The sequence below is a fragment of the Trichosurus vulpecula genome, chromosome 8 (assembly GCF_011100635.1).
Source record: "Trichosurus vulpecula isolate mTriVul1 chromosome 8, mTriVul1.pri, whole genome shotgun sequence".
Classification (NCBI taxonomy): Eukaryota; Metazoa; Chordata; class Mammalia; order Diprotodontia; family Phalangeridae; genus Trichosurus; species Trichosurus vulpecula.
In genome coordinates, this window is record NC_050580.1 from 213,127,680 (window position 1) to 213,416,037 (window position 288,358).

Genomic DNA, 288,358 nt, shown 5'->3' on the forward strand with positions numbered 1-288,358 from the left:
TGCAGTTGGTGGTTGTGTTTATTTTAGGTTATGTCAGCTTATTCTAGTAATAGGTGGTAACCTGTTTTATTTGAACAATTTGAAAAAAAAATAATTTCAGAGCCATGACAAAAATGCATGGTATGAATCTGGTACTATTCAAACATCCACAATTCAAAGCTGTGATTCTCATAAATGTATCAAAAAGTATTTGTAAAGAGCCTCCTAGATGCTAGCCATTAGCTAGGTGCTAGAGATACATCTACAAATAGAAATAGTCCTTGCCCTCAAGGAATGTATACAGGGTGTCAAAAAAAAAAGACAGTTGTAAGAAAAAGTATACTACAAGGAGATTATAACATGTTTGCAGATAAAAAGTGAATACAGTAATTTCTGTGGGATACTAACCACTTTTGCCAATGGAGATCATAAGGCAGAAAGTAGTGAGAAGGGGGAAAAGTATGGCAAGCAAACTGACCTCATTGAAGTAAAGATAACCTGAGAAATAAGGTGGGGGGGGGGACAAGAAAAAATGAGACAGGTGTGAAAAAAGACTAGTTGCCGGAAGACATGGATCCTGTTGTGGTTATGCCATTCATCATTTTATCTGACATATTGCCGCCAGTGGCTGTGGCACTGAATGGCCAGAGATGGCCGAATGCCGTGGAGAGTGAAAAGAGTACATGGGCCAGGCAGAAGAGTAAAGCACAGCTCCATTTATTAAGCTGAAGAAAAGGGCTTATATACCTTTTTAGGCAAGCAGATCAACAAGTTCACATGTGAGACATTTGTTACACTGCGTGACTTCCTTGTGCTTTGTTCCCTTTTTGCCATAACAATATTGTGTTAATCAGCTCATAGGTGGTATTTAGCACATGTGTGCCATGGGGGTTTTAGAGACAGCATGTGTATGCCCATGGGGCTTGGAGAGCCTACATCCTGGGCAGCATGTGTGTGCCGAGGGAGCTTTGGAGAGAGCACGTGTGTGCAAAAGGGGTGGTTTGGAGAGCCCATGTGCTAAGTTATCAGCCCAAGGGCAAGAACAGGCTTCAGGGAAAACCTGGCCTGTATCTTATCCCAAAATGGACTTTCTCAGACAACATATCTCTCACCTCTTGGCAAAGAGGTGATAGATAAAATTAGAGGTGCAGAATCGCACATGCAATTTCAGACAGGCCCAATATATTTATTTGTTTTGCTTGACTACATATAGTGGTTACAAGAGGGAGATTCTATTTGGTTGGGAGAATGGCACAGTGAATTAGTAGGTAGTGATAGAAATACAAAAAATACACCATTTAAACATTGAAAATACCCTGAAGAAAAGTACAGTGAGGGATAAAACCAAATAGAGTCATTTTGTTACTACCTTGCTAAATTCAAAATTAAAGAAACCAGGTGTCACCGAAGTTCATGGTTTGTTACACAATCCTCTTTTTCTTTTTTTTTTTGTAAATTGAAATATTTATGTTTGTTGATAACTTAGTTCATAATAAAAAGGAAAACTTAAAAAATAATAATCTTTTGTGACCTTTGGCAAGTTAACTACCCAGGACCTCAGTTACCTCATCTCTTAAATCATGGGTTTGAGATAAGATGGTAGTGAGTTGACTCCTCAAACTACATATGCAGCCCTAATCTCTTGAGCTCCAGTCCCAAATCACCAATTCCTGCTAGTCATCTCCAAACGGATGTCCCATACACATCTCAAATTCAAGATCTTTGAGGGCAGGGACTAGTTCCCGTTTGTTTTTGGAATCCCAAGCACTGCTAATGCTCAATAAACGCTTGTTGATTGATTCTCCCTGAAACTACCCCCTCAAGAAAGAATCATTCTTCCCTCCATACTTCTCTGATTCTGTTGAGGGCAATAACTCTCCTTCTAATTATCTGGGTTTGCCACCTTGCAGTCATTCTCAACCCTCTCTTTCAGTCCTTATATCCGATCAGTTACCAAGTAAACTAGTGTTACTTTAGGTTTATATAGATAATCTGGGAAGGAGAGGGGAATGAGTTTTCTTGTCATATTACTTCCAACACTTAGCATTTAGAAATGCTTTTAAATGAGTTAGTGTTGTGGTTAATCAGCATACCTACTAGGAAAGGAACAAGAGACCTTGGGTAAAGGTATACACAAATTTATTAAAGAATGTTGTATATAGCCACCTAAGGCCCCTGGGTGGCTAGCGATGAGAATGCCACATCTTTCTGAAGGGGAGACTTAGCTAACTATCTCAAGCACCATCTAATGTCATGCCTTAGGGATGCAGCAATGAAGAGCATTCTCTAATTTTCCCTTTTATGCACAATGGTCCTCAAATATGAGGTGTGTTTAAAATGTTTCCCCAGGGATTCTAGGACACTGACTGGTGGAACACCAAGATATTATCTATTGACTTTGCTCCCTGACCTACTTCTTGGGATCTTTGGGCATTATTATTATTGTAGGAGTAATGAAGGAAGAGAACAAATGGGGTAGAGTCTGACTCATCCCATGGTTGACTTTGAATTGGTTCTATTCTGATAGAGATAAGGCCTTGTCTTCATGACCTTCTGAATTCCAAGAAGCATCTCTAATCTGTCCGTATCTACAGACAGGGACAACACTCAGGGGCTCATTCCTTTTCATAGATGGTTTATAGTGGGTTTCACGAAGACACCATTAAGTTTATTCATGGCCTGTATTTTTGATTTAATTCAAATCTCCTGAGCCAGTAACCAGACTTTTAAGCATACTACAGATGCATTTAACAGGACAGTGTTTTCTTAGGACTTTCAGTACATTATGGTGTCTCATATCTATGAGGTGGACCAGCAGCAGTACCAAGAGCTAGAACAGGACTTACTACATCAAATCTTGTTTTGATTTCCATAAAAAATGAGTCACACAGCCATCACCCTACTTCAGGCCCTCGTCCCTTCTCTTTTTCCATCTTTTGTGAAGGCAAAATTTGTGGCATGCCACAATAAATTCCAAATTAGTACACGACCAAATATGAAAGGTTACATCATGTCACAGAAGTAACAACATTTATAATTATGGATAAAGGGAGAATTCTTGACCAAATAAAGGACAGAGATGATCATAAAAAATAAAAAGGACAATTCTGATTACATAAAATCGAAAAGCTTTTGCACAAATAAAATCAATAAAATTAGAAGGGAAGGTCTGATATCTAAGATACGTAGGGAATTGAAACAAATTACAGAACAATAACCATTCCCCAATAGGTCAGTGGTCAAAGGATATGAACAGATAGCTGTCAAAAGAGTTGCTCCCAAATACTAATAATGCAAATATCCTTCAGATGGGCAGAGATGACAAATGAGGGCAAAGTGTTAGTAGTTGTGACGATGTGTGGGCAGACAAGCACTGTTGATGGAGCTGTGAATTGGCACAACCACTGTGGAAAACAATGTGGAACTATAATCTCAATATCACTAAACTATATATAACCTCTGATCCAGCAATACTGCTATTAGGCATATATCCCAAAGAGGCCAAAGACAAAGGATCCATTATGTACACAAATATTTATAGTGTCACTTTTTGTTATAGAAAAAGACTGGTAAATGAGATGACCAAAAGAGACAGTGTAGAGAGAATAGTGAATAGGCGACAGAACTCTGGGGGTCATATAGTTAGTGGGACAGTAAGATGTAGTCAGTGTTTTGTTTTTTGGGGTTTTTTTTTTTTGAGGATTGGGGAAATATGAGAATGTTTATAAGCAACAAGGAAAGAACTTGTAGATAGGGTCAGATTAGAGATGGTGGGGATAATATGGCGGACATCTATGAAAGAAGATGGGAGGGAGTGGGATCAAGGTAACGTATAGAGGGGGTGGTCTTGGAATAAGGGCCACTTTCTTCAGAGACTGGAGCAAGGGAAGAAATAGTGGAAGTCAGAGGAATATAAGATGAGAATAAGAGAAAAAGGAGCTTATGGATAATAACTTGATTTTTTTTCTTTAAATAAAGCAGGGGAGGAGTTTCTTCGTTAAAATAGTGAATGGAAAGGGTTCTATGGGAAGGTCGAGGAGACAAGAAAGGTAAGTAATATCTACCAGGTTATAAACTTAGATAAGATGAACCCCAGAGGAGGAGAAGTTGGCAAATAACAGCAAAAGAGGGAGATCCTGCAAATTGTAATAGGAAGCAAGGAGTATCCTGATTTCATGCATTCATTCACCATGACCATTGACTGGGAGATACGGAAGATAGTAGGAGAAAAGTTACTGCCAGTACTAGAAAGGGTGAAGATGCATACAAGGTCATCTGTAGGGAGCCAGGTCTCAGTGAGTACCAGAAAATGGAAGGATTGCTAGAGGAAGAGGTTTAAAGATGGGAGTGTCTGTTAATTATGAAGCAGGCATTTAAGAGGGCAGAGTGGAAGGTTCAGCCCATCTGTAGTGGCACAGTAGTAGGATCAGATTGAGGTGGATGAAAATGAAGAAGTAGGTAGGTGGTTTTAGGGACAGAGATTTGTGTCTTCCTTGGCACGAGGTTCAGTATCACTGGAATTCAGAAAGTAAAAGGCGGTGGGATTTTGTCAACCATTGAGGAAACCATGAGTCCAGGCAGAGTATAATTGGATCAGGAGAGGTCTGATGAGGAAGACAAGTTATTTAACAGTGGTGGGGAACCTTTGGCTTCCAGGCCACATGTGGTCCTCTAGGCCCTTTGACTGAATCCAAACTTCACAGAACATCCCCTTAATAAAAGGATTTGTTCTGTAAAACTTAGATTCAGCCAAAAGTCCTTACCCAAGGACCTAGAAGGCCACATGTGGCCTTGAAGCCAAAGGTTCCCCACCCCTGGATTAAAAGATTTAAAGTTATTCATTCCTTGAGGTTCTGACTTCAAGGTAGGTTTGTGTTGATATGTCTTGATAGGGTGTATGGCAAAGAACTTGGGAGCCTGGTCAGTAGGCCTGTCCAGGCCTGGCAGTATTTGGGTTTGAGGGACTTCCAGAAGCCCATTTAGAAGGCAAGAAATGATTTGTCCCAAATCTACTTCAGGGGGAGGAGGGAGCAGGGTCTGGTAGGAGAGAGGGGAAGTCCTCTGGAAGCAGGATAAGTATCCCAGACCTCCTCTGGGGAGTCATATGTGATTGATACATATTAATTACTCTATATTTTGAATATAGTTCCATTTTATGATTTTCTTCTTTAAGTTTATTTGCTTTTGTTCTATCATGCATAAACATTGATATATTTGCTAGCCATGCACACTTCTGTTTATTTGTGTATATGCTAAAGTTTATATCTTGTTATTCTGTAGGACTCCTAATGGTAATATTGCTTTACTGTTATGCATATTTGGCTGGTCTTCAGTGGGTGATCTAGAGCATAGATGCTTAAACATTTGTGTATGTGGTGGTGGTGGTGTGTGTGTGTGTGCATGTGTGTGTGCTTAGAGGTGTGTTATATGTATTGTATATGCATTCTGGAGCAAGGAATGGGGATAGTGTTTTGGGACAGAGGTGTCAAATATGGCACAGCCCACAACACTCCCCCAGTGTGGCTAGAACCAGATAAAAATGTAACTGGGAAATATTTAAGAAAATTAATAAAAATACAATAACACTCCGTTTTAAAATTGTCAATATGAGGTCCTCAGGGATACTTACACACATACCATTTCTATTTGAATTTGACACCAGTGAGGGGAGCAGAGTGAAGAGTTTGCTCAGCCAGTTAACCTGTGTTTATGCTGATTTAAATGGTGGCGGGGTCTTTAATAAAACGGTTGGCAATAGCACTATGTCCTCTCCTCCTCAGGGCACTCTCGAGAACCAGGGAGGTTGGGAAACAATGGTCCAGGACAGAGGTCTCAGGTAGGGAGACGTGACTCTACAACTTTCGCAGGTACGAAGAGGAGTTTGTGGTGCGTATGCTCATATTATGGCGTCAAATCAACAATCATTTATTAAACACCTACTATACCAGGCTGGGGATACAACGAAAGGCAAATCTCTGGGGATACAAAGAAAGGCAAATGCGTAAACAAGATATATAAAGAATAAATTGGAGATAATCTCAGGGGGAAGGCACTAAGATTAGGGGGGATCCAGAAAGTCTTCTTGCAGAAGGTGAGATTGTAGCTAAGACTTAAAAGCCTGGGGAGCCAGGAGGCTGAGACGAGGAGGGAAAGAATTGTAGTGGTGGGCGACAGGAAAATGCCTGGAGGTGGGAGATGGAGGGTAGGTGCCAGTCATGGATCCTAGTTTTGGAGAGAGTAAGGTGTAAATGAATAGGGGCCAGGTTATAAAAGCCAATCTGGGGACCAGATGTTGGATCCCGGAGGGTAATAGAGAGGCCTGAAGGTGATTGAATGGGCGTGCCCATTGTGTGCGGGTATGGGGGGTGAGGGCGCGCCCTCAGGGCGGGGGTCTTGGTGTGTGTGTGAGGGGGTTGGGGGCTGGCTCGCAGCGACCACTCTGCAGGCGGGCGGGCGGTCGGGGGTTCCGAGGCTAACGCTTCGCCTGGGGCCCCGCGCTCCGGGCGCTAGCCCGTGTCCTGGATGCCCTGCGTCCGGACCCTCCTCTGTCTCCTGGGCGCCCTGGGCGCCTGTGGCGCGGTCGCCTTCCTTGGCTACTGCTTTTACTTCGACAGGAAGCGGAGGGGCGATCCCGAGTTCAAGCGTCGTTTGCGGGACAGTGAGTGCGTCCCTCCCGCTGGGGCTGGGATGGGGACAGGTGGCTTGGCTTGGAGGGTGGTCCTGGCTCAGGGCCCTGGAGACCCTGTTTTTTGTTTTGTTTTGCTTTTTTTGATTTCCAGGTTTCCCCTCCCAGGTCAAGGCCAGGTCTCCACTTTGTTCAATGTCCGTGTCCCCCCCAAAAAGGGAAAGGAAGCGGAGAGGGGGGCAGAGAGAGGGAAGCTACCTTGGTCGTGGCGGTCCAGCCAAGGGGGTGCTGTCCCGGCATCCTCGCGGAGTGCCAGTCAGGCCCCAGAGGAACACAATCCTTGCGCAGATGCCACCCTGAGTTCCCGCAGGAGCCCTAAGGCGAGGGGCTGCTGCTGCGCAAGCCGACGCGCTGATAAGTTCCCTTATTGAATTCGCAGAAAGAAGAGCAGAGCTGCAAAAGGCTAAGGAACGGGGTGCGCAGGTGAAGTGTTTTAAATACACCGCTGTAACTTTATAGTGAGGACTATTCCACTTAAAATAAACATGCTGGTCTGGGCCATTGCTTGTCACGCTGTTATTTTTAGAGTGAGTTCACTTTTGCTACTGACGAAATTGGAGTAAGGGAGAAATTAATAGAGTAAGCGCCGGAAAAAACGGGTGTTTCTTTTAATTTGACCGACCGACTACGCTGCTCATATGCCACCCCACCAGCTACTGCAGGAGTTCTTAACCTTTTTTTGTGTGTGTCCTAGATGCCTGGGGCAGACTGGGGAAGCCATGGACCACCCCGCCTTCTCAGAATAATGTTTTTAAATGCATAAAATGCACGGGTTTTCAAAGGAAGCCAGTTATATTGAAAGTTATCAAAATGTTGGGGAAAAATGCCACAGACTCCAGGTTACGAACCCCTAATCCTCAGTTTAGGAGGGGGATGCCACAGGAAAAATGAAAACAAAACAAAACACAGGATCATCTCATGGAATGTGCTAATGTGAGTGGAACTAACAGTGTTGAAAGAATTCAAAAGAGAAAAAGCTTAGGTTGGTTCAGATTAGAGGAGAAGCTGGTACTTCAGCTAGATCCCGCAGAATTTTGCTAAGTACAGGCAAAGGGAAGGAGCGTTTCAGGTGTAGGGTGTGGCACCGGCAGAGATGCAGGGCTGGGAAAGGGTAAGGCATATTCTGGGAATGATAAGTATAACAGTTTGGCTAGAGAGAGCCGGATTAGATCAGAGAGCAGGTGTGCTATATATAAAGTTAGAACACAGAGGTAGAGGCCAGATTGTGGACGTCCTTACTTGTAGGGTCGTAGAGTTTGAATGAGATTTGGAAGGCTCCAGGGAACTGCTAAGAGAAATGGGAAAGTCAGGAGAAGTTAATAGTTTGTAGTAAAGATGGCTTTGGTTTTAGACATTAAGTATGAAGCCAAGACCTATAAACACCTAATAGATGTTAAAATGTAGAATCATAGATTTAAAGGGTCATCATTTTACAGATGAAGAAAATGAGGCCCATAGAGATAAAGTGACTTGCCCAAGGTGACATAGGTTATAAGTATAGAGGCAGGAGATGAAACCAGCTTCTATGACTCCAGATTTAGCATTTTTCCTCATTGTACATCACTGACATATATATGGCACTTACTAGTCTGTGAAATCCTTTACATACACAATCTCACTGGAGTACAGAAAGAAAAGAGAAGAGGGCCAACGACATATCCCTGGTCAAGACACATATCCTAGAGGCAAGAAAGGTAGACAAGAAGAGGTCAGAGGGGTAGGAGCAAAACTAGGACAGTGCATTGTGGTGTCACGGAATCCAAAGGATGAGAATATTCAGATAGAAAAAGGCATGAGAGGCATGCAATGCTAGAGAAGTCAGAATGGCTGATGCCTGAGGAAAGGTCACTGAATTTGGTAATGAGAGTAAGTGATCAGTAGAGCAGATTAAGGGGGACAGACTGTCATGAGGAAGCTAATTGCAAGTTCCTCTCCTTCAGTACAAGCAACACACATTAGAATACATAGAAGGTGTTTTAGGGCTGATCTCATAAAGTAGGTGGAGTAGGGTATGGGGTAATTATTCTGGCCATCATACTTTTTACTCTTTGAGTCAAGGCAATCCAGACTAAATACAAGGAAGGGGGATAGTGCTGGAATTACTACCAGGAGGGAAAAAAAAAAGGAAGTGATAGGAGAAGAATAAAACATTTCAACTACTTCAAAATTGGTTTTAAGGCCAGCCATAGTAAGGGATGACTTTGCGTGGCATAGTTAGGCATGTCCTTGAGTAAAATTGAGATGTAAGGTAACCCTCCCTTCCCCTATCACTCACCTTTCCTCTCATCTGGCGGACAAGGCATTTTGCCCAAACCACAGGTACCTATCCATTGTCCCATTCTTTGAGTTGGCTGTTACGATCATAGAGCTCCAAGGGACCTTTGAGATTATATTGGTCCTCTCATTTTACAGTGGAGGAAAATGAGGCCCATGCAAAAATTACACACAGGTTGGTAGGAGAGTAGGATTCTAACTTAGCTGTACTGATTTCAAGTCTAGTGCTCTTTTCACTACAAAAGTCTTCACCTCTTAGCTACATTTTAAATTAGTTTCCTGCGGAAAACTTCAACAACCAGAGGATCATAGGATCATAGCTCTGGAGCTGGAAGGACTTCACAGGCCATCTAGTCCATCCCATTCAGAAATGAAGCCATAATACTGGAATGGCAGGTAATTAGGTTGATATGTTTTGGACAATGGATTTCTTACTCTACCTACTTTTTCATCAGACTAAACCTAGGCATGGCAACCTGATTTGTAGATTGAGGCCCATACATGCCGCTTCGATGTCTTACTGCTATAGCCAAGTTTATCACTCTCCTAAGAGGCACAGCCAGTAGCTAGGAGCATCTCTAACCTGTCAATCGCCATTTCAGACTGGTATACTTATCTGAAGTTAGAGCTATCACCATCCATGCCCTCTCTCCTCCATATGTGCCCCAAGGGAATAAAGAAAGAAAGAATGTTTGTTACCTACCTTTTCATTGTTTCAGTGCTATTCATTTTAATGCAATCTCACCTGTAGTCAAACCTAGTAAGTTGGGCAAAAGATAGTGAAACAAAAACTATCCTGTTTTTACTTTAATGAATCATTTTTATCAGTTGCAACTGAGTATTTGTTTGAAGATGGTGGTTTTAACATTAGCATAAAACTACATTGTGACCTTTCAGGTTTAGAAATTGATATAAATTGTTTTTTTAAAAGAAATTAGATATTTTTATCAGTCATGACATAGATTTGACTTACTACCTTAAAATAGCTTGTTACATATTTTGTAAAACTTTTAGGCTCGAGAGTCTTTGAAGAATGAAAAGTTGCAAGAGTTCTTTCTCCAAGAGGTGCAAATGGGAGAACTTTGGTTATCCAGAGGTAAGATTCTAATCATTCTTTTGTAAGCAACTACTTTTGAAAGTAGGTAGGTATTCAATATTTTTTAATCAGTTGAAGGAATAAATACTATTAACACTTTATGGCTAGATGAATTTATTACATAATTTCAGTCTTGTGACTTTACTAAAATTAAACTAATATCATTCTGTTCAACCAAATTCTGTTAACAGCGAGCGCCAAAAGTTTATATGGCTAATTTGGAGGTTGGTAGGAGACAAAGCTAATTATAGTAATATCTCATTTAACTAGACTGTTAATGAACGAAGGTTGCCACAAGGCTCTAAAGAGAAAAATTATGCAAAACGTTTTGGAAATCCTAAAATATATAAATATGATCATTTGTTGTTTTAAAAAAAGCATTTAGAACACAGATACAGTTATCGTATTGTGTGCTATGTGATTTCCTCAAAGGTTGTCTTTAGACAAAGAGGACCCAGACTTCTTTTCAAAATTTTTTTTTCTCCTCTTCTTCCTTGTGTTTACATTGGACCAGTTGACACTTCTTACTGTTGTCAGGATGTCTTATTTCTAAGTTTCCTCGTTGTCTTCCACTTTGCTGCTTCTAATCTGTTCCGTTCTAGGAACCATAACCACCTGTTAGAATGACACCTACAGTAAGATTTAAAAGGATTTGAGTTAGGGCCTGAAGGTGCCCTCCTACAAGTAAAGCATCCAAGCCTGGTTGCAGGGCCTTCCCGACGTATATTTTGGCTGCTCGGGGGACTCTGTTTCTATCTTGTTTTTCAGATTTTTTCTAGACAAACGAAGAGTCCATATAAGTGATTTCTAGATGAAAATGAGGCACTATTTACCATATACTATCAAGTACAGATATACCTGATTTTAAAAAATGCATTGGAGATTTCTCTGTAATCCTGTGGAAGGGTCTGTCATCTCTACATCTCTTTTCTTCTGAAGATTTCAGTCTTCAACTTGCACCTAAGAATGAACATGACTGACAATTCACTGAATCAAAGGCTGAAGTTCAAGAACCTGGGAAACTAATTACATATGTATCTATAATTTTGACTTTGATTAAACAATTAAAAATATAAAGATTTGGGACTCTTAAGATAGTACAAGCACCTAAAAATGATTTCAAGTTAATATTTATGCTGAGATATTTTAGTTACTTATTCTGTTTGTTGTTATTTTCAGTCTTGTTCAACTCTTTGTGACCCCATTTGGGGTTTTCTTGACAAGGATACCACCAGAGTGGTTGCCCTTTCCTTCTCCAGCTCATCTTACAGATGAGGCAACTGAGGCAAACGGGATTAAATGACTGGCTCCTCAGGGTCACATTGCTAGTGTCTACAGTCACATTTGAAGTCAGGAAGATGAGTCTTGCTGACTCCAGGCCCAGCACTCTTATCAACTGTGCCACCTAGCTGCCCTATTGTTCTGGTAGGAACATAGATTTAGAGCTGAAAGGGACTGAAGCCCAACTAGTCCCACCTCCCTCATTTTACAGGTGAAGAAACTGTAGTCCAGCGAGATTACATTAATTGCCTCATTCACTAAGCTCATAAGCAGGAGAGGTGGGATCTGAACTCATATCCTCTGTCCCTAAATCTAGCAGTCTTTCGATTTTACCAAGGTAATGGATTTTACTTTAAAAATTGAGTAACTGAATATCTGTTGGAAGGAGAAAAGGTTGACCATGAACTGACATAGTTTGGTATACAGGATATATAAGTAATTTAAAAAAAATCTTTCAAGTAATGATTTTCTCATCTCTTCCAAAATACGTTGGTTTGGGAATCCTAATTATGGTGGTGGTGGTGGGGATGCTTAATTGAGAATCAAAGGAAAAATACATGAAAATTACAGTCTTGTGGTAATTGGGGAAAATGTGGCAGACTTGGAATCAAACAAAGCCCCAGGTCTGAATCTTATCAGTAATCACTAATAGCTGTGTGATCATGGGCAATCCCTTAAGTTCTCAGAGTGTAAGCAAGGAAACTAACAATGCCTGTAATGCCCAAACCTCAGTATCATTCTGAGATAAAAGTAAGCTTTCACAGTTTCATATCTTACTTCTTTTTGCTTTATAGTTTAATAACTGTTAACATTTAAAATAATACTGGTCAAACTAAGAGGTGGTTGGGTCACAGACTGTAGAAAACATCTTTATAATTTTGGGGGTGGTTATCCCAAATATAACTCCATATTTCTTGATTTTTAAAGTTTTAAAAACATCAGGCTGACAGATCCTTTCCCAGGGCCCTTCTGACAATAAAAAGGTCATTTAGCAAAGTCATTTGTAAACTGTGAAGTGGCACTTAAATGGGGCCTGTCATAATTCACTTAAGATGTAGATGAGGATTGGAAGTAGCTGAAATGGACCTAACTTTTTTTTGTTAAATATTTAAGGCTACTAAGTGCTACTTTGATATTTCTTCCAGTTTTGTGGAACTTTTGTAATATCCTTGCTCTTTACTCGCTTTAAAATTAATTTCCTTTCTCTGTCACCTAAAATTAAATATCTGCAGAAGAAATTCAAAAAGGCAAGTAAAACAAAATCCCTAAGATTATGAAAAATGTCTAGGTGGTAGTCGTTTTAATTCTAACTGACTGAATGGGACCACGACCACCAGTTTGACCCACTGAAACGAACTGAAAGAAAATAAATGGATTGACTCAATTCTCTCTGTTAATTGAATTGACCAAATTGAACGGCAGCTTTTGCTTTTAGTGGCACTGTTTATCTTTCATTTCCTTTTGAAACACCACATTCAAATATTTCGGCATAATCAATCATACAATGTTATTCGGGTCCTGATTTTTAAGAGACTCATTACAATTTCACCTAAAAAAAAGACCTAAAAAGCATTTTAATGGAACTACCCAAAATTTATCAGTTCAGAAATCGTAAACCAAGGCAGACCCTAAAAATCTGAACTTACAGAATTAGGAAGAAAAAAAGTTCTAGTCAATTTTGTTGTTCCAAAGTAAGCTAGTTGACTTAAAAAAAAAAAATCAAAAATCTAGGAACACATTATTCTTGCATACAAGTCCAAGAAACTGTCTTATATTTTGAGACTTTACATATTGTTTGTATGGAGTAGGGGGTCAGTAAAACCCTATATGCTGATTAACCATGCCTTATGCTGTATGCTGAGAAGGTAGTGTGTGAAAATGGTTGAGCCAGGAATTTAGATAACCTGGGTCTGTTACTAGCTTCCTCGGACAAGTTAATTTACCTTCTGTGCCTTTAAGTCACCTCCTAGCTCTTTAGTTCTATGATTACATTATTTGAATGCTTCTTTTTACATTCTTGTTATGCTTTGTTACAAATGATAATCACTCGGTCAATCAATGAACAACATTTATTAACTGCCATAGTTCATCAGGCACTGTGCTAGGTGCCGAGAGTACAAAGACAGAAATCCCTGCCCCGGAGGGGCTCACATCCAGTAAGGGGAGGTGACATACACATAAAAGTACACACAAAATAAATGCAAGGCGATATTTTTGGAGGTGTAGCTGGGGCGAACAGGACCTTAAGTTCTCACATAAGTGGTGGTGGCCGAGCTGTGTTTCGAAGAAAGCTAGGATTCTTAGAGGTAGAGCTGGGGAAGAGATGTACACAGAGAGCAGGCTATGCAAAGTTACAGAAACAGGAGACAAGATTATCACTGTAACACCAAGGCCAGTGTGGGTGGACTGAAGAGTGTGTGAAGGGGCGACGTGTAAGGCTGGAAGGGTAGATTGAAGCCAAGTAGGAAAGGACTTTAAAATGCCAAACAGATGAGGCACTGGGGAACTGGAATTCACCGCGTAAGAGAGTAACATGGTTAGACGTGTGATTCAGGAATATCTCTTTTGTGGCCGTGTGGAAGATGAATTGGAGAAGGGAGATCTGAGGTGGGGAAATCAACTAGGAGGCTGCAGCAACAGTCCAGGTAAGAGGTGACATGGCTCTGAACTTGACTGCGGGCCGTGTGAGTAGAAAGACTGGCATGCACGTGGCAGATGTGGAGGCGGAGCTGACAAGTGTTGGCAACTAACTGGATGCTCAGGATAAGGGAGAGTGAAAGGGGCAAGGGTGGCTGTGAGGTAGTGAACCTGAATGAACTGGAAGGATGGTAACAATGCCTTCCACAGAAATAGGCAAGTTTGGAAATGTAGATGGGGGGTGGCGGTGATGAATTATATTTTGGACATTGGTTATGTGCAACTCAGGAGACAACACGACTGGATATATAGATTTGGGAGTCATCTGCATATGATCATCACACCCATGGGAGCTGATGAGGTCACCAAAAACGGCCAGGACAGCTGGGAGGGCAGCCTATGGACGGTGATCCAATAAATGAGACCAAGCAGACAGGACAAACCCAGAGGAGGTAGTCAACACTGTCAGAGGCTGCTGAGAGGTCAAGGATGAGGACTGAGAAAAGCTTATCAGATTTTGCAATTAAGAAATCATTGACAACTTTGGACAGAGCAGTTATCAGCTACAGCGTAGTTCTTTGATAATAGGGAATCTTTTATTCTTTTATCTCCAGTGTGCAGCACAGTGCCTGTCGCATAGCAGGTATTTAATAAATGCTCGATAATTGAACTGAATTTAGGGATGGCAGAAGTCAGATTGCAAGGGATTGAAAATTCAACGAGAGAGGAAATAATGCATCAAGTATAGATGTTTTTTCCCCCAGGACTTGGGTTATGAAGAGGGGGGATAGTTTGAAGGGGACTATAGGGTTAAATGAGGTTTTGTTTTTTTTTTAAGGATGGGAGAGTCCTATTTGTAGGCAGCAGGAAAGGAGCCAGTGGATAGGGAAAGATTAAATCAATCAAATATTAAGTGCTTATGTGCTAGGTACTGGGCATACAAAGATGAAAACAAAATTCTGTGCTCAATGAATTTATATTCAGGGGAAACATGTACACACGCAAAATACAGATAATATTGGAGTGGGGAGCACTGGCAGGGGTGTGTATGTGTGTATGTTTATACCAGAAGAGGCCTCATGTAGAAAAGAGTGCTTTAGTTTTGAATGAAGGGATTCTAAAAGGGAGGGGTAAAGAAGGAATGCATTCTAGGCAGTGCAAAGTCATAGACATGACTTTGGGTTATGAAGAGGGGGGATAGTCTGAAGGGGACTATTGGGTTAAATGAGAGGAGTAGCAACAAGAAGGCTAGTCAGGCTGACTACAGAGTGCAGGAATGATAGTAATGCATAAGTTTAGAAAGGTAAGCTAGGGCCAGGTTGTAAAGATCTTTAAATGCCAAGCAAAAGAGCTTTAAAGCAATAATAGGGAACCAGTGCAGTTTACTGATTAGAGGACTGACAAGCCAGACCTCTGCGTTAGGAAAATCACTTTAGTAGCTATGTGGAAGATAGAATGAAGAAAGACTTGAGACAGAAAGACCCCTTTTGAAGTCTTTTATAGCAGGCCACTCAAGAGACAATGGGAGCTTGAACTAGGTGGATGCTATGTGCCTACAGGAAGAAGGGGGTCGTATCTAAGAGTTATTGCGGAGGTAGAAATGACAAAATTTAATGAGGCAAGGGAGAAGAAAAGGGAGAGAGGGGAAGGGAAGGCATTAAGGGTACAAGAGATGTTGGCTTTTCTGGGGACTATCTTTTCATCAGAGACTGGAGTAAAAGAACAGAGAATGAAGGATGCTGAGAGGTTTTGAGATGCAGAGTAAGGTAGAAGAGGGAACTAAAGACTGATAGCCTCTATTTTTTCAGGAGGTAGAGTAAGAGTCTTGAGAAGAGATGAAAAACTTTGTCTATCCTGCATTCCATAGTGGGTGCTGCAATCAGTTAAGGATTGAAGGATAGCCATGCTACACTGAAGGCCCAACTGAAATCAAACATTTCCAGGGGACCAGTCAGCACAGTGTGTGACTTCATCTATTCATTAGTGTCTGAGTAGGAGCAGAGGGTCAGTACTGGGGAGAGAGGAAAATGAATTTCAGCAGGAGCAGGGGTGAAGACCTCAGAGGACACCAAAAGCCCTACTGAGGGCACAAAATAGGTTTAGGAGTGAGGGAATAGAGAGAGGTTCAGCCAGAGGAGGTTATAGTTACATGGTGGACTACTATGATGAGATCAAAAGTGTGACTAAGGCAGACTGAAAGAGTAGGTATGTGATGCATGTTGAGGAGACCGAAGACCTGGGAGGACAGGATGTTTTAGGGATCATCAGCATGGATGTTAATCTCATTCTTTAATGATCCATTTTTCAGTTCTAGCTATATTTAACTACAAATGACCATCTTAAAAATCCTGTGCTAAGAAGGGGCATTGTGGTATAGAGTCAGGGCACCTTGGTTAAAACACTGGCTCTGATACATATGGTTATTACCTGTGAGCAAAATACTAACACGGTACTTGCAACTAACTGTGCAAGTGGGTTTCCTCATCTGCACAATGAAAGGACTGGACTGTATAAGGCATTAGCAGAAAATCCATGATATTAGTATGAGTTCTATGGACTGAGACATACATCACTTAGAGATAAAAATCAAAATAGTTTTTTTCCTTCAATGTTTTGAACTTAATCAACAAATTAACATAGGATGCTAGTTTGATGGTATTTGAAGTATTTGATAATGGAATCCATTACTTGTTTCTTATAACCAGTAGGCCAGATGTGTTTCATCTAAGACCTATCAAGTGTATGTACACTGCTAAAAGAAGTCCTACATTATCCCATATATGTATATTCCAAAAGTCTTAAAACTGGCAGAATTGTAAAATAGATTACCAAATCCCTCTATTTTTCTTAAATAAACTCAAATACAACACTAGAGAGCTAACAATTTTCAAAGGCCAAGGCTGTTAAATACTCCCAAACAACTGTGCCCATTCCAGCCCAAGTTACATCAGCCTTCCTTTTCCACTTTGAGATTCTAAGTCCAAGTAGGCTTTGCTGTGCAAATTCTCATCTAACACTTTTCCTATCTGATACTATGTGTGATGGGAGTCTTAGGTCTAATTCTACTTCATTTGAAAGTGAAGGTTCCCATCTTTAACGACAGATTTTGTCAAGTTGTACTCTAATTAAAGTGTTTAGAGTGCTGGCATTTTTCAGTAAAAGGATTTGATATTCTTAAAAAAAAAAAAAAAACAAAACCAACCAAGTTTGAAACTTTCATTCAAAACCACTATGCCTTCCTTTGTTTCAGGTGAACACAAAATGGGAGTTGAACATCTCAGCAATGCCATTTTAGTATGTGGGCAGCCACAGAAACTTCTGCAGGTTTTCAAACAAACACTGCCCCCTATGGTATTTGATATGCTGATGCGCAAACTACCCTTGGTGTGCCAGGTATGTGTAGATTTCATTCTTTTGGTGAAATCAAGGTGGGAAATAGAAATTTTATATTTATGTTCATGTGTATATTCATTCCAACAGCTCTGAAGTGCATCTTTTCTAAAATTACTCTAACATCCTAGAGTAATTAATAAATTTTGTTGAGATATAGTATGAGCTTGTCAAACTTTTAAGATATCCTTTGTCAAATTTTAGATTTTTTTTTTTGCACTTCAGGATTTTTATTAACAGCTGTGTCTGCCAAGGCTGGATAATGAGGTGACATGGTTCAGCTTTTAAAAAAAGTATGTGTAAATTTATCACAGAGATTTCCCTTTTCTCCCTAAGTTACATCATATTTTTTTCTTTCATCAATGACAGAAACACAAATCACTATTGTTAAGTTTAGACCTAAAAGTCTTTAAAGTCTAACTACAACTTCATATTTGTATCAAATGGAACTTATCTCAATAAGGTCATCATTAGCTACTCTTTTCTTTGCCACCAGATTAAAAATGTTTACAAACATCTGTCCTCTTTTATATCTGTGAGTCCACTATGACTTTTCATAGATGCTTGTTTCATTTTTGCATTTATTTAGCCAATAGACCATTTTAGCTTCAGTTTACTTCATTTCCTTTGGACATATCTGGCGAGAAAATCTGGATAACCCAAAATTTAAGTGGCAATAAATGAATTGTATATTGATGGTCTGACCTAATCAGGCAGGTTTCATTCTTATATTTTGTGTAAAGACCATGGGCTCCACTCTAGAGCATGGCTGTCAGCTGACACACTTCTTAGTGCTCGTCACAGATGGCATTTTTCCTAGAGGCACAGGAAAAAGTCCAATGCCTACCCTGACCAAGGAAGGCAGGATGGGGGGGGGTGGGGTGAGAGGTAGAGGAGAATGAAGGAGAGGAAAGGAAAAACTATGCATTGAAATAATCAGAAAATAACTCTTGTGTATTTACCAGCAATTTGAGACAGAAATGAATGAACAGGAATGCCTTGAGGATGATCCTGAGTGAAAATATTTCAGCTATGTATCCAGATAAGACTCCAGTCTGGATACTGTGGTAATCTTTAGTATAAACAGCTGCTTCTTGATAAAAATATGAACTTAAATGTTGCCACTTACTTTACTTTTGGTAATAAAAATAATTTTTATGTTATACATGACTGAACACATACTTTGCTTTAAAATTAACAGTCACAACTGAAGAAACAATGGTTTATTTTGCTAATCAAGTGGCCAAGCTGTTGAATTTTAAGGCCCCAACAAAGGTTGCATCTTAATATTTTCATTGCACAATAAGACAAGATCTTGTACTTTGCTTATTCCTGGTAAGAAGAACATTAGTTTCTCCAATGGTTTCCTCTTGCCAAATGCTCACAATCACTGACATGGTGAAAATATCCACAACAGTTTAAGGTCAAAAGAACTCCCACTTCCAATGCAACAACTGCTGGCACTGCTTTACGGAAAGGTCCATCCACAAACACTTGTCTATCGTGGTTGGCCAAGGAGTCCTGCTTTGGCAGCCAGAGCTTCATTCTGTTGAATATGATACTCTTGAAATCTCAAGGATATTCTTTGTGTCATTTTTAAATATTTTTGTAGGCAGTGTTCGGAGCAGGTAGACTAGAAAAAAGGGATGAAGGCATTAAGAGATGACAGTAAATTTTAAAATTTGATGTATTCCAAAAACACAGTTGGTTGTATTAAGATTTCTGCCTTTACATTGTACTGGAAGCAAACTACATTAAATCAGCAAATGGATAGCAAATGGGGTGCAAGTTCTTTTGTGTTACTTTTACTGGTAGATGCATTTCCCTAATTCCTTATTCAGATTTTTAAGAAAGATAGGAACAGCAGTAAAAATAGATGTTCCTTTTTGTGGGGGAAAAAAACGGATTCTAACAACTCAAATATAATTAATTTACAGCTATGATAGGGAGAATCATCATAGTGGATGATTACTAACCCCCCTAACTCCCTAAATGATGACACTTAACTTTCCTGAAAAATTTAGAAGAAAATATGAATGCTAAGGAACAATTTATAATGGAAAGAGGCTTATAACACTCTGTGCCTACGTGAAATTTTAAACTGGAAAAAAAAGAGAAAAAAAATGTGATAGGGTCTGTTTCCAAAACCAAGATGAGTACTATGGATCACTCGGAGGGGCTACGTCAAGTTTCTTTGGTGTAGTTATCTTTGCTGAAAGGGGATGAGTCTTTGCTGGGGACCACTAAGATGGACCCTAAAAACTGACAGGACAAACATCTTTTCTGACAAGTTTGTCTCAGTAATATGGGAATGCCTTGTTAAATTGGCAGCAGTATCAAATTAAATGCGAAGACTATCCAAAATTCTCAGAGCAAAGGCATACAAAAAGGCCATGATTCAAAACTCAGTCCTACAAGTTACAGAAATATCATCAAAAGAATACACTAAAGAGCTTTTCTACTTGCTTCTTTATAGCAAACTGGGGCAAATGTTAGTGGAAAAAGTTACATACCTCTTCTGGTTTGACCTCTCTTGTTGTGAAGTCTTTAACACAATCCAGAAAACAGGTTTCTGTGAGTTTATTGTAAGTTCCAAGAAATTCTTTAAACTGTGAACAAATTCAAAGTCAATTAAATTAATTTTTTTTTCTGCTGCCCTAATTTTGAGATTAACCAGGCAATAGAAGTTATTTTTCAACCAAACATACCTAGAAACTAGAGTGAATGGTGTGCATATGTATAGTAATTAGGCCCAGAATCACATAAAATGGAAAATAAGGTTCTTTTAAAAATTCCATCAATTCTGCAAAATGCACAAATAAAAACAAAAGCGAAAAATGAGAATTTTCTATTCAAATAGCCATACTTTTCCACTAAATCAACAGAAATAGGGTTATAGTTTTAATTTTAACCTGTAAATTACTGTTCCAGTTTTGATAGGTTTTGGTTCTACTTTTTCCTGATTGTTTGCTAAAAGGGGAAGGAAAAAAAAGTATTTTCCTCACATTCTTGTTACTTGATCATCCTCCTTTAGAAATGAAATTTGGAACAACTGGTTGAGGAAATTTTTGGCCAAGTTTGCATCTTGTGGAGCAGTTTTAAGTTTTCAAAACCAGTTTTCTATAAGTGAATCTCACCTGTTTAATCTGATCAGTTTCTGATATTTGTGCAGCCATATTCTTTTGATATGTGGATCAGTCACCTGTGTTAAAAATACAAAGAATTAAACTAAAAATGAATGAATGATTTATGAAATGGAACTGAAACAGCTATAAATGAAAAATAATGGTTCATATGTTTGAAAAAAATCTTATTGTATGTATGTTCTCGTGTTTTTTTGGTTAGATATAAGATATTAAAGCTAGCAGTTGTGCTGCATAACTTTCCTAATTTACCAGCTGAAGTAGTTCATTCCAGTCACTTTCCTGTGTTAATTTATGGAATCACTCCCTCATAACAAAATATTAAATGTATTATTTATGGAAGTTTGAGATCTTTGATAACTTTTAAAGTTATCTCTGGAGTTAACAGAATCAATGTGACTACCCCATTGGTAGCCACTGGAACTAGATAGGTTTGTGTCTTGAAAGTACTTAAACCCTAAGAAAGGTCAAAGGTATCATTAAAAGAAAAACAAAAAAAACTATTACAATTCAATATTCACAGTTCTGCTTAGAACTCTCAACTTAAAAATCCAAGGGTTTCCTAGAAAGCTTATTTTCCCATAAAAGATAACCACAGAAACTAATTTATGCATGCAATTTCTATTCTGAGAAAACCATATTCAATTAAACACTATAATTTGTAACCATACAAAAGGAGAAAACAGCAGAGTTAAAATACCTCTTCAGATGATTTGGATTTCCTCTTAACCACAAAGTTATGCCTGGTCTGAGTTGATTACATTTCACAGGATCATAAAGCCAGAAAGAACTGAAAGGGATCTCCAGAGGTCATCTAGTTCAAATACTTCATTTTACAAATGAGGAAACTGAGGCCCAGGGAAGTAGAGTGGCCATAACTGGCACACAGTTAAGTATCAGAGGCAGGATTTGAACCCAGCTCCTCTGACTGAAGAACCAGTGCCGTTTCTGCTATACTGCATAGCCTCCTACAAATCATTATACTGTATTTATGAATAGTGGGGGTTCTGGAAACCTTCAGGAAGTTTAGACACTTCATGTGAAAATCCAATTAAACAATAATTCCACAATGTTAGCTTTTTACAGGCAGCTCTGTGGCTCAGTGGATAAAGCGGTGGGTACTTGACAATAAGTGCTGAATGAACTGTGTCCAAACCCTACACAAAAAAGAATGGCCAGCACAACATCAGTGGTCACAGAGCCAATGCTGGAAGATCAGCTCTTCACCGACCTTCTCTTGTTTGGCCAATGATTGCAGGCTCTCATCACCTCACAGTTGTCCTTCCTCATTGCATCTGATGCATTTCCACACTATACTGTGTGGTGTGTTCAACCCTCTTTTGTCCATTTCAGACAAGAATTAGGTTCATCTGATGCCTGCTCACCCCCAACCTCTTTCCTCCATGTCTTTGTACTTTTTCTTACACACCCCAGTTACGAGAAATATTAAGTTCTATGTATGCCCTTCCTTTTTTTTTTTAATCCTCCTTTCTCTCATGCCTCTTCAAACCCTCAAAACAGAACCAATCCAACTGGAGCATCTATTTCTCTTGTTTAACATTCTTAATACCCTTTGAAGCCATTAAGCTGCTGAAGGGTTGGTCACTTCTTTTCTCTTTATTAGAATGTTAGCACTTCATCATCTTAGAATGTTAGCACTGCATACTGCTCCCTCCATTGCTCAAATAAATTTACCTTTCTTGGTATGTCTGGGTTCTTGTGTTTATACTTCAGAGTTCCTACTCAATCTTTGGTCTTCTCATCATGGCTATGTCATTTCTGGTACTTTTCCTTTTTCGAGTTTCTTTTGGGTGTTGAGTGGATTATTTTTATCTTTAATTTGCCCACTGGTGCTAATAATTTAGAGCAATTTTCATTTATATTTATCCTTAATTTAATTTTACTAAATATAGTCTAATGTTTCAGCCTGTCAAGGTCTTTTTTGATCCTGATGTTATCCAGTAATGTAGTCAGCTTTCCCTCTCAGATTTATGTAATTTTTGCCTTTATCTAAGTAATTGATAATAATGTTACATAGCATGAGACCCATGGGGTACTCCAGAGATCTTATTTCAACTTGCTATTGCTCTTTGGTTTATTTATTTTTTTTAATTTTTAATTTTTAATGGTATTTCATTTTTTCTGATTATGTGTAAAGACAATTTTTAACATTCATTTAATAAGATTTTGAGTTTCAAATTTTTTTTTCTTCTCCCTCCCCAAGACAATGAGCAATTTGATACAGGTTATGCATGTGCAATCACGTAAAACATATTTCCGTATTAATGGCTACTCTTTGAGTCTGGTCAGCCAGCCAACTTAAATGCACAACATCCATTTGTATTTAGCATCTATCATTTCCCAGTCCAGAAGGAACAGCATGATATACTTTGAAGTGCTTTGCTAAAATGTAGTAACATTCCCATTATCCATGTTATTAACCCTTTTGAAAAAGGAATTATGCTTAGTCTGGCATGATCTCTTCTTGATTAATTTATGTTATTTGTCAAGATCATTGATTTCTTTTCTTTTTATAGTTTATTTTTCAAAGCTATCTTTTCCTTTCTATCTAAATCCCTGTCATATGAAAAAGAAAGGAAAAAACACTCTTTGTTACAGACATGAATAATTCAAGCAAAATCAATTCTTGCATTGGCCATATTAAAAAAGCAAATGTCTTAATCTGTACTCTGAGTTCATTACCTCTCTATCGGGGGTGGTAAGCATATGTCATCATGAAATCACCTGCAATCATGGTTGGTCATTATGTTGATGAGCGTTTCTAAGCCTTTCAAAGTTGTCTTTATAGTATGGTTATTATATAAATCATTCTTCTGGTTCTACTCATTTCACTCTATTAGCTCATACAATTCTTCTAGGTTTCTTTGAAACCATTCCTTTCAGAATTTCTTATAACACCATAGTATTCCATCACATTCATACACCATAACTTCTTCAGCCATTCCCCAATTGATGGTCCTGTTTTCAATTTCCAATTCTTTGCCACTGCAAAAGAGGCTGCTATAAATATTTTTTAAAATTATATCTTACATTTATTCCTCCTGAATAAATGGGTACATCTGCTGAACAGAGTCCAGGGGGGTACCTCTATATATTTTTTGTACAACCTCATAGTTTTGCTTAGAATAAATTGCTCAATCTACCCTTCCCTTACTACTTTTTCCTCCTATTTCCTATTAAGTGAAATGTATTTTCATACCCAAATGCGTGGGTTTGTATATTCTTCTCTCCTTTGACCAGTTTAGATGACAGTGAGGTTCAAGAGTTACCTGTTCTCTCACCCCTTGTTTGTTTAGACTTCTACTTATGCACCCTGATTATGTGAGATAATTTTCTGCATCCTTCCCTCTCCTCACCCCTGTATATTCTTCTTCTCCTCTCTTTCTATTCTTCTTTTAAGATCACCAAACATAACAGAACTAATTTTAGACCCTCTGACTGAGTAGACTCCCTTAATGATCCATGATGATGACAGGGTTCAGAGGGCACCACAGGTATCATCTCTGTAATAGAATGGAAACAATTAGTTTCTTGTTTAGTTCCTTGTGATTGTTTCTCTGATTCCTGTATTTGAAGGTCAAAGTTTCTAGGCAGCTCTGGTCTTTTCATCAAGAATGCTCAAAAATCTTCTACCTCCCCCCCGGCCCCCACTTAATTTCCCTATATTCTATGTCCTTTGCATTCTGGAATAAGGTATTTCACACTCTCCATTCCTTTACTGTGGTGGCCAGTAATTACACCTGTCAGTTCTTTCTGTACTAGAAGGTATAGTTCATATAAGTCAGGTGACCTGGATTCACTGGCAACGAGATTCTTATATGGAGTATGAAACTTGCAACAGAAGCAGCTGGAACTAAAGTCAGGAAAGACATGAGTTCAAACACAGCACCAAAACCCTGGGTGACCTTGGGCAAGTCACTTAACCTCTGCCTCAAATTTGCTCACCTGCAAAATGAGGATAATAGCAGCTCCTACCTCCCAGGGTTACTTTGAGGATCAAATAATACTTGTAAAGCACTTTGTGAACCTCAAAACACACACACACACACACACACACACACACGCACAGCTATTATTACTATTGTTAGCTATTTTTTTTCTGTCCTTTGCAGTGCAAAGGCCATTCTCCTTGGTAGAGAAAACAGAGGTAAAATAAGAACTGCTCTCCCCTAGTCTCTATGATCAATTATTGTCTTGTCCTCCCCTGGCCTATCTTTTAATTGCCCCCTCCTCCATATGGCTTACCCCTCCCCCCCACCCCACCTTTTAGTTCTTAGATTTTCCCCCTTTTGTTCTTCTCTCATACAAATAACAAAAATCTGTCCCCCAACCCCCAAGGGAAAAGAAAAAGAAAAAAGAGGACAGTGAGATACACTCCAACCACTAGGATGATTTTAATACTGCAGATAGTTACTGCTCAAGGTTTCTGTTCTTTGCACCCTTCATCAGCCTGAGCACTTCAGACACTCTCCTTACAGAACTCACGACAGGGCGTACGTGTTATCCTTTGTCACTGGCTCTTGATTCCATGTTCTGTAGGATCTTTTAAAAGTCTAGGTTCATCAGAAGTTTTCTGCCCATCCACGTCACTCTCTCTAGAGAATTTTTACTGCTCCTCTTCATCAGAAGTGTTTCCCTTTGTGGTATCGGAACTTTATTCTTCCAAGTTTAACCTCTCTTGTGGAATCCCGTCTATCCTTCACCTGAATCCTACAACACGTGCTCTCCCCAAATTTAGGATGCATGTAAGACTATGCCTGGCTCTTCTCATCTAACTCTAAGAAGATGATTTAAACTCTACCAACCAATTTTTTCTCTTTTTTGAGAATCAGATCCCAAAGAAAATTTCCCTTTGTTTGTTCCTCCACCTTTTGAGGCAAATCAAAGCTGCTTTATTTTTGTCTGAGAGAGATGATCCCAGCAGATGTCAAGATAGCTGAAGTCCCCCATCGCTACTCTATTATGTTTCTGTAACAAGCTTGGAATCTATTAAATCCTCATCCATTTTCTCTTCCTGTCCAGGTGGCCTATAGTATATGTTGATGATAAAAATCATGTTTTTTCCTCCACCGATCTTCACCCAGATGTTCTCTGCCATGGTCTACCACTGTATCACCTCAATTTTCTCCTATATCTGCACATATGCTACCATTTCACTCTCCCCAACCCCCACTACTTCCTTTTTGTATCCTGTTTCTTTTGAACAAGATATATCTTTCTAGAGCCATATAGTCAGCTCAGTCATGGGTTTGATTCCACCAAGTTTTAGTGATAGCTACCAGGACAATTTTGTTTCCTCGAATTAGGACTGCTAATTCATCCTGCTTTTGTATATTTTGGACATTTCTGCATAGTCATTTGAGGTTTCACTACTGACTTTTTTAATTGGATTTTTGTCCTCAGGTTGTTACGGCCTGGGAAGAAGATCTCTTTTTTAGAAGTAAACAAGCAGCTGCCTCTGCATCTCTGGGCAGGAAACCACCAACCACCACTACTCATTATTACTTTTCCTGACTTGTACTGGGTGATACCCGACGCTATAGCACATTCTTTTTTCCTTTGCTGCAGTTACTCTCTATGGTATTCGGCTTGGTCTGTACATCAGCTAATTTTGTCTATCCTATTTATTCCCTTTTGTTTGGTGACACGGGGGAAAGACTACTGGGCTTGGAGTCAGGAAGAAGACCCTAGTTCAGATTTGGCCTTCAATTCTAACTGTGTGACCTGGGCCAGTCATATAACCTTTGGCTGCTTCAGTTTACTCAACTGTAAAATGGGGATCCTCGCATGGCTGTTTTGAGGATTGGATGAAATAATATCTGTAATAATATCTTAGCACAGTGCCTGGGCGTATAGTAAACACTTAACAAATGCTTGTTTTAAGCTATGGCCCAGAAATCTAAATCCAATTCTCAGACACTGTCTTTTAAGTTCACTTTCCAATTAGTTTTTTTTTCTGTATTCATTTCCTTCAGGAGGCAGCAGGGATGAAACTGACACCTATGCTATGGTCTTAAGTTTTTGGCTGTCATTTGCTTTGAGAAGTTTTCACAGACGTTTTCTGATACATGATAAATGTCTTCCATACACGTCCTGAGAATATAATAGAACATTTTTATTGTTGTTATCAGTTAGACACTTGCTACTACTACTCTAGTCTTGTTCCCCTCACCTGTACTATAGCTTAACCCAAAATAAGACAATGCCTGGGGATCTCCCTTATCATTCTTTAAAGGACAAGAAGTTACTTCCTTCTCAGAGCATCTAGCTTTCTTCTATTCAGGAAGAGTTTAGTTTTTTTTAAATTTATTTTTAGTTTTCAACATTCACTTTTATAAGATTTTGAGTTCTAAATTTTCTCCCCAACTCTCCCCTCCCCCCACCACAAGACGGCAAGCAATCTGATACAAGCTCTACATATACATTCATATTAAATATATTTTCACATTAGTGATGTTGTAAAGAAGAATTAGAATCAATGGGAGAAACCACAGGAAAGAAGAAACAAAAACCACAAAAAGAGAGAGAGAGAGAGAGAGCACGCGCGTAAATAGTATGCTTAGACTAATTTTTTTTTTTCTGGATGTGAATAGCATTTTACATTATGATTCATTTGGAGTCGTCTTAGATCCTTGCATCGCTAAGTCTATCAAAATTAGTCATATCACAACATTGCTGTTACTGTGTAAAATGTTCTGGTTCTGCTCATTTGTTGCAACAACTGGGCTAGCAGCTGTTGTGGGGGTGAAAGACCAACACAAGCCCAACAACAAGAACGCTGCCAGCACAGGTTCTTTTGATCTGCTTTACTAAGGAAAGTAACGTTAAGGGGTTAACAATCTTATTTCAATCCAACATCCAGATATCATTCACTTAGTTCAGGAGAAAAAGCCAGCACCCTGAACTTCAGAGCAAATACAAACAAGTTACAAACATACACAATATAAACAGACCAGATCACAATTCATAGTTACCAAGAAACCATCAACATCTGGGTTGCTGAGCAGGGAAGCTCTTAGAGCAGCTACCCAGAGTCCCACAGCAACATGCTTCCAGGAGTGAGAGCCTCAAGCAAACAACTCTATTCTCTCTTTATATAATTTTTAGATGTCATCAAACCTAATCTGAGCAACCAGAACTGAGGCGCCTACTATTGCTCTGGTCTTAGCAACTCCCCTTAGGACCCTGAGGGCTTCACGCCCACATAGGTTTAGCACCTAGCAAACAGGGCCTGGGGTGCAACTTTGCACCTAGTAAGGCTCAAAGACATGTAATAAATTTAGCATTCTAAACCATTTAAAAAGTCCCAACTTAATATTATATCACTTTACTCAGCATCAGTTCATATTAGTCTTTACAGATTTTTCTGAAGTCCATCTGCTTACCATTTCTTATGGAACAATAGTACTCCCTTACATTCATATTACCATAACTTTGTTCAGCGATTCTCCAATTGATGGGCATCTCTTTAATTTCCAACTCTTGGCTACCACAAAACGAGCTGCTATCAACATTTTTGTACATGTGGGTCCTTTTCCTGTTTCTATGATCTCTTTGGGATACAGCCCTAGAAGTGGTATTGCTAGGTCATGGGCTATGCACATTTTTATAGCCCTTTGTGCATAATTCCAAATTGTTCTCCAGAATGGTTGGATAAGTTCATAAATCCACCAATAATGTATCAGTGTTCCAATTTTCCCACATCTTCTCCAATATTTATCATTTTCCTGTTTTGTCATGTCAGCCAATCTGATAGGTGTTATGTGGTACCCCAGAGTTGTTTTGATTTGCATTTCTCTAATCAGAGCAATTTAGAGCAAAATTAGAGCAATTTTTTCATGATTATAGATAGCTTCAATTTCTTCATCTGAAAAATGCCTGTTAATATTCTTTGACCATTTATCAATCAGGGAATGACCAAGTTTAGATTTTTTAAACTACCAAGTATATAATAGTCCTTTTTCTTTCTTTCCTCTTCTCTGTGACATCTTCTGCTCCAAATGCATTACACAGGTCAAATTCCTCCTCTACCACTACAGAGCCTTTTCTTAAAATATTCAAACCCTCCCACCCCCTGAATTGAAGCTCCACTTCTGGTTTTTCTTTTAAGAATACTTCTTTTGCCCTGGTTGCCTGGTGTGTGTAAAGGTATACTTCACACCCCTTCAACTCCTCTTCTAAGAGACCAGCCTATATTTTAAATGTTTCCTCCCAAGTAGGGAATTATATATTATTCTGCCAAACTGACTTTTCAGTAGTTGATTTATTGCACATGGTATTCTCTTTTGGTTCTTATACAGATTTAAATGTATTCCAGAAAATCTCTGGCCTAAATGTAGAATATTAATTCTCTTAATTTTTATAGAGATTCTCTCATACCTGTGGTTGAATTGTTAACATCAGATTATGTGATGAATCGTAGAGGGCAGTTGCAGCTAAACCCTGAAGAGGGAACTGTTTGGAGGGGAAGGAGAGAAGGAGTAGAGGAATGGAACCTGTGTTCCCCTTTTTCTTCTCACCTTGACTAAGGGATGACCTTGTGACCATCTGAGGGTTGGCGATATTCCCTTGCAGGAGAGAATCTTTCTCTTGCCCACTTTGGGGAGGCTGGAAAGGAGTTGGGGACACATCTAAGCAGGACTTCAGGTGGTACAGTAGATAGAGTGCTGCATCTGGAGTCAGGAAGACTCATCTTCCTGAGTTCAAATTTGGCCTCAGACCCTAACTAGCTGTGTGACCCTGGGCAGGTTCCTCATCTGTCAAATAAGCTGGAGAAGGACATAGCAAACCACTCCAATGTCTATGCCAAGAAAACCCCAAATGTGGTCACATAGAATTAGATGTGACTGAAAAACAACAAGCAGGACTTCAGGGGCTAGTCAGATGACTTAAAGACCTAAGACTCTGGGAGGTAGGGCCATCAATCTGACAGAAATAATGGAAGGAAGAGGCACAAGGAGATATAGTATCTATTGGAGATCAGGCTATGTTCTAAACGTAAGAGGTATATAATCTGGACTACAGACATACCAAACAGCAGCATTAGAAGCAACTGTCAAAAGGATTGAGCAAGCACAGGCTCAAAACTTGGGACAAATTCATTGTGCGCAGAGATACTTGTTATCAGAGGTATGAATGAATGAATTGGGAACTAAAAGGGCAATGCCAGAGAACAACTTGACATAAAGGGATGATGTTCACAGGTGTTGCTAAGTTGGATAATATGACTTGGGACAAGGACATTGAGTACGCTCCTCTCATTCAAAGGTTGAGGCAATACAGAAGCTCCAAGACTAGCTAGCCAAGGAACTATAAAGTGAGAACAGTCAATCTTGAAGATGGTGAATTTGGGGAGCCAAGGAGGTGGAGTAAATACAGGGACATGCCTGAGCTCTCCCCCAAATCCCTCCAAAAAATGAATCTAAACAAATTCTAGAGCCACAGAACTCACGAAATGACAGAGTGAAACAAGTCTCTAGCCCAAGACAGCCTGGAAGGTCGATGGAAAGAGTCTATTGCACCTGGCTGGGAGCTGAGAGCAGCAGATCAGGCAGAACAGGCCTCAGGGCACCAGATCACTGGCAGTTGTGGCAGTTTCCAGACTTCTAAACCCACAAACGACAAAGGATCATCATAAAAGATCAGTGGGAAAACCCTAACCTGGGTGAGAGAAAAGTGTGGTCTGGACCCAACCTCAGGGTGGCAGAGGTGGCTTGACAGGGGCAGGAGCAGCTTCTGGAGCTCCAGGCCCACAGACAGTGGCGGGAATCAAGTGTCTGATCAGAGCAGGAATGCAGGAATCTCTTTGCTGGCACTGAGGCAGGATTCTCTTGCTTTGCCCTGCTTGGATCTGGGTGGCAGTCCTGGGGTGAGGAGGAGTGCTGGTGTGGCACAGCTTGTGGCGGCTGTGGAGAAGGAGTCCTCCTAGAAGGTCCAAGGCAGATAAGAGTGCTTGAGGTCACTCACAGACCAGAGCGCAGGCCAATAGAGGAGTTAACACCTCTCTGTGGATCATATCACCTTAGAAGAAGTGAAAATTTACAGGTGCCCACAAGTAGCTCAGAAAACAGCTGAATAAAACCCCTGAAGCTTGGAACAGTGCACTCTCCATTCTAGAAGCAGAGTCATACTTTTGACAAATAGCTCAAAAGTCAAGTAATTGGCTGGGAAAATGAGCAGACAGCTATATCATTAAGGCAAGAGTCACGACCTTGAACAAGCCTGAATGGTTTGGAATTGTGAAGTATAAAAAACTCTCTATGTAGAAGGCAGAGGAAGTATAACATTTATACTCCATTTATAACATTTTATAACATAACAGTATAACATTTAGATTCCAGAAGATCAAACCCAAGAACCAATACCCCCAATTTGATATAGTAGCAGTTACATATATTCCAAAACCAGTAAGCCCACCTCAATGCAGTAACAAGGAAATTATAACACAGTATTACAGCAAGGAACCAAGTCATCCTGTAACCTTCCCCCCGCTAGGGCCTTCCTTTAAACAATCACTCATGTATCCTAACTCTCTTCAGTGCCCTCTTGATGTCTCCTGCCTCAGTGTCTTCCTCTCAGTTCTGTTCGGCTTCAATTCTCTTCAATTCTGCGCTCTCCTTTTATATAGTTCTAGCCAGAATCTGATTGGCTACAACTCAGGTCTCTGATTGGCTGAATTCATGATTGACTAGAATTCAGCGAACGTACCATTGGCTCTGGTTTTAGCAATTCCTTTCAGGGTCCTGAGGGCTTCACGCCCAAATCGGCTTAGCACCTAGTAAGCAGGCCTAGTTACAAACAAAAACATAATCAAGCTTTCCCAACCTAGGCTCACCTGAGGCCTACTGAATGGGTGGGGAAGATCTTCCATCACATTAATACTACAACAGTGTAAAAAAACCTCAGACTATAATCTTACTTTGGTGACAAGATCAAAACATACAACCAGAAGAAGTCAACAAAGTCAAAGAGCCTACATCAAAAGCCTCCAAGAAAAATATGAATTGGTTGCAGGCCATGGAAGAGCTCGAAAAGGAGTTTGAAAATCAAGTAAGAGAAGTAGAGGAAAAACTGAGAAAAGAAATGAGTGTGATGCAATAATGAAAAATGAGTCAACAGCTTGCTAAAGGAGACCCCCCAAAATACTGAAGGAAATAACACCCTAAAAAAATAGACTAACCCAAATGGCAAAAGAGGATCAAAAAGCCAATGAGGAGAAGAATGCCTTAAGAAGCAGGATTGGCCAAATGGAAAAGGAGGTTCAAAAGCTCACTGAAGAAAATAATTCCTTAAAAATTAGAATGGAGCAAATGGGAGCTAATGACTTTATGAGAAATCAAGAAATTATTAAACAGAACCAAAAGAATGAAAAAGTAGAAGACAATGTGAAATATCTCATTGGAAAAACCACTGACCTGGAAAAGAGATCCAGGAGAGATAATTTAAAAATTACTGGACCATCTGAAAGCTATGACCAAAATAAGAGCCTAGACATCATTTTTCAAGAATTTATCAAGGAAAACTGCCCTGATATTCTAGAACCAGAAGATAAAACAGAAGTTTAAAGAATCCACTAATCACCTCTTGAAAAAGATCCCAAAAGGAAAACTCCAAGGAATATTGTAGCCAAATTCCAGAGTTCCCCGGTCAAGGAGAAAATATTGCAACCAGCCAGAAAGAAACAATTCGAATATTGTGGAAACACAATCAGGATAACATGAGACCTAGCAGCTTCTACATTAAAGGATGAGAGGGCTTGGAATATGATATTCTGGAGGTCAAAGGAGCTAGGGTTAAAACCAAGAATCACCTACCCAGCAAAACTGAGTGTCAGCAATGAGAGGGGAAAATTGATATTCAGTGAAATAGAGGATATTCAATGAAATAGAGGACCTTCAAGCATTCTTGATGAAAAGACCAGAGCTGAACAGAAAATCTGACTTTCAAATACAAGAATCAAGAGAAGCATGAAAAGGTAAACAGGAAAGGAAAATCATAAGGGACTTTAAAAGTTGAACTGTTTACATTCCTACATGGAAAGATATTTGTAAGGTCATGAGACCTTTCTCAGTATTAGGGTAGTTGAAGGGAACATACATATATAGACAAAAGGGCACAGGGTGAGTTGAATATGAAGGGACGATATCTAAAAAATAAAATTAAGGAGTGAGAAAGGAATATATTGGGAGGAGGAGAAAAGGAGAGATAGAATGGGGTAAATTATCTCACATAAAAGAGGCAAGAAAAAACTGTTATAATGGAAGAAAAGAGGGAGGATGTGAAAGGGAATGAGTGAACCTTATTCTCATCAGATTTGGCTTAAGGAAGGAATAACACACACACTCAACTGAGTATCTTACCCTATAGGAAAGTGGGGGGAAAGGGATGAGGGGGGATGATAGAGGGGAGGGCAGACTGGAGGAAGGGGTAGCCAGAAACAAACACTTTTGTAAAGGGACAAGGTCAAAGGAGAAAATAGAATATAGGGGCACAGGATAGGAGGAGGGAAATATAGTTAGTCTTTCACAACATGATTATTATGGAAGTGTTTTATATAATGACACATGTATAACCTATATTGAATTGTTTGCCTTCCCAATGAGGGTGGGTTGAGAGGGAAGAAAGGAGAGAATGTGGAACTCAAATTTTAAAAACAAATGTTAAAAACTGTTTTTACATCCAACTGGAAAATAAGATATACAGGCAATGGGATATAGAAATCTATCTTGCCCTACAAGAATGTAAGGGGGAAGGAAATAAAGGGTGGGGTGGGGTGATAGGAGGAAGGGCAGACTGGGGAAAGGGGTAATCAGAATGCATGCCATCTTGAGGTGGGGGGGAGGGGAGAGATGGGGAGAAAATTTGTAACTCAAAATCTTGTGGAAATGAATGCTGAAAACTAAAAATAAATAATCTAATAAAAAAAGATGGTGAATTTGGCTTAAGGCAGCATTTTGTTTAAAACTGCAAAATAACCTCTAAACCACTCTTTTTTATCCTTTCTCCCTTCATTTTCAGCTATCACTCCATGGCTATCTTTGTCCATTTTCGTCTCTCATTTTCTTCATGTACTTTCTAGGTTTTTCTGCATGTTGATGTTTTAAATTCCTTTGAAAATAATACAAACAAATAAGAAAGGCATAATGTCAACAACTGTAGGAAATTAGTCTCATATTCACTAGTAATCAAAGGCAGGCCAGATACCAGGTCAATCTGTCAGGATCACGTAATTCTGATTTGCCAAAATTCTGAACCTGGACATTCAGAACCAATTGAGACTACTTGACTCACAAGGCTTGGAATAACACTGCCAGCTCTTCTTTATGGTAATATTGGAATCTGCCAAGCTTTAAAAAAAATCTGCTCTGCTGCTAATTCTAAGGGCCTCTTGACCTTACCACATGGCCTGCTTGTGATCCCAGCACTGTCATCTGACTTAACATAAGGACATATGGATCTTGCTATCTGTCCTTGGCTGCACTTTCAGTACTTCTGAGTCTTTCTGCACTGCAGCTGCACTTTCTTTTGTATGCCGTTTCCCCAAATTAGAGCGTGAGCTTCAACAAGAACTGTCTTTTTCTATTTATACCACTTAATCCTGCCCTTGATTTCTAATAAGTGCTTAATACATGCTCATTGTTCATAAGAAACACAACAGACTTCTGAAGGTTGGAGGATTTGGACAAAGAAAGGAAGAAAAATTCAAAGAAGAAAGCCATCTCATTGGACAACTACTTTTTAACAAAAAGAAAATGAGTCCAAATTACCTAGGAAGGAGAAGTTAGTACAACAAATTCTGCGTGACTGCAAAAATGACATGGAAACAACTCCATGAATTGCTAAGTAAAACAAAACAAAATTTGGAATTACATGAAATATGAAAAAGACACTAGAGTTTTAAGAAAGAATTAAAGAAAAATCAGAGACTTAACAATTTAGAATAAAAAGAGCATACTCTATCCTAGTAGATTCTTTGAAGAAAATAGCACAATTGGAACACAAAAGTGCAAAGGAGGAGCAAAAATAAGAGAAACCCCAATTTTAAGTTGTCAAGAAACACTATTGTCAATCTTTAGAATTACAATATCAAAAACAAATTTTGCACAGGAAACAACTAAACTAAGACAATACCAAAGGACTCATGATAAAAAATGTTATCCACCTCCAGAGAAAGAATTGATGGGAGTCTGAGTGCAGATTGAAGCATACTATTTTTCACTTTCTTTTCTGTTTTGAGTTTTCTTCCACAAAATGACTAATATGGTTTATATGTTTTACATGATTGCACATTGTATAAACTATATTAGATTGCTTACCATCTCAAAGAAGCAAGGAGGGGAGAGACGAGAGGAAGAAAATTTGGAACTCAAAATTTAAAAAAAGAATGTTAAAAATACTTTTACATGCAATTGGGGAAAATATTATTAAAATATAAAGTAATTGCAGACAAAAAAACTAGGAAGAAAAAAAATCTTGATAACAAAAGGGCTAGTGAACTTACATAAAACTAAAAGCTTTAAAAAGGACCAACATAACCAATAAACCATTAGCTAGCCCAGGCCAGCACAACCAAAGGATTTCAGGTGGGCCCTTGAAAAATGTAGAGGGAAACATCCTCTTCAGGCCGCCCAAAGTAGGATGCAACTGAAGGTTATCTGGGCCTGAACTAACAGATTAAAAAAAGTGAGAGGAAAAAAAAAATCACATGACACCCTCCCCCCCCTCCAAGGTGAATTCACAAAAGGAAGCAACAAAGTTTATTAGAAACTACTATAATCATATGCTTTTAAAATTGAGAACGACATTCTTATTAGCCTATTTTCCTATTTTCTGTGCCTTTTGCCCATACCATCACATGAAACTGGATAAACAGTGTATCAGATTAGTCCATCATATCTATCCTGGACAGACACCACAGCTGGATAATGAGTCAATGATGACCAGTGATGGATTATGGGAAAGAGGTGGTTAGACTGCATTTGGAAAACTGACAAGTGTTTCCCACAGTTGTAACAGAAACTCATCTTTTAAATACTATTATTCTCCTAGTACAAAGTTTCTCATAAGTCTTAGTGCAGTTTTAAGTTGTGTCCTAGTCAAATTGAAAAAGACTCAAATTGAATCAAAAGATTCAAATCTCAAATCCAACCCACCAGCCATGGACAACTTACTTAACCTTTTTGAGCCTCAAGCAATGATCTAAGGCTTATTACAATAACAAAATCATAGAAATGTAATGATGAAATATTCTAGTGTAGAGGTGTCAAAATTTGTGGCCAGGGCACTAAACAATGTAATTGGGAAATGTCTAATAAAATAAATAAAAATCCAATACAACATAATGTTAAATTCTGATTTTCAAAGTAAATTGGCAGTCGCTGGGGATTCTTTCTATTTTAGTTTGATACAACTGTTCTGGTTATTCCCTATGGCTTTGATTCATTAAACAACACAATCTATCAAGAATCAAAATCATAAAGTGGTCCAAAGTAGGCATCACCAAATGTCTAAAAGATCACACAAGAAATGCATGATTGAAAAAGGAGGTGGGCTGATTACATAATGATAACAATGGATAAAAAGATGTATACTAAGCATGCTGCATAAGTTCTCATGGTATGCTAAAAAGACTTGGAGGTACATCCTTTTTGGAAGACATATGGGAAGATAAGGACATGACTGAAACAGGATTAGAGGCCACGGATAGATTATAACCGTGGAAGGCGAATCCATATCAAGGATATTACAGACCCATTTGAGCAATTTCACTAAACTAAAATGAGTGAAAACAGGAAATTCCAAAAACTGAAGCCCACAATTTCTGGATACTTAATAACAAAGCTATGCGACACTGATACAGTTTTAGAGTTTACCAAATATTTTCTGTACAGGAGCTCGTTTGTACCTCACAACAACCTAGTATAGGTTAGTATTAGCTTCATTTTCATTCATACGCACAAAGAAACAGAGGCACAGAAGAAAAGTTACCTGCCTGAAGTCATCCAACTTTTTGAGTGGCATAATCAGGATTGGAATCTTCCATGACTGATGCCATTATATACATTCCACTCAAACACCACCGGTGGACGATTCAAATAACACAAACATTGGTTTGTACCTATACCAAGTTACCTGGAAGTCTAAACAATTGGTGACACAAATTATATGCAAGTTGAAAAAATGTATATTCCTCTTGTCTTTCTACACATTAGTGGAAGAGACCCAGGAACAATCAAGTCCAGGTAGAAACATCTTCATGACTGCTTAAAACACTCCATGTAGGTCATGATCATCTCTTACCACTGACAAAGAAACAAAGCTTTCTTCAAGCACTCCAATAACATGAACTTAAAATGAGGTGAGATAGTTTCCTAAATTGAGTTGTCTCTAGGGGATTTAACAATACAAGATGAGTCAGTTCTATGTTGCTAACAGAGGCTTACACCTGGAATACATTTGGCTTCCTGTTCTAAAACCAGCTCATACAGCTCCAAGAACTGGAAGGACTACTTTTCTGGAAATAATCACTGAATGAAATCACTTTTTTGTGGAAATTTTTTTTTGTAAGCTGAAATAAGGTCACTAAAACAAGCATCAAGGAACTTTTAACAAAAGGGCACCAGGTGAAAGTACAAAGGTTTAACTACTAGATTTTCATTCTTTAGAATTGTTGAACTAATACAGTATGTCCACTGTAGTACAGTGGGTCAACGGGCAAACCAAGCTTTTCAAGTTTGTGACTGCACCCCAAACCAAGAGCAGATCTGGTTTCCTTCCTATTTTTTTCTTTTAATGTGAAAGAAACTTATCTGATCACCAAGTAACTTAAGTTCCAAAATCTGCTTATATTTTCATTTTCTTGTATTTCCGAAGGATTAGGTTAGAATTTATTATTTTTTCTCATAGTAATCAGATAGTTGTTATGAAAGCTATAGTCAATATAGTTTGACAATTTTAATGCATTTCAGAGGTTTGTAATACTGCATTTTCCTCCTGCCATCTGACAGGAAATACAATGAAAGCCCAACAATCCGAATTGTAAGAAAATTGACAGTCATGTAGTGCCCCCATGTGGTTTTGAAATAAAACACAGCTATGAATTTTCTCCCAAACATTAATATGTATTAAATTAAGCCCGCAAATGTGTTCAAGATATCTTTTGCTCCTAAATATCTTTTGCTAGTTTGTCAAAATACTTTTCTATGATGCTTTTATTGCCATGTCACATCTAATGGCAAGCAACCACAATTATGGCATGCACACCACTGTTTCTCATAGTTAACTATTCCTTTTATTCAACTAATATTTAATGTACTTGAAACCTGGAAGATCTAGGTTCAAGCCCCACTTCTGACATATCCTGTGTGACCTCAGGCAAAGTCACTTAACCTTTTAGTGCTTCTGGCAACTAAAGGTACCAAATTGTATGGACAGAGGGAATTTTCCTATGCCAATGAAATCATAACTGTCACTCTCCCTTATCTCTACATGGTAGGAGAAGGAATAGCTTAGTCCTACCCTCAAGGAAAAATGATTTTAGCTTTAACCTTTGAAAGCTGATAGTACAGGCTCCAGTGTTTTGAAAGTTGTTTTTAAGGTTAACATATGCATCTGTGGGGCAATGGAAAGCACTGGGCAAATGGGAAAGTAAATGAGCATGAGCCTCCTCTCTGGTCCCACCTCTCCAACACCAAGTGTGCAATTTTGAGGAAGTCAAGTCATCTCTCTGGCCCTGTTTCTTCATCTATAACATGAGGGAGTGGGATTTCTGAGGCTCTTTCCTACTCTGCAAAAAACCTACATATACTTTCTACTATTCCAAAGTACAACAACGGTAAATAGATAACAAGTAATGATTACTAATGATATGAATAACTGTTGATTAAAAATTTCAATATTAACAGACTCAAGTAGGTGTGTGGGCTGTAAAAAAAATCATTTAACATTTAGAACAGAACACACTTTCAGTTTCAAGAGAAAATTGGTTATTTTTCAAATTAGTAGTATTAAGTGCCAAAATGCCAAATGACCCCATGGGGTTTTATTTTAAACAACTTGTAAAGTCACTGGGGGCTGTCTACCTTCTCTAGGACAAAATGCAAATTTCTCTGTTTGGCCATTTAAAGCCCTTCACAATATGGTCCCATACTATCTTTCCAAGCTTATTACGTACACATCACTAACCCTATAGTCCAGCCGAAATGGCCGCCTTGCAGTTCTCCACACATATCCCACTTCTATCTTCCTATCTCTATGCTTTCTTGTCTCCCCATGGCTGGAATGCAGTCCCTTCTCACTTGGACCTCAGAATCTTTTAGCTTTCTACAAAGCTCACTTTAATTTCCCCCTTCTATTTGAGGCCTTTCCTGATACCCCAGGCTGTTAGTGTCTCAACCCACCACTTTTGGCTCTATTTATATGAACACATGCTGTGTTCTAATAGAATGGCAAGCTCCCTGAGGGCAGGGACTCATTTTTTGTCTTTGTAATGCCAGCACCTAGCTCAGGCTTTGGCACATAGTAGGTGTTTTAACAGATGTTTATTGACTGAATGATAGTGAGGAGAACTGGGTTCCAATCACGGCCAGTTATTTGTTACGTGTTCAAGAGCAAGTAATTAATGACAATGTACTTCAGTGTTTTCATTTGTAAGATGACAGTAATACTTGAATCACAGATCAATCCCTTAGCACAGTGCCTGGCCCATAACAGGCATTTAATATATGCTTATTGAGCTCACATCAGGCCGATGTTTGTGACTTCATCAATACGGGTATTCTTCCCACCTATGCAGATAAAGCAATATGTGGTGAGAGGCTGCTGGAGTTAGTAGAGTCATAGTGTGAATCCCACCTCTAGTACTTAACTGTCTGAACAGGGCACTTAACACCCCTGAGGTTGAGCTTTCTTGGCGAGAAGTGTCAATAACAACACCTCCAGTACTTCACTTCCAGAGTTGTTGTGAGGATGAAATAAGGACAAATTGTGCAAAATTCTGATTGGTATAAGTGTTAGTTATTATGAGGATGAGCTATTATTATTCACCATATGTCCCAAAGGGATCTCATTTTCTTCAACCCCAAACTCACTTCTGTTCCATTCACCCAGATACAATACCTAGGAATCATTCCACCCTTACACCTTTCCAGTCTTCTTATACTTTCGGCCCCAACAAGTATTCTTTGATCCCGTGATCCTTTGACGATCCTTGAACAAGACACTCCACCTCCCAACTCCTCTAATTTTGATTGGCTGTCCCCCATGCCTAGAATGCTCTCTTTTTTTTTTTTAACCGACACCTTCTGGCTTCTCCCCCAAGTTCCCGAGTTCTACAGGAAATCTTTCCTAAACCCCCATAATTCTAATGCCTTCAACGATCATTTCCCATTTAACCTGTAGACAGCTGATTTGCCCAGTTGTTTTCACATCATCTTCCCCTTTAGACTGGGAGCTCATTGAAAGCAGAGTCTTTTGTCTCTCCTTTATATATCTCAACATCTCCAGAGTCTTTCACCTTTGGTCAATTTACCAAACGCTGCAGGCTTATCATTTCTCACCAGCAGCGCTGCAACAGCCTCCTAAATGGCCTTGCAGTCTCTGTTTAAGTTCTTTTCCAATCATCCTCCACAGAGCCGCCAAAGATATTCCTAACATGCAGGTCAGTCACTTCCTAGCTCAAGAAACTTCCGTGGTTCTTTACTGTTTCTAGGATAAAAGACATAGCACCGTATTTGGCATTTAAAGCGCCTTGCAACCTGACTGCCAACATGCTCTGTTCTACCAACTGGCCCCTTTGCCATTCCCCATACGGGACATTGAGTTTCATGCCTCAGTGCCTTCGACAGCTTAGGCTATTTCCTATCTCTGCTTTCCCTCCTCACCTCTATCTCTTGGAATTTCAGCCTTTAGTGCTACCTCCTTTTCCCGACGCCCCCAGTGGTTATGTGCTACGGCCTTCTCATTATTTTGCATATATTTTGTGTTTCCTGATGAGATGCACTTAGCAGGCATAAAATAAAAACTTGTAGCCGGAACTTATTTGCAATTCATCGGGAAGCCGCGTGCAATGCCAAATTTGCAATTAGAAGCCCTAGGTGCAATCTTGCCTCTGGCCCCTACTAAACTGGGTGACCTTGGTCAAGTCACATAACCTCTCTGGTTTTCAGGTATCCCCCCCCACCCCACAGGCGGGCTGTGGGGCCTGGAAGTCCCAGTCCAAGACCCTACCAAAAAACAAAGCCCAAGGGGGCGGGGCGGTGGGGAGAGGGCGTCCAAGCCTAAGAGAGAAAGATACTCATTTGACCCCAAGGTCATGGAAGAAAGGTTTGGACAAGAGCCGAAGAGAGACAGCGCAGCCTGCTGGAGATTCGGGATGAGTCCCAGGGGACACCTGCTGCCGCATAACCCGGCCGGACAAGGGCTGCCCCTCCCCCGCAAGCTCCGCTCCTTTGCCCAGACCCACGTGCGCCCCGGGAAGCCCGCCAGGGCTCCCCGGCTCCAGGCGACCTCTTCCCGGGACGGACCGAGGAAGAAGAGGGAAGCCCAAGGGGTAGGAATAAAACCGCACCTGCCAAATCACGCGCTCTCTCTCACCGCCCCCTTGCTGGGTCGCCGAGCTCGGGATCCGGGTGCGGAGTCTCAGTCACCGCGGCACGCGGACAGCTCCAAGATTTCGTCAGGCCGGCGCCGCGGTACAGAAGACCAGAACACGTGGGTCGGCGTCTGTCAAATAGTCCCGTTTGCTTGCAGTCGCCGATTCGTAACATTCCAGCTGGGGCTTCTCGCAGGGAAATCCCGGCTCCTTCTCCGGCTCTTGAATTTCTTTGGGTTTTTTTTTTTTTTTTTTTTGCCTTTTGCTCTAGTGCGGGGCTGGGGATTAATGAACCCATGGCTAACCTACGCGCGAATCTGCCGATACTTGCCAAAAGATACATTTACAGTATTGCAACGGTCTTGGGAGTTACAGTTAATTGTAATCACGGGTAGCGTTTCCTGGTACTTTTCGAGCGCTCAACTTTATGGTCGCCATCTCCTTTTCATTTGCTGTGTAACCTTTACGAAGGGATATGATTTAAAAAGAATTTTTTTTGGCCGGGACGGGGGGGAAGTTAAAATCAAACGAAATTTGTGCCTCTGTTTTTTACGCAGCCGTCAGAACTCTCATGGCTGGCCTTTGTTTCCAGCCGGCGAGAGATAAGCGAACACTCCCGGAGGCCCCTGCCTTTTGGTTGGACAGCGATGGAGGGAGTTGGGAGAGCGCATGCGTGTTGTGTTCCAAGGACTTAAGCTTAAAGGGAAGCTGGCGGGCAACCGAAGTTGTTGCTAGGGTAATTGGTGGGGCCGTCGGGGGTTTGGGAAGCAGAGCAACCTTCAGTGTGTGGGAAAGGCGTCCTGCACTTCGGGGGAGGAAGCGAGGTCGTCCCTGTCTGCAGATTGGTTAAGTTTGCTTTTACCCACAGGTGCATCTGTAGTACGCAACTCCTTCCTGCACTCTTCCCCCCACGCCCCTACCTCTGGGGACCAACCTCGGTGTCATACGGGAGTCATTTTGGCATCCGCTTCATGTTTTTGGTCCCCTACCATTCCCTCCCCATTTAACTGGCCCTGCGTTATTATTTTTGTTTGTTAGTTTGATGTATATGTAAAGGATTTGTACTAATCCGCTCTCCTTGTTTTGAGACCCACGGAATATCCTGGTAGAGACCTGGGGTCAGGAAGGACCCGAGTTCAAATGCAGCTTCAGACGCTTACTAGACCTTTGATCTGTCCTTTAACTGTCGCCTGCCTCAGTTTCCTCATCTGTAAAGCGGAGATAATAATAGCACCTACTTCCCTGTGTTGCTGTAAGGATCAAATGAGATATCTCTAAAGTGCTTTGGAAAAGAGCGATATGAATGCCATATAAATATAAGTGGTACCGGCTTCACTGAGTTGTTGGGAGGGTCAAATGAGATATTTCTGAAGTGCTTTGACAGAGAGCTTTTGTTGTTAGTCAGGTCCGACTCTTAATGACCCCATTTGGGGTTTTCTTGACAAAGATAACTGGAATGATTTGCCATTTCCTTCTACAGCTCGTTTTACAGATGAGGAAACTGAGGCAAACAGGGTTAAGTTGACTTGCCTACAGGTCACACAGTGTCTGAGGTCAGATTGTAAGAGGTGAATCTTGCTGAGTCTAGGCGGGGCATTCTATCAAAGTGAGCCACCTAGCTGCCCTGAAAAAGAGCTATATAATACTGTTATTGCCCCGGTTTATTTCCAGTTCATTCCAGGTAGTATACCTTTTGCTCTAGGCAACGTAGTAATTCACATTGCATTATTTTGACAGTTCACCCATTTGAAATAATTTTTATTATCTTGAAATTTAAACTTATTTGTGTCCTTTCCCTCTCCTCTCCCCAGTAATCTTCAGACTTGAAGTAGCAAAAACTTTGTTTCGAAAATTTAATGGAAACAGAAGATAGTTTTCTCACTAAGAATGGGGCTCACCTTATTAGCAGCAATCTCCTTCACTCCAAGACATTTCACCCTGAAGAGCAAAAGAGTGTTAAAATACCGGTGAAGATGTTACGTGAAGTGGTTGCCCCCAATCCTGTTGATGATTTGATGTTGCATAAAAATGAATCAGCATACATTCCTCCTGCTTTGTCAGCAAATAAACCAGGTCCTGCTGACTTGAATGGAATATCCAGTGGTATGTGCTTACGTGGGTTTTCTTTACTTTTCATGATTAATGATCATTTTGATTACTTTGTTTAGTATTTGTATTTAAAAAGTTAAAGTCACTTTCCATAGAAAATTTAAAAAACTCCAATGAGTATAAATTTTTTAAATTCTTTTTCCTTTTTTTGGGAGAAGGGGTGACAACTGAAATATAAAGATTTATCTTTTTGCTGTTTACACTTATAGTTTTTGGGACAAACCATTGCTTTGCACAGGTTAGATACTCAGTAAAGATCTATGTGTCTACCTTTTTTAAAAGTGTAAGCTGCAATATTTGTTTTATTCTTAATAGAAACACTGTTAAGAACAATGGAAAGACACTGAGTTCCTTTGTAATGCTATTGCCTATGTACAGTACTAAATTGTGCATTTTACACAATTCCCATTATGTATTTTTTGAATGTGCAAAGATTTTATTATTGATAGATTGAAATATACCCTGTAGATTCGTGAGTTTCAGCTCTAGAGCTACATGAGTTCTCAGAGGCTGTTTAGGTCAGCCCTTTCATTTTACAGATGAGAAAATTGAGGCCCAGGGAGGCTAAGGGATTTGTGCAGTGTCACAGAGGTGCTAAGTGAGCTCAGGACTTCTGACTACTGAGGACTACTGTGCCATAGTTGTGCCATACAGAATCTTTAATGTGGCTAAGTCTATCATGTGAGGACTAGCCTTACTAAGTTTGGAAAGTCTCATTACAAGAAGTTTAACAACACAGAAACATCTTATGATTAGTATTGTTTTGAGGAAGTACCCATACTAATGAAGTATAATTATTTTCAATGGCATTATACTGCATCATAAAATTTTTAAATTTTCTGTCACTTTAGCTTAGTGTAAATCAGTGGTGTCAAATTCAAAAAGAAATGGCAGCCTCTAATCCATACATAGTAGGCAGCTAGGTGACTCAGTGGATAGTGGATCCAGTGGCCTGGATTCAGGAAGACTTGGGTTTAAATCCAGCTTCAGACACTCACTAGCTGTGTAACCCTGGGTGAGTGACTTAACCCCTGGAGAATGAGATGGCAAAAAGCAGTATCTTTGCCACAAAACCCCATACGGGGTCATGAAGAGTCAGACATGACTGAACAACAATTCATACATAAAGATCCCTTTGGACTGCATGTTGACTTAGTTTAAAAATGTAATGTTATCTATATTTTATTGTACTTTTATTAATTTTGTTAAATATTCTCAATTACATTTCAGTCTAGTTTAGCTGCACTTGGGAGTGATTCAGACTGCATGTTTGACACCTCTGATGTAGACCACATGCACTTTCCTCAAACTTTTATTTTATATGCACATTTGGCCTTCAAAAAGACAGTTTTTATTGCTATTGACTAATCATATACGCAACTAAGTACGAAAAAGACATGCAATTCAGGTTATAAGGCACTAAAATTGACCATTGTATTTTATTAGGTACATCATACATAGCATCTGATAGAAATCATAAACACCTGCCTAAGCCAAAAAATGTTACTGATCCAATGTTATCAGAAGAGGTAAGCAAACTAATTATCATCTTAAGTATAACATTTCAGTACTCTAAAGGAATGTTTTTGGATATACTGACTTTTGTTTCTGTTCAAGTTTAGCCTATGGAGATTTTTTTTCCTGATAAAACTTTACTTAATGGTACACTCAGAATCTTCATTAAAATGAAATAGTTCTGCATGAAATAGAGATTATCCATTAGTAATTATTAATATTAGTAATAATTACCATTTCATGAATAATTAAAGAGAGGCACTATTCAATGGTCAGGTTACTGTTTCTAATGCAACAGTATTTGTTTATCCAATCTCAAGGGCCATCCAAACTCAGCAGAGTCCTGTTTGCTGCAAATCCTTTTATTTTTCTCTGTTCAGTCTCAATTCTACTCCTACAGTGGCTGTTCCAAATCTTCTCTTCTCTAACCACCTTCCCCCTTGTTCCTGGCAGAAGACTTTACCTTCTTTGTTCACTGAGTAAGTTGAGGCCATCTGTCTTGAGTTCCTTTTCCCTTTTTCCACACTTGAGATTGCCTCAGAATCATCTCCCATCTTTTTGGTCTTGGAGGATGAGTTGGCCCTTTTTGCTGTCCTTGGTTAGTCCATTTACTTCCAGTCCTCTAGCAGCCCCTTTGATTACCTACCTCTCCCCGGGTCCTTCTTATTCACTGGGTCTTTTCCTCAGTAGCTTCAAACATATCCAGATATCTTCCCTCTTTAAAATATCTTCACTTAATCCTACTTTCTAACCTAATTATCAACTTACATCGCTCTTCTCCGTTACAGCCAAATTCCTATACTCGTAGAAAAAAACAGTTGAAAGCCTTTTACAATCTAAGTCCAACCTATCTTTCCAGGCTGCTCATACATTACTCCATACTCCAGTGAAACTGACTTGAGTTGGTGTTTGCTGTATACAACATTTCCTCTCATTTCCATTCTTTGCATAGGCTGCTTCCCTATCCTCCCTGCACCCTCCAAATGCCTGAAACATACACTCTCATCACCTTTTCTTCTTGGATGCCTGACTTATTTCAGGTCTCAGCTCAAGTATCATTTCCTTCAAGAGGCCTTTTTTAGTTTCTCCCAGTTATTTGTGGACTTCTACCCATTACACTTTTGTATTAACAAGGCAATAAACACAACATTGTCGATAATTGTGAATATTCCTATGTAGTTCTGTATCGCAAAATATGAGAGACTCTCCATATAGAAGGTAGAAGAAATAAAACTTTTATTCAGATAGCAGAGGACCAAATCCCGTAACCAATAAGTCCAATCCATCCAAGCAGCCACCAGCTCCCCAAACCAGTAAGCCCACTTTATCATAACAGCAAGGAACTTAAAATACAGTATCACAGCATGGAGCTCGCCATCCCAGTAGCCTTGTGCCACACTGCTGGGGCCTTCCCACAAACACACACACAGCTGTGCCTGCTCTCTCCCTCAGTTCTAACTGTTCTCTGAGCATTTCCTGTGACACACTTTCCTTTTCCTCTCAGCAAGCTCCTCCCACCACGTGCGACTTAGGCTTCCTGTGATATAAGCAGGTGACATGGCCTATTAATGGGTGGGAAAGATCTTCAGATCTAAATTGTCATTACAACTCCCCAGTTATTTTGAATGTATCCCCTGTTTACTAAACTTTGAACCTATTTTATGCCTTGGTGGAGTATAAGCTTCTTAGGGGCAAAGACTTTCTCACATTTGTATTCCTGTGGCTTAACCTGGCAAAATGCAGGGCATAGTAGATACCTAACACTTATGAGATATTTTATAATTTGTAAATGTCTTTACAACACTCCTGTAAAGAAATACAAGAATTAATCCCCTTTTACTTTGACACTTCATTACATGATTAGTTGAACTCCTTTTCTTGTTATCTCTCTGATTTTGTACTTAGCAAATGGCAGAGATGGGACTAAAACCCATATAAAGAAATTACAGAATTTGAAGACAGTTCAGGAATTACGTGATCCAATTCATTTTTGAAGTAAGAAATCCAATCTACATCTTCCTTCCCAACCTTTGCTTAAAGATCTCCAATGAGGAGTAACCCACTACCTCCCAATATAGCCTATTCTAATTGAGGATAGCTGATTATTAAGAAAATTTTTCTTACATCCAGCCTAAATTTATCATCTCAACTTTAACTCACTGCTTCTAGTTCTGCTGTCTGGGACAAAGCAGAACATTCCACTTCCACATGATTGGCCTTTAGGTACTTGAGGACAGCTTTCCTGACTCCCTTCTGCTCCCTTTTGCCCCTCAAGTCTTTTCTCACTTGAAAAAAGTTTTTCCTTTTTATTATAAATTTAATAAACATCATGTATGAATATTTTAATATTTAGCAATACAAAGAAAAGGATTATCTATGAAATTATGAACCTGTTACTTTGATTTTTTAAAAGAAAAATACATCTTTCATTTAACATGATAATAACAGAACTGCTTTGTTTGTGTCCGATTCTGAAATTCCTTTTGCTCTCTTCTGTATTTCATTGATGCTCTTTTTTTCTTCCTCCTTTCCTTCCTTCCATCCCTCCCTTCTTTCTTCCTTTCTTCCAAAAGGAATACATTTTATTTTTTTATGTACAATTTTGATATGTTTACATATTGTTCTTCTGACAGTTAAGCATAGATGCCTCTTCCCTGCCTGCCACATCAATAGATGCTTTCTTTTTGAATGTTGTACCTTGAAAAATACTGTTGAATATATAATAAATGGTTACACACATGGTTATACACATGGACACTTGATTCTCCCTTCCTCCCTTCCTTTCTCTCTACATCCTTTTGTTCCTTCCTTCCTCTTCCTTTCCTTCCCTCCCTCCCTCTCTATCCTCTTCTCTCCCTTCCTTTTTTCCTTCCTAGGAGGAGAGGTTGCTGACTAATTGGTGTTAATGGTCAGGAAGTAGTAGTGGTTAGCAAGCAACATACCTTCCCTGCCCCTAGGACTAGTGCAGGCCTGCACAACATACAGCCCATGGGTGGTACGCTGTGCAGGCCTGTGTTTACATTCTCTACATTTTTCAAGGGCCACCCGAAATCTTTTGATGTGCTGCAAGCATTGTATGGGCCATAGGTTTTGCACACCTGGTTGTGTATTGGGGTATGTGAATGAGAAAAGGTAAAGTGTCACTGAGGGTAGACTAATATATGTATGAGAGTGTGAGAGAGAAAAAAGTTAAGGATGAAGGGTAGTTTTGTTCATTATGCAACAGGAATTTCAGGGAGCACAGTAGAAAGGTTGGAAGGAGTTGGAATAGGCCATGAGTGGGGTAGGGTTGGTGAGAATAGGGATAAGAGGATGGGAGGAGGGGTCAGGGATAGTTCTCTCCCTATGCCAATGTTAATCAGTCACTGGCTACAGAGGAGAAAAATGACATTCTCTTGGCAACCTGTTTTCCTTTGAAGTTCATGGTTTCAAAATTTTCTACTTTATTCGCACTATGATGGATATTGGGTGCTGGCTCCCATATTATTCTCTCCTCTCTCCCTTTCCCCGCCCCCATACTCTTCAGTCTCTCAATATCTCTTTCCTTGCTGCTTACAACATGCTTATATCTCCATATCCTTAAAAACAAGGAAAAGCAAAAATAAAATTAACCTTTCATTTGACTCTCCTATCTTTTCAAATTAGCATCCTATACCTTCCTTTTACAACCAGACTCTTAGAAAAAGAAGCTTATTCTTATTTTATCTTCTTCCTTTTACTTATTAATCTCCTGCATTTTGGCTTCTTCTTTCATCATTGATCTGAAACAACTGTCTTTGACCTTATCAGTGAGCTCTGCTTTTTTTTTTAATAAATTTTTTATTTTTCATTCTGGACTTGACAGACAACAGCAAATATAAAAATGTCATATACAGTGAAGAACTGAAAAAGAGGATTTTGCATGAAAACATGAATCTCTATTATCTGCATCTCTTTAAAAAAAGTATATTAACATTTATTATGTTAGTGCTGAAGTTGTCTTGCTATGTTTGTGTTTCCCCGTGAACTTCTGTGTACTTTTTAAAAAAAAGCTTCACTAATTCTGTTTTTTCTCCTTTCTCAAAGAGTTCTGCACCTAGTTCACTGTCATCTTCTTCTTCCCAACTCTTGCCTTTAAAGGACTGTCCCTGAGTATGGCTGAAATAAAGTGAGAGAGTAGGTTGAATTTAAGAAGCCTAAGGAATTGGGAGCTTAGGATTTTGAGTAATCAATATACGTGTTGAAGTGGCCATATTATGAATGTTTTTAAATGTTAAACGGAGCATTTTTTATTTGATCTTGTTGGCAAAGGGGAATTACTTGAGTTTATTGTATAGGAGGGTAGCATGGTCTGACCTATACTTTAGTAAAATCACTTTAGAAGCTTAGTGGAGAGGATGGACCAGAGTGGAGAGGTTTGAGGCAGGGAGAAGGCTATGGCAGTAGTCCTTCCAGAAGGCTATTGTAGTAGTCTAGGCCCAAAATAATGAAGGCTTGCACCAGAGTGGTGGCAGTCTTAGAGGAGAGAAGGGAGTGTGTGTGTGTGTATGTATTTATATGAGATGTTAAGAAGGCAGAAATTACAGAACTTGACACCAGATTTAGTATGGGGGGGAGAAAGTGAAGAGATAGTGACACCTAGATAACTAAGTTGTAAGCCTGGGTGACAGAGAATTGTGCTGCCTTCAATAGTCATAAGAAAGTTAGGAAGAAGGGAAAGTGTTTTTTGGGGGAAATGAGTTCAGCTTTAGACATGTTGAATTTAAGATGTCTATGGGATGCCTGGTTTATAATGTCTTAATTGGGCAGTTTGAGATGTGAGACTGAAGGTGGGGAGAAAGGTTAGGGTTGAATAAATAGCTCTGAGAATCACCTGCAGAGAGATGATAATTAAACTCTGGGAGCTAATGAGATCACCAAGTGATAGGACAGGGAGAACAGAAGAGGACCTTGGGCAGAATCTTGGGGAATACCCACTATTAGTATGTGCCCCCTGGATGAAGATCCAGCAGAGGAGACTAAGGAGTGGTCATATAGAAGGGAGAGATCAGTGTCATGAAACTTAGAGAAAAGAGAGTGTTGAGAAGAGGGTGATTGACATTATAAAAGACTACAGAGAGGTCAAGGAGCATGAGGATTGAGAAAATGTCATTAGTTTGGCAGTTAAGAGATCGTTGGTGACTTTTCATGACAGTACTCTCTCCTGATTCTTCTCCTACCTCTCTGACAGTTTTTTTTTTCTCCTTTGCTGATTTATCATCCATGTCATGTTGCTTAATTATGGCTCTGTCCTGGGCCCTCTTCTTCCTAAATATACTCACATCTTACCAGCTACCATGTGTTTAATCAATATCTTTATGCAGATAACTTGTAGTGCATATTGATAAATGATTGTTAATTGATGCAGACTAGCGTGAATGATCATCAGCTCTTGCTTTTCCCTGTCCCCTCCCCTCCCTTTCATATCCAAACAGTTGCCAATACTTCATAGCATCTCCTGAGTTCCTATCATCCTGTCCACTCTTCTACCTTATTATAGGCCTTTATTTTCCCTTTCAGTTAGATCTGAAAAAACATTTGTTATACATGATATATTGGAAAGGAAGGAAGGAGAAAGCATTTATTGAGCTCCTATATGGCAGGTACTGTCCTAAGTACTTTACAAATATTATCTCATTTGCTTCTGTCAAAGGTAGGTGGTTATTATCCTCATTTTACAGTTGAAGAAGATGAAGTAGATTGATTGAAGGTAAGTGACTTGCCCAGGATCACACAGTTAGTGCCTATCTGAGGCCAGATTTGATTGGGTGGTCTTGACTCCAGGCCCAGTGCTCTGTCTGTTGTGTCACTAGTGGCCTCTTAAGACTTTGGACTGGGAAGCAGACTGTGTTTAAATTGTGGCTCTGGTGCTTCCCAGGTGTGTGACTCTGGTAAGTCATTTACCATCTTTGCACCTCAGTTTCTTCATCTGCAAAATGAGGATTCTTACACTATCTACATCACAGAGTTGGTATATGGAAAGTGCTTTATAGGCCTTAATAAAGATTTGTTGTTATTAAGAATATAGAAACAAAGAGACATCCCTGTGCAAAGTAGTAGGCGACTGATTCATACACAAAGAACTTTAATACAAATGAGAAAATTATTGAATGAGCTTAAGAGGTCGGAATGGTCTTGACAGCATGATGAGTGGGAAGATCCTCAGCTTATTGTTAGCAGTGAGCAGGTGGGAACAATTTACTTGCATAATTTCCTCTTCCCTTTCCCCCTCCCCATCTGACATAGGAGAAAATAGTGAACATAGTACTTAGCAAAGTAACATCATAAAAATTATCTTGTTTAATGGTTTCCATTTTTCTTTTCTACCTTTAAGGATAATCCTAATGATATTGCAGTACAAGGGGTTCCTTTGGATAAAACAGATGAAAGTAATAGAGCAAAAGGTAAATGGGTAAATCCCTTTCCTGGGCATATTTAAAGATGTGCTTAAAAACATTTTTCAGTTTTCTGTGTTCTTGTTCAAATTAAACCATAAACAGCAGTAAGAAAATTTCTTTGTTGTATTTTATTTATAGGATTTGTTATTGGAAAACAGTCTTATAGATCGTGGCTGGCCATATGGCTTTGGACACAGCTACTAAATAGGACTTAATCACAGATTGATTATAAATGTGTTTTCATGGTAAAATTGATTGAGTGTTTGGCTATCACTGAACTCTTTAAAAGGATTGTTTTCATTTCACTTTTTATTTCATTTGTTTAATTGACTTTTAAAATTGGGATCATCTATGAGAGGCAGCACGGTACAGTAGAATAAGCCCTGAATTTGTAGTCAGAGACAAATCTGGACTGTACTACTTAATTACCTGTGTGACATCGGGCAAGGCACAGAACCTCTCTTGGCTACAATTTCCCCAATTCTAAAATCAAGGGAGTTGGATCTCTGAGGTCTATTTAAGCTTTAAATGATCTTATGACATCAAAAATAAGTTAATACATTCATTTAGAATTTAATGACCTGCTCGAGAATTTATAGTAAAAGAAAATCTGACCGTTAATGCTAGGAATATGAATTAAAGTTCTAGTTTTGTCTGGTTTCCTTGTTGGGTTTAAAAAAAAGTAAGACTTCATGTTTTCTAATTTGGAATCTACTTTTAGGACTCTGCCAATAAGCAAAGTAGTTCTAATAAGTGAGGAATAGGATTTTATTTTTTTCGTGAAGCCAAGAGAGTACAAATTGGAGAGGAGACTATTAATAGAACCATATATTAATGGACTAGCTTTCTTAAATTGCCCCTTCTAGAATCCTGGGGTGTTGTTTTTTTTACTTGTCAGCCATTATTTGTAAACACTTCATATTGAAATTGGACTTCCAACCTACTTGTTGAAATCTGGGCTCATATGAATATTTTTTTTTTCTGGCAACTGGGGCTAAGTGACTTGCCTAGGGTCACACAGATAGTTTGAAGCTGGATTTGACTTAGGTCCTCCTGACTCCAGGGACAGTAGTCTATCCACTACCCCACCTAGCTGCCCATAGCTCGTATAAATCCAAATAGGGAAGCCCTCTTAAGTTTATCCATTGATGGAAGAGTCAACAGACTCTTTCCTTCTCTTTTTTTCTCAAGAGGAGTTTAGGGAGCTGGCCACTCCCCTAGACAATTTTTTGGGAATGAAGAAAAAGTTCCTATTATAAAGTTCTAAAGTTCCAAAGAGCTTACTATATCAATGTGTTATATGTCTTTTGTCAGCATACGTAGAATTATCAGATTCTCTGAAACCAGGCAGTTGTTGTCGTTCAAGCAAAAAAAAAAATGCCTGTGACTGTTCAGCTTCTTTGATGAACTTTGCTGGATTGGTTCCAGGATATGCAGTGGATGTCATTTTCCCCCGTATACTTATAATTGTGAGATGGAATATCTTTTGTAATTAGATGGCCTCAAAGCCCAAAAGACTTGGGTTCTAGTCTCGCTTTGTTACTGGCTTTGTAACTCTGGGCAAGTCACTTGACTTCTGTCTGCCCCAGACAACTCCAGAAAACTAAATTTCAGATTATCCTCACCAGAGGTAACAGGTGTGGATAAAAAAAATGGTTATGGTTATTAGGTGTTTTATTGATGCGACTTGATTGCTGTGTATGAAGAATCCATATTACAGAATTCCTTCAGTAAATATTGAAATATTATTTAGGAAGAGAAGTTTATGCCTTGAGCAGATGATTTGAAATCTTTAATGTTTCTGAAATATATATTTTTTGCTTTGCAGTAAATGATATCTTTATTTCTCAGTATACTACTGGGCAGAAAGATGTTCTAAGAGCTGTTTTAAAGCAAAAGTAAGTTTGACTTGAGAAACTAAATTTGCACTGTCTTTTGTTTTTCCTGCTTCTTTCCCAAAGTAATAGTTTTTCAATTATGCTTTAGACATTGACAGAAATTGCCCTTTTTACTTCATTTAATTTGCCTTCAAAAGAAAATACCTAGGTTTAGAGAATCCTCTCTGCCCATTGACTGGCTTTTTCAGGCTCAGTGTGGACAAAAAAGAGAGAGAAACCAGATATCCTTTTTAAAAAAGGTATTGGCCATTTTATTTCAAAAATTATGTTGTTGCATTTTGTTTTTTACATTATGTTCTTTTCTGAAAATACCCTTCCCCCTTTCCACTAGTAAGCTTTCCCTTGTACCAAACATTAAAAAAAAATTTCAGTAACACCATTTGACACTTTACTGACAGCATACATGACATTTCCCACCCATAGTTCCTCTCTTTTTGAGTGAAACAAGGAGAGGTATATTTTTAAGCTTGTTCAGTATATAATTATACAGTGTTCAGTTTCATTTTATTCTTATCTAAATTGTCTCTTCCAGTAATGTGCTGACAGTATATTTAATCAATCTCATAGAGCATCTGCTGTGTGCCTAGCATTGTGTGATACAAAAAAGGTATAAAATATGGTCCATTGCTTTAAGGAGCTTCAGATCTCTTTGGGGAGAAAGATCTATACATGTCAGACAGTGAGTGAATGAGACAGTATTAAATATAAAAGGATTTTGCATTCATGTAATACCTACCAAATTGTGACCTAAAGACAATTTGATAGGGTCATATTGTAACAGGCAGTGTGGTACAATGGATGGCGAGACCTAGGCTCAAATTCTGCCTCCTATACTTAGCTCTGTGGCCATGGGCAAGTTACTTAATCTCTCTTGTATGCAGTCAACTCTCTAAGACTGTATTATATAGATGGCGGCATTCTGTGTCTGATGGGGAGCTAACTCAGGAATTTGCATACTGACAAAACCACTTTTTTTTTTAAACCACAGGTTCTTGACATACTAATGTATAGTTAGTGCTACTTAGAGGTAATAAGCGAAAAAGGAACTAAAGTGTTGGGGTGGTGGTGAGAGTTCTTAGGGATCATTGCCATCTGTCATATAATGGTTGAGTGATGTCACGTGCTCCCCTTAGAGAGAACGTGTTGGTTACTTGGTGGTTAAATGGAAAGATGTTAGAGTACCAAAATAATTCTCTTAACCAGGAAGCTACCAATAAGCTGAAAGCCTGGAATTTCAGCCTGGTTGAATGAACTTCAGTTAGAGCTAGGCCACTTTCAAGTTTTTTGGGGAAAAGATAGTATTTTCCTTTATGATCATATGGGAGCAAGGTACACTGAAGGGCTGGGGTGGGGGGAGGGGCAGAGAAGAGGTAGGCTGAATTGTATTAGAGGAAATTAGCTAAGAAGGATCATAGAATTTAGAGGTAGAAAGGACTATCACATTCATCTAGGTCAATTGCCTCATTTTAAAGATGAAGAAATTTAAGACCAGGGAGTTTAAGGAGTTTTCCCAGTTTCAGGAGCCATCTAGTCTATACTGGGTATAATTGTCTTAGATGCCCTTTTAGTTACCTGGACCTTATTATTGTTGTTTCTGTAAATATTCTTTTTCCTTGAGCTTTACTACTTTGAAGCCTGAGCATGTTTTTCCTAAGATAGTCAAGGACAAAAAAAGTAAAAAAGGGATTGGGTACTAGTCAGTCAATAAACATTTTTTAAGCACTTACTATATAAGGAACTGTGGTAAATTCTGAGGATACAGAGAAAGGAAAAAAACATGATCCCTGCCCTCAAGTCACTACCTAACATTCTAATGAAGGAGACAACATGCAAATAATGATGTACGTAAAAGATATATATATATATATATATGCATATTATATGTGTATATATATATATATACACACACACATACATACGTGTGTGTGTGTGTGTGTGTGTGTGTGTATTTTAAATTGGATGTAATCTCAGAGTGGAGGCAATGTGTGGGAAATCAACAAAGGCTTCCTGTGGAAGGTGAGAGTTTTACTGAGTCTCAAAGGAGGCATGGGAATCCAGGTGTGAGAGTTAGCTTGTGCTGCAGGGGCACAGAGATAGAGGATGGGAGTGCGGTGTTTGAAGAACAGCAAGGAGACCACTGTGCCTACATTTTAAAGTACTTAGAGGTGAGTAAGGTGTGAGAAGCTAGGAAAGGTAGCAAGGAGCCAGATTGTGATGGGCTTTGAATGCCATGTACAGGATTTTATATTTGATTCTGGAGGGTAATAGGCAATCACAGCAGTTAGTGAATAATGGGGGTGGTGTGTTTGTACCTGTACTTTAGGAAGAACATTTTGATAGCTGAGTGAAGGATGGATCAGAGGAAGGAGAGACTTGAGACTAGAAGGCTGTTGCAGTAGTCCTGGTGTGAGGTGATGAGGGCCTACACTAGAGTGGTGGTTGTACGAGTGAAGAGAAGGGGATGTATATGAGAGTTTCTGTGAAAACTTGACATCAGATTGAATATGGAAGGTGAGAGTGAGGAGTTGAGGCTGATATTGGGGCTGTAAACCTTAGGGACTGGGAAAATGGTGGTCCCCTTGATGGTAATAGGAAAATTGGAAAGATGGGAAGATGTAGGGGACAAGGTGAGTACTGTTTTGAATATATTGGGTTTGAGATACCAATAGGACAAACATTTTGAGATACATAAAAGGTACTTGGTGATGTCTAGAGCAGGGCTGTCCAACCTTAGGTTTTTATTGAAACAATAGACAATATATTTTGATTTGCCATTTTAGTGAGAGCTCTGCGGTAGCTCAGTTTCCTTTGCTAAAGCATTTGTGTAAATTTCTATGCTTGTAGGTGGGCCACATGAATCGTACTGCAGGCCGCATTTTGAACAGATCTGGTCTAGAGCTGAGGAAAGAGATTTGGGCTGCATATGGAAATATGGGAGTCATTTTCATAGAGATGATAATTGAACCAGTGGGATCTGATGAGATCACCAAATGAAGTATTATGGACTACAAAAAGAAGAGGGCTCAGAATAGACATTTGTGGGGACAATTTGTTGGTAGGGTCTGGATGAAGATCCATTAAAGGAGAATCATTTGGAGTAGTTAGGAGGAACATGTGAATGAGCAGTGTCATAAAAACCTTAGAGAAGAGAGTATTCAGGAGGAGAGGGGAATCATTAGTCATGTTGCAGAGGTCAGGAACAATGAAGATTGAGAAAAGCTCCTCAGATTTGGCAATTAAAAGATCAGTGGTAAATTTGGAGAGAGCAGTTTCTGTTGAGGGATGAAATTGAAAGCCAGATTGCTGTAGTTTTTGAAGCAAGTCAGAGAGGAAATGTAGTGGCCTATTGTAACCTTTTCAAGGAATTTAACCAAGAAAAGGAGGAGGGTTATAGGATGGGAGCTAAACAGATATGGTTGCATCAGTTGAGGATTGTTTTAAAGGATGGAGGTAACATGGGCATATTTGTAGGTAGTAGGGAATGAGCCAGTAGGTAGAGATTGACGATTAGAGAGAGAAGAGGGACAATGGAAGAGGCAGTCTGCTAGAGAAGATAATTGTGAGGAGAAGGGCCTCCTTTGAGGTGAGAAAGGGATGAAGGAAGAGATAATAAGGGAGGATGTTTGACTGAGGTGAAGTGAGGAGGAAGGGAGAAAAGAGAGCTCTAGTGAAACTGCCTCAGGTGTGAGGATGAGCAGAAGTGCTCAGCTGGCAGCATGGAGGTCAGGAATGCCATGAAAATCTTGAGGAGAGATAAGAATGTTTGAAACAACCACTATGATGAATGGGATAACATATTGTTTGAGGATGTCTTCCTAGAGTGATGGCCTAGGTGATATTATGTAAGCATAAATTTGTGATGGACCCAGTCAGCGCAGTTTTGTGATTTTCTCCAACTCTGCTCAGCAGAAAGTTGATGTGTGTGAAGGAAGTACATGGTGGAAATAATCCAAGGTTAGGGTTTGGCAAGGCATGATAGATGATAGGATAGGGGTGAGGAGTTGGAGTGTGGAGGCTAGTGTAGAGTTGAATTGATTCACCAAAGGATTGAGGTAGGTAGAGGAGGAGGTTCTAGCCAGTGCAGGGGTGGTGCAACTGGAGATCATGTTGAGACAAAGAACAGGATTAGGGGTATAAGGAAAATTGGAATGGTAAAGGATTATGATGAGATAAGGTCAGAACTGGGGTACCCAGATAGGGTGGCACTAGGTCCTTTTGGAGAATCAGAGCTTTTGAGCAATGGTTTGAGCTCTAGTTAGTTCAGCTGTATTAAGTCAGATTGCCTAGGGGTCAGGGTTTCCCACCCTCCTCTGAGAAAGCTGTAACATCTTAGAGCAGATTACTTAGAAACCTTCATGGAAAGGAGAAAACTTGGGTTAAATATGGATGTCTCTGTGGAGAGGGATGAAGGAGGCGTGGCAAATGCCAAGAAAAACATCAAGAGACGCCTGAGCATGGTAAGAAATACCTGCTGTGTTTAGGAGCTTTTGGGGAGAGGGGTTAAATTTTATCAACAGGTAGCTTTTGAACATGAAAGTTGTTTTATTTGGTAAGTCTTTGTTAAGTCTTTATTTGATAAATCTTCCCCCTTAAGGGGGAAAAAAATCTCAATTATTTAGCACTCAAATGCCACTTAACTAGTTATGTGAATCTGTAGTTGTTTATATGTATTCCTTTATAACTTTAAATCTCTTATGTATGAAAGTCCTGTCTCCTCAGATGGTAAGTTCCTTGAGGACAAAAAAGAATGCTTTCTCTTTCTTTCGTATCTTTTTACAGTGTCTAGAAATTGTGTCCTACACACAGTGGGTTCTTATTTTAATAAGAAATTGTTGATTGAATAACTTTGGAAATGATGCCCAAAGGGGTAAACAGGCAGATTAATTAAAAAAATTAAATATGTTTATTGAAAGATTCTTGATTTTTCTCATTTAACTTTTTGGGGGTTGTTTTATTTATAGAGTCCAACACTCGCCTACTTTTAAAGAAGTGAAAGTACAGCTTTTAGAAGATGCATCTACAGTAAAAGACCCTATTCCTGTGGAGGTGAAATCGTCACCCAGTGGAATTGATTCTGCTTCAACTGTCGCTGCAGCAACGGCTGCTGCCATCGCAACAGCAGCTCCACTGATAAAAGTAGGCTTCTCCAGCAATCCCCTCCCACAGATTTATAATTACTATAAATTTAAAGCGTATTTCTAAAAGCTTATACAACAGGTGGCTGTGTCATACTTCTGATCTAGAGAGGGCCTTGAAGATTTCTTGTTACTCTGGAGAAAAGAGGTGCCTGTTTGCTATTTCTTGCTTTCCGGTGGTGGTATGGATTACTACCTACCTCATCATGGTGAGGGTGAAATCAAATGCAGTCATTCTTCATTTGCCATTTGCTTTTTGCTTCTTAGCTAACTTTAAATATTTTTATTTATTCTCTGATTTTTAAAAACTTAGTTTTATTCTGAACTTAAACACCACGAAAATGAACACTTACATATATGCAGCAGAACTCAAAAAAGTATTATGAAACTATGAGTTTTCATTTCATATTATTCACTTTTTTAAAAAGTGTGTAATAAATTCTACTAGTTAATTTCAAAACTGTCCTGCCTTTTATGTGCTTCCTTCTGAAATTCCATCTTTTCTCTGAATTTTAAAAATGTTTCATGAACTTTTTCTTCTTTATTTTTACATTCATATTGCTAATGTGCCCTCTCCTTTCTTTTTCCTTGCCGCCAATTAGAAACAAAGAAAGGAAGAAAAAACCCTTTTAACACATAAGCATAGTTAAAAAAAAAACAACAAAAAAGCAAATCTACATAGTGCCTCAAGTCCAAAAATGTATGTCTCTGTGCCTTGAATTCAACACTTTTCTGTCAAGAGGTAGATAAGATTTAAGATTTAGGTCTTTTGGAGACATGGTTGCCCATTGTGTTTGTCCAAAGTTTTTCAAAGTTGTTTGTTCTTACATTGTTATTCAGGTATAAATTATTCTCTTATTTCTGTTAACTTACTCTGCATCCATTCATACAACTTAAGAGTTTTTGAAATCATCTTTCACAATTTTTTATTGCACAGTAATATTTCATTATATCAGTATACCACCATTCCTCAATTGATAGGCATCCTCTTAGATTTTAGTTCTTTGTTTTTCTTTTTTTTCCCCCTTTAGGATCAGGAAGTTTGTTTTGTTTATGACTGTTTTCTTTCTGGTATTATGCTTCCTCTTCCTTGTTGTATGGTCTTAAATTAGTAGAATTTTTATTAGTTTGACCTTTTCGAAGTATTCTTTAAGTCAGTCAGTCAGTCAACAAGCATTTAAGCTCAAATACAAAGAGAAAATGGAAATAATCTATGCCTTCGAGAAGCTTATGTTCTATCAAGGAAGACAACACATCTTCACTTTTTCTCTGCAGTTAGAAAGATCAGGAAACGTGTCTTAGATACCATCTTTGTCTGTGCTGGTGTTTATGTCTTTGGTTTCTTGATATCTTATTTTTCTAACTATCATTTCTAGTACTATGTAATGGCAGAAAAGTGGGAAGAATGCACTTGCTTTACTCCTTTACTTACTGAGAAACCTAGTGTTTTTTTGTTGCAAATTGGTTTTAGATATATACTTTCGATCATCAAAGAAGGGCCCTCCTGTGCTATTCTTTTTAGGGGTTGCAACAAAAATAAGTGCTTACTTTGTTGAAAGTGTTTTCTATGTAATTTTGACAAAATGATGTGGTTTTTGTTTATATGATTAACCAGTTGTTTTCCTGATTCTTATATCCCTGTTATAAATCCAGATTGGTCATAATGAACAGGTATTCTCTTTGCTAAAATTTTATTTAACATTTTTGTCATATTCATTTATGAAATTGATTGATGTTTTCTTTCTCTACTTCCTTTCTTCACTTCCTGGAATCATGCTCAGCTTAAGTGCTAACTCCAGCATGAAGCCATTCTTGATCCTTGTAGGTATTAATGCTTCTCCTACCTTTCTTTGTAGAAGTTTATATTCTTTTAAAAAATTTTTTTTTCAGGGGGGAAGACAGGGCAGTTGGGGTTAAGTGACTTGCCCAAGGTCACACAGCTAGTAAGTGTGTCAAGTGTCTGAGGCCACATTTGAATTCAGGTCCTCCTGACTCCCGCCCTGGTGCTCTACTCACTGCGCCACCTAACTGCCCCTGTACATGTTTATGTCAACTTGATCTATATACATATTATTTCCCCCAGCTGAGTGAGGGTAAAGACAACTTTTTTGTGTATTTGTATTCTTAGTGCCTAGTGCAGTGCTTAGCACATAGTAAGGGAAATTTTTCCCTTAAGTTCCACTCGAATTGAAAATAAGCCATAATTGTTATTTGGTCATTTTTTTCAACCATAAATGTTTAACTCTTTTTCTCTCTTTATAACACCTTTCTTCCTTCACAACATCTCTTACATACATCCCCTTCTTTCTGCTCACACAGTCATTAACCTGATTTGGGCCTTCGTTGCCTTAAACCTGCACTAGTGTGATTGTTGCTGTCCTTGCCCGAAGTCTCTCTTCATTCCAGTCTGTCCTAATCTCACTTTCCAAAATGATCTTCCTAAATGACAGGTCTTACTGTATGAGCTTCATCTTTCCTCCAGCCTCAATTTGGAATCTGATCTTCTCTTTGCCTTTGTAGTCCAGGCCTTTTCTGCCTGTAGTTTTTTTACCCTTTATTCCCCTCAACATCCTCTGTGATCTGGTGACATTGGCCCACTTGCTATTCCTCACACATGACACTTTATCTCCACCTCTGTGCCATAGCTGTGGCCATCATCTCCCAAATCTAGAATGCTCTGTGCCTTCATCTCCACCTCTTAGTCTTCCTAGCTTCCTTCTTGGCTCAAGTACCATCTTTTGCCTTTTCTGATCCTTAATAGCCCCCTTCCCCGCAACCCCCCCAAATCCTAGAAAAGCCTTCCTTCAGGGTAACCTCCATTTACACTGTGTATATCTTGTTGGTACATATTTGTTTGAATGTTGTCTGTGTTCTTGTCTTTCTTTGTTTGTATTCCCTGTGCTTATCACTGTGCCTAGCACATAGGAAGTAGCTGATAAATGATTGTTGACTGACTATAGGATTTCGTACTTGAGCTAAATTTTAAAGCAACCTAGGGATCCTAAGAGATAGAAGTTAGGAACAAAGGAGAAGGGAATAAATTCAGCATTCATTCAGCATCTGCTATGTGCCAGGCACTGCGCTTTGTGAATATTATCTCATTTAATCTTCGCACCAACCTTCTGTGGCAGGTACTGTTATCCCCATTTTACAGTTAAGGAAACTGAGACAGGCAGTAGTTAAGTGACTTGTCCAGGGTTACATAGCCAGTAAATGTCTGAAGTTTGATTTGAACTCGGGGCTTCCTAACTCTATCCGCTGTGACACTAGCAGTTCATACCAGGAATACATTCATTTGAAATATTTGTAAAGCACTTGGCATAGTGCCTGGCATACAGTAAGAGCTTAATAAAGGCTTGTTTCCTTTTTAGAGATTGGAGGATAGCCAGTGCAAAACACTGAGATGGGAGATGGAACCTCGTGTGTGAAGAGAAGGGAGTAATGTGTAAGAAAAATGGAAAGGTAGGGAGGGGCCAAGTGATGGCAAGCTTTCAATACCAAACAGTGCTTTCTTTTGATATTAGAGAGAGTAGGGATCCTCAGGAGTTTTGTGGATATCACTTTGGCAGTTCTGCAGAGCATGGATGAATTGGAATGGCCAGACTTGAGGTGGCGGACCAAATAGGAGCCTAGTGATGGTTTGGGTGAGTGATGATGATGAGGACCAGAACCCTAGTGGTACGGTTAGGAAGAAGAGGATGAGCCTTTGTAGTGGCTGTCATACCCTCCCTTCTTATCTCCATCTTCTCTTCCTTGAAGTTAACAACTCAGCTGCCATGTTCTGTAAGAGGACTTTCTGCATTTTCTCCCTCCCTCCCAAGCTACCTTGTAGTTTACACCTTTCTATATGTTTGTATTCATCAGCTATATACTTTATACTGTATGTAATTTATATATACTTGTCTCTAACTTTAGAGTGTAAGCCCATTTTGAGTAGTGTAGAGCAGTGCATGCCACATAGTGGCTGCTTAATAAATACTTATTGGTTGATAATACCTACTCTGTTCTGGCTACAACTCTTGCCCTCCTAAGAATTTCAGTTCTATGCAGGGAGAGATGTGATTCAATATATGCAAAATATATGTAAAACATATGCAATATCTGTACTTGATGTGTTGTTGAGAAATGGTGAGCTGGTAATATTAATACAAGAAAATCTCATATTGCTATATTTTTCTTGTTTTAGGTACAGAGTGATTTGGAAGCAAAAGTTAATTCTGTATCGGAATTACTCAGTAAACTCCAGGAGGCAGATAAACAGTTGCAGCGTGTTGCAGAGCAGCAGAAAAGCATTAAAATTCAACCTGAGAGATCTTGTTGCCAAGACCATGAGAAGCAGCTTGATGTGTTTATAGGGCAACACCTTAGGCATCTGGAAAAAATACAACAACAACAATTAGATATTCAGGTATCTTCATTCAAACTAGGTCATATTGCTGTATTTCTTATTACCTTATTATCTTAAACTGATAAATAGCCATTATTAAAATCTTTAATGAAGCATTATATACAACCAGTTTAAATTCCTGGTTAATATCTATTAATTTACAAACAATTAATATCTAAACAATCTGAGATAATCTCTTTTGAATTTTCATTGATTTCTTGTTAGACCTTGACATGTTTTTTTTTCAAGTAGTTGCAGGTTGTTTTGCCTTTCTTATAAGGGTTATGATGATATTAAGTATTTTTTAAATGAGTACCTAACAAGATTAAATTAATTCCAGAAGTATTTGTTAAGTACTTACTAAGTATAGCCGTTCTGCTGTGTGCTGAGGATATAGACAAAAACAAAGCAGTCCCTGGTCTTAAGGAGGTTACTTTTTTGAGGGGGAGAAGGGAATGCTGGTGGAGGAAGGGGGATGCAAAATGGACACAGGTAAGTATAGTAAAAAGCAAATTGAGAAGAGAGAAAACACTAATACCTGGCAGCACCAGGGAAGGCCTCACAAAAGAGGTGGCACCTAAGCTGAGCTTTTCTGGAAGACAAGGATTTTGAGAAATGAAGATGAGTATAGCGTGCATCCCAGGCTTGCACTTTGCTCTGGGCCAATGTTGGGGTGGGAAATGGAGTGTCAAGTTCCAGAAAATCTACTAATGAATTTGACTGGAATGTAGAGTACATGAAGGGAAATAGTATAAAATAATTCAGGTGGGAGCCAGATTGTGTAGGGTGGCAAATGCCAACCTGGAGAATTTGTATTTCATACATTTAAATGGTCAGAGCTATGTGTCCGGAAGACTATTTTGGCATCTCTGTGGAAGGCGAATGAAAAGGCCAGAAGCTGCAAGCAGGGAGACCAGTGAAACTATTATTATAATCTAGGTGTGAGGTAGTGAATGCCTGAACCAGGTACTCACATGTTCATGAGAGTGGAAAAAAGGAAGGGATGTGAGATGATGTGATAGTAGAGTCGACAGAAGTTTACAAATAACAGGAGATAGTATTGCAGAAGGAAGAGTCAGAGACGAGTCTGAGATAACAAGTGATGATGCCAGCAACAGAAATAGGGAAGTTGTTTAGGGGAAAAGAAGTTCTGTTTTTAAACTTGTTGCATTTGAGATAGTTGTGGAATATTCAGGAGGCAAATGATGATTTGTGCCTGAAGATTCAAGAGAAACACTAGGCGAGGATTTAGGTAACATCTGAGTCAATACAAATGATACTTAACCTCCTGGAAACTGATGGGATCTCTAAGGGAGAGGTTATAAACCCAGAAGAGGTTAAAACCTTGGGTAATAACCATACCAAGGAGGCAGAGGTAGATCATGAGGAAGAAAAGAACAAATGAATATTGAGAAGAATGAGTTAGAAATCAGCCAGTCAGCAAGCATTTATTAAGTGCCTGTTATGTGCCAGGTATTGCATTGGGTGCTACAAATACAAAGAATGAAACAATTCTTACTCTCAAGGAACTTACTTACAAATACATAGATAAGTGTATAGAGTAAACATAATATGAATAAATAGAAATAAATACATGGTAGGAAGAGAACCAGGGGAGAAAAGTGGGTGTCCTGGCAAGCAGGGGAGACTCAGAATTGGCATACTGGTTTAGTAGCAGGAATCTCAGCTTACTTTTCCATCATTTCCCTGTGTTTGGTGATACCTGAACACTAAACCCTTCAGATTGGTAGTGAGGAACCCATGTGCTATCTTTGCTTCCCTAATTTTTACATGAAGCTTTTTCCAATGCCTTCAACTCCTAGTGCCTTCCCTCTCCAAACTACCTTGTTTTTATTTTGTATATATTAATGTGTGTACATATTATCTCCTTAAGGGCAGGGACTTCACTTTTGTCTTCCTGTATCCATTGCTTAGCAGAGTATTTGGCACAGAAGACAGGTAATAAGTTCATTTGTTGATTAATTGATTGTATGTTTGTCTATATGCTACTCTAGATCCTAGATATAGAGAATACCAAATACAGGGAATCTTTTGGTTATAATTCTGGCCTAGCCTACATTTGCCTTTCTGACCTTCAGAATCTGAGCTAACTCTCCCATTTCTAACAAGGCTATGCCCAGCAGCTGGCACTATTAAATGACAGTGTTTAGAAATTTTTTTCTAACTTTAAAATCGTATCATAGTACTAACAGGGTCCTTATTAAAGTTATGGTATATAGTAGTTTTCTGTATACTCTTAAGGCATACAGATTGTTCTGGGTCAGATTGGTATCAGTTTTGCTGTGGTGGTACAGGTTAAGATCAGAATGAAATGGAACACTTAAACCATCTCACATCCAACAAGAAAATATTGACAATATCATGGAAAGGATATCCAGCAGGGATTTGGTATTAGTTTAGTTGGGCAAAGCATCCATACCTCCACTTTTGTCATGGTGGCATGTGTCATGCCTGAGAAATGAACTAACTCCTGTGCTGCACATTTGTGTTTGGGTAGTCAGGTAGCTATGTCAGTGGCTTGGACCAAGTAAATTTGAGGAAAAAAAACCTCAGCCTGTGTGGATTAAATGTTGCTTCAGAAGATCCCACCTCTTGGTAGCAAAGATCCTTCTAGGGGACTTTTCATCACTACACCACTATAGATAACTCAAACTTTGGTGTTAACAGAGGATTAGCTTGGGCAGTGCTAGAAGAGCAGCTTAGTACAGGTAAAAGCAAAGCAAAGCAAAGACAAAGACAGCCAGAGAAGATAATAAGCAACGGAGGAGTCTCCTAAAGTGGTGCCATATTGTAGATGAGGACACTTGGGGCAGTTACCAGTCCTCATTCTAGGTCAGGGTCAGCCATAGCAGGTCTCCAATTTATGGTCCGATGCTAATAGATTGAAATGTAATTGGGAAGTGTTTGACATCAGACTATTAAATATTTTTTGCTTAACTGTTTTTTGAGGAATGTACTTTCTAGATGGTTTTGTCTGATTGTAACTTGGAAAGTGTCTGTAGTCTTAAAACAGACCTCCCCCAGACTCCAGCCCTGCCAAAATGCATTTTTAAAAAGTCATAAAACAATTTTGTCTTCTAGAACCATTTAATTACCTCTGCATTCAACACTGGCAGATTCCAGCCTGTCAATGGGCCACCTTCCAATCCAGTAGAAAAATCATTTGTAAAATCAGAACTTCAGCGTCCTGTTAGCAGTAACCATTCTTCACATCGCAGACACACAGAGCTTCCTAGTCAAGGTAAATAGTGTTAAATTCAGTGAGTCATGTCTGATATCGATTCAGTTCTCAACCTTGATGAATCTCATTTTTATTAAATTAGTGTTCTTGCTTTTTTTTCTTGCTTTCTTGTCCTATTTTTCTATACAAACAAGTAGCAGGTGACTACAGTATTGGGTTAATTAGCCTACGTTAATTTTTCGATGTTTCACAAAATTAGTTTTCTTACCTTTTGTGTGCATTAACAAATATTTATTGTCAGGCCCTATGTTATATTTTGGAGATAGAGGTACAAAGAATGAAGCAATTTTACTCTAAGTGTGTAAGTCCCAGTTTGTGCGATTAAAACTGATACTTCAGTGAATCTTATAAGCTGATTATAGGTATTGCTACTATTAATGCCCATCACAAATTATATGTACCTTCTCACCCTTTGCGATATGTGTGCATGCCCTCACAGAAATCTTCCACGCGATCTGTGCAGTGAGCTAGACACTTTACTCTAGGTCTTTTTACCTTTTGTAGGTACTTTTACCTTTTGCAACAATCTGTCCATCCTTGTCAATAACATTACTTATGGCTCCATAAATTTCCTCTTTGATGCCTCATCGTGAAAGGTGAGCCTGGATTTTCAAAGTCTGTACCAGTGGAGCTTAAACTCAGAAAGTCTCTACCCAGGGGTGCTGGAGTCAGTCATAACAGAAATTGGCAAGTGCTACAAATCAGGGCTTGGTATATATTTTTTTGTTGATTGTCTAGACTTAAGAAATTGTCAGTAATATAGATTAAATTTAAAAATGTATGTATATACTTTCTCTTTTCTCTCTGCCCCACCCCCATGATGCTCCCCGCAAAGTCCAGGCTATTAAGTATTTGCCAGCACTCCCCTGTACTGCTCTATAAAAACTGTTTGAGCTCAGCAGTAGGAGAAAGCTCAGGGAATGAAGTTACCACCAGACTGGAGGCCTGGTGAGTCTAGGGTCAGAATTAGATCAGAAATGAATCCCTGCCAACAGGAAGCCTTTTGACTTAGAAAACCACAAATTAACATTGTGTTTCACTGTATTTTTATTTGTTTTGTTAAAACATTTCCTAGTTACATTTTAATCTGTCTCAGACCATGGGGGAATTTGACCCTTGTGCTGTACGGTCACAACAACAACAATAACAGACGTTTAGATAGCGCTTTAAGCCTTGCAGAGTGCTTTGTAGACATCCATTGTTTGACTTGAGCCTCACAAAACCCCTGGCCTTATGCTACCAGAAGGACTTCAGAAATCTGTCTCTGTGATAGACTCAGTTTGCTGTTTAAAGAGCAGTCCAGAGAAAGCTCTTCACCAGTAGTTTGGCTGATGAAGTCTTTGGCTATAACAGCCCATATAACAGAAAAAAATTTAAAATGGCCCTCATTCCTGTGTGTCTTCCTTCTGCTCCTGCAGTGATATTGGTAGAATAGCAGAAATTGATGCCAGGAACCTCAGTTTTTAGACTATTTATAATCATTAACTTAACTTTGGGTACTTTAAAGATTTGATCTTTGGCCAGTCCCCCACAGTGACCTGACAAACTACTGTAACTACCTTGATATTGGCATTTTTAGGCTAAATGAAACTAGAAGGTAAAAGGAATGAGTTTAAGCAATAAAATATGCCAAAGGTTTGCCGATTGCTTACTCGGTAGCTTTATGCCTATATATCGTCACATATGACAGTTGGACCTTCCTTTTGGACTCTCAGCATGACAATCCCTAATATGCTAAATGAAGATATGATGAAGGCACTAATGCAAAAGAAGATAGAAAACTAGAATAACTGGGCCAGAATAGGTTTACATAGAAGAAATCCAGGTTAGAGGGGAAGGAGGAGAACAATGATACAACAATATTGTGAAGACAGTTTTGAAAGACTTAAGAACTCTATCAATATAAAGTAATCGACCGTGATTCAAGAGTTCTGAAGCTACCCATCTCCTCGCAGAGAGGTGCTGGACTTAGGGTGCAGATGAGATATGTGTTTTCTGGACATAGCCAACATAGGATTGTATTTGGCTGAAGTTACGTGTATTTGTTATGAGGGTTTTGTTTCTTTTTCATTGAGGCAGAGGGAAGTAGGGGAAAGAAAATAGATTTTTGTTAATTGAAAAAAATTATAAGAATAAAGCAAAAACTCAGTTCGCAGGACATTTAAACAGGAGAAGATGCCAAAGGATTTAGAAAAATCACAAAAAGGCAATTGAGAATACAGGAGTAACTACTGATGTGGTATGTGCCTCCTTTCGTTTCTCTTTAAAATCTTTGAGAGTTATCTACATACATTTCAGGGGTATTCTTGATGAAAATAGAAAAGGAGAACAAGAAGGATTTTGTGAACAGAATTACATAGTCTCAGAATTGGAAAGTACCTCAAAAGCCATCTAGTCCTTTCAAACTTAAAAAGGAATCCCCTCTAGAATGTACTTAATCAGTGGCTATCCAGCTTTGGCTTGAGGAGCTCTAGGGAAGGGGAAAACACTTTTTCTTGAGGCTTCCTCAAAGTCTGTTCCACTTTGGATAATTCTAATGCTTGGGAAATTTTGTCGTATACAAATCCTGAATTTGTTTTTGCCTTTTTCATCTTCCTTTTATTATTCCTAGTTAGAGCCTCTAGGACCAAGTGGAACAAGTCTAGCTTGTTTCCAAGTTACTGTCTTTCAGATACATAAAGACCACTATCAAGTCCCCCTGAGTTTTCTCTTCTATGGCCTAAACATCCCTGGTTCCTTCAGGCACTTCTTGTATGGCATGATCTAAAGAATCTTCATTATCCCAATTGCCTTCCACTGTATACTTTCCAGCTTATCAGTGTTCAGGAAGTCCTGAGTTCTAATCCTGTGTCAGACACTTAAAACATATGTTAACCTGGACAAATCACTTAGCCCTCAGTTTCCTTATCTGTAAAATGAAGATAATAGAACCTATTTCATTGGGTTGTTATGAAGATCAAATATCTGCAAAGTGGTTTGTGAACCTTAAAGTACTATATAATTGCTAGCTATTATTATCATCAATATCACTATTATTAATACTACCAATAACCCAGTCTTTATACAGATGAAGAAACAAATGCCTGGAGGCTTTAAGTGACTTGCTCAGAGTCAAAACAAGTGATAAGCAATAGTGTTGGAATTTGAATCTTGTTCTTCTGACTCCAAATGCAGTGTTCTTTTCACTGTTTCATGCTGCCTCATTGATCCTTCCAGCTTTGCTTTTTGTTTTAATAGTTGCATACTTAAATTTTGAATACATTGTAAAAATATTTAAACAAAGACAACTTAAAAATGCAAATGTATTTTACTGCTAAGATCACTTTTCCTTCTGCATTTAAGCATATTTAAGGCAAGTTGAAGATTTGGGATTTGACAATCAAAAATCTCCACTTGAGACCCCAGCACCCCGAAGATTTGCTCCTGTACCTGTTTCTAAAGATGATAAAATCTCCAAGAGTACAAAGCCTGGGGAAGAAAAGGAAAATTTGCAGATATTATCTTGCAAAGGTAATAGACTTGTAACAATTTGCCTTTGTTTTTCTTTTATTTCTTTGTCATTGAAAGTTAGTTGTAAACACTGGTTGCATCTCAGCTATCTGCTAAAAAATCCCCTATAATTGTTCCTACTTGTATTTCTGCATTCATCTTTATAAATTTCTGTTCTGTTAGTAGCCTTTTCTGATTACTATTGATTTAATATCGATGGGAGGCATTTTGCTCCATGGCTCCAATTTTGAAATTGCTTCCTTGATCACATGAACATATTTGTCTTTCAACACATATTGCAACACCATACTGCAATAGGATTAGCATTTTCCTGATGCAACTTCCTTGACTTCCCTGATGAAGTTTCCTGCTCCTTTCGATCTTATTGGTCCCAGCTTCCCTGATGGAGCCTTCTGGTCTGGGAGCATAAAAAGTCCCAGTCTCATGTAGTTGCTGCCTTCTCAGACTTGTTGAGTGCCTGAGTTGCCGTACTCTGATAACACATTGATTGACCAGTCTTGTTTCTAGAGTGGGGCTAAGGCCAGAGAAGCTGAATGATCTTGTAACTTTGATGTGTCCGTGCTGTGTTGAAGCAGAATGAACATCCTTTGTTCAGTGACTCATGAGTGCCTTTCCCAACCCCTCTTGATTCTAGTGCCTTCCCTTTGTTAATTATATCTCATTTATCCCGATTGTAGCTTGTTTATAGATATTTGTTTGTATATATATATATTTGTTTGTTGTCTCCCCCATTAGATTGTGAGCTCCTTAAGGGCAGAGACTATCTTTTGCCTCTTTGTATCCCTAGTTCTTAGCACAGTGCCTGACATGTAGTAGGTGCTTAATAAATGTTTATTGATTGCCTTATTTAATTCCAACTAAGAGGTTCTAAGAGGAACTAAGACTACTTGAATATACAGAGATCTAAAAGATTCTATTTGAGTTGTATGGATAGGCGTTAAGGCATACTTACTAGCTGTGTGACCTTGGGCAAATCTGGGTTTTTTTTTTTAATTAAGCTATTAGCATGCAGTAAAATAGTTAGTTACTGTGTTAATACTGTGTGTTATAGACTTGGGATTAGACCTTTATATAAAAGTGGCTGGCTGTATAGATAGATGTAGACCCAAATAGGCCTTTGCCATAAAGAACTTTATAAATATGCTTTTATGGTAAAACTTATTGTATGTGTGGGTGTAAATGAACACTTAGAAATTATTGTCATAATTTGTTGATTTATTTGACGTTTGAATTGCTATCATCCATGATAGGTATTAAGGCAGTTAGACCCAAATGTGGTGGAGAAATTCGTGGGGTCACTTATTAAAACCAGGCTTGGGTAGGGGGAGTTTTTTATTGGGACCAGAAGTTGGGAGAGAAGCTGTGAGCGTTAACTGCTTGACACAGGGTTAAATAGGTCGGAAGAATGGAAAATTAAAAGAAAAAAAGGGAAAAAAAAACTGCCTATGTGTTTTATGGGCATTAGTACCGTTTAGCGTAAATGGAGTTCCATATTGGAGTCCTATCATTATAACTATAACAAAACCATATAAGGATTACAGTTATAGGCATCATCTAAGAAATATGTTAGTCTGGTAATTCCTTAGAATTTGAAATATTTCCCTATGATTGCATTTGTAGAATTGATGTTATTCTTTACAACTCTAAACATCTGCAGTGAAAAGGAATATTTCACAAAACTTTGAGATTGTCTCTAATAAAAACATTAGAATTCAACATAATTCATTATATGTGCTCTGATAGTACAAAGTATGTTGAGACTGTCATCTGCCTTACTGTGGATGTTATTCTTCTATTAATTTGACAAAAATATTTTTGAGAATCCAAGTCGTATTGTAGTCCACAAACACCCTTTAGGTTTTGTCACATGATGTTGTCTAGCCATTTCCCCTCATTTTGTACTTTTGCTGTTAATTTTTTTTTTAACCTGAGAGTAGGATTTTACATTCATCTTTACTATACTTCATTAAATTGGAAACATTTCTTGCGCGGTATGATTTTAAAACATTGTTGAATTTTGTGGTTAATAAGCATGAATAATGATGTTTTTCTTAATCTGTTTTGCTGATTACTAGTTTAGGTAGATATAGATGGAGCATGTTTTTCCAAGCTAGTGGAAATATATGTGATTAATACACACTGAAAAATAATTCTATAATTTAAAAGTATTACATTGTTGGAAGGACTTTTAATTTATTTATAGTTTGGGTACATCTAGAACTTATAATTTATGTTATAAAAAGATACTCCTAAATATTAAGATAATTATGGTTTTAGGAAGAGGAATATCAGATGAGATCATTTAACTAACAAATGTAATGAAGAGAGAGTTAAATCTGCCTTGGACTAGGTATTTTATAATACCCAAATCTTGCTGGATTTTGAAAGCAAATCATTTTAATTTAATATAGTCCTTGTTTTATAATATTTTTCCCTTAGATAGAATTCTGTACACAAGTATATTCTGTAAAAATGTTAATTTTCTTGCTATTTTTGTTTAGTGTTACTATAAAATAAATTTAGTTGATTTTGTATTTTAATTATATTTTTAGTTATGTAAACTTAGGCCAGATTTTAGATCTTAATAATTTCTAAAAAATTAATAATAGTATTTGAAACTATTTTTGCTTCTCAGGAAGTGGAAGATTATTGGAACAGATCTTAAATAGTCAGGATATACATGTAAAAGAGAGTGAATCTTCAGAAGGAATTTCACTAGCCACATCAAGAATGAAACAGGATCCTCTGAAAGACAGGTAAAAAAAAGAGGGAATGAAGTAAAAGATTTATTATCTGTTTATCAAAAAGGGAAAAAATAGAAAGTTGAGACATAAACATCTTTCTAAATTTTGAGAAATTAGATTTCTATAGCTTATTATGTTAGGTTTTAGATCATTATGTTTAGATCAATAAATTGAGAGCTGGAGGTGATTGCTGTTCTAACCTCTTCATTTTGTACATGAGGAAACTGAGTCCTTGTGTGGTCAAGGGACTTAACCTAAGATCATAGGCTACTAACTACTAGCAGAGCATGGGATATTAGAACTCCTATCTGCCCCTGAATCCCAGCCCAGGGCTTTTCTATAAGTCCTACTTATTTGTTGTCTTATCTGTTGAATTTGTTTTAACAAACATTTATTATGCACCTACAATGGATCAAACACTGTACCAGATTCTGGGGATACAGAGTTAGAAATGAAAACAGGCTCTATTCTCAGGTTACATTCTTCTGGGGTAAATAATATGTATGCAGATAGGTGTAACAATGATGTTACTTGTAGCTGCTGTGGGAGTGTAAGACCAATAACACCAGCACACAGGAGGGCTCCTAGCACAGGTTCTTTGATCCCTTTTCCAAAGGAAAGCAACTTAAAAGGGGTCAACAATCTTACTTACTGGGGAGAAACTTTGAGGGAGGCAGAAAAATTGTAAGATGTTTCAGAGAAAAAGGAGGAGAACTGAGAAAAGGACATTTATTATTTATTACTGGTCTTTGTGATTAACTTTAGTTGAGTGATAAGATTTGACTAGTAAATAGGAGATGAGTGAGTGGAGTCAACAAACTTATCTAGGAGATTGACTGTTAAATGATGACACCTTAAGGGAAATTTCAAGGTCAAATGAAAGTTTTTTTTCTAATGGATGAGTGATCTTTGGAAATTTTTGTATACCAAAGAGAAGGAACCAACGGATAAAGAAGTTGAAGATCACAGAAAGGAGATAGGGTGATTGAAAGAGCAAAAACCTGGAAGAGGCAGGATGGGAAGGATTCTAGAGCACAAGTAAAAGGATTGACCTGGGCAAGGATAAGGGCCAACTTTTCCTGTCCTCATATAATAAATTTATCTGTAACTCGTATGGTTTATGTCCTCAAAAAAAAAAAGTAGATTATCCTAGGCTAGGGTTTTCCAACCTTAATTTGGATGCAGAACAGTGTCCAAAGGTATGGAATGTCCTGGCAATAAAGGAAGCTTTGTAAATTTTAAGCAAAATAGAAGAAACAAATAGTTTTCCTGTTGGGAAACTCTCTGAATATAGGAAAATTTTTTTTGATACTGTGAAAATGTCTCCAGTATTGAAATTTTCTCCCAGGAGTTATGTTTGCATTTTGTAGAACAGCAGGGTTCTAGGGAATGCAGTTTTTTTTTAAAGCTTCGTATATTTTCCTGCTGTCATAAGAAATTATAATTATAAATGGCTTTGTATTTTATGTTTATAAAGTTTATAAATGTTTATAAATGTTTAGAAAGTATCATAAAAATATAGTAAAAATAAAAAGAAATAGTTTTTGCAGTTTATTGCTGGGTTCATACTTGAAGTCTTTTTAGCTTATTACTTTGGCAGAGCTTTCTCCCTAATGCTGTCACCTTAAAAAACCTACTACACACTATAGCTTAGGACTTCAGTGTGGACTTTGTCAAATATGGGGTATATTTTTTCAGCAGTGGAAAAAAAGGAAAATCTTTAACATATAAGGGAAAATATATGATTGAAAATTAGATTTTAAAAAGTGAAATGGTAGCATTAGTCATTTTATTAAAATACTTTCTTTTTTGCTCTTTGAGTTTTCTTTCATCTTTGGTCAGGCACATTTATTCTATACATTTCAGATAGTTGGTAGAAAGTTTTTACTTCTTTAACAAATGAATTATTTCTAAGCATAATCTTTATGCTATTGTGAATTAACTTCCTCATGCTAAAATCTGAAATCCATATTAGAGCTTGAAGTTCTCAGTATTTTCTTTGAAGCCCAAGTCTTTTTCACTAATTAAAAAATTAAATTATGTTGATAATATTCATATTTATTTTTAAGACACACCAATATACATCTGTTTTAAAATTCTTGCCAGTCATTTTCATGTGAAAAAACACATTTTCATATGCTTGAATCTGAAAGGTCTCTTGCTCTTATCACATTAAAGCCTTTGAGATGTTTGTGTTATGTTTTTGTTTCAAGATAGCAGGTGCCTTATAGGTAGAACATATTTTAGTTGGATTCATTTTAGTGGACCAATAAACATTGTTGATTTGCATTTACTAATAAAGAAAATACTTTTCAAGGTAATTTTAAAATAGACATTTTAAAATTTAAAAATACTTTCTAATGTATGATTATTGTGTATTTTAGATTTTTTGGTTATTAGTATAACTGAATCTTTGTTGCATTAGAATATGCATCTTATTTCATATTCTCATGTAGATATGTTGAAACTTACTACTTATTTAATTTCTTCAAAGAACTAAAATGTCAGCATTTTATCTTGTCTGTGCCTTTTATGAGAAAAAATTGAGTGGGAGCTTTAGGATCACAACAGAAGGGAGAAAACAGTTAATGGCCTAGAATTCTGATGCTTTACACTGAAGCGAGTAAAGGACTAGATGTTACAGTATATCCTTGACTCTAGTGACACTAAGTGCATTTAAATTATTTGAGATATGCATACATAATTAAGATGAGTGTATTTCTGTATGTATTTATACTGCACGAAAGAATCAATGTCAACACCAAATGGAAAAACCATGATGTTCTCTTTTAAAATGATTTATAATTTATTACTAGATTGCATATTTATGTTTACTAATCTAGTATATTTTGTTAATAACATATCAAGGGGTAATGATGTAGTATGCACATCATTATATACATGCGGTCTATATTTCATACATTTTTGTTACGGTGGAAGGGATTGTATTTTAGAAGGCATTTTTTTTCCTTCCAGTGGTGTTGCTGCTCTGAAGCCTAAATCGTTTCCTTCTCATGAAGAGTTTCGAATAGCTGAAAAGACTGTGCGGCACATTGATGATGTCTTTTGTGGTCTTGGCCGAAGGAAGAAAGAGGTGAATCACATATTTCTTTTTTTTTAAACTTATTTATTTATTTTTAGATTTCAGTATTCACTTTCATAAGACTTTGGGTTCCAAATTTTCTCCCCATCTCTCCCCTCTCCCACCCCAAGATGACATGTAATTTGATATAGGCTCTTCATATATATTCACATTAAATCTATTTTCACATTAGTCATGTTATAAAGAGGAATTAGAACCAATGGGAGAAACCAGGAGAAAGAAGAAACAAAAAAAAAGAGAGAGAGAGGGAGCAAATAATGTTCTTCAGTCTGCATTCGGACTCCGCAGTTCTTTTTCTGGATGCAGACAGCATTTTCCATCATGAGTCTTTTGTAGTTGTCTTAGATCCTTGCACTGAGAGGAGCTGAGTCTATCAAAGTTAGTCATTGTAGAATGTGGCTGTTACGGTGTACAGTATTCTCTTGGTTCTGCTCACTTCACTCAGCATCAATTCATATAAGTTTTTCCAGGTTTTCTCGAAGTCTGCCTGCTCATCATTTCTTATAGCGCAACAGTATTCCGTTATATTCATATACCCCAGCTTGTTCAGCCCCTCCCCGACTGAGTGAATCACATATTTCATGTATAAACACAAATTTGTTAATAAAAATCATTGTTGGTAAAGGTAAATGATAAGAAAGTTTACCGGATGAACTATGAGTCATGGTACTGGAAAATTTTATTGACTTTTTCTTAGTTCCCGTCCTTTTTGTCCTCTGCCTAATTTCATCCTCTCAACTACCCTTTCTTCTTGAATACTGTTCTTGCTAGCTTTTCTTAGAAATTGAACTTCTCTCTCTTGGTTCTCCCCTTAACTGTTTGATTATTCCTTTTCAGTGCCCTTTGCTGGGTCCTCATCCAGGTCCCAATTTCACTAACTGTGGATATTCTTGAAGGCTCTCTCGTGGGTCTTTTTCTCTTTGTACTCTCTGCTTTCTGATTTGGTGATATTGTCAGATCCCCCAAATTCAATGACATGTATGCAAATGTTTCCTGTGTCTGAATATTCAGCCTTCTCTCCTGAGCTCCAGGTCCTCATTACCAAATGACTTTTGTACATCTTGAACTGGGTTTCTTGTAGGTATCTCAAACTTCAAATGCCCAAAACAGAATTCATTATCTTTTCCTCCACACCCAGTCTTTTCCTCTTTCAAGTTTCTGTATTACTGTTGAAGGCACCATCATCTTCACAGTAAGCCAGGCATGCAACTTCAGTGCCATCTTTAATTCTTCACTTTTTCTCACTTGACATATAATATGTTGCCAAATCTTGTTTCTATCTTCACAACTTCTCTCTACTCATATAGCCACAACCCTAGTTCAGGACCCCATTTCTTCTTGCCTTAACTATTGTGTTAGCTTTTTTCCTCATCTCTCTGCCTTAAGACCTTCCCAAGTCTTATATGTCCTCCATTCAGCAGCCACAGTGATTTTCTTAAAGTACAGATCTGACTATCTCTCCCCACCTATTCAGTAAACTTGGATAGCTCCCTGTCACTTCTGTGAGCAAATATCAAGTCTTCTGTCTGGCATTTAAAAGCTCTTCATAACCTGGACCCAGGGAGTGTGTAGAAGCTAGCTTATACCAGCACAAGGGAGTGAATTGTTAAATTTTCAGTGTGGCATTTACAACTTAGAAATTCTCAAATGCTGCAAATCAGGACTTGATTTATGGTGCTATTGTTTGCTTTGACTTAAGAAAGAGTTGGAGAAAATGTTAATAATGTAGATTAAACTTAAAGGTGTGTTGTGTGCACTTTTATTTTCTCAGACAGCTGGTTGTTAAATATTTTCTAGCACATCCTTCCTGGTCCCCTCCTATCTTTCTTGTTTTCTTACTCCTTTCCTTGAACTTTTACTTTGTAGATACACTGGCCAACTTGTTCCCTGCGCATGATGTACCATTTTCCATCTGGCTGCCCCCTATGTGTAGAGAACTCTTCCTTTTACTTCTTAGTTTATTTTTTTTTTTGAAATATACTGTAAACTTAACAAGCACTAAAATTATTTTTATCAGCTTTTTTTTTCTTTTACAACAAAGAGCTGGAAATTAAGAGGATTCCCATGGAGGGATGACTAAATAAATTACTGTATATTAGTGTAATGGAATATTATTGTGCTGTTAGATATGATGAAGTGTTCCAAAGAAACCTCAGAAGATTTGTATGAACTGATACAGAATAAAATGAGCTGAACCAGGAGCATGATTTATACAATAATATTATAAAGAAAGACTAGTTTGAAAGACTTGAAAACTCTGATCAATGCAATGACTAAGTAAAATTGCAGAGTACCAGTGACTAAATATGCTATCTACATATTGACAGAGATGTTATTGATTCAAGATGCAAAATAAGACCTACTTTTTAATATAGCCAATGTGGGAATTTGTTTTGCTTTATTATGCTTATGTATTACATTGTCTTCCCCACACCCCTCCACCCCCAGTTTGGCATTGTGGATAGGTAGAGCGAGGAGAGATAGTGATAGAGTAGCCAAAGAGAAAGAGAGAAGGGAAGAAAGAGAAAAAAAAAGAATCATTGAGATATCTTTTAAAAATGCAGAGAACAGAGTAGAAGGAAGGCCAGAAAGAAGCACACGTGGGACAGCTTTGAAAGCTATGGGTTGAAGTAGTTTTTTAACTTAAGAAAGAAAAGCAAACTGTACCTGATATACATTCACAGTTACATGCGTAACCTTCATTTTCTGTTCTATTGTGTAGGTGCAAATGCCTATTTTATGTGATGTTTAAATTCACAATTTAAGAAATAGAAAAAAAAAAGAAAAATGATCTATCTGTTCGTGCATTGAGGGCATACTTGATGAGAATATAATAGTAAAATAGATAAACAGGTTAGTTTTTAAGCATATCACTTCTTCATATTCACATGCTTTAATGAAAGGTTAGAGAATTCTAAATCTTTTTTGTGTTCATTACAAAAAGTTTTTTTTGGTAGAGCAAAATGAAGCCACAAAGGCACTTTTTCATCAGTATCCGTATTTGTTCAGATCACGAGATTCCTTAATACCTTAAGATATTAAAAGAGAACTTTCTGTTCAGCAGTCATATGATTTTCATTCACAAGTAAGAAACAAAACAGAAAGGTATGCTTAACTATTGCGAAGCTCTGTGGATTTTGCCCAGAGTCCAAATAGAAGGATTCCTTCTATTTATTTATATGATTCTCTAATGCTTTCTATGTATGGATGACAAATTGTACTGCTTGCATTAAGCTTTGTAATCCTGTCGGACTTTTCAATAAGATGCATAACCACCACTCATTATTTGGCCTAATAATCCACACAAGAGAAAACAAAATAAAAATATCCATTGACTGTAATATGATGAACAATTAGGTGGATTGCCAGTTGAATCATTCTGTCAGTATACATCTTGGACAGGTGCTATATGGGTACACCATGAAATAGGCTCAGCTAAACCTAGATTGGAAGAAGAAAATAGTTTGGACCAGGGTGGGGACCCTACGGACTTTTGACCGAGTGCAAGTTTTACAGAACAAATCCTTTTATTAAGGGGATTTGTTCTGTGAAGTTTGGAGTCAGTCAAAGGGCTGCACTTGAAGACCTAGAGGGCCACATGTGACCTCGAGGCTGCAGATACCCCACCCCTAGTTAGGAAATTTGACAGGTGTTTTCAGTGGCACAAAGAGCCATCTTTTAAACATAAGTGTTCTTTCAGTGATGTTGTACTATGGTAAATCATAAAATATTATAATCTCCAAAGAAACAGTATTGCCTTTAGCTAATTGAGTAGCTTTTATTTGGAGGGTATATGACAGGACGTAAACAAGAAGATGTGAGTGATTTGACCTCTGTGCCAGTGGAAGGAAAAACACATTGTGAAAAGCGAAATAGGAGGCCTAATATAATTATAAAATCTGAAATGTCATTAAAAGGTATCTTAGAGGTCATTAGCCTACCTCTACCTGAAGCATGAAACCTTTCCATAACATCCTTGACATGTAGATATCCAGCTGGCTTCCTGTTTGATTAGCTCCAGTGAAAAATAACTCAATATCTCTTTTATTACTACAAGTATTTACTTACCATAATACAAGTTGGAACTATGTCCTAACAGTCACTGAATTGTTCATACTATTTGACCCAATGATACAACTACTAGGCCTATACTCTAACGATATCAAAGAAAGAGGATAATGTGTAAAAGTACAAGTAAATACTTGTAGTAATACTTCTGTATTGCTGGAACCAGATTTTTATGAATTGTAATCATAAATGTTTTTATTGTTGCTTGTGAATTGAGATGCAGCATGGTTCATTAGAAAGAGTGGTAGCTTTGAGGATAAGGGTTTAAAAACTATCTTTATGTTTTATTTTTTTTGTGACTTTGCCTAAGTCACTGAACCTCTCTGGGCCTCAGATTCTTTGTCTGCAGAGTGAAAGAAGCTAGATGACCTCCAAGATTCCTTCTAGCTCCAAATGTATAGTCCTGAGTACCTATGCCATAATTCTGTTCTATATTGGACACTAACATGGGAATCATTATTGTAGTAGTTATAATTCTCACCTTAACTTTAGATTAGGTGACTTAGATTATTTTTATTTAAAAAAAATTAGATTTATAATGACACCAAACAATTTGGCTGGTGTTACATTAAAATAAAAAAAAATATCTCTTATAACATCTTATAACATCTCTTATAAGAAAGATTAAAAAAGACAAGGAAAAAACCAACCAACATACTTGGGTCTGGTGGAATATGCAAGAACCTGCGTCCATAGTTTCCTATTTATACAGCAGAGCAAGAGAGTTGTATTTTCTCAACTTTTTTCTGGAGTCATCGTTGGTCATAATTCCATACTGAGTCATTTTGTTATTCTTTCCAAGGCATTGTACATATTCTTTTCCTTGTTTAGCTTACTTCACTTTTTCAAAAAAGTAACTTTTATTTTACTTTTTTCAATGAACAGGTATTTATTTTCTTTCATTCTTCCTCTCCATTGGAAAAAGAAAACAAAAACAAAAACTTTGTAACAGGGAAACCAGATCTCTACATTGGCCATAGCCAACAACATAGGCCTCATTTTGCATCTTGAGTCTATCACCTTTCTGTCTGGAAGTAGGGTAGCATTCTTTATTTTTAGTTCCTTGGAATCATGGATAATCATAGAATTGATCAGAGGTCTTTTAAGACTTTCAAAATTGTTTGTCTTTACAATACTGTTATTATATGAATTGTTCTTTTGATTCTGCTCACTTTTTTCTGCCTCAGTTTGATTAGATTGTAAGCTCCTTGAAGGCAGGGACTGTGTTTTGCCCCTTTTTTTATTCCAAGTGCTTAGCACAGTGCCTTGCACACAGTAGGTGCTTAATAAATGTTTATTGATTGAGTCATGCTTGTCATCTCAGGTTTTTCTCAGTCCATCTCTTCATTTCTTATGGTACAAGAATATTCCATGACATTAATGTATCATAATTTGTTCAGCCATTCTTCAGTGGATGGGTACCCCCTTAGTTTCTAGACCACTACAAAAAGAACAGTTATAAATATTTTTATACATATAGGCATTTTTTTCTCTTTCATTTCTTTGAAAAAGAGGTGTATTGGTTGTGTCACTGGGTCAAAAAGTATGAACAATTTAGTGATTTTTGGGATATAATTCCAAATTACTTTCCAGGATAGCTGAATTTTGCATCAGTTCTTATGCCCCATGCTTTTCTTAGTTCTTTTTTTTTTGGCCTAGAGCTTTATGGTTACAAAACATTACAAACATTATCTCTTATTATCCTAAAAGCAGTAAATATGAATACAAATGAGGTAGTATGAATATTTCCAAGTCTTTTATATAGTTTCTAGATAATTAAAATTGAGGAATAAATACGCAGAGGGTAACAGAGAGGCTGCTGGTGGGTGTGAACAGGTGGCAGCACATTATAAACAAGGAATTATAAACAGTTTGAGCTAGTGATGTGACAAGCATAAGTGATAACTGATGGACTGCCTACTTGCTCCATTGGTGTCTTTGTAATATTAAAACCCCCATCACGTTTAACAAACCTTTTGTATTGAACTTTAGGGAGAATAGAAACTAGAGTTGCATTGGACAATTAGATATGGATGGGTTGTGATCTGCAGCGAGAAACATTCCCCCTGGTGAGCTCATAGATCTGTATGACTCTGAATTCTTCTTTGTAATCTTTCTTACGGCATTGTACTATTTCAATAACTTGTTTAGCCATTCTCCAGTAAGTTGATCACCTAATTTGTTTCCAGTTGTTCATTAATCTGTCTATTGATTCTGGAAATTATGCCTGAAAGAGTTACTACACTCTGCATATTCTTTGACTAGTTGTTACCAGTTCTAAGTCTGTACTCTAAAGAGATCCAAGGAAGAGGAAAATGACGCATATGTACAAAAATATTTATAGCAGTACTCTCTGCTGTCAAAGAGCTATAAACTGAAGGAATGTTCATTCATTGGGGAATGGCTGGATGAATTATGGCATATCAATGTAATGGAGTATTGTTGTGTGGTAAGAAATGACAGAAAGGATGGTTTCAGAAATACTAGGGAATACTTGTGTGAATTGATACATTATGCAGTGAGCAGAACCAAGAAAGAAATATAAACAATAACAACATTCTAAAAACAAACAACTTTGAAAGATCTTTTAGGAACTCTGAACAATCAGGATTCCAGAGGCCTGAGGGGGAAGAATGCTACTTATCTTTTGACAGTATGATGGACTTAAGATGCAGAAGGAGATGTATGTTTTTAGTCATGGCCAGTATTAGAAGTTGTTTTGATTGACTATGCATATGTATTAAAGGATTTTTTTCCCTGTTAATGTGAGGAAAGGGAGTTGCTTTTTTTGCCAATAAGGGGGAAGGAGAGAAAGTTAAGAGCTTGTTAATCGAAAAAAAAAAAGGTACATAAAATACACAAGGTTTTTTATATATTCAATCAACAAGCATTTATTCAGGTATTCATTTTTTATTGTAGCCAGAAGAGTCTCTGAGCACCTTTAGAACTGATGATCTTCCACAGAGTCCAGTCCATCCTAAGTCAACCAAAACAGCAAGATCTATTTTAAAAGATGCTGAAAAAATTTTAAGAGGAGTGCAGAATAATAAAAAAGTTCTTGAAGAAAACCTTGAAGCTATTATTCATGCAAAAGATGGAGCTGCCATGTATTCCTTTATTAATGCCCTGGCTACTAACAGGTACTAGAATTGTTGGTACCTTATTACTCTGTACCTCTTATGTTCTCAACGAATCTATCAGTTCTTTAGTCTTTGTCATATTTTCAAGCAGTTGGGTTGTCCCACCTTTGTTATTCCTTGATGGTCAGAGGAGGTTTGCTAGTCCCTATTAAGTTGTGAAGCTTATAAAAAAATGGAATTAGTACTTTGCAAATGGATATACTATTTTATTAGTTTTACTGTTGAAGCCAGAATGTGGTTTTGTTTTTCCATTAATAAACTACTTTATCTTTGTTACATGCTTGCTTATATTACTATGTTTTTTAGTTATTTTTTTCTTCATACATTTTGAGAAGGAAAATTAATAGTATTAGTTTTCTTCTATAGATGAGAAGACTGGACAGCAAGCAGATAAACAGTGATAGAAAGAAATAGTATTTGATTCTGGTTCTGTTCTATCATAAAGACTAACCTAATGGAAATTGTCTTTTTTTTTCCTTTAGAGACATGTTGGAGAAATTTCGTATAAAAAAGACAGTGGATGAATGGATTAAAATAATCACCCAAGAAATTCAGGTATGATTAGGAAAAGCTATAAGGAATGAATGAGGTTTTTTTTTAAAGGATGGTGTTGATCTCAACTTGAAGCTGGTAAATACATTTATTTTGTAATTGTTTCTGTTATGTACCTAATATCATCACGTTATCTCTATGATTGCTTTATTCCTAGTAGTAGCAAGCCTACTTTGCAATTGTAGTTGTCCTTTTATTTGGAAATTTTTATAATGGCTTTATAATGGTTTTATAATGGAAAAGGAATTGAATAGCTAAGATAATACAAGTATTCAAAAACACCTTTAAAAACTGGTTCTTTTTATCCTTGTTTTGGAAAAATGTATTTATGATACAGTTTTGAAGCATTTAAAACTGAGACAGTGTTGTATTACTAGTGTCAGAACTCCCAACTATGCCGGGAACTCAAAATATGATAAATTAGATAATCTTTTTGAGTCTTTGTTTCCCGTTGTGATTAAATTAAAATAATCTCTAAACTTCCTTTTAGTTCTAAAATTCTGTGAATTCTTAAAAGTATCTGTATGTTTATAATGAAACTTAGTCTAACAACGTTTTAGATGTGGTCTAGAACATCTCCCAGTGACCCAGTGGCAGTTGACACTTCTCAGCATCTATTCTAAATCTTTTCTTCTCTCCCCTTTTTACATTCTGCCTATTCCCTCACTGCTTAAGATTATAGCTGCCTATTCACTGGAAGGTTTGAGTTCATTCATCGGGAATGCCTTCATGTGTCCTCTACATTCTTAAAAACTTCTCAGGATTGGCATCTATTCGCTTTTCCTTCTTTTTGCTAAGTCCTTTATCTCTGCTTTTGATCTTCTCCTATATCTTCCAGGGTCTTGTCCCAGATCCTGGTCCTTAATAAATGGTTATTAATTGATTGTATTTCTCTCTTATTTATCTTCAGTATCTCCCCCTCTGCTCCCTTCTTCCTTTTCACTTATACTAAGTTTTCCTTACTACTAAAAATACTTTCCTTTGGCCTTTTGATCCCATTTCTTTCCTCCTTTTCATAGCCAAATTTCTGGAAAAAGTTGTCTATACTCAGTACTTTTAATTTTTCACCACTCTCTTTCTTCTTTAATCCTTTTAAATCTGATTTATATCCCCAGGACAATACTGAAACTGCTCCCAAACGTCACCATTGACCTTGTAGTTGAAATTCTACAGCCTTTTCCAGTCTTTATCCTCCTTGGTTTCTTTGCAACATGCAGGATTGTTGAGCACACTTTTCTTTTAGATAATCTATCTTTTCTTGGCTTGAGAGAGATCATAATAGTTGTGTTAGCTTAAATCCTTGACTGCTCCTTCTTGATCACTTTGGCTTGACCTTTTCTCTGAGCTTGTCTTTGTATCTTCAACTAACTGTAGGACATCATCAGCTGAAGTCTACCAGTCCTTCAAATTCATGTGTCCAAAACTAAGCGTATTTCCTGCCTCTTTCCCCCTCACCCCCAATATCTGTTCTTTCTGATTTCACTGTTTCTAGTAGTGGTACTACAGTTGACCTAGTCTCATGTTTGAAATCAGGATGTTATCTTTGATGCTTTCCTCTATCTTACTCTTGTTATACAAATGGATACCAACCATATCCTGTTGATTCTTCCTTCCCAGAATCTCATAAATCCATCTGCTCTCTATTCCCACTGCCACCATCTCAATATATAGCACATTTTCATCTACCTTTTCTATCACTATTACCTCTTAACAGATTTTCCTCCCCTTTGTCCCCATTCCAATCAGTCCTTCATATTTCTATCAAACTAATCTTCCTCATCAAAATCAGATATATGCCTGTCTGGTCATGCCACTTTTCTTTGAATATCTTCACTGACTTCTACCAAGGTCAAACTTCTTTGCCAGGCATTCAAGGCCTTCAGTAGTCTGGCCCAATTGAGTATGCCAGTACCTTGGTCATTGGCACATCTCACCCTGTTGCCAATTCATTGAAATCCTTCCTTCCTCCCTTGACCTGTTAAATTCCTACATATATCCTGAAACTCCCCTCGAAATTTTAGTGCCTCCTTTGCGAAGCCTTGTCTATCTCTTTTATTTCTTGGACCTCTTAGATAACTTGATTTTACAGCTCTTTATTGTACTTATTTTTTATTGATAAATTTCATTTTGATACATTAATCATATTTCAGTAAGCACCACACCATTAGTATCTCCCATTAAAAAAAGTTGAGCAAAATATCTAGTAACAAGATTTTGATCTGCAATGCATGTAACTTCTTATATTTCTAGTTTGCAATTTCTATTTTTTCCTGAGGAAATGGAATTTTATTTTATTAAAAATTTTTTTTTAAGATTTTTTATTTTTAGTTTACAACACTCAGTTCCACATGTTTTTTAGTTCCAAATTTTCTTCCCCTCTCTCTCCTCCCCCCTCCCCCCAAGACAGCAAGAAATCTGATATATGTTCTACATATACCTTCACATTAAACTTACTTACACAATAGTGAAGTTGTAAAGAAGAATTATGACCAGTGGAATGAGTCATGAGAAAGAAGAAACAAAACCAAAAAAAGGAGAGAAAAAAAAAAAGAGAGAGCAAATAGTTTGCCTCAGTCTGCATTCATACTCCATAGTTCTTTCTCTGGATGTAGATAGCTCTCTCCATCATGAGTCCTTTGGAGTTGTCTTTGACTTTGCATTGTTGAGAAGAGCCAAGTCTATCAAAGTTAGTCATCACAGAATCAATGTCTGTGGTTGTATATAATGTTCTCCTGGTTCTGCTCTGCTCACTCAGCATTATATAGTGTAGGTTTTTCCAGGTTACTATGAAGTCCGTATCTTCCTCATTTCTTATAGCACAATAGTATTCCATTACGTTCATATACCACAACTTGTTTAGCCATTCACCAGTTGATGGGTACTCCCTTTATTTCCAATTCTTTGCTACCACAAAAAGAGCTGCTATAAATATTTTTATACATACAGGTTCCTTTCCCACTTGTGTTGATCTCTTTGGGATACAGCCCTAGAAGTGGTATTGCTGGGTCAAAGAGTATGCACATTTTTATAGCCCTTTGAACATAGTTCCAAATTGCTCTCCAGAATGGCTGAATACGTTCACAACACCATCATCAGTGTAATAGTGTTCCAATTTTCCTACATCCTCTCCAGAATTTATCATTTTCCTGTTTTGTCATTTTAGCCAATCTGACAGGAGAGATGTGGTACCTAAGAGTTTTGATTTGCATTTCCCTAATCAATAGTGATTTAGAGCATTTTTTCATATGCCTATAGATCTCTTTAATTTCTTTCTCTGAAAACTGCCTGTTCATATCCTTTGACCATTTCTCAATTGGGGAATGACTTGTATTCCTATAAATTTGGCTCAGTTCCCTGTATATTTTAGAGATGAGGCCTTTATCATAGATACTGGTTGTAAAGATTTTCTCCCAGTTTTCTGCTTCCCTCCTAATATTTATTGCATTGGCTTTGTTTATACAAAAACTTTTCAATTTAGCATAATCAAAATTATCCACTTTGTATTTTGTAATGCTCTCTATCTCTTGTTGGGTCTAGTTTGCAATTTCTTAACAGAAAAGAAGGGAATCTTAATATTAGCCAGTTGGAATCAACATTGACTTTAATATTTGCTATGACTTATATTGTCTTTTAGAGCTGTCCTAATTTACATTGTCTTAGTCACTGTGTATCTTGTCCTATTTTTGTTCTTGATCAATTCATGCAACTCTTCTCATGTTTTGTGAGGAACTTTCCTGGTGTTATTTTATATTACTGCTATCTGTGTCTCATCCTCATATTAGACTGTAGGCTTCATGAGAACAGAAACCAGGTCTTACCTAAACTCGTATCACCAGTGCCCTGAAAAAGTAGATAACTTAGTAAGTATGACGTATAAAGTAAACTAAAATTTACAAGTAATTGACTAGTTGCTTTATCATATGATTATTTAGTATTGTAAACAAAGATACTGCAATTTGTTAAATTATATAATTATCTAATATAGGCAGAAATTTTATTATTTTAAAGCAAAATTTTAGATTTTGCCATTTTAAAATTGGCTTTTTTTTTTATTTTCAGGATGAATTGGCAAGAAAAGATTATGAACATAAGAAATTTGATAAGAATCGAAGGTCAAATATCATCAAAAAAGCCTTAAATAATCAACATCAAAAAACGAGCAAAGAAATTAAAACAAGTGCTCAAGATAAAACTGTAAATAGATTTATGTTTCCAGGAAAACATCTTCGTAAGCAATTAGAGGAGAGTTATAAAAGTACATATCTAAAGAACATTTGTGCTTCAAATTTAGAAAAAGACAGAAAAGAGGTAAGACTATAGTAGTTTCTATGACCAATCATATTTGATTTCTACTACTTTTACTAATATTGTTTAATAATGAATAGTTGTTTTTTAGAACATAACACTTTCCTCTGAGATTTCATAGTCTTAAGTCAGCAGCATCTATCCTTTTTAACATATAGTAATAAAATGGTGACATTAATAATTTTTAAATATATTCCTTATTTTTTGTGCTTTTACTAATTTAGCTAAGCATAATAAATCCAGAGACAGTAGGAACTTTTTATTTTGTCTCCCCCTTGTTCTTGAGTCCTGTATACACACTTAAGATTTGAAAGAATATTAATTACATAGGAAGATCTTTCATTTGAAAAAAAAAGACTGGTTTTACCTCAAAGTCTTTGCTTCTCTTGAAGTAATGACTGAAAGGTAGAGAAATTGTATACATTGGATAAGACAGTAGAAGGTAAAATTTTGGAATTTGAGAAAGTCCATCAAGGTTTATGTATAAATTTATGTAAATTCTTTTAAAAAATGATCTATAATAGTAGGATTCTTAATGTATAAGTGTTCATACTGTTCCTTGTTGTGAACAATGATAATATAAATAACATATGCCAAAAGATTTGAATGTTGATTAACTTGTATGTTGATTAAGTTGTAGTCATTAATTTTAATTTATTGCTTTTTTGCTTGAACTTGATTTTTTTGTTTGAATGTAGATGTGTCTTTTATATATTTGCCTATAAATGATGAAAACAATTACAGACAAAGTTGTGTAGTGATCAGATAAACTTATTGTCAGAGGCATGCTTTTTGTACTAAATTTTTTGCTAATTGTCTTATGGAAGATAACAGTTTTAAAATCTGTTCAATGAGGTTATGTGTGTGCTATGTGTAAGCCACTGGGCTGTGTGCTAAAAATGCTAAGGTCAGAAATGAAACGGCCCTTGACTTCCAGGAGCTTGTTTTGCTGGGGGGTTAGGAAGATACAGGGTCTGCCCAATAAGTATAATGCTTGGAAAAAATTCAGGAGAGGAAATGGAAAGATGCAGACAAAATCCTTTAGGAAAATTATTTAAAGTGTGATGGATTTTAATTTGGGAAGATTGGTGAAGAGCGAATACATGGCACCTGAGCTGAACCTTGAAGGAATAAGTGGATTCAGAAATGCAGAAACGAGGCAGTGAGAGTACTTTGGGGCAATGAGGGACAATCTCAACAAATGTGTAGAGTGAGGTGGTGGCAATATGAGATTCACAGAAGAGCTAGGAGTTTTGGTTGGAATAAGAACTGCATAAAGGAGAATAATATAAAGTAAGGCTAGAAAGTAGGTTGGACTAGACTGGTGGTCCTAAATGCTAGGTCCTAAGGACTTCATATTTTATCCTGTAGGAAGGAGGAAGGAAGGAAATAAACATTTATTAAATCCCTTCTGTGTGCCAGGCATTGCTCTAAGTGCCGATGGTGTCAGTGCCAGAGGAGAGAAGGGGGCTTATATGAGAGATGTTGTAAAGGTGAAAGCAACAGGCCTTGGCAACAGAGTAGGTGAGAGACAGTGAGAAGTAGAAGATGATACCTAGATTGCAAGCCTGAGAGACTGGGAGGGTTGTGTTACCCTTATCAGTAATAGGAAAGTTAGGAGAGGCAGAGGGTCTAAAGAGGGAAGGTTAATGAGTTCCATTTTGGACATGATGAGTTTAAGTTGTCTACCGGACATCCTGTTGGAGATGTCTGAAAGGCAGTTGGAGGTGTGAGATTGGAAATCAACAGAGAGTTTGGAGTAGGATAGGTAGATTTGAGAATCATCAGCATAGAGATGGTAATTAAATCCATGGGAGCTGATGAGATCATAATGGCCCGCATTTTTATTGCCAAAAGTCTTCTAGTATTTCAAAGCTGCAAGTCACGGGACACAGCATTCTCTGAAGAACTAAAAATGAGAATCATATTGGCAGTTCCTGTGATGGGCATGAGCATGCTGCATTTTATAACGAATAAGGAACTTTGAAGAAGAATAGTAAATAAAGGATGTCATCTGGGCAATAGAAGATTAAAAAGGAAAATTGGGCTGGTTATGTGGTGAGAATTAGGTGTTCTACAAGGTGGACGGCGTGAATGTTTTATTGCTGTCTTGAAATATCAACAGAAAGTGTGGCAAACGTGAGAGAATGGACATGATATAGGTTGGCAACATTGGGTTGCAAGTTCCATCACTGGAAGGAAGATTCTGACTGATGAGATCATAAATTCATTTCAGTATTTGAATAATATTTTATATAAAATATACTTTGCCTGAAAAAGTAAAAATGCGATTTTAGATATTCATTTCTGAGCAAGTAACTTTGGTTTTGAATGCAGGGACATCTAAAGACAACCACAGTGGCACAAGGTAGTGATTACTTGTTACAGATTTATGGGAAACCAGTTTATCAAGGTCATCGCAGCACTCTTAAAAAAGGTCCATATCTTAGATTTAATTCACCATCTGCCAAATCCAGACCCCAGAGACCTAAAGTAATAGAACAAGTTAAAGGTAAGGAAATTTTTAAGAAACAAATACTGGTTTTAATTTATATAGTTTTATGTGGAACACTGCTCTGAAGTGAGAGAATATAGTTTTAAATCCTGCCTCTGACTCTTTCTGATGTTGGACAGGTTGCTTAATGTCTTTAGACCTCTGTTTCATCATCTGTAAAATGCAGGTGTTGGACAGGATGGCATCTGAGGTCCCTTTCAGTGGCAGAGCTGTGATCCTTTGTTGAGTGGGTCCCTTTGTGACTTTTTTTGTTATCATTTGTAAACATTCTTTGATTTTCAGGATGACTGAATGGTCTGTAGCTGTCCTGGTTCTATTAAGGATGCCTAATAAGATGGTGGGAGCAATTGTGGAGAAAGAAGTCAAAGCCTAGAGGCTTCATGGAATTATTATCAAAACTGTACTAATAAAGTGGTATCTGAGCCATTAGTTACAACCTAAGAAAGGGGCATAGTAGTTATAGCAATTCATTGTACAGACCAAGTACTAAACATTATAAGGAAAGTTATTCAGGATGAAATAGAAAATAGTATCCTACTTTCATACAAAATGAGGGTCTATCATAGGCTTCAATGAAATATGGAAATATATTTCTGTCTCATCATATTTATGGATAAAATTTACTGACTTTTTCAGTGACTGTTGCTGCCAATTAAAAATGATATAAGGTACCTTTCCTCCTTTATGTATAATAATGGATCATGACAGTTTTCTAAATTAGAAAAGTTACCTTGTATACTTTATATATAAATACTTTGATTAGTATTCTGCAAAGTAGTTATAAATGGAAAAATTCTTTAATATTATGGTTCATGTTTCATTATGAGACATCTTAAAATATCTTTAACTAATAATTTTAGTTATTTTACTTATATTTTAACATAGAGATGAAAGGAAATACAACAATTATTTCTTTTTCCTCCTCCCCCATATTTTTCCTCACACTCCCTGATAAAAGAAGTGAACCTTTCCCCTGAGGTAGTGCCATAGTAAGGGAGATATTAATTTTCAGGAACTTATGTTATACCCTCATGACAACAATAGAGGCAGTTTGGTATATTTTACTTGTATAAAGATTTCTTTAAAAATATCTGTGGTTGGATAGTTGCAGGATCAACAAATTTACCTGTATATAATTGCAACAAACTAGACTTACAGTTCAGAACAGTGTCATAGATAAAAGGCAGATCAAAGGAGATGAGAACTGTATCCAGTTTTATATTTAAGCTTTTGAGTTTTCTGAAGAATTGTAAGCAATTATTTTAAAAATAATTTTCCTAATTATATACCAAGTAGTTTACTGACATCAAGACCCCTACATTCAGAAATATTCATAACAAAATTATTTGTGATAAAAATTTCAAAATAAAATATTCCTAATGATTAGGTAGTGAGCAAACAAAATAATGGTAGATAGATATAGTGGAATGTGACTGTACCATTAGGAACAACAAACATGGGGAATTCTGAGAAGCCTGGTATGAAGTGTGGTAGGACAGAGATGACAGCTATGCAAATAATATCAACATGGAATGACTGCAAGTACTAGTCACATACAAAATTTAACATTAGTACCATATTGTCTCAGTTAAAAGTCGTATTTCTCCTTTTAATTAACAATTGACAACCTCTGTTTTTTGGATATATACTTTGCAGGAGTGTTTGGACTTGTGTTTGGGGATATGTTATAGCAAGACATCAATAAATCAAAAAAACCTTAAAAACCGTATCTTTGATGAGCCTTTAATTTTCTTTCTAGATATTATCATCAGTGTTACAAAGAATAGGGATGTATAGGTTTTTATTTTTAGCAGTCCTTTATCAGTTTATATTGTGGTTCAGTGGTCTGTTTATATATTGATCACTTTCTATTGTTTTGAGAAAAGGGAAACTATTTTAAATTAATGGCATAGTATATTTCAGTTGTCATAGCATTATATGATGTTTTCCATTGATGTTTGTTGCAGGTACTAAGGTAAGATCAACAAGAACACAAACTGAGTTGGGGATGACCAGATCAGTGGGGACAGATCCAAGAAAGCCACGCTCCTTTTCTTTGCCTTCTCACCAGGAACAACAATATTTGTTCAGCCCAAGCCGAGAAGTGCCTTCTGTTCCAGGCACGCTTGAAGGTCATCTTATTCCCATGGCAATTCTTTTAGGTAAGAACAAAAAAGAATAACAGGATATATTTTATTTTTTCCAGTTAAATGTAAAAACAATTTTAAACATTTGTTTTTTTAAAAAATTTGAGTTCCAGATTCCCTCCCTCCTTCACTTCTCCACATCCTGAGACAGTAAGCAGTTTAATATAGGTTATACATGTGCGGTCATACAAAACACATTTCTATATTTGTCATGTGAAAGAGAACACAGACCAAAAAGAAAAAACATGAAAAAAAAAGGCAGTGAAAAATTGTATGCTTCAATCTACATTTCAAATGCCATTATTTCCTTCTTTGGAGGTGGATAGCATTTTTTATCATGAGTCTTTTGGAATTATTTTGGATCATGGTATAGCTAAGTCATTCACAGTTGATCATTTTTCAGTGTTGCTTTACTGTATACAGTGTTCTGCTGGTTCTGCTCACTTCACTCTGCATCAGTTCATGTAAATCTGTCCAGGTTGTTCTGCAGTCATCCTACTCATCATTTCTTATAGCACAATAGTATTCCATCACAACCATGTTCTACAACTTATTCAGTTATTCCCCAGTTGAAAGGCACCGCCTCAATTTCCAGTTCTTCGTCACCACAAAAAGAGTTGCTATAAATATTTTGTACAAATAGATCCTTTTCCTTTTCCTTTTCTTTTTTTAAATCTCTGGGATACAGACCTAGTAGTGTTATTGCTGGGTCAAAGGGTATGGACAGAAAATTGTTCTGCAGAATGGTTAGATTTGTTCACAATTTTACCAACATTGCATTAGTGGCCCAATTTTCCCACATCTCTTCCAACATTTGTCATTTTCCTTTTCTGTAATATTAGCCAGTTTGATAGGTGTGAGGTGGTACATCAGAATTCTTTAGTTTGCATTTCTCTAATCACTAGTGAGTTAGAGCATTTTTTCATATGACTATAGATAGCTTTGATTTCTTCATCTGAAAACTGCCTGTTTGTATCCCTTTTGTGTTTTATCAATTGGGGAATAACTTGTATTCTTATAAATTTGACTCAGTCCTCTATATATTTTAGATCTTTCTTGCTCTGACCTAAGTTGTCTTGGGCTACAAAGTTGTTTTGCCCCATCCTTTTGTTGGTTCTGCTACTCCAGAATTAATTTTGAAGTGTTACTTTAACGTTGTTTGCAGGGAAATTTGGGAGCACTCAGGCAAGTCACTGCCTTTACTCTGCCATCTTGGCTCTGTCCCTCAGGACATATTTTAAATTAAAGAATAGAAACTTAAACAATCAACAGCAGCAGCAGTGCATATAAATAGATTTTCTTCCTCCAGTAGGTGTCAGCACAGTTGATTTTTATAGGACAATTAATATTGTTGATGTTTAGAAAAATAAAGAACACCTTTATTTATTCTGACTTTTTTTCTGGCCAGTTTTTTAGTGAATGCAGTTCTTACATTTTAGACACTGTGATGTGAATCATGGCATATCCAAATCTGTTGTAACAGATTTTGTTATAATGGGTTCTATTCTATTGGCCTTTGATTAGAACGTTTCAAGTGGGCAAAAGTAGCATTTCCAAAACTAGACTACTAGACTACTAGATATCCTAATATAATATGCACTTTTCTGCTTATAGTTCTTGCTCATTCTTTTCTTTCCTCTGTGATATTGTATTTCACTGCATAGTTGTTGCACCCTATTTTTTTAGTCCAAAAATTGGTTTAGAACCTTTCATCGCATAATCATTGTATGGTACAATTCCATTCATCATGTTGCTTACAAGGTGAACAGAGCAGCAACATATTCACCGGTGGCATATGGATACACATTTATCTCTTGTGCATTGCGAACCTCAAGCCTAAAATTCTCAGTGCATGTGCATTGTCAATATTCAATTTTAATGTATATTTATGAGTATTCTGTACATCCTAATCGTGCAATAAAGACAGTTTAGTAATAAATGATTTTTAAGTAATACTGGCACAGTTTTTTTTTTAAAAAGAGCTTCATATGATGGTTGTACCTCACTTTTTTTGCAAAAAAATTTGGCATAAAATCTGTGATGATTATGTGATGGAATATGGTACCTTCTCCTCTAATGTCCATTTGTAGATTCTGCCTATTTCTTAAGGTTTAGCTTATATGTTACCTCTTCCATGAGGCTTTATCTAATCAACCTAGCCTGAACATGATTTTTTCTGAATTTATCTACTGCTTTTTTGTACCTCTTTTTTCCAGGTTGCATTTTCAACCTATATTTTTACCTTTTGTTTCTATATCACCTATATTTCCCAAGTGTATTCTTTCCTCTTTGTACCTCTGTTACTACATTTGCCATTTATTGTCTTTTTTGTGATTATTTGTCTGTTAATCTTATTTTCCCTACTAGGTTGTGTAATGGGAAAAGAATTCTTTACCTATACCTAAAATCTGCCTTACTGGCTTTTGCATTTATGTTATTGCTTTATATTCTTTATGCTGATGATAGATTGGTCAGTGCCATTATTAGCTTTTGGATCTATTGATCTAGCTGTCTGATAGGGGCTCAAATTATACTTTGTGTGGTCTCAAAGTCTCCATTTTATTGCAAAATGGAAATGGCAAAGGTGGCAGTGTTCTTGATCCAGACTAGGTTTGAACAATCACATCATAATCCTTGATTCAAGGAACATTTCCAGGTTCCTGGATTGCAGATGGCTTCTCAGAACCTTAGTCATATATGCCACCAAAAGTAGATTCTGAGAGGCTCATGTCATCAAATTTTATCACAGAACCATTCTAGTTCCTCACTGAATTTTACTAGCTATCTAGTCCAACCCATTTCTTACCAAAGAACCACCACCACCTCGTCCCCTGCCTCCCACAACATCCATAGCAAATGGTTCTACAGCCTGTCTGCTTGAAAACCTCCAATGAAGGGAAAAGATTAGAATTAATTTAGAATATATTAGATTAATTAGATTAGATTACTTCTTGAAGTAACCTGTTCCATTTTTGGGTAGCTTTAACGTTAAGAAGGTTTTCCTTTGTATATGTAAATAAAATACTTCAAGAATATGATTTATTGAACCAATGGTTATATGGATGTATTTTTTGTTGTATAATGTACCACAAAGAAAGGATATAATAAGGTAATTGGAGTTTGGAAAACAGAAGTGGTGTTTTCAAATATAAAATTCACAGGAAAGTGACAACTCTTCAGGTTGTTCAGAAAAGAATATGCCATTTAACGAAAACAATTATTTTGTTTCTGATATTTTTGTCTGGGGGTTAATTTCAATGCTTCTATCCAGAGAATCTGAAAATAACAGTTGTATGGTACTTCACTCACTATTTCTTAGTGAGAGTTCTTGCAACATCAGTGACAGCAACATTCTACGAATGCTTTGTTGCTACTTGTCTTTGTTGGTGAATCATTTGAATATAGTTGGGTTTATTATTCTCCGCTCTTCTTTCCATCATGGTTTTTATGATTGAAAGTAATAGAAGGATGGACCATTTATCCAGGTATTTTATTATGTTAACTTCAGCTAGTAGCTCTGAAGATTCAGTTGGCTACAGAAATGTGGGCTGAAAATACCAGCTCTTCCCAGGGGATACTTCCTCTTGCATCTCTAAGGCACATTTCTCTTTCTTATTATCCTCATGTTGCTCTTCTTTTCCTCTGAACTCCCCTCCCATGCTCAAGCACCAGTTTGGCCTAGACTCTGTTATTGTTTTCCCTTCATTACAGTGTCTCCCCTATAGTCCTGCACATATGCATTTCAGGCTTCTCTTGGGAGGAGGTCCTTAACTATTTTCCTTGGAACAGGTTTTCAGCACTTGCATATTGGTGACTTAGTTCATTCTTTGCTAATCTTTGCTTGCTGTCATCTCTCTAATCTTTAATCTCTTCAATTTACTGTCTCATCTAACTCAACTGTCCTTTTAAGCTACTGTCCAGTATTTATCTTTTCTTTCACTACAAACCTCCTAGAAAGTACTTGGACCTTCACTTATTCAGCTTCCAGTCACTTCTCAGCTCTTTGCATATGGCTTTCATCCCTCAACTGAAAACACTCTCTCCAAAGTTATGAGTGATCTGCTCATTGCCAAATCTCAGCCTATTCTCAGTCATCTTTTTTGAGCACTCTCTAGTGTTTTAACCCTCTCTTCTCTGGGAGCCATGACCCTGTTTGGTCTTGGTTCACCTTCTTTCTGCCTAACTGCTCCTTTTCAGTTTGCTTTGCCAAGTTGTCATTTATATTATACCCCCAACAGTGGGTATGCCCCAAGGCTCTGTCCTGGGTTCCTTTCTCTTCTCTTCTTACTCAGTTATTTCATTAGCTCCAGTGGATTCGTTTATCAACCCTAGACAGATGCTTGCCCAATCAGCCATTCCAGCTACATTTTCTTTCCACTTTCAAATCACTACCTGCCTCTTAAATATGTCAAACTGCATCTTCCATACAGGCTACATTCCTAACATAAAACTTACCTTTTTCCAAAACACACTTTTCTTTGTCCTTTCCCTATTTTCTTTCCTCTAGGGCAGCATCCTTCTAGTCATGCAGATTTATAGCCTTGGAATCTGAATAGTTACTTGATTTTGTTGATTCTGCTTCCAGAATCAACATTTCTCCTGTCTCATACTCTCAACTTACAGTAGCCAGGCCCTTTTTACTTCTCTCCTGGAGCACTGCCATAGCCTTGTAATGTGGTCTTCTTGCCTCCAAGCCCTCCCCAACTCATCTAGATGCGCAAATCCTAACTCTGTCCTTCTAAAGCACAGGTCTGACCAAATTATTCCTCTGCTTAGTAAACGCAAGTAGCTCCCTGTTGTCTTTAGGATTAAATATAACTTGCTTTATTTGGCATTGAAAATCCTTCATAATCTGATTCAAACCTATTATTCCAGACTTATAAAAATTATCCTTTTCCTAGGCTATGGTTCTCCAAACTAGTCTATTTGCTGTTCCTTATACTTGACCTTATGTCACCTATCTCTGTGTTCTAGAAGGACATGTAGCCCTTTCCTGGCTGGAATGCATTTTGTTCTTATCTCCACCAGCCTCTTTCAGTGTCTAGGGTTAAATTCACACTGGCTTCATGAGACCTTTCCTGATTCTCTGTAGTGCCAGAGCCTCCTTGCCTCAGCCTCACTCCTGAAATTACCTTCTGGTTACTTCATATTGTGTGGGATGAAAGACCCTCACCAATTAAATTTATAATAAGGAGCCATCTCAGGGTAGGAACAGAAATAAATTTTATTGAGTTCTCAAGAATAGGGCATCCTCTGCTAGAACAGACCTAGCAAGGGAGGCGCTTTACAAGGGGCAAAAGCACCAATAATTATATGTAACACAAGAGAATTCCCGCCTACCTCTGACCCTTCTCACCATTGGCTGGGAGGTGAGCTTACAATCTGAGCGTGAAAGCTAGACAAAGAACTGGGAAATTGAGGCACAGAAACTCCAATTCCCATTCCCTTTATTAATGATTACAACTGAGGTGACATCTATAAATCTAAAGAAGGAGAATAGGATAAGGGGAGGGGGAGACCCTTTCCATTTTCTTACAGTACTTTTACAGTAAAGGAAAGCAGGTCACAGTGACCCTATTCTTACTGAGCAAATCTTTAAACCAGAACCAGAAGAAAGAACAAAAAGTTTCAGGGTAAACTTTCCCAGAGGCTGAGCCATCAGACTCTTACGGCCTCAGAATTTTTTTTCACTTCCCTATTTCTTGATTTTTAAACATTTCTTTGTGTGTGTGTGTGTGTGTGTATGTGTGTGTATTTATACATATCTTCTCTGTGAAGTCTTCACATTTTATTTACTTCACACAATATGTATTTATTTTGTGTCAGTTTGTGAGTATGCATGTTTCTTCTTCTTCTTCTTCTTCTTTTTTTTTGCTTTTCTTTTCTTTTTTTTTGACAGGGCAGTTGGGGTTAAGTGACTTGCCCAAGGTCACACAGCTAGTACATGTGTCAAATGTCTGAGGCTGGATTTGAACTCAGGTCCTCCTGACTCAGGGCTGGTGCTGTACTCACTGTGCCACCAGCTGCCCCTGTGCATATTTCTTCTGCTTGAGAACAGGGACAGTTTCTTTCTTACTTTGTATCTTCAGCACCTGTCACAGTGCCTGGGCACATAGAAAACACTTAATAAATGCTTCTGAATTGACTTTGTTTCTGCTGATTTGGTATTCCTGTGATATATTTACATTAAAAAAATTAGTATCTTTAGTTTTATATCACCATTTTTGAATTTCCAGAAAACTACCAGTTGTAATAAAAGCTTTAAAACAATGAATGGGGGGATGTGGTGTTGCAGCAGTGCGGCTAGCAGCTGCTGTTGGGGTGAAAGACCAACACAAGCCCAACAACAAGAACGCTGCCAGCATGGGTTCTTTTGATCTGCTTTACTAAGGAGAGTAACATTAAGGGGTTAATAATCTTACTTTAATCCACCATGTACGTATAAACTCACTTCGTTCAGGAGGAAAAGCCAGCAACCTGAACTTCAGAGCGAATACAAACAAGTTACAAACATACACAATATAAACAGACCAGATCACAATTCATAGTTACCAAGAAATCATCAACATCTAGGTTCATGAGCCGGGGAGCTCTTAACAATGGCTGACCCAGAGTCACACGCCACTCCTCCAGTGGCTCAAAGCCCCAAGCACACAAGTCTGTTCTCTCTTTTTATACAGTCATCAAATGTCATCTGAGCAACCAGAACTTAAGGCACCTGCTATTGGCTCTGGGCTTAGCAACTCCTCTTAGGGCCCTGGGGGCTTCCTGCCTCTCTCAAACTAGTGAACTAGTTTGCTAACCAGCCTGGGACTTTGCACCTAGTAAGATTCAATCAAATACTTAATTACTTTAGCATTCTAAAACAGTAAAAAACGTCCCACCTGAATTACCAATACGTGTGGTTTGAGAAGCAGTTCTGAAAAAACTAATTGTCACATCAAATAACCAAATGTGATATGATATGTATTGTATGAGGGTGCATTTTCTCAACTCTTACCTTAGGTCATTATAATTACAGAATGTTCAGTTAACTTTTTTCTTTTGAATTATGTGGTATTTATTGTGTCTGTTGTTTCCTTTAATTCTCTATGAGTTTGTATCTCTCTTCACATACTTCTCTGAATTCTTAATGTTCACTGTTCCCTAAGGCATAGTAATATTCCATTACCTTAATGTACCAAAATTTGTATAGCCATTCTCTGAACAGTCATCTATTTTGTTTCCAATTTTTTGTTTCCTTTTGTGATCTTTGGAGACCCTTGATGTTTCATAAATCTTGTTGTATTTGTTCTCTCTCCTGTTTCCTTTATATTCTTGAGATAACATGATTATAATAATGCATTCATAAAATAAAACTAGCAAGTTTATTATAGATATTACAGATTATGAAGCATCTTTACTTGACGTCCTGGGTACCTAAACCAGCCTCTGTCTGTGCTTGTCCTGTCCCTAACCAATTTCCATAATATGGAAATTTACATTTCATTTCTTTTTAAACTTATTCAGGACAGACCCAAAGCAATAGTGATTCCATGCCACCTGCTGAAGTAATTATAGAAAAACCAAACATCGTGACAGTAAATACTTCTATTCCTTCATCTACTCAAACTAAACGAACTGGACCAAAGAAACCCAACACGGCACTTATAGAGATGACATCAGAAAAAAAAGATCCTCCTCAGCTTACTATACAGGTATAAAAGTGTTAAAATGAGAGAAACATTTTAACTAAATGTCATGATATTAGTATTTAATGGATTACTGTATTGTTGAGAGACATTGTTCTTTAATGATGAGAATTCCTTAGTAAAGTGAGATAAATGTGATAGCATTCACGTGTGAAAGTACTATTGGCCTACAGCAAAAAGGCATGTGCTTTGTGTTTTTCTGATAATTGTGATGGCTTTACCCCTGCCATTTCCATGAACATACACTTTGATCCCTCTTCTGCCCAATAGCTTGCGTTTGTGAGATGACAGAAATTGCACCCCAGCCTGAACAGTCATGAGAATAGAGTTTAGTTATTTGATCTGTATGGGATCAAAGGTGCAACTGTGGCTTTATTTACATTGTAAGTACCTGAGCCTGCCAGGTACATAATAATGTTGTCTTTGTATTGATAGTTTTTAAAGGATGTATGTTTCTTTTAAAAGATAAATTTTTTTTCATTGATTTAATTACTTAAATGCTTATTGAGCATTAATGAGGCACACAGCTTTGTGTAAGATATGGGGCTAGGTGGGGATGGTGGACCATAGAAGATATTTAAAACAGAGTTCTTCACAGGGTTCTGGTTCTAGCTCTTATGAAATCAAGAGCCAAACCAAGAGCCAAGTTTCAAGTATTTTTGCTTAGTTTGCCAGAATTAAACCTTTGTCATTATACCATCTGTAGAAAAAAATGGGCTCAAACTGTGAATATACCTGTTTTATTATCAGGCATTGCTAACACAGATACTTACATCTAAATTATGAATGGAAAATATCTTAACATATGATGCTGGTTGTTTATTTCAATTTTTATTTTAGGTATTACCCAATTTAGATATTGATAGCCTTTCAAATGAAAGCACAGATGAAAATCAGGCTTCCACCAGTTCCCTAGAAGCATCTCATCCCATACAGACATGGATACAGGTATCCTCTAAAATTTAAACCCATTCTGTAGCATGTATCCTGTAGGTATTAACTAATGCTAATCCATATTAAGCTTCTTTTCCTTAAGATAAGTTGAATAAATAAATAAATGTGAATTTAGATCTTGGGTAGTGGGGTGTGTGTGTGTGTGTGTGTGTGTGTGTGTGTGTGTGTGTGTGTTAGGGAGGGGCCACTAGGGAATTAAGTTTAGAGGCTGATGGGCTTTGAAAAAAAAATACAGTATTTGCATTTAGGTGTTTATAAGGACATGTTTTTCTTGATTTTGGCCGGTGGTCATTCCAAGATTATTTTTTGGGGCTGGTTTTACTTCATTCTGGTGGCTCCTGTGTAGTAAGATTAGTTCTTGCACGGGACAATGTAGAAGGAATTGAAACATTTTTATATATTTTATAGTAATTTTGGCCTTTGTGACAATGAGTTTAAGCAGTGATATGAAATTAAACTTATTCCAGGGATGTAGTTTTACATGGAACTAAGGATGAAATGGAAGAGATAGAAGACCAAAGGATTAGAAAAAGCCATTGGATCTATGAGCAGAAGTAATAGTTGTCATGTTAGTAGGAGGCTTTATGAAATAACATTGAATATCTTTTAGGATCCAGAATTTCCCCAGCCTGATGAAGATGACCCTAAGTTTCCAGGATCCAACTTTGATGAAGTAATTGATGTTATACAGGTAAAAATGGGAACTCCAAATGGTTCAGCATTGTTTCCTATTTATAATGCTGTAGGAATTTGTTAAGATAGCATTTCTCTTTTAATTCCAACTTAACTTTTAAAAAATGTTTCATGAATGTCTTTTGTTCCCACCTCATAGCCATTTCTGGGAAAACTTTTTCCTTCTCTGCCCTGCACTGGGTCTTTTCCCCTACTGTTCTCAAGATTAAATATTCCCTGGTCACTATATATATATATATATAAACTGCATCTGAAGATATGTACTGTAAGACATTCTTCCTGGTAGCCCTTAGTCTTTCTGCTGTGAATAAGGAGGCATATTTTATTGTCTCTTCTCATTGTTTTATCAACTATTCAGAGTAGGGTTTTCATTTATGTTGTTTAAATCACGTATTTATTAAATGCTTACTGTGTGCCAGGTACTGTGCTAGACCCTGGAGATAAAAAGAAAAAAAAATCCAACTGTCCTTGCCCTGAAGGACCACACATTCTTTAGAGGAAGGTAATCATGAATAAGTATATATAAATACAAAGTAAAAAAAATTTTTTTGGTAATAGTGCACTAGCATCTACTGTTGGTGATGGTGGTGGTGAAATCAGGAAAAAATTCATGTAGAAGATATTACTTGAATTAAGTTTTGAATGAGACAGTAGGGAATTCTGATGGGTATATATGAGAAAAATGTGTGTTCTAGTCATTGGGGACAGCCAGAACAAAGGTGTCAAGACATTGCACAGCAGGAGGGTTGTTCGGTTAGATCAGAGAGAGAGTGCAAGTAGGGGAGTGAGATAGAAGCATGAAAAAGCAGATTGAGGCCAGGTTGTTGAAAAGCTTTAAAAGCTAAACAGAAAAGCTTATACTTGATTTCAGAGGCAATAGGGAAGGCGTGGGAGTTCATGAACTTGAGGAAAATCTCCTTTTTCAGAGCTGTGTGAAGAATGGAGTAAAGAGAGGAGGGCCTTGAGGAAGAGAGCTCAATTAGGATGCTTTTGTAATATCCCAAGAGAGAGGTGATGAGGGGCTGAACTAGTGTGTTAGTGTCCATGTGAGGAGAGAAAAGAATAGATAGAAGAAATATGAAGGAAGAAGAAATGACCAGAAATGACAAGCTGTGTTGGGTGAGGAATGGTGTGAGTCAGGGACAATGCCAAGGTTGTGAACCTGTGTTGACTGGGAAGACGAAGAAATAGATTAGATGATGAAGCAGCAGAAGTAGAGAAGTTCAGAAAGAGAGGCGATTTTTTTGGAGGGTAGAGGAAAGTGAGTTTACTTTCGGACATATTGAATTCGAGATATCTACAGAACATCTAATTTGAAATATTAGGCAATTGGTGGAGTGATTAGGGTTCGAGAGAGGCTAGATAAATAGATTTTGGAGTTGTCTGCTAGAGATGATAATTCAGTAGGACTTTGGATGTCACAAAGTGAGAAGATATATAGAGAGAATAAAAAGACCAAGGACACAGTTTTGGAGTAGAGCCACCGTTAGGTGGCATGGCATGGATGAGGAATAAGCAGAGGAGACTGAGACAGAACAGTCAGATAGAGAAGAACTAAGAGGAGCTAGTGTTAAGGAGGAGAATGTGAGTCAACAAGTGTCTTGTAGAAAGGAAGATAATTGAGAAAACACCATCAGTTGTGATAGTTGAGACGTCATTGGCAACTTTGGAGAATCTAGTTCAGTTGAGGGATGAGGTCAGAAGCCATAATGCAAAGGATTGAAGAGTCAGTGAAAGGAGAGGCAATGGAAGGAATCAGTGTCAGCTTTTCCTAGGAATTCATCTTTGAAAGAGGAGAAAGATGAAGGACAATAACTTGAGGGTACTGTAGGATCTAGTGAGTTAGTGGTAGAGATAGTGAGTTTTGGGCTTTTTTTTCCTAGGATAAATGAACCTTAGATTTTTTTTGAGGCAATAGAGAAGGGATCAGTAGGTAGGGAGAGTTTAAAAAATAAAAAGAGAGGAAGCAGTTTGCTGGAGAAGATGGGAAAAGACAGGATCAAGGGAAGATGTGGCAGGTGAGAAGCGTCAGCTCTTAATGAGAGACAGGAGTAAAGGAAGAGAGAATGGAGGGTCATGAAGGTTTTTAAGATGTAGAGAAGGGGGAGTTCACTTTCTTCAGTAAATTATTGAGTGAGTTGTCCTTGTTTATGTTGTTCGTTCGGTTCTGCTCATTTGTCTATGAGTTCATACAAAGCTTCCCACATTTTTCAGAATTCCTCATTTGTTATTTCTTACTGGACAATATCATTCCCTTACATTTATAGACTACAATTTTTACAGCCAGTTCCCAGTTGACAGTCACTAACTTTAATCCTTATGGTCTCAGAGGCTGCTATGAATATTTTGGTATAAGATTGCTGGGTAGTGCTAATTTTTGGCCAGTTGTCTTTCATAATTCCATACTGGTATTAGGTTGGTTGGACCAATTCATAGCACCACCAACATTGTATTTCTATGGTTGTCATTCTGTATCACTCATTCGTATTTGCCATTTTTCTGTTACAAACCTCAGTTTTGTTTTAATTTGAATTTCTCTTACTCTAATTTATTTAGTGTGTATTTTTTATTGGTTTTTTTTTGGTTTTTTTTGGAGGGGGAAAGGCAGGGTAATTGGGATTAAGTGACTTGCCCAAGGTCACACAGCTAGTAAGTGTGTCAAGTGTCTGAGGTCGCATTTGAACTCAGGTCCTCCTGACTCCAGGACTGGTGCTCTACTTACTGCGCCACCTAGCTGCCCCTTGAGTGTATTTTCAAGTAATGCTTTATAATTTGCAAGTTTTTGGAAAACTTTTCATATCCATGTTCATATTTTTGTAACTGTTTATGTCTATATTTTAATGGCTCTTGCTTATATGTAGCTAGCATTAGTATTACATATTTATCTCAGGTGGCTGTACCAGATGTTCTCATCTTTCCTCAAGCCTCCAACAGTAGCCCCTCCCCTTGGTTCTCAGGCAAAGAGGTTGCCTCCTACTTTACTGAGAAAATTGAGGCCATTAGATATAAGTCCTCTTTTCTCTTTCCTCTTTTTAAAAGATGATGACATAATCACCCATTATCTCCTCCTTTAATCTTTGATAAGGGGTAGCTAGAAACCAGCAGTTGGGTTACTGTTATATACCACAGGTCCCTCAGTGTGTCCGTGGAGATACCCTAATTTGCCTTGGGATTTTAGGGGGAAGACCATTGGGGGAAGGAGCACATTTACTCAGGCGGAAGTGGTAGAAAACCTCCCTAGTTGCGTCTCATTTGTGACCGAATAGGGGAAGTATACCATGGGCATGAATTTTATGAAGTCTTGGAAATCAGTACTTACACTGACACTTATGATAGCTAATAGTAATAATGCTAGCACTAATTGTAATAATGGCTAACAAAGCACTTTACAAGCATTTCATTTTATGCTCACACCCACCGTTGGAGGGTGGTGCTATTATTATCCCTATTTTGAGGTAGGGCACTTGGTCTGGAATTAGGGAAACCTCAGTTCAGATCTGGTCTCAGACACTTACAAGCTTCGTGACCTTGGGTAAATCACTTAACCTCTGCCTCCTTCAGTTTTGTCAGCTGTAAAATGAGGATAATAATAACACCTGCTTCCCAGGGTTATCGTGAGGATCAAATGAGGTAATGTTTGTAAAGCACATAGCCCAGTCCCCTGGGACATAATAGCTATTTAACAAATTTTTGTTTCCTTCTTTCTTTCCATTTTACATTTGGGGAAACTGAGGCAGACAGCAAATAAGTGATTTGTTCAGTCACACAGAGAGTAATCGTCTGAGCTGGATTTGAATTTAATTGTTCACTTCAGGGCCAGTGCTTTTGGACCTTTTGTAACACCTAGCTGACTAACTCCTGTGCCAGTTATTGAGTCCTTAGAGTTGCCCACACTATCCTGTGTAGTTGTTATTAAACAATATCAGGTAGTTTGAATGGAGTGAAAGGTATTTCCTCCCTAGGAATGGAGATGAGGAGGTTACAGTACTTTGCTGCATACATCCCTCACAACAACCTCATGTAGTGGCTGGCAACTACCTCGCAACTAACAGCTGACTATCAGGAGCTGAATGAAGTTGTTCGGTCAAACGCTGTGACTTTTCTTGATCTTGGCCTCATGGTGGATCGGTCAGCATCGTCCCTGGGTGGGTGCTTAGCACAAGGCCTGATGCCTAGTAGGCGCTTAACAATTGTTTATTGATTGGTTGGTTGGTTGTTGAATTTGCCAGTGTTTTTTTTCTTTATTCCCATTGCTGAAACTAGTCACGAGCAGTTTGCTTTTACCTGGGAAGGAGTTTAGTGTATTTCCCTCATTTTACTTCAGGGTTATTTGAATATTTCTTCACATTGTCACAGGTTGGTGGGCAGGGACTTAAAAGAGGCCCCAGTTGTTGAGGGTTTATAAATCTTCCACTATATTAATGAGGTTACAGTGGCAGAGACCCTAGGGGAGGGATGGTGGCTCAGGTAACAGACCGAGGGAGGGAACAGATAGGAGGAGCAGAATCAACCCTTATATACAAAGCCCTCCAAGAAATAAAACCCCAGAAAGAGTCAGACTTGTAAGTCATTCGGTAATTAAGGACCTTCAAAGGACCTAGGTGGGGTGTATGGGTTCTCCAGAAGCTGAAAAATCCTTCCTATTGTAGACAAAATATCAGTAGTTCATTATGGGCTGCATCTGGAATCATCTGGGTTCTTCTTATCCATTGTATGCCCCCAAACTTAATTGAGCAGGCTGGACTCTGTGTTTGTGGAAATCTTCATCAGCCTCTTTTAATAATAAATTTGCTTCAGAAATTTCTGTTAAGAAATATCATAAGATTTTATGCCAGAATGATTAAATTTTTCAGTTTGCTTTTTTGAGAAATTTAACCCAAAGGATATTTAAAATTTTAAATCTAAGATAAAAATATTTGTTCAGGTATCTGCATATATATATATATATATATACATGCTGTAATTAAACTATGCTTTATGTACTTTATATTACATAATATGTATATAGTACCTATCTATAGATATGTATACACACACACACACACACACACACACACACACACACACATATATTTACATACTTACTTGACCTCCATGCCCCCCCTCCCCTTTCTTCTGTAGAGCCTGGGTCAATCAAAGTAGGAAATGGAAAGAACCTACATGAATAATAATGATTATCAAAGAAGTAACCTGTGAAATGTTTCTTGTTAATAATTCCTTACACTTATAGAGTACATTAAGGGTTAAAAAGTACTTTTCTCCTAACAAACCACTGAGGGTAGTATATGTTATCTCCATTTTATAGATGATGAGAGGTGAAATGATTTCCATATGATCTTAAAATTTGTTTGGTTGGAGCTGTGATTTGAACCCATTGTCTTGGTTCTAAGTCTTGTACTTTTTTTTTTTTGCGGGGGGGGGGGGGAGGCAGGGCAATTGGGGTTAAGTGACTTGCCCAAGGTCACACAGCTAGTAAATGTGTCAAGTGTCTGAGGCCGGATTTGAACTCAGGTACTCCTGACTCCAGGGCCGGTGCTCTACTCATTGTGCCACCTAGCTGCCCCCAGTCTTGCACTTTCTTCACTGCACCTTGGCACTTTCTCTGGTGCATTTAAGAAAAAAAAGTTAAAAAAAATTCATTCTAAGAAGTTAGGAAAAGTCATATTCCTAGAATTAAAAAGATATTTAATCGTCATCCAGTGTGTTTGGTTCTCTTGAATATATTATTACTAATACATTATTATCAATAATTATAATATGGAATTATATAATATATAATAAATTATATGACAATATATAATATAATTGTTGTCAATAGTATATCATTGAATATATTATAGTCTGGAAAATCTTGAAAATTAGGTTGAATATAATTATAATAAGAAGTATTCTTTTCCCTTAGGAAAAAAAGTTTGTCTTCCCAAGGTAGCTTTCCATTCTTGGTTCTAGTCTTAAACTTTTTATGCCATATTACTTGTCAGTTAACATTTACTAGGCACCTTCTATGTTCTAGACACTGTGTAATGCTAGGAATACACATGAAAAAGAAAGACAGTCCTTGCCCTCAACTAGGTTACTGTCGTTGGGGGAAGATAACATACAAAAGGAAATGGAAAAGTGGTGGAGTTGGGGATTGTTGGAGAAGTCCACAGGAGTGCAGGTGGGGAGATAATAGCCTGGGACCCTTCCTTCAGTGGAAGCTTTGAAGCTCATTGCTTTGCCCTCCATTCATGCTTGAGTACTGAGGCTAATTCAGTCTTGTGGGATGTTGCAGTTTCCCAGTGATGAGGTTTCTGGGGCATGATAGAGAATACATAATAGTAAAATAATATAGTCTAGTAGATAGTATTCAATAGTAGGTTGTTTGACAGAACTACATATTAGGTGCCCACTATTTTTTTCTGAATCATAATAACATTTTCTCATTGTATTCCTACTTGTATTTCTCTCTCAACTATGATTCCTAAGCTACACAGTTTAAATGCTATTATACCTTAACAGGGTGAGTTTAGTAAACTGAATAAGATATTTTAAATGTGGATAAGAAGTTGGTAAATATTCTGCTAACTAACAAAAATTTTTTAATCTGGCTGTTTGTCTTCTCTTATGTATGTATACGAGTGGAATTATTGCTTGATTAAATATTCTTTTATTTTTGACAGCTCTAAGTTGCTACTTGTCCTGATTGACTTGGTGACAGTTTAATTTTTAAGACTGATGTATAAAATAGGGGAAAGGGCCAGGGGCTGGGCCTATTACTTAATTGGTATAGGGAACCCCAGAATAGGAAACTCCCGCCACCAATGTAAGTTGGCACTTTCTCTTCAGCTTAGACTCTAGCAGTGTGAGGTCAAGTGACTTGCTCAGGGTTACAGTCAGTTTGGGTCAGAGGTGGGATTTGAATAGAGATTTCTTGGCTTCTAGGCCAGCTCTCTATCCACTTATGTTTCCTCTCAGTGTATAAAATATAAACAATGTAATATTTAAAAGATTTACTTTACCTAACACAATACCTCACAAATAAATATTGTATGAAAGAATGACTGTATTCTTTTTTTTTTTGTTACTTTTAGGATGAAGAAAAAAGTGATGACATCGCAGATTTCTCTGAACCAGTTTTGGAGTTTAACCAAAATGCTAAAGTTACTCCTCACAGTTATAATGGCCCTCCATTTCCACCAGTCGTATCTGCTGCTCAACCTACTGCTGACATTCTGGAGAAAGTGATTGAGAGAAAAGAGGCTCTAGAAAATAGCCTTATTAATTGGTAAGTTTACATTGATGTCGATATTAATAAAGTGATATTAAACATAACAGGAAAATGAGACTTCCTTTGCAACACTTAAATTTCTTCCTTTTACCTGTTAAAATTTTCTTTAACACTCTGCTGGTCACTGTTTGATGTAGGGGTGAAGGGCCTATTTGACTTCATTTTTTATTAAAAATGACAGGGAATATCTCCAAACTTATTAATTTGAATCTACTGTCATTACAATGGCAGAAGTGTGTCTTTTTTTTGGGGGGGGTATTGTAATAAAGCATTTAAAAAGTTATCCTCTGTTGTGTCAGGGTGACTTTTGAGTCCGTATTTTGAAGAGCATTGTAACGTGGTAGTGTAATGACTCACTGAACTTGAAATCTGGAGGGACTGGGGTTCAAATACGCCCCTTGAAGTGGACTTTGTGATCCTAGGCAAAGCAATCTGCCCTAGCCTCAGTTTCCTTAGCTGCAGAATCAGGTTGTTTAAAGGCTGAAATGATGGAATGTAAAGCACTTTGTAAACAAATCTTACAGTGCAATATGGGTGTTAACTGTTATTGTTTATAATTAATGACCTTGGAAAAAGAAAAAAATATTTCTCTTGGGTTCTTTAGATAACTGCATGCCTGAAGACAAGAGGACAGACCAAGGGATTGTTTAAGGTTCTTTCCAGCTCTCATTTTGTGATTCTGTGTGCTGTTCAGTAGAGTTCTTCATTCTTTCTTCTGAACTTAGGAATTCTGTTAAACTTCCCATCCCAGTTTCCAAAGCGACTTTAAGGAAGTTCTTCTATCACAATGATTCTTTTGGTGTTCTTTAGTTAAGGTTACTAAACTAGCATATCTTTTTCAGCCTTATCACTTTGTGGAACAGCTATCATTTTCAGATATCATATCTGTAGTTCATGAGTAAAGGAAGATTTGAAAATGTCAAAGCAATATGTCCATCATTTACATGAATTTCCATTTTTAAAAAGCCGTTCACTTTTGTTTTCCAGGGTAGAACAAGAAATAATGTCAAGAATTATCACTAGGGTGCTTCCGTTCCAGCAGCGGGCAGCACCTAATGTTAGTGTTTCAGAAAGTGAAGAAAGGGAAACTTCAGCCGCCGATGTTGGTGAGTGCCAGCCGCTTCATTTCTTTCTTTTCAGATGCCATTTGGACTGTGCTTGTGTTCAATTTACTGTGTAAAGATCCTTATAATAATGGTAAAAGAGGTCTTCAGAATTCTTAATTCTTTTTATTGATGTTTTTGTTTTTCATATTAATGCCAGTTTCTGATATACCCTTCACACCCTTGTGACAAAGAAAAACACTTAACACAAACCGACATACTGAACACATTTGTCAGGGTATATGTCATTTTGTATATGAAGAGAAGGGCAGTATATTTCATTTCAGTACTCTGAAATAAAGGTCATTATATTAATCTGAATTCTAATTTCTTTTAGTCATATTTTCCTTTACATTATTGTGGTCTTTATGTATCTTATTTATTTATTTTTTATTTTTTTCATTATGTATCTTTTTGTTCTCTGGACCCTACTTTTGACTGTATATCATTTCATTGTCTTTCCAAACTTCTCTGAATTCCTTATAGTCAGCATTTATTATGGTGTAGTAGTTCTTGCAATTTTTATCACAGTTTGTTCAAATTCTCCCCAATAAAAAGTCATTCAGTTTGATTCCATTCTTGCTACCACAAAAAGTGCTGCTGTGAACGTTTTGGTATAGAAAAGAAAAGGAAGGTTTTTTGATGGATGATCCTTGAACAGTGATTTAGGATCACAATATAGTTAGTATTTTCTACAGTTTCTTCACTTGCATTAAAAATCCCAACCATTTCTTCTGTGACTTGAGTAAATACCAAGGGAATTTGATTTATCCCTCCCTTACATACATGTGTCATCCTAGGGGATCTACAACACATCTTAGGGAACTCTGGATATTAGTGTCTAATTAGAGTTAATCTTCCAGTGAAGTGAAGTGTATCTTGGTATAGTTTATGAGTATCACTGTCTTTCCTTCTGCCCTGATCAGTGACTGAGAATAAGTTAATTTTTATATTGATGATTTAGTTTCTTTAAAATTACTGCCCTCCTTTTTTGGGTTCCCTTTATAAGATGCCTAGATCACACATTTCACCATAATTTCAAAATTATTTCATTATAAGAAAGAAGGTCACATGATGCCTCTAGATGAAATCTGTGTTTTATCCACATTTTCATTAGATAATAGATAATAGAATATAGATAGATGTATAGATAATAGAAAATAGAAGTGCAACATTTCTACCTATAGAGTAGTTCACATAATCTCTGAATCCAAGAATGGTGGCTAAAAGTTCGCATTTGTATTCATAAAGTAGCTTTCTCCTTTCTCTGAATTCCCCTATTGTTCCTGTTTGCCTTTTAGCTAAGAATTGTAGTTTATGTACATCTCCTTGCAAAATGACTACGGGAGTTCATTCAAATGCATTAGTTCTTAGTGACTATGATGCAAGTGTAGATGCAAATCTTTTTGTATCTCTGAAAGCTATCTATAGTAGTAGGAATGGGATCACATCCTTGCATTTCCCCCCAATTCCATTTCAGTTAGTAATGTGGTCTACCTTATCAGTTATCTTAATAAATTGTACTCAAAACATAAAGTATGTCTATATTTTCATATTTACCTCCTCTTGTTCCTATAAGCCTTTCTAATACTTTAGGAATTAAAATATTGATTCTGCCCAAGTTTTAACACATCTACTTTTCTCAAATGTTTTAATGTCCTGTTGAAGCAGCAGGTGGTACGGGATTTCGCCTCGTTGTTGATGCAGGTGTGCCTGTGAATTCTGACATGATTAGTCTTTTTGTGAATGAAGCTCTTGAAGAGATTATTGCCATCATGCTGGGTAACAGGGAAATGACAAAAGGCGTTCCTCCTCTTCCAGAGAATGTTCCTGCCAATGTAACATACTTACCAGTAAGAACAATTTCTGTTATATAGAGTATTAAGGCGGCAGAAGTTTAAATATTTTAACCCTCTGTTTTACAGTATTCAGATCAGATTTCTTGTTGCCAAGTGTAAATCAGGCTTGGATTGTTAAAAAAAAATTAAATTGACTTAAATTTTAAATTTAGGTTGAAAGTGATATCAGGAATAAGCAAAATTAAGAATTATGCTTTGATGCTATTGACATATTGAATGTGTTATCTAGTAGCTATGGAGTAGGTCAAATTCCTCATGAAATCTCTTTTTCAGTGTTAATGAGATAAAATTTAAGAGGCGGGCAGGAAGATGGTAAAGTATTCCTTAGACACTGGTTTTTCCTACAGCCTCTAATCCAGATCTCCAGAGACCACTAACTCTTTCCTTCTTTTCACCATCATCTCAACACTACCATTACTTTTGGAATAGGGTCATCAGCGACTCCCTCATTGTTCCACCAACAATCTCCATGACTTTTCATATCAAATCACCCTTTCCTAGCTGCCCATCTCCTATGTGTTTGGTTTCCCCATTAGAATTTAAGCTTCTTAAGGGCAAGAACAGGCTTGCTTTTCTGTTTGTATCCCTAGAGCTTAGTTCAGTTCTTGGGCACATAGTGAATACTTAATTATATTTCAACTCATCTAGAGTGAATTCTATACTTGTTCAGCAATAGAAGATCTTCGTCAACCTCGGATAAGTGTGATTCTGAACTATTTTTTTCAGAATGGTATAAAAATAGTGTTAGAGATATTTTTGAAAAGCTTTTATGCATTAATTTTACTCTATAAGCAGCAGATGCATTATGGACTTTTAAAAATCTTTCTGTGTTTTGGCACGTCAGATTGCCCAAAGTTTTATTAAGTCAACTGGCCATCTAGGGAAACAGTGTCTTTAGAAGAGAGCTCCTGTTCCTTATGAGACTGAAAAGCAAAAGGGAGAGAAAGCATTGCGTGAGTGAGAACAGTCAGTTCCAGACTTTTCTTGAATATCTAAATTCAAATATCTTATGGTTGTCATTACAAAGAAAGGGAGGGAAAGTGAATAAGCATTTTTATTGCACTTACTGTGTGTCAGGCACTGTGCTAAGTGTTTTTTACAAATATTATCTCATTTGATCCTCAAAGTAGGTGCTATTATTATCTCCATTGTACAGTTGAAGAAACTGAGGCAAACAGGTAAAGTGACCCGCTCAGGGTCATGCTAGCAAGTGCCTGAGGCTGGATTTGAACAGTGGTCTTCCTGACTCCAGTCCATTTCTATCCATTGCACCACCAGCTGCCTTAGGGGCATGCACATAAGGGGCATTTTAATTGGTTTGGCTTCAGTAGATGGATAGCATCTTCCTGGACACAGAAGAGAGTAACAACTTGATGTTATAGAGGAAAGGGAAGGAACCTGGATTATGTGCCTCTTCCTTTTATGCCTAGTGTTTTGAAATTGGAGTATGGAGCTAAGCTGGCTTCTATAGGTAAATAAGTGTGAATCTTTTGAAAGCTCTAGGACAATGCAATTTTTTAACTATTACAGGCTTTATTTTACATTAACATTACATTATTTTATTATAGTGTTATTGACATTACCATTACACAGGCACATTCAAAACAGTTAACGTTTTAGTTCTTAAATCCCGGGGGAACTTAGGCTTACGTTTATCTTATAGAAGTTCGAATCAACAACATAAGCTGGTCTAATCAGCGTTATGCAGATTGTTGCGCCCAGAAATGAGATCTTTGGAATTTTATTTTGTAATCATGATTTGCTTGCTCTTTTTTGTTTTAAACTAGTGATAGCCTTCTTAACATACCAATGCACGTCTCAGTTGGAGACTGAAGAGATCTGAAAACACTTAGGACTCATTTGACTGCATTCACTCATAAAAACCTTAGGCTTCTTTACTGAGTTTTGAAACTAAGAAAGAAGTATCATCTGGTCATTATACTTTGGACCTTCCATAAAGAACCATCCATTAAAGGCTATGTTTTATTTAATGTAGGCTGTATATAGAGAGTCATTACTCTTTTGGGGTTAAAGATCTTAGAATGTCTTTGAGATTTTTCTGTTTTCAAAAAAAAAATTCATTCTGTGACCAGTTTCATTGAAGAGCTTCTACAAACATAGGCTTGTGCTCTGATACCAGATGTACATACATGTTCAATGAATGAATGAATTGGATGTTCTTTATTTAGCGGGTGCAGTGAATGCTGCTGCTCTACAGTTCTAAATGATTTGCAATCTTTAGATAATTTGAACATAGTTGTCCTTTCTTGTACCTGATATCTTAGAGAATGAGGAGACAGTATTTTATTGATTCATCTGTATTTTCCTGTTTACCCATTTCAGATTGTTTATGGTTTTTTCTCTTTGTTTAGCACAAGTTTGTCTAGGTTTGGTATTTTCTGTCATTCTAACCTATGGATCTTGATACTTTGATCTTGATTTTTGTTATCAAATACATTAATTATCCCCTATAGTTTGCATTCAACTGTAGGTTTGGTTAGCGTGCTCCCTTTGTGCAAATGACTAATAAGAATGATGAACAAAAGAAAATCAAGGACAGAGCCTGCAACTCCTTCTCCTAGCATGACATCCATCATTAATTGATACTGTCTGGGTGTGGTCATTCAGCCAGTTATAAATTCACTTTACTATATTATCTCACTCTGAATTTATATTACTCCTTCTTGTTCATAAGGATATTGTGAGAGACTTTGTGCTCGAAATCTTTGTTATGTCTCAAACATTCTCATTCATCAGTCTGTTAATGCTGTCAGGAAAAGTAGTGAGATTAGTTAAGCATCGCTTGTTCTTAGTGAACCCATCTTGACTCCTAGTGATTACTTTTTTGAGTGCTTAGAGACCATGTGTTTAATCATTTGGAATTTTTCGAAGAGTACACATCAAGCTAATCTATAGTTTTCAAATTTTTCTACCTTTATTTTCTTTTAAAATTAGAACAACATATTCCCCACCTCCTGTCCTGAGGCTTCTCTCTTGTTTGCCATGATCCTTCAAAGATCTGTAGAGGAGGAAACTATTTCTGGATACAGAACTATTCCAGAAGGTCCAATGTTCAATCAAAGGCTCATTTCCAGACAACTGAGGTTTCCCAGTACCACAGGTGTGGAGACAGAAAAGTGTCTAGTTTGGCAAGGTTCCTTATGGTCATGATCTTTCCTATATTTTTTGTGTCTTAAGTTTTTTATAGCTTATGAACAAGTCTATTTTACTCTATTTAAAATAGTCTTACAGTTATTTGTAAGCTTCATTTATCTTTTTTTGTATTAAATTTATCTTAGACTCTTCACCATACTCCAGTGCCAACTCCACAGCCCACTCCACCTCAGTCTCCTCCTCCATCTCCTCTTAAGGGACCATTATTAATAAAAACTCCAGAGGCTTCACCTTGTGTTTCAGAACACGATGATATTTTTCCTGTAAAAGAACAATTTACTCAAACAGGTAAATACTGTATTCTTTCATCAGCTTCAGTAATATCATATTAATGAGAATTTTAATTTGGGTTTGTATTTATAGATTAATACATAATCATATTATTTCCTTACTGATTTTTAAAAATAAATATCAGATTGTTTCTCATAGTGAGAAATTGGTTGATGCTTTTTAAAAATTTTCCAATCTGAGTCAGTGAAATAATTTAGTTTTTTTTTTAGAATTACTGTTGTATTTACATTAATGGTTTCTTTTTTTAATAATTTTTTAAATGTAATACTTATTTCCAGTACTCACCATTATGTTTTATAACAAAATGTCAGGGAATTTTATAGAGCAAGATACTTTTACCCTTGTCAGTTGGACTATTTGGCTGATTTTTTTTCCCTTTTGGTTTCATATTTTTAGGAAATGATAATCTCCCTGCAAGTACTGTCATTACTACTCCTACAGCTACTCCTGCTGCTACACCCCCTTTAGCAGGTACACCAACTCTCACTGTCTCTGAAGATTCCTCTGAAAAACTGAAGAGACCAAGCCCCAAACTTCCCAAGCCATGGAGTGATGATAATTTGCCACTGGATGAAGAGAATCCTAATCCTGTTCAAGAGGAACCACTTCACCCAAGAGCCATGTAAGCAATAAAAAAAAATTTTTAACCTGTTTGTCTTTTAAAAAAAATTGTGGATTCTTTTAAAGTTTTTTTATATTTCTTCTTAGTAATCTATGTTTTTCCACAGAGTCCTTCCTTATAGTAAAAAAAAGTTAAGCAGAACAAACCAAAATGTTATCTGTATCTAATAGCATATGCAGCATCAGTAGTAAAACTGCTTCTCTTGAGAGGAGGGAAATTGCTTCATCATCTAGAATCAGTATCAGTTATTTCATTAATCTGAATTCTGATGCATTTTACTGTTTCCTTTTGTGTATATTATTATAATTAGTATGATGGAAAAATTACAATTGTGTAATAATAACAATAATGTAATTATTACATTTTGTGATTACTGCTTGTAGAGGCAGCTAGATGGCCCAGGGGAAGACTGAGTTCAGATTTGGTCTCAGACACTCATTAGTTGTGTGACCCTGGGCAAGTCACTTAACCTCTGTTTGTTTCAGTTGACACACACACACAAATATATCACACCTGCCTCCCAGGGCTGTAGTGAAAATGAAATTAAATACCATTTGTAAAGCACTTGGTACACCTTAAAGTGCTCTATGGTATCATTTTATTATCGGGGACCTTTTTGTGTAGTTTTCTCTTGGTTTTGCTGTTCTTGAATCTTTACCATAATTTATATAACATTAAGAAATTTCAGGAAGCAATGAAGCTTTTAATGAAGGTATTAAAACGTTAGATACTTTAGAAGAAAAAGTATCATAAGTGAAAAGTTTCCCTTTTTACTTTTTCATTATTATTCTCAGTGAATGGTGTGACATTTATGTATTGTAGCATTACTTTTTCAGTCAGTAAAGAATTAGTTTTGGACAAAATTCCTTTTGATCCCTTTGATTTTAAAGAATCAAGATAATTTTATAGAGAAAAGCCTTTAAAGAAAATCAAATAATAATGCTAGTCATAGATGTGTTTTTTAAAATAGATTTGTCCAGGCAGTTTTTGGACTAAGTATCTAAAATGTGTCTTTTTTTTCCCTCTTGTGTTTTTAGTGTAATGTCTGTGGCGCGGGATGAAGAACCTGAGAACTTGGTTTTACCCATTCCATCGACTGCTCCCAATCCAGTCATCTTTAAATCATTTCCTATTGAAGCACCAGCTCCTTCTCCAGTACACACACCAAGTTCTGACCAGATGACACAAGAAAGCAGTTCAAGCTACATCACCACCACTGAGACAGAGACCCTTGAGAGACCCATTTCAGAGGGAGAGATTTTGTTTAATTATGGACAGAAGATGGCTACAAGAGGTAAGTTAACTTTCTGCAAATGGTTTCACCGAACTGGCTAATATGCATATGCTTATTCTTCTTCGAGTTTACCTATTTGAAATATTTATTTTACTTGAGAGAAATAAGTGCTTTAATACAGATTCTTTTGATAAATATTGATGCTGATACACTATCATGGCTTTTGTTCCTTAATTAAAACCTTTTTGTTTTGCTCTAATGTTGAAATCTTTTAGATACATTGGGCTCATCAGCTGAACTGCACTGTCATCTAAGGAATTTTGTTTCATTTTCAACAAGTACCATATCAAAAACTGAGAATAATTTGCATGTGAATTGAAAATAATAGTGTAATTATATCTGAGTAGAGGTTATTGTCGTTCAGTTGTTTTTCAATTGTGTCTGACTCTTTGTGACCCCTTTTTGGAGTTTTCTTGGCAGAGGTACTGGAGGGGTTTGCCATTTCCTTCTCCAGCTCATTTGACACATGAGGAAACTGAGGCAAACAGGGTTAAGTGACTTGCCCAGGATCACACAGCTAGTCTGAGGCTGAATTTGAAGTCCAGGCCCAGTGCTCTATCTAATAGTGTCCTGTTGCAAATTTATATTTGTAATTTACTGTTGTATGTAAGGTGAAACTGTTTTCTAAATTTTAATTTCCAGATAGAACAGATGGAGGACTGTTGTTAACCAACTTCAATGATAGTTTATCCAGCACTCTGCATGACGCTCATGAAATGGTAAGAAAATGATCGTCTAGAACGTTAGATCTCATGATGAGGGACTTGTTGCTTAAATTTTTATCTTAGAGCAGATTTTTTTATTTATCTAAAAGCAGCATGTTAGACAAAGTGTAGCAAAATATTTATGAAGAAATTAAAAACTTTCATACATATTTCATTAATTCAGTCTTATGAAACTGCTTAAGAACCACACAATTTAAAATATATGACAATCATTACTAAAAGTAAAATCAGGAATGAAAATGCATTACTGTCCCCTTTGCCACCAGGCCTTTCCATTTGACTTAGAACTGAATCTCTGCTATCTGCTGCCTTCCCCTATTACAATGTGAGCTCTTTGAGAAGAGAATACTCTCTTACTTTTCTTTTGTATCCTTAGTACTTAGCACGGTACTTTACACACAGTAAGTGCTTAATACATGCTTTCCCATTCATTTGTTCAGGATATGTTTTATTGATTTGTTAGGGACTGCTTTATTGACATAAAGTTAGGGACTGTATCTTATCTAAACTGTATTTCCCCCCAGTACTTAGTATAATGCTTCACACAGAGTAGGTATTTAGTTATTGTTTGTCGATTACAGAGAGTGAATGAGTTAACTTTAGTAGCTAGGCTATAACTTTAGCAACTGGACAATGAAAAGGGTATATAATTTGAAAATTAAGTAGTCTCAAGGTGCATTAAGAAATGAAATTTTAAACAGTAGCTTCTTTAAATATTTTAAATATCATATATGTGATGAATGAAAAGCCCAAGAGATGGTGTTTCTGGGTAATAACTAATCAATATATTAATTAGACTATCAAATAATAAATTGATGGTCAGTGGTCTCTCTTGGTAACCAAAGACAAAACCATAGAGATCCCTGAATGCTTAAACACTTTTGGAAAAGGATGTGCCCCTGAGAGGTGAAAATCAACCCTGATTGGTGAACAGTTAATGAGGAGGTGGACACATTAATGAGGAGCTGGGCTAGAAGTCTTCAGCTCTTTCTGCTGAGAATGTGACTTTATTATGACACTCAGCTGTCTCCAGGAATCTGGACAAAGGAGTCTGTCTCTACTCAGACTCTTCTGGTTGGTTTTCTCCTTCATAAGCTTGGTCTCCTTGGACTCTAATAGAGGGGTAAAATGGCTTGGGCCCAATGATTTAGTGCTGGAATGCACCTAGATTAGATTAATGTTCTATAGACCAAAATAAGATCCGCTAGTTGGGTGGGGTTCATCCAAGGTCATGGAGCATGTACCCTGAGGATTAGGCCATTCTTACCTATCAGCCTTGTCCTTCAGATATTGGCTGAATGACCTACAAGGGCTGATCCCTGAATGAGGAAATCTAAAGGAAAAACCTTAATCCTAATTTAATAATTGGTTATTAATGTAATATAAAAAGAATCATTTCATATATTAAAACATGGTAACTATAATGAATAAAAATAAATGTTTAATATCTCTCTTATTTGTTTTAACCATGACAACATTCCTTCAAGATATAATTGATTAGCTGTTTTTTAATAACTGTAGCTATAGTTAGAAACATTACACGATGAATATTCTGGAGTGCGAAGGAAGAAAAATACATATAGGAAGCAAATGGCAAGGCAGTAGAGCTTATTAGTAGTTTTTAAAATTGCGGAACATCTTTTATTATAACCAACAATGAGAAATATTTGAAACAGTGAATTATTGAAATAAATGCTGTTAAAATATTTTTTTTCCACATGCTCTAATGTCAAATACTTAGCTTTTACAATTTTTACCTATGGATTTTATTGCACAGTAATATTATTTTTATTTTTTTTTCATTGTAAAGAGAATTCTAGACCACTTTTACTAATCTATGAAGCAAAAATCATATATTTATTTGCATATGGGATATTTGGGGTGTTTTCTAAGTCTTAGTGTGGTTTTACACTTTTAAAACCTAAGACTTTGGGGACACCCTACATTAACATTTGGATTATTACATTTAATTTTGTTGTGTCCCTATTCTCTATTATATGTGTGGTAAGGATCACCACACTGGACATAATTTGTAAAGTTTGTATATTTCATTCAAACCCTTGTAACTATGGATGTGACTGTAATTTCATTATTGTCTCCAATGTGAATAAAATCCAGCCAATTTATGATGCTATTAATTTGATTTGAAAGCAGATGGATTTTTTTTCAAATACTGGTGTCCTCTCTCCCAAGCTACTCTGAATGTAACTACTTTGTATTTATTCTCTTTATATTTATTCTGTACATATCTATATATGTCCCTGTTTTCTCCCTCTTTGGAATGTAAGCTTCTTGTGAATAGGAATTATTTCATTCTTTGTATCCCCAGTATTTTAGCAAAGTGCTTGGAATGTAGTAAGTGTTTAACAAATGCTTTTGGTTGATTAAACTAAAACTAAAGTTCAGCTAGAACTTTTTACTTTAATGTTTATTGTGAAAATTATTTTAAAAGTGAAGGTAAGTAGGAATAAATAAAAATGTCTTTAGGCTATGATAATCCCGTTTTTGTTTCTCTTTTCTTAGGAAGATGATTCTCCTAGTGAAGGACAGGTGATGATGAAGAGACCCCATAAAGGATATCAAGAAGATATACTTTTCTCACTTCTTGCTAAATTAAACCAAGAATCATTAGATTCACGGCAAGTAGTCTATCATTCAGAGGTAATTTTTAGTATTTATTTCACTCTTAGAAGTAAAAGTAGCAGTGGTCTAGTATTTAATTCTGAAATAAAGTAACATCTCAGTTTATCCAGAAAACAGTCTTTTAATAACCTCAAACTTTTAACTAAACTTGGAATCAAAATCCTAAAGATGGAAAGAGATTTACTCCAACACCCACATTTTAGAGATGAGGAAACTGAGACACATACAAAGTAAGTGATTTATTCAAGTTTAGTTAGTTGCTAGGTTAGGATTAGAATTTAGATCGTTTGATCCAGAGCTCTTCTTATTTACTTTGGCTTCTTTGGCAACAAAAAACCTTACCTAACATTCTAGGATTTCAGGATTTGGAAGGAACCTAAGAATCCATATAGCTTATTCTGTAACTGAGGAAGAATTCTGCCTTCAACATCCTTGACAAATGGTCATCTAGTATTGCCTTGGAGTCCTGCAGTGATAGACTACCAGTGGCCTCTGAGCCAACAAGAGGCTCTTTCTAGGACCAAATCAGATCTATGATCCTATTACCTCACCATATTTCACAAGACTTGCTCCATAACAGTGATGAATGCCTGGAAGGAGCATACATCTCCCTGTTTTGTGCCTTTGTTAATAATCAGAGCATTGTTGAATAGTTATTTCTATAGTTGCATTTATTTAAAAATTTAGTGATTTTTACATATCTGTAAAAATACTTCGTTGAACAAGGGAGATTTTCTGAATGTTTGCTGCTCTACCAAGTCACATGCTTTTTTTTGTAATCAGTAAATGGTAAACCCAGTGAGATCTTCTGTTTTTGCATATTTTAATTATATAAAGATAGGATCAGTTGTAGAGAATTGTTTGCAAAAACTTGTCTTATATTTTCATCAAGGATATCCTTAATACATACATAGCTCATTGTTATAAAGGTTTTTAAAAGACAGTAAAGTAGATATGTGGGTCGGTAGTTATGATCTCCTGTAGATTGCTTTTTGTTTTCCTGTTACTTACATAGTTTTTGTGTTTTCCCATTCTTTCGTTATTTTCCTGGAGATATCTTGTAAAATGGTCAACATTTTACCACCTTTAGCACATATTTCCTCATTGTGTTCTTGAGCTGGTCTGGCTATGCTTCCTAACTTTCTTGTCTTTGGTTTCAGTTCTACTTCTTTGCATTTCATGTCAGGAATTTTTGAATCCAAATGTGATGGGTTCTGTGCCACTGCTGCTGCTGAACATAGGTCATTATAGATATATTTGCAGATTTATGCGACTTTGTATCTAATTATTTTCTCCTTGCCAGAATCATCTATGCATATTTCTAGGATGATGTAACCCAGGTATGTTAGACTTTTTGTAGCCTCCATGCACTGCTTTGTCAGTGCAATAAAATTAGTGTTAAATAATTTTACATTGAACAAAAGGTGTAGGCCCATATGGCAGCAAAAAAAAAATGGCTTATTTACCAAATGTGTGGTAGATAGAGGAAATTATAAAAATGATAGGTGATAGCAAAAGCACAACCATACAGACTTTATATAAAGCATGACAATCTATGGTATATGACTAATGCAGTACTCCGAGTAAACGTAGAGTGCTAAGTGTCTGCATCCGTAAGGAGAAGAGAAAAACTTAAGGAGTCAAGTTTGCTTTTTAAAAACTTTATAAGCAGAACAAAGCAAGAAGTCAACAGGAACTAATAGTCAAGATTGTTGTTTTCTTTAAAATAAGAAAAAGAATGATAGACTGTAAGAAATTTCTTTCAAGAAAAAAAACAAAATTGATAAACATTTATCAGATCTAATCATAATAATAGAACGATCCCAAATTACCAAATTTGGAAATAAGAGAAGTTTAGAATAGCAGAAAAATCCACGAAAATTATCAGTGATTACTATGCTTATAGAAGTATTGAAATATGAAATACTAGGTTAACTTTAAATGGAACAGTATCAAAGAGAAGTAGACAGGTTGCACTTCACAGTGGTTCTAGTTCCAGGCAGTTTCACAGAGGAATTCTACCAGACTCTTAAAGAAAAAGTAACTCCTCTATTGGTCACTTACATTTTCTCTCTTTCTTTCATACATGTTTGTGTTTATGTATGTATATATTAAAAAAATAAAAGAATTAGATGCATATACATATGTATACGTGTGTGTGTGTGTGTAATTTTCTGTAATATACTGGTGTAGGTAGCTCCCACACTACTTTATCAATGCAAACCAGCAACTGCCATTTATAGTCTTAGAGAATTGCCTAGTGTACCAAGAAACTGTGACTTGCCTGGATTCACACAACCAGAATGTGTCAGAAGTGGGTCTTCTTGACTTTGAATCTAGCTCTTATCCACTCTTATCCCACTGCCTGTACTATGTAAATTATTTTAAATCATGGAGAAAGATGGTAAGCTACCTAAATCTATTTGAAAAAATAATCCAAATCATTCAAGCTAAAATATAAACAGTTATAGTTACTGAAACCTTCTATTCCTGTGTACTCACATTGATCTCTTTTTGATAGCTTTGTCTTTTAATTTGTATTAGAACATTGAACATTGAGGGAGAATAAAAATAGTGGAGAAAAGAACTCCCTCCTTATATATCAAACACAACGTAATTGATTGGTTTGCTAAACAAGAAGGAAAGGAACGTTGTTAACTGTTGTGTGGGTACAAAAGCCAAATTGATCAAGTTAAAGGCTGAGAAGCAGTTTAGGAGAAAGTAGAGCTCTTGTTATGAGGAGACAGAAGAAAACTTGAACAACTCCACCAACAGTGTTTTCCTAGGACTGCCTTAATACACGACCCTTCCAGCTTTGACTAGTCCTGTCTTTTATCTTTTTGACAGTTTGGTAAGTATGAGATAAAACTGCCAAGGTGTTTGGATTTGCATTTCTTTTGTTATTAATTAAGTGATGGAGAATTCTTTTGAATGTGTTTTAATTTGGAAGTTGGAAACTCTTTTGCTAAGTGTTTGATCATATCCTTTGGAGACTTAACCTGTTGGAGAATGCTTTTTTGTCTTATATGTTAGTGTTAGTTGTTTATACATCTTGGTATCTGACCTTTATCAGAGATATTTGATACAACCATTTTCCCCAGTCATCTGCTTCTCTTCTTATCCTAGATGCATTAATTTTGTTCATGTTTTTAATTTCAAATCAAAATTGTCTATTTAATCTTTTAAAAAAAATTAGCTGGAGAAGGAAATGGCAAACCACTCCATTATCTTTGCCAAGAAAACCTCAAAGTTGGGTCACAAAGAGTTGCACATGACTGAAAAGATCAAACAATAAGAACAATTGCTTCTATTCCTTGAATGGTTAAAAATTCATTCTTTAGTCATAGTTGTAAAAGGAACCTGATCTAGTTTTCTTCCAGTTATTTTATGTGTGATATTTAATATTAATTTTAAGTATCCATTTTGAATTTATTGTAGAATCTTGTGTAATATTATAGGGTCTTTGATTCAGAGCTACAAAGATTCTTATATCTGTTTCTTCATTTACAAAGAAGTTAGGTGACTTGGTCAGGGTCAAGTGTCTGGGGCAGGATTCAGACCTAGATCTTGATTCCATTTCCACATGTTGTCCTAAACCTAATTTCTGCTAGACTGCTTTCCAGTTTTCCCGGTAGCTTTTATCAAAGAGGGAGTTCTTTTCTAAATAATTTTATGTTTTTTGGCTTATAATATTGTGTTATTATTATAATGTTATTATATTATTATTATCTGGGTTATTGAGTTCAAGTATTTTTGTTGACTTCTTGGTTAGTCTGTTCCATTGGTGGCCATTTTTATTTTTTTAATGGTACCCCTCTTTTATTTCCTACCTTTTTTCATTATTTCTCTTGACATTCTAGATCTTTTGTTTCTCCTAATGAATTTTGTTATTGTATGTCTAGTGCCATAAAATATCCCTTTGGGAATTTTACTGAAATAGTATTAAATATTTAAATTAAATGTGTAAATTTCATTTTTATTATGTTGGCATGGTGTGACTTAATACTAAATATTCCTCCAGTTATTTAAGTTGTTTTTTTTCTTTAAAGGATCATTTTGTAATTTTACCTATATAGGTATCAAGTGGTAGTATTTTATAGCTGTTTTGAATGGTATTTCCTGTTTTATTATTGCCTTCTGGATTTTGTGTTAGTATATAAAAATGACATTTTTTAGTTGGTTAATTTTGCATTCTGCAGTTCCTGAAGGTAATTCAGTTTCTTTACTGATTCCCTAGGATTTTCTAACTAAACCGTAATATTATCAGCAAATATGGATAATTCTGTCTCCACTTGACTTACTTAAACAATGTGCATATTTCTAATATAGCATGGCACTTTTACAAAAGTAGACCATGTATCAGGATACCAGAGAAATTGCAAATAAATGTAAAAAAGCAGAAATTATACCAAAGTAACATATCATTTATAGATTATAGCAGATTTTAAAACAGTATTCAATTTTGAGAACACAAGCAAGAGATTCAGACCTAAATGGAAAATGATGGCTTATTAGTGAAACCCTATATAACAAGAGGTTAAAGAACAAATAAGTATGTGAAAGGCAATAATGGTGAGTTTACATACTTAAAATGTTTGGGATGCAGCTAAAGAGATCTTCAGAGGAAAAATTACAACCCTAAAAAGCTTACATTAATAAAATAGAAAAAGAGAATTAGTGAGCTTAATGTATGTTTTTAAAACCAACAAATAAAACCCAAAATAAGCAAAAAAGAAGAAATCTTGAAAATGAGGAAAAATCAGTAAATTAGCAACCCAAAAGATTATAGAATTGATAAAACTAAAAGCTGGTTCTTTGAAAAGACTAATAAATCTGATAAACCTTTAACCAACCTGATTAAAAAAAAAGACTGAAAAATCAAATTAGCAAAGAAAAAAATGAATAAAATCCAATTATAACAAACCCAGAAGAAATTAAGTTGTCAGACTATATTATATCCAGCCATGTGCCAACAAAACTGAGAACTCAAGTAGATTATCTTCAAAAGTATGAAATATCCAAATTAACAGGATATCAAATTGAGATCTTAAATAATCTGAACTCAGAAAGGAAACTGATCTAGTTGTAAAACAATTACCAAAGGTGGGAGTGCATTGAGGGTGAAATTTCTTGGTTCATTTGTATTTATAGCAGAATTCCACTACACCTTTTAATAGACAATTAATACCTATACTATATAACCTCAAAAAGAGTAGAACTTGCTTGAGTGATGGTGTTAAAGGGAGAATTCTTAAGAGACAGTGGAGAGCAAGGAGTATTTCAGCTTCTGCACTGTGACCAGAGAGAAGAAGACTGTATGAGTGGCAGTGCAACCAGTACTAGAAAGAGTAGCCGCGGCCACAGTGTCATCAGAAAGGGCCCAGGTCTCAGTAAATGCCAAAAGATGTAAGAAAGGAGAAAGGTCTGGATGGAAATGTGGCAGGTGGAAATAATGTGTCCTTTGAGGCCTGGGCAGGCTTATCTCACAGCAAACAGGACAGGTGGATGTCTAGTAGGAAAAAGAGGTCACAGTTCTAGGTAGGGCAATTGAAGAATTTCCTGCAATTGATGATGGTCTATATCTAATTTCTGCCAGATTGTTTTCTAGTTTTCCCAACAGTTTTTGTGGAATAGTGAATTCCTTCCCCAATAGTTAGGGTCTTTGGGTTTATCAAACATCAGGTTACTGAGCTTTTGTGTATTGCGTATCTGATCTGTTTCACTGATCAGCCACTGTATTTCTTATTCAGTACCAAATTGTTTTGATGATTATGGCTTTATAATTTAATTTCTGGTTATGGTAGGCCCTTTCCATTTTTTTCATTGATTCTCTCGGTGAATATATCTTTACCTTTTGTTCTCCCAGATGAATTTAATTATTTTTCTAGCTTTTTAAAATTAATTCTTTGGTAGTTTGACTGGTATGAAGCTGTATAAATAATTTAGGTAATACTGCCATTTTTATGATATTAGTTCTACCATCATTATTGACCAGACCTGTGATTTCATTGGTATAGGCAAGTTCGAGAGAAAAGCTTTCTTACTAGTGAATGATCATCGCCTTCTTTACGATTTATAATCTTACCTAGTTACTTGGGGACACAGAGCCTTGATTGTAAGGCTTACGTAGTCAGACTATGACAAATGGAAACATTTTAGCTGTATCTCCTGGACCTAAACCCACCTCCATTTATTAAACCATATTAGTAGGTAATGAGATAATTGTATAAACGTATGTTCGAAAATTTGGTGTTGGAAATTGACAAAACTGTGTTAACTTTTGGACTATTTAACATGTTTTATTTTATCCGAATCCCAAGGTTCTGGCCTTTTCCTTTTTCTAGATTCTTGCTTGGTTGATCATCTACTTCTATCCAACCAGTTGCCAAATCTTAACTTTTTTTCTCTACAACATATTTCATGTCTAGCACCTTCTCTCCACTCACTGAGCCATCTCCCTGGTTCACAGCTTTCTGACCTTTTGCCAGGACTGCTGTAGTTGCCTTATAATTGGACTTCCTGCCTATGTCTTTTCCCAACCTTCACATAGCTGCTAAAGTGATTTTCCTTTGTTACTCCCATGTTACTCTTCTATTCAATAAATTCCAATGGCTTCTTATTAGCTCTAGGATAAAATATAAATTTCTCTGTTTGGAATTTAGAGGTCTTCAAAACTTATTTTTTTAGTCTTTTAACACATTAATCCTTTTTGCATGTACTATACTCCATACTGACCTACTTTCTATTCCTTACACATCTCCTGCCTTTATAGTGGCAATGCCCCATACCTAGAATGCTTTTCCTCCTCACCTCTGCCTCTTAGAATCCCTACCTTTCTTAAAGGCTCAGTGTAAGTATCACCTCCTAAAGCAGGTATCTCCTCCAGTCCCCTCTAGGCATTATGTGTCCCAAATACATTCTAGTGCCTTCCTTTCTTGAGTCTCCCTCCCATCGTCCCTGGATGTATCTGGTACATATCGATTTATATACTTGTACTCTCCATTAGAATATAAGCTCCTTGAAGGCAGGCACTTTCTCCTCCTCACCTCAGCACTTTGCCCAATATCTTGCATTTATTAAGTGCTAAGTAAATGCTTGTTGAATGATCATTGATTGATCTTTATGCAGATGATTCCCTGGTCGGCTCTCTCCGATGCTTCGGTTCCACTTTGCCGACTGTCTGTTAAACATTTAGCACTGGATGTCCTATAGGAATTTCAAGTTCAACATGTTCATAATATACCTTATTATCTTTCACTCCAAACCCACCCATCTTCCTAATTCCATTATTTCTGTCAAAGGCATCACAATCCTTCCAGTAACTGAGGTTTGCAACCTTAGTGTCGTACTTGTCTCCTCACATCCTTATTCATTTCCCCATACCAGGTCAGTTGCAGACTCTTACAGATTCTACTTCTGCAACCACCCTCCTGTTTAGGCCATCATCAAGCTGGCCTGGACTCTTGCAGTAGCCTTCTAATTGGTGTCTTTACCTCATCTCTGCCCTCTTCAATCCACTTTCTGTACAGTTTCCAAAGTGATAAAGCAGAAGTCTGATCATATTACTGTCCTACTCAATGTACTCCAGGAGCCCTCTATTAACTTTTGTGATCAAATACAAACTCCTTTGCTTGATTTTTGAAGCCCTTCACAACTTGATTCTAACCTACTTTTTCAGCCTTATGCATTAGTCTCTTATGGAGCAGCCAAACTTCTTTTCTTCCTATTTTGCACATATGGCATTCTTTCTCCTGTCTCTGTTCCTTTGCACAGGCTGTCCCCCATTCCTGGAATGTACTCCTTCCTCAGCTCCACATCTTAGAATAACCTGTTTCCTTTAAAGTTTTGCTAGTGCCAGCTTCTGACTTTGAAATGACCTTGTATTTGTTTTGTATGTACTTATGCATCATGATGTCTTCCAGAGTCTAGTGTGCTTATTGAGAGCAGTTATAGTTTTATTTTTGTCTTTTTGCCCCCATCACTTAGCACAGAGTGGTTAGTAGGAGCTTAACAAATGCTTCTTTGTTTTTGTATTTGTATTTTATCTTTGTGTTTGTATTTGATTTGAAAAATTGATGAAGAGAAATAGTAGCTATTTAACTTGCAAAAAAATAAGATACAAAAACAAGCTAGTTGCAAAAGGTCTGCTTTTTACTAGGTAGATATATTCCAAATATGACTGTTTTCTAAATTAGTCTTTTTTAAAAATATGACAACTTGGTTTAATAATTACTAAAATTTAAAGGGTATAATTGAAAATTGCTGTTACTCTCTCCCAGAATCATAATGTGCCTAGTCATCTCAGTATACATTTTTTAAATTTAATTTTGATATGATGGTTTGCCTGATATATTTTTTCTCTTTCTTTAATAGGAATCTGAAAATAGTATAGAGGAACTTAGTGAAGGACAAAGACCTAGACTTCCAACAGCAAAGGAGAGTATCTTCATGGGACATTATGTGGACCGGCCTACTCTCATTTCTACAGAGTGTTTAGAACAGAAGAGTTATCATGGCCCATTATCGAAGCACTTTGACAAAACTACAGGTAGTCAAAACCAGGACAGAAAATGCTTTTTTTCATCCATGTATTTGGGATTGTAGGGGGATAATTCTACAGTGTTAGAGATTATATAGATACAATTATATTACAATCAAAAGAGGTTTAAAAGAAAAATATTCTCAAACTCCAACCAGAATAATTTTCTGCTGAAGGTGATTTGGTCAGTCAGTTCATAAATATTTATTAAGTACCTACTGTATATCAAATCCTATGCTACATTCTGAGGATATCAAATTAAAATGATGCAATCCTTGCCCTCAGGGAGCTTATAGTCTTTCTCCTTGGCGATAACATGCTTACAGATAGATATATGCAGAACACACACAAAACATATACACAGTATCCTTAGTTAAGCACTAGTAGCCATGTACAGAGACCAGGAAAGGTCTTATTCAAAAAGTGATACATGAATTTTTATCTTGAAGGAGAACTGATTTTGAGAGGTGGAGGTAAGGAGGATATATGTTTGAGTCATGGGGAGCAAATAGTACAAAGACACAGAAGTGGTAGGTGGAGTGTCATGTGGGAGGAATTACAAAACAGTACGGCTTGTAGAGTGGGGAAGACTGAACAGGTAGAATGGAACCAGATTCTGGAGAATGTTCAAAGCTAGACAAAGGAGTTTATGTTTATTACTAACAGAAATAGGAACCACTGGAGCAATATAAATTGGAGAGAGCCCTGGATTTTGAATCAGAGGACCTGGGTTCTCTTATTCCCATTACATGATCTTTCCAGCCATACATGTCCTGTATGATGCCTTTCTCATAGAGTCATTTATAGCACATGTAATCTGTGTACACTCACCATTCCCTTTCCGTTTTTCTTTGAATTGTTTGCCCTTTAATTTCTTCTGAGGTTGTCGCATCATGTAATTAGTGAGTATACACCATCACTGGGGGCATATTGTATTGAAGAACTGGACTTTTTTTGTAAATCATGTGCAGCTTGACATCTTGGAAAGAATTGTGTAGTTCTCCAAGTAAAATTCAGCCAGTGTATTTCTTTAAAAAAAAAAACATTTACAAAGGGATATTTATTACCAAGCTATAGCAAGAACAGAAGTACAACATTTTTTCTTCTTCTATATCTGAGGGGCACAATTGTGTCATCAGCTCATTCTTTGGGCAAAGTGGATAGAGACTTAAGTACATATTATTTGCTTCATGAAGTTTACTTCCAAAAGTGGCATGAATGAGCCTGTGTCTCTTACTGCTGGGCTAGGTGGCTCATGCTTTCAATCCTTACTTACCCTTTTGCTTTCAGAAAATTTCAGCCTGGGCTGTAGCTTCTGGTGGCTCCCTCTCTTAATCTTTCAAAGCTCACAAGGCCATAGCCATCTCCAGTTTCCTTCACTTTAAAGCAGGAAAGAATATACTTAACAGAGACAGAATTAGCAGCAAAGCCATTTGGTCTTTGTGTCACATTGGCTGTGAATGAAAGAGAACCTGAGGCCCCCACAAAAGACCTCCTTAATCCAGGCCAGAAGGGGCCAGTGCCAAGCCAGTACGCTCCCCTTTCCATTTTGGATCCTGCTTGCCCAATACTCACTGATATACCATGTCAATTGGATGGTTTTTGAGTCTAATGTTATTTGAGTCTAGTGTTTTTCATGCACTTTGTTTTTTAATATAAAATTAAAAATTTTTTTAAAAAATTTTGAACTTAATAAACACTACGTAAAATGTATGGACATTTCCATATACATAGTAGCATGGAAAAAAGGATTGTACATGTAACTGTGCAGCTCTGTTATATACAGCTTGCTTTTTTTTGTTTTTACTTCTAATTCTGTAATTCAACCAGTAGTTTTCAAATCTCTTACTTGAAAGGGACTTTTTCTGGTCTTATGTTCTCTTCTATGCATTTTTAAAAAAAAGTTGCCTCAGTGACCCTCTTATTTTTAAAAATGTTTTTGCTACCTTATCCTTATCTCTCTTTCCCTTTGCCTTACTCTCACCTTCCCTGATTAGAAAAAAGAAAACAAAACCCTTATAACACATTTATAGTTAAGCAAAACAAATTCACACATTAGCCACGTCTGAAAATTTGTATTTTATTCTTCATCTTGAGGCTGTCACCTCCCTGTCAAGAAGTAGATAGCACATTTCATCATCAGCCCTCTAGCATTGCAGTTGGTTATTGCAATGATCATAATTTTCATGTGTTTCAGAGTTGTTTATTTTTACATTATTGTTATTAGCATATGGTTCTGCTGATTTTGCTTACTTCATTCTGTCAGTTCATTCTAGTTTTCCCAGACTTCTCTGAAGTTTTTGTAATTTTTTTCAGCCCAGTCATATTCTATTACACTGTATCATATACCACAGTTTGTTTAGCCATTCCTCAATTGATGGATCTCCCCAACCTCCACAGTTTCTGGTTCTTTACCACTATGAAAAGAGCTGCTATAAATGTTATTGTATTATGTGAGTCACTCTCTTTTTTTTTTTCCTCTTTTTTTTGATCTTCTTGAGGGTATAGGCCTTGTAATGGTATCTCTGGTTCAAAGAGTATAGTGACTTCTGGGAATTCCAGGGATTCCAAATTGCTCTCCAGAATGGTTAAACCAGTTCACAGGTCAATCACTAATGCATTGGTGTGCTTGTTTTCCCACATCTCCTTCAACGTTTGTGTTTTCTTTTTTTGTCATCTTTGCCAATCCAGTGGTTATGATTTGCTTTATTTTGATTTGATTTACTTATGACCTTTCAGGAAGACATCTGTTAATTAAAATAAGGTATACATATATTTGCAACATATCTGTTTATTAAAATAAGGTATACATATATTTGCAACATATCTGTTTATTAAAATAAGGTATACATATATTTGCTAAGTGGAAAAGGAAATAATTCCTAGGCAAACTAAATAGTCATAGCCCTTAAAATACGAAGTGGAGAGGTATTAGAATGTGAGAGACTGCATATTATACTGGAAGAACGTTGTATTGAGAGTTGGATTATAAGCCATATCTGGTTTTTAGACATCACTTGGGCTCAGTTTTCTTATCTGAAAAAAAGTGGAATGATAACTGCTTTGCTTACCTCACAGGATTGTTGTGAAGCACATATCAAGAGCAAATGTGTCTAAAAGTGCTTTGTTACATCTGAAATACTACAAGTTTTATTATTTAACTCAGTTTATTTCTGCTGTCACTCCTCTTTACATATTGGTATTCAGCATCTGAATGAGGCTCAGTTTGGGTAAGAAAAAGAATCTCTCCATGATTGGGGGAAGGTTTGAAGACAGACCAAAAGAATAATAATTTTATCAAATCAACTTAATACATTGTCTGCCATGTGCTTTTGAAGATAACACTCAAGGCATATTATTCTGCTGACCTTAATGCAGTGATTAAAAACGAGAGCAAGAATTGGGGAGAGTTCTATGGATCTATTAATTCATGAGAATCCCCCTTTGTAATGATTCATACATGTCTTTGACCATATGTTATTCACAATCTGTATGTTAGTTTTCAAAATGTTTTCAAAAGTGAATATTCAAATCTAATGTGCAAAAGATTACATATGCTAATTTCTCAAATCTAGTCAATGATGATTTTTGTGATTTAGTAGTCCAGTCCCAGATTATTATTTCATTGTTATTATTTGCCATGTATTTATTAAAAACAATTTAATTCCTCAAATAATATTATAATTGTTGATATTTTACATGAATATATTAATGATTATTATTGAATATCCTTAGTATAAAAATGACCAAAAATATTGCTTCTTCTTATCTGTCATCTTAAGTTTACTAGCCTTGTAGTCAAATGGATTATTCTTTTTTGACAGTAATTTTTTTTTTATAATTTGCTTAAAATTTGTGTCCATGTATTTTTGATTCTAGGAGAAGTTAATGAAGATTCATGTGTCAGTCATGGCCCAATGAGTTTGGGGGAATTAGATTTGCAACAGATTTCTAACCTCCCTCTTCAGGCAACACAAATAAGTGAGATTAAGTTGGCAGTTGCACCTGAAGATCTTGCTCAGGTACCCAAAAAATAGCCTTTAGAATTAATTTGTTTAAAAAATTTAAAGTAAGAATTTGATCATAAGAAAGGTCATCTATAGTAATAACAGCTGATAATTCTATTTGTTGTAGTAAAAGTTTTTTTAGGGAACCAGATTGTTGTTTTGAGTGTTATCAGCCTTTTACATTTATTATTTTTGCATGATGAAAATACTTGTCTGTGCAGGATATTATTTTATGGATTCATTCAAAAAATATTGCATGTCCATTATGAGCACAAGATTGGACTACCTTCTGAGGGTCATACAAAAGGAAGGTTAGAGAAGAAGCTGTTCCTCTTGGTCTTATGTTGATTGCCACCTTTGTAGAATACTCACTTCGACAGAAATGTAGTAGCCACAATGTCTAAGCTGCCACAGGACAACTAAGTAAGGCTGAAGAAAAAACAGCTTAGTGATAAACAGTTATCCTTCTGTAGCTAGATTTCTTTTGTGTTTGGAGGTTATTTCCTTTTGCCTGCTAATCTGTTTTAAAATTAAGGCAGCGAATCCTCCATTGGAGAGGGAAGAATATAAGAGGGAAGAGCACTGACAGATTCCTCATATGGCTAGATGTCCATTTATTTAAGTAGGGGCCAGTGAAGGGCACATCTTCCTTCAGGAGCATCCCTACACTGAAGTCGGAGCAGACATGGCTCACTTTCTGAAGCCAGAGCAAGACACATCTTGATATTTGACTCCCATAAAACTCTCAGAACTGGAAAGAATCATCTAAAATAGCTTTGAAGTGCTTCAGTCATGCCACAAACCTGCCTACCTCTCCTCCATCTGGTGATTTTCTTGGAAGATCAGATCTCAGTATGAGTAATAGGAATTTCAACCTTAAGTTGGTCTTAGCATTCTGCATATTATCTGTTCAATAGAGAGGCACATGCCACTGCTGGAATTGGTATACCTGAGTATGTGTCCTAAACTGTCTTTGATCCTACAAAATTCCTTGGAAGGAATTATGGTTGCTGTCAGTTTCAGGTGCTAGGTAGGGAGATTCATAAAGAGAGGTAATTGATGAGAGGGTTGTGCTGGGAAATAGGTGTGGGTTGTGAAGATGGAGCTACTTAGGTTTAGGAGATAGTATGTAGGGGAAATGTATTACAGGAAATGAAAATGTAGAGGTACTTACGTAGGTTAAGTGATTAGGTATTCGTTGTATGTAAATGGTGGTTTTTGGCATATAATACCATACAATGCAATTTGACTTTTCATAGTTCCAGTAGAAAGATTTTTAATTCAGTATACCTAGTGAAATCTTTAAATAATCCTCAAACTCTCATTCTAGTCATTTATTACTTTGCCTCTATATTATATATATCACATGTAATGGATAGAATTCAGTTCCTTCTTTTTCCTTGCTCATTATCTGATGAGAGTGCTAATAAATAAATGGCTAAAAGTCTGCATAATTTTAGTCAAGGTAGCATTTTTTATAAATCAATGTAAAACAGCAATATTGTGGGTTTTTTTTTTTAATCTAGGACAAGCAGAAGCAACATCAGGAAGTTCAACCAATTGAGCGAAAGCCAGTGCAAACCCGCATAATACATGTAAAGAATAAATCAGAAACTTCATTTTCACATCTCCGAGGTAAGTCATATTCTTCATTCATTTCTGTAATAGTTCATTACCAATTCTGGTACAGAACAAATATATGATTAATTTTATGTGAACATGTTTTGCCATTTTAAGTTTAGATTTTATGACGTCTCAGTCTTGGTCAGTAAACTATTCATTCTTGGAAATAGCTTAAATAAAGAATATGGTGTAGTTGATAGTATGCTTATAAAATTAAATTACCAGTGCACATTATAGCTATGGAGTTTTTGTTCTTAATTCTGCAGCTGGTCATATAGGATATATCCTTTTTATCATTTTGACTAGGTCATGGCAGTCATCTCTAATAAGATGAAGTTTAATGAAGATAAAAGTAAGGTTTTATATTTGGGTTCAAGAATTCAGCGGTACAAGTATAGAATGAATGAAATGTGGAAGGACATTTCCTGTGAAAAGAATGATGTGATTTTAGTGGATGGCAAGCTCAATAAAAGTTAGCAGTATAGAATTTAGGAATCTATTTCTCTACATATGAGTAATGTGTAATATGTATTCATGTATACATATATGTATATATATATGTATATATATAAATAGCTTTTTGCTGTCATGCCTTTGTTTACATTCTCTTAAATCAGTATTAATTCCAGTGGGGGAGAGGAAAACAAAGGAAGACCTACTGCGGTTATGACTGATTTTCCTTTTCTTGTAGATAGCATAGTATAGTATAACTATGTCAAGAGTCAGGAATTGTAGAATTTAGGTCATTTTTCTGCTATTAATTAGTTGTTTGACCTTGAGCAAATCACTTAATATCTGTGCTTCAGTTTTCTTATCTGTAAAATGAAGATATTAATATTTATTCTATCTACCCAGTAGTGTTGTTGTTAGAAATAGATAATTAAATAGACATAAAACATTTCGCAAAACATATAATGCCCCGTGTGATGAGCAATTTTTTGTTGTTTTATTATAGCAACTTTCCTAAGTGTTAGTAACCAGGGACAAGCTAAATGTGAAGAGATATTCAATTTGGAAGTGTAAATACCCATTTATTATAAACATTTTCTGGAGGGCTATTTCAGCTTTACCATTAATTTTTCTACAATTAAAACTCCTCCAATCCTTGAATCAATTAAGTATTTATTGAGTTTTAAGTGCACATAGGATTTACTTTGTAGCATTCTAGCTACCTTAAAATTTGTAAGTGGCTTTGACTATTATTTAACAATGTAACACCTTTGTTGTGTTTATATCACCTTAATGCTTATCTTCTTTCTGTTTACATTCTCCATTGATAACTAAGAATGAATCATATTCATTCAACAAGCAGTTAAGCACCTACTATGTATCAGGCATTGACAAGGGTGGGGAAACTGTATCCTCAAGGCCACATGCTTCATTCTAGGTCCTCAAGTGCAGCACTTTGACTGAATCCAAATTTCACAGAACAAAGATCAAAGGGCTGCACTTGAGGACCTAGAAGGAAGCATGTGGCCTTGAGGCCGCAGGTTCCCTACCCTTGTAACAAGACTATACAGATACAAAGACAAAAGTGAAGGGCTCTTTGCTCAAGATTATGTTTTATTGGGAGAAACATATGCATGTTCAAATACAGAAAATTAATTACAAAAATGTATTTAAAGAGGATAACTAGTTGTTTCCTCGTGGCAGTGCATTAGTACCATATTTCACTGCATAATTGTCACACCCTGTTTTTTCAGTCTAAAAATTGATTTATAACCTTTTATCCTATAATTGTCGAATGGTATAATTCTTCATCACGCTGCTTAAAAGGTAAACCAAGCATCAGTGTATTCATCGGTGGCATATGGATACACATTTATCTCTCAGGCATTGTGAGCTGGGAGCCTAGAATTTTCAGTGCACCTGCATTGTCTGTGTGTAAACAAACCAGTTAAAGGCCACTTTCCGTTTCTACAACCAACGAATGGATGATGAGCAGTGATCACCAATTGACACCAGATGGAAATATTAAATGCGCTTCCTTGGAACTGATATACATGTGGGTAATTAAGAGTTGGGACCTTATACCACACAAGACAGTAGTCAAAAGCATCAAAAAGATGGGAATTTTGAATGCAGTAGATGAATCTGAAGATGACACACTGTGGCAGAATGATAACGAAGTAAACACATCTGATATGAGTGGCACTTAGGATGGGTCATCAGATAATGAAACTAGTGATAGTAGCTCAGAATCTTTGGACACAGAAGATTAAATTTTGTAAGTCCGTACTTCACTACTCTGTGATAAATCTTCTCAAGTGTAATATTTCAACTGTACTGCACAAATCAATAACAATTAATGTGTTAACTTTATTTTTCAGACCAGAAAAATGTTCACTGAACTGCCAAAGAAATGATGTGCATTGATTTGGACTATTCAATTTTAACTTATATTCATGAATATTCTGTGCATCCTAATCTTGTACCAAAGACAATTTAGTAATAAATTATTTTTAAGTAATATAGACATAATTTATAAAAGCTTCACATAATGGTCACACCCCACTTTTTGACAAAATTGGCTTAAAATCTGCAACAATTATGCAGTGAAATACAGTAGCTAGAAAAGGGATTCTTAACCCCAAAATAGTGTCATGGCACTTCCTTTAACAATATGGTGATGCCTATGTATGGGCCCTTTCTCAGAATAATGTTTTAAAATGCATAAAATTAAATATATACAATTGGAAAGGAAACCAGTTATATTGAAATTCATTTATCAGATTTAAATTTACAGATCCTAGGTTAAGAAACCCTGAACTAGGGAGATAAGGATAAATTTCTTTTAAGACAGTAGTTTCCAAACTTTTTTTTTATTTTAAATTTATTTATTTAACATATTTAGTTTTCAGCATTGATTTTTCACAAGAGTTTGAATTACAAATTTTCTCCCCATTTCTACCCTCCCCCCCATTCCAAGATGGCGTATATTCTGGTTGCCCTGTTCCCCAGTCAGCCCTCCCTTCTGCCATCCCACTCACCTCCTGTCCCCTTTTCCCTTCTTTTCTTGTAGGGCAAGATAAATTTCTACTCCCCATTGCCTGTGTATCTTATTTTCTAGTTGCATGCAAAAACTTATTTTTGTTGTTTTTGAACATCTGTTTTTAAAACTTTGAGTTCCAAATTCTCTCCCCTCTTCCCTTCCCACCCACCCTCCCTAAGAAGTCAAGCAATTCAACATAGGCCACATGCGTATCATTATGTATAATCCTTCCACAATACTCATGTTGTGAAAGACTAACTATATTTTGCTCCTTCCCAACCCATCCCGCTTTATTGAATTTTCTCCCTTGACCCTGTCCCCTTTCCAAAGTGTTTGTTTTTGATTACCTCCACCCCCATCTGCCCTCCCCTCCATCATCCCCACCTTTTTTTAATCTTCTTCCCTCTTCTTTCCTGTGGGGTAAGATACCCAATTGAGTATGTATGGTGTTCCCTCCTCAGGCCAAATTTGATGAGAGCAAGATTCACTCATTCCCCCCTCACCTGGCCTCTCCCCTCCTCCCACAGAACTGCTTTCTCTTGCCACCTTTATGCGAGATAATCCACCCCATTCTATCTCTCCCTATCTCCCTCTCTCAATATATTCCTCTCTCTTATCCCTTAATTTGATTTTATTTCTTTTAGATATCTTCCCTTCATCTTCAACTCACCCTGTGTCTGCTCTCTCTCTCTCTCTATCTCTATCTATCTATCTATATATACACATACATATATACATACATACACATTCACTTATATATATACACACACACACACACACACACACACACACACATATATGCATATTCCCTTCAGCTACCCTAATACTGAGGTCTCATGAATCATACACATCGTCTTTCCATGTAGGAATGTAAACAAAACAGTTCAACTTTAGTAAGTCCCTTGCAATTTCTTTTTCTTGTTCTTTTTCTTGATTACCTTTTCATACTTCTTTATTCTTGTGTTTGAAAGTCAGATTTTCTATTCAGCTCTGGTCTTTTCACAGAGAAAGCTTGAAAGTCCTCTATTTTATTGAATATCCATATTTTGCCTTGGAGCATGATACTCGGTTTTGCTGGGTAGGTGATTCTAGGTTTTAATCCTAGCTCCATTGACCTCCGGAATATCGTATTCCAAGCCCTTCGATCTCTTAATGTAGAAGCTGCCAGATCTTGGGTTATTCTGATTGGGTTTCCACAATACTCAAATTGTTTCTTTCTGGCTGCTTGCAGTATTTTCTCCTTGATCTGGGAGCTCTGGAATTTGGCGACAATATTCCTAGGAGATTTCTTTTTGGAATCTATTTGAGGGGGCGATCCCTGGATTCTTTCTATTTCTGTTTTGCCCTGTGGTTCTAGAATATCAGGGCAGTTCTCCTTGATAATTTCTTGGAAGATGATATCTTGGCTCTTTTTTTGATCATGGCTTTCAGGTAGTACAATCATTTTTAAATTATCTCTCCTGGATCTATTTTCCAGGTCAGTAGTTTTTCCAATGAGATATTTCACATTGTCTTCCATTTTTTCATTCCTTTGGTTCTGTTTTATAATATCTTGATTTCTCATAAAGTCACTAGCTTCCAGTTGCTCCAATCTAATTTTTAAGGTAGTATTTTCTTCAGTGGTCCATTGGACCTCCTTTTCCATTTGGCTAATTCTGCCTTTCAGGGCATTCTTCTCCTCATTAGCTTTTTGGAGCTCTTTTGCCATTTGAGTTAGTCTGTTTTTTAAGGTGTTGTTTTCTTCAGTGTATTTTTCAGTATTTTTTTGGGTCTCCTTTTGCAAGTCATTGACTTGTTTTCATGGTTTTCTCACATCCTTCTCATTTCTCTTCCCAATTTTTCCTCTACTTCTCTAACTTGCTTTTTCAAATCCTTTTTGAGCTTTTCCTTGGCCTGGGACCAGTTCATGTTTTTCTTGGAGGCTCTTGCACTTTGTTGACTTCTTCTGTCTGTATGTTTTGGTCTTCTTTGTCACCAAAGAAAGAATCCAAAGTCTGAGACTGAATCTGGGTGCATTTTTGCTGCCTGGCCATATTCCCAACCAACTAACTTGACCCTTGAGTTTTTCAGTGGGGTATGACTGTTTGTAGACTAAAGAGTTCTATGTTCCACATTTGGGGGGGGATGTGCCAGCTCTGCCACAGGAGCACTCCTCCTTCCTCAAGAACCCCCAACCCGGACTGGGCTTAGATCTTCAGCAGGCTGTGCACTCCTGCTGTGATCCGCCACTTAATTCCTCCCACCAGGTGGGCCCGAGGCCGGAAGCAACTGCAGCTGTAGCTGCCCCACCTCCACTGCCCCGGGGGCGGTGGCAGAACTTCGAACTCCTTCCACTCCTGCAGCTTTTCCCACTAACCTTCTCCTCAGTCTTTGGTGTTTGTGGGTTGAGAAGTCTGGTAACTGCCGCAGCTTACTGATTCAGGGCGCAAAGGCACTGCTCCACCGGCTCCTAGTCTGGTTGGTCCGCGCCGCTCACGCTGGGCTCTGCTCCGCTCTGCTGTCCGTGTGGGATAGACCTCACCCAGAGACCATCCAGGCTGTCCTGGGCTGGAGCCCTGCTTCCCTCTGCTGTTTTGTGGGTTCTGCAGTTCTAGAATTGGTTCAGAGCCATTTTTTATAGGTTTTTGGAGGGACTCGGTGAGGAGCTCACGCTAGTCCTTGCTTTCCAGCCACCATCTTGGCCCTGTCCCCCAGTTTCCAGACTTTTTTATAGGAGCACAACTCTTCATATAAAAATGTTATTGTGCTTCCTCCTAACTTTTTTAGAAAACAATCTATGGAAATAATTCTTTTTAGCTCATATTTCATTCAAATAAAATGAAGAATTTAGTGGGTCTTTTGAAATGATAAGTCATAAATATACAATAAAGATAATGTAACACAGACATTTATAAAATAATAATTGCATTATTAATATTATTGATGAACTTTTTAATGTGAAGTTTCTAAAAGTATACTAAAAGCGTATTACTACTTATCTTTTTTCAACTCTATTCAAGATCAATAGGAAACTATTTCACACAAATAAGATGTTGCAAGTGGCAGTAAAATTTGTTTGATAAATGAGAATTCTTCATTTAATCATGGTCAAAATATAAGATAGTTCTATCAGATAAGGCTTTAAGTATTTTTGATTCTAACTTTCTTTGGACAAACTCTTGCCCTACCCACATGTTCAGCATGTACACTTTAATAGGTTGGACCCTATTGGTGGCTAATGCAGTCATAGAAATCAAACAAAAAACTTTTACCAATAACGGTGCTTGTGGCTCTTATTTTTTGGTTTGGACTTTTTATTTTGTATTTCTTTATTTCCACTACTTAAACTGGCTCTAGTGAGCCACAATTATATAGTGGGTGGAGAACTGGCATTGGACCCAAGAAGACTTGGGTTCATGTCTGGCTTGTGACACACACTCTCAAGCCGTGTGACTCTGAGAAAGTCATTTAAATTTTCAGTGCAATAGGTAACCTAAGACTCTTAAGTCGAATTGTAGAGATGATGCCTCAGTAGAAGAAATTCTTCCCTGGGAGCTCTCTATTACCAGTGAAATCACAGGCTCAGAGCCTCAACCTATCCCTATCTTAAACTGTTCTGCTTGTGTTTGTACTAGTTTCAGCCATTCCTATGGTCTTTTTCTTCCACCTGGTTACATATTTACCTATCATAAACAGATTTTATTTTACTTAAAAAAACCTGAGGCAATAAAAGTTTAGAAGTCTTAAATTTAATTGTTGAACGTTACAGTGATTATGTGTAGCTGTTCAAGTTTTCAGTTTTTTAAAAGTTGAAGTTGGGGAGGGTAGAGAACCAGTTTACCAAAATGAATGATGTTAAGAACTAAAACGAATATTATCATATTTTTAACTTCCACCCAAAAGTTGTTGAAATTTATACATTTCATACACAGAAATGTAGCAAGCAGCATGACAAAACATGTTACCTATGTCATGAACCTACATCAAGTGAAGGTCATGGTTGCAAATTATGCCTTTGCTGAAATTCATCATGTGTTGGACTCAAATTTGGCCTCATACCATATTACACAGAGTGTTCCTAAAGTCTGGACACATAGGCAAAAACGCATATTTTCAAGAAATGAAATGAATGAAATTTTCAACAACATTTTATTTAATTGGAATATTAACAGATAACATTTTTAATATGATTTCCATCATTTGTGATGCAAAGGTTGATGCTCTTTGCAAGATTCATGTGAACTAGATGCAATAACTCCACATTGCTGTCAATTTTAGCACATTCACTTGTTATGCGTTCAGTCAGGTGTGCTGCATCTGTGATTTTCATTGAGTACACCTTCTCCTTTACCCCAGAAAAAGAAGTCAAGGGGGCTAAGGTTCGCTAATATTCCAATTAAATAAATAAAATATTGTTGAAAATTTTTTCCCATGTGTCCAGACTTTAGGGACACCCTGTATATCCATTGGACTACTTTTACTGTCATTTGTAGTAAAATCACTGTTAGACTTGACTTTGTTAACTTTTATTTGAAATTTACTGTCACAAAAAAATGGATGTATTTATATAGAAGTTGTACTAAAATACCAATAATTTTGGCCACTGCTTTGCATCTCCACTCTTCCTCCCCTCCTGTAGGGTCTTGAACCTCCCTTGAGGAGGAGGTGCATTCTAAGCATGCAGGTCAGCCTACATGATAAGTGGAATGCCATATACAGGGTATATAGCAAGTAAGTGTGTTTGGTTGGAATAGAGAGTATATGAAATTGTCATTTTCTTCATTTAGCACTTCAGTCTGCTGACAGTCTTTTGGTATATAAGTATGAAGAGATTCAGTGACTTGTCCTAGATCATACAACTGGTAATAATAGCATAGCTATCATTTATATAATATGTTAAGGTTTACAAACATTTTACATACATTCTCGTTTAAGTTTCATCCTGATGCTGCAAGAAAAGTTCTACAGATATTATTAATCTCCCAGTTTTTTAGCAGAAGAAACTGAGACTTAAGAGAATGTAAATGTCTTGCCCCAGGGTCACACAGCTAACCAGCTCTGAGCATTGGAGTTGGGATTCAATTCAAGTTTTTGTCTGATTTCAGGTCTAGCACTTTTCACTGTTTCAGAAGACCTATAGGAAAACATCCACTATTCTGTATTTCAGCTTTTTATTAAACTATAACAAAATCCTAAGTTTTGGAACCGTGAAAAAGGAATTATAGAAGTAATACATAAAAAAACTTAATCAGCAATCAAGTTAACAGAGAAGTGAAACAATGATCATCAGCTCTATCCTTCCTTGATAAAAGATTTTTATATGTGTGTATGTGTATAAAACAATATTCATTTAATCAGTTTTTTAAAAATATGAACTTCTTAAAATTGTTAATTCATTCAAATACTTTGAATATTATACCTAAAGTATTTTTGTGACACAAAATACCTTTTTTTCAACTAAAGCTCTTTAAGAATTTGAAATACTTTCTTTTTTCACATTTCTGACCACAAGATGGCACTAGTCAATTTAAATTTGAGATATATATATATATATATATACATATATATATATATATATCAGAGTTTTTTTTAACATTGAATTGATATTTGATAATTCAGTAAACATAAAAATATGAGTATTTGTTCTTTTAGCTTATAGGAGATCTTGTCTGTTTCAAAGGATTTATTTCTGGAAGGAAGCTTGAACATTATTTAGTTCAATCCCCTCATTTTACATGTGACAAAATAGGGTCCCAGGGAAGTTAAGTGACTGGACCAAGATTAGAGAATCTTAGAAGGACCTTAATACCCCATCTAGTCCAACCCTTTCATTTTACGATGAGAAAATTGAGACCCAGCTTAGTTATGTGATATGCCCAAGTTCACTGGTAAATGTTAAGTCATAATACGAGTATAATGAATTACAAAATATTAAAAAAAACCTTAATTTTATGTAGTCTAGTTATACTTTCAATATGACATTTAATTTAAATAACTTTAAATTTTTATATCTGCTGCAGTGAATTAACATTTGCCTTCTACTCAAGACTCTTTTCCATTAAATATGATTCTCTAGTGACAATATTTTTTCAGATTAACTAAAAAACTTTGCGTAAGAAGTGATCTTATTTGCATTGTTGTATAAGTGGGACTAATAATTTACATGCTACATGTAGAGTCAGGTTGTGGTATTATGCATGCATTCTAAATATTACAGGTTTTAAAGGAGTTAATTGAATTATAGCAGTTAGTGAAACATCTGATTTTAGAGTAGGTCATATACCTCCTGTAGTGTTTTTATGGCCTTGAGATTTAGGAAGGAAAGTACATGGCATTTTTTTTCATATTCAATATGATAAAGTATTAATAGGGATAGATACAATAGGACCCTAGGAATGAAATATAGGACACTGGGCAAGCTCACCTGGATAATAAATTACAAAACCATTGTTTTAATCCAGGTCTTTTGAATCCAAATCTAGTGCTCTTTCCATTTAGAAGGGATTTAGAAGAGTATTTTTCTTTATTTCATGAATTGCATAGGTAGAGAACAAGCAGATTTTCACAAGTGATATTCTACATTGGACCACATTTTCACTATTTCAGATTGATAAAAAAGATGTAGAGAGTACAAGATCTCATTCTGCTTATTGTTTGCTGATTATGAAGAGGCATTTGATTTGGTAGAGCAGAACATTGCCTTAAAGGCCCTTTCATCAAAGAATCTCCCATCCACATATCACCATCATTCAGGGTTCCTTGAAAGATGGAACACAACTAATCCTACTTGATGATTCTCCATTGATAAACCTCTGAGTCATAAAAGAGGAACATGTTCTTGCCAAAAGATGTTTGTTCCTGTGATGGAGGAGATTCAGTAGAGAGTCCAAGTGAAAGAGGGATATCTTATGGGTACTGAGATCCTCCACAGTGAGCTTCTTTGCAGATATATTTGCTAGTTTCATCTAGCCATGGCAAAAGAGTTTGGCCTGATCATACACATAGAAGATCAAGTGTCTATTGACCAGATTTGATGGATGGTCTGTAGACCTTGTCCATGAGTATGTAAATCGGGGATAGACCAGACAAGTTAATTAGTGGAGCTAGCATTGAATAGGAGATCCTTTAACTGTCCTACACTTTCCATGAGAACAAAGGCTCTGTTTCCCTCCTTTTCCTTTCCCTTTTCTCCCTTTTGTCTCATTTCTCCCCTTTGTATCTTTTCTTTTTCTCCTTTTCCCCTTCCCCAATATACTTGTGGTTTGGTCGTTTCATTTGTATCTGATTCTTTGTGACCCTGTTTGGGATTTTCTTGCCAAAGGTATTGGAGTAGTTTGCTGTTTCCTTCTTCAGCTTATTTTGTGAGGAAACTGAGGCAAACAGGATTAAGTGATGTGCCATGGGTCATATAGTTCACAAACATCTGAGGTTGGATTTGAACTCAGGAACTCAGGAAAATGAATCTTCCTGACTTCCAGGACTATTTACTGTGCCACCTAGCTTCCCACAACATGTACTTGTAGTCATCATATATAGAGTTCTATTTCTGTTATTTTTTCTCTGTGTCATCTCATCTAGCCCTTTTTTTTTTGTACCTTCAGTTTTTAGCACAGTTCCTGGCACATAATAAGCAATTAATAAATGCCTGCTGATTGATTTCCGTATATAATTGTGTGACTCATATTTACTGTTACTACCAAAATATATCAATGGCCATTTCCTAGAGCCCCACCAACCTTAAACTTTATATTTAGAAAATGTTATTTGTCATTGTATTGTATGTCATGGTAGCTTAAGGTTGTGTTGATTTGCATATTTGTGATTATTAAGGAATTTTCTACGCTATTACTGACATTTTATGTTTTCTTTATAAATTGTCTTTTTATGTTTTGGACCATTACTCCATTGGGGAGTAAGTATCATTAGGCTTATAGTTTTGCATCAATTCTTCAGAGGTCTTGAATGTCAGACCTTCATCTGATGTTTTTATTACAAATTTCCCTTAGTTTTTCTTCTCTCTTTTTTTTTCCCTTTTATATTTTTTTTATTTAAATTTATTTATTTAACATATTTGGTTTTCAGCATTGATTTTCACAACAGTTTGAATTACAAATTTTCTCCCCATTTCCACCCTCCCCCCCCACTCCAAGATGGCATATATTCTGGTTGCCCTGTTCCCCAGTCAGCCCTCCCCTCTATCACCCCCCTCCCCTCTCATCCCCTTATCCCTTCCTTTCTTGTAGGGCAAGATAAATTTCTACACCCCATTGCCTGTGTATCTTATTTTTTAGTTGCATGCAAAAATTTTTTTTTTTGTTTTTGAACATCTGTTTTTAAAACTTTGAGTTCCAAATTCTCTCCCCTCTTCCCTTCCCACCCACCCTCCCCAAGAAGTCGAGCAATTAAACCTAGGCCACACATGTATTATTATGTATAACCCTTCCACAATACTCATGCTGTGAAAGGCTAACCACATTTTGCTCCCTCCCAATCCATCCCGCTTTATTGAATTTTCTCCCTTGACCCTGTCCCCCTTCCAAAGTGTTTGTTTTGATTACCTCCACCCCCATCTGCCCTCCCCTCCATCATCCCCCCCTTTTATTTTTTTTTTTTATCTTCCTCTCTCTTCTTTCCCGTGGGGTAAGACACCCAACTGAGTATGTATGGTATTCCCTCCTCAGGCCAAATCCGATGAGAGCAAGGTTCACTCATTCCCCCCTCACCTGGCCTCTCCCCTCCTCCCACAGAACTGCTTCCTCTTGCCACCTTTATGCGAGATAATCCACCCCATTCTATCTTTCCCTATCTCCCTCTCTCAGTATGTTGCTCTCTCATCCCTTAATTTCATTTTATTTCTTTTAGATATCTTCCCTTCATCTTCAACTCACCCTGTGTCTGCTCTCTCTTTTACATATATATATGTATATATACATATACATATAAAAACACACATATATACATACATACACATACATATACACATAGATATATACATACATACACTTTCACTTATATATATACATAAATATGTATATATGCATATTCCCTTCAACTACCCTAATACTGAGGTCTCATGAATCATACACATCATCTTTCCATGTAGGAATGTAAACAAAACAGTTCAACTTTAGTAAGTCCCTTGCAATTTCTGTTTCTTGAGTACCTTTTCATGCTTCTCTTGATTCTTGTGTTTGAAAGTCAAATTTTCTATTCAGTTCTGGTCTTTTCACTGAGAAAGCTTGAAAATCCTCTATTTTATTGAAAATCCATATTTTGCCTTGGAACATGATACTCAGTTTTGCTGGGTAGGTGATTCTAGGTTTTAATCCTAGCTCCATTGACCTCCGGAATATCGCATTCCAAGCCCTTCAATCTCTTAATGTAGAAGCTGCCAGATCTTGGGTTATTCTGATTGGGTTTCCACAATACTCAAATTGTTTCTTACTGGCTGCTTGCAGTATTTTCTCCTTGATCTGGGAGCTCTGGAATTTGGCGACAATATTCCTAGGAGATTTCTTTTGGGGATCTATTTGAGGAGGCGATTGATGGATTCTTTCAATTTCTATTTTGCCCTGTGGTTCTAGAATATCAGGGCAGTTCTCCTTGATAATTTCTTGAAAGATGGTATCTAGGCTCTTTTTTTGATCATGGCTTTCAGGTAGTCCAATAATTTTTAAATTATCTCTTCTGGATCTATTTTCCAGGTCAGTGGTTTTTCCAAGGAGATATTTCACATTGTCTTCCATTTTTTCATTCCTTTGGTTCTGTTTTATAATATCCTGATTTCTCATCAAGTCACTAGCTTCCAGTTGCTCCAATCTAATTTTTAAAGTCGTATTTTCTTCAGTGGTCCGTTGGACCTCCTTTTCCATTTGACTAATTCTGCCTTTCAGGGCATTCTTCTCCTCATTGGCTTTTTGGAGCTCTTTTGCCATTTGAGTTAGTCTATTTTTTAAGGTGTTGTTTTCTTCAGTGTATTTTTCAGTATTTTTTTGGGTCTCCTTTTGCAAGTCATTGACTTGTTTTCATGGTTTTCTTGCATCCTTCTCATTTCTCTTCCCAATTTTTCCTCTACTTCTCTAACTTGCTTTTCCAACTCCTTTTTGAGTTCTTCTATGGCCTGGGGCCAGTTCATGTTTTTCTTGGAGGCTTTTGTTGTAGGCTCTATGGCTTTGTTGTCTTCTTTAGGCTGTATGTTTTGGTCTTCTTTGTCACCAAAGAAAGAATCCAAAGTCTGAGACTGAATCTGGGTGCGTTTTCGCTGCCTGGCCATATTCCCAACCAACTAACTTGACCCTTGAGTTTTTCAGTGGGGTATGACTGCTTGTAGACTAAGAAGTTCTATGTTCCATGTTTGGGGGGGAGGTGCCAGCTCTGCCACACCAGCACTGCTCCTTCCCCAAGAACCCCCAACCCGAACTGGGCTTAGATCTTCGGCAGGCTGTGCACCCCTGCTGTGATCCGCCACTTAATTCCTCCCACCAGGTGGGCCTGGAGCCGGAAGTAACAACAGCTGTAGCTGCCCCACCTCCGCTGCCCCCAGGGCTGGAAGCCGAACCGCAAACTCCTTCCACTCCCGCAGCTTTTCCCACTAACCTTCTCCGCAGTCTTTGGTGTTTGTGGGTCCAGGGGTCTGGTAACTGCCACAGCTCACATATTCAGGGCGCTAGGGGCCCCATCCGCCCGACTCCAAGTTTGGTTGTTCCACGCCGCTCAGGCTGGGCTCTGCTCCACTCTGTTCCCAGCTCCCAGCTCCGTGTGGAATAGACCTCACCCAGAGACCATCCAGGCTGTCCTGGGCTGGAGCCCTGCTTCCCTCTGCTGTTCTGTGGGTTCTGCCGTTCTAGAATTGGTTCAGAGCCATTTTTTATAGGTTTTTGGAGGGACTCGGTATGGAGCTTACTCTAGTTCCTGCTTACCCACCACCATCTTGGCTCCGCCCCCCTTTCTTCTCTTTTAATTTTAAGGATAATGATTTTTGTTGTATAGCATCATCTTATTGTCATATAATCAAACTGATCAGTTTTTGCAAAAGTGATTTTCTTTATTCGATTGATAAAAATGGCTCTCTTCTCCATAGTTAATACAAGTACATTATTATTTTTCCAATTTTTAATTAGTTATTTTGTTAAAACATTTATTAATTAAAATGTTAAAAATACTCATTACATTATTAATTAAAAATAATTAAAATATTTAGATCACTAATTCAGAGGAAATTATGCTATATGGTGTGATATGCATTTCTAAACCCTCTTTTTTGCCATTTATCAAATTTTTCTATGTGTTAAAAAAAATCAAATAGTGATTCCATTTCTCAGAGGTTTTTGAGTGTGGATTTATAAATTTTTGTACTTGGTTGGCTCTGTATCCAGATATCTGCATTCTGTATTCTTTTTACTTTATTTCTTTATTCTTTTTCTAGTACCTTACAGTTTTTATAATTTTATATTATATTTTAATGTCTGATGGTGCTAGTCTTCCTTTGTTGATTTTTGTTTTCATAGTCTTTCTTGATATTCTTTTTCAAGCTATTTTTCTATTTGGACTTTATATTAATTATTTTATGAACCAGCTTAATAGGTAGGTTCATTGGTATTGCATTAAATCCTTAAATTTGGGAGATATTGCCATATTTGTTTGACCTAGCCAGAAGTGTAATGTCAATCATGGCAGCACATTTGAGGATTGCTGCCATGAATAATTTAGAGGGCCTAACCACATAGTATAATGAACTGTATTTATTCACCAATAGACTAAAGCTTTGTTCAGTAAGACAAAGCATAACATTCATAACAATATCCTTAAGCAAAATATATCATCTAATACACACACACACACACACATATCATAACACTGAGTATGTATGGCACATAGCATATATCGTTGCTTTCTGTAGCATTCCCCAAAATACTTGTTTGCACAATCAGGGGGTCCCAGGTTAGGGTCTTCCCTAGCACAACCCCTCCTTAAAGGGTAGCAGAAAATACCACACCATCCACCCCTAGGTTACAGTAAGAACATCATACTATATAGTATATATCATTGCATCCCCAGAATCAGGGGATGCCAGGCTAAGGTCTTCCCAAGCAAAACACATCCTTAAGGGGTAGCAGAAAATACCACACCGTCCACCCTTGGTCACAATATGAACAGTCTTCTTAATCAATACCAAACGTCCAAGTAAAGTCCTCTTTCATCTTGACTCGAGGTTGACTTCCAAGTCCCATGGCTCTGCCTCTATGGGCTGACCGCTCCCGACTCTCACCAGGATTCACATGTAGGCAGCTCTCCACTCCTGCTTTGGGTCTCCACTCCAAGCTCTTCCTGCTGCTGCCCGACAGCAGGTTCCAGGGACTCCTGCCCACAGCTTCTGCCTCTGGGAAAACTAAGCCCCCAGGGCAACAACACATACTACCAGCACCACCATCTCAATTTACCTCCAAAGTCCAGAGGTTCTCTGGTAACAGCTCAGCTCACTTTGACAGTTCTCAAAAGGGGCTAATCTAAGCCTCCTTCCCATGAGCAGGTTTCCACTCTACAGCTCTATTTGCTTTTACAGCTCAGAAGCTCCTTCAGCAAGCTTCTGCCATCAAAGGTCTTCTCTTCACTCTTAGAGTTCTCCTCCCACCTCTCTGAGGTTTCTTCTCAGCTCTTAAAGGTTTCCTCTCAGCTCAACGCTTAGAGCTCCTTCTTCTTCTTTGTCTCTTCTCTTCATTCTCTTCTTTTCAACGCTGGCTCACCCTCTCAATGCTGGCTCTCTCAATGTCTGCTTTCTCTCAACACCTACTTTCTTTATGTACGGTTCTGGTCAGCATCTGATTGAAACTCACTCCGTATGTCTGATTGGTTAGAACTCAGTACAGGTCTCTTGATTGGCTAGAACTCAGTACACATGTCTGATTGGCTAGAGCCCACATACAAGTTTCTTTTTTTTTAATTTTTTTTTTATTTTTAGTTTACAACACTTGGTTCCACATAATTTTGAGTTCCAGGTTTTCTTCCCTCCCTCCCTCCCTCCCCAAGATGGCATGGAATCCCATATAACTTCCACGTATAACTTCGCATTGAATTAATTTACACACTAGTCAAGTTATGGAGAAGAATTGTGTCAATGAAATGAATCATGAGAAAGAAGGAACAGGACCAAAAAAAAAAAAACCAGCCCAAAAACAAAAACAAAAGAGAGAAAAAGAAAAAAAAAAGGGGGGGGGGTAAAAGGTTAGCATGAAGTGTGCCTCAATCTCCATTCACACTTCATAGTTCTTTTTATGAATGTAGACAGCATTCTCCATCGTGAGTCTTTTGGAGTTGTCTTTGTACCTTGCGTTGCTGAGAAGAGTGAAGTCTGTCAGGGTTGGTCCTCACAGAATCCATATATCTGTGGTTGTGTATAATGTTCTGGCTCTGCTCTGCTCACTCAGCATTATGTTGTGTAGATTTTTCCAGGTTGTTATGAAGTCCGTATCATCCCCACTTCTTATAGCATGATAGTGTTCCATTACCTTCATATACCACAGTTTGTTCAGCCATTCCCCAGTTGATGGGCATCCCTTTGATTTCCAATTCTTAGCTACCCCAAAAAGAGCCACTATAAATATTTTTGTACATATGGGTCCTTTTCCTGCTTGTGTGATCTCTTTGGAATACAACCCCAGAAGTGGTATTGCTGGGTCAAAGGGTATGAACATATTTATAGCCCTTTGGGCATAGTTCCAAATTGCTCTCCAAAAATGGCTGGATCAGTTCACAACTCCACCAGCAATGTAACAATGTTCCGATTTTCCCACATCCTCTCCAGCATTTATCATTTTCCTGTTTTGTTATTTTAGCCAATCTGACAAGAGAGATGTGGTATCTAAGAGTTGTTTTGATTTGAATTTCTCTAATCAATAGTGATTTAGAGCATTTTTTCATATGCCTATAGATATCTTTAATTTCTTCCTCTGAAAACTGCCTGTTCATATCCTTTGACCATTTCTCAACTGGGGATGACTTGTATTCCTATTTATTTGGCTCAGTTCCCTGTATATTTTAGAAATGAGCCCTTTATCAGAGACACTAGTTGTAAAGATTTTCTCCCAATTTTCTGCTTCCCTTCTAATTTTTGTTGCATTGGCTTTTTTTTTGTACAAAAACATTTCAATTTAACATAATCAAAATGATCCATTTTGCATTTTGTAATGCTCTCTATCTCTTGTTGGGTCATGAATTCTTTTCTTTTCCATAAATCTGATAAGTAAACTATTCCTTGCTCTCCCAATTTACTTATAGTATCAGCCTTTACTCCTAAATCATGAACCCATTTTGACTTTATTTTGGTATATGGTGTAAGATATTGGTCTATGCCCAGTTTCTGCCCTACCTTTTTCCAGTTTTCCCAACAGTTTTTGTGAAATAGTGAATTCTTAGTCCAGAAGCTGGCCTCTTTGGGTTTATCAAAGAGTAGATTGCTGTAGTTGTTGACTTCTCCATCTTGTATACCTATCCTATTCCACTGATCCACAACTCTGTTTCTTAGCCAGTACCAGGTAGTTTTGATGACTGCTACTCTATAGTACAGTTTAATATCTGGTATGGCTAGGCCAGCTTCTCTAGCATTTCTTTTCATTAATACCCTAGATATTCTAGACCTATTGTTTTTCCAGATGAATTTTGTTATTATTTTATCTAGCTCTGTAAATAATTTTTTGGTAGTTCGATTGTTATGGCACTGAATAGATAGATTAATTTAGATAAGATTGTCATTTTTATTATATTAGCTCGGCCTAACCATGAGCAACTGATATTTTTCCATTTATTTAGATCAGACTTTATTCATGTGAAGAGTGTTTCATAATTGTGTTCATATAGGCCCTGAGTTTGTCTTGGCAGATAGACTCCCAAATATTTTATAATGTCTACAGTAACTTTGAATGGAATCTCTCTTTCTGTCTCTTGCTGTTGGGCTTTGTTAGTAATGTAAAGAAATGCTGAGGATTTATGTGGGTTTATTTTATATCCTGCAACTTTGCTAAAGTTGTTAATTATTTCAAGTAGCTTTTTACTTGATTCTCTAGGATTCTCTAAGTAAATCGTCATATCATCTGCAAGGAGTGATAATGTAGCTTCTTCTTTGCCTGTTCTAACTCCTTTAATTTCTTTTTCTTCTCTTATTGCTACAGCTAATGTTTCTAGTACCAAATTGAATAGTAGGGGTGATAATGGATATCCTTGTTTCACCCCTGATCTTATTGGGAATGCATCTAGCTTATCCCCATTACAAATAATGCTTGTTGATGGTTTTAGGTAGATACTATTTATAAATTTAAGGAAGTCTCCATTTATTTCTATGCTTTCTAGTGTTTTTAATAGGAATGGGTGTTGTATTTTGTCAGAGGCTTTTTCTGTGTCTGTTGAGATGATCATATGGTTTCTGCTAGTTTTGTTCTTGATGTGGTCAATTATACTAATAGGTTTCCTAATATTGAACCATCCTTGCATTCCTGGAATAAGTCCTACCTGGTCATAGTGTATTATTCTCGTGATAAGTTGCTGCAATCTTTTTGCTAATATTTTATTTAAAATTTTTGCGTCAATATTCATTAGGGAAATTGGTCTATAATTTTCTTTTTCTGTTTTGACTCTACCTGGTTTGGGTATTAGTACCATATTTGTGTCATAAAAAGAATTTGGTACGACTCCTTCTTCACCTATTTTCCCAAATAGTCTACAAAGTATAGGAATTAGTTGTTCTTTCAATGTTTGATAGAATTCACATGTAAAACCATCTGGCCCTGGGCATTTTTTCCTAGGGAGTTCATTGATGGCTTGCTCAATTTCTTTTTCTGAGATGGGATTATTTAGAAATTTTACTTTTTTTTTCTGTTAACCTGGGCAATTTATGTTTTTGTAGATATTCATCCATATCTCTAAGGCTGTCAAATTTATGGGCATACAATTGGGCAAAATAATTCCTAATTATTGTTTTGATTTCCTCTTCATTAGAGGTGAACTCACCCTTTCATTTTTGATACTGGTAATTTTATTTTCTTCTTTCTTTTTTTTAAATGAAATTGACCAAAGGTTTATCAATTTTATTGTTTTTTTTTCATAAAACCAACTCTTTGTTTTATTTATTAATTCAATAGTTTTCTTGGTTTCAATTTTATTAATCTCTCCTTTGGTTTTCAGTATTTCTAATTTGGTATTCAATTGGGGATTTTCAGTTTGCTCTTTTTCTATCTTTTTCAGCTGTATGCCCGGATCATTGATCTCCTTTTCCCCTCTTTTATTCATGTAAGCATTTAGAGATACAAAACTTCCCCTAAGAACTGCTTTTGCTGCATCCCATAAGTTTTGGTATGTTGTCTCATTATTGTCATTCTCTTGAATGAAGTTATTAGTTGTTTCTCTGATTTGTTCTTTGGCCCACTCATTCTTTAGGATTAGATTATTTAGTTTCCAATTAATTTTTAGCTTATTTTTCCATGGTTCTTTGTTACAAATAATTCTTATTGCATCATGATCTGAAAAGTATGCTTTGACTACTTCTGCTTTTCTGCACTGGATTGTGAGGTTTTTATGCCCTAGTACATGGTCAGTTTTTGAGTATGTGCCATGTACCGCTGAGAAGAAAGTATATTCCTTTTTATCCCCATTCAGTTTTCTCCAGAGGTCTGTCATATCTCCCTTTTCTAAAATTTTGTTTACCTCCTTAACTTCTTTCTTATTTATTTTCAAGTTAGATTTATCAAGTTCAGAAAGGGGGAGGTTGAGGTCTCCCAATATTATAGTTTTGCTGTCTATTTCTTCCTGTAGCTCCCTTAACCTCTCCTCTAAGAATTTGCATGCCATGCCACTTGGTGCATATATGTTAAACAATGATATTGCTTCATTGTTTATGGTGCCTTTTAGCAGGATGTAATGTCCTTCCTTATCTCTTTTAATTAAATCTATCTTTACTTTTGCTTTGTCTGAGATTAGGATTGCTACACCTGCTTTTTTTTACTTTAGCCAAGGCGCAATATATTTTACTCCAGCCTTTTACCTTTACCATGTGTGTATCCCCCTGTTTCAAATGTGTTTCTTGTAAACAGCATGTTGTAGGATTATGGTTTTTAATCCATTCTGCTATCTGCTTCTGTTTTATGGGAGAGTTCATTCCATTCACGTTCACAGTTATGATTTCTTTCTGTGTCTTTTTCTCCATCCTATTTCCCCCTGTTTATGCTTTTGTTTCTCCCTTTCCCCTTCCCCTCCTCAACAAAGTTTTGCTTTTGACTGCTGCCTTCCTCAGTTTACCCTCCCTCTTTATTCTCCTCCCTTATCTTACAGTTTCCCACTTGCTACTTCTCCCCTCCCTTCTGACCACCCTCCTCCCTTTTTTCCCCCTTTCCCCTCCTACTTCCTGTAGGACAAGTTAGATTTCTATACTTATCAGGGTATGTTGTTCCCTTCTTGAACCAGATCAGATGACAGTAAAGTTCAAATACTGCTCTTTTCCCTCACTTCTTTCCCTCTACTATAGTATGTTTTTTGTGCCTCTTCATTTGGTGTAATTTACCCTTTTCTACTACCTCCTTACCTCTCTTAATTATGTTTTTTATCCTTATATCAGTTATTTTATACAGGCATTCACAATCTATGTGTATCCCTTTCAATTGTCATAATAGCTGTACTATTCTCAAGACTGACATATATATGTATATTTGTAAAACATACATAAGATGATATAATCCTATATAAAGATGCAAATAATTTGCCCTTATTGATTAATAAGGTTTGTGGGGGTTTTTCCCCCTGTTTACCTTTTTATGTCTCTCTTAAGTTTTGTTTTTGGGGATCAAATTTTCCATTGAGTTCTGGCCTTTTCATCAGGAAGGTCTAGAATTCCCTTATTTTGTTGAATATCCATCTCCTTGCCTGAAAAATTATGCTTAGTTTTGCTGGGTAGTTGATCCTTGGTTGTAGTCCTAGCTCCTTTGCCCTTCGGAATACCATGTTCCAATTTCTCCTTTCTTTTAATGTGGAAGCTGAGAGATCTTGCGTGATCCTCACTGTGGTTCCATGATATTTGAATTGTTTCTTTTTGGCTGCTTGCAGTATTTTCTCCTTGACTTTGTAGTTCTGAAATTTGGCTATAATATTTCTTGGTGTTTTCAATTTGGGATCTGTTTCAGGGGGTGATTGGTGAATTCTTTCAATGACTATTTTGCCCTCTGGTTCTAGGACCTCTGGGCAGTTGTCTTTGATAATTTCTTCGAAGATACTGCTAAGGCTCTTTTTTCATTGTGGATTTCCGGTAGACCAATGACTCTTAAATTGTCTCTCCTGGATCTATTTTCCAGGTCAGTTGTTTTCCCAATCAGATATTTCACATTTTTTTTCTATTTTTTCATTCTTTACATTTTGTTTTACTACTTCTTGTTGCCTCATGGATTCATTAGCTTCCACTTGCTCAACTCTAATTTTTAATGAGTTAGCGTCTTCATTTTGCTTTTGAGTCTCCTTTTCCAATTCGTTGATTTTACCTCTCAGGGTGTCATTTTCTCTATTTAGATTCTGAATCTCCGTAGCCATTTCACCAATCTTATTCTTTAGGGACTTGATTTCATCAGTGGATTTTTTTTTTCCATTTTTTCTTTTACCTCCCTAATTTGGTTTTTAAAATCCTCCTTTAGCTCTTCCAGCAATGTTGTTAGAGCTGGAAAACCCCTTAGAAGTAGCCTAAGCCAACTCTCTATCTTTTTTTTTACTTTTAAGTTGTGTTTTTATTTTTAGTTCCATATTGTCTCCCTTCATCCATTCTCCACCTATTGAAAAGGCAAGAAATATGTTAGCCATTATACATATGAAGTCAAGCAAGCATTATTCCACATTAACCATGTTCCAGGAAGGAAAAAAGCAAGAAAAATAGAGGACAAAAATGGTTTAGTCTACACACTGAGTCCATTAGTTCTCTATCTGGAGATAGATAGCATTTTACAACATGAGTCCTTTGGACTTGTGGTGGATCAATGTACTGGTAAGAGTTCCTAAGTCTTTCAAAGTTGACTATCTTTTCAATATTGCTATTGCATAAATTGTTCTCCTGAATCTGCTCATTTTACTTTTGGTTCATATAAATCTTCCCACGTTTTTCTGAAGCCGTTCCCATCATCATTTTTTTTAGCACAATAGTTTCCCATAACATTTATACACTATGACTTGTTCAGGCATTTCCCAATTGATGAGCATCCTCTCACTTTCCAATTCTTTGCCACCACAAAAAGAGCGACTGTAAATGTTTTTGTGCATGTGGGTCCTTTCCCTTTTCTCAATCCATCAAAAAATCCTACTTTGCTGGCAATATCTCTCAATTTATTTAGTGACTATGTCTGACAAATGCAATAGTTAGCATCCAAAGTGTTTTCAGCTCCATCCCAGAGGTGGGAGATAGGTTTTATTATCTGTCTTTTGGAACTAATATTGGTCATAGGATTATAGTTTTTCATTTAAAAGGGACCTCATAGCCCATCCAGTCTAATGACTTCATTGTGCAGTTGAGGATACTGATGCCCAGGGAAGTTGAGTAACTATCGTAGCATTTACTCTGACTTCAACTATATTTTAGTATTGTTTTCGTTTACATTATTGTAGCCATTGAGTATTTTCTTTTCCTAGTTTTGTTTTCAAGTTTTCCATTATTTTTTAAAATTCATGTTTTAAATATGTTGATGATTTTTCATTAATTATGTAACACTGTTGAACCATTTCCTAATCAATGATTGCCCACTTCAGTGCCAGGTTTGTTTTTTTTTTTGCCATTCACAAAAATGGCATTAATAAACTCATATGGGATGTTTTGTCTTAAATCTTGGTCTTCTTAGAGTAGATATCACCAGTAGGATCACTAGATAAAAGGATTCAATAACCTTCCTCTCATAATTTCAAATTGCTTCCCAGGATTGTAAACCAATTAATTGCTGCACCTTTATACCTCATGTATTAACTTGTTCTTTTTCCAAGTCTCTTCACCAGAACTCTCAATTCTTTTCCAGTTTTTTCTTCTATCACTACTTTCATTTATAATATTTTTTATACTTTTAAAAACTTTTTCATTATTTCTTCTAGAAATTCCTGTTGGTCTTATGGGCAAAGTGTATTTTTCTTTGAGACATTTCTTGTAAGCATTTTTGAGTCATCATCCTATTCTTGAGTTTGTGTCTTGGGCATCTCTGGGATTAAAAAAAATATCGTTTTTGTTGTTGTTTGCTCATTTTGGGCACTGCAGCATTACTCCTTTTCTTTGGTCTCTTTGGGGTATAGACCTAGTATTGGTATCACTGAGTCAAAGGATATACACAGACTTTGGACTTTATGTTAGAATTGGGTTCTGCTTACTTCTGTGAGCAGGATGGATATCTGGCTTGAGCTTCTGTCTTTTATGTCATTCTGCTGTGCTTATTTTGGGGGGTGTCTCTTAAGTTTTCTGTGCTTCCAAGGTGGTGAGATGCAAGGAAAGGTCTGGTTACTTGCCCTTCTGATGTGGACTCTGATTCTTACACAGGTAGGACCCTTGTTCCCTTGTGATTACAACTACTCTTCTCTACCCTGGAACTGTGACTTGGGACTGAGTAATAGGTGACAGAGCTGCCAAAAGGCACCTGATCCCACATTCAGTCTTAGTTGGAATGTTTTTCCTACAAGGTTTCAAATCTCCTTACCATTCCTGGGCTGGCTGCTTTCACTTCCACAGCTGTTGGTGCTGCTTCCCTTGTGCAGGTGCTCCTGGCCAACCCCTACCCCTTTGTCCACAGACCCCTCTTTTTCTCTTCCTAAGCTGCCCTGGGCTGGAAAAATGACTTGCTGTGACCTTTTATTGGCTTTCTCCCTCATAATTCAGTTTGATGTATTTTATTAAAATTGTTTTAGAGGGGTGTGCTGGGAGAGCTTGGAAAAAAATGCTCTCTTCACTCAACCATTGTGGCTTTGTCTCCATTGTCTTATTCTTTGGAGGAAAATTCACCTCAAGCTCAAGGAATATGAGCTGGCAGAGCCAGCATTAGAAGCTATGTTCTCATGATTCCTCATCTAGTATTCTTCCTCTGTAGTAGTAATAATAATAATTTTGATGATGATAATGATAATAATAAAGTTGGTATTTGTATGGTGCTTTAAGATTTGCAAAGCACTTTGCAAGTGTTATCTTACTTAATCATTTTATTTGCTAAATGATGTGATTCAATAGGTGCCAGATGCAATGATTTAGCCAGATCCTGTGCATAACTCCCTTCAGTTATACTGACATGTATATGGTGCAATAGGGTTGTGGCAAACATGGGCCCCACCTGTTAGGAGCAGGAATGTATGTATCTAGTGAGAAAGTTCAGAGTTAAAAGTTTAATTGAGAACATAAATGTATATTATATGCATATGTGTCTATCTAATAACTATCTTCAGTGCACTTTCTTTTAGCTTAACAGTTGTGAAATGCCTTTTAAACGAACTTCCTTAAAAAACATAGTATTTAAAAAACAACTCATTAAAGTATTCCTTTATAGTTTATAAACTTTTATAAAATTAAAAATCTGTAAAACTACTAAACATATTTTAAAATGCTAATTACCTTTAACACCTAATAAATATTTATTAATAAGATCTTCATATTTATATCGTAGACTAAACTGGCTGTAAGATGAATTTCTTTTCATTACTCTCCTTAAGATATTGAAGTATTAACTGAAATTATTCACTCTGAAAAGTAATAATTGAACTTTTTGTATGATTATCTTAACTTTTGTGATCATACTTCTTAACATATAGTCACTCAATTTTGGAGGAAAAAAAAGCCATAATCTTTAATCATATTTTAACTTATCTTGTGATTGTCTCCGAAAGGTGAAGGATCAATACTTTTTGTTGACCTGTACATTTGGAGAAGCCTTATACTTAGGCTTTGTTTCTATATATTTGCTTAGGTCTAAATTTCAGTTAACCATAAGTTTTGTGGGGACAGTTATGGCCACACAACAATGATTTTTAACTCCAGTCAGAGGAAATTTATTCCTTGTAAGATTACTGCAAAGCTCTTAGAGAAATATTTACCATGTAACATTTTTAGAAATGAAATTTTATACCTCACTGGGCTGAAAGTAGACTCACTGAACATTTGCTGGAGTATTTTTCATTTGATCTGCCTATTTACAGCCACTCAGCTTATATAGCTACGCGGAGAAAGCCCATTATCTGGAAACATTCTAAGTCTGAAATGATTTCTCCATTATAATGTGATCATAGCTAGAAATATATTTTATTAATTATTATTTGCATCTGCTTTATGGCATGGATTGCTAACACCACCGTGTTTTTGTTTATCAGATTCATTCATACAAATTAATCGCATCATTGTGAACAGTCAACTTCCTTGCTACTACATGCATTAACTTTTGGATAGGAATGAAAAATGATCTTCATATCCAGGAAGTCACTAAAAAATAAGAACTACGTCATTTTATACACGAGAATAGGAGGCTAAAGAACTTCTGTTGAAAAGCAAGTTTCAGGACAGGAAAAAAAAAATAATTCTGTTCACTGTAAACACGACACCAATGGGAATAAGGGCCAGTTCAAGTTCTAAGTTACCATTACTTTCAGTAATAATTTCAAGCTGTAAGGCACAGCTGTATAGGCCCAGCCAGACAAGCTATCATAGAAATGCTTTGATAGCATGGGGCCCTTAAGTGTCAGGATATAGAAAAGGCAGCAGTTGTTGGCTGTGAAAACAGTCTGATACAAACCAGATGGGAACTTACTTGATGGGCAACACAAAGGAAAACAATTGGCTCATTCAACAAAGTCAGGCCTGAGCCCCAGAGAATTAACAGAAAACAATAATAGTCAACCAGGGTTGATGCAAACAAGAAACAGCCATGTGGCTATGATTTAAAGAATTGTTTTTCCTTAGACTAAACAAAGTTTTAATTTCTAATTCTCATATTCATTAATTGCTAATTTACAGGTCTTCTAAAGCCTCCTTTATAATTCATTTATACAACTTTTGATTTCATGACACCAGGAAAACTATATAGGCCATTGAAGGAGACTGAGGTGCTTCCTGTAAAGTGCTAAGGACATAGACCAGTTGCCAAGCTATTTCAGGAAACTGACAAATTTACAAAATAATTCAATGTGCTGACATGTAAGTTAAAAAAGTACCTAGCATAATGTTAATGGGACTAGCTTATGTTTAAATCTTCTTTGTTTTTAAATAGACACAATCCAATAGTCAAGAGGCCTTCAGTGGAAATGTTTCATTTGTATTATGAGTTTTTTTGGCTTCATTGGATGGGACAATTTTATTACATTATAATAACAGAAAGTAATTATTAACACTTACTGTGGCCTTTTAAAGAAAGGTTGATAACTTGAAAAGCAACTTTTTTAGGGTGGCTAGTATTGCAAAATAAAGACCACCAATTAGATTTAAAGGAACTTTTTGGCAATAAAATTTCATTTTAAGACTTCTCCAGGCATTTAGTCCAGAAGAGATAAATTGTTTACAATATATGTTGTACATAAAACAAAATTTTATAGAAACATTTTGGTAAAAAATAATTTATAAGAAATTTTTTTTTCTTCATCTTGAAACAAGCTAGACCTCTCTTTTTCTCATTTTTAAGATTGGTTCAAGGAGGCTATGTGCCATAACCTGCCATTGTTCTTAAGTGATGGATCTAAACTTTTTTATAAAAAAAAATAAGCTACTTTTAATTAGGTGTTCGTTGCCTGTATGATAAGAAAACACAAAACAAGTTTCCTCCCTTGTAGAATGTTGGAGTTGGGGTAGATGATCTACAGGGTCCCTTCCTATGAACTAAAAACTGGGAATATTTTTACTAATATACATATCTCTACTGTGTTAGTGGAATATTAAAGTATTTACCGAGGAAAATACAGTGACAAAAATTAGATTTTCTGGTTTAGGTCTGCTATTCTACTTGAGACTTTTTCTCAATCTGAAGTTGATAGTGACTTATTAAAGAAATTTTTTTGTCCCACAAAAGTTCTTAAGCCTGTCAGGTCACTAAATTATAAACCATGTTAAAACAATAATAATGGTCTAAAAAGGAAAAGTTAGAAGTTGTATTTCGAGGATTTTTATGATAGTTTGCTCTATGCCTTGGTCACATCACAACTTTTCTTATTAAAAACATTGGTTATATGAAAGCAAGAGGAAATGGGGTACCTAAACAGTCAGCTCTATAAACATATTGGCAACTGCATATTATACTTTAAAATTATTACTAGTTTTTTCCTTGGTATAATTGTACCTTAGTGGCTTTTGCCAAATTGGTTCTCATGTGCAAACTGTTATGACATGAAAGTCAAGCAGTTTATTGACACAAACTAGGAAATAGAAAGGAAAAGCTAAGAAAAATACACTTCTTGGAAACTTTTGCCTAAAAAGTTATTAAGAATAAATTTCTCATTTATCGATTAATTCTTTGAACTAAGCAAATCTCTTTCAACATTTGAATTCAAATCTCTTATAACTCATCTAATAAAGTAGATTCAGCCTGGATTTGTGGGAATAATCTCATTTAATCTACACATAATAAGCACAGACAGCAATGTTTTTTATATTTATTCTGATATTTAATGATAAAATTTAAAATGGACAATATTTTTAGCATGCCATATACATAAACCCAGTTATCCTGAGAGAAAAGTTTACATTTCCATGATGCTAAAGTCTTTAAATCAGCCCAGTGATTTAATAAATTCTGTATACAAAATCCAGGTAATACTATTATATTTTAGTTGAATGAAAGCCACAATGAATACACTTCTAGGTTATTTAATAAGTATTTATGGAAGAGTTACTAAAATAGAAAACTGTGAAAATGATTACTTTATACCAGCGACGTCAAACACCTCAGACAACACATGCCTCTGGAACCAAATTTAAATGTTAACTGGGAAATATTTGACAAATTAAAATACAATAAAATATAGATGACATTATATTTCAAAATAAGTCATTCTGCCGCCCACAGGGATCTTTGTGGCCCCTGTGTCTCTTTTTGTTTGGTACCACCGCTTTACACACCCAAGGGAGCTGATAGATGATGTGAAAGTGACTTGAGTGTTGGGAGATAATGAAGATGCTGAAGTTATGTCAGTCAACAAGAAAGCATTTATTAAGCGCGTACTGTGTGCCAGGCCCTGTGCTAAGCACTGGGGAGACAAATGGAAGCAAAAAGAAAGACAGTCCTTGCCCTCCAGGAGCTTATAGCATAATAAATAAAAAGAATTACCAAAACCTACTCCCTATATTTATTTATCAATAAAAGTGAGAATTCAACAGAAATAGAGGATAAATTACAAAAACATTGTTGTTGTCCAGTCATTTAATTGTATCTGACTCTTCATGACCCCATGGACCATAGCACACTAGGCTCTTCTCTCCTCTGTTATCTCCTGAAATCTGTCCAAATTCATGTTTATTGCTTCCATCACACTATCTGTCCTTCTCATCCTCTACCATCTCCTTCTCCTTTTCCTTTTGCCTTCAGTCTTTCCCAGAATCAGATTCAATTCCAGTAAGTCTCATCTTCTCATTGTGTGGACAAAGTATTTAAGCTTCAGCTTCAGTACTTGACTTTCTGAATCAGTTTCTTTCTGTACTGACTGATTTGGTCTCCTTACTGTCCAAAGGAATCTCAGAAGTCTTCAGCACCACAGTCCAAAAGCATTGATTTTGTGTTACTTAGCTTTCCTTATAGTCTTGCTTTCATAGCCATACATTGCTACTGGAAAAACCATTGTTTTGACTATGTGAACGTTTGTCACCAAAGTCCCTGCTTTTTAGTATGCTGTCCAGACTTGCCATAGCTTTCCTTCCAAGGAGCAAGTGTCTTAATTTTATATCTGTAGTCACTATCTGCAGTGATCTTGGAGCCCAAAAATATGTAGTCTGATACTGCTTCCATTTCTTCTCCCCTGATTTGCTAGGAAAAGATGGGACCATTTGCTGTGATCTTCGTTTTTTTTAATGCTAAGCTTCAAGCCAGCTTTTTACACTCTTCTTTTTCACCCTCATCAAGAGGCTTCTTAATTCTTCACTTTTTGCTATCAGAATCGTATCTGCATATCTGAGATGTTAAACATTGAATACTTAGATCAGGCTTGCACAACATATAGTCCATGGGGTGCTTTGGTGGGCTGCATTTTCTGCAGGCTTGACTTAGATTAACAGAATATCACATAAAGATCTCAAATAATCCAGTCTCAGAAAACTAATTGAGCTAGGTGTAAAGGAACAACTAAAGTTGGAGGCAGGGAGAGGGGAGAATTGTCAGATATAGTCAAAATGTGGCTTAGGTTTGAAAAAAGGCAGATTTCAGGTATTTCAAGTTTAGAACTGAACCATAAACTAAAGAGAAATGAGCAGCTCTGCAAAAATGACATTCTCAGAATCACAGAATTTAAAGCCAGAAATCTTGGAGATCATATGCTTCAACCCCTTTATTTTAGAAATGAAGAAATTGAGGCCCAGAGGTAAGGTGGGGGGAGGCTTATCCAAGGAGCAGCAGAGCAGGGATTACAACCTAGTTCCTCTAACTAGAAAACCAATGCTCTTTTCAAGACATATACTGGGCTTACAAATTTGAACATTTGCAAAATGTCTATATTTTAGAAGGGAGTATATTCTATAGTATAGAAGGTTATACTATACTGTATAGAAGGCTATACTATAGAAGTATGAATGTGAAAGGGCAGGTAAAAAAGATGAAAGGAGGGGGCTATAACCAAGAATGAATATAAAACATTGATATAATATAAAAGAATATATACTATAAAAATATAAAAGGATAAGCCCAGAATAATCTGAGACTTACAAAAACTTGAGAGTTTTTACATCTACAAAGAAGGTATAAGATGTCTTTTTGCATGTATTTGTTTAAAGCAACCATTTAAAGGAAAGAATAAGTGTCAAAATAAAAGGAGGAGAAGGTTATGAGCCCAAGATGCATGAAGACATTTAGGTCTCTTAAGTCCTGATAAATTATATCTCATAGGTCTGAAAAAACAGGAAGATAAAATTGTGATTAAGCTGCTTTTGCAGAAAAGATGCTCGTGAATAAAAGGATAAAAAAATTTGCCATTCAGCTATAGGGTTAATTTGAATAGTAATACGAATCTTCATTCATTCATTCATCTATTTATTTATTTATTCATTCATTTATTTATTTATTTTAAAATTTAATTTATTTAATATATTTAGTTTTCAGCATTGATTTTCACATGAGTTTGAATTACGAATTTTCTCCCCATTTCTACCCTCCCGCCCACTGCAAGATGGCATATATTCTGGTTGCCCCGTTCCCCAGTCAGCCCTCCCTTCTGTCACCCCACTCCTCTCCCATCCCCCTTTCCCTTCTTCTCTTGTAGGGCAAGATAAATTTCTACACCCCATTGCTTGTGTATCTTATTTCCTAGTTGCATGCAAAAAAATTTTGTTTGTTTTTGTACGTCTGTTTTTAAAACTTTGAGTTCCAAATTCTCTCCCCTCTTCCCTTCCCACCCAACCTCCCTAAGAAGTCAAGCAATTCAACATAGGCCACATGTGTATCATTATGTAAAACCCTTCCACAATACTCATGTTGTAAAAGACTATGTTTTGCTCCTTCCTAACCTGTCCCCCTTTATTGAATTTTCTCACTTGACCCTGTCCCTTTTCGAAAGTGTTTGTTTTTGATTTCCTCCTCCCCCTGTCTGCCCTCCCTTCTATCGTCCCCCCTTTTTTATCTTCTTCCTCCTTCTTTCCTGTGGGGTAAGATACCCAATTGAGTGTGTATGGTATTCCCTCCTCAGGTCAAATCTGATGAGAACAAGATTTACTCATTCCTCCTCACCTGCCCCCTCTTCCCTTCCTGCAGAACTGCTTTTTCTTGCCACTTTCATGCGAGATAATTTACCCCATTCTATCTGTCCCTTTCTCCCTCTCTCAATATATTCCTCTCTTATCCCTTAATTTGATTTTTTTTAGATATCATCCCTTCATATTCAACTCACCCTGTGCCCTCTGTGTATGTGTGTGTGTATATATATATATGTATATATGTATATACATACACACACACACACACAAACATATATGCATATTCCTTTCAGCTACTCTGATACTGAGGTCTCACGAATCATACACATCATCTTTCCATGAAGGAATGTAAACAAAACAGTTCAGCTTTAGTAAGTCCCTTATGATTTCTCTTTCTTGTTTACCTTTTCATGCTTCTCTTGATTCTTGTATTTGAAAGTCAGATTTTCTATTCAGCTCTGGTCTTTTCACAGAGAAAGCTTGAAAGTCCTCTATTTTATTGAAAGTCCACATTTTGCCTTGGAGCATGATACTCAGTTTTGCTGAGTAGGTGATTCTTGGTTTTAATCCTAGCTCCATTGACCTCTGGAATATTGTATTCCAAGCCCTTCGATCCCTTACTGTGGAAGCTGCTAGATCCTGTGTTATTCTGATTGTTTTTCCACAATACTCAAATTGTTTCTTTCTGGCTGTTTGCAGTATTTTCTCCTTGACCTGGGAGCTCTGGAATTTGGCGACAATATTCCTAGGAGATTTCTTTTTGGGATCTTTTTGAGGAGGCGATCTGTGGATTCTTTCAATTTCTGTTTTACCCTCTGGCTCTAGAATATCAGGGCAGTTCTCCTTGATAGTTTCTTGAAAGATGATATCAAGGCTCTTTTTTTGATCATGGCTTTCAGGTAGTCCAATAATTTTTAATTTCTCTCTCCTGGATCTATTTTCCAGGTCAGTGGTTTTTCCAGTGAGATATTTCACATTGTCTTCCACTTTTTCGTTGCTTTGGTTCTGTTTTATAATATCTTGATTTCTCATAAAGTCATTAGCTTCCACTTGCTCCAATCTAATTCTGCCTTTCAAGGCATTCTTCTCCTCATTGGCTTTTTGGAGCTCTTTTGCCATTTGAGTTAGTCTATTTTTTAAGGTGTTGTTTTCTTCAGCATATTTTTCAGTATTTTTTTGGATCTCCTTTAGCAAGTCATTGACTTGTTTTTCATGGTTTTCTCATATCCTTCTCATTTCTCGTCCCAATTTTTCCTCTACTTCTCTAACTTGCTTTTCCAAATCCTTTTTGAGCTCTTCCATGGCCTGAGACTAGTTCATGTTTTTCCTGGAGGCTTTTGATGTAGGCTCTCTGACTTTGTTGACTTCTTCTGTCTGTATGTTTTGGTCTTCTTTGTCCCCAAAGAAAGATTCCAAAGTCTGAGACTGAATCTGGGTGCATTTTCGCTGCCTGGCCATGTTCCCAGCCAACTTACTTGACCCTTGAGTTTTTTGTCGGGGCATGACTGCTTGTAGAGTAAAGAGTACTTTGTTCCAAGCATGAGGGGATGTGCCGTTGTTTTCAGAGCTATTTCTGTATAGCCAGCCCTGCCACTCCAGCACTCCTCCTTCCCCAAGAACCACCAGCCTGGACCTGACTCAGATCTTAAGCCGGCTCTGCACTCCTGCTCTGATTCACCACTTAATTCCTCCCACCAGGTGGGCCTGGGGCCAGAAGCAGCTGCAGCTGTAGTTCTGTAGCTGACCACACCTGCTGCCTCCCGTGTGGTGGCCAAACCGCGAACTCTTTTCACTCTGTCCTAAGCAGCTTTTCCCACTAACCTTCTCTGTTGTTTTTGGTGTTTGTGGGTTGAGAAGTCTGGTAACTGCCACAGCTCACTGATTCAGGCTGCTAGGGCCTGTTCTGCCCAGCTCCCGGTCTGGTTGGCCCTGCCGCCACCCATGCTGGGCTCTGCTCCACTCCGCTCCCAGCTCGGTGCGTGATAGACCTCATCCAGCGACCATCCAGGCTGTCCTGGGCTGGATCCCTGCTTCCTTCTGCTATTTCATGGGTTCTGCAGTTCTAGAATTTGTTCAGAGCCATTTTTTATAGGTTTTTAGAGGGACCTGGCAGGGAGCTCATGCAAGTTCCTGCTTTCCAGCCGCCATCTTGGCTCCGCCCCTGTAATATGAATTTTTAGTTGGCCAGATTAGAACTAGTTATATGATTTCACAAGCATAGGAATAAAGAAGATTTCTAGTGTTAATATAAAATGAAAGGTCATAGAGGAACCAAACTCTCCTTCATAAAATCCAGCAAAAACCCTGTAAAGGGCACCAGATTCAATAGTGATTCAGAGATCCAAAGACAATAATACACACCCAGAACCCTGAGAGATTGCTAAGAGTAGTCTTAGGACAGACCAATCAAGGAAGGCATGAGCCAGTGGTAAGAGTCTCAGAAATCTGAAACAGGCTTTGGCGCCTATTCATGAGTTTGGGAGGAGATCAGAGCCCAGCCCTTATATAAAGACCCAAATCAGGAACTGAGGGTGGAAATACAAGTAAGAAGAAGGAAACTAACACAGCAAAGAAATATTATATAGGGTAAGAGAAGACCAAGTAGCAAACCCAGAAGAAGAGAGTAACACCATAAACTGCAAGCACAGTCTCAGAGGAAAAAAAAACTCACTTTGGTTTATGGATTTTAAGAATGCCTGGAAGAAATAGAAAAATGATGAAATTAAAGATGAAATTCAAGGTTGGGGCAGAGGGGTGGGGTGGGAGGAAGGTGAGAATTGGAAGGAGAATAAAGAACATAAGCCAGAAAGTAGAAAACCATATTTAGGTAGTAGATGTCCTAAACAGAACAGAGCAAATAGAATTCACTGTCTCCAGGTGACAGAAAGAGACACAACAAAGCCAAAAGATTGAAAAAATAGAAGAAAACGTGAAGTACCTAATTTCAAAAGAATCATTGGATTCCTTGCAGTAAATTTCTCTGAAGGTCTTATAAATAAGATTTGTAGGAGAACAAGAGCCTTTCCCCAATGGATAAATGGTCATGGGATATGAATAAGCGATTAAAAAAAAGTCCTCAAGAGAAATCCATTGCTATCAACTATCAAATGAAAAAAACACTTCATCACCGATAATAAGAGAAATACAAATTGAAACAACTTTGAAGTTCCATTTCATACCCATCAAATTGGCAATGATGGCAAAAAATAAAATTACAGGATTATACACTAATTTTTACATTAAATTACACTAATACCCTTTTAGTAGGGCTATAAATTCATCTGACCATTCTGGGAAGCAATTTGGAACTGCACATAAAAAAATAGCTAATTTTTGCATACCTTTAGACTCTCTATTTGACACTCTCCAATAACTATTGTAGACCAATGGCAAAAAGAGATCAAAGACCGAGGGAAAGGATCCATATGTACAAAAATATTTATAATAGCACTTTTTGTTATAGCAAAGAGCTGGTAATAATGGGCTTACATTGGGGGTACTGAACAAGTGATGGGATGTGTGTGTATATATTTTAAAGATGGTAAGTAAATTGCTTATGGTCACACAGGGTGTAATTGTCTCAAGTCGAATTTGAACTCGTCTCCCAGTTTATTACTCTATCCACGAGGCCACCCAGCTGCCTCAAACATATTATAAAGAGAAAATCTTGGAAGCAATTTTCCAAAAGGCCAAAAATAAAAAATTGCAACTACTATGAGCCTAATCTGCAACACTGTGTATAATTCAAGGGGGGAAAATGAACTTTGAATCGAGTATAGGATTTTCAAGCATTTCTGATGAATAAACCAGAGCTGAGCAGAAAACAATGAAACTAAAATACAGGAGTCAAGAGAAACCTAGAAAAGGTAAATACATCTGAACAATTAGAAGGGTTTAAATGTTGATCATTTGCATACATTTCAGTAGGGGTAGAAAACATAAATATCCCTTCAGTATTTTGTTATCCTTTTTTTCCCTCAGATTTAAGATTTAAGATAGCTGTTTATTTCACCTTTTTTGCATGATGTAAAAGATCACATACAAAAACAAGTGTAGAAACAAAAAAAAGCCCCATTCAATTAGCCCATTAACACTCATTCTACTCTTGGAATATAATCCTTTGCCTGGATCAGCCATCTGCATCATGGATTTAATTATATCATCTCTATGCCCACCAGTCTCTCAGCTCTAGTCTAGTTCTAGTCTCTCTCCTGAGCTCTCTCCTGCATCACCATTTGCCTATTTCAACATTTCAAATTGGGTACCTTGAAGACATCTCAAACTTAAAATGCCAAAAGTGGAATTTGTTCTTTTTCCCCAAGCCAGCCCTTCTTCCAAACTCCTTTTTCTGTGGACTGTCATTCTTCTGGTTCCCCAAGAGTGGCTTTTATCCTCAACTCCCCACTTTTACATACCCCACATATCCAGTTAGTTGCCATATTTTTACCATTTCTACCTGAATAGTATCTTTTAGCTTAGTTCTTATCATTCCTCACTTAGATGATTGCAATAACCTCCAGCTTTGTTTCACTACTTCAGATCTCTCTGCACTTCACTCCAGCCTTCACGCTACTGCCAAAATGATTTTCTTTAAGCATAAATCTGACCACGTCTCTCGCCTACTCAGTAAACCTCAGTGGCTTCCTGTTGTCTCTAGGATAACATTTAAAACTCTCTTTAGCTTCTAAAGTCCCATAACACTTGACCCCCAACCAGTTTTTCCACCTTCATTGTACATTAGTCTCTTTTACATTCTTGCCCCTAGAGTATTTTTATTTTCCTAAAACATAGGTCCAATCATGTCTCATCCCCCCCCCCCCCCCCCCCCCCGTCCCAGCCCAAACTCCATTGGCTTTCTGTTGCCTCTAGGAGCAGATGCAAAACGCTTTGGTTAACATTCAAAGCTCTTCATAATCTAGCCCCCTCCTATTTTTCCAGTTTTATTTACACCTTACTCCTTGACATTTACTTTTTGATCTGGCGACACTGGCCTCCTGGCTGTTCCACAGGACACTCCTTCTGTGTGTTTTGCTCTGGGCATTTTTTCTGGCTGTTCCCTGTGCCTAGAGTGGTCTCCCTCCTCTCTGATGATTGACCTCCTTGGTTTCCTTTAAGTGCCAACTAAAATCCCACCTTCTACAGGAAGCCTTCCCTCATCCCTCTTCCAGTATTTTCCCTCTTTTAATTTCCTATTTATGTTGTATATAGCTTGCTTTGCATATATTTGTATGCTGTTTCCCCCATTAAATTGTAAACTCCTTGAGGGCAGCAATGTTTTTTTCTCTCTTTTTATATCCCCAGCACTTAGCATGTTGCCTTGTACATTGCAGGAGCCTAATAACTGTTGATTGATTCAATCTAGCCAAAACTGACATTCCCCTTTTCCCTAACACATGACACTGTATCTTCTCTCTTACGCCTTTGCTCAAGCTGCCCCCTTAGCTAAAATCAACGACCACCTTAAATGTGAAGCCTTTCCTGATTCCCTCAACTACTAGGGCCCTTCCTCTCAAACTTCCTTGTGTTTTAATTACTTTGTATTTATTCTTCATATGTTTATTTTGTATATGCTTACCTATATCCTTATCTCCCTCTTTAGAATGTAAGGATCTTGCAAGTAGAGGTTAGTCTGTCTCTCATATTTGTATTCCAAGCACCAGACACATAGTAGGTGCCTTGTAAATTTTTGTTTATTGATTGACTGATAGCATTTGTTCAAAAAACCTAAGGGCACTACCTTTTGGGGTAAAAACTCACTGTTCTATAAAAATTTCTGAGGAAAATTGGAAAGCGTTTTGGCAGAAATTAGGTTTAGACTAATGTTTCACACTTACAATAAATTCCAAATGGACACATGACTTGGATATTAAAAAAAGGGCATGTTATAAATAGGTTAGAGGAGAACGGAAGGAGATACCTTTCACAGCTCTGAATATGGAAGTTCATGAACAAACAAGGGATTAAAAGGATTACAGGAGATAAGATAGACATTACCAAACATTGGAAGATTTTTTTTTCACCCCATAAACAAATCAATGCAGTTAGAATTAGATGGGATGTAGTTAATTGGAACAAAATATTTGCAGGAAACTTCTCTGATAAAGGCCTGTTAATCAAGATACATAGGGAATTGATTCAAATATACGAGCGAGAGCTAGTTCCCAGACATAAATGGTTAAACAGGCAGTTTTCAAAAGAAGAAATGGAAGCTATCAACAGCTATATATATATAAAAAAAAATTCTCCAAATCACAAATAGAGAAAAGCAAATTAACTCTGTGGTTCCACTTTATATGTGTCAGATTGACCGAGATGACAAATGAAAATGACAATAATTGTTTGAGGGCTTGTGGGGGGCATTAATGTGCTATGAAGTGGTCTATTCCAGAAAACAGTTTGGAGTTTATACCTCCAAAGTCACTAAAACATGCATTCTCTTTGAGTCAGAGATATCACTGTTAACATATACTTAAAAGAGATCAAAGAAACAAGGAAAAGAACCAGATGGAATTACTGAGCAAATTATGGTGTATATATAGCAATATTATTCCCCTATAAGAAATGACAAAAAATAATAGATTCAGAGAAACCTGGGAAGACTTGTATGAACTGTTGCAGAGTGGAATGAGCAGAGCCAGAACAACTTGTGCCGTGACTACAGCATTGTAAAGAACAAAACAAAAAGCACTGGTCAAAGACTTAAGAACTTTGATCATTGAAATGACCAATCATGATACCAGACTACAGCTGAATTGAGCTTCCCACTTGCAGAAAGGTGAAACTAGCGGTTCAGAAGGAATTCATTTTCAGATAGAGCTAACGTAGTAGTCTGTTTTGCTTAAAATACTTATTTGTTACAAGGGAGAACTTTTTTTGGAGAGAGTGGTAAAGAAAAGATTTATGATAAGAAGTAAAAGTGATACCAGAAAGAGGGCATCAATCAAACATTTAAAAACATAAAGGAGAGCCGAAGGAAGTTCAGAAAGGGATACAGAGTTGCAAGGTAGTGTCGAAGCTATGTTAGATTTAATATATACTTTAAAAAGCCAGGCTGTCTCTAGTTGAGATTCAAGACTTCATATGCAATCCTCTGTTTCTTTATGTAAAGAAATTTTCATATTTAGTAGTGTTTGTTAAACTAGAAAGTTTTTTTAAATTACTTATTTCTCCATTCAACAAGGTTGAAGATACTGGAACTCCTTTTCATCTGCTGGTCACTGTTGGTCTTTTACTGTCAGTTTTGTCTCTATAACTGCTATGTTCTAACCATCTAAAGAACAGTTAACTATGTGATTTTTTTCTTTGTATTGTATGTATGCCTCCACAGCATCTAATATAAGTGCTTCATGCATATCCAAGGCCTTGTGAATGCTAATTAATTATTTGTGCCACTTTACACCTTCAAGCACATTGCTTTTTTCCCCACCTAGTTTCATATACTTTTCCCCACTCAGTTTCACGTATATCTCCTTGAATTCTAGTCTTACAGTAAGAAAAGTCCCAAAAGGATCAATGCATTGCTATTTTTACTGGATCTGTGATTTCATCTTTCTAGGGAGTTCCTCTCTACCCATGCAGATCTACACCTGTTTTCTAGGTTATAGCCTTAGATGGTTGCCCGATGTGTCCCAAAAAGTTAAATGATTTTCACAGAGTTAGTTACCCAGCCAATATGAATCAGAACCTGTCCTTGAACCCACATGATCCTGACCACAAGGCATTTATTTCCTATACCATGCTGTTTGTTTCTTCTACTTAATGCCAAATAAACAGTTCACCATTGAATCAAGGAGGCTAGAGGTGCTTATATCTGTATTCTTTTTATTATGTGTGAGGTGAAAGATAGAAGAATACCATTATTAAGAGGGAGGCTTCAAGGTGTAGTGGTTTTTCTCCTGTATGTGTTATCTCTAGATCTGATGTTTGGGTGTTGGAAATAGTTTCTAGTGTTGAATATGCCATTAAAATCATAATGTATATGAGAATTTCACTAATCATTTAAGATTTGCTTGTTTCATTCTACTCTATTGTTTGCAAATTATCCACGAGCTGCATATACCATCTTTATGTTTTTATAGATATTGAAGGTGCACTTGATTTTGTCCAGTGTTTTAAAAAATCTTATTTGTGTTGATTTTTAAAATTTTTTACATTATTCTGACTATTTCACTTTCCTCTCCTCTACACAGTGAGCCTTTCTTAGTAACAAAAAAAAATAAAAAAGAAAATAAGCAGTTCAGTAACACTAACCAATGCCTCAACTGTGTTTGACGGTATATGCGGTGTTACATTCCCATGTTCTCGTACCTTTGCCCAAGGTAGCAGGGAGATGCAGTTTCCTGCAAAGTTAAGGGTTAAAACATCCTTACTTTTAAAGATTAGTTTTCTTCATAGATCTCATTTCATTTCTTTAATATACTACTTTTTTTTGAGGGGGGAAGGCAGGGCAATTGGGGTTAAGTGACTTGGTCAAGGTCACACAGCTAGTACATGTGTCAGATGTCTGAGGCGGGATTTGAACTCAGGTCCTCCTGACTCCAGGGCTGGTGCTCTACTCACTGAGCCACCTAGCTGCCCCTAATATACTACTTTTACTTTAAAAATAATTTTTCCTCTTATACCATTTAATAATTGAGCACTGTTAAAATTTAATTGCTTTGTAGCAAAGCCATCTTGCTCTCTTTTATAAACCAGGTAATGCTGTATTAATATTGTATTAATTTAGTGATATCTTTACCTAAAACTTGCTTGATTTCTTTGTGAAATTAACAAATACTTGAATTTAGGTTATAGTAGACATAGAAAAATATTGTTGATGCAGGCTCATAAAATGTGCTTCCATATCATCATACGTTTACTGATTTTTTTTTTTAAATTAAGTTTTTCTACGAAGGCATTGGACTAGGTTCTGAAGTTATAAAAATAAAAATAATCCCTGTCCTAAAAAGCATATATTCTATTTGTATTTTAGAATATTTTTGACAGAATCATATGTTTCGCACAGATAGAGCATAGAATTGCAGACTCAGAGTATATTCTTGATTGGAGAACCTTTCAACTTTCAGTTTTATATTCCTACCCCCTTCCAAAACCCGTAAGATAGGAACTTTGCATCTGTTTACCTCATGTAAATGTGAAAGTTGATAAAATATGGATTTAGAATTTTTTTCACTAGACCTGTAATTTTGTCAGTGTAAGTGTAAGTTCCCCCAAGGGGGAACTTCTTTTAATGAAAATCAGTCCCTTCCTCTGCCAGAGCCACTGAGAAGTTAAGTGACTTGCCCAGGATTTTGCAGTCACTCTGTGTCCAAGACAGGACTTGGACTCAGGTCTTTCTGGCTCTGAGGCCTCCTCTCTGTTCTCTACGCTATAGTATTTATCCAGGCATAGATTAGTTAAATTTTATTTGCTTTTTTCTATTATTCTTGACAATTTATATTGGTGGTTATAGGTAAATTATCTTGGGAAATGTACTGTAAGCTGGCATGGCGAGAAGGACATAGCAACACTTTCTTCTTTAGGTCCTTGGATGAAACTATAAGCATTTGGGGGAGGGGTCTTGGAAAACTGTTGCCTAACAGTACTGTTTTTTAATGCAAATTGCAATTTCTGTCATGGTCTTTTGCTTCCTTTTGTCTCTTTTTTGATATATGAAGAAAAATTAGTCAAAATGATTCTCTGTTGCTTATCATTAAAATTATGATGTTTGGCTTAAAATTAAGGCATCCACAACAGTAGTCTTTTATTTGCCTTGTTTTACAAGAGTCGTAATTATCAGAGAATTTTAAAAATCAACATAAATTATGCTTATTTCTATATCTAATGATTTGTCTAAACTAAATACATTATACTCATGATCATAATCATTATTATTTTAAATAGATTCACAAGGAGACATGGATCGAACACATATTGAACCTAACAGTTACCTTACTTCTTTATTTGCAGGTAAGAGATATCTTGAAAAGATTACTCAGACTTAGATTATTCAGATAATTTCATTTCCTTTATGATGTTTTCTCTTGATCATCAGTATAATAAGAGATTCAAATGCCAGCGCTTTTTTCTTCTGAAGAAAAGTCTGTAAATACAACCCAGGTGTAAGCTTCCCTTTGTGTGCTTTGCCGCATGCTTCAAAAATACACAAAACGGGGAAGAGAAAAAAAATATATCATTTTCCTTTTGTAAGTATATAAAATGTTGAATTAAAAGGCTGCAGGTGTGGTATTCAGAACATTGAGGATAGTACTTGATATAATTCCATCTGGGGGAGGTTATTGTTAGGACAGTGTTTAAACTTTGAAGTCAGTTTTAAACATAGTGAAGCAGCTGGGATCTGGCATAAGAAGAAACAAATCATTCTCATTAACTATTGCTTTCAAAAGGGAAAAGAGTTAGAATTGTTTTTGCAGGTGCCTGGACATTTACTCTTTTTTATAGAAGCTATTTTATTTTTATCTTAAATTATACATTTAAAACAAGCATTTGTTTAATGATTGGGCTTGTTTTTTGTTGCTTCAGAAATATCAGTAAATAACTAGAAATGTAATTGAAATTAAATGTCTTTCCTTAACTTATATTTTAAAATAATGGTATTTTGTCATTTAAAACCACTGTACTTAAATGTAAAAGAGAAAAAAGGAACCTATTGGATCAGTCAGTCTACAAACACTTATTAGGCACTTACTATGTTCCAGGCACTGTTGTAAGTGACAAATCAAGGTAAAAACAGGTCTTGCCTTCCAGGAACTTCTCTTCTAGAGGGGCAACAATATGTAAAAAACTTGGTATATACAAGATATCTACAGGGTAGATAGTAGGCAAACTGAGAGGGGAATAAGTTAGCAGCTGGGGGGACAAGAAAAGGCCTTCTGCAGAAGTTGATATTTGAGCTGTCTTGAAAGAAGGTAGGGAAGCCAAAAGGTAGAGATGTGTAGGAGACAACCAATACATAAGCATGGAGGTGAGAAATACAAGTTATGAAGAGTTATAACAAACAGAGGACTATATATTTTACGTGGGAGGTAATAGAGAACCATTAGAGCTCCTTGATCAGGGAGTGATGTGGTCAGACTGACATTTTAGAAAAATCGCCCTGGTGGCTGAGTGGAGGCTGCATTGGAGTGGGGAGGGACCTACAATTAGACTAGTTAGAAGGCTGTTGTAGTAACCTAGGAGAGAGATGATTAAGGTCTGAACTGGAGGAGTGGTTGTGTGAAGAATTGTGAGAGAAGGGGACCTCTATGAGAGATGTGAAAGTAAGATTAGGCAATGGATTGTGGATGTGAGGTACATGAGAGTAAGGAGCTGAGGAGTAAGAACCTGGGAGATTGGGAGCATGGGGGTATTCTCCATGGTAAGAGGGAAGTTCAGAGTGGGAAAGATAATGAGTTCTCTTTTGAACATTTTGAGTTTGAGATGCCTGTGGGCATCTACTTTGAGAAATTCAAGAGGCATTTGGTGATGTGTGACAATAGCTCAGCAGACTGTGGATGGGTATGTAGTTCTGGGAATCATCTTCACAGACTGAGGAAGTTAGGTGACGAAGTGGATAGAGCATTGGACTTAGAGTCAGGAAGACCCACGTTCAAATTTAGACTCAGATATCGGCCATTAGCCTTGGACGTTGGGGAGCCCAGGCACGTCTCTTCACCTCTGTCACCTCAGTTTTCTCATCTATAGAATGGGGGTGATAACAGCAGCTATTTCCCAGGGTGGTTGTTTAGATAAAACGAGATAATATTTGTAAAATGCTTTTGAAACCTCGAAGTGCTATTAACTGTTATTATGATTAATTATTAGTATTGGTATGATAAATGAGAGTCTCAGATTGGAATTTTGAAAAGCCTTTTTTAAGTTTGATGTTTTGAGTCCAGCTACCATACCAATTATACCAAAAGGGAGTAATTTTTAAAAGCTGTCATTTGCTGCAATTCAAGAGCAGACTTATTCTTCCACAATATATGAAAGAAGGTGTAAACTATTTCAGGACTTGCATACAATACTACATGTTATGGCCGTTGACACAGTGAAAATGGCTGAAAGAAAGATAGCCCTCTTCAGGCTTCAAGAAGCAGTCAGGCACAAGCTCTCAGAGAGCACTTTTGAAGAAAGGCATTAGAAGATCCCATCACTATGAATAATACACTCAGTAGAAAACTCAGATGCTAAATCCCCTGATTAAAGGCATTAAAAAAAGAAATATACAGAACAGAATGCAGAAGTTTATCAGAAATTCTAGAGTCTATTAATTAGCAATTGAAAGCAAAAGTTAAAAGGTTAAGGCAATACCAAGAATCAAAGCAATATAAAGACCAAAACAAAGCTTCTATTTCAGAGACTTAAAAAGCAAAAAAAGAACTTTGAAAGGAAGAGGAAGATGTAGAAAATTAATGGTTGTTTATATAGTCACAAAGAAGTCCAGCACAAGAAAAATACATATTGAATTAAATAAAAACCAGAAAGCTTGCCTGACATTAGTATAATGCATGACGGAACAGTTATGTCAAGGGAGGCAACTGAAACTCTAGGTGCTTCACAGAACTGGAAAGCAGCGGGCTTAGATGAGATCTTCGGTGGCTCTCACAAGTATATAGACTGCTAGCAAAGCACATTGCCAGCTCCTCAGATGCAGGCCTGAGCCCATCTTTCTAAACAGAAGGCATCACTGAGCAACTACAGAAGTTGAGCACACCAGCAGACCCTCCAAATATAGTCCAATTATGTGTTTATATATTTCATATAAAGCATTAATAGCTTGTTTCACTAAAAAACAATCTGTAAATATTTCCGTACCATTCCCATCATCCTGCCTGCTACTTCCTTATACTTTCAGTATTGGCTTTGTTATTATTAGCTACAAACAGTAATTATTCAGCTGCATGTAATCCTCAGAACATTAAATACAGGATAGAAGAATAATAACAGGATAGCGACTTGTCTCCGGATTGTTTCTCTCTAAATTCCATTGAAAAAGATGAGAAGAACGAGGTGAGCCCTAGTAGTGGCAGCCGCTGACATTATTGTGGCCTCCTAAGGTTTGAAGAGTATTAAACAGGTTCTCGTTTGATCTTCGCTCTCTGTTGAGATAGGTACCATAATGTGTATTATTCTAGTATTAAGCATGAGGAAATTGAAATTATAAGAGGTTAAGATGTTTGTCCACAACCATGCAGCCAGTGGCAGAGTTGGGAATTGAACCCAAGTCTCAAGCATACTTTCTACGCTGCCACACCTCTTCTCAAACTATTTTTAGTTTAATGAAACTAGTATTAATATTACCTTAAACAGCAAACACACACATACACACACACACATGCACACGCACGCACGCACACACTAAAGGGTAAGTCTGCTGCTATTTCTCATTGGTATTTAATAACAAAGTCAGTGTGGGACACATCTTTGGGGTAGTTGTGTCTCGTGCTACTTTATTGAATGCCCTTTATAATAAAAGTCATGCCTTGGAATGTCTGTCTTTTTCTTTGGGTCTTTTCCTACAAAGCATTATATTAGCACTGTCGAAGTCGCTCACGTTGGACTTAAATTATTTTCCCTGTTGCATTTATTTTCTTTGCTCCACATTTTGGCCATTGGTTACATTGCTACTGTTTTTTGTTTCCCTCTGGTTGTTTGATGTATATTTTGTCTTCAGACAAGCTTGTAAGCAGCTTGAGATCAGGGAGCAGGCCATATATTATACATCTTTTTTACCACCAGGTAGAAAGAACTCGAAAGAAGTAAACATCTTAGTAAATACTTGTTGAGCTGAATGAAGTTTCTCTTTGTTGCAGGAGGGGAAGCAGGACCGCATTTAACGTCACAGGCCACATTTGCCAAGATGTCTGTGACCTTGCCCTCAGTGAATGTGGATGACCACTCTCGTTCTCAGAGTATCAGTACGATACAGGGAGATGCAGACTCATCAGGAGCTGATACTTTTTAAAAGTTGCTGTTTTATGAAGTATGTTTAAATAAAAAAGTTGTTGGTAATATTTGTACTACTCTTCAAATATTTGTTTTGGCAAAAAATAGTTTCCCAAACTATTTTTCTCTATTTGTGTTTCCTTAGGAATAGTTCATAGTATGTTTTTAAGGAGAAATCCTTGTGGATATGTGCAATTTCTAAATAAAATAATTTATACATAAACTATTATTTGTGTGGATTAAGTTGTTCTTAGAGAACGTGATAATAATAGCCGTCTCCAAGGTTGGAGACTTTGGAGGATGTAAGGCAGTGCAAAAACATGTAACCTGCTTCATAATTTTGCCTAGGCCTGGTAAAGATAAAGTTTAACACACTGAGTGACTCAGTCTTCATTGATCAAGACTCTGCTCAAGCACCACCTGCTATTTGAAGCTATTTTCTGATCCTTTGGCTATTAGTGCTCTCCTTACCAAAACTACCTTGTATTCGTTTTGCATATATTGTTTATCCACTTATTTGTGAATACTAGTCGTCTTTCTTATTAGAATGAATGTAAACTCCTTGAGGATGGGGGTTGTCCTCACTGTCGTCTCGTATACCCAGTATTTGGGAAGGTAGGAAGGAAGGAACAAATATCTATTAAATGCCTAACATGTGCCAAAGTGGGGTATGGGGTGTTCAGGGAGGACTAGCACCTCTGGTTTGAGAGCTTGCTGAGCCCTTTTCAGGGCTGCTCATCCACCTTTGGTGTCTACGGTCTCTGGGGTCACCTGTGGCTCCAAGAAGCTGTAGCGTGTGCAGTGGCCACACCCTGGTAAACCATCTCAGCAGATGGGCTAACGAGGCTGAGGGTAATTGACTCAGTGAGTTGGGGGGTGTCTTCTCCAAGCACGTGAAGACTTCCCCCTGCAGAATGGGTGAATGAAAACAATTTGCTTTATTAATACATTTGATCCTCACAATGACCTTGGGAGGCAGGTGCTATCATTATCCCCAATTTACAGTTGTTGAGGAAAACTGAGGTAGGCAGAAGTTAAATGACTTAAGGTCACATGGCTAGTAAGTGTCTGGGGTCGAATTTGAACTTGGGTCTTCCTGATCCCAATTCGGCACTCTATGCATTGTACCACCTAACTGCCTACTTAATAGGGGAGTTAATACGAACTTAATAAATTGTCGATGCTTGATTTTTAAAATTTTAAGTATGTTTTATTTAAAAATATATCATGCAAGAAGTTTTGGAGACTTCTGAATTATTTTCCCACAAAGTGATTTGTTTAATGTATAATTTAAAACCAGTTGAATTATCAAATTCCATTGCCAGAGACAAGCAAAAGCCTGAAGATGGAAATAACACGATCTGGTGGAGCTGGGGACTTTGCTTAACAAGCTACATACTAACAATAATTTCCTCATCATACTTCATAATTTACCAAGCTTTTTTCTTTTTCTTTTTGAAAGAAATTTTAAAATTCTGAATTTAATTCCAAAAAAAGCATTTTTTCCAACAGCTGAATGCAAAAAGTACATTCTATATGAAACCATGAATCTCCATTTCATACTTCTTGCTTTAAGAAATAAAATTATGTAATACCACACATTATTTTCAAAACTGTCCCACTTTGCTTCTCTGGTCCTCCTTTTTTTGTATCACTATTGCCAATACCCACTGCCCACCCTCAATCAGAAACCAAAAGAGAGAGAAAAAGTTGTGGTAACAAATAAGCATAGTTAAATCAAATTAATCCAGATGGTTGCCAAGTCCAAAAATTTATGTCTCTGTACCCTGGAATTTAATAACATGCTTAATCGTAGGTCCTCTGGAGATGTGGTTGGTCATTACATTAATCAGAGTTCTTAAGTCTTCAAAAAGTTGTTTTCCTTTGCAATATTGCTGTCCTTGTATAAACTGTCCTGGACATGCCTGCCTTCCTCTGTGTTGGGATTTTCTGAAATTATCTCTTTATTATCAATTCTTATGACAGAAACTATCATATTCATATGCTACAATTAGTTTAACCATTCCCCAGTTGTCTAAGAGCCCATCTATGGTACCCTTCTTAGTTCTTTGATTTTTTTTCCCCTCCCTATTAATTTTCCCTTTGTTTTGCTTGTGACTCTCGCCCCTCTGCCTAGCCTGTCTCTTAACCATCCCCCATGTCTCCATTCCTACTTGTTTTGCTATTGAATTCAATGTATTTCTGTAGCAAATTGTTTTTAACCCTCTTTTGTTCATTTTGGATATGCCTATTTCCCCCACTCCTCTCTCCCTGTTTGTAAATTTTCACACACCCCAATTTTTGAGAAATAGCAAGTTCCACCCTTTCTCTTCCGCTGGTGTATTCCTTTTGCCCCCTCCCCCTTTCTCTTTTTCCCTCTTCAGACTCCCAGAAAAGAACCAATTCACCTTTAAGATCCCTTTTTCTCTTCTCTCCCTCAATATCTTTTGAAAACATTAACATTAAGAAGAGACATTTGTTTCTTCTTCCTTGTGGTAGAATGTTAGAAATACAACACTGTATAGCTCCTTTCAGTTACTGCAATAAATTTCCCTTTCTACATTTCTTTGGACTTGGTTGTTTTTATTTATTGTTATTATTTATTTCAAGGTTCTTACTCAGCTCTGCTTTTCCATTAAAGAATCATTAAATCTTCCATTATAGGTACATTTTTTTCCCTTGTAGGATTATACTAGTTTACTTCAGTAGAGTAAATTATTCTTGTTTGTAAGATTGTATTCTTTGCCTTCTGGAATATTGTATTCCAGCATCTCCCCTTATTTTTAAGTAGCAGTAGAAGCTGCTATGATACTGATCATGGTCATCAGTTAGTACTTGAGCTGCTTCTTTCTGGATTCTTCCTTTTTTTCCTTTGATGGGAGAGTTTGGATTTTGGCTATGATAGTTCTGGGACTTTCTCTTTTGTTGTTTCAATAGATGGTCAGTGGATTTTTCCCCAATTTTTACTTTCCCCTCTGGTTCTAATATATTTTGACAGGTTTCATTTATGATTTCTTGTAATTAATATAATGTCCAAACCTTTTTTTTAAAATAATGGTTTTCAGGGAGTCCAATACTTCTTATATTATCTTTCACCTGGCTTTCTGGTCAGTTGTTTCTGATACCACATGTCATGCTTTTTTCTATTTTTTTCAGTCTTCAGATTTTGTCATAATATTTCTTGCTATCACATAGAGTCATCGAATTCTGTTTGCTCTATACTAATTTTTGGAGTTTTCATTTCTTGGGTCTTACCATTCCCCCCCCACCCTCCACCCCAAAATACTTGTTATCTTTCTTTCCAATCTTTCCTCCAGAGCTTTTATTTCATTTTTTGATCTTTTCCTCAATTGCTTCTAGAGTATCAAAAAGAGTCAATCAAGATAGTGAGATGAGACTTCAGGTGATCTGTATATCCTGGGAGGTGTGATGTTCCCTGGAGTTGAAACCAAGTAGAACTGCTGATGGAAAATAGAAAATTACCTGGAAAATTCTGATCTGATTCTACTCTCTACAAAGGAAGCCTTTGAGAGGAGTTTATTGCTTCAGCCCTCCAGTCAGAGGGGAGAGCGAACTGAGGGAGTTGAGAAGGTATTGAGTATCAAAAACCGATCAGCATGGTAAGATGAAATTTTAGGTGATCAGCTTATCCTAGGAGAGGTATGATGCTCTGTGGAGTTGAAAATAAGTTGAACTACTAATAAAAAAGGAGAATTTAGAAAGTATTAGGAACCTCAGAGTCTCTTGGCCTGGGATGGCTTTGTCTGAGCATTGTGGCATCATGCTGGTTGGTACCAGCTGGTGACCCTGGCTGTAGTCTTTGGGTACTTGAACTGCTTTCTGGATGCTTGCAGTGTTTTTCCTTTGATGTAAGAGCTCTGGATTTTGTGATGGCCCTGGGATTTTTCCTTTTATTGATTCAGGAATCAGGAAAAGTAAATCAAGGGGGGGATTAGTTCTAAGTAAAACAAACTAAGGATGCACAAAAAATCAGTAATTTTTTCTATCTTTATTTTTCCTGCTGGTTCTAATAGATCTAGGCAGTTTTCATTTGTGGTTTCTTGTAATATAGTGTTGTTGGTCATTGGTTGCTGGTGGTTATCTCTCCCTGGGGCTTTCAAGGATGCTGCCCTGGCACTTTCTTAAGGGAGCCCTCTGCTCTTGCTGCCTCCAGATACAGACTTTTGCAGGCTACATCTGTTCTATCTGTTCATACTGGTACTCACTTTGCTTGGGGAGACCCCTTTTTCCTATCACTCATAAGCTTCCAGATTACTTTTTATGCAGTTCTAGGGTAGAAGAAGCCACTTCCCATTGTTTCTCTTTGGATATTTTTTATCTTTCTTTAGTCTGGTAAGAAAGGGTTTTTGCTAGAATAGATATAGGTGAGATGAACAGTCTGTCTCTCATTCAGGCAGCCATCTCGGCAGGAAGAGTATATTAAAGCATATATTCTTTCTTTAGAAGAATGATTAATGAAATACTACAGAATTTAACTACAAGAATAGTTTTAATTTCCTGACCTTTGATTTATTTTTATTTATACTATTGATTTTTCTTTTATGTAAATGGGAAAAATATTACTAATCTATCTCCCAAGAGAATCCCAAAGTCTATCAACTTGCTAGATGGGCTGAAGCATGTTATGCCCATTTCACTGCTGAGAAACTTAATAGATATTTTAGTGTGCAGTCTTCTTTGTCTCTAGTAACCTGGAGGTTTCTGAGGATGTAAAGCTTTGTGTTCTTGCTGAACACACCTGTCCAGTGTCCTGGCCTGGCAATAGCAGCAGAAGAAATTATCTCTGTTCTAACAATGTCTGCCAGAAAGTCACTTCAGGCTGTTCTCGTCCTCAATCTTCTTGATATCTCTTTAGCATCTGACACTCTAGACTACCTTCTCCTTCTGAATATTCTCTTCTTCCTTAGCTTCCATGATACTCTTCTTCCTGAATTCTTCTGCTTCCTGTCTGATTAATCCTTTTCTATTTCCTTTTCTGGTTCATTGTCCTGTCTCCCAAGTGTGTATCCCACAAGGCTTTGTCTTTGGCTCTTTTCTCACCAGTTATTCCTTTGGCAATTTCATCTATCCATATAATTTCAACTATTACTTCTATGCAAATGATTCTGAACTCTATGTCCATCTTTCCTTGGAGCTCCAATTCAGTCTCCTTTATACCTCTACCTGCACGTTCCACCAGCATTTTAAATTGAATGAATCTTAGATGGAAATCCTCTCCCTTTTCCTCTTACCTTCCTATTTTTGAGCTTTTGGTCACTCTTATTTTCTCAAGGAATTTAGTATCTGTCTCAGCTTTCCTTTCTACTCCATCCTCAAGTTTCGTCATTAGGGGCTTTGATATTCGTCTTGGTGTTCCTTTCAACATTATGGCTTCTAATTTCATCCATTCCCATGACTTCTGTTTTGATTCTGCCCCAGCCAACCACAGCTTAGATGACGCCACCATCCAAAAATGTCCATCTTCATATTCTTAAGTTCTCTTCTCTCAGGTAAAACCAAGATGGGGAAGTTGTACCATGAGCTAGCTCCCCTAGCTCCCCAAAAAGCTCTCAAACATTTAAGAAAATGCACTGGACTATATCCTGGTAGGGAAATTTGAGAAAAGGTCAAAATTATTTGATGAAGTGAACAGAATTAGGAGAAAAATCTGTATAGTGACAATATGGTAAAGACAAATGACTTCGAAAGAATTAGTCTCTGATCAGCGTAATGACCAATCATGATTCCAGAGGACAAATGATGAAACATGGCACCTGTGTCCTGAGAGACATGAAGGATTCAGGATGACAAATAATTATATATATATATATATATATATATATATATATATATATATATATATATATTTATATACACATATATATATATATATATATATATATATTATATTTTTTACATTTCCAAAATGTGGAAATTTGATTTGCTTAACTATACAAGTTTGTAACAGGGATTTTGTTTTTCTTTTGCTCTGTTTGATGGGGGGTGGTTTGGGATGGGAATGAGAGGAGGATTTTTGCCGATTGAAAAAATAAAATATAATTTAAAAATAAATACAATTCTATTTTCTGATAATGATTTCCAGTTCCTCCATCCTTTCCCATTCTTCTGTCCTATCAGCCCTATTCTGGTCTTCATTTTCTTCTCTCCAAAGTGTTGACGCTGTTACTTAATAAAACCGGGCATCGGCCCCTATCTTTTAATCTCTTATTCCCTTTTCCCTTAAACACTGTCTTAGTCTTCAATTTTTGGCCTCTCCTACCCTCTGCCTTCTCTTTTCCTACTCCCAAGTTCCTTGAATGATTCTGGAGGAAGTAATTTAATCTCAAGGTCTGTCACTGCTATCTGGCAATCCTTTTATTAATCTTTGACTGTGAAATTTCAGTCCGTAGCTGTTCCAAACTGTCTCTACTCATATTAGGCCCACAGTCCCTACCCCATCTTTCAGCAGATGACTTCGTCCCCTCACTTTGCTGAGAAAATCAAGGCCATTTGTTAAAATCTCCTTTGACTCTCCTATTCCACATGGTCAGATATGTGCTTCACAAATACCTTTCTGGAACACCTTAAAACCTCTTTAGATTTTCCCCAGTCTCAGAGAATGAGATTTCTTGTTGCAGCTAAGCCCTTTACTTCTTCCTTTGATTCTATTTTCTCCTTCCTCTTCTGGGAACTTGCCTCATTGTTCATTTCCTCTAATCTTCCATTTTCCCTTTCGTTTTGGTTCCTCTACTATTTGCAATGCTCAAGTCTCTGTGTCCTTAAAAGCAAAACAAAACAAAAATCCATCGCTTGACTCTCTCCCTCCATCAAGCTATCATCCTTTATCTCTTCTCCTTTCCCCTGCTAAACTCCTGGAAAGTTATCTTCTCTGCTGCCAGCCCTTCTTCACAATATACTCTTCAGCCCGTTGGATAGTTGCTCCACTCAGTCCCTAGAAATCACTCTTTATGAAGTTACCACTGATCTCTTAATTGCTAAATTAAATTGTCTTTTCTCAGTTTTTCTCCTCCTAGAGCTTTGTGCCACTTTGGACACCACTGACCACCTCCTCTGACTACCTAGGGTTTCTTTCCTTGGTTTACATGGTGAACATCTTAGTTGTCACTTTTCTCCATGAAACCTTCTCAGTTCCCTTGAATTGTAGTTTCCCTTTTTCAAATCTTTTATACCACTCTCCTGCTAATGAATTATAACAGAGCTTTTTGAGGACATGTTATATCCCCTCTGTTAAACTCTAAGCTCCTTCAATCAATGACCAATCAACAGACATTTATTACATGCTTACTATGTGCCAGACACTGTTAACACACAAGTGAAAGAAACAGCCTTAAAAAAGAGATTTATAGATTTGTTATTTTTTTCCATTTTAATCAGAAATATGTTAAAACAAATGTACTGCTTTACGTTCCCTTTCCTTGTGTCCGCCCCTTTAAATCATGACCATTTCCCAACTGTTTTTTAGCTGAAATTAATACTGAAGCAAACAAAAAACTACAGTGAGTTTGGGACAAGAAAAGTATTTAGGACTTATTTGACTCCTTGATATAGAACTTTATAGCTCACTTGGGAAAATAATAAGTTTAACGTTTGTGTGATATTTGTAATGGATTTTGTTACATCTTTATGAACTATTAAACATTTCTTATTCACCGTTTCTTTTTCATAGTCCACTGCGGTATTCTTTTAGGTATCTTTTTATACGAGTAGCTGTTTTGTTCTTTTTTCACTTTTGGTCTTTTTTAGTTCAGTTGGAAGACAAGTAATTCCAACATTTATGTGCATTTTAAAGGGCCTTGTTGCTTTCTCGTGTGTTATAAGAAATTTCTTATTCAGTCCTTACTGTTGTATTTCTTCATGTACATAATCATTTCATACTTATATTACATGCTTACATGCTCTCATTCTGGCAGCCTCATATAATTATTTGCATTACTTTTATCTCTTTGCCTTTCTCGTTTTACTGATTGAAATTCTTTTCCATTTTTCCCAGTTTGTAAACATTCTGTTTGTCAGATACTCGTACAATATGTTGTGTACCTCTTGGACAACCATTCCTCCAGAGTCAGGGAAAGAGGAAAGGAAAATGAGAAGACAGCTGCTGTAGCACTTCACTAGACCATCGGTAGAGCTATGACTCCATGTAACCATCCTGAAAAACAATTTTATATATACACATTATACACACACACACACACACACACATATATGAAAAGTCACCAAACTGTTGACCCAGTCATCCCCACCATCAGGCATATATATAAAGGAGGTCAATGACAGGAGAAAGTTCCCATTTGACACTTTTCATGCTATCAAAAAATTAGAAACAAGGCAAGTACCCATCAATAGGGGAATAACTGAACAAATTGTGGTATATGTATGTAAAAGAATATGTAAGAATGGTGCCAGATGATTGTTTGCATGGTGGGTATTGCAGGTGGCCCTTTTGGGGCTCCAGTAACAGTATCTCATATTCTTATGTGCCTACTTTCCTAAAAAACCCACAGGATGACAGGGTGTCATTTGACAATAATGAACCAGTGATGGAGTGTAATACATAATTTCCCCACTAGGTGGTGCTGCACTTAAGTTGCCAGCGTATTGGTTCTAAGTGTCTTTGAGACAGGGGCAGAAGAGCCTCTCTGGGGATATGAATGAATGAATGAAGCATTTATCCAGCCTTTATTATATGCAGGACGTTGTGCTAAATACTGCGGATGCAAATAGAAAAACAAGACAATCCCTGCTCTTAAGGAGCTCATGTTATAATGGGAGAGATAACACATATGGAGGGTTTCAGCGGCAAGCCAAATAGAAAAGTTCAGTGGTCCTCAGGGTGTTTACTGCTCACCCTGCTTCTGTCCTATGGCTTTAAATAGCTGGTCAAGATTCAGACCAATGCTGCATAGCTTATGGATTCTAGCCTGAGAGTTTATACAGAGCCCTCTTCCACACCAGCAGATGGAGGAAAGGGGTTAAGGAAATGGGTGCTAATGCCCATTCTGGCAATAGTGAACTCAAGCGGGAAACAGGAGAGGGAGTGCCAAGGAGATCAGATTGGTATCGCAATCTTCTTACTAGCCATAGAAGGTTTTGGAACACTCATCACCTTCTCTGGACTTTCCCCATGTTGGTCTCAAACTTGGCTGCTCTGGCTCCCTATCCAGTGTCCATCTCTGCCAACAGGAAACAAGGTCCTTCCCTTTCCTCCCCTCCCCTCTGGTACTCTCCCCTCCTCTCCCCTCCCTTTCCCTTTCCTTCCCTCCCTTCCCCTCCTCTCCCCTCCCCTCCCCTGCACTCCCCTTCCCAAGTTGGCAGCGTCTTCCTCTGCTGCCTATGTCAAGTACATTGCTCTTAAAAGTTTCTCCTAAAGAATGAGTCCTATTTCTTTCCTCCATAACAATCATTAGTGCTTCTGCCAGGACTTTCTCTGTCTTCAAATTATTATCACTCTGAAACATAAGGTAAAATGATAACTCATGTGACAAAAGTTACATAGAATGAATAACGGTGGTGGGTATTTTTGTGCTATAAGAAATTCCAAATGTGAAGAATTCAGAGGAACTTGGGAAGACTTTACTACCCAAAGCAGAGAGAATAAGTAGAAGAAAATATACAAGAACAACAATAAAACAGGGTATCCCACAAGGATTAGGGCATTTTAAAAACTACTACTGCTTTAAAAATGCAATAAGACTTTTAGGATGCTCTGTGTAAAAGGAAAAACTAAAGTCCATCAGAGCACAGGTCAGTGCAATGACCAGAAGACTGATGATGAAACATAGACTTTTCTTATCTTAGGGAGATGGTGGACTGTAAGTTTGGAATACAAGAATACTGATAGACTTGGTCAGTATGTCAATTTGATTTGTTTGTATAAGGGGCTCTTGTAGTCTGCTCAATACTACTTGGGGCTAATAAGCCCCAAGGGGGTTTATCTGGGCATGCCCAGATTGTCTAACATCGATTTTTGCTCTGGGTTTCCTACTACATGGGTGGGGGTAGCTTCCTTTGATTCGTTGTATAGCCGGAGAGGTTGCGTCTTTAAAACTGGTCAGACAGTCTTTCTGTCTTTCTGTCTCATGCTCTTTCCTTTTTTCTGCGGTGTCCAGAGGGTGAATATCATAGCTCACTCTCAGCTGGGGGACTCCCTTCCCCTCTTCCATCTTTTAATTCAGCTCCAAGAAAGTGGCCTGGGGGTGTCTGTTTCTGCTTTGTTTTGATGGCCCTCAGTTGCAGGTGCCAGGTGGGTCCCAACACCCTGGACTGGGAGTTTGTGCAATGGTGACCCTGGAGCAAAGATTGCAGGTGGAGTACTGTAACCAGCCCAATAGGGAAACTCTGATAAGTCAGAGTGCCTGACCGTGAGCTAGAGGGTGATTTTGGACTTGGGAAGGCACTGTTCTTTAGAGGAACTGAACCCAATCCCCTTCACCTCCCCAGAGACTGAGGCGGTGAAAGGCGGGAAAAAAGGCAGGTGAAAGCCCTATGTGTTGGGGAGTAAGTTTGTTTATTCGTGATTATGTCTTTTGAAGCATCTATTCCTCTTAAAAGCTGGTTTTACTGTGAGTGGCTTAATGGAACAGGGATGCAGGGGACCCACCCCTAAAATTGAAAGAACATCATTGATGGGGACTAGAGAAATTGGCAGAGAACCTAGACACCTCCAGTCCCTTAGAGGGTACCAGAGAACCCTGTGAGGGAGAGGAGTGATATGTAACATCTCTGGCTTTCAGGTTGTGGGGGGCCAAGGTGGTGAAAGTCACACGTGACTACTTGGTTGTTGCAAGGGAGGTTTCTCTAGCAGTGGGAGCATTGGAAAATGAGATCCATGTTGAAAAGAAACATTTCAAAGAAGAGAAAAAAATAAAGAAAAATAAATCTATGTCTGGCATTCCCTACTGGATGGAGATGAACAAACAGTTTGCAAAGGAAACATTGGCAACTATTAGCAATTGTATGAAGGCTTGTTCCAGATCATTAATAATAAGAGAACTGCAAATCAAAACAACTCTGAACTTTTAACTCATATCATTGTTGACAAAGAAGACAGAAGTTAAAAAGAAAAGCTGGAGAGGTTGTAGACAAATGAACATAACAGTAAAATATTGATTGATCTATAAATTTGTCTAGTTACCCTGGAAAGCAACTTGGAATTAGACTTTTTTTTTGAAAAAGTGATTAAATTTCTATATTTAGAAATCCCACTGCTTGGCACATACCCCAAAGAGGTGAGAGGCAGAAAGTTTCTCATATATGCTGAAATATTCATAGCAGTGTTTTAAAAAAAATTTTTTTTTGAGAGCAGTGTTTTTTCAATAGCAAAAAACTGGGAAAAAGTAGGGTCCATCAACTGGGGAGTGATTAAAATAATTGTGGTATATTATTCTAATGGAATCTTATTGCATTATAAGAAATGATGAATACGAAGAATGCAGAGAAGCATGGGCAGGTATATGAACTGATGAGAAGTGAAATAAGTAGAACCAGGAAAACAACATAAACGATACTGAACAATGTAAATGACGAAGAGACCAAAACTGACCACTGTGTGATTATAATGATCACGTGCCTCTAAGAAGACATAATAAAGCATGCCTTCTTCCCTTCTTTGTGGAAGTGGAAACCTATAGTTGTGAAAGATTGCATATATCATCAGATTTGGTTGATGAGTTGGTTAATTTTGCTGAACTACTTTTTTCCTTCTTAGCCTTTGTTTCTTGTTATGAAGGCTAGTTCATTGGGTAGGATCAGCTATTGATCAATCAATAAATATTTGTTAAGCACCTACTGTGTGCCAGGCACTGTGCTAAGCGCTGGGAATGGAAAAAGAGGCAAGGAGCTTACAATTTAGTAGGGAGACAACATACAAATAAATATATACAAAACAAGATACATTGGAAAAAAAGAGGGAAGGCCCTGGAATTCAGAAAGGTTGGGGAGGATAATGGGGAGGGATCTATTTGGAGATGAAGGTGATATTAAAACCAAGAGATCACAAACAAAGTTTGGCTCTTCAAGGCTCAATTCAATCCCTGGGAAAATTATCTTGATTTTCATTATCTTTTACTGACATAGAACTTCCTTTTTGATGTATGCATTAGTTTCAGTACCCTTAGGAACTGACAAAGTTGTCTCTACTATAGGAGAAATTTTTACCTTGTTTAAAATAGGAGAAAATGGGAAAAGATCACAAGCACCTATACGTATATGTTTTGATGGGAAAATTTATGAATTCTTTTAAGAGCATGGCCTGAACTATTCCGACCAAAACTAATAACTTCTTCACTGAATCTTTTAAAGGCTGAAGGCACTTCAATGAGCACAGTGGGTAGGTTGAGGGTGATGAAATTCCAACCATTCTTCGAAAGGAATGTCTTCTGTCAATTTATGGAATTTATCTAGAATGATAGAATCCCTTTTTTTGGTGTGAGTTTCTTTTAAAAACATAATTATACTTTATTTTAAATTCATTTTTTAAATGTCAAATACCCAGCTCTCTCCATCCCTCTAGCCCCTACCCCACCCATTGAGAAGGCAAGCAGTATGGTCAATTATACATGTGAGATCATTGAAAACATTTCCATATTAGCCATGTTGCAAAAAAACCAAGAAAAATAAAGTAAAAAATTATTGCTTCAATCTGCACTCAGAGTTCATCAGTTTTCTCTCTGGATATAGATAGCATTTTTCTTTGTAAGTCCTTTAGGACTGTCTTGGATAGAATGAGAGAATCTCAAGAATTGGAAGAGGCCTCAGAGTTCAAACCCTTACCAAAGTGTGGATATCATGCTCATCAAACCTTGGCATGGTGATGTTCAAGGGAGCTCATTGCCCTCCAAGGTAGCATTTTTCATTTTTGGTCAGTTAGGTGAGTCAGTGGAAAGAGCACTGGATCTAAATCAGGAAGACCTGATTTTAAATCTGGCCTCAGACACTTACCAGCTGTGTGACTGTGGGTAAGTCACTTGACCTCTGTTTGCCTTAATCTGCTGCCGAAGGAAATGGCAAGCCATTCTAGTATCTTTGCCAAGAAAACCCCACGGGCAGTATGGTCCATGGGATCATGCAGAGTCGGATATGACTGAACAACAATGCTTAGGAAGTTATTTCTCAGAACATGCCTTGCTGTAATTTCTACCTCTTGGTTCTAATTCTGCCCTTGAGGAATAAGTAGAACCAGATCCTTTTTCAACATGAAAACCCTCAAAATCCTTGGAAACAGCAATCATTTCCCCTCTCCCTTTAGTTTTCTGAAATTTGGGTTAAACATCCCAAACTCTTTCAACTGATTCTCATTTTTTTAGTCCACTCATATCCTCAGATTATAATCCAGCTCAGTAATGTCCCTTCTAAAATATGGCATTTGGAACTGAGCATTAATTCTCCAGTTATGGTCTAAATAGAGCAGAGTACAGAGAAGAATGCCACTTCTTTCATTATGGACATTGTACTTCTATCAATATATACGTAAGATAATATTCATGTCGCAAAGTTCATTAAAACCCTTAAGAATCTTTTTTTTTCTATGAGCTGCTTTCTAGTCATGTCTTTCTGGTCCTATGCTTATACAGTTGATTTTTTTTTCCTTTTCTTTTTTTTTTTTTTTGGAGGGGGGAAGGCAGGGCAATTGGGTTTAAGGCCAGATTTAAAATCAGGTCTTCCTGATTTAGATCCAGTACTCTTTCCACTGACTTACCTAACTACCCAAGGTCACACAGCTAGTAAGTGTGTCAAGTATCTGAGGCCAGATTTGAACTCAGGTTCTCTTGACTCTAGGGCCGCTGCTCTACTCACTGTGCCACCTAGCTGCCCTGAGTTTTTTTTTTAACTCTAGTACAAGGCTTTAACATTTAGTCTTGTTAAATTTCATCATGCTAGATTTAACCATTGTTTCAGGCTGTTGAGATCTTTTTGCATCCCATTTTATCCACTATTATCCCTAATTTCATGACATCTTCACACTTGATCAGTGTGCCATCTTTGCTTCCTTCCCTCCTCATCACTGCCTCCTGGTTTCCCTGGTTTCCTTTAAGTCTCAACTCCTTCTACAAGGAGGTTTTCTCACTTCTCCTTAATCTTTGTGCCCTCTCCCTGAGATTATGTCCAATTTATCCTGTATATATCTTGTTTGTACATAGTTGGTTGCATGTTGTTTCTTCCATTAGACTGTAAGCTCCTTGAGATCAGGGACTGTTTTTTGCCTTTCTGTGTACCCTAAGCACTTAACACAATGCCTGGCACATAGTAGGCTAGATTTTTAAAAAAATTTTTAAAAACTTATTTATTTATTTTGGAGGGGGGAAGGCAGGGCAATTGGGGTTAAGTGACTTGCCCAAGGTCACACAGCTAGTGCATGTGTCAAGTGTCTGAGGTCGCATTTGAACTCAGGTGCTCCTGACTCCAGGGCTGGTGCTCTACTCACTGTACCACCTAGCTGCCCCAGTAGGCTAGATTAATAAATATTTGTTGACTGACTTCATCATTTGATGGCTAACACATGCTACCCCTGGATGATGAAGATAGGAATAAAAAGTGTCTTGACAGACCCTAAGATTGGTCCAAAATATGATGAAATTTAATAGAGACAAATGTAAAGTCTTACAGAGGTCCAAAAAGTCAATTTCATAAATACAAAATGGAAGTGGCATGGCTGGGTAAGCAGTATGAAAAAGAATTTAGAATATAGATGGATTGCAAGTTCAACATGAGTCATTGGCATTCTGTGATCTCATTTTGCACTGAGAGGTTTAGTTTCTAGTAATTCACCAGTGGAATATAAACTCTTCGGGGGAAGGGTTTTTTTAATTTTGTTTTTGTATTCCCAGTGCGGATAATAGTGTTTGGCACATTCTTCTTGTTGTTTGTCCTTCATTCTCGAAGAGGACAGTGATATCAGGAAGATGATGCCATGACTTGCAAGCAAATTGGATTTAATGTCTGTGCAAGGTCACCAGCCCACTTTCTCCTCCAGAGCCATCTGAGTCCAGGGGGACAATATAGATCAGGATGTTTAGAGATGGCCCCCTTGGCTCATTCTAGGTAATTTAATAGGGAGGTGATAGTTGTTCTATAATCTGTCCTGCTCAGACTACATCTAAAGTGAGGTATTTTTTTTCAGTTCTGGGTTCCACCGCCTAGGAAAGAAATGTGTAAGATGGAGAGAATGCAGAGGAAAGCAATCAGGATGGTGAATGGCCTAAACTCATGCCATGTAAAGATAGCTTGAAGGAATATATTTCAGCCTGGAAAAGTGAAGACTTAGAGCAAATGTGAGAGCTGTCTCCAAATATTTTAAGAGTTGCCATAACTTGTTTTGCTTGGCCTCAAAGAGAAGGACAAGGATTAATAGGTAATAGTTGTGTGGGGCTAAATTTAGTGTCTTTACAAGTATTTAGAAAATACTTCCTAACCCCAAAGTGGAAAGGGTTGTCTTGGGAGGTAGTGAGTTTCCCATCCTCTAAGATATTTAAAAAAACACTAGATTGCCATTTGTAAGAGTATCCTTGTTCAGGTGTGGGTTGGACTAAATAACAACTGAAGCCCCTCCTAACTTTGAAATTCTGTGATTCAGGCTTTCTTTTTCAACGTGTAAGAAGCTTTATTTACTCTGGCAACTACACCTACTACCTCCATTCTGATGATTTCCAAAACCTGTATTTTCAGTCCTGCTTTTCCTCTTTCAAGTTTCAGTCCCATATTTTCAACTATTTTCAGATTCCCAAGACTCATTATTATTCTCTCAGAACTCTTTTCTTGTTTCTGTTAGTGGAATCATCATTCTTCCAGTTACCCAAGTTTGAAATGTAATCATCTTTGATTCTTCTATGGACTCCCCTTAGGTGCCATTTCTAAATAATCACTAAATTCCACCAAGCTTTTGAAAGCCCAGTGCTTGGCATAGTACCTGGAGCATAGTAGGTGCTTAATAAATGAACTCAACATCTCTTTCTCACCATTTCCATTGCTGCCATCCTATTCTAGGTTTTTATTACTTTAAATATGTGGACTACAGTAATCTCCTATTTGGTTTTTTGCTCTTTTTTTTCTTTGCTCCAAGCTATACCAAAGTCACACTGATTGAATTAAAAACCCCCAACAAAACATTGCTTTAGTCATGTCACTACCCTGGCCCCCCACCCCTATTTGGTTTTTTCCTTTTTTTTTCTTTGCTCTAAGCTATACCAAACTCACGCTGATTGAATTAAAAAAACCCCAACAAAACATTGCTTTAGTTGTGTCACTCTTCTGGCTCCCCGCCCCTAACACATATACTTGTATACATACTGAAAACTTTCAATTGTTTCCTATTGCCTATAAAATAAAACCCAAATTTCTTACCAAGAAATACCGAGGTAGTCACCAGGCTGCCTTTCTAATCTTATCTTCCATTATTCCTCAGAATAAATCCTCCACTCCAATTACTCTGGTTTATTCACTACCACCTGAATGTAAGTAGAGCTTATTGTCTGCCTTAGAATGTCGACTCTCCTCCTTTTTACTTCTCCAAGCCTTACTCTTCCTTCAGGACCCTGCTCAAGGATGGATCTCCACATCAAGTCATTCTCAACTCCAACCCACAGTGATCTTTCCTTGCCTCTTTTCTCCAACTTTTTAGCTCCTATGGACATGGTCACTGGCCAAGGGGGCCTTCTCCCACTAAGGGGCCCAGCTCTGGGCTCACTCACAGTCCTGAGGGAGTCTGGGCTCTAAAGAGAGGGGTCAGGCTCTTTCTCATTGTCTCCCCAACCCTGGTGCCCTGAGGAAAATCCCTGAAAGCTTGGCTTTGGTTCATGTTTATGATCTTCTCAAAAGGGAGTAGAACAGTATTTAATGTCCTATGTAGATGAATATTAGACAGCTCTTTATTTCCTTTGAAAGAAATGCTTACTATAAAAAAGACTAATAAGCATTTATTGAAAAAGACTTCTAACACAATATAGTAGCCTATAACTCCTATTATGTTCTCCCAGGAAGTTGATACTTAAAATATTGAAATATGAAACATTTTGTTGGATTAACTATGAGTATTCTCCAGGGCTCTGTCCTTGGGCCTCTTTCCTTTTTTCTCTGTACTATTTCACTTGGTGACCTCATTAGCTCCCATGGGTTCAATTATTTTCTTTATGCAGATTTTTCCTAGATCTATATATCTAACCCTAGTCTTTCTGCTGGGCTATAGTCATAAATCTTCAGCTGCTTCTTCGACATCTTGAACTAGATGCTCTATAGGAATCTAATGTGTCTAAAACAAAACTCACTATCTTATCCCTCAAATCTTTCCTCCTTCTGAATGTCTTTATTACTGTCAAAGGCGCCATCATCCTCCCAGTAACTCAGGCTTGAAACTTTGGTGCAATCCTTGACACCTTACTCTGCATTGCCAAGTCTTGTCATTTCTACTTTCCCAATATCATTCAAACATGTACGTCTCATTCTCTCCACTCACAGCACCATACCCCTAGCTCAGGTCCTTTTCACCTCTCACCTGGACTACTGCACTATCCTACTGATTGGTCTCCCTGTTTCAAATCTCTTCCCATATAGGGTGGAGGAACCCACGTTCCACTCAGCTGCCAAGGTGATTTTCCTAAAGTGTGTCTAATCATGTCACCCCTTGCTCAATGAGCTCCGGTGCTTCTTTATTGCCATTTGGATCAAATAGAAATTCTTCATTTAAAGCTCTTCAAAATCTGGCCCCCTGCTACCTTTCCAGACACTTTACTCTCCTCCATATACTCAATGATTTAGCTATACTGGCCTACTGGAAATTCCTTGAGCACAATACTTCCTGTCCCATCTTGGTGTCTGGCTGTGCCCCATATCTGGAATGCTTGGCTCTCTCACTTCTGCTTAGTTTTCTTGGCTTTCTTCTAGACCTAGCTCAAATCCCACCTTCTGTAGGAGGCCTTTCTTGGACTTCTAGCTGCTCCCCCTTCAGATTACCCTCAGCTACTCCGTATATCTTGTATGTACCTGGATATTTACATGTTGCTTCTCACATTCAAATGTAATCTCCTTGAAGGCAAGGTCTGTTTTCATTTTTCTTCCTCTCAGTATCCTCAGTGTTTGCCTAGAACCTGGTAAGATTTTAACAAATATTTGTTCTTTTCTTAGTTGTTGGGTTAGTCACATCCAGCTCTCTGTGACCCCATTTGGGCTTTTCTTGTTATTGTTGAGTCCTTCCAGTTGTTTCTGACTCTTTGTGACTCCATTTGGGGTTTTCTTGGCAAAGATGCTGGAGTGGTTTGCTATTTCCTTCTCCAGCTCATTTTACAGATGAAGAAACTGAGGCAAACAGGGTTAAGTGACTCACCCAGGGTCATACAGCTAGTAAGTATCTGAGGCCAGATTTGAGCTCAGGTCCTTCTGACTCCAGAGTCAGCGCTCTATCCACTGTGCCACCTAACTGCCCCAATTTTTAACGACTGCTTATTGACTGACTGCCAAATAGCCATTTGACACTTACCTGAGGTATCTTCCAAGTTTGGAAAACATTCATCTCTGGATCGATGTACTCAGTTAAAGAATCTAAGCAGGGCCCAGAGTGCCAGGCTCTGGCCAGCTGACGCAGCGCAAGTGCCTGTTGCCATGTTGTAAGCAGCTGCTAGAGCTTCAGGGAGGGAAAGGGAAGCCCCTTTCCAGTGCCCACCAGGATGTGTTGAAGTTCCAAACCATATGTTCAGGACAGAGGAAGAAAAGAATGACAATGGAAGTTCTCTCTCCTTTTTAAAGTCTACTGAGCGGGCAATATATTCCTGATATAATGCCAGTCTTCTCTGAAGCAGCCTCCTCTACCTGCTGCCATCCTACGGACCAAGGGATTGCTATAACATCCCAAAGCTCTGAGTCCTTCAGCCAAGGTCCACATGGTGCCCCAGAAGTGACCTAAGGGAGCCCCGTTTAGCTCTATGCATGCACTAATGAGCTCTGCCTCTAGCCAGAGCAGATGCGTTGGGGCGTGATTGCCTCCATTACATAATATTATTGTTTTGGCACTTATGTTCTATCTTATCTTAAGTTTTAGTGGGAGTGGGAATGTGAACGTGTGTGTATTCACTCCCCAGCAAGTCTTTAAACTTACTGAGGGCAAGGATCAAATGTTATGCTGGCTCTATTTCCCTATAGCACTTAACACAATGCTATGCATATAATCCGTGCTCAATAAATTATCTGTCGAATGGATGAATGGAAGGCACAGTGATCATTTTTGCAGGTGAAAATACATACTCCTCCCCAGGCTACTTCTCAGATGTTGTGGGATGTTGAGAACTTGTCTGAGTGCCTCGGAAAATATCAGCTGGAGTATGACTGGACTCTGTTATTTGATATTCTGTTTCATTCAAAATAGTTCAGAAACAGCCAAGAAGTCTGAAGTCGTTAAGAATGTGCTGAATACATGGTGCCCTGTTAGGTTTCTTAATCTCTTAACAATCTTAAAAACTGTTGTCATTGTTCCAGTGTTTATGCTTTTGGGAAAAAGTCTTTTATTGTCCTTCCTCTGTCACTTAAAGATAATCTTAAGAAGATAACTTTGCTTTCCTTTAGAAGTTTTTTACTTGAATTTTTTTTAAAAAAGCAACTGAATACAAACTTGTCATGATGTTAGAAAAATGATGCCTAAGAATTGCATTTCGTAATGATTCTTTGAAATTCTCCCTTTAAGGATCAATTTCCACTTAAGAGGAAATTCCCCTTTAAGGATCAGTGTCTAATTCTTTAAAGGGTAAGGATAGTCTATTCCTTAGAGTTAGCTCTTAGGCTCTTATGTTATTGGATATATTTCCTAAAACATTTTGTGATAAGCTTAGTAACTGTCAACAAAAATAAACATAGAATAAAGCTTTTAAGCATTGTCCGTAAAATTATTGCACGCAAGATAGCTAATAAAGTATTCTTCAGGAACATTAATCTTCTTCGTAGGACAAAAAGCACAGATGTTAATTAATTCATTAAAGTTCTACTCTATTTCTGTTCCTAGATTGGAGACCTAAGATTCTCAATTAAGCTTTTTGTGTCTTTGTAAAAAGGGGTGGCAGAATTTGTTCTTCCCTTTTCAGGAGCAATGGAGGGAAGATTTTTTTTCTCTTCTGAGGCATTTAAAGAAGGAAATAAACAATGAAGTTATTTTCACCTTCAATAAATGAAATAGCACTACCACCTCCCACAGAAAAAAGAATAAACATACACTCAAATAAAGAAACCAACAAAAAATACAACCAGTAAACATATTGTTTGGTTTCAAGCTAGTGTTAATTACCTTAATATATTCACACCTGAGTTTTCTCTTTTAGATTTCTCATTTCTGGAAGTAGGGATTTCACCTTTAAAAAAATTAAATCAGTACTGCATCTAGCAGGGGCAGCTAGGTGATGCAGTAGATAGAACACTGGCCCTGAAGTCAAGAGGATCTGAGTTCAAATCCAGTCTCACACACTCACTAGCTGAGTGACCCTGGGCAAGTCACTTAACGTTATTTGCCTCAGTTTCCTCATTTGTAAAATGAGCTGGAGAAGGAAATGGCAAACCACTGCAGTATCTTTGCAAAGAAAACCCCAAATGACATCATGAAGAGTCAGATGTGATTGAAACAACTGGACAGTATCAATAAAATTGCGCCTAATGCAAGGCTGTGGACACACTAATATCCTTTGATGGTTATCAATGGCAAATATGTACCCTCTTTTGGAGCTTTGGGAAACCACTTGTTTCACAAAAGATGCCCTATTTGGGTGTCTTTCAGTAGAAATATATTTTAAACTACTTTTCCAAGAGAATAAATACTAGAATATAACAATCAAGATAATAAATTACTGCATATATTTGGAAACTTCCTTTACTATTCAATTTTGTTGGACTTTCTAAGACTTTCTTTCCAACACTTTTGGTTGATTTAATTCGGTGTTCCATTTAAAATGGAGAATTTATTAAGAAGCACAGGAGATGATGGCATTCATGATAGAGATCTCCAGAGGTGGAATGTAATTGGGATGTGTATGTGTATTGAACAATTGGTAATTTTAAAGATATATAAACATATAAATTGATATAAAGTTTTACATATGTATGTGTATATATATACACACATATATATGTATTTTCCACTTTATATAAGATTTTAGAAAAGGATTTAAAAATTTTCTTGTTTTTAAGGAATTCTTCCTTAAATCCCTTCCCCCCTCTTTGTTTTTTTGCCTTCTCCTCTATACAGCTTGGCCTCTTCCTTCTCTAGAGACTAAATTTAGGTGCATCTTGAATTCATTTATTAGAACATAAGAAATATTTCTTTATAAGGAGTCAGTATCATTTATATTTTAAACATAAGGCAAACCTTTCCCTGAAAGAAAGATTCTGACTTTCTTTGGGGATTATCTAAACAAGGTCCCATGTCCCTTTTTTCTGTTTCATCTCCATGTGAGAAAGCATAAATCACATATCCCAACAAATAAACAAAATTGACATGTTATTTCTCTTTTTATAGAAACATAGGTTCTTTAATCTGCTGTTTCTTGTAAGTAAGCCAACTTGAAAGGAGTGAAGTCCTAATGTATATACAATGGTATCCTGGAACTTTTTTTGAGGAAAAAAGGAACTACAATGGAACTGTATATTATAGAAATTTGATGTAACAGGACTTCGTGAATACCTCTTTTTGTTTTGCTTTTCTCATCTGGTTTGGCCATAAAATCAGAAAGCATTCCTGCCGAAAGGAAAAGAACAGCCAGCCCAGAGGAAAATTCTAACCAAGAAGGCCTGGCAATGCTCTGTGCCAAGAACCTGAGATTTTTTTTTTCAAGTGTGATGTTTTATTGTTAAGAGATTCATGAGAAGTTAACTTTAACCTATTCAGGAAAACATGCTTGAAACAAAGGGGAAGGGAGCAATTTTGCCTTGTTCAGTTTTAAGTATAAACAACATTAGATCCTGATATCTTTCTGGCAAGACCTAAAGAAATGTACTAACACAAAGGTCTCAGTTAAATTTTACCTGGCTTTGTTGTATTTCTTTACATAAAAAGTGAACAGTAATGGTTAATGGTCCTGCTTCTATCACTCTATAATCAAGACTGGCTTGAGAATTTGACCAGGAATTTTAATTGAGAAGCAGCAGTTTTAGCCAAAAAGTTTAAACTTTTTACTTGAGAAAGCTCAAGGGAAACTAAAAAGATCATTCAACAAGACTTTAGGAAGGAAATTCCTCTCTTATAGGAGGTATTGGGGTCAAGTACTGTGGAGGAATCTGCTGTCGAGAAGAACTGGTGAAGTTAGAATTCTATACTTGTTGAAGTACTCTTTCCTTTGTCCTGTGGATTCAACTGTAGTTTTTTTTTTGAGGATTAGTGGGTTAAAGGGGTCTGGAGCCAGTGAGTAATCTGCCATCTTGCTGATCACGTGGCCCAGAAATCGTAAGGTAAAATCCTTATAAATTAATACAGTGAAAAACTGTAATTTTCATTCAACTCCTCTTTCCCCACCAGCTTCCATGCTCTTGAGGCCCCGGCACAAGCTGTAGGCTCATGCTTGGGTCCCATCAAGAGATTTCCACCACTCCTACCCTCACCTACTACATAGACTCTTCTGGCAAACTCCCAACACTACCCCACCCCAGAACAAATGTCAGATACTGACTCTGCCCATTCACAGGAGGAATAAGGGGGTATGGGTCTCAAAATGTGTCTGGTCCTAAATTAGGGACTCCAAGAGCTATAGAAATCCTGTATGAAACACCTTCCTGTCTTCAACCCATGCTGCAAAGACTGATAAAGATTGAGCTTAGCCATACAAATGAAAGGAAGATAGCTAAGGGAAAAACTGAGTAGGGAGTTAGCATGTGTGGCTATCTAGGCCTAAAAAACAGAGGATTAAAATACAGATAAAGCCTGTTTTGTCCTACCAGAGGACACTCAGAGAAGAGACCCAGGCTGGTAAATTCTACATCTCCTAATGCATAAGAAGGTAGAAGCAGACTTGCAACCCAGCCTTAATTGTATATTTGTCACAGAGCCAGAAAGTGAATGATGGGAAACACAAAATCATTAGAGGAAAAATCCTTAACAAAAACATAGAATGCAAGCTAATAAATCAGCTGATAGGATCTCAAAGTGAAAAGGATGAATGACACAAAGCTAACATAAGGCTCTCTTAATAAATATATGATAGATGAAAGCAAACCAATGCCTGATGAAATGCAGAATCCTTTTGGCTCTCAAGATGGTATAGAACAATCAGAAATGGTTCAAAAGAAATGAAATCCGTAAAGGAAGAAATTAAGACTAAATATAGGTTAAAACTTAGAGCCCTTCATGAAGAATTAAAAAAACCCTCAATGAACAGATTAGAAAAAATTGAGATAATGCCTCTTACTATGTAAGCTTTCTTCTTTATCTTCACTAATATCACAACATTCTTTTCTTATTATCCCTTGTGAAACAGATGATGACATTTTCATCCTCTCAATCCTGTTTCATCTTACTTAAGATTAAAAAAAACCATTAATGGAATAGCACAAGATTATTCTACAGTCATGGGAAATTGCAGAAGGGAATGGAATAGGAGAGAGGGAAAGAGAGAGAGAGAGAAAGAGAGAGAGAGAGAGAGAGAGAGAGAGAGAGAAGAGATGAACTTACAATGCCAAATGGCATGCATTGAAAACCTGAACTTAATCATCAATTGAGAAAAAAAAAGTCATTCAACAAAGGAGAGGCATATGAGCATACCTAAAATAAAACGAGATGAGTGTTCAACTAGCAAATATCCCAAGCAAAAGAAACATAGGAAAAATAAATAGCCAGTACTGCCAAGGAAAGAATAAGTAATGAAATAAATTACCCGATGTTTGGAGATTAATTTTTATTTAAGAAAGGGGTAGAGGAAGACTGTCCTAGGGGGTAAAAAAAAAAGAACAAAGAGATCACAAAAGAATAAAAAAAGACCCAAGGAAATAAAGATGTAAACAGAACTTAAAGAAATAGAAATGAAGAAGTGAAGACTTCCATGCAAGAGAATCAACATATTTTGTGGGCCAAAATAACACATCAAGGGACTATATAAATGGACAAAGGGAGGTGAAGGACACAGGAAAATGTACCCCTATCAAGTCATAGATAAACAGTAAAGGGATGGTGATTCCTATAATCACTTGACAAAAGGAGAATGTAGGGGCAATATATGAAAATGTAGAAACAATTTAGTGGAATGTAAAATAATTGGAGAGTCAACAGAAGAAAGGGATTAAATCTGGGGACTAAAAGTAAGGAATCTCCCAGCAAGGGTGAGGGGGTTTCTTTGAAAACTGCTCCCAACAAAGAAGAAGTATATGTCTACTATGGGAGATGGATGAGGTATTTACTGATGAATTTAATCTGGGGGGGACTTGGTTTATTGGGAAGTGACCATCTCTGAGAGAGAGATGTGATTCCACGGGCAGCATCTGGGCTCATTAGAAAACATGTGCGTGCTCTTAGGGTCAACTGGCACCCAGAATAGTGATGGAGATATGAATTCTCTAATGAGACATCACAGCCTTTGGGAAAGAAAATGATAATGAGGAGGGCAAGTGAAGGATTGGACACTTGACTTGGGACAAGTAATTTCTTTCTTAAAAAATGAATTTTGATTGACTCTCCTGTTTTTTACATCATCCCAGTTTTCTCCTGCCCCAACCCAGAGGGCCAACATACATAACCAATAGTATTTTAAAAGAGGGTTAAAAAGTCAGCATAACTGATCAGTACATTGAAAAAGTCTGAAAATGTGCAATGTGTAACACCTGTGGACCCCCCACTGTCATGAAGGAGTAGGTTGGGGGTGTCCTCTTATATTTTTTTCATTCAATTCACACTTGGCCTTTATAATTTTGTTACATTTACTTTTGATTTTTCAACGTGTGTGGTTGTTCTTTACATTTACATTGTTAAAGTAATTATGTATATTGTTTTCTTGGTTCTGTTTACTCTGCATCAGTTCATATTTATCTTTCCTTGCTTCTCTGTACTTACTACATGCATCATGTCTTATAGCACACTATTATTCTATTACATTAATGTATCACAATTTGTTTAGCCATGCCCTGATTAATGGGCTTATACTTTTCTCCCTCATTTTTTTTTTGCTACCATAAAAGTGCTGCTGTAAATATTTTAGTGTACATGGGGACTTTCTTCTTATTGATGGCTTCCTTGAAATCATATAAAATAAGTAAAAAGCATTAATAATAATGATACATACAGTACACCAAAATTTCTTGCAATCAGTAATGCAGTCCTCAGAGGAAAAATCATATCTCTAAGAATATACATTAAGGAAATAGAAAAAGAGAGGGTTAATGAATTGAATATCAAGTTTTAAATAAATAGAAAACTAATAAGACAAACAATCACAAAAGAGGAAATCTTGAAAATTGGAGGAGAAATAAATAAATTTGAAAAGAAAAGGTCATAAAACTGATAAAACTAAAAGGTTCTTTGAAAAGACAAACTTGATAAACCTTTAGCTAACTTAATTAAGAAGAGGAGGAAGAAAAATTAAATGAGCAAAGTTAAAAATGAACAATATGAAATAAAAAAGGAAAAACAAAAAAGGGTTATCATAACCTACTGTAAACAATTATAGTCTAGAGAGACTGAGAATTAAAAAAAATAGGATTATATACAAAAGTATAAAATATCCAAATTAACAAAACACTAAAAAGATATTTTAGATAGTTCAATTTCAGAAAAGAAATTGAGCTAGCTTTAAAAGCAAAACAAACAAACAAACAAACAAACCTTTGGTCCAGATGGATTTGTAGGAGAATTATATCAGCCTTTTAAGCCAGTATTAAAACCTATATATTACATGAATTTTTTACTAAAATTGAGAATGAAAATCTATTACATTCCTTTAATGAGACAAATATAATCCTTATACTCAAACTGGGGAAGGATAAAACAAAGAAAAAAGAATTAAAAATCAATCTCATTAATGAATATTGATTAAAATTTTAAAAATAAAATTCTGGTAAAAGACTACAATATTTTTTTAAATCACTTGCATAACCAGGGGAACCATATACACAGTAACAGCGATATTGTAAAGGTAATCAACTCCAGTCAAAACAATGACCAACATTAATTCCAAAGGACTCATGATGAAACATGCTCTCCACCTACAGAAAGAAAACTGATGAACTCAGAGTGCAGATTGAAGCATATTTTCTTTTCTTTCTTTTTTTCTTGGAATATGTTTAATGTAGAAATTTATTTTGCCTATCTATACAGATTTGTAATTTTTTTCCTTGCCTTTTCAATGAATGGGGGAGGGGGAGGAAGGAAAGAGAGGAGTTGAAAATGAAAATAAAATAAAATGGAATAAAAAAATTCACTATTGTCAAGTTCAATTTTTATATGTAAGAGAGAAGGAGTGGACCTAGGACTTAAACATAAATAACTAAACTGATAACCAGATGTGACTTTGATCTTTAGCATTTCTAGCTTCTGTCTTCATGTCACATCTTCTCCCCTCTCCCCCCCCCCCTCCCCAAAGCCCAGGTATCTCTAAAGTCAATAGCAAGTGGACATTGAAAAGAGATCTATACAGATGTGGAAGCAGGAAAAATCTGGCAAATATTAAGGCATATATATGTATACATATATGTATACATATATATGTGGTATTTATATTGAAAATCATGAAAAAGCCAAAGCTTCCAATCTCAGCACATTGTGATCTGTATGAATGATATTTCAGTATTAATTCAATATTCGAACCTATCTTGATCAACTTTTCTATTTTCTCAGGTGGCCTCACTTTTCTTATTTTTAATTGCTCATTTATCCTTCTTCTTGAATTGTTTTGGTATCATTTTTAAAAACCTTGCTATCTAATCCTGTGCAATGGCTTAAAAGAGCTATCACATCTTGGCAGAAGCAACCATCTCAAAAGTGAACGCAGTTTCCTCAGAATTTGATCATTTCTAACTCCCAAGAGTCAATTACTGCTTTGTTCCAGTCAACTTTCAGTCAACTTTCTACCACCAAATTTCTGTGAAAGAAAAGGAAAAGAAAAGAAAAGAAAAGAAAGGGGGGAAAGGAGCATTATTTAGTTTCTATCTAGAAAAAGTCAAGAGAACAAATTTTAGTAAATCCTTATCTAAGAAAGCAATTTTGGTCGGATTTGGTGTGGTCTTTGTTCAAATGTTCATCCCTGTGTGAGGTGAAAAGAGGACTGGATTTGGAGTCAGGACACCCAGATTTGAATCTGGCTTTTTACCAGCTACGTAACTTCAGACAAATCCCTTAGCTTCCTGGTCTCCATTTCCCTGTCACTAAAATGAGATAAGTGTTGGAATAAGTGATCTCTAAATTTCCTCCCACCTCTTAAGTTTATCATAGTATGAGTACATTTCCAGATGAACAATTTAATTAGACAAATTGTAGTCCACCTAACTGGTGAGGCATGTGCAAAAATGAAATATTACAGCTATTGATCTGATTGTGAAAAAGATGAGGAATACTTGGGAAATTGTTTTTTCATAAGAATTTTTCCCCTCCCTTTTTAGCCTATTGCTTAAAGGCCTGACCAAAGAATCAATTCAATTAATTCTGTAACTGCTATGAAAATGTGATTTTTAAAATGTGACGTACTAAGTGGCATAGAAACACACAATTTATTCATGAGGGAGTTTTCTAAATGTTAATATGCCTATAATGGAGGTGAAGTCACAGAAAATAAGAATTTCAGAATTGTGAAGGAATTCAGCAACCTTTAATCCAGCCTGCACGAGAAAAACAACCTCATCTTATAACATACTCATCAAGCAGGTGTCTGAGCCTTTCTTGAAGAACTCCAGGGAAGGGAACCCACTTCTTCCCCCAGGCAGCTCATTCCACTTTCAGAGAACTCTAATTGTTAGGAAGTTTTTCCTGGCCTCCATCCTAAATTTGCCTTTTTGCACTTCTACCCCTTCCTAAACTGTGACTTCTGGAGACAATGAATGAGTGAATGATAAAGTATTAAGTTACACTTTATGCAAAACACTGTACCAAACTTTGGAGGAACAAATAGTAAGAAGTTGTATGCTCTCAAGGATCTCACATTCTATTAGGGGGAGATAAAATATACTTTGTCTCCCCAGTTCTTAGTACAGTGCCTGGCACATAATAAGTGTTTAATATGTGTATTGACTAACTGACTAATGTTTCAACCGCAAGTCATATTGAAGGGCCCCACATTCCTTATGGTTTAGCAACCAAGCAGATGGTAATACATCTTTAGTGCCATTTCTAATGATCTGTTGACTCATTTGATGGTGCAGAGGAGTTTGAGACACAGCATGTCGTAGTGGATAGAGGGCCAAACTAAAAGCATGTAGACTTGGGTTCAGGTCCCACCTCTGACACCAGCTGTCTTTGTGACCTTGAACAAGTCATTTTTTTTGAGGGGGGAAGGCAGGGCAATTGGAGTTAATTGACTTGCCCAAGGTCACACACCTGGTAAGTGTCTGAGGCTGGATTTGAACTCAGATCCTCCGGACTCCGGAGCCAGTACTCTACTCACTGCACTACCTAGCTGCCCCCGTGAACAAGTCATTTTAACTTATTAATGATGTGGGTGACTAAAATTATAAGTTTCAGAAAAGTTGCAAACTTGCCTTTGTAGACTGAGTTTCCTCCCCCAGAGAACTCATAGATCTGGTTTCTTTAGTGGTGAGAATTTTATTTTCTGGGTTTTTAGTAGCTATGGCTGCTGAGGAGGCTTGACCTAGAGCACCTGCAGAGGAAGTCACCTGATCTGGTCTTCAGAAAGGTTGCTTCTCTGCTTCTCAAGGGGCCATCTGGAAGTAGTCCCGCAGTTTTTTGGAAAGAAGTGCTATTTTTCCTGGGCTTTTGGGTTCACCCTCCCATTGGTTGCAGTTGGTCGACAGTTGCTGTCAGTAGTGGTGGTATAGTCAGCCCATCCTCCACAGTGGTGGCTCTCCTGGATGATAACAACAAGGGCTGGGTTGGAAAACAAATGGGACAATCCTTCAGATACTTGAGGGCCATTACTGGATTCTCTGTAGTTTTTTATGTTAAACATCCTTAGCGTCTTCAACCTAGCCTCACACTACACAAAGTCGAGGACATCTTGGCTGACTTCCTCTATGCACTCTCCAGCTTTGCCTTGTCTTTCCTAAAGCATGGAGCCCAGAACTGAGCACAAGAGTCCAGATGTGGTCTGACCAGGGCATGGTGCATTGAAACCACCACCTCCCAATTTCTTTGCTCCTCTTAATGCATCCCAAGAAAATAATAGCTAATATTTATTTAGTGTTTTAAGAATTACAAAGCACCTTACGTTTATTATTTCACTTCATCCTCAGACCAACCATATAAAATAGGTGATATCATTGTCTTCATTTTAGAGAAGAGGAAACTAAAGCAGAGAGAAGTTAAATGACGTTCCCAGGGTCACACAGCTACTACGTGTCTGAGGCAGGATCTGAATGTAGGTCTTTCGAACTGCAAGTCTATTGCTTTATCCATAGCATAATCATATGTGACTTTGTGATCCTCTAAAAGCCTCCAGATATTTTTCAGATTTATTTCTGGTTTGCAACATTTCCATTGTAAAAGTATTTTTTAAACCAAGTGTAAGAGTCCTTCTTCTTTTTTCTTCTTCTTTTTCTTTTTATTCTCCTTCTCCTCCTCCTCCTCCTCCTCCTCCTCCTTCTTTTTTCTTCTTCTTTTTCTTTTTCTTCTCCTTCTCCTCCTCCTCCTCCTCCTCCTCCTTCTTCTTTTTTCTTCTTTTTCTTTTTCTTCTCCTTCTCCTTCTTCTCCTCCTCCTCCTCCTCCTCCTCCTCCTTCTTTTTCTTCTTCTTCTCCTCCTCCTTCTTCTCCTTCTCCTCCTCCTCTTCCTTTCCCTCCTTCTCTTCTTCCTCCTCCTCCTTTTTCTTCTCTTTCTCCTCCCTTTCATCTTCCTACTCCTTCTCCTCCTCTTTCTCCTTTCCCTCCTTCTCTTCTTCCTTCTCCTCCTCTTCTTTCTCTTCTTTTCCCTCCCCTCCTCTTCTTCTTGTTCCTCCTCCTCTTCCTCCTTCTCCTCTTCTTCCTTCTGCTCCTTCTTCTCCTCCTCCAAGCATCCCAGGACTCTCAGCAGAGAAGACAGAATATAGAGCTGCTACTATGACCTTCCTGGTCACATTAGTATTTTTGGTTCCCATATTGTACTGTTGACTCCCTAGTGAAAAGTCCTACTCATCAGAGTTTCAAAGAAAAAAATGAAGGGTTTTTTTGATACAGTACAACACAGAAGTTGAACTGAGGCTCACTGTTATTTTAATAAACTCCAATTTTAAACATTGACCAAAATGCTTTATGAGATCACTGGTAATTTTTAATGATGTGTTAAGTTCTAAAATATGCATTTAGCAGCCTATTTCTGATCTAGGTTTCTTTCAAGCCTGACAAGGTAATCAGTTGAGAAAGGGGACATTTCACTGTTGAATGATGCTATCTAGGGTCAGTACATCTGTTCTTTAAGAATGTATAACCTGGCAAAATAAATTCTTAACAAAGATAAACCAGTTCAGGCAGGATGTAGAAAGAGTATCGGCAAAGCTGATAGAAATAGCTATCTTGATGACTGTCAAAAATTAAATCTCTAGGAGTTATAGTATTGAGACTCAGAAAAAATGGTATAATATTTTAGAGATACAGTAACAGAGTACTGATGCATTCATTCATATAATATTTAGGTCTGGAATTTGATTTTATTTTCTTTACATCTTTGGAGAGAGAGGAATACTTTGGCAATAAGGTGAAATTTGCAAAATAAATTCATTTATGTTTTAGATTAAAAAAAACTATTCCACAGTAAAGAGGGAAAAGAGGTTTTCATCTTCTTTAAATGTTCCATGAATGTTGAGTTAAATTCTGTTTTGTGAAATGCTACTGCCTTATCAACAGCATTTTGTCAGCTACATTATTGTTAGAGAAATGGAAAATCTACTTTGTTAAGTAGCTTTATTGTTGCATGGGGTGGGGGGTAGTGCAAGCAAATCATGGAGTGGGGTGAATAGTGCTTTCCATAAAAGTGGCTACAGCTTTAAAGTTGGGTGGATTGGGTTTAGTCTTAGGGAGAGGGATCTGGCTCACTAAAGGAGTGGGATCAAGCTTTTCTCATCTCTCTCTCTGACTCATTATGCACCCATCTCAAAGTTCTGGAAAAAAAATCCCTATATCAAAACTTAGGTAAGTTTCATGCCTGGAGTTTCCTCTAAAACGTATTATATCAGTCACTTCTAGAAAAGGTATTCAGTGTACAAAGTAGTTATCAGGTATAAGTCAGCTATTTATTTTCTCCACAACAAAGGAAATGCTTAAAACACAAATACTTAAAACAAAGAACCATAATCCATCACAATCATTTATAATATCCCTAAAAGGTGAAGTCACTTAGTGGGATTGCTGAACAGATGGTTCATTTGCCTTAGATCTGTACTATCCTAACTATTCACAAGGTCCAGATCTTTCGACCAGCCAGGGCATGGCTTGGGCTTCTTAGTTCTTTCAGATGCAGTCTCCTCCTGGAAGGGGTGCTCCTTCTCTTCCAAGAGGAGAAGCAGGAAAGCATCTTCTTCTGGGCAGCCAACATCAACTCATGAGCTCCTGGCCTCTTGAAGCCATGAGGCAGCCTCCAAGGCTGGAAGTACCCAAGTTACCTGCGATTAGGGAAAGAAACACAAAGGAGAAGAGGTAACTAGGGTCTGGGAGTTCAGCTATCCTAGGCAAGCACATACTCTTTTCCATTTGGTTAACTCTGCCTTTCAAGGGCATTCTTCTTCTCATTGGCTTTTTGGAGCTCTTTTGCCATTTGAGTTAGTCTATTTTTTAAGGTGTCATTTTCTTCAGTATTTTTTGGGGGTCTCCTTTAGCCAGTCATTGACTTGTTTCTCATGGTTTTCTCGCATCACTCTTATTTCTCTTCCCAATTTTTCCTCTACTTCTCTAACTTGCTTTTCCAAATCCTTTTTGAGCTCTTCCATGGCCTGAGGCCAGTTCATGTTTTTCTTGGAGGCTTTTGATGTAGGCTCTTGGACTTTGTTGACTTCTTCTGGCTGTATGTTTTGGTCTTCTTTGTCACCAAAGAAAGATTCCCAAGTCTGAGTCTGAATCTGAGTCCGTTTTCGCTGCCTGGCCACATTCCCAGCCAACTTACTTGACCCTTGAGTTTTTCGTTGGGGTATGACTGCTTGTAGAGTATAGAGTACTTTGTCCCAAGCTTGAGGGGCTGCGCTGTTGTTTTCAGAGCTATCTCTACACAGCAAGCTCTGCCACACCAGCGCTACTCCTCCCTCAAGAACCACCAACCCGGACTGGACTCAGATCTAAGCTGGCTCTATACTCCCACTCAGATCCTCCACATAATTCCTCCCACCAGGTGGGCCTGGGGCTGGAAGCAATCGCATCTGTAGTTCTGTAGTTGCTCCTGGGGTGGTGGCTGAACCACGAACTCCTTTCACTCTGCCCCAGCAGCTTTTCCCACTCATCTTCTCTGTTGTCTTTGGTGTTTGTGGGTTGAGAAGTCTGGTAACTGCCACAGCTCACTGATTCAGGGCGCTAAGGCCTGCTCCACCTGGCTCATGGTCTGGTTGGTCTGCACGGCCCATGCTGGGCTCTGCTCCGCTCCACTCCCAGGTCTGTGTGATAGACCTTACCCTGTGACCATCCAGGCTGTCCTGGGCTGGAGCCCTGCTTCCCTCAGCTATTTTGTGGGTTCTGCAGTTCTAGAATTTGTTCAGAGCCAATTTTTATAGGTGTTTGGAGGGTCCTGGGTGAGAGCTCACACAAGTCCCTGCTTTCCAGCTGCCATCTTGGCTCCGCCCCTCAAGCACATATTCTTAATGCCAGTATCCTCATAGCTATCATAGTTTCTGGGGTTAGAGGGTTGGGGGAGAAAAATTGCTCCCAGTGACACCCAACTGTCACTACCCCTTCCCATACTGGTTACATTTTCTCTAATACCCTCCGATTTACTGCTTGGGGTAGGAATACTATTTTCTCTCCCTTGCCACTGCCAGGTTCTCTTCCTTCTACCTTCACTAAGCAGCCTCTCTTCCTCTGAGCTTCATGACATTCACATTTATCACCCAGTCTGGATCCTGATGACTGTTCTCTATCAATCCCCTGTATATTCTCCTTTCTTTCCTTAGTGAGTTAAAAACTTGTCTCAATCTTTCTCCCCTCCCCCATATCTTGCTTTCCTATTAGAAGACTTTGATATACATATTGATATATCCTCAAGTACCCTAACTTCCCAATTTTTTAACCTAATAAGTCCCCATGACCTACTCCTCTGCACCATCTCTGCTACACACAGAGATGATCATACCCTTTTACCATCATCCACAAGCATACCACTTCCTTGTCCCAAACTCTGAAATTACTTTATCTTATCTTAATATTTTATCATTCCATCTTTTTCTATGCCTTATGATTCTTAAACCTGTTTACTCACTTCTCTAACCTCAATTCCTGAACTGGGGCTTTGTGCCAGGGCCACATTCCTCCCCCTGCTCCACTTTGGGGTGGAGCAATGGTCCATGCTTGCTTTTGATCTTGGTCACTTTCATTCCTGCACTGACCTCCACTTCCTGAGGCCAGGCCCTCCTGGATCTTTGAGGTTCAGAGTTGGATCTTCAGGATCCTCAGTGATGTTTCAAGACAGAATGCTAGGGACTTCAGGGCCCTAGGGTACCCTGTTCTGAGCACTGCCTATGGTCCTGATCAGTGCTGTTCCTGCTGACTTCCAAGGTCCCTGAGGTAGGTTTTGGATCACTTTAAGACTCCGGGGGAGTACTCCATTGGATATAGAGATGCCTCTGGATATAGAGAACTGCAGGCTACATACATTTCTGGCCTATCTCTGAACATGTTGCAGCTGCTTCAGTGTGTTATGACTTTGTTGTTGGCCTCATTACCTATTGCTTCGGACTTCTGGCTGATTTTTGGTGCAGTTCTGGGAAGAACAAGCCCATTGATTTCTGGAACATTATTCACCCTGGTATGATTTTAAAATTTTGCTGAAGGTAGCTGATTTGTCTGCCTCTGTTCAGGCAGCCATATGGTCCAGAATATAATAGCCTTCCAACGGCTTACCACTCCAACTCAGCCTCCACTTATCTGCCAAGATCTTTTTAAAGCATAGGTCTAACCATGTCACCTTTTCTAACAGTTAAAATATGGTAAATTGAGGCACAAAGTTCCAGGCACAATCAATTTATTAGTAAAGTATGAATTTAATATTAAACAGGATCTCAGCTTCCCCAGTAAGCTAAGACCCTCAATGACTGGGACAATTCTTTTTTTAGGTTTTAGGGAATACAGAACAAAGAACAGAACATCTCTGTCTCTTGGCTTCCTTCAAGCCCAGCTAAAATCCCACCTTCTATAGGTTATCCATTCAAATGCCTATTGAAATCTGGGCAATAGACAGCCTTCATCCATTTGGATTTTCCTGCATGGATGGTCAGGCTAAATTTCCCTGAGTGATTAGACACTCTTCCAGGAGGCTTTGCAATGTCCTGGAGCTTGATGCGATCACCACAATGTCATCCACTAATAGGAACATCTGGAGGACCTCACCATCCATAGGAAATCCTTCTTCAGCTTGGATTTCATGCTTGGCAGGCGCCTTTCATCAGGGTACAGCTTGCTGTCTTATGCCCCACCTGAAGCCTATATCAAAAGGTTACTGAACAAGGTTATTTCTCTTATATGTTTCAGAGGATCTTGAATTTTTATAATAGCTAATACTACCAAAGTAGTACTTTAAGGTCTAGAAAGCACTTTATATATATTATTTCGTGTGATTCTCATAGCAACCCTGTGCATTAAGTTATCCCCATTTAAAAGACGAGAAAACTGAGGATGAGAGATTATAGCTTGCCTAGGGTAACAGCTAATACTTGTCTGAGGCAGGATTTCAACTTAGATTTTCTTGACTTTTCTTGACTTTAAGTCCAATGTTCTATACCCCTAACTACCTCAAGTAATTAAAACACAGTTTCTGAACTTAACACCAAATAAATGATCATTCCCATATACAAAGCAAAACAGAAAAAGAAGATTGTAAAAAGCCCAGGAATCTGTATCACGAACAGCTTGCTTTTCTCTTTATGCATATAATAAATTCAACATGTTATCTCTAAAGCTGTCCTGCTTGTCTGTGTTTCCTACTGACCTTTGTTCTCTTCTCTTCTATGCATTTTTAGAGTGCTTCGTTACTCTCTTTTCTTTGCATTTTTTAAAAATCCTTTTGGCAACTCCATTGCTAGTACTCCTGTTTCCTGAATTTCTTCCTCCCCCAATGAAAGAAAAAAAAGCTTTGTTATCAGATATGCATAGTCAAACAAAATAAATCCCTACATTGGGATGTTGAAAAAAATGTGGTTTAATTCTGTAACTTTCATCAAGTCTTTGTCAGGAGGTAGAAGGCAAGCTTTATCATTGTTCTAATGAAACCAGGATTGATCATTGTATTAATCAGAGTTGTTAAGTTGTCTCTTTTCTCTCTATACACTCTCTCATCAGTTCCTCTGTGTTAAATTCTCATCTCCATTTAGATAACTCACAGATCTATATATTCCGTCCTAGTCTTTCCGCTCAGTTTCTGTACCTCATCACCAATTGCCCACTGGAATTTTAAAATGGGATATCCTGGAGACAGGTCCAACTCAACATGTCCAAATGGAAACCCATTATCTCTCAAATCCTCTACTCTTTTAAACTTCCCCATTCTAGTCAAAGGTAATATCATCCTTCTAGTCTCATAAGTTTATAATTATTTATAAACTATACACATATAAATATATTACTTAATACATAACATACAATATACATTAATGTGTAAATATATAATAAATAAATTATGTACATAATTATAAATTTATCTTGTAAATTTATAATTCTCCTCAATTCCTCACTCTCCCTCCCCCACATATCCAATTAGTAGCTATATCTTACTGTCTCAACTTCCACATCGCCCACATCTGACCCCTTCTCTTGCTCACATAATTACCAAATTAGGCAAGCCCTTATCACCTTTCACTTGGATTATTGCAACAACCTCCTGATCAGACTTCCACTTAAAGTCTCTCACCACACCAGTTCACTTTACGTATTACTGTCAAAGGGATTTCCTTTATTCTCAGATCTGACCAAGTAACTACCCTACTCAATCAACTCCTCTAGGATAAACTACAAACTCCTCTGTTTAGCTCTTTAACCCCTTCACATCTTGGCTCCAGTAGATTTTTTTTAGCCTTGTTCTACATGACTCTCCCTTCCTTATTCTGAAAACCAGCCAAATTGCCATTCTTTCTGTTCCTAACACAGCAAACTTCATCTCCTGTCACTGAGCTTTTTTGCATCAGCTCTTTCACAGATCCCTGGAATGCACTCTTTTCCTTCACTTCACAGAGCCCTCTCTTCCTTTAAGACTCAGTCAAGCACAATTTAAAGCATGAAGCCTGTCCTGATTCCTTCCCCAACTACTAGAGTCCTCACTCCTAAACTACTTTGTATTTGACTACTTCGTACTTATTTCCTTTATATTTATTATGTATACAGTATACATACTTATATATGAACTTGTCTCCCTCATCCAAATATAAGTTCCTGGGGAGAAGGGATTATTTCACTCTTTGTAGTTGTATTCCTACCTTAAGCAAGGTTTCTCACACTTCCTGGGCACTTTAAAATACTTGTCGGTTGATTAAGTCATTCAAAGTTATTTTCTTTAAAGTGTTTTCTTCTGGGTCTGCTCACTTAACTCTGCATCAGTTTTTACAAGGCTTACCAAGTTTGTCTGAAATTAGACTGCTTATCATTTTTTATGGTGTGGTAGTATTCAATTTCATTCATATATCATAGTTTATTGATATAAAAAGGAACCTCCTTAGTTTCCTAGTTCTGTGCCACTACAAAATAAGCTGCTATGAATATATTTTTAAAATGATGTTGCTTTCTTACTTTCTTTGTGCTCTTTGGACATGACCTTGTAACCAATGTTACTAACAGCTACTGTGGCTTTGTAAGGCCAATAACACCAGCACACAGGAAGGCTGCTCGCACAGGTTCTTTGATCTGCTTTTCTAAGGAAAGCAACTTTAAAGAGTTTAATAATCTTACTTACATATATCATTCACTTAGTTTAGGGGGAAAAGCCAGCACCCTAGACTTCAGAGCAAATACAAGCAGAAATTACAAACAGAGATTATATAAACAGAGCAAATAACACAAATCAGCACACAGGGCTTCTAACTGTCTAGCAATACATACATAGTTACCAGAGAGAGAAGCACCAACACCTGGGTTTTCAAAGCCAGTGGGCTTCTTAACTGCTACCCAGAGTCTCATCTGGCCAAATCACACGAACACTCTTTCAATGAGTGAGCCCCCTAATAAAACCTCTCCTCCTTCAATTCTGAGAGTTCTAGTTTAATGGCTGCCCTCAGATATAATATACCATTTCTCAGAGCCTGAGGGCCTCATACCTCTAGAGGGCTTCACACCTCTGGTGACTAATTAGCAAAAGGGTGTGGGCCTTCCTACAAACAAAGGCAAGACTCAATCAAAGGCATTTGATTGCCCTAGTGCTGAGAAGCACTCCAAAACAAAAGACAACAAAAAGTCCCACTTTGCTTGCCATTACAGACCTAGAATTGAAGGGCCAAAATGTAGTTAAAAAGCTTTTTGGGTAGAGTTCCAAATTGATTTCTAGAATGGTTAGACCAATGCAAAGCTCCATCAGCAGTATACTAATGTACCTGTTCTCCTGCAGCTTCTCCACCATTTGTCATTTTCCTTTTTTGTCAAGCTAATGGATACAAGATAGAAACTTAGAGTTGTTTTTATTTGAATTTCACATATTGTTGATTTGGAGCATTTTTTTTCTCCAGATGGTTACTAATAGGTTAGAGTTTTTCCTTTGAGAACTACCATTCCATATCCTCTGACCATTTATCTACTTATTATCTTATAATTATGTATTTAAATGACTTCCTTACAAGTTAAATTTATTGTCAAATTTATTAGCATATAACTGGGCAAAATAATTTTAAAATAATTTCCTTTAATTCTTTATTTGTTGTGAATTTTCTTTTTTCCCTTTTCATATTGGCAATTTGATTTCCTTTTTTTCTTTACCTGACTACCTAATTAAATGGGTTTTTATTTTATTATAATTTCGTCCATCTCTTCTTTCATTTTCAGAATTTCTATTTTGACAATTGGTTGGGGGAGGGATGGAATGTGTTGCTTTTCTAATTAATTTGGTTGTATGCATGATTCATTGGTCTATTTTTTTCTCATTTGTTGTTGAAAGTGTTTAGATATACAAAAATTTCCCTGAGTTCTGCTTAAAATGTACCCACCTGCCCCTTCCAGTTTTGGTATGTTAGCTCATTGTTGTGATTTTTTTTAAAAAATTTATTTAATATATTTAGTTTTCAGCATTGATTTTCACAAAAGTTTGAATTACAATTTTTTTCCCCATTTCTACCCTCCCCCCCCACTCCAAGATGGCATATATTCTGGTTGCCCCATTCCCCAGTCAGCCCTCCCATCTGTTACCCCACTCCCCTCCCATCCCCCTTTCCCTTCTTCTCTTGTAGGGCAAGATAAATTTCTATGCCCCACTGCCTGTGTATCTTATTTCCTAGTTGCATGAAACAACTTTTTTTTTTGTTTTTGAACATCTGTTTTTAAAACTTTGAGTTCCAAATTCTCTCCCCTCTTCCCTCCCCACCCATCCTCCCTAAGAAGGCAAGCAATTCAACCTAGGCCACATGCGTATCATTATGTAAAACCCTTCCACAATACTCATGTTGTAAAAGATTAACTGTGTTTTGCTCCTTCCTAACCTATCCCCCTTTATTGAATTTTATCCCTTGACCCTATCCCTTTTTGAAAGTGTTTGTTTTTGATTACCTCCTCCCCCTGTCTGCCCTCCCTTCTATCATCCCCCCTTTTTTATCTTCTTCCTCCTTCTTTCCTGTGGGGTAAGATACCCAGTTGAGTATGTATGGTATTCCCACCTCAGGTCAAATCCAATGAGAGCAAAATTTACTTATTCCCCCTCACCTGCCCCCTCTTCCCTTCCTACAGAACCACTTTTTCTTGCCACTTTTATGCAAGATAATTTACCCCATTCTATCTCTCCCTTTCTCTCTCTCTCAATATATTCCTCTCTTATCCCTTAACTTGATTTTATTTTTTTAGATATCATCCCTTCATATTCAACTCACCCTGTGCCCTTTGTGTGTGTGTATATATATATACCTATATATATACATACATAGACACACACATATGTATATATATGTATACACACATGTATATATATATATATATATGCATATTCCTTTCAGCTACTATGATATTGAGGTCTCATGAATCATACACATCATCTTTCCATGTAGGAATGTAAACAAAACAGTTCAACTTTAGTAAGTCCCTTATGATTTCTCTTTCTTGTTTACCTTTTCATGCTTCTCTTGATTGTTGTGTTTGAAAGTCAAATTTTCTATTCAGCTCTGGTCATTTCACTGAGAAAGCTTGAAAGTCCTCTATTTTATTGAAAATCCATATTTTGCCTTAGATGTTGTGATTTTATTTGATGAAATTATGTATAGTTCCTATAATTTGTTCTTTGACACATTGATTCTTTAGGATTGAGTAATTTAGTATTCAATTAGTTTTTATCCTTTCTTCAATTGCCGTTAAATTGACCATAATTTTTATTGCATTATGATCAGTAAACAATTTGTATAATATTTCTGCTTTTCTGCATCAGTTTTTGAGGTATTTATGCCTTAATACATGGTTGATTTTTGAAAAGGTGTCATTCACAGGAAATATATATATGTATATACATACATATATACAAGTATTTATGTGTATACATATGTGTGTATATGTATATGTATATATATACATATATATATACATACACGCATATATCCTTTCAACTCCCATTTTGTAATTACCAGAGATCATATTTAACTTTTCCAAAATTCTATTCAGATCTTTAACTATGTCTTTGTTTTTAGTATGGTTATATTTGTCTCACTCTGAATAGAGGTCATTGAGACCCCACACTATCATGACTTTACTGTCTTTTTCTTTCTATAATTTGTTTTACTTTTCCTTCACATTTTTAGGTGCAATGCCATTTGGTACATACATATTGTTGTTAAATTATATGTAGATGTAATGTAGTTTTCCTATTTGTCTCTTTTCGTCAAGTCTGTTTTTTGCTGTAACCTTGTCTGCGATCATGATTACTACCCCCAATTTTTTGAGTTTGGCGCAAGCACAAAATATTTTATTTTAGCCCCTTCTTTTAACTCTGTTTGAATCTTTATATTTCAAGAATCTTTATATTTTTCATAAACAGCATATTGTTGAATTTGGATTTGAGTCTATTCTTCCATCTTCTTATTTCATGGGTAAATATATTACTTTCATTCTTACAGTTATGAAGATGTTTTTCAATCAATCATTTAGCAGTCAACAACAGACAAGAGCATTTATTAAACACTTACTATGTACCAGACACTGCACTAAGAACTGAGATACAAAGAAAGGCAAAAATAGAGGCTCTGCCCTCAAGGAGCTCACATTCAAAAAACTGTAAAAACAAGATGTATTGCAGAGCAAAATAAGAGGAAATTCTGTTTTGTACAAAGTGACACTGCTGTCCAGGAATAGACATTATGGGAGGAGGACAGATTTTAATAGAGAGCAGGATAGGGGTGTGGCCTTCATTGTGTCTAAATCCACAGATAGGCTCCACAGTTTGGACATGCACACTCTGATCCACCTCCCCCAATCCACTCCGGTTTATACAGAATTTTAGAGAAAGGGCTGACATAGCACCAGTAAGAGATTTGCCCAGTGAGACAAAGCAGTGGGGTAGTCCCAGAAGTGTCAAACTTGGGGTACACAGGTGAGTGGTTTGGCCTGCAAAACTCCCTTGTGTATACTAGGTCTATATCCCAAAGAGATAAAAAAAAAAGTTTAGGACCTATATGTACAAAGGTATTTATAACAGCTCTTTACGTGGTGGCAAGGAATTGGAAATTGGGGGGATGCCCATCAATCAGGGAATGAACAAGTTATTGAATATGATTGTGAAGGAATACTACTGTGCTATAAGAAACGATGAACAAGATGGTCTTAGAAAAACCTGAAAAGACTTACTGATGAAAGTAAATGAGTAGAAGAACCGAGAACATTGTAACAGCAGTATTGTATCATGATCAACTGGGAATGACAATGATCCGAGACAACTCTGAAGGACTTATGATGGAAAATGCTATTCATCTCCAGAGAAAGAACTGATGGAGTCTGAATGCAGATTGAAGCATACTTTTGCTTTACTTTCTTCACTTTTCTCATTTTTTTAAATCTATTTGCTTTCACAACATGACTAACATAGAAATGCGTTTTGCATGACTGCACATGTATAAACATATCAAATTGCTTGCCTTCTCAATGTGGAAGGGAATGAAAGGGCAGGAGAGAATTTTGAACTTAAAAATTTTAAAAATGAATGTTAAAAATTGTTTTTACATGTAATTGGGGAAAAATAAAATATTAGATAGAAAACTTCCTATTGTAGCCAGAACCAGACTTAAATGTAATTGGGAAATGTTTAATAAAATAAATAAAAATATGATACAACACAGATGATGTTAATTTGTGGTTTTCTCAGTCTTTATATTGCCTGCAGTGGTCTGAGTTTGACACCACTGGGCCATTCAAATCAAGGTATTCTTTGAATTGCTAAATAAGGAATGAGGGCACAGCAAGGGATCCAGGAAACTAAACACTTTGCCATAGCAAGTAAATCTCTGGGGAGAGGGGTGATGTCCAGCTTTTTAGTCAGTTAAGCTTTGGAATTCATACATTCTGGGGGCTGGGATCATAGTTAAAGGGGGTATTCAGCCACTCAGATGTAAGTATTATAAATGGAAGCTAATCTCATAAGGAAGGTACTAGCAATGTATTTGAGTCTGGGGGCACTAGCAGTGTGGTGAGGAGGAATGAAAAGTGATCCTGTAGAAGATGAACAATGACTAGGGACCAAACTTGAATATGGCAACAAGATAGGAGGCTGGATTGTGTTGGATGGTATACAGTCTTCAAAGAATTAAAGTTATGGATCTCTTGAAAGGTTATGGAGAGGTGGGGGTGAAAAGACTCTGTCATATTACAAAGAAACAGTGTTAAAGAGATGTACGTGTCAAAGATGATATAGCATATCAAAGAGGCGGATGACCAGAAAAGGAGATAGGCCCGTGAGAGTGAAGGATAACAGTCAGCACACATTGGAACCCATATTATGTGGAGATATCTAGAGAAAAGCTTCCAGGAACCTGAGTGGTTCCCCTGAAGACATTTGGTAGGAAGATATAGAAAAGGAGTGGCTATCTGTACTGTTGCACTCTCCCTCATGGATGAGATCACAGATTCATCAAAGTGATATGGACCCCATGAGACAGATAAAGCCCTGGAGTCTGAAAGAGTTAAAGCAAGTCATACATACAGTCTCTTCATACATATGTGTTATTTTTTCAGTCATGTCCAACTCTTTGTGACCCCATTTAGGGCTTTCTTGTTGTTGTTCAGTCATTTCACTTGTGTCTGACTCTTTGTGATCCTATTCGGGGTTTTCTTGGCAAAGATACTAGAATGGTTTTCCATTTCCTTCTCTAGCTCATTTTACAGATGAGGAAACTGAGGCAAATAAAGTGAAGTAACTTTCCCAGGGTCACACAGCTAGTAAGTGTCTGAGACTAGATTAAAACTCAGGAAGATGTTTTCCTGACTCCAGACTTGACTACTCTATCCACTACACTACCCAGCCGACCCATGCATACATGCCAACAGGCTAGGATTTCCAGGAACTTCTTGTATTTTTAGAAGTATTTACAAAGCAGTCTTGAGCAAGTCATTTCAGTGGTAACAGGTATACCTAGGTATTCTGGTTGATCCCATTTATCACTTTACCTGACACTAATGATTTCTTCAGGACTGAGATTATTTGTACTTCCCTCCTCCCCATACCCTTCTACTAGGTGACATTGGGAGATACTTCCCGTATTGGAACTGCCTAACAATTACAGCAATCCCAGATTGAGATGGATTGCTGTGTGCCACACAGGTAACAAGTTAAAAAAAAACCATTGGCATCAGGACCAGTAGTTTGTAAGATCTCTCTGAAGACCATGGGATGCTAGGCTAATTACAAATTACTAGCAGTATTGGAGTCTAGATCTAGCTTTTATATGAGATTGATTATTAGGTTTCTTGATTCCTTGGCTCAGATTCCTTTTCTTATATTCTGGGTTTCCACCTAATGTCCCTTGCTCCCCTTCCAGGCTAGTGTTCAGATGTGAAAGATAGACTGGAAGATAGGCTTTTGCTGGGTTTGCCAAATACCTCTCTCCCAACCTTCTCTTGTACCTTCCTTGGCTGTCCACACTGTCACAAGTCCACAATAGCTATCTTGGGTGTAATGAGTTTCCCATCACTGGAAGTATTTAAGGAGTGACTGGATAATTATATTGGAATATTATAGTTGAAATTCATGCTTTGGAAAAAGTTTAGATTGGGTGACATTTAGGGTCCCTTCCAAATTTGTAACACTTTGATTTTATAAACCAGAGTATTATTTGCAAGAATGGCCTGGTAATTTAAGAAATGTAATGTTCACGGCTGGCATCAATTACTGGCTTTCTGTCAGTGGGATATTCCAGATGGTCCAGTTTCTATGGAAATCCCAAGGGGAATCCCTGCATTTAGGTTTGAGGGGGAAGGGCAAGAAGGAAGTAGGAAAAGGGATGTTTGTGAAAGCCACTTTTCAGTCTTCCAAAATCAGGTACAAAATAATTAGCTGACACAGACTATTTCCTATTTGTAAATCGTTCAAGTTTCTGACACATATACCAGGAAAAAGGAGAGCTGCGGCATTTCTTTTATAATTGGATGCAGATTTGTTTACTAAATGGAAGCTCATGGATTGTGGAGACTTTGGAAGTAGAAAGAATAGCCGTAGAGCTGGACATACTGAGTTTCTGTTTAGTGGAATGTATTATTTAGTTCCTGAGCATTTAGCGATGCGGCTCACTCAAAATGTCACCTACCTAGAGGACTAATAAATAAGGTGGTGCTGGAATTCCTTGGACAATTCAACGATTTTGAGTGTTTACAAAGTAGAGCCCCTACAGACTGCCACATCCAGTGCGGAGTGGGCCTGAAGTCAGAAAGACTCATTTTCCTGTGTTCCAGTCTGGCCTCAGACACTTACTAGCTGTGTGACTCTGGGAAAGTCAAGTTTCCTCGTCTGTAAAATGAGCTGGAAAAGGAAACAGCAAACCACTTCAGTGTCTTTGGCAAAAAATCCCCAGATGGGTCACAAAGAGTCAGACACAATGGAATGACTAAGTCAAGACAGCAACAACAATTCTCTATGTGGGAAAAGACACAAGACCTGATGTCTCCCAATACATGTGGCTAAGTTTTAAACTAATGATATTTAGTTACAGCAGTTTTTCTTCAATGATATATAATCCATCCCTTTCCCCCATTCTAAATAATATTTTATTTTCCCCCAATACATGTAGAAACAATTTTTAACATTCTTTAAAAAAAAAGGTTTGAGTTCCAAATTCTAACCCTCCTTCTCTCCCTGCCCTCATCCCTGAAGTGGCAAGTGATCTGATATAGGTTATATATGCGCAATCATGTAAAATGTGTTTCAATATTAGTCGTTTTTGTGGGGGAAAACTTGAAGAAAGAAAGGATGGAAGGAAAGAAAGAAAGAAAAGGAGAAAGGAAGCAAGAAAGAAAGAAAAGGAGAAAGGAAGGAAGAAAGAAAGAAAAGGAGGAAGGAAGGGAAAAAGAAAGAAAGGGAGAAAGGAAGGACGAAAGGAACAAAGAAAGAAAGAAAAAGAAAGATAATATTTGGTTTGTATGAAATACTTCAGTCTGTATTCAGACACTATCAGTTCTTTCTTTAGAGGTAAATAGCATTTTTCATCATGAGTCCTTTGGGATTGTCTTGGATCATATGATTTATATCTAGTAAGTTATAGCATCTACCTCCCAGGGTTGTTATGAAGATCGAATGAAATAATATTTATAAAGCACTTAGGACTGCAACTGGAATGTAGTAGGAACTTAATAAATACTTGTTTCCTCTCTCCATTCCTTCCTTCCTTCCTTCCTTCCTTCCTTCCTTCCTTCCTTCCTTCTTTCCTTCCTTCCTTCCTTCCTTCCTTCCTTCCTTCCTTCCTTCCTTCCTTCCTTCTTTCCTTCCTTCTGTATACTTAAAAATTACTGCCTAGAAACTAGTTAAAAAGTCGGAACTACATTGTTTCACTTTTTCTAAGAAACCGTTGAGTTCAATTCCTTAATCTTCAGGGTTTTAACTGCTGGATTAGATTATGTATTATGTCACTTTCTCTGGAAAATGAATGTTTTTCGATGACATGATCAATTGAAACTAGAATTTCCATATAATGGGATGGATGTTTGCATTGGAAATAGATAATATAATTAGCAAACATTAGTGGAATGCTCTAGAGATGAAAAGCATCATTGGACATATGATATGCATAGTGCTGCGATTAGTACTTCTTCTACCTGTCATATGCTCTACAAATGTTAACTGGTTCATCCTCAAGGGAAGTGTGGATGCCACTACCTTCTCATTACAGATGAGAAGTTGAGCTAGAGAAGAAACGCACCACTATCTGGAGCTGTGAACTGATTAGTGCTCTAAGGCAGTGATGTCAAAATCAAATAGAAATAGGACAACTAAGTGGTAAATAAGGATCCCTGCAAGCACACACTGACTTAGAAAATCACATATTAACTTTATCTACACTCTATTGTATTTTTATTTATTTTGTTAAGTATTTCCAAATTACATTATAATTTGGTTCAGGCAGTACTCAGAGTGTTGAGGTGGCCTCCTGGTGGTGTGTTTGACCCTGCAGTCTAAGTCATATGTAGGAACTAAGATTTTGAAATCTAACCACCAGTGGTTTCCTATAGCACTGTGGTCTTGTCACTTAACCTCGTTTAACTATCATTGTCAGAGCTTGGTAGCTTTTGAAATGATGTGTCAATGTTCCATCCTCTTTCTTTCTGATGAGCCAAGATATGATATGAGTACAAGGAGAAAATGAATAATTACTAAAATGTTTGTAGGGAGGCAGGTTCTCTGGAGGGATAGTCACTAGTGACTCCCAGAAGAGGTGTGTGTCTAGGTCCTGTCTTTGGCATATATACCAAGAATGATTGGAAACTCTGGTGATGGGGGCAGTGCTTGAGCATGAGAACAGCCTCTAGAACACAAAGATTTGGGCATATGAGATTGAGCCCTTCAAAGTACAAGAACCCTCACCACGACTCTTTTGTTATTGTTCAGTTGTTTCAGTCATGCCTGACTCTTCATGACGCCATCTGGGGTTTTCTTGGCAAAGATACTGGAGTGGTTTGCTATTTCTTTCTCCAGCTCGTTTTACAGATGAGGAAACTGAGGCAAACAAGGTTAAGTAACTTGCCCAGGATCACACAGTTAGGAAGGATCTCAGGCCAGATGTGAACTCAGGTCTTCCTGACTCTAAGCCCAGAGCTCTATCTACTGTGCAGTGTCTGAGGTCAGATTGATCTCATGATGATGAGTCTTCCTAATTCCAAGACCAGCACTTTATCCATTGTGCCATCTAGCTGCCACTCATCCTGATTCTTCCAGTAACTAATTCATCCATGTCTTGACTTCTTGGTCCTTAGTTCTGTCTCAGTTCCTCTTTCTCCCCTATTAGTCTCACTTGTCCCTTTGGTTCCTTTCAATGGGTCTGGTTCTCTATAAGACATCTTTTCCCTTTGACCGCATGATATACTTTGAGCCACTCTGTAGTACTTTGTCCATAACTCCAATCCTGACAGTCCGTAGTAAATTGCTGTTGAATATACTGTCAGCTACCCAACATAAGTTGATTAATAAAGATGCCCATCCAAGCACTGTTGTCTCTGTGTGTGAAGTTGGTGGGAATGATACTATGTTAGAACTGAATTAAATTTATTCTCCTCAGATAATGAGGCGACATATGGGAGAATATGCTCCTGAGGAATTGTGAGGGAGAGAGATGTTTGAATGTTTAGTCATGCTATATCTTTGAAGTAAATATGCCTTTGTAAAAGCTAATCAATGGAAAATGGTTAAATGGAACTGAAGGCAAGTCATTGGTCCACCCTGACAATGTAGGGAACAGAGTTAATGTGGGCTTGAGCCAATGGTGTCAGAGAAGAGAGAGGCCCCAATCCCCTCATGGCATCCTACATTCCTCAGGGGGCAAAGTTACAGCCTGGTCCTGTGAGAATGCACCTAAAACGTCCATGCTACACACCTGTTCCAGATTCTGAGCATGCATTGTCCTGATGTGAGTTACTACAGAAATGCAGTACTTGACTTGTCCTAATTTTTGCAGCTGTGACACATGACCTGACATGGACCAAGGGAAGACACTGGTGTCACTCTGTATATTAAATATAAATAAAGCTTGACTTTTCTTACTTTTAGATAAAAATAAAAATTAATAGAAGCTCTAATAGATTCTTCCCGTGCTCCCATGGATCATCTCCAGAATGGTTAGATCAGTTCACAACTCCACTAAAAATGCATTAGTGTCCCAGTTTTCCCATATCTTCAGGCTTCTGTGTAGGGGTAAAGTTAGAACTGAGTCCTAACTCTATCTATGTTATATAATTTATTCCTCGCTCCTTGTATAAGTAGGGTCCCTATTTTCTACCCCCTTTTCCATTTGGCCAATTCTACTTTTAAATAAGTTGTTTTCTTCAGTGGATTTTTTCCCTTTTGGTCAATTCTATTTTTTAAGGAGTTGTTTTATTCAGTCAATTTTTGTGCTTTTCAAATCTATTGATTATTTTTTCATAATTCTTTTGCATAACCCTCATTTCTTTTCCCAATTTTTCTTCTACCTCCTTTGTCATCATTCTAGGCTTCCCAACTCCATCACTGTTCCTGACTTTGTTTCCTTATTGAAAAGATCAAAATAATGTATTAAAATACATAAATTATAATTTAGGATTAGATTAGTAATCAATTATATTGAAATACATTTATCAAAATATTTTTAAATAGCTTCCTCATCACTGCCAATAGCTCTTCTCCGCCTTGGAACTGTGACCCAGAACTGGATAATGAGTGATCAATGTGCCCTTGCTCCTTTTTCCGGTGCTAGGACAGTCTCCTGGGATCTCATTCTGCCTAGGAGTTCAGTCCTCTTACCACGCTTGAGCACTGGGCTGCTCCTTGCCATGCTTCTACCACCATAGCCCTTGGCTGCTTCTGCCTCCTGTACTGCTGAACTCTTGACCAGCCCCCATCCCAGTGTCCTCAGACCTCTTTGTCTGTCTTCCTAAGCTTCCCTGGGCTGGAGAAATGACTAAATGTGACTTTTTCTTGACTTTCCCAATCAGAATTTGGTTTGACTCTCTTTTCATGTCATAGTGTGAAAGAGGGAAACAAAGACAGAATTGTGATCTCTCACTCTGTCATCCTGATTGTACCCCTAACTACACATCAGGCACTTTGCTAAGGAGTAGGGATACCAAGAAAAGTAAAAACCAGTCTCTGTTCTTAAGGAGTTGAATGGAGGAGCTCACAAGCTCAGGTCTCCTCTAGCCTAAAAGACAAAAAACCTCTCCTTTTTAGCTACAGTTTCAATTGTTCTCCTTCATTTTGTGGCTCCAATACCCCCAGTTCCCTCACTTTTACTGCTGAATTTCCAAAAAGAGTACCTGCTGTTCCTCTTGAATTTTCTTTCAATTGATGGATGTTTACCTGCCGTTCTATTTACCCAGTGTATTGGCAATCAAAATGGGCTCTTAGCACTTAATTCAACCACATACCCTTGAAGAGTTTGGCCTTTATTTCCTTGATTAAATTAGGAGTCCTCGATGACCTCCTTGCCTCAAGGGAAAGCCTAGTTTAAATGGGTTTGAGTGACATGTTTGTGACATCAGAGGCTTTTAGACCACGTGGGTTTAAATTGCATTTTTGTAAGGATTTTAGGTTGCGTGGGTGAGTCTCATGTGTGACTCACCCTTGACCCTGAAAAAGATATAACACCAGGGGTTGGCTTTCTTTTTTCGGAGCTCTGAGCTGCAGCATTAGTGATGTGTGACTCTGAGCCAGTTGTTGTCGAGCTCCCCGGCTGAACTCAGATGTTGGTAACTATGAATTGTATTTGGTCTATTTGTAATTTGTGGGTATTTGCTCTGAAGTTCATGGTGCTGGCGTTTTCCCCTGAACTAAGTGAATGATATTTGTATGCTGGATTAAAGTAAGATTGTTAACCCTTAACGTTGCTTTCCTTAGTAAAGCAGATCAAAAGAACCTGGGCTTGTAGCATTCTGTGAGCTGGTTGTTGTTGATTTTACACCCCCACAGCAGCTGCTAGTTGAATTGTTGAAACACCCAGTTACCCACATTGGACTCTTCTTCATCCCTCATCTTGCCTTTCAATCTCTCACTAGGTCCTGCTGATTCCATTTATACTATATCTCTTGAATCCTTCTCCTTTCTATTCTCAATGCCACCATCTTACTCAATTTCCTCACTAACTCTTGCCTGGACTATTTTAAGAGCTTTTGGTCTTCTGCCTCCAGCCTCTAAATCTTCCAGTCCGTCTTACTCATGGCTACTAGGTTAATCAGACACAATATGGATCACATCACACTAAAGCCTTCAATGGCTTGCCATTGTCTCCTGAATAAAGTAAAAAAAAAATAGCCTGGTATTCCAGACTTCTCACAAGTGGTCTCTAATCCATATTTCTAGGCTTATCTCCTTTTATTCTCTTTCATACACTCTATGCTCCAGTCAAACTGTACTACTCATCATTCCCTGAAGATTTTCTTTATTTTCCTTCCTCCTTACCTTTGCTGACACCAATTCCCTATGTCTTTAATGCCTTATTACACCATCTCTGATATGCTGAGATTCTGCCTTCAAGGTCCAGCACAAATTTGAGCTCCTCCATGAAACCTTCCCTGATATCCATTTCACTCCCCACTAGAAGTGATCTATCTTTACTACAAGCTCATGTCATTTTGTATTTCTTATGGCATTTTTCATATTTTACTTCACATCACAATTTTTTGTTCATGTACAAACTTCTTGAAAGGCAGGAATTGTGTTTTATTCATCTTTGGGTTCCCTAGTACCTAATGCTGTGCCTCACAAATAGTCAAATTTGCTGAATGAACAATCTAGTAGAATGTTAGTCTTGTGAGTAATGGACAGAGATGAAGTTGAGAAAAGGAGCTGATTTTGGAAAGAAACACAATGATTTCCATTTTGACTTATTGAACATGTACGTATCTTGCAGCGTGGCACTAAAGTTTAGGAAAGAAGCCAATGAGAGATTTGTAGATTTGGAAGTCATCATAATTAAAGTGACACTCAAAGTCAGAAGAGTTGAATTAGCTTGAAGTATATGATTATATAGGTAAATATACAGAACATGAGTATTAAACTTTTTCTGTGTCCATGGACCCATTATGCAGTCTGGTAGAGTAGAGTTTAATACTACTCTGTGGGGTCTTTTTTGTTTGTTTTATTCCTACCTTCATAATGGGAAGAAATGCTAAATTTCACTTGGAGGTTAGGGTAAATAATGATATAATTGTTTTCCTATCCGAGTTCCTGGACTTGTTGAACTCTAGGTAGGTTATGAACCCATGATATAGAGAAAAGAGAAGAGATTTTAGGACCCTCTTGATTACGGAATGGGAGAGGAAGTTGCCAGCAAATGTGTCATCTAAACAGGAGAGATGAGTTTTTTCTGCCGGTTGGATTAAGATCGATTGACTTACGCATTCTACTTGCTTATATGTGTGTTGATGATTTGTTGCATGGCAACATTTTTTTTTAAACCAGACCTGCAATTTCATTGGGACACGTGACATTGAAGAAGTGAGGTGAAGAACTCCCTTGGGTCTTTGCAGCTGAGCACCTCTTCTGTAATTTCTAGGTGTAGAGAGGTTGCCTGGGGAAACTGAGAGATTCAGTGACTTGTGATCATGCTGTCCGGATGTGAGAGGCAGGCCTCGAACCCCAGGCTTTTTGACTCTGAGGCTAGCTCTCCATCCATCATGCCACACTGCCTGTCATGAAAACTGTAATTTCCTGAAAAAGAAGCCTTATTCTAGCACTGTCTTTGAATTAAAATTAGAGATTTTATCATCTAAAAATTAATTTCTTCAAAAAACCACCTACCGAGACGTAGCATCTCAGGCCAATGAGGATGGAGATAGAATGCTACCCTTAAAAACACACACAACAATTAATGTCATAATGTTCTATTTATCCTGCTAATTACGGCTAGGACAAACTCCAGTTTGTCCACCAAGCCTGCAAACAAAGAAGCTTTCTCTGAAGGCCAAGGCTCAGACCTCATTAAAAATGTACATATTAATTATTGTTTACAGTCTTTGCCCCAGCGGTTGATTACTTCTAACAAAAGGCTCAACACATGTACAAATTAATTGCTGTCTGTGATTCTATGGTAGCACTGAGGAAACCTGAAATGCCCTTTTGGGACTTTTCAAAATGGGAAGAAACTTGAACGTAAAGAGAAAATATTTTTGTAACATCGTACTTTTGGTGGTAAAATACTCTGGAAGAAAGCAGCCAAAATGTCAACAACCAGAGGGTATTTACTACATGATGAAGCTGTTATAGGATTTGGGGAGATACATTTTGCTGAGGAGCTAGGAAATGACAGGAGATACCTCCACCCCTCCCCAATATTTTGTGCCTAATGTAGTTCTTCCCAAATCAAATAGTAACTTAGAATCTGCCATAATAGGAAACGTGATTAATTATTGATTTATTACTCATTTTACATTTGGCTAAGCACTCACCAGTCTGCCTACCTTCCTTAGTTCAAGTCAATTCGACAATTATTTATAAAGCAGTACATGCTAATCGCTGGGAATGAAACAGTCCCTGTTCTCAAGGCACATGATTCTACTGTGGAGAAACACACAGGTAAACAAATTCAAAATAAAAATGAAGTAATTTCTGTGGGGGGCAGCTAGGTGTCACAGTGGATAGAATGCCAGGACTGGAGTCAGGAAGACTAGAGTTCAAATATGACCTTAGACATTTACTAGCTGTGTGATCCTGGGCAATTCATGTAACTCTTTAAAAAGAGTTAAACCTCATCTACTAAGAGGTAAACCTCAGTTTTCTCATCTGTAAAATAAGCTGGAAAAGGAAATGGCAACTCACTCTGGGATCTATCTTTGCCGAGAAAACCCCAAACGGGGTCATGAAGAGTCAGACATGCCTGAAGTGATTGAATAACAGCAATTTCTGTGTATGGGTAGGGGTGGGGCTCACCAACAATGAGGGGGAGCGTGAGCCATATTTACCTAGTTCTGTCACTATCTCACCCTGAGTGAGCCACTGCTCTAAGTCTCAGTTTCTCCATCTGTCAGATGAAAAGGCCGAAGGTTGCAAAGGCCTGTTCTAACTGTCTGCCTCCAGAGAAAGAACTGATACTGTCTGAATACAGTCTGAAAGATGCTATTTTTTACTTTCTTTCCTTCGTTTTTTTTTTAAACTTGAGTCTTGTAACAAAATGAATAACATGGAAGTGTTTTACATGATTGCACCTGTATAAACTATATCGGATTGCTTACAGGCTCACGGAGGAGGGAAGGGAAGGAAGGTAGGGAGGGACAGAATTTGGAACTCAAAACTTAAAAAAGTTTAAAAATAATTAGGGGGAATAAAATATTATATTAAAAAAGCTTATGATTCTGAGATGGAAATTTGTTCATCTTACTGGTTGCCTTCCGCCCTTTCGCCCTGCCAAACCTGCTTCTGTGCACACTACAGCTTGTCAATATCCTTCTCCAAGATGTGGTGTCCAGAATTAAACACAACATTCAAGATGTTGTCTGGCCAAGGCACTGTTACTACTACTGTAAGCTCACATCAGATTGAGATGCACCGCAGTGTGATGGCTAGAGGGCTGGCCTTGGAGTCATGAAAACTTGGCTTCTAGTTATGCTGTTGACATGTTATAGACAACTCACTTAACCGCTCACTTCCGCAGATATTCTCTAAGTCTTAGGGAATAAGTTTCTGATGAGTTATCAATCTGCAAATGTTGGGGGAGTTTGCTATACCAACAAAACCACAGGTACAGAGCAATCTCAACTCCTCCCTCCCCCAAAACCCACCCCAGACATTGCATGAACTTTTTGGCTCTGTCTTTTGTTGCCTAGCCACCCCTCTGTTGTCCTGTCCTTGTCTAGTCGATTTTTTTAACTCTTGAAAGTCTAAGGACTGAAAATTACTATTATCAAATTCAGCTCCACATTATGGTCTGTGAATATATTTTGGGATCCTAATTCAGTCGTCTAATGTATTAGCTCTCCCTCCCAGCTTTGTGGCATCCTCTAGTTTGTTTGTCATTTGTCCTTCATTCTTGAAGGACATCAGGAAGGTGATGCCATGACTTACAAGTGAATTGGATTTAAGTGAAAGAGGGCTGTGTAAAGTCATTAGCTTCACTCTCTCCTTTGGAGTCATCTGGGTCCGGTGGCAAGATTTGGATCAGGACCACTGGAGATGGCCCTGCTCTAGTCTGAATATTTAATTGAACGAGGCTGAAGACAGACTCAAAACAGTTCTCCGCTAGAACTTCCTCCAAGATTACAAGGTGATTTTGATTTATCAAGCACTACTCTTTAGGTCTATTCTTTTCAATCTATTCAAAAATCCATGTGACTGTATTATTATTCAGGCTTTATCTGCACATCTTGTTTACAAGGATATTGTGAGAGAATTTTTTAAAATATTGAAATCCAGATATGTTATAACTATGGCATTCATCTGAATAACAGTCTACTGACCTTCTTAAAAAGATAAATGACCTTTATGACCTGTATTTGATGATACCACAAATCTCTAGGCCAGGGATGTGGCCTTGAGGCAACACATGGCTTTCTAGGTCCTTGGGTGAGGCCTATTGACTGAGTCCATGGGGATTTGTTCTGTGGAGTTTGGATTCAGTCAAAGGGCCACACTCGAGGACCTAGAGGGCCACAGGTTGCCCACCCCTACTCTAGGCTCGACCCTGAAGCTCTGACTAAAGGTCTTTGGGCCTCAGTTTCTTCCTTTATTAAATGAGATTAGTCTAGATGATTTATTTACTTAACATATTTTTTGTTGATACCTTTTTTACATCACCTACATTTTCCTTTGTATGATTCCTGGTACCTCCTCCAGGTACATCCCTTATAATAAATAATGAAAAAAGAAAAGAAAAAAAAGTTCATTGAATCAATAAGCACATTGAAAAAGTTCAAAATGATAGACATAAGTGTGTAAGGGAACCCCTACCTCTATAAAGGAACAGGGGAAGATATTGTTTCATGTTTTCTTTGGGGTCAAGCTTGGTCATTATGATTTTGCGACATTCATTTTTTGGTTTTTTTTGTTGTTCTTTACATTTACATTTTTCTAGTCTTTATTTTCCTGGTTCTGCATGCTTCCCTCTGCATTAGTACACATACATCTTTCCCTGCTTCTCTCTATTCTTTATTTTTATTGTGTCTTATAGTATAGTAATATTCCATTATGTTCACATATTACAATTTATCTGGCCATTCTCCAGATGATAGGCATCTATGTTGCTTCTGGTTCTTTAGTACCATAAAATGCACTGCTGTAAATATTTGGGTGTCTGTGGAGCGTTTCTTTTTGACATTGGCCTCTTTGGAGCCTATGCCTAGCAGCAGAATCTCTAGGTCAAAGGGTTTGGGCCTCTTAAGATTAGATATCAAGTTTCCTTCTAGGTCAAAAAGTGTAGAATCAATACAAATTTTAGTTTGCGGTTGAAAATATAATAAACCCAAGTTGCTATGGTATGACTGTTCTTTGTGTATTGCTGATTTCTCCACAACAAGAGTTAATTAAAAGACATCAACCCAAAATGAAATGTTTCATGCAGAAAATGCAGCATGGAAGGAAAAAAGCAACCCCCTATGCAGTAAAGTGTTTTGTCCTACAAAACCTTTGATGGAGTCAAGTAGAAAATCAATGGAAAAATTTAAACCTGACATAAATGCAATACATTATTTATGATAACCTTCAGGATTTGAAAGCCACTTAAAGGTAATCATCTAAAAAAAGCTGAGGCAAGTTAGCAAAATGACTCCGGCTTACCGCAGCTGTTGTGCACAAGTGAAAAGACATGCTGGGAAATGAAACAAAAGCAAATAGGAAAAACACCTTATTTTTCTTTTTTCTTATTATAGTTATTGTTAGTAATAACGATTTCTTACATTTTTCTAGCAAAGGGGTTCTTAACCTGGACTTTGTGAACTTGTTTTTTTAAAAATATTTTGATAAGTATATTTCAATATAATTGTCTTCATAATCCTGCGCATTATTCTGAGAAGAGGTCCATAGGCTTCAGCAGACTGCCAAAGGTGTCCATGGTACAAAAGAAGTTAAGAACACCTGATTTAGTCCTTTATAGTTTTGAAAGTATAAGTTTTTTAAAGCTATTGGATTAAAATATTATACCAAGGTGGATATGAGACAGTGGAATAGAGTGAGTAGAGGGATTTGGATTCAGGAAGATCTGGGTTCATGTCCTGCCTCTGACATTTATTAGAATCATGACCAGGGGAAAGTCAGATAACATCTTAATACTCCAGGAGACTCTCTGAGATTATGGAAGCTGCATGGTACAGAGAAAAGGGTATTGAATTTGGGGTCAGAGGAAACTGGGTCCAAATGTTGGATCTGGCCAACCTTTGTGACACTAGGTAACTCACTTAAATATTCCCAGTCTTGGTCTGAACAACTGTAAAATTAGAGGGGTAAACAAAATGATCTTCTGGCTTGAAAACTATGACCCTAGTGTAATTAACAAATACCAGTATGAGGCAAAAGCTGCTTTACCAAGAAATGAAAGTAACAGACACTGGCTCTTACTCCCTTACTGTTGAATGCAGCGGGACAGATTCTTTTCAGACCACATCTCTCTCTTCCTACTAGGAGCAGGGGAGGCTGGACCCTCCCTTGGTGACCTATTCCATCCCCTTGGGGTAAAAAGCAATTATATTCTAAGCCATCTGGCTCTGGCAAAACAATTTTGAACTGGAATAGCCCATTCAGCTGTGTCTTCTCCCCGCTATTTAGAACCTTGTTACAAGTCATCAATAAAAATTGCTCCTACCAATTCTCTCACAATAGGTTCAGTCCCAGCTAGAAATCCTAGAGTTTTCAGTCCATCAACAAACATTTATTAAGCACCTACTTTGTGCTGGGTGCAGTGTTAAGCACTGGTTATACAAAGAAAAGCAGGACAGTCCCCGGTTTCAAGGAACTCACAGCCTAAAGGGGGAGAAAATGTGTAAGCACCTATGTGTAAGTAAGCTATATACATGACAGATTGGAAGTAATCAACGAAGGGAAAGAACAAGAATCAGAGGGGACTGGGAAAGGTTTCCTGAAGAAGAAGGGATTTTTGCTGGAACTCAAAGGAAGTCAGGAAAGCCAGGAGGTGGAGTTTGGGGAGGAAAGCATTCCTGGCATTGGGGAAAGCCAGTGAAAAGGCCTGTAGTTGGAAGATGGAATGTCTGGTTTGAGAAATAGCCAGGAGGCCACTGTCACTAGATCATAGAGAACATAGAGGGAGGGAGGATATAAGGTTTAAGAAGACTGGAAAAGTTGGGGGGAGGGATTGTGAAGGGCCTTGAACACTAAAGAAAACTTTCATATTGGATTCTGGAGGAGATAGGGAGCCTCTAGTGTGTATTGAGAGAGAGAGAGAGAGAGAGTGTGTGTGTGTGTGTGTGTGTGTGTGTGTGTGTGTGTGTGTGTATGTGTGTGATGGTGGGGGAGTAACAGGATCCACTGACCTATTTTTATATTCCCAGATATTTACTGGCATCTTCACAAATCAGAAAGAAGTTATGATCTCTCATAATTTTAGGTTAAGGGTAAGGCTTTTCAAAGACACAAATTAAATTATGAGTTATAAATAGGCGGGGAGAACAGAGAGACTTTGAAATAAATCTAAGTTACTACTGTACTGTTCTGTGCTGCACTGTACAGGAAGGAGTGTGTGGAGAAAGGCAGCTCGGTGGATGAAGTTCCGGACCCTGAGTTGGGAAGACCTGAGATCAAACGCAGCCTCAGATACATATTAGCTGTTTGTACAGGGGGCAAATTAGGTGACTGTCGTCTACCTCAGTTTCCCAATCTGTAAAATGAGGATAATGAGAGTGTCTACCAGGGTTGTTGTGAAGATAAAATGAGATAATATTCATGAAGTGCTTAGCAAACCTTAAAATGCTATATAAATGCTAGCTGTTATTATTAAATTCTTCCCCTCTGCAGATGGGGGTAGAAACAGAAGAAGGGAGAGGTTAAACCTTTATCGTTTTTGCATTAATATTCAAGCCACTGGGGGCACTGTCAGTTCTAGCCATCCTCAACTTCTCAGTGGGGAGATGACATCAGTGGAGACTCTACAGCTAAACCTGCAACTCAGAGTCTTGTCTGTCTTTTCTCTCTCTCTCTCTCTCCAAGCGCCATGCTGATGCTTCTCTTTTTGTCATATCTGTTCTATCCCGAAGTCCTCAGCTCAGTGGTTCTGTTTCCAGCCCCACAGCACAGGAGAACCTCTCCCAGGGCTGGGAGAAAAGCAACCTATCCCTTTAAGACACAACTCCCCTTTTGTTCAGGGAGAAAACTGAAAAAAGTCTGGCCTGACCAGTGGACTGCTTCCTCCTTGGCAGCTTTGGTGTCTGGGTGGTATCCAGGGTTTTTTCTCCTTGGCAGAGATTGATACTCCAATGGTATTCAGGGTTAATTCTCAGTAGGGATCAGCGTCTGGGTGGTATTTGGGGTTATTGCTCCTTGGCAGAGATCAGCACCTGGATAATATCCAGCATCACGTTGGGATATGATGATGATAAGTTATAGACAAATTGCTGATCTGCATCAGTGAAAGTAGTTTCTTGATTGGTAGTTCTTTATACCAGTGAAATCACGGGTTTGAACTATGAGCCCTCCCCCTCCCAAAGCACCCTTTTTCCATGCTCACCATGAAAAATGTCTTTTTTAAATGTTGCTTTTACCTGTCTTCTAGCCACCCAGATTGGACAAAATTGCTTTAGCAATGATTAAGTTTGCTATCTAATTCTATTTCTTGGTCACTTTGTGGAGCAGCAGGGGAGATTGATTTTCAGGAAGACAAGAGGGGTGTTACAGGTGGTAAGGTTATACTGATTCTAGGATCCTGCTACCGTCTGCCAAGAAGTCCTCCTAGAATCTGAATACCAGTAACTAGCAGTGAGAAGTCTCTCATAATTGGTCAACAAGTAATGAGTCTCTTAAACTCCAGTCTCTACTCACTCTAGTTCAATCTACATGTATCAATCCTGGATTAATCTTCTTAAATCACCAACTTCATTGATTCATTCTCATGCCCCGAAATTCAAATGGCTATGCATCAATTTAATTCAATTCATAGTTATTATACTGTATGTTAGGAATTGTGCTAGGCATTGAGAATCCAAATATAAAAAATATGGCATATTCTTTGCTCTCAAAGACTTACAGTCTATGGTGGGAGGGGGCCAGACAGATGAATGTAATTCAAAGTAGAGAGTGTTTGGACAGATGATTCAGAGGTGAGCTTCCTTATCACAAAACTTTGAGATCAGAGAGATTTTTTCAGGAGGACAGCCATACCATCACAGCATAGGGACCCCCTAAGGTGAGAGTTTTAAAAGGAGCATGGGGGAAGCTGGGAAAAAAAAGAAATGGGGAAAGACTTCCCTAATTCATTTTCTTGTGACTTGTCAATATTGAGCTTTTTTCCCCTTCCTCTTTTGAGATGCCAGCCTTTGGACTAAATGTAGAGCTGTTGTAGACAGATTTCACTTGCCAGGTCTAGCAGCAACATATTTTTTGAAGATTTGGTATTCCTGTGGTGAACACCAAAAGTTATGCACACATCAAAATACAGTAGCTTCTGTAGTCATCAAAGGGGCAAGTTAAGGCACTGAATCCTTCTTCTCCAGAGTGGGTCTTGGGTTAATAGCAATGGCATAGGATGCAGACTAGGCTAGAGCTAGACTTTATTTTTTTTTTTTTGGAGAGTGGAAGGCAGGGCAATTGGGCTTAAATGACTTGCCCAAGGTCACACAGCTAGTGTGTCAAGTGTCTGAGGCCAGATTTGAACTTTAGGTTCTCCTGACTCCAGGGCTGGTGCTCAGAGCTAGACTTTATGTTGAACTGCAGGGTTAACGTATGGATTACTTTGTGAGACAAGAGTTTAGAGTATTTTAACCTGATTTTATTTTAAACAAATTGTTCTTTTTTCTCTCTATAATGTGATACATCATTATTATGGTAACTGGCCATGGAATAGAGTTGGGAGAAAATGGTGCCCAAAGCAGGTGAGTATCTAGCAACCCATCTGAGGCCAACCCCCCAACTTCCACTCAAATTGGTGGTCTAGGTCTGTAGAAGGAGGCTGGTTACTACTCTATTCAGGGTTCTAGAAGTGATTCTTAAGTGTCTGAGATTTCTAGTACTGTCACTCATGAACCCCCCCTCTCCCCCACCCCCCTGCCTTTAGGTATAACTCTCCTCTAGACTCTGAAGGTCAATGCACTTGTATCTTCTGAAGTTGCCTTTTCTGGTGTGTCTTTGTTGTTGGACACTGCTACTGACTGTATCTCCCACTACAGGTCCTTAAACACTGCTACTGACCCCTGTTCCTAGCTCTGATAGCTCTAATGAATTCACCAGGGGGGTGAGAGAGGAAAAAAATTCACTCCCTTCTCACTCCCAGGGACTTATTAACACCTAGTTTTGAATCAATTAAAGTAAATTAAGTGTGAATAAGTCTTTAATTAATTTGAAAGGGGCTTTTGTCCATTGAATGAAAGCAGATAATGCCACACAGGAAGTATCTTGTGATTGGCTGAATCAGGCACAACTCTTGGCCTAGTATAGGCCTAGTATTACATAGAAAGCAAATTAAAATTTCAGCCACAGTGAATTGAGCCTGGTCAGGTGAGAAATTCCTGAGAAGGAATTTCCCTGAGAAAGAATCTCCACCCTTGAATCTCACTCAACAAACATTTGTTTTAAATGCCTACTCCATACTAGGCATTTTGTTAGGTGCTGGAGATTCAAAGTCAGAATTAAACAGTCTGTACCCTCAAGAATCTTGTATTCTATTGGGAAGGGAGTAGAAAATAACACATATAAATAAATACAAAATATGTTACACGAAGTAATTTCCAGGAGGAGAACCTGGGTATAGTAAGAAAGACAGTTTGATAATAGGGAGCAGGGGTTCAAAAAGTCAAAATTAAAAAGTAGGAAAGAATGGGATAGTGGCATAGGAGAGAAGGAGCAAATATGTGTGCGTCTGAGGGAACATAGACTGGTGGTTCTAGGTGGCCTACACCTTGAAATCATAGGGATTCTGAGTAAAGTCAAAGGGCAGCAGGTTGTCACATCTCTTAGAGTGAAAAAGGTAACGTTGATTTAATGACCAATTCTGGAGAAAGAATTAGTAAAATATTGCAGAGTGGTGGTTTTATATGTGTACAGTTGCAGGGCTGAAGAGAGAGAGAGAGAGAGAGAGAGAGTGTTAGGGAATAGGTAGCCATATATATATATATATATATATATATATATATATATATAGAGAGAGAGAGAGAGAGAGAGAGAGAGAGAGAGAGAGAGAGAGAGAGAGAGAGAGAGAGAGAGAGTGTTAGGGAATAGGTAGCCATTGAAGGTTTTCCAGTAATTTGCCCAAACTTGTATATTAGAAAGATTATTTTGGCAGTTGTCTGAAGGCTAGATTTGAAAGGAGAAAGGCCTTGTCAGAGGGCCCAGATAGGAAAGTTATTACAATTGTTTAGGTCAGAGGTTCCCCAACTTATTTGACTTACCACCCCCCTTTCAAAAAAAAATACTCACCACCCCCTGGAAATCTACTTTCTTTAACCCTTTAACGTGTTTTTTTTAATTTGCACAATTTCAAAAAATATAGAAAATTTTAAAAATGATACATCTTAAATTTAATAATTTATTGCAAATTTGTGGGTTTTTTTGCATTGAAATTTTGATGATGCTATATTGTGTTATGTAAACAAGTTATTACATGCACATAGTCCTGCTGGACTTCCTGACAATGCATAACAGGCTCACCTGCCAACACTTGTTTGTTAGGACCTGTTGGTGGACTTGACACTAATTGGTTATAACTTGCATTTTGCCTGTTTATTTAGAAAATAATGTAATCACTCTGACTTTAACTCTGTTACACAACAGATAAAACATGTGCAAACAGTTTCTCAAAATTTTCTTCTCTTCTTTCCTCATGTGTCCACTGCTCCCTTATTTTTATTCAATGATCCCCAATTGTACTCGAGGCTACTACCACCTCTCCTGTCATTCCAGTGCTCCCCAGGGTGTGGTATTGCCCATTTTGAGAACCTCTACAGATAATGAAGACCTGAAGAGCTGACATGTGAATAAAGAGAAGATGATGAGTTCACAAGCTATAGAAAGAAGAATTGACAAGACTTGACAGCTTATTGGATGTAGAGGTGACAGAGAGAAGAGAATGTAAGTTTTGAATATTGAATAAGCTAGGATAAAAGTATTGCTATCAGGACAGATAGTGAGGAAAGACCTAGATATAAAAGGTCATATAAAATACTTAGAGCAAAGAAGAAAATGTCTTTTACAACTATGGATAAAAGTTCAAAATCAGACAAGGAATAAATAGAATTATAGATGTTAAAATGAACAATTTTGATTACATAAAATTGAAAAGTTTTTGAACAAACAAAATCAATACAGATAAAATTAGAAGGGAAACAACTTAGAAGGTAAAAACCTTTTTAACAAGTTTCTCTGATAATGATCTTATAACCCAAATATGTAATTAAAATATATAATAATGACAGTCATTCCTCAACCGATAAATGGTCAAAGGATGTGAATAGACAATGAGAGAGAGAGAGAGAGAGAGAGAGAGAGAGAGAGAGAGAGAGAGAGAGAGAGAGAATAATACTATCAATGAAAGAAATTAGCGAGTAGGGGATGCAAATGTTGATTAGTTTAAAGTCACTTTGACAGCAAGCAGTTGGAAATTTAGGACAGGTGGGCAGCTAAATGGTTAGGGCTGGAGCTATAGAACTTTGGATTTGAGTTGACTTGAAGATTTCAGCAGATTCCCTGCAAATCCATATGAGTTCACAAGCAATGAATCTTTTGGTCTGGCACACAGATTTCCCTTTAACAATCATCCACTAACCAAACACTGGATCAGCACCTACTGGAAAATATTCAGGTAAACATTTTAAACAATCTCACATCTGGGGACAATTTTTTAAAAATGGAAACTCTTCATGGTTGCCATTTCCTGAATTAGCAGTGTAGATTTAGATGAGCTGAGATGTGATCATTTTCTGCAATTTAAGTGTCATTCCTCCCAGAAGGAAGAGCTTTGTTTATAAACAGTGAGGTTAATAGGAAATGTAGTCTCATTACCCACATTCTTCCTATAGGTTTCCATTAGAGCAACAGAGTGTAAATGACATATGAAAAGATAAATTCCAGCTGAAAAATAATCAACTAGATTTGGATCTTTGTTTTAATTTTAGGGGACAAGGGGAAGGGTAAAGGAGCTCATTCTCTTTAGCCTTGGAATACAAATGAAGCTAAATTGGATTAAAGCCATTACTTTTTTGTAATCACCAAGCATTCTGAAATTTACAAAGCATCTATGAACATAATATATGACTACTATATATATTTTGTCTTTTTAGCTCCAGAATCTGAACTTGAATCACACACTGAACTGCTTCCAGGTTTCTCCATGTTCAGGAACATGTTTGCCAAAAAGCCTCCCTTTAATTTGCAGAGGTCTTCATTGCACAGCTGAGCAGCTGCACAACTGGAGATTATGGACCATCAAAAGCCAGAAGGAGCATTCCAGGAAGAAGGAAGTTGAAGAGGAAAAGGATGATTTGATTTGGGGATGCTGTTGGAAAAATACTGTTGAGAACTTGAGGAGGAAGACATCCAGTGTTCAGTCAGCCAGGATTTACTGCAAAACTAATACCTCTGATCAAGTCATCTCAATAGAATCCTGACCCAGAGGAATAGAAAAGTTTAATCCCCTGATGTGGAAATGATCTAAAAAGGGAGAGTAAAAGGGAACACCTAAATTCTTGGCTTTTTCCCATGTTCTTTTTCTTCTAAACCAGTGAAATCCACCCATTATTATAGAAGATGATGAATATAGCAGGCCCTTTGGTACAACAGAAACATTTCCCCTTTGCTCTCCCAGCGGCCAAAAGTTTTGCCCAGGTTTGAGCTCTCCGCAGCTGCTAACATTCACAAACTGTGAGTTCAGGCCAATTACAATGTGGGATTGAAACCATAAATTATAGACAAGGTAGTAGAGATAGAGGGGATTATAACAAACTAGTGCAACTTTCTAAATGAGAAATGAGGAATTCTAAATTTGCAAATGAGGAAACTGAGGTTCACAGAGGGTGAATGATTTGCCCAAAGGCACAAAATAAATTTGTGGTGGAGCTATGATTAGAACCCAGTCTGGGGCTCATTCCACTATAATTCTACTACCTCTCTTCTGGGAATAGACTAAAGTCAATTTAGAATGTCCTTGGGACTGCTGAGTGTTCAGATGAAAGATATTTTGAGTCTTTATAACATATAGTAAGGATGGGTCTTTTTGTGCTCATAAACAAGGGCTTACACCTAACAACCGAGAAAAAAAAGTTATATAGATAGATCACACATACACATACACACACACATATAGCATCTCCCATATACCATAATATTACATATGTGTATATTAAACATATTACATCTACATAGACATATTTACATGTATATATTTATATGATCTCTCTCTGTCTCCCTCTCATTTCAAGCCAGGCTAACTGAAGCATGAAGGCAGCCTGAGGGAGAGACAGGAGGTGGCCTAAGCCAAGAAAGTCAAACCACCACCATCACCTCAACTGCCAGGTCCCCACACACCCCAAGGTAGCCTAGGACCCTAAACAGAAGGATCTTGGCCCTTTTTCATCAGCCCTACTTTCAGCCTGTTCCCCACAGCCATCATCTGAGGAAGCAACTCCTGGGAAGATGCAGACTGTTTGCTGTCTCTATAGGTGTGGCTGCCATAATCATCAAAGACCCAGAAAAGAAAGTTCTCAACACCAACGTCTTTGACATTGTCAGATGGTTTAACATCAGAAATGGATATATTTTATCAATGGGAATGACATTAAAGAAGAGACATTCCTATCTATTTTACTTCTGCAGCCTAATAATCATGGGAATTTCTATTAATTTGCAGCTAAAAATTGTGATATGTATTGTCTCCACCTTTAGAAAGTAAACTCCTTGAGAACAGGGACTATCTCTGCTTTTCTATTTGTGTCCCCAGAATTTAGCACAATGATTTCCTATGTGCTTTTTCATTTACTAATGTATTTGACTGTCTACATATCTAAATAAATAAATAACATTTTCTTTCTAGGAAAAGTCACTTAATGTTAGGTTACCTTCTTTTTTAATTAGAAGAAAGGGAACAATCCCCTTATCATTCTCAAAGACTGGGGTTTTGCATCAAGCATGAAGCACCGAGATATTTTTATAACTTACAAATCTCTAATCGTAAAGTATATATATATGTATATACATAGCTTACTATAAATAGTTTACGATTATAATTTATAGCTTACAAATCTCTAATTGTAAACTATATATGTATATATGCACATAGATTTTACAATTAAATGTTTAATACTTACATATTCATAAGTATGTGTATATGAAAACTATATATGTATATATACATATACACATCTTACTATAAATAATTGATGATTATAATTTATAGCTTACCAATCTCTAATTGTAAACTATATATGTATGTGTGCACATAGATTTTAAAATTAAATATTTAATACTCATATATTCATAAGTATATCTATAAATACACATACACAGATAGTTTAAAATGAATTTCATATACATTTCATACTGAACTCCAAATCCATGACTTCCCTTCCCTAGATGTGCTCTCTACTACACACTCACCTGGTAAAAGATAAATGGATATTCTGACAAACAATCCCAAATCAGACTTAATGTGAATCCAGCCTAGCATGTGCTCCTCTGCTGGTGTAACCTGAAGAGCTAGTCCCATTGATGGAATGCTGATTAGCTTGCTTTGAGCCGAACAATAGACTCATGGGCCATTCTCTGTTTCTTGTCAACTTCAAACAGCCTCAATGTATTTTAACTCCACTGACCCTCAAATACTTTTTGTCTTTATCAACCTCTATTCTTATCTTTTCAGAAGTGGACTTGCTTGTCTTTTTCCTGTTTCCTCATATTTCTCTTAAAGATGTTCAGGAATCAGGAAAGCTCTAAATTTAGATTCCTTTCCAAATCCTTATTGGTGGAAATCTTCCAGTGTCCCCAGTCCTTCCTGTATGTCACAACCAGGGATTTGATGCCAATTTATCTGTTGGAGCAATTTGATTTGTTTAGATTCAATTCCATTGCTTCAACTCAATTGGCATTTGTCTAGTGTCTACTCTGTGCTCAACACTGGACAAACCTGCTGGGGATACAAAAGAAAAGCAGAGGGATCAATCCTTGTCCTGGATAATTGAGCTGAGCATGAGAGACTAAGGAAAGCAAGAATAAGCCAATAATGTACTTCTAGGCCCCTGAAGTTACTTATTTAACTTAATTATCAGTTAAAAGCAAATTATTGATGAGCAAAACCAAAGAAGGACCAAATAACTCCATCAGGATCATATCTGTCTCAGATCCTGATACACTCTGCAAGATTCCATTTCATGAGTAAAGTTGTTGAGTTGTTTCAGTTGTATCTGACTTTTTAATGACCTCATTTTGGGATTTTCTTGGCAAAGATTCTGGAGTTGTTTGCCATTTCCTTCTCCAGCTCTTTTTGCAGTTGAGAAACTAAGGCAAAAAGGAGTCACAAAGCTAGTAAGTGTCTGAGGCCGGACTTGACTTTGTGAAGATGAGTCTTCCTAGTTCCAACCCCAGGACTCTGTCCACTGTGCCACCTAGCTGCCCTCATGAGAGATACTTAAATAATAAAACTAAGAAGAGTCAAGTTTATCTTGGATGTTGGGAGGATTTAACTTCCTTTCAGGTTATTCAAAACTACTCTTATTCTGGCATAGAAAAACAATCAGTGTAGAAGTTAGGAGGACACTTTGCTTCCAGTTCCAACTCCTCTGGGATATTGTTGGGGGGATGTTGGGAAAAATAAAAATTTCTCTGTATTTCTGAGAGTAATATTTGTCCCTGTATTTCTAAAATAGAAAAAAATCTGTTTTGTCATTCTGAACTTGGCAAATGGAAGCTAATATAAACTTTTTGTATATAATGCAAATTCAAAAAGAGGATGGTATATAAAATTGTGAGTCTATTATGTGTAGCTTTTTTTTTAAAGAACACAAATTTGTCACATTGGTTTTTAAAGCTGTACTACTCATCCTTCTCTCTGAACTATCTTCTTCTTCTGTGTCTTTGAAAAGGCTTCAAAAATGTTCTCTTCCCCTCCTCATCTTTGGGATGCCTCATATTCTCTCTCTTGCTCCAAACCTTCCCACTTAATTAAAAAAACACCCCTTTTTATAACAAGTAGGCTTAGTCAGTCAAAATTAAATCCACATTTTGGCCACATATGAAAAATTATGTCTCTTTAGTATCACTAGTCCATCACTTCTCTGCCAAAAGGTGGGAAGCATGAGTCATCACTAGTACTCTTCGGGTTGAGGTTGGTTATTGAATTGGTCTGAGTGCTTAAGCCTTTCAAAGTCATTTTTTCTTTATAACCATCATAGTCATTGTATACATTGTTCTGGTTTTGTATCATTTTATGCTTCATCCTGTATCAGTTCATACAGGTCTTCCTAGGTTTCTCTGTTATCATTTTATCATTTTTTATGGTGTAGTAGTACTTTATTAAATTTGTGTACTGTAATTCATTAACAATCCACCAATTGATGGGCACTCCCTTAGTTTCCAGTTTTCTACAACAAAGAGGGCTGCTATAGTTTTGTGCATGTAGAGCTCAATTTAAAAAAATCTTTGGAGTAGGTATGTAGTAGCAGTACCAATGGGTCAAAAGGTATGACTTTTAGGGTTGATTTCCAAATGGCTTTCCAGAATGACCAATTCACAACTCCCCCAACAGTGTATTAGTGTGTTCTCCTAATTCCCTTCAATAATTACAATTTTCCTTTTTTTTTGTATGGCTATGAAGTCTGACGGGTATGAAATGGGACTTCAGAGGTGTTTAATTTGAATTTCTCTTATTATTAGTGATCTTCAGCATTTTTTTCATATGGTTGTTGATAGATTTATTTATTTTCTTAAGAACTGCTTATTTTTACCCACTGGCATTTATCTATTGGGGAATGGCTCTTATTTTTATATATTTGAATCAATCCCCTCTATATCTTGGATATTAGACATTTACCAGAGAAACTCACTGTAAAGATCTTTTTCCTAGTTGTTTCCCTCTAATTTCGACTTCACTGATTTTGTTTATGCAAAACATTTTCAATTATATATAATTAAAATTTTAAAAATATCTTATGATATTCTTTATCCTTTGTTTAGTCAAGAACTCCTCTCCTACCCCACACATGTCTTTCCTTGCTTCTCTAATTTGATTATGAAATGACTTTTTGTACCTAGGTCATACTTCCATTTGGAGCTTATTGTGGTATATGGTGTGGGATGTTGGTCTAAACCTAATTTCTGCCAGATTTTTTTCTATTTTCCCTGGCAGGTTTTTTTTGGGGGGATGGTCAAATAGTGAGTTTTTACCCCAAGAGTTGGGGACATTGGGTTTATTGAACACTAAACCACTATATTCATTTTTATGTTGTATGCTTAATCTTTTCTTTTTAACCAAATCATTAAAATATAGTAAAAAATATTGCAAAACAATATTTGCAAAGCAAAACAGAGAAGAGATTGCATATACAGCAATGAATTTTCAGAGCTCTGTGTTTGCATTTAATGTTTCCATTTTTCCCTGGTCTTTTCATCAGGAATGCTTGAAAGTCCTCTGCTCTGATAAAGATTCATTTCTTCTGGTCACTCCTGGGGTCCTTGTGGCACAGCCATTTTTATCTTTGAAGCTCTGTTTATGCTTGTGGTATTACTCTCTTCTTCTGCTAACCCAGAATACTATGAGCTTCTCTTAATCTATAGGGTTGTGGGGTTTTTCCATTATGTTTGGTGTGATTTTTTTGTTTGTTCATATCTCCAACCTCGGTTTCTCCATTGGGACATTGTTCTATGGTCATGCTCTGCCCCCTTTCTTGAATGGAGTAGGGCAAACACTTTTTGGTCATTTCCTTTCTATAGTTGGGGAGCAAATGCCTCTGAAGTTCTGAATGGGGTGTCTGGGTCTAGACCCTGCCTTTACCATAGTCCCTGAATTCTGATCCCGGTTCTGGTTGCCCAGTGCAGTTTTGGCTTCAGCTCTTATCGACTTTTGAAATATACCTTTCTCAGACCAGTCCAGACTTCCAAACCTTTCCTCTCTCTCCTAGAACCTTACCCAATTTTCAGCTCCCTTTTAAGTGTTGTCTTTCCTTGTTAGAATGTAAGCTGCATGAGATGAAGAATTATCTTTCTTTTTGCTGGCATTTGTATCCTCAGTGTTTAGTATAGTACCTGGCACATAGTAAGCACTGAACAAATGCCTATTTCTTTCTGTCCTGTCTCTTCTGAAAAGGGCCAAGGGGATTATGTAATAGGCCCAAAGTTACATAGGCAATAAATATCAGAGATGAGATTTGAACCCAGGTCCTCTACCTCTTGGGCCTGTACTCTTTTTAGAGGCAGAGGAATGTTAATGGATAGAATGTTGGATTTGGAAGCAGGAAGAGCTGTGTTCAAATCTTCTTTGACACTTACTTGCTATGTCATAGAGGTAACTAGGTGGCTCAGTGGATAGAGTGCTGGGTCTGGAGTCAGGAAGACCTGAGTTAAAATCTGATCTCACTCACTTCCTAGCTGTGTGAGCCCAGGCAAGTCATATAACCTCTGTTCGTCTTAATCCACTGGAGAAGGAAAGGACAAACCATTCCATTATCTTTGCCAAGAAAACCCCATGGACTGTATTGGCCTACAGGGTCACGGGGAGTCAGACGTGACCGAGTGACTGAACCACAACAGCAAAACTCTATCATAGTGGCCAAGTCAGTTAATCTCTCTAAGCCTCGGTCTCCTCAACTAGAGAATGGACATAGTAATAACTACAGTACCAACAGAGACAGCTAGATGGCGTAATAATGGATACAGGGATGGGTCTAAAGTTAGGAAGACCTGCATTCAAATGTAGCCTCAACTTCGTGACCCTGGGCAGGTCACTTAACCTCGGTCTGCTTCATTCTCCTCAAGTACAACATGGAGATAATAAAGGCATCTATTTCCCACGGTTGTTGTGAGGATCAAGGGAGAGAGCATTTGTAAAGCGCTTAGCACACAGTAGGCACTTAATAAATGCTTGCTTTATTCTTTCTCTCCTTTTCAGGGTTGTTGTATGGCTTAAATAAGATACTGTATGGAAAGCATTTTGCAAACTTTAACGCGCATATGTCAGTTATTATTCAGTAATCCGATACCGTGCATACTTGCCAAAACTCATCACTAATAAGGCAACCACTCCTAAACAGAGATTGATTAAACCGTCTTACTATGGCTAACCTCAGGAATTTAAATGAGATACTGAGTATTTCTCTTTAGAATTTGTGTGTTCTTCTTCTCTTTGAATGGTCTGCTATTGTCTGCCAGAGTTCAATTGGACCAAAATGAGCAGAACAAAGTTAAAGTGAACGTCCCATCTGCCATGCAAACCATCTCTGTCGACTTCAAAGAGAGTTCTCTACCCAGAAGGGAGAGACACCTGGGGAGTGGAGCGAAATGAAAATCAGGCCCTCTTGTGTCAGATTTGCTTTTCCAGGACTAGGAGGTCTGTAGGCTCATACTGTTGCTTACAAAGTCATCCCCAGTCAGTTTCTGTTTGAATCTGAGAAATTTTCTCCTCCCTTCTCCTCCGCCCAAATACACACACATACACACACACACACACACACACACACACACACACACACACCAATTACTGTTTGAAGCGGATGTGCTACTCTTCACACTGATGCTCAGAGGTGCAATGAGTTTAGAGGAAGTTAACACCCTGTTGGGGCAGGCATCTTAAGTCTTAATTATCACTGAGACCCATCAGTCTCTGGCTGAGTGCTAATGGTATTCTGGATTTTTCAGCAGGGATTCTTAAACCCTTAAAGGGTCTTAACTAATTAAACAGACAAGCACATCTCTGGGAGCTAAGCAAAGGCCAAGGACTCTAATGAGAATTTGGTTTGAGTTCTAATTCAGATTTTTCCCTCTGATTTAACAATACCAGGACTACATTCATAAGAAGAACTATAGAATTGAGCCAATACTTAAAATAATTAAAAGAAAATGTCTACATTTGTATCAATCCAGGAATCTCAGACAAAGTCTTGTGCATATATGAGGGTGGCTGTTAATTATCATTGTAATTGCCTCAGTTACTCGTCTGGCTGCAAGTATAAACTTGACCCTAGAGACCCTTGGCCAAAGGTAGAACCTTCTTTAAATTCCCCAACAGCAATGATGATATTTGTCCTTATTTTTTTCTGACTGCTCCCATGGACTAACTTTATGGGGCCAGAAATACTATATAAAGAAGAAATAAGATAGAAGGTGCGATGTCTAGAGTGCAAGACTTGGAGTTAGGAAGTTAAAATTCTGTCTCAGATGCTTGCTTGCTGTGTGACCCAGACAAGTCACTTTGTGGCTCAGTTTTCTCATCTGGAAAAAGCTTATAATATCAGCACCTGCTTCACAGAGATGTTGTGAGGATCAAATGAGTTGACATATGTTAAAAGTGCTTCATGAACCTAAAACCACTATATAAATGCTAGCTATTATTATTATTATTTATCTCCAGTAAAAATATAATTAGCTTTAAATGTTAATATCTAGTAGCAATATTTTTATAAATTCCAAATGCCAACTTGAAGGATAATAGTTATGGAAAACAGGGGCAAAGCATCAACCTCAAAACCACATAAGTACTCTATGCATCAGTCATTCTCTTGGTCATTTATTTGATTGCGCTATTCCAGGCTGGCCCTGACTCAGGATACTCTGCTGGTAGTTTATGTTCAATACTGGAATTGAATGAGACTTTCATTGGTCATTCAACAGTTAACAAAAGAAAATTTACTTAGCCAGAGCAAGAGAAGGCTATTTAACAAGGACACGTGGAGTTGAGTGAGTTGAGCAAAGCTCCCTGAGTTGAGTTGCCCATTGTGGTCTGCCTGCCAAGCCACATACAGAATCTGGTGCTCCTTATGGCTCTTTTGTTCTCCCTCTCTCAGGAAATGATAAAAACAACCTGAGTCTTTAGTTCCATGAGCCAGTCAGGGCTGAAGGATGGTTTCAACAAGTTGGTTTTTCGGTTTTATTTTTTTTTGAGGCAGTGGGGGTTAAGTGATTTGCCCAGAGTCACACAGCTAGTCAAATGTCTGAAGCCAGCTTTGAATTCAGGATCTCCTGCTTCCAGGACTGGTGCTCTATCCATTGTGCTACCTAGCAGCCCCTTCAGTAGCTTTTAAAAAAAAAGAAGCCTCACTTGGATGTGAGGCAGGCATTAGGATAGTCATCCTGCTATATATTCCTTTTAAAATGAAACAATATATGTTTTCCATTTTGTTCCTGCCATTCAAATGTGGCATTTTTTACCTAAAGAAATTTGTTAGGATCTAACATCAGCAGGATCTCAACTTTGACCTCTTGAAGCAGCAGTGGAGGAAAGAGCCAGCGACCACTACTCCCCAGGGAGACAGGCCAGGCAGCGATCCCTTAGAGACAGAGTAAGAGACAAGGCTGGCCCCTTCCCAAGTTCAAGGTCTGGAGGGGCCTTGCTGGAGATTTAAGGCTGGTTTAATTCCCAACAACTATCTGGATCCTGTTGGGGCCACAGCAAAGGAAAGAACCAACTCCTGCTTGTGCTGATGCCAACACCTACATTGAGACACCAGTAGAAGTAAAGGATTGTGGCAGAGGGAAGGCCTGGGTCGAGCCATCCCATTCCAGAATTTTATGTTTTGTTTCTTTTCATTTTTTATTCTGAGCCTAACTAGTGTCAAATACAATGAACATCTCCATATACAAAGTAGTACATGAAAGAGACTTCTACGTGGAACTGGTTCTACACGGAATTGCTTCTACAGGGAATTCTACTATTAAAGCTAGGTACTGCTTGTTTTTCTTTTGAGTACTAGTTATCCTTTCACATCCTGGGGATTAGGGATGTGTATGTGCCGCCCTGCCCTCCCCTTATCTGGAAAATTCATGTAAAAATTTTTTGGCTCTCTCTTCATACCAGAAAAGAAGTCTGAATTATTATGGTACTAAGAGGTAGAATATGCTGATATTATGTAGATATATCTTATGCATTTCTGAGTTTCTAAACTTTTTCTGTGTTATCTGCTGGCCTTTGTGTGTCCTAAATAGCTTCTGCAAAATTCCCCCCAAACTCCTGTTTAATTTCTCATACCAACCCGTGATATATTGAAACCATGATGGGGAAAGTTGTGATGTGGAAGGCATAACTGTATAAAATGAATTCACCACATAGTTTTCACAGCTATCTTGTTTGTCTATTTCCTTCTATTTTCTGTGCATTTAAAGAAAATGTTCCAATGACTCTCATTTCTTTTTATTTTCTTTTTCTATTTTTTTTTTGGTCAATGCTATTGCTATTCGCACTCCTTTCTACCCTCTTCCTGCCCATCCTCACCCCTACTGAAAAAGAAGAAAAACAAAACCCTTTTAACAAATATGCATAGTCAAGCAAAGCAAATTCCCACACTGGCCATATCTGAAAACGTCTCTCAATCTTGAGTCTATCACCTCTCTGACAGCAGGTTGGTTGGTAACATGTTTTTATCATCAGTCATCTGGAATCACACCACACAGAATTGCTGCAGCAGACATCCTGACTGTACAAGGGACAGAAGCAAAGAGGGCTTTGCCCACCCTATTTAAGAGTATGGGAGGGGGTGGGGCATGGTCATGGAACAAAGTCCTAATGTAGAAACTAAGGCTGGAGATAGGAACAAACAGGAGAAAACATTGAAAATAATGAAAAAAATACTTTGAGTTAAGATAAACTCATGGTGCTCTGGGTTATCAGAAGGAAGCAAGCATTTATTAAGTGCCTACTATGCGCTAGCACTGTACTAAATGCTTTACAAACATTATTTCATTTGATCCTTACAACTCTCAGAAGTAGGTGCTATTATTAATTCTTGTTTTATACTTGAAGAAACTAAGGCAGATAGAAGTTCAGTGACTTGCCCAGGGTCACACAGCTAGTAAGTGTCTGAGGCCAAATTTGAACCCAGGTCTTCCTGACTTGAGGCCCAGTGCTCTATCTGCCACTCACCTGCCTCAAGAAAATAATAACTTCACAACAAGTACAAAGTAGTCTTTCACCCAGTACTATCACTTCTAGGCATATACCACTAAGAGATCAAAGAAAGAGTGAGGAGATCCATTTGTACAAAGATATTTATAGCAGCACTTGTTTCTTTTGTAAAATTTCAAAAAATTATTTATTTATTTTGAACTTAAGAAATATAACATGTATTTCCACAACATACTAGGATAGGAAAAGAGATCATTTTGCCACAGGTTCCCAAAGTGGGTGATTCCACCTTTTGGGGGGTGCTGGAATGATGAGGGGGTGGTAGTAGCCTCAGGTGCAACTGGGGAGTGTTCAATAAAAATAAGGGGGTGGTGGAAGCATGAGGAAAGAAGAAAAGACAAGAAAATCTTGAAAAACTGTCCATACATTTTTCATCTGTTGAGTAACAGAGTTGAAATTGTAATGATTACATTATTTTCCAAATAAACACACAAAATGCAAGTTACAGCCCATCAGCGGTCAAGTCTGTTGACAGGCCTTAACAAACAAGTGTTGGCAGGTGAGCCTGCATCAGCAGGAATATATGCATGTAATGACTTGTTTACAATATGATACTATACAGTTACATGGCACAATAGTGCATCATCAAAATTTCAATGCAGGAAAAATACACAAATTTACAATAAATTATTAAATTTAAGATGTGTCATTTAAAAAAATATTTTTAAGTGATACAAATTTCAAAAAACCATTAAAGGGTTAAAGAAAGTATATTTCCAAGGGGCACTGAGTAATTTATTTTTTGAAAAGGGGGTGGTAGGCCAAACAAGTTTGGGAACCTCTGGATACATGAAGCTGCAAATCTATTATGTGTGACTTGTTATCCATTTTATTTATTTATTTTTTAAATTTTATTTTTAATTTATGGAATAAACCAAGCATTTCCATAACATAGTACAATAAAAAAGATGATTGTACATGAAACTGCAAATTTACAATGTACAACTTTTAATATACAACAAAATTATCATGTGAATTTCTTTTTTTTTCCTTCCCTCTCTCCCCCACGAATAGGTGTATGTGTGTGCGTGTATGTAAAATTATTCTACACATACTTCTATTTATCAGTTCTTTCTCCAGATGTAGATAACATCTTTCTTCATGTGTCCTTTATAGTTAATTTCAGTATTTATAATAGGCAATATAACTTATTTGCTCAAAGTCATTTTTAAAACAATATTGCTGCTATTGTATGTAATGTTCTCTTGGTTATGCCATTTCCTTTCATGACATAGCAGAACTTCTTGTTTTAAGCAAAGAACTGGAAAGAAAGTATGTGGCCACCATTTGGGAGAATGGTTGAACAAGTTATGGAACATCAATATTAAGAACATTATTACATTGTAAGCAATGATGAAAAAGATAATTTGAGAGAAATCTGAATTTTATGCAACACAATGGCTATTTTGAAAATACACTAAAAAGAGCAGAGTGGTAGGAAGTTTAGCAGGGGCCAGAGCCAAGCCAGGCAGCAGTGTTGGTACTGCCATGTTAAATGCAAAAACACAGGCTGTATGTAAAAGAGGTTCACAGTGTTATACACTATCCTCTTTTTTCTCTTCTTTGTGTTTGGCAATGTTTGTGCCTGGTGATGTTTGTCAAGTTTATAATAAAATTTAAAAAGAAACCTGTCAGGGGGTAAGCATGAGAAGCAGTATAGTGTGGTAGACAGCAAACATCATACTGAACCTAGTTTCAGAAAGATCTGTCTGAATTTCACTTCTGCCCCTTTGAGCTATGTGATACTGATCCTCTTGGAGCCTTAGTATCTTCATATATGAAAAGGAGATAATAAACAATGCAGTATCTATCTCTTCTCCAAGTTCTCCCCAAAACTGACCACAAGGCATTGTCCAATATGCTAAAGGCCTTCCTTGTTAATGGAGCACTCTGGCTGTCCATCAGTCATCCCTTTTTCTTCCCATGTTACTAGCCCATCTTCTTTTCCTGTCCTACAATTGTTTGATGACATTCATTATTCCTGTTCTTCAGAATTCCTTGTGGGCTATATGCTGCAGCCTGCTCCTGTCCACCAGACAGCTCTCCATTTCTTTGCGTGATACTCATAGTTCTTCAGAGGTCATGGTATGCCACATCCATATAGTAGCACCAGTGAAATATTATTGAAAGATGGGCCTTTGCTTTTATGGGAACCTTGGTGTCTGTAAGAGAACATTGTTAATTTCTGGAAAGCAATCTAGGGTGCTCACCTCCTTCTTTTAATTTCTGGGTCCAGCTCATTGTTCAGTTGAACTGTCTGTCCCAGATCTTCATACTGTTGGGCAAGCTCTATAGTAGTACATATACTCAGATGCATATGAAATCTGGACTATTGGCGTTATTCCACTTGGGCTTTTCTGTATGAATGGAGAAACCAAATCTCCTTTGAGTAATTCTGACTCCCTTTCACTAGGTTCTCCAATTTCTTGGGACTTGATGTACAAAGTCATCCCCAAAAAGGATACGAATTCACCATTTAGAGGGAATCTCTCCTCTACCTGGACTCTGCTGAGTGCCTTCCATCATCGTGGTGAATACTTTTGGAGACTATATCTTCCTGTTTTGTGCCTCAGTTGATATTTATTATAAGAGGGTCATTGATATCAGGGTTATTTCTGCTGTTATATTTTCCAAGTAATTCTGAAGTATCCTGATGATTAAATGGGAGATTCATTGCTATAAAAAAGTCCAAAAGGTGGTGTTTTTCTGCTGAATCAATTTTTCCCCTAATCAACAAAAATAAATGCAGTTGAATCTTACATTCTCTATGTATTTAGTTAATTTAGAACTCGTAAAAATGTGGTCCATTGTTGACTATTGCTTGTGAAATACTGTTTGTCTACAACTTATGCTTTCTTTAAGGATAACTTTAATTCATCTAGATGACTCATAAAAGTTTTATATAGATTTTCCTTTAATTTTTTAAAATTTATTTTTAGTTTTCAACATTCATTTCCACAAGATTTCGAATTACAAATTTTCTCCCCATCTCCACCCTCCCCCCATCCCAAGATGGCATGCATTCTGATTACCTCTTTCCCCAGCAGGCCCTCCCTTCTATCACCTCACTTCCCCCTTATCCCCTTACCCCTTACCCCTTACCCTTGTAGGGCAAGTTAGATTTCTATACCCCATTGTCTGTATATCTTATTTCCCAGTTGCATGTAAAAACAACTTTTTTTAAACATTTGTTTTTAGAACTTTGAGTTCCAAATTCTCTCCCTTCTTCCCTCTCCACCCACCCTCCTTGCGAAGGCAAGCAACTCAATATAGGTTATACATGTATCATTAGACAAAACACTTCCATAACAGTCATGTTGTGAAAAACTTACTATATTTCCCTCCATCCTATCCTGTCCCCCTTTATTCAATTTTCTCCTTTGACCCTGTCCCTCTTCAAAAGTGTTTGTTTTTGACCACCTCCTCCCCAAATCTGCCCTCCCATCTATCATTACTGGCCCTCCTTATTCCTTCCCCCCTACTTTCCTGTAGGGTAAGACACCCAGTTGAATATGTATCTTATTCCCTCCTTAAACCAAATCCGATGAGAGCAAGGTTCACTCATTCCCTTTCACCTACCCCCTCTTCCCTTCCATTATAACAGCTTTTTCTTGCCACTTTTATATGAGATGATTTACCACATTCTATTTCTCCCTTCTCCTTCTCCCAATATATTCCTCTCACCCCTTAATTTTATTTTTTTAGATATCATCCCTTCAAATTCAACTCACCCTGTGCCCTCTATCTATCTATCTACCTACCTATCTATCTGTATGTATATTACTTTCAGCTACCCTAATACTGAGGTCTCATGAATTACACACATCATCTTTGCATGTAGGAATGTAAGCAAAACAGTTCAACTTTAGTAAGTCCCTTATGATTTCTCTTTCCTCTTTACCTTTTCATGCTTCTCTTGATTCTTGTATTTGAAAGTCACATTTTCTATTCAGCTCTGGTCTTTTCATCAAGAATGCTAGAAAGTCCTCTATTTCATTGAAAATCCATATTTTGCCTTGAAGTATTATATTCAGTTTTGCTGGGTAGGTGATTCTTGGTTTTCATCCTAGCTCCTTTCACCTCTGGAATATCATATTCTAAGTCCTTTGATCCCTTAGTGTAGAAACTGCTAGATCTTGTGTTATCCTGATTGTATTTCCACAATACTCGAATTGTTTCTTTTTGTCTGCTTGCAATATTTTCTCCTTCACCTGGGAACTCTGGAATTTGGCTACAATATTCCTAGCAGTTTTCTTTTGGGGATGTTTTTCAAGAGGCAATTGGTGAATTCTTTCAATTTCTATTTTACCCTCTTACCCTCTAGAATATCAGGGCAGTTTTCCTTTGATAATTTCTTGAAAGATGATATCTAGGCTCTTTTTTTGATCATGGCTTTCAGGTAGTCCAATAATTATTAAATTATCTCTCTTGGATCTATTCTCCAGGTCAGTGGTTTTTCCAATGAGATATTTCATGTTGTCTTCCATTTTTTCATTCTTTTGGCTCTGTTTTATAATTTCTTGATTTCTCATAAGGTCACTAGCTTCCACTTGTTCCATCCTAATTTTTAAGGTGGTAGTTTCTTCAGTGGTCTTTTGGACCTCCTTTTCCATTTGGTTAATTCTGCCTTTTAAGGCATTCTTCTCCTCATTGGCTTTTTGGAGCTCTTTTGCCATTTGGGTTAGTCTATTTCTTAAGGTGTGGTTTTCTTCAGCATTTTTGAGTCTCCTTTAGCAAGCTGTTGACTTGTTTTTCATGATTTTCTTGTATTACTCTCATTTCTCTTCCCAATTTTTCCTCTACTTCTCTTACTTGCTTTTCCAAATCCTTTTTGAGTTCTTCCATGGCCTGAGACCAATTTATATTTTAATTAGAGGCTTTGATGTAGGATCTTTGACTTCGTTGACTTCTTCTGGCTGTATGTTTTGATCTTCTTTGTCACCAAATTAAGATTCTACAGTCTGAGTTTTTTTAGTTTGCCTGCTCATTTCCCCAGCCAATTACTTGACTTTTGAGGGTTTTGTCAGGGTATGACTGCTTCCAGAGTGGAGAGTGCTCTGTCCCAAGCTTCAGGGGGTTTGCGCTGCTGTTTTCAGAGTTACTTCTATTCTGAAGTGGTATAATACTCCTCTTCTGTCTTGTGCTCTGATCTGTGAGTGCAAGCACTCCTTTCTGCTGTGTAACTACCAGGAGGACTCCCTCTCCACAGCCACTGCAAGCTCTGCCACACCAGCACTCCTCCTCCCCCAAGGACTGCCAACCAGGACTGTGACCCAGATCCAAGCAGGGCAAAGCAAGAGAATGCTCCCTCAGTGCCAGCAAAGAGATTTCTGTACTCCTGCTCTGATCAGCCACCTCATTCCCCCCACCATCAGTGTGTATAGAGTTACAGAAGCAGCCACCGCTACTGCTGCTGCTGCCACCTCCACTGCAGCCACCTCTGCAGCCCTGGGGCTGGGGCCAGACCACACCCCCTCTCTCACTCAGGTCCAACAATTTTCCCACTGACCTGCTTGTTGTCTTTGCCGTTTGTGAGTTGAGAAGTCTGGAAGCCTCCACAGCTGCTGTAATTCCATGCCCTGAGGCCTGCCCCGCCTGCCTGGTCTGTTCTGGCATGGCCCACACTGGGCTGTGCTCCGCTCCCAGTATCATTTGATAGACCCTTCTCAGCAACCATCCAGGCTGTACTAGGCTGGAGACTTCTCTCACTCTGTCATTTCATGGGGTCTGTAGCTCTAGAATTTGTTTAGAGTCATTTTTTTCTCCTTTCTCTTTTTTTAAAAATTTTTTTAATTTTTATTTTTAGTTTACAACATTCAGTTCTACATAATTTTGAGTTCCAGATTTTCTTCCCTCCCTCTCCCACTCCTTCCCCTAGATGGCATGGAATCCCATATAGCTTCCATGTATAACTTCGCATTGAATTAATTTACACACTAGTCAAGTTACGGAGAAGAGCTGTGATCAATGAAATGAATCATGCGAGAGAAGAAACGAGACCAAAAAAAAAAACCTACCCAAAAACAAAAACAAAAGAGAGAAAAGGAAATAAAAATGGGGGGGGGGGGAAGGCTATCATGAAGTGTGCCTCAATCTGCATTCAAACTTCATAGTTCTTTCTCTGGATGCAGATAGCATTCTCCATCGTGAGTCCTTTGGAGTTGTCCTTGCACCTTGTGTTGCTGAGAAGAGTGAAGTCTGTCAGGATTGGTCCTCACGGAATCCATATATCTGTGGTTGTGTACAATGTTCTCCTGGCTCTGCTCCGCTCACTCAGCATTATGTCGTGTAGGTTTTTCCAGGTTGTTACAAAGTCCGTATCATCCCCATTTCTTATAGCACAATAGTATTCCATTACCTTCATATACCACAGCTTGTTCAGTCATTCCCCAATTGATGGGCATCCCTTTGATTTCCAATTCTTAGCTACCACAAAAAGAGCCACTATAAATATTTTTGTACATATGGGTCCTAGAGTCATTTTTTTTACAGGTGTTTGGAGGGATTTGGGGATGGGCTCAAGTGAGTCCCTGTTTTTAAGCCACCATCTTGGCTCCACCCCCAAAAGTTTTATATAGACTTGAGAATAGGGATATAGGGTCAATAGCTATTGATGTTCATTTGTTCACATTGTTCTGTATTAATAATGTCCAAGATTTTGCCCATGACTTTGGTGTCTTTCCCTCTTGCAGATACCTTGCGTATCAGTTTTTCATTGTCTTCACAATTATATTGTTCCTGGCACCATGTCCTACATACATAAATGGTCCAACAAGGCTGCTTTTCCCATCTTTGTTCTCTTTACTAACTCATTTTCTCCCCACCTTTGAATTGAAGTTATCAGGTATCAGAGCATCTTAGTAAGTTCTTAGGGCAGCTAGGTGGTGCAGTAGATACAGCACTGGGCCTGGAATCAAGAAGACTCATCTTCCTGAGGTCAAATCTGTCCTCAGACACTTCCTAGCTGTGTGACCCTGGGCAAGTCACTTAACTTTGTTTGCCTGAGTTTCCTCATCAGTAAAATGAACTGCAGAAGGAAATGGCAAACTACTCCAGTATCTCTGCCAAGGAAAACCCAAATGGGGTTACAGAGAATTAGGCACAACTGAAAATGACTTAACAACAAAGCAAGTTCCTCATAGATTTTCTCTACCACTTTGACCTGAGGAACTGACCAGGGCACAGAAGCTGAAATTGTTTTCATAGTGTTCTTTTTTTAAACACTTAGTGAAGCAATGTGCTGGAGATACTCTCTCAGCTCCCATTGTAGTAGTAGTCTATCTCCAGAGGATGGTTACCATATTCCCTCAAAACTCTAATAGCATCCCTGAGGGGTTGAGGTTTGTTTTTCTAGAACTTTATAGCTCATGAGTCCCCACCAGCATGCTTGCCCCTATGAAACAGCAAGGCATCCTGATGGATAGACAGAAAGCTGCATGTACCATTTGAGTCAGACAACTGCCATTGGACCACTACCTGCCCTCACATCCCAGTTGAATCAGCCCAGGACCCTGAACTGAAGAGCCCTGGGAGTATAAACTGCTCCCCATACCACCAGCTCTAGTTCCAACCTGAGGATCCACAGCCATCACTTTGGGAAGGAAACCTTATGGAGAAAGGACCGTCCCTCCTTACCATTTCTAATACCATTGGCTGACCAACTGCTACCAAAAGGGAGGGAAGTCCAAGAGCTCTGAATTAGCAATGCTCCCCAGAACACTAATTCTGCTTCCAGTCCAGCTCCTGTAGCCATTATCCCAGGAAATAACTCTAATGGAGATGTGACTTAACAACTGCTTTTGAAAATGCTAAAATCTCAACAACCAAAGCTACCCAAGATGCAGAAAGTTCTTGACAATAAAGTCCTTGGCACTGTCAAACAGTTTGAAATCAGGAACAACCATGATTTTATCAATGGAAATGTTAAAGTAGGTGAATTACCATCTTTGAGAGCAGAGACTGTCTCTGCTTTTCTATTTATAGCTGGGACCTAAACACAGTAGTTTGCACATAGTAAGTGCTTTATAAATGCCTTCTCACTTATTAATTCTCCATTGGTATCAATTACTTAGCCAGATTATTCATTCTCAGAAAGGGATACTTACAAGGGTGGTATGATAAGAACATTTGGCACAACACGTTCCTCTCCAAAGTCTCTCCCACAAGTACATAAGAGTCCAGGGGAAAGTGATATCACGTTTAGAACATATGTGGCAAAGAAGGTAACTCATAGCACTTGATAGATTTTTCTGCTGAAGATGTTTCCTTTAGGCATAGTGAGTCTTTGCTTCTGGGCTCCTTGTAGAGCCTTAGCTAAGCCTTTCCTTACTGTGCCCAGCCTATCATCGGCTCCTGGTGGGAGACACTTCCTTTAGCTATTTCAGGCTTGCATGCTAATGAGAAATATGAAAGCCCCAAATCTTCCAGACCCTTCAAAGCTCACAAGAACTTCCTCTAGGCAAGAGGGTGGGCATGAGAGAAGACTAAGACTGAGGCCAGGGCTCTTCTCATTCCCTCTCCTTCCCTCCCTTATACCCTGATCAGTTCCTTCTCAGGGACTTCACTGGAGGAGTCCACTAAGCTGCCAGATGTAGAATCCTGAATACTAAACTAGGCTGCTACTTTTATACAAGCCCCACAGGGCATGACCAAGTCCTTAAATCAATCCAAATAGACTTCTTGTAGCAAGTAACTACAATTCATCCAATGGATTTAAAGGGCTCCTAAACTGTTCAAAGATTTTGTGCATTGGTACAGGCATATCTGGAACACATTCTCTCCATATTTCTATTGAAATTTTAGTCCTTGGGATACTATTGTGCTATAAGAAATGATGAGCAGGATGCTCTCAGAATAACCTGGAAAGACCTATATGAACTGGATACAAAGTGAAATGAGTAGAACCAGGAGTAGAACCATAGTAACAGCAATATTATAACATGATCAACTGTGAATGACTTAGCTATTCTCAGCAATACAATGATCCGGGGCAACTCTGAAGGATTTATGATGAAAAATGTTTTTCATCCCCAGAGAAAGAACTAATGGAGGCTGAATATAGATCAAAGCATTCTTTTTAAACTTTCTTTATTTTTCTTGGGTTTTTTTGAGTCCGTGTTTTCTTTTACAACATAACTAATATGGAGATATGTTTTACATGACTACATATGTATAACCCACATCAAATTGCTTGCATTTTCAATGAGAGTGGTGGGGAGGGAGGAAGGGAGGGAGGGAGATAATTTGGAACTCAAAATTTTAAAAATGAATGTTAAAAACTGTTTTTACATGTAATTGGGGAAAAATAAAGTACTAAACAATTAAAATTAATAGCAAAAGAGAAAATTCAAAAAAGGCAAATTAAAACAAAGTTGTGGTTAAAAATTCTTATCCTTGATGGTCTTGATCTGCTCTAACTGAAAGTGATCTACCTCTCTTCAATTCTTGTAATGTGTTGTCTAAGCTTTTTTTTTTCACCCATATCACATTCTACCTTGTATCTGTATAGATGATGCATACTTCCTTTTAGATTGAAATCTGATAGAGATCAGGGATTCTGTCTTTTTTTCATCTTTGTATCCCCAGGATCTTATAGTAATAGTAGTAACTAACATTTACATAGAGCTTTACTATGTGCAATTGTTATTTCATTTGATTCTTAGAACAGCCCTGGGAGGTAGGTGCTATCGTCATCCCATTTTTTTTTACAGATGAGGAAACTGAGGCAAACAGAAGTGAAGTAATTTGTATTCAGGCTTTCTTGATTCCAGACTCAGTACTCTATCCGCTGCTCCACCTAGCTGCCTCTTTATACATAGCAGGTACCAAATGTCAACTTTATGCACTAGAGAGGCATCTTTACTTAATTAAAAGAATGCATGACTTGGAGTTGGGAAACCTGAGTTTGAATTTCACCTCAAACACTCACTGGCAGACAGGAATGGAGAAGCATTTACTATTTGACAAGAATTATCCTAAGTGCTGGGAATACAAATAAAAAAGCAAGGTAGTTCTTGCTCTCAGGAAGTTTACATTCTAATTAGAGAAGACAAGACACATAGGAGAGTTCAGCTGCTGGGTTGATAAATGACAAAAGCTTGGAGTGGTTAGGGTACACAAACAGATCAAAAAGCAATGCCTGAGAGTAGAGGGCAGAGTGGGCAGGGTGAATGGTAAGGGGCAGTGGACCCTAGGGAGCAATGGCCAGATGGACGGCAAGGTCCATCACCTTATTGCTCATCCAAGTGTTGTGAGTCTTCATGTCCATGGGCAAGTTATTTAACTTCTCAGAGCCTCAGTTTCTTCACCTGTAAAATGAGAGTAATCATACTTGTACTACTTACTTCATAGGGCAATTGTGAGAAAATCGCTAACTAAACCTTAAAGTGCTATTTAAAATGAATTGTTATTGTTTTCCCTATAATCTTCCAAGGTGAAACACAGGGTGTAAATTTGATTTTTTTTTTGTTATTTAAAACAAATCAGAACGAAAGCCACCACTTATAAAGTAACACACATTTGAAAAATTCCCATTATGTGAAATTCAGATTACAATGCTATCTTAATCCACGAGATGAGGAAAGTAAAAATAATTGGGGGAAATGAAATTGATCAAAAGTCAAACTTGCAGAGTTTCAACCAATGAAATTAATATAAAAGCAAAAGACTAACAATTTAATTGATTAAAAAGAGTATTTTAATTAGGTGTGGAGTGACATTCTATTTTTCATAATATCATGATTAGGGCATTTGTATACTCAATATTTTGCCCAGTTCCCAATTGGTTAAGATTTTGAAGAGGATGGCAGAGTATAGTGGCCAGAGGATAGGGGTAGGTAGCAGAATCGTTGGTTAAGAACACGGGAGAAGCAAGTCACTCCATAAAACTGACAGATAGGATTGACTTCAGAATGGTTTGTATTCAGGGTTAGAAAGTCTAAGATGCTGAAGGAATTGTTTGCCAAACTTGATGGATGCAGATTGTGCCCTTTCACAGAAACCTGGCTACACAGATTCATTTTAACAATATAGTAGGACAGTTAGAAGCCAGCTTAATCTGCCTTTCCTTCTGAGGATAAAGGCATATCTTGTCCTATAGCAGTGTAGTCCGTGAGAGCTGTATCTGACTCCATAGTCTTCCAAACAAGACTCACATTGTCAAAAGTTTGCTGCATGCTTTCCCCTGCCCTTCTTTTATTCTCTTCTGCCCTCAGAAGGCTTTTAAAAGTGTCCAGGGCCATGATGATGCCCAGTTTTGCTACCAACTTTCCTTTTTCTTTTAATTTTTTTCAATGTCCGCTTTCTTCCCTTCAAATTCTCATTGAAGCCTAATTGCATACCCCAGCCTGTAATTAGCTTATATATAAAGTTTAATTCACTATAGCTCTTTTGGAATTCGACTCAAATGGGCTTTGAAGTCTTACTAGAGCTTTGATCCCAAATCCTTAGCTTGGTGGTCATTGCCCCTGCTCAAAGGATTGCCATTTACTTTTTTCTTCCCCCTCTCTTACTCTGAGACAGCTTTCCCCAATTACATCATTTGTGTTTGTTTGGCCATAAAAACTACAAGGCATCATTTTGTTGCCATGCTATATTGTAAAGTGTGCAATTGATGTTCCTGGCCTCTCTTTGCTGCAAGAGAAAGCTCGCTGCTGGTCAAGGCATTTACAGAATGATTTTCAGACACTAGTGGCAATGATGTGGAGTGCTGAACTGCCAAATGTAAGGCATCAGACTATACATCTGGGTGACCCTTTCTGACATTTCCCAGGAAATAGCTTCAAGCACATGTTAAGTAACTCAAACACATATTAATTTAAGCCACACACATATCAGCAAATCTCTCTAGTACTGATTGCTAGGCTTTCTGGGTAATAAAAAGCGGCGTATTTGGGGAAGCGAAAGGGTGCAATGACTAGTGAGGAGATAATGAAGTAACTGAACAAGGAGCAATACAAACTACTTAAAAAAAAATCAGAACAGCAGGGGGAGGTCAGATCCTGCTGGCAACAGAGGAAAGCAGTGGGTGATCTGTTTAAACTGCTTTCTACGTACCTGCAACCAAAACAAAGAATCAAAGAAGAAGGAAAAAGCAAAGGAACCAGACTGGAGAGGAGAAAATTAGGCTGCCCAGTTAAGAGCAGAATAGGAGGCAACCTGACCCATCACCCTTAATCTTCTGATCACTTAGAGTTTTCCCTGAATAACAATTGTGGCATTGAGCCCCTTGCTTCTAACTTTGACAGCCTGTTTGTTTTAATTGGCCTTTGAATGAACTGCATTATTTATTCATGTATAATAGGCACTTTGGAAATTATAAACTTTTTTCCCCTCCTGGTTTATTGGCAAGATATCTGCTGCATTTATTTTGAGACTAGAACATGCTAGGAGGACTCTTTTATGGTGATTTGCAAATGGGGCAGTTATGGCAAGTATCATGCTTTGGTCTAATGAAAGAAAGGATGGAGGGAATTAGTGACTTACCTGACTTACCTTATGTTAAAAAACATTTGACAATTTGCTGATTTCTTTATTCCCCCTCCTGTCTGTGCTTAAAATTAGAGGCCCAAATTGCACATACCTTCTAAACAGAAAAAAATCTCATTAAAGAACTAACTGGTAACAATTTTTAGAGAAAGATTAGGGAAATGACAAAGAACATAGATGAATGCTATTGGACATACAGAAATAGGTAAAATGGTCCTTTAGGCTCTGAGCCCTATCTATAATGAAGTCTAACAAGTACCATATTATAAACTCACTAAAGTCGATTAATTTGTTTTTGGTAATGATCATCTGATACAATTTTATATTTGGATCTGACATAACAAACTTTTAAAAATTTATTAATTAATATTTTATTAATTCAGAATAAAGGTTGTAGAAGGGTCATATTAATATGTATAGGGAATAAAGTGGAAAATCCAAGGTATATTTTGTGAAGGTACGTAAAGAAATGTAGTTTATTACATTCAAATTATATTTTAATCTCAGATATAAAAGGATATTAACTAGCAAATAACAATAGCTAGTATTAATATAGAGATTTAAGGTATAAGTTAATGAAAACATGGCTAGGATGCAAAGAGGCACCAAAGCTTAGTTGGGGAAGAAGCATATGTATATACATGTAAGGCACACAGATATATATGTGCCTCATTTATTCACACACACACATATATATATATACACACATACATAACATGCACAGGTATCTGATATATACATACAATGTGCTTTCCCCTCAATTGTATAGATGCAAATGTATATGTCTATGCAGCCTATTTCAAATAAAAAATGCCTTACATCCTTAACATGTGACTGTCTTCTTTCCTGATCCTCATATGGCCTGATTTCCATTCACCTCAGAGTATTGGTTGTCTTTCCTTGGACACACTCCAGCTTGGCAATGTCCTCTCTAAATGTCACTGTGATTAGAACACAATAATCCAGATGTGGTATGAACAGGGCAAAGTACAAGAAGACTATCACTTTTCTCTTTCTGGACACCATGCTTTAGCTGACACAGCCTAGGATTTCATTAGGTTTTTTGGATGTCATGTCACACTGTGTTCTGGGGCCATCTGTAGGGGACTTGAAAGAGAGGTAGAACTTAGATAAACTACAAAGAATATTCTTTCTTGAAAGGGAGACCCTCATGGGCACAGCTGGATTACATAATATGTAGCATTTATTTAAACTCATTCAAAATCATTAACACCAAATCCCAGGGATTGAAAACTTTGATTTGAGTGGGATCTAAATGAATAAGTGTGTGAAGTGTGTGTGTGTGTGTGTGTGTGTGTGTGTGTGTGTGTGTGTGTATGTATGTTACAGTCTTTTCCCCATTTAAACATATTTGCAGCAAAGAACTAGCTCCTGGTTATTTAACACACCTTATGACATTAAATCTCTTTGTGTCTAATGTCCTAAGTAGAAATAATCACGCTGCATATAATACTATCATGAAGGAAACTATCCTGCGAGCCCCTCTGGAGAAATTAATCATAGGGCCTGAAAGTGGGAAAAAAAACCACTAATATTAGGTCACCTCTGTTGCTCTCTGAGGACTTAAAAAACAAAGCAATTGTCTGCAGTCTAGTTTTTATTGATTTTCTACAATCTAATTTCAAATACGGTAAATCTCCACCACTTGGGGTGGGGGGGGGGAGAGGGAGGCGATCTAAGAGTTAAAGAGTTACAAAGATCTCCCTATTGGAACTTAAAAAAACCCAAACAAACCAAACCAACAAATTGTGTAGAAACAAACCTTCTTTGGCGGGGTGGGGAATAACATCTCAGTCATTATTACTAGGAAAGAAGCAAGAATTCAACTTAAGTTGATATGAAGAATGGTTTTGTGTAGAAAGGGTTAAGATTTTGTGCTGAAAATCAGAGTTTTTGAAAGTTCTCAGGGGAGCCCAACCGTTTTGTTATTTCGTGGACTTTGGCTCCAAGTCCGATTGTAACTGGATACTGGGACTCAAGTCAGTTGCCCCTTGAGTTGTGCGAAATAGGAGAACCAATAAGGAAAAGAAAGAAAAAAAAGTGGGCTCAGTGAACGAGAAAGGGGGGATGGGTGGCAGGGGGAGAGAAGAGGTAAGAGAAAAGAGAGGGGGCGGGGTGGGCCGAGTGACTAGAACAAGGAGCTGAACGAAAATAGAAGAGAAGGGTGAGGCTGACAGGAGAGAGGGAAAGATAAAGCGAGAGTGAGAAATAGACAGGGGGGCAGGACCAAAGAAAGAGGATGTGGGACTGAGCGTTTGCAGAGCTGCAAAGCTGTGTGTGACGTTGCGCTGAGCATTATTATCAGCAGAAGATCCTGGCTGGGAGGAGACCTGGGAGAGTCAGAGGAGGGGGCTGCAACTCGAGGACGGATGGGTGGGTGTGCACAAGGTTGTCTGGCCAGACTCTGCTCCTCCGTGGCAGTCTCAGCTGGAGCTGAGAAACAGGGACTGTGGTAAGGGAGGAATTTCCCTCCCTCTCTTGCCCTGTGTCCCCCCGCACCGCCCCCCCCCCAGTCCGGTGCAGCATGAACCCCTCGCCCCGCCTCCTAGCCCACCAGCAGTAGCTATAGCAGAGGAGCAACTGATTTCTTTTCTCCTGCACACCGCGTATTGGGGAACCTCGACTCCACCTGCGGAACTGCTCCAGCGGGGACAGGGGCGCGCACGCCTCTTCCAGTCGGATGAGGGGTTGGGAAGAGGGCGAAGGACATGAAACCGAGTTCAGCCATAACCACGAAAGAACCCGAGCCACAGACGCCCCGGGGAGAGCAGCGGGCTGTGGAGCCCGAGGGGCGCTGGCGGGACAAGGGCGAGGCAGACACTGAGCGACAGCGCACCCGGGAGCGGCTGGAGGCCACGCTGGCCGGTCTGGCGGAGCTGGAGTTCCTACGGCAGCGGCAGGAGCTGCTCATCCGCAGTGTCCTCCGAAGTCCGGGGGTCGTAGCGGGGGCTGGAGCTGGAGCCGGAGCCGGGGGCGTGGCGCCTACTCGGGCTGGGGAGCTCCAGGCGCCGGGAGAAGCCTCCCAACGCAGTCGCCTGGAGGAGAAGTACTTGGAGGAGAACATCTTGCTGCTGAGGCAGCAGTTGGTAGGTAGCACCTCTGGGCGGAGACCTGGGTGTCCTCTACTGCAGTTTCAGGGAAGAGGGGGCTTGCTTCGGGCTGCAGGAAATTGCATTGTTAAAACTATCTACCAGCTTTAGCGCTGGGGATACGAAGACAAAAGATGAAAGCGTCCCTGACTTCTTGGAGTTTACAGTCTGTCACAATGACACTCCCCTCCCCAATCCAAGGTGCCCCTTCTCTCTGTCTTCTCTCTTTCTCTGTTTCGCCCGCAAGCCCCGACGCCAGTGCCCCGAACACATTCTACACTTTGTTGTGCTGGTGTCACTATGTGTGTGCATGTGCGCGCGCGCGTGCATTGTGTCTGGATCAGGGGAGGGTTAGAGTTGGGAGTAATTTCGGTACACCTCCATTCAAAGGCTCAGCATCTTCTCTGCTAAATCTGGTTATGACCTTCAGCGTTCCTTTTCCTTTCAACTAGTGAAAGTCATCTAAATGCTTTCAGGGGGCCCTGGAGAAACCCTGCCCTAAAAGAAAATTTCATTTGGAAGTCTTGTGGGTTCCCTTCCTTTTTCTTTTTCACTCACTTTAAAAAGTAACAAAAGCCAAGAAAGGAACTCTTGGTGTAGTTAAAAATGTTCACCTCAAATGAAATGACTTTAAAAAAAAACCCATTAAACTGAAATGACCTTAGGGAATAGGTCGGTTAATTCATTGTCATTCCCAGAACACTCTTCTTCTTGTCAGCTTTTGCAGTCGATCTGAAGCTTAATTTCAGATGTAAGCTCCTTTGCATAATGGAGCTAAAACTAAATGCAACTGATGTAAATTGAGTGGGAATGACTGGCGCCCCTCCCCCAATGAATACTATTTTATATCTACTGTACTCTGAAATCCAACTGTGATTCAAGGGGGAGGGAGAGGGAAACCATCTTATTGGATGCTATCGGAACGGGCCATTTTAAGCAGTCTTCACTAAAGGTGAAGAAAAAAACTAAGAGGCATCGATTAATGTCTTTAACCCAGCCTCATAGCAATGGCGGAGTCTTTTGTTTTCATTGCCCTCAAAACGTAGTTTAGAGAACAGCACCTAAACTCTCCTGTGAATTCTCCTCAATAACTGTGCTGAAAGATTAATGGCCAACACAAACAATGTGGTTCTATGTTCTCATTTGTTGCCATTTATATATTTTTGTAACTTCTAGATTCTTGATTCACTCAGCTAATTTTCCCTTAATAAATATCTTCATCAAATGTTCATGGTTTGTGTCCCAAAGCTTTCAAGCCTATGGGTATTCAGGAAGAATACTGAATATTCATGCAATTTTTTTAAAATAAAAAGCTACACAGCATAGCCCATCCTATGCTCCTAACGTGACTTGGCTGTTTTACATATTTCTTTGGCTGCTGACCGGATTTGGATCTGACACTAGCTTGGGCTAGTTTGGGTCGATCATGCATGTTTAAGGCAACAGCATTTTTGTCTTCATAAATACCGAAGTCATTTACTTATGATCATAAATGGCACATACCTATTGTCTGTTCTAGATGAGTGCAGCATTCACCGTATCAAGAGAATTCTAGCTTAGCCAATGTTTGTGATACTATTTTAATTAGTACACTTGACATTCGTGATTTGAACCAGATGCCTTCTCTGGGTTGTAGTTTTGTTTTTCCGGCAGACCACTAGATGGCACTGACGAGTTAGCAGAACTGATGCTTCTTTACTTGGGAAGTCTGAACTCGTTCAAATTCTACTTCTCTTAGTCCCAAATTCTGCCAGCTCACACTGTACTTGGCACTAGCTGGAGTTTGTAGTTTCTCATTTTCAAAGACACTTATGCTGATTGCTCCCTCATTGTACGCTGATTGTAACAAAAACTTTATAGAGGCGCCGGAACACAGTCTAGATTAGACCACAGTTACTGTTAATAGTGATCTTAAATTATTGTTTCTTATAAAATAATTTATTTTAGATGATTCTTTATAAATAAAGCATCTGTTTTTCCATTTTTCATTTAATTTTTGAAATGTGTAGCTTGCATCTTGTAATTAAAGGTTAAAGACATTAGGTTTGTATCTAAAGTTTTTGTACATGATATACATTTTATTCTAATATATGATGTATAAAAATAAAATGGAATTTAATGAGCTTATCCTTTTGAGGTTTTTGTTTGTTTCCATTCTCGTGGGTAAATTTTTGGCCTTGGAAAATTGAGAACTGATGTGTAAGATGAGGTAATTTTAGTATATGTAACAGAACATCTGTTTCTCACTAATGTGTCTTAATTTTATTTTCTTTTTTCCACATCAGAATTGTTTGAGGAGACGAGATGCTGGTCTATTAAACCAGTTGCAAGAATTAGACAAGCAGATAAGTGATTTAAGGTTGGATGTAGAAAAAACATCAGAAGAGCATCTGGAGACAGATAGCCGTCCTAGTTCAGGTAAAGCTCCTATGCTTTCTACTAACTGATTACATTCTTGTACTACATAGTGACTGAACGCAAATGTCCCTTATCATCAGATTTTCAAGACCTGTCAAACTGTAATAGATTCAATGTAGGAAAAAAAAATCCTCCCCATCCTTTTGAAGGAAAGAAAAAAACCCTGAAACTTAAAAAAGTGGCATTAATAAGAGGGAATTCTCCAGTTTAAAAAAAAATAAGGCTTTTATTTAAATTTCTGAAAGAGCTTTCCTTCTTTGAAATGTGAGAGAGTCGGCAGTGAGCTACAAAATTAGTCACACTTCAACTTCCTGAGACTACTTCAAAAGTTTGTTACCATTTGGTTCACAAAATAGATTTTCGTTTACTCCCTGCTGTCTTCTCTTGAACTTTTTCCCCCCTAAATCCTGATAATAGTCAAGACCGAGTCATAGACATGTATGATTTTTCTATCTGTACATTTGCATAGTTTCTATTTCAGTATCCATTTCATCTCTCACTAAGTATGAATGGAAAAGACTTAGGAAAACAAATAGAAGGAAGGTCATATTGAATGTAGATAACAGTAACTGAGGTTTATTTTAGAACCCACTTTCCATATGATTTCTACAGTTCTCAGAAATTGAAATAGAGCTGGAAAATTAGAACATGAAATCTGGTGAATCTAAATTCACCTTCAAATCTTCTCTTAACTTTTCTAAAAAAAAATTTCCTTTTAAGTAGGAAATATGTAGGTTGCTCAAAGCAGTCTAATTCCAAATGGTGTTTGTGTTCTTAGGGTTTTATGAGCTGAGCGATGGGGCCTCAGGATCACTTTCCAATTCCTCCAATTCCGTCTTCTGTGAGTGTTTATCCAGTTGCCATTCCAGCACCTGCTTTTGCAGCCCTTTGGAAACATCTTTGAATATCTCAGATGGACACCCCAAATCTGCAGGTAAGAGTCACACAAATTTTAGTCCTAGAAAGGACAATTAGAGAACATATGATCCTCAAAGGGTGTATGTTGTTATTGTTCATTTAATTCAATTGTGTCTGACTCAACATGATTCCATTTGGGGTTCTCCTAGCAAAGGTACTGGAGAGGTTTGCCATTTCTTTGTCCAGCTCATTTTACAAATGAGGAGACTGAGGCAAACTAGGTTAAGTGACCTGCCCAGGGTCGCACAGCTTGTAAGTGTCTGAGGCCAGATTTGAATTCAGAAAGATGAGTCTTCCTGACTCCAGGCCTGGCACTCTATCCACTGAGCCACCTAGCTGCCTTCAGAGGGAGCATAGCACACACTAGTATATTTCACACTTTCTAAAGTATGCCATAGAACTCTGCCTTGCTCTCCGAGATTTCCACATTCCCCAGCCCCTGTCTCCAGTTGCTTTTGGCTACTTGCTCCTTCCTGCTTGGTTTTGGAAGGTAAGACTGGTATCTTGGTCTGAGAATCACAAAGCTACCTCCTTTGGCTTGAGTTTTGGGGGAGGTAAAGAAAGAATGACTTGAGGTGATGGGAGAGGGAAAGGAAAGGCAGAAGAATCCCAAGGTCTGCATAATGGGTTTGGAGGTCCCCCTCCCTGGGAATCCTTCTTTGTTGATAGATTAAATATTCAGTGCACCTTGATTCCTATAGTGAGCTGTGAATCAAAAAAGTTTGGAATCTAGGCTAGAACTTCAACTTCTTACTTTACAAATAGTCATTCGAGACCCAGCGAGGTGAGGTAACTAGGCCTAGGTCACATGGGTGAAGATTGCAGAGCTGTAACTACAATCCAAGATCTCCAATTCAGTTACTTCTTGGTTGCATCATGAACTGTAGTATTGAATAGATACTGTAGGTATCTAGTTTAGGTTGAATTCTCATATATGCAAAAAAGGCTGTCTGGTTCAAAGCAGTAGAGGGTTGATCATTGAATCATAGAGTGAATTTAAATCATCTTCTGACTTTGGATGACTCTGGTTGTTGTGCCAATACTGGAGATCTGGAAACCTGACGTTCTAATATTAGTTTGACTCTTTCTCCTCAGTTGAAAAGATAATAGAACAGACAGATGCAGTCAAATCTAGAGCTGGAAGATTTTTTAGAGGTCATTTAGTCCCATCTACCTCTTTATTATTATTATTATTTTTAGTCTTTTTTTTTTGGAGGGGAGAAGGCAGGGCAATTGGGGTTAAGTGACTTGACCAAGGTCACGCAGCTAGTACCTGTGTCAAGTGTCTGAGGCCGGGTTTGAACTCAGGTCCTCCTGACTCCAGGGCCAGTGCTCTACTCACTGCACCACCTAGCTGCCCCCATCCTCTTTTTACAGATATAGAAACTGAAGCTCAGAGAGGTGACCTTACTTGTTGAAATTCGCTCAGGTTATAAAAAGTGGCAGAACTAAGATTCGAATCTGCTTATTCACCAACTTAGAAGTGAAGTCATTATTAAGTTAATCTTATCCATCAGGGAAGTGCCAAGGGGTTGGCTTTTTTGTTGGTTTTCAGCACCCAGGGGATCAGTGGTCCTATTCTGTCTCTCAGAATGCTTTGGTTGAAAGATTAGCTCCCTTTATGTGCCTCACTTCCCAGAGAGATGAGACGTGGACAACAGTGTGAATGATGATATTCTGTCTCTGGAGAAAGAGCACAGAGGAGTGTGGTGTACGAGACTGAGATAACACCTGTGCTATTTTAAGGACTATTTTCATGTGTACCTTTTCCCTCGCTGGTGCACCTGCGACATTTTCTGCATGCTGCCATGTTCCCTCTTATCATGCAGCCTCCAAGCAAGAGGAAAGGCAATTCAGACACTATACTCCGTGGTATTATGGATAGGGACAGGAATATGGTGCTATATCCTTTGTCTGACTGCAATATCCATTTGATGTTGAATTCCCGTATGTGAAAGATAGGGCTGCTTGGTACAGAGCAGCAGAGGATTGGTAATTGAATGGCTTCTTTGTTTGAGAACAGCGTATTCAGTCCCAATAGTTTGATATAAAAACAAATTTGTGTTATCTAGATTGGCTATCTTATGCTGGCCAAGTTTACAAATTGCTCTATTCCATTCTGTACTGAATTGCTCTCAAAGGAAATTTTTATAAACCTATTAAAGGCAATTTGGTACAAGATTGGATGATTTCCTTGGAAACTGATTAGTGGCTTTCCCCCCCCTAAATAAAGCCCATGGAAAAATTTCATAGTCATATAATTTAGAAACAATAGGACTCATTCAATTAGGTGAGCATCTAGGAACTGGCATATCTCTTCTGATGTAATTTTTCTTGAAAGTTAACTTAATTTATACCTTGGAATTCTTTTACTCCTCAAAAGGGAGAAGACAGAATGTGTGTGTGTGTGTATGTGTGTGTGTGTGTGTGTGTGTGTGTGTGTGTGGGTGTGGGTGTGTGTGGGTGTGTGTGGGTGTACTGGACCCAGATGGCTCTGGAGGAGAAGGTGAGGCTGGTGACCTTGCACAGCCCTCCCTTACTCAAATCAAAGTCAACTGCAAGTAATGTCATCATCTCCCCGATGTCATGGTCCTCTTCAAAAACGAAGGATGAATACAACCTGTGTGTGTGTGTGTGTGTGTGTGTGTGTGTGTGTGTGTGTGTGAAAGCTATTTTCAGAGCATCTTATAATCATATATAAGATAGTCTATAAAATTATTTAAGACAGTCTATAAATAGGGTCGCTGCCTCTGGAAGAGGTGCAGGGTAAGCCTCTCAGATGGATAACTTTTCTTTACAGAGTGCCAGAGATGAAAGGGAAGGAAGTATATGCTTGCTAATCGTTTATAAGCTTTTGGCATATTTCCCTTGAATTGGGCAGTTCTGTTAGCCCCTCTGAAAGAAGGAAAAGACTTTTGTGTTTTAGAGTAAGAAAAAAAACTTAAGAAAAAAGAACCTCCTCATTTAAGAATAATGGGAAGTGGATGCACTTTTGGTTTTCAGATACTGCTCTTCAGGGCAAAGATCTCATGACTGGAGAGAACTTTAATTGAGCAGTGATAATCTTAAAACTTTGTTCTCTGCAGATAACTGGGAGGCAATTAAAACATTATTTGGTATTTAGAATTAATTTTGTATTACAGAAGAAATATTAATAATGCATTACCACAGAAAGAAAGCAGATGAAAATGATGAATAAAGTCAGAAATTTTACATTTGAATTGTTGGTGGATGTTGGAAATTCATCTTTGATCCAATTTTTCATTAAGTTACATTTTTTAAACTGAAAAATTATTAAATTTTTGAATAGAAGTGAATTTTAGGCTGGAGGTAAAAGGATAAGCCCCAGAGAATGTGGCTGAGGAAGGGTCTTTTCCTGGATGAAGAATTTAGAACACCTTCCTCAGGGCATGGCCCTGGCAAAAATACATATTGTTTACTGGCCAATGGTTTCTAAGTTCACTGACAATAAGAACTCATAAACAAGAACTCATTAAGTTAGTTATTAAGGGATTTTCCTCTCTTCCAAAACAAATTGGTTTTTTTCTTTAGATTAATTGAAGATGATTCTATAAGTGTATAAGAAATTGTGCACCAGGGATATGTGCACTTGGAAAGGAGGTGGGCTGGTGATAGAGAGAGGAGGGAGAGTGAGTGTGGCCCTAGTGGCTATGAAGCATGGAGGGTCTTGGAGAAAGACCTTCAGTGAATTTTGTAGTAGAGCTTCTTTTAGAGAGGATTCATGGAAAGACATGGACAGGAATTCACTTGAATGGGAAAGTTTGGATGGATTGAGAGATATACTAGTAGAAGGAGTGCCTGCACTAAAATCATGGATACACCAAAGCACCACAACTGAAAATGTAAAGAAGCAATTGTTGTAATTTGATCAATCCTCCTAGTGATGAGATTTTGGTAAATGGTCCAGTCTTCATGATTTTCTTTGTGGCAGTTATTCCCGAGTATTAAAATGCCAATCAAGATCATTTTTTGCCTAAGGAAATATAAAAGAACAAATAATATTGCAATAAATCATAAGAGTATATAAGCTCCTTGAGGGTAGTATCTTTCTATCTCCAGTGCCTTGTATATTAATACTTATTAAATATTTGAGCTTAATTGAACTAATAGGAAAACTACAAATGATAGTAACAGCAATAAGAATAAGAAAAGCTAGCATTTATGTAGTATATATATGTACATACATAAATACATACGTACATATACACACACCCACTATATATACATATCTATCTATCTATCTATCTATCTATATTTATAGTATAAAGCTCAGTGAATAGAGCATGGGGCCTGGAGTCTGAAAGACCTGAGTTGAAATCCAGCCTCAGACAGTTACTAGCACTGTGGTCCTGGGCAAGTCACTTAACCTTGTTTGCCTTAATCTACTGGAGAAGGAAGTGGCAAACCACTCCTGTATCTTTGCCAAGAAAACCTCATGGACAGTATTGGCACGCTGCGATCCACAAGGTCACAAAGAGTTGAACGGGGCTGTATAGTAATGACAAGGTGGTGCTTTAAGATTTATAAAGTGATTTACGTATGTTACATATGATCCTTGCAAGAACCCTGTGTTATTATCTCCACTTTGTGGATAAGGAAACTAAGGCATGGAGAGGGTCACACAGTTAGTGAGTTGTCTGAGGCAGAATTGGAACTCGGGTCTTCCTGACTCTTAAGTTCAACACCACTCATTGTGATACCTAGATGATATACCAGGACCATCACCATCATCACCACCACCATCATCACCACCATCATCATCATCAGCAGCAGCATCATGGCACATAGCACTTTAAAGTTTATATAGCCGTTACAGATATTTTTTCATTTGACTTTCACATCAGTCCTCTTTAATGGGTGCTGTTATTATCCCCATCTTTCAGTCAGGAAAGCTGAGATTGGCAGAGATTAATGACTTGCCCAGTGTCACATAGCTAGCAAGTGTCTGAGGAAGGTCGGAACTCATATCTTCCTGATTACTAGTTAAGTGTTTTATCTACTATTCCATTTAACTAAAAAAAGACGAAAAGATCAAGATAGAGGAAAGACTTGCCCAGAGACCTGTAGGAGATCGTTAAGATTCTAGAAAATAGATTGTAAAATGTTCGAAATGGAAGGGACTTCCATCTTGTTTGACTTGGTCATTTTATACATGAGGAAGCTGAAGGCCAGAGAAATGAAGTGATTTGTCAAAGGTCACATAGTAATTTTACTATCATTCTCAGCCTTTTCAGATCAATTGATAAACCTTTATTAAGTGCCTACTATATGCCTGGCAATTTGGTAAGCACTGGGGCTACAAAAAGAGACAAAAGACAGCCCCTGTCCTCAAGGAGATTATGATCTAATGGATTAAAAAGTCATCTTTTTAAGAAGGAAAATTTAATTTTCCAATCTCCACCTCAAAGAGGAAGTAAGGGTAGGGAAATTAGTGAACATTCATTATCCAGACTCCTTAAAAGGAAACTTCACAAGCATGAAATGTTTTCATTGATTCATCAGTGTGTACACAACATTGTCCATGAATCATATGTTAAGATTTTTAAATAAGTAATATTTTCCCTACTTCAGAAAATTAGCCACAGAGTCATCATAGAGCTAATGAACAAAATATTTTTCATTTTTTTTCTCCTCAGATCTCATAGGATGGTTGGACCACAAAGAAGGTCAGCGTGATGATGTTTGCCGCTCATTGTCTATACCACAGTCCAATTCCCTTGATGTCATTGCAGATGTGAATCCTAAGTATCAATGTGATTTGGTATCTAAAAATGGGAACGATATTTATCGCTATCCAAGTCCGCTTCATGCTGTAGCTGTACAGAGTCCAATGTTTCTTCTTTCCATGACCAACAGCCCCGTAAAAGATGAGGAACAACTTGGTACCAGTGCTAATGATGTTTGCATTGGCTCCGAACTAGATTCTGTCAAAGCAGATAATTCTTCCCTCCCACAAAGCAACTCCATGTCCATGTCCTATCCTGCATCCAATAAGAAAATAGATGGCTACATCTTGAGCCTAGTGCAGAAAAAAACACATCCTGTTAGGACTAATAAGCTGCGAACAAGCGTGAATGCGGACCCCACAAAGGGCATTCTTAGGCATGGGAGCATTTGTGTCAGAGCCACCGGCGGAATTACACACAGTAACAGTGTTAACCTTAAGAGTTCTAAACAAGCCTGTTTGCATTCTGGTGGAACAACCACTCTGGAGAATGGCACATTCTCCCCACTGAAGCAGTGGTTGAAAGACTCAAAGGGAGAACAGCTGGAAAGCTGGAGGATGCCTGTGTCTGTGGGCTGCCCGCCAAATGTATCCGCTGATCATCAAAGCAAGCACCTGCCAAAAAATGTCAAGCCAGGCTCCCAGGAGTTTGCGTGGTGCCCTGTTTCTGGGGCAGGGGATTCCCCTAAAGATAGTGGTCAGCTCTTTACTGCCTCTCCAAAAGAAAGTCCTGGCCGAGTCCCAGCTCTCCAACAGGAGAACAAAGTTGCCCAGCCACTGAAAAAGATGTCACAGAAAATCAGCTCCCAGGCAGCTCTGCCAGCAGTTCCTCCTGCTGTGCCACCTCCTCTGCCCTTGCCTTCCTCGCTTCCTATTGAAGAGAGACCTGCCTTAGATTTCAAGAGCGAGGGCTCTTCTTCCCAGAGCTTGGAGGATGGGCTTCTTGTCAATGCTCAGTTCATTCCAGGGCAGCAGCAAAGTAGTAAGTCACACAGAGCCAACAAGAATGTCAGAATCCTGAAGAGCTCAACCTTGAAGCACAGAGCCCATGGTCTTAACGGAGTGGAAAGTGGCTTACAGACAGTGAGGGAGAAAAGCAGAGTTGTGAGCAAAAAATGTCACTTCCCTGATGACTCGGATACAAATAAGAAATTCAAAAAAGTCTCTTCCAGAGGGAAGAAGGGTGGAAACTCCCAGGCAGAGGCTGGTCTTTCCAGCAGGCCTGCAGGCAGTCTCCATAGGCCTGTGACTAAGTTCCATGGACATGGGCATGGAAGAGAAGCAGTTGTGGCCAAACCGAAACACAAGCGAACTGACTATCGTCGGTGGAAGTCATCTGCTGAGATTTCCTATGAAGAAGCCTTGAGAAGGGCAAGGAGAAATCGCAGGGAGCCCATGGGAGTCTATACCCAGGTCCCTCTTCCATATGTAAGCCCATATGCATATGTGGCTAGTGACTCTGAATATTCTGCAGAGTGCGAGTCCCTTTTCCACTCCACGGTGGTAGACACCAGTGAGGATGAACAAAGTAATTATACCACCAACTGCTTTGGGGACAGTGAGTCAAGCTTGAGTGAAGTAGAGTTTGTGGGGGAGAGCACCACTACTAGTGACTCTGAAGAAAGTGGGGGCTTGATTTGGTCCCAGTTTGTCCAGACTCTCCCTCTCCAAGCAGTCACAGCCCCAGCTCTTCATGACAACCACACAAAGACTTTTGTAAAAATTAAGGCCTCTCATAATCTCAAAAAGAAAATTCTTCGTTTTAGGTCTGGCTCTTTGAAACTGATGACCACAGTTTGAAGTGACTTTTTGGTATGGAATGTATGTAAATTACAGAAAGAAGGTGGTTCTTTTTTGTTTGTTTTGTTTTGGGTTTTTTATGCAGCTTTTTTTAAAACTTAAAAAAAATAACTAAGGTTAATGATGTCATCCTCATACCCTGTGTGGATGTGAGTGCCTTTAAGTGGAAAAAAAGAATGTCACATTAGGAAGGAATAAAAAGACTACAGTGTTTATGGTGGTAACATTGAATGTTTAGTATCAGATGACTTTATTTTAAATGTTCTGATTCATCGGTCTAAGAGTAGATGTTCTTCATCTGACTCTTCATCTAAGAGTGCTATTTATGCCAAGGATAGAATTTAATGATTTTTGTCTTCCCCTTGATTCTTTTTTTGTGGCAAGTTGGGGGAAAGAGGAGAAATGTCTGAACCTATGATGAGTTCCACTGAGAAAGTTCCATTTTCCCAATGCAGATGATCAGTCTTAGAGAGTTAGTTGCCTGGGAGACTGGAAGATTTAGTGATTTACCCAGGATCACATGGGCAGGATGTGTCAGAGATCTGAATTTGAACCAATGTCTTCCTGGCTCCCAAGTCCAGCTCTCTATGCCCCTCGATTCTTTAGGGCAGTGGTATTTATGAGAAGTTTCTTGAGGGTCACACTCAAGAGTGTGAAGAGGTAAAGAATGAATTATCATTTCATATCATTTTTCCTGCCTATGTCATTTGTGACATTTATTTCTCAGGCAATTTTCCCTTCTTTGTTATTCCACCTTGTCTACCTGCTTTTCTTGACCCAGGTCCTCTAGACCAGAAGTCAATGACTGAGAAGAGGTAGAAACTTCAAGATAGGGTCACACATGATGAAAAAGGGGAAAATAAAGGGCTACAGGAAAAGGATCACTTGAAAACGGCAAAGACTGGAGCGTGGAAAACACTTTTCTAGGGCCATAAACTAGGAGTTAATACATGGATTTCTTCCATTTTAATCTCTATATCTGACTGTGGTGTCCTGGAATGACTTGCCCTTGGGGTCAGATTTTTCTACTAGGATTCATAGTGGTATCATTACTGTCAAAATAACTAGCTTCTCTCTTGGGAGTGTGAATCCAAAGCCATAGTTGGGTCCTATATATGCTTTCAGAAAATTGCCTCCTTCAAGGTGTCTAATCATCTTGACACTCTAGATCCTGAACTTGTTAGTGCAATCCCTTACAGAGTGAGCCATAGGTCCCTCTGGGAAGGGTTTATTTACTATTTAGTAAACAGTATTGTGTAAAATTGCTTTTTATCAACATGTATGTCATGTGCAAAAGTAGTAATTGTTTTAAATATTCTTATTGATGTCAACTTTTCTGTATAATATAAGCAGTATGTTTTTATATCTCATTGTGTAAATTAATACAACACATATGCTGTAATAAAGTTTGTTTTAATTCTATTAAGTTTGTTGTATCTTTATAAAACCAAATGTTCAGATCTACAAGTCTTAACAGGGATTAGCACTGCTACTTGTGAAATACTCATTCACAGGGGCAGCTAGGTGGCACAGTGAGTAGAGCACGGGCACTGGAGTCAAGAGGACCTGAGTTCAAATGCAGCCTCAGACACTTGACACATATACTAGCTGTGTGACCTTGGGCAAGTCACTTAACCCCAATTGCCCTGTCAAAAAAAAGCAAAAAAAAACCTCATTCATCCTACTAAATAATCTGTAGTAATTTGGATGTTTTAGCTATGTTAAATGCTGTGGGTAGCAAGGAATAGTGCTGACTAAAAAAAACTTATTTAGAGTATCAAAGACTTTTTCTTAAGTTGATTTTAGTTTATGTTTCTAATTTAAAATGCTGATACTTTATGCTTATGGGTAAAATTCCTCTGAAAATAAGTTTTTTTTTTTAAAAAGGATTCAGTATGTTCTACTTCATACCCTAAATTCTTATAGAAAAGATCAGTCTCCTACATTTGAAATACGTATTATAAAATATGGAAGAAAATGATTGTTTCAAGGGCTAAAATTAATTTCTTGGTGCTCTAGAGAATTCTTTAGGTCTTTAAGTTTCAGAGAAGCTATTTACAAGCAATGGGAGAGGGTGTTAAGTCATGGGGGAATTCCCTATGCCAATGAAATCACATGTCCAGTCTTTCTCCCCATGCAGTTCATTTCTTAAGGCAAATAGGTAGATTGGTATCTCAAAACTTCTTGCAGTTTTTTTAGAAGCCATGTCTTACTCGCACACACACAGAGACACACAGACATACACACACACACACAGAGCTTTCCATACCTTCTGCTTCTACTAGGCTATCTGATTAAAATGAAAAAAAAAATCTCTTCTGAGCAAAACAAAGATGAAGAATTTGAAGGGAAGTCTCTCAGTGTCCTTTCCCAACTTTGTTTCTAGTGTACCCTGAAGATACGGTGAAAGGCTGTTGTGCAAGTCAAGGGGACTACAAGTTATGTATTGTTTCCTTTATAATTTGTTCTCAAAGAGCATTATCCTTGGAAGAGATCACTTTCTGAAGGCCGGTTACTAAGGAATTGGCATTTTTTAGGTATATGAATGCTAAGCCAAGGGAACCATGAAGAAACAAGATTTTCTAAGACTCCTGGTCCCAGCTTCTTCCTTTGAACACTTGCAGGAGTTGGTACTAGGCAAGATAAATTAGCGGTTGCCCATTGCTTTTAGTCCCAAAAGAGCCACTGAAATCAGTCTAAGTGAAGTACTGAATTTATTTACAGGAAGAAAAAAGCACCAAATTCTGGAAGACGGGAGCCATTATTAGCTCCACTATACAGTTGAGGTTGAACAGAGATTGTGTGATTTGCCCAGTCACACAGCAAATAAGAGTCTGAGGTTGGATTTGAACTCTGGCCTTTCTGACTCCAGAACCAGCACTCTATCTATTGTGCCACTTAATTGCCTCACTGAAGTGAAACTGATCAAAATTAAATGGAAATAGATTGATAGTACATGCAATATCCCACATATCCAAAGTCCTCCACTCTTCTCCAGTGAAAGGAAAAAGGTACATTTCCTCATCAATTCTCAAAGACCAAGTTTTGTCATTATAATTGCATAGAGTTCAATTTAATTTTATTGTTCTTTTTATTGGTGGTGTTGTAGGCATTATGTGTCGTTTTTTTGTTCTGCTTTTTTAATTTTTCATCAGTACACATAAATCAGAAAGTCAATAAACATTTATCAGATGCCTTCTACATGACAAGCACCGTGCTATGCATTGGGGATACAAAGCTCACTGCCTAATGGGTTCTTCCCATGTTTCTCTGAATTCTTCATATTCATCATTTCTTACAGGAGAGTATTCTGTTGCATTACACACCACAATTTGGTTAGGCATTCCACTCACTTTTAGTTCTTTGCTACCACAAAAGTGCTAGCAGAACATTTAAAAAAGTCCAATGATTGGGGTGGGGATTCAGTCAAAGGGCCATACTTGAGGACCTAGAGGCCACAGCAGGTTCCCTGGAAGTTTGGATTCAGTCAAAGGGCCTCACTTGAGGACCTAGAGGGCCACGTATAACCTCGAGGCCGAAGGTTACACACCCCTGGTATCCAACTCCTTATTTTCAAAACCTCATGAGATAATGTGTGTAAATTTCCAATACTACTGAGAGTTTTTTCTAATTGTAAAATTCTTTCCAAATAAGAGCTTCCTGATTCTTCCTCCTTCTGGAGGGATTACTGAGCTCAGCTGCATTTTTAATGTCTTTTTCCTTTTCTTAGTCACTGAATTCACGACCAAGTACTTTAGGCATGCAAAAAATATTGTGTGGTGCTTGATAGGAAAGTCATTGCCGGACTGGAATTAGAAGAAGGTTTCATGAAAATAGTGGCATCTGAATTTGGCCTTAAAAGATGGATAGGACCTCAACAGGCAAGTGTGTGTGGGGTTAGGGAGGATATTCAGGGCATATAGTAGCATATGGAAAAAGGCACAAGGAAAGGTAGTTCTAGGGTGTTTTCAAGAGAAGGGAGGAGGCAGACAATTATATGGTTTAGAAGGGGCACAATATGATATAACGTTGGAAAGGTAAAGCAGGATTTTACTGTAAAAGGCTGTGCATACAAGGCAAAGGAATTTTAAGTTTATTTGAGAGGCAATTGGGAGTCACTGAAGATTTTTAAGCATAAGAGTAAATGAAAAGATCCCCTCATATGGAAAATTAGTCCAGCATCAGTATGAAGAAGAACAGAGAGAGAAGACGGTTGAAGTAGGAAAATCTGTTAGGAAATTACTATGATTGGTCAGGTGACTGGTAAAGAAGGCCTATACTAAGATGATGGCAATGGAAATGAGGAAGGAGAGACAGGTTTGAGAGGTGATGAAGTCAAGGACCATCTCTTACTCAGCTCTCTGCTGAGATTATAAGGTGGTGTAAATGGTTCCATTCTAGGCTGCCCTTGGGGAGAAGAGTTTCTTCCTAGTGTGTCAATAATGATGTAGGATTAGCAAATCCTGGGAAGTGATTACAACACACTTTGAAATTGTGGCCTTCCTGTGTGTGTGCCTCTGTGTGTGTGTGTGTGTGTGTGTGTGTGTGTGTTGTAGAAAGGAACACAAATATTACCTCTCCTTAATTTGACTGGTTGGTAAGTCCATAAGGAAACTAGATAGACTTAAATCATTTTTGGATATAACCAAGTGAGAAGAAGGTTATTGGTGACTGTCTTGGAAGAGGAGATAGATCTGGATCCTTGTGGTTTGAAGTTTAGAGTCTGGGGTTATATTATTAAGTGACTGACACTTGGACATGTAAAATCTTGGACTTTCAAATATAATAACTGAGGCTTTGAACTTGTAACACTGTTATTAAAGAATATGCCTCGAACCCATGATGTGAACTTCCTGAGGAACATTTGGTTTGGGTTTTAAAGGAGAGAGAGAAAGTCAACAGGTGGAGAAGGTGAAGGAGGACATTGCAGGTATAGTGAACAGAAAAAGCTTGGAAACAGGACTGCATAGGGCACTGATGCCAGAAGGGTAGAGTGATACTAGATTGAGGGGGGCCTTGAATTAAGGACTGTGAATTGATTATTGAGGGCAAACTAGTACTAACTTCCATTGGTAGGCAATGGGGAACGTTTTATAGCAGCGGAAGAACAGGATCAGTTCTCTTCATAAGGATGATTTGTCTAGCAGTAACACAAAGAATGGATTAAGAGTGGGAGAGAGATAGAGAAGCAGGAAAATCTGCAGTAATTTAGGTAGGTGATAATTAGGGCATATAACAGAATAGTAACTATGGGAATAGAAAAGCAGGGGTGGATGTGAGAGATATTGCAGAAGTGGATTTAATAGGACTTAGTAACCAAGGAATCAAAATAATATCAACATTCATATGTAGAATGCTGGATAAAAGGTGGACAAAGGAAAGATTTTTTTCTCTGCTTCCTCTTCCCTGTCTCCCTTTCTCCTTTTCCCCTTCCTTTCCTTCCATTCTCCCTCTCTCCCTCCCTTCTTTTTTCTCTTCCTCCTTCCCTCACTCCCAGACTCTCTCCCTCTCTCCTTCCCTTCCTCTCTCTTTTCCTCCCTCCTTCCCTTCCTTGCTTCCTTCTTTCCTTCATTTTCCTTCTTATCTTTCCCTCACTCTTTTTTTCTCTCTTTCTGAACAGTATTAGTTCTTTCAACAATTATCGAACACCTATGTACTAGGTGCTATGAACTTATGAAATATGAAAGATGACCCTAGTCATCGGGCTTAAAATCTAGATGAGTAGATAAAAACCAATACACAAAAGTTATGTGATTAGGGGTTTCATTATGTAGTGGGAAGAACACTGGACTTAGAAGCAGACCTGAGTTTGGATCTTATATCTGGAAATAATTAACTTTGTGACCATAGACAAATCACATAGCCTTTTTGAGCCTTGGCTTCCTTGGCTATAAGTTGGGGGTGATATTGTAGCTATAATATCCCATACTTACGAGAGACGATATGTGGCTTTGTAACCACTGACTCCAACTGCAGTCTCGGCTCTTATTTTTGTCAGGCAGGGAGGTAGCGTAGTGGATAGTGACTGGACTTGGAGTCACAAAGACTTGAACCCGAATCTCACCTCAGCCACTAGCTGTATGACCCGAGACCAGTCACTTAGCCTCTTACCCTCAGTTTCCTTATTTGTTAAGCGGGGTAACAATAGGAAGTACCTCATTTGCCTGCTGTGGGGAAAAAATGAGAAAATACATGTAAAGGGCTTTGTACACCTTAAAGCATTATATAAATGTTAGCTATTGTTGTCGTAGATTGTACTAAATAAATAAACACCCAGAAAGGAGAGAGTTCACTGCAGTGTGGTCTGTAATAGGTTTTGCCCTGGAAGTAGGTTTTAAGGTAGATAAGCTATCAGTAATCGAAAGGGGCGAGTAATTCCAGGTAGAAGCAGAGCATAAATGAAGCTTGGATATAGGAATGAGCAAAGCACAGATAGCTACAATCTTAAGGAGAGAGAGGCTTTATTCTGGGGAGTGGAAAACATTCTGGAAGAGTAGAGTGGGAGTTCTTAAAGTGTGGTTTGTGGGCCCCTCGGGTCCCTAAGACCATTTCAAAAGGGTCCATGAATTCAGAACTATTTTCATAATAATCCTAAGACATTATTTATCTATTAAAATACTCCTCCCTTTTCTAACCATATATCTTTGTAAGGCCAGATTTTCTTCATATATATCAACCAAAACAACATATCGCAACAGATTGAATGCAGAAACGGATAAGAGGATCCAGCTGTCTTCTATTAAGTTAGACATTAAAGAGATTTGCAAAAAATATGTAAAACCATGCTACTCTTCTCAGTATCTTTTTTTGGGGAGGGAACGGAGTTTTTTCATTAAAATGTTAATATGTAATGTTTATTATTATTATTTAAAATAAACTAATAAATAAAATTTTGAAATGTATTAGTTTTAATTTCTAAATTGAAAAAAGCCCTTTGGGTCCTTAATAATTTTTAAGTGTAAAGGAGTCCTGAGACCCAAAAGCTTGAGAACCACTGTAGAAAACAAGTCACAGTTGCTATGAATTAAGTCCTGTTTGTCTTTGATCTTTTGAAAGATGTCTTAGTATAGTTTCAATATAAATATTTCTGTTGGTATGTTTCTAAACCTCATACATTTAGTCCAATCCCTCAAGCAGTGATTCTGTAACCACGACTCTCAAATCACATGTGGCTCTTTCACATTTAACCAGAGACTCTTAAAGACCTCTAATTTCTGTATTAGAATATTATATTAGACTCTATGTAGCGCAAACAGAAATCATGTGGCTCTCTAGCTTCATGGTGATTGCAAAGGTGACTTGAGTTGCTGAAATAGAAGTCCCATTCAAATTCTTGAATGCTGTGCTTGTTTGTAGTAGGCACATAACAAATGCTTGTTGAATCAAATCCTCTTGAAAGCCCCTGAAGCAAAGAAAGGAAGAACAAAAAATGACACCAAAAAAAATGGTTCCAACTAAAGAGTAACTTTCAAGCAAAATTCACCTTCTTTTCAATCCAACAATTTAGAAGAACAATGAATGAATTAAAAATGGACTTGAGCATAAGGCTTTTAATAGAAGGTGATTGGAAAATGTTAGCCATGAGTATGCCCTGAAGCTATAAGAGTAAACCTAATACCTGGACAACTGGTCCAAGAGACTGGCTAGACACTCTGTTTGCTGAAAGAGGCTGGGCTGGAGACACGGGCTGTCAATCAGTACCAGCTTAGATCAGTATCACATTGCTTCCAGAAGATGATTGGCACTCAGGTAAGAGATTTCCTATGAACAGATGGCTGCTGAAAAGTCACCTGAAGCCCACCATTGTTTGGAATCCAAAACTCAAAGGCCTTTTACTTTTTGTGATCAAAAGAGAAAAAAAATTAGAAAGAGCTATCCTTTCAAATTGAGCATAGCCCATGGTTCCTTGGGCTGCTCTATCCTGAAGCCCATGGCAAAAAGAAAAACCAAACCAAATCAAACCAAACCAAACCCCAAACCAAAAACAAAACCTAAAACAAATCCTGTTAATAATGGTGCATGCTGAAAATAATTACTCCATCAGTTAGGCATGTATAATGTTTAAGTCTTCTTACTCAAAAATCTTTTAAAAAAACTCAGATTAGGGCAATAGTTGGTGTAGAATAATTGGTTACTTCCCCTCCCCCCAGTTACATAATGTCTTTCCTCAGTAAATTGAAAAGCAAGGAAAACCTTTTTTGAAATTTATTTATTTTTGGTGTGAGGTAAGGGAGGGGATTATTTCTCAGCCCTAAAATTGATCCCGAAAAATGTTGTTGAAATCCTGGTCCTAATAGTAAGTCTCATTTCTGAAAGGGAAAAGTAAATTTTCTTGTTTTTAATGGTCTTTGCCCCACTGAATGGTTGCGTTGATGCTACACATAAGTACATAAGTGTACATATCTTATAATGTGAGAGCTACATCCAATTCAGATTCTAAGGTGCAAAAATAAATGTTCTTTCTTGAGCATGAATGGCCTCATCATTTGCTGGATTTTATGTATATATTTGAAAATATAGCAACCTTTTCATTCCTTCCCCCAATAAATTAGGACCACTGGCTATAGAATTCGGAATAAAGGCTCTATGAGTTTTAGAAATTTGAAATGAGGAAGAAACTTAATCAGTTTCTCTTACTGCTCTCAATTTATTCCTTCCTTTATTCCAATTTATTCCTTTTTTTTATTTGGTAGCAATGAATGATGATATAGTAATCCTGTATCCCTATTAGGAAGGGGAAAGGAAACTCACCCATGACTTATGTGTTTAAAAGGAGACTTATAGAATATCCTGTCTAGTTGGCTTAAGAAAGTGTGGGATACTTCAAGCTTCTAACTCTATGTCCAGATTAGGGAAATTTAAATGTAGTTCTCAAGATTGGGGTAGTTTATAGATCCAAAGATGACTTCCCAACTCTCTCTTTTTCTTTAGGAAAACTCCCATGTTTTAGAG

The 288,358-nt window shown here is 37.7% G+C and overlaps 4 protein-coding genes across 6 annotated transcripts; 3 read left to right on the forward strand and 1 right to left on the reverse strand.

Annotated features, from left to right (window-relative positions):
- Positions 1-6,501: 6,501 nt before the first annotated feature.
- On the forward strand, positions 6,502-18,544 carry TOMM20L (translocase of outer mitochondrial membrane 20 like). Its single transcript, XM_036734399.1, has 5 exons — positions 6,502-6,637; positions 7,044-7,087; positions 9,953-10,034; positions 17,203-17,345; positions 18,308-18,544. Exons 1-5 carry the CDS (start codon positions 6,502-6,504, stop codon positions 18,359-18,361), a joined length of 459 nt encoding a protein of 152 aa, XP_036590294.1. The 3' UTR covers positions 18,362-18,544.
- Positions 18,545-18,550: 6 nt separating this feature from the next.
- On the reverse strand, positions 18,551-41,208 carry TIMM9 (translocase of inner mitochondrial membrane 9). The gene is made up of 4 exons (XM_036734400.1): positions 41,073-41,208; positions 20,480-20,544; positions 19,856-19,951; positions 18,551-18,975 (listed from the first exon to the last, which is right to left on the reverse strand). Exons 2-4 carry the CDS (start codon positions 20,516-20,518, stop codon positions 18,841-18,843), a joined length of 270 nt encoding a protein of 89 aa, XP_036590295.1. The 5' UTR covers positions 20,519-20,544; positions 41,073-41,208; the 3' UTR covers positions 18,551-18,840.
- A 590-nt stretch (positions 41,209-41,798) lies between these two features.
- Positions 41,799-179,361, forward strand: KIAA0586 (KIAA0586 ortholog). Of its 2 annotated transcripts, XM_036734402.1 has the most exons (33): positions 41,799-41,832; positions 42,908-43,199; positions 44,652-44,734; positions 51,073-51,142; positions 52,965-53,034; positions 57,996-58,170; positions 62,356-62,577; positions 65,659-65,818; positions 69,161-69,328; positions 71,964-72,084; positions 75,049-75,166; positions 82,163-82,383; positions 82,866-82,938; positions 86,995-87,243; positions 89,578-89,752; positions 91,723-91,730; positions 91,827-91,917; positions 99,412-99,599; positions 100,434-100,541; positions 101,158-101,238; positions 108,314-108,507; positions 109,498-109,616; positions 111,285-111,466; positions 114,772-114,934; positions 115,334-115,559; positions 116,597-116,853; positions 117,496-117,572; positions 120,102-120,239; positions 128,595-128,769; positions 132,640-132,782; positions 134,294-134,402; positions 175,091-175,156; positions 179,002-179,320. In XM_036734402.1, exons 2-33 carry the CDS (start codon positions 42,953-42,955, stop codon positions 179,151-179,153), a joined length of 4,629 nt encoding a protein of 1,542 aa, XP_036590297.1. In that variant the 5' UTR covers positions 41,799-41,832; positions 42,908-42,952; the 3' UTR covers positions 179,154-179,320. The 2 variants fall into 2 exon arrangements, with proteins under 2 accessions (XP_036590297.1, XP_036590296.1); XM_036734401.1 differs by having other exon boundaries at positions 91,723-91,917; positions 179,002-179,361.
- An 88,782-nt stretch (positions 179,362-268,143) lies between these two features.
- DACT1 (dishevelled binding antagonist of beta catenin 1) lies at positions 268,144-279,430 on the forward strand. Of its 2 annotated transcripts, none has more exons than XM_036736207.1 (4): positions 268,144-268,521; positions 270,810-270,942; positions 271,721-271,876; positions 277,518-279,430. In XM_036736207.1, exons 1-4 carry the CDS (start codon positions 268,144-268,146, stop codon positions 279,404-279,406), a joined length of 2,556 nt encoding a protein of 851 aa, XP_036592102.1. In that variant the 3' UTR covers positions 279,407-279,430. The 2 variants fall into 2 exon arrangements, with proteins under 2 accessions (XP_036592102.1, XP_036592103.1); XM_036736208.1 differs by having other exon boundaries at positions 277,614-279,430.
- Positions 279,431-288,358: the final 8,928 nt, after the last annotated feature.

What these genes read in the sequence shown, in the direction of transcription:
- TOMM20L (XM_036734399.1), top strand. Translation starts at nt 6,502, where the DNA reads ATGCCCTGCGTCCGGACCCTCCTCTGTCTCCTGGGCGCCCTGGGCGCC. An exon ending in CAAGCGTCGTTTGCGGGACA is followed by an intron (nt 6,638 to 7,043) that starts GTGAGTGCGTCC and finishes TTGAATTCGCAG; the next exon opens with AAAGAAGAGCAGAGCTGCAA. An exon ending in AGAACTTTGGTTATCCAGAG is followed by an intron (nt 10,035 to 17,202) that starts GTAAGATTCTAA and finishes CCTTTGTTTCAG; the next exon opens with GTGAACACAAAATGGGAGTT.
- TIMM9 (XM_036734400.1), bottom strand. Translation starts at nt 20,518, where the DNA reads ATGGCTGCACAAATATCAGAAACTGATCAGATTAAACAG. An exon ending in AAACTGATCAGATTAAACAG is followed by an intron (nt 19,952 to 20,479) that starts GTGAGATTCACT and finishes ATTTGTTCACAG; the next exon opens with TTTAAAGAATTTCTTGGAAC. An exon ending in GAGAGGTCAAACCAGAAGAG is followed by an intron (nt 18,976 to 19,855) that starts GTATGTAACTTT and finishes CCTTTTTTCTAG; the next exon opens with TCTACCTGCTCCGAACACTG.
- KIAA0586 (XM_036734401.1), top strand. Translation starts at nt 42,953, where the DNA reads ATGGAAACAGAAGATAGTTTTCTCACTAAGAATGGGGCTCACCTTATT. An exon ending in GAAAATAGCCTTATTAATTG is followed by an intron (nt 108,508 to 109,497) that starts GTAAGTTTACAT and finishes TTTGTTTTCCAG; the next exon opens with GGTAGAACAAGAAATAATGT. An exon ending in GCACTTTGACAAAACTACAG is followed by an intron (nt 128,770 to 132,639) that starts GTAGTCAAAACC and finishes TTTTGATTCTAG; the next exon opens with GAGAAGTTAATGAAGATTCA.
- DACT1 (XM_036736207.1), top strand. Translation starts at nt 268,144, where the DNA reads ATGAAACCGAGTTCAGCCATAACCACGAAAGAACCCGAGCCACAGACG. An exon ending in TGCTGCTGAGGCAGCAGTTG is followed by an intron (nt 268,522 to 270,809) that starts GTAGGTAGCACC and finishes TTTCCACATCAG; the next exon opens with AATTGTTTGAGGAGACGAGA. An exon ending in AGATAGCCGTCCTAGTTCAG is followed by an intron (nt 270,943 to 271,720) that starts GTAAAGCTCCTA and finishes TTGTGTTCTTAG; the next exon opens with GGTTTTATGAGCTGAGCGAT.